This window comes from Lepidochelys kempii, chromosome 24, assembly GCF_965140285.1.
Source record: "Lepidochelys kempii isolate rLepKem1 chromosome 24, rLepKem1.hap1, whole genome shotgun sequence".
Taxonomy (NCBI): domain Eukaryota; kingdom Metazoa; phylum Chordata; order Testudines; family Cheloniidae; genus Lepidochelys; species Lepidochelys kempii.
The window spans coordinates 13,716,387-14,002,223 of record NC_136403.1 but is presented as its reverse complement, the minus strand read 5'-3'; the positions used below and the strand labels follow the sequence as shown (position 1 = coordinate 14,002,223).

Here is a 285,837-nt window from a genome sequence, read left to right as displayed (position 1 = left end):
GAAACTCGTCGGCCAGCTGCCCTGCGTGCTGGGGGTTCTCGAGCTTTTTGTCCACCAACCACAGCCTCAGGTCGGAAGGGCACTGTTCATACAGTTGCTCCAGTACGATTAGGTCAAGCAGGTCCTCTTTAGCTTGGGCCCCAGCTGTCCACTTGCGGGCATATCCCTGCATCCGGTTGACCAGTTGTAGGTAGGTGACCTCAGGCGTTTTACGCTGACTCCGGAACCTTCTCCGGTACATCTCAGCCCAAATTCACGGAGCAGGGCCTGTTTGAACAGTTCATAGTCCCCTCCTCCGCCCCTGTCATTTGGCTGTACACCTCCACGGCTTTGGGGTCCAGTAAAGGGGTGAGGAACTGGAGCCTGTCTGCAGGGTCAACCCTGTGCATCTTGCAGGCATTCTCAAAGGCCGTCAGGAAGCTATCCATGTCCTCCCCCTCCTTCCGCTGGGCCAGGAAGCACTTATCAAAGCTCCTTGCAGTCTTGGGTCCCCCCGCACTCACCGCAGCTGGGGCCCCCCTGCTCCTCAGCCTGGCCAGCTCCAGTTCATGCGGCCTTTGTTTCTCCTTCTCCTGACACTTCCTCTCCTTCTCCTCCTGCTCATGTTGACATTGTTTCTCCTCATGTTGACGCTGTTTTTCATGATCCTCCAGCTCCCTCATTTTCATCTCCCTCTCCCATTTCAGCCGCATCCGCTCCAGCGATGGGGAGCTCCGCCGGGAGGATCCCCTGCTGGGTGCCGGGGTCAGGGTGCCCTCGGTATTCGCTGGGCTTCCCCCAACCCCTCCCCCAGGCCTACGTAGGAAGGGTCTCGGGATGTCCTCGGCAGCAGTCTGACCCCTCCCAGCCCGGTCAGGCCCCAGGGCCCACGCTGCGTCCACCGGGCGGCTTCCCTCCGGGACAGGGATCGGGTCATCCAAGTGATCCCTCTCCTCCAACTGGGCAATCAGCTGTTCCTTGGTGGACCTCCCGATGCGCAACCCCCTCTGCCTGCACAGCTCCACCAGGTCGCTCCTAACGCGTTTAGCGTACATCTCCCTGCTGGCCACTCGCAGGCCGGGCAGCTTTCCACGGTTTCCAGGAAAAGCCCCTAGTGTGCCAGTCCTTCTTGAGGTCACCACCTCTTTGTCAGGGTCAAGCTGCAGACTCCTCCGCCCCTGGGACCGCTCGCTGCAATCCCCCGGGGGACCCTGTTACTGCAAAAGTTCTTCTTTCTGGTCACACACTCCCAGGGGTTAACCGCGCCCTGGAACCATCTCCCTCTGACTCTTCAGCACGCCTGGTCCCCGTCAATCCCCCTTCGTTTTACTGTTCCCCAGTCACTTACTGCAGGAAGCGCCGTTCAGGGGGTGCAGTAGATCCCACCTCTGCCACCAGTTGTCACGAAGTGTGGGGGAGTCCAGGCCCTGCACCCCTCTTCCCGGGATTCACTGAGACTCTCAGCCAGCCAGTAAAACAAAAGGTTTATTAGACAACAGGAACACAGTCCAAAACAGAGCTTGTGGGTACACCCAGGACCCCTCAGTCAAGTCCTTCTGGGGGACCAGGGAGCTTAGACCCCAGCCCTGGGGTTCCCTGTGTTCCTCCACCCAGCCCCAAACTGAAACTAAACCCCCCCAGCAGGTTCCCTGGTGGAGCCTCGGTCCACATTCCTGGCAGAGGTGTCACCTCCCCCTCCCCCTCCCCCTCCCCCTCCTGGCTCAGGTGACAGGCTCTCAGGTCTCCCATCTCCAGGGCACATTCCCAGGTCAACGCTCCCCCCTCCCTACTGCCTCACATCCTCACAGGGGGTAGCTCAGGGTGCAGGGAGAGGGGCACTAGGGGCTGGGTGCAGGCAGGGGGTAGCTCAGGGTGCAGGGAGAGGGGCACTAGGGGCTGGGTGCAGGCAGGGGGTAGCTCAGGGTGCAGGGAGAGGGGCACTAGGGGTTGGGTGCAGGCAGGGGGTAGCTGCGGGTGCAGGGAGAGGGGCACTAGGGGTTGGGTGCAGGCAGGGGGTAGCTGCGGGTGCAGGGAGAGGGGCACTAGGGGTTGGGTGCAGGCAGGGGGTAGCTCAGGGTGCAGGGAGAGGGGCACTAGGGGCTGGGTGCAGGCAGAGGGTAGCTCAGGGTGCAGGGAGAGGGGCGCTAGGGGCTGGGTGCAGGCAGGGGGTAGCTCAGGGTGCAGGGAGAGGGGCACTAGGGGCTGGGTGCAGGCAGGGGGTAGCTCAGGGTGCAGGGAGAGGGGCACTAGGGGCTGGGTGCAGGCAGGGGGTAGCTCATGGTGCAGGGAGAGGGGCATGGGTGGCGGGTCGCATAGACAGGGGGAGGTGTTGCCTCCCCAAACAGCCAGGTGTGACCCCGGCCCCTGCCGTGACGCTCCCTGCTGCGGCTGCAGGTCCAGTAGTGCTCCCAGCTCTGAGTCCAGCCCCCAGTGCTCTTGGGTCGCGCACCGCCTGCCCTCCCAGTGCTCCTTTGGGGCTGGGGAGTAGCTGCGGGACTGGGCCGGTGGCCGCGGTGGCAGGGCTTGGCTCCGGCGGGCCCTCGGGCGGTAGGGGCGGGGCTGGGGGTAGCCTCCCACAGCCGGCGCTTCACCTGCCAGCCATGGAGAGGGGCACTAGGGGCTGTGTGCTGGGAGGGCTCCCCTGTGGTCCCTGTTCCCGGCGGGGTCTGCCAGCCACAGAGCCGGGTCTCCCAAGCTGGGGGGCTCTTAGCAGCTGCCTCTGCGGCAGAAAAGGGGCTGGGAGCTGAGGAGCAGCTTCAACCTGGAGCACCAGCAGGGGAGGAAGGAACGCTGCTGCGGGCTGCTCCATGGCACCAGCCAGAGCAGCAGCTGCCCGGCACTGCCCGGCTCCGGCTTCCCACCTCCAACCTGGCCGGGGGCAGGGAGAGGAGATGAGGCGGGAGGTGTGGAGCTGCCATCGCGACTGCCATGCTCTTGCACTGTGGTTTCTGAGGGGGGCAATGCCCTCCATGTCCCCAGCTCTGCCCACGGGCTCAGGGCTTTTGCCCCCCAGGGAGCACCAGGGCTCGGGGCTTCGAGATTCAGCCCCATGCCTCCCGGGGGACGTCAGGGATTGGGGCTTCAGCCCTGCACCTCCGGGCTTCAGCCCTACTGGGGGCACCGGGAATTAGGGCTTCATCTTGTTTCTCCCCCGAACATCAGAGGCTGCTAAACCTGACCCAGTTACAGTAGACTCAATTATTGCAGCCCTCTGGAGACTAAGCTGCTCTGTGCCACTGGCAGAGAGCCGGGGACACTGGGGTGCAACCACTGGTCGAGGTCCCTGCATTTGCAGGGAATTGATTCAGTGAGACAGACCCAGACGATTGTAGGAAGCAACCTGCACCTGTGGGCTCCTTTCCCAGCTGTGGCCAAGTCTTCACTTAAAACTAACACTGGCATAGCAATATCAGTCAGGGGTTTGGGCTTTTCCCCCTGAGGTACACCCACAAATGTCCAGTGAAGGTGCAGCAAGGCCAGCGTGGTGGCAACACAGCCTGTTTCACCAATCTGTTGTGTGACACTGGGAAAACTGCTTCCCCACTTTGTGCCTCGGTTTCCTCTCCCACTTTCAGATTCTGAGCTCTTCAGGGCACGGACTGTCTCTCACTTTGTGCAGCACCAAGCGTTGTGAGGCCCAGATCTAGGTGGTGGCCTTGGAGGGCACTGAAGTACAAACGCTTGTAACAATAGTGATAGCCGATGGTCAGTTGCTGCCCATCCCGTGGCTGTTCTCATTGTGTTCATGACGTAGTTTGTCTGAGAATTTCCCTTCAGGCTGTGGAGAGCGTTATGTCCAGTGACTGCCCTGAGAAATGCACCTGCTACGTTGCAGGTGGGCTCATCTGAGAGGAACATAACTGCTGTGCCAGATAGGCCTGCATGCTCCAGGACAGGTGCACGGCTGCATGAAGTGGGAAGGTCAGTGCATGCTGGCCCCAGGAGCCTGGCTCACCTCCTTTGATGGCGCCACTGGGGAAGCCCTCTGCAGCAGGGCCTATGAGGTGGCTTTGCTCTGCGACGACAGAGACGCCTATTGGTTCAAGGTGGTGGTGGACATCAGAGAGGGCAGTGGGGATGGTCTGGAGGCTGGGAGCAATGAATCATAGAATCATAGACTTTAAGGTCAGAAGGGACCATTACGATCCTCTAGTCTGACCTCCCACACAACGCAGGCTACAGAATCTCACCCACCCACTCCTGGAACAAACCCCTGACCTGTATCTGAGCTATTGAAGTCCTCAAATTGTGGTTTAAAGACTTCAAGAAGCAGAGAATCCTCCAGCAAGTGACCCCTGACCTCCAGAGGAAGGCGAAAAACCTCCAGGGCCTCTTCCAATCTGCCCTGGAGGAAAATTCCTTCCCGACCCCAAATATGGCGATCAGCTAAATCCTGAGCATGTGGGCAAGACTCACCAGCCAGACACCCAGGAAAGAATTCTTTGTAGTAACTCAGATCCCACCCTATCTAGTGTCCCATCACAGGCCATTGGGCATATTTACCTCTAATAGTCAAAGATCAATTAACTGCCACAATTAGGCTATCCCATCATACCATCCCCTCCATAAACTTATCAAGCTTAGTCTTGAAGCCAGATAGGTCTTTTGCCCCCACTCCTCCCCTTGGAAGGCTGTTCCAGAACTTCACTCCTCTGATCATAGAATCATAGAATCATAGAATATCAGGGTTGGAAGGGACCCCAGAAGGTCATCTAGTCCAACCCCCTGCTCAAAGCGGGACCAACCCCAATTAAATCATCCCAGCCAGGGCTTTGTCAAGCCTGACCTTAAAAACTTCTAAGGAAGGAGATTCCACCACCTCCCTAGGCAACGCATTCCAGTGTTTCACCACCCTCTTAGTGAAAAAATTTTTCCTAATATCCAACCTAAACCTCCCCCACTGCAACTTGAGACCATTACTCCTTGTCCTGTCCTCTTCCACCACTGAGAATAGTCTAGAACCATCCTCTCTGGAACCACCTCTCAGGTAGTTGAAAGCAGCTATCAAATCCCCCCTCATTCTTCTCTTCTGCAGGCTAAAATGGTGAGAAACCTTCATCTAATTTCAAGTCTAAACTTCCTGATGGCCAGTTTATAGCCATTTGTTCTTGTGTCCACATTTTCTGCTATGGGAAGGAACAAGATGACCTGGGTAAGAAGGGGCCACGTTAGAACAGCCTGAGGTACAGGTGCAGGAAGCTCATTCACCCGAGTCTGATCTGGGCAGCTCGAACATAGGGAATCCAGCCTCCTAAATGCCCTGGAGGGGAGTTTTTGGGTCTGAACAGGTGATGTGATTTGTGCACAGATGAATAGCGATGTAGCAGCAAAGTCTGAAATCCAGACCACTCCTCCTCCCAGAGCTGGGGGTAGAACCCAGGAGTCCTGACTCCCAGCCCCCACTGCTCTAACCCACCAGATCTCTTCTCTGGGTGGTGAGTGGCTCCGCAGATGTTGCTTGTTCAAACAGAGCAGAGCAGTGACTCTCCGTGGGTGGGATGCTTCAATGGCTAGTTTTATAAACCCTGGGCAGTACCTACCCTTTCTCTCTCTTTCTCTTGCTCTCACTCCCTCTCATGTTATCATGTCATCGTAACAACCCTCCATGCACATTTTCGGCAGAGAAATGCTGAAAATGTTTTTGCTAAAATCTGCTGAAAAGAAGAAAAATCAATGTGGGGTGGGGTGGGGTGGGGTGGCCTTTAATTTTCTGATGAAAGAAAATCAAAAATTTCCACCAAATATTTGTGTGTGCGTGTGTGCGTGCGGGGCGTGGGGGGGGAATCATCTTTCAACTAACTCCACCAAAAGCCTCTTTAATGCAGCAGAGCAAAATTCAGTGGCTGGAAACTGAAATTAGAAAAATTCTGGTTCTAAATAAGACGCATTTTTCACAGCGTGGGCGATTAGTTTTTGGAACAGCATCCCACAGGGCTGAGTAGACTTGCTGTCACTTGGAAACTGCCAATCAAGACTGAAAGTCTTTATAAAAGATACACTATAATTCAACCATGTCAGGTCAACTTTGTAACAAGAAAGAACAATTCTCTCCGCTGCATGAATTATGAGGCAAAATTCTCTGGCCTGTGTTATCCAGGAGGTCCGACTGGATAGTCTAATGTCCCCTGCTGGCCTTGCAATCTCTAGAAGTGAATTGTAAAGGGTTCATGTTGCACAAAGATGTGGAATTTCCATCCTGAAGCAGGCTGGCTAACTCTTTTCATCCATTTTTCTTTTAGTGATGTCTAGAGACCATCTGGCTGGTCTTCTCTCTCCTGTTCTGGACCCTGCTGCTATTTCCACCAGTGTGTAGACTAGCACAAGAGCACCATAGAGAGTTTTATCTGCTATCACACAAAGAAGTGCAGGAATTGCCAGACAGGAACATAGCAGAGATCTATATAGTCCAGGACCTGTTGTTAACCGCAGAATCTAGAGCACCCGACCTTTACCCTACCTCGGGCTCAAGGCCTAACCCAGTTAATTTAGGCACTCCACCCTCTCCTGTCCTGGGCATGGGGCGAAACCCAGTCAATTTAAGTCCCAAACCTTACCTGTCCTGGGCTCAGTGTGTAACCTTCTCGGGGGTTGAGGGACCTTTTACCAGTGAAAGAGCCTTACACAGTAATACCCTTAACATCTATTTATTAACAGTTACCAAACCAGAATATGCCTGTTAAACATACAATGGTCACCACTCCCAATAAGGCAGACAAACTTTTCTTGAATACCAGTCATGATTAGATCATCTGGGGACTCCAGCTTCTGCATAATATGGTTGGCAGGGTGTTGACATCTGGCAGCTCTGATTGGGTTGTGTCCTGGAGTGAGTTCCCAAAAAACTTCCTTTTGGACCCTTGTTTTTATAATGAAACTTGAGTCCTGCTTAGCTATACCTTAATCACTCATTTTAACAAAATAATATTTTCCACCAATCTTAGCCCATCACCTAAGAGTTGATTTAAATTTTGACAAAAACAAATTAAAGAACAGCAAAAAGAATGAGGAGGACTTGTGGCACCTTACAGACTAAAAAATTTATTTGAGCATAAGCTTTCGTGGGCTAAAACCCACTTCATCGGACGCATGCAGTGGAAAATACAGTCGTGAGATGTGTGTATACACACAGAGAACATGAAACAATGGGTGTTGCCAAACACACTATAACCAGAGTGATCAATTAAGGTGAGCTATTATCAGGGGAGAAAAAAACCTTTTGTAGTGATAATCAACCGTTGGAGATGTGCCATCCTGATTATCACTACAAAAGGTTTTTTTCTCCTGCTGATAATAGCTCACCTTAATTGAAAACCGACTTCTATACATTTGACCTAAGTTCGTAGTGTAGACATACCCTTAGAAGTTTTTAAGGTCAGGCTTGACAAAGCCCTGGCTGGGATGATTTAGTTGGGGATTGGTCCTGCTCTGGGCAGGGGGTTGGACTAGATGACCTCCTGAGGTCCCTTCCAACTCTGATATTCTATGATTCTATGATTCTACTTACTGTCTTACTATTTATCCCTTTCCCAGTGGTTCCTAATGTGCTGTTAGCTTTTTTGGCTGCTGCTGTATGTGAGTAGATGTTTTCAGAGAACTACCCACAATGACTCCAAGATCTCTTTCCTGAGTAGTAACAGCTAATTTAGATCCCATCATTTTGTATAAAAAAAAGGAGTACTTGTGGCACCTTAGAGACTAACCAATTTATTTGAGCATAAGCTTTCGTGAGCTACAGCTCACTTCATCGGATGCATACTGTGGAAAGTGTAGAAGATCTTTTTATATACACACAAAGCATGAAACAATACCTCCTCCCACCCCACTCTCCTGCTGGTAATAGTTTATCTAAAGTGATCACTCTCCTTACAATGTGTATGATAATCAAGTTGGGCCATTTTCAGCACAAATCCAGGTTTTCTCACTCCCCCCCCCCCTCGACAAACCCACTCTCCTGCTGGTAATAGCTTATCTAAAGTGACCACTCTCCTTACAATGTGTATGATAATCAAGGTGGGCCATTTCCAGCACAAACCCAGGGTTTAACAAGAACGTCGGGGGGGGGGGTGGGGTAGGAAAAAACAAGGGGAAATAGGTTACTTTGCATAATGACTTTGCCACTCCCAGTCTCTATTCAAGCCTAAGTTAATCGCGTGACCAGAGAGATTGAAGTGTTCTCCGACTGGTTTATGAATGTTATAATTCTTGACATCTGATTTGTGTCCATTTACTCTTTTATGTCGAGACTGTCCAGTTTGCCCAATGTACATGGCAGAGGGGCATTGCTGGCACATGATGGCATATATCACATTGGTGGATGTGCAGGTGAACGAGCCTCTGATAGTGTGGCTGATGTGATTAGGCCCTGTGATGGTGTCCCCTGAATAGATATGTGGGCACAGTTGGCAACAGGCTTTGTTGCAAGGATAGGTTCCTGGGTTAGTGGTTCTGTTGTATGGTATGTGGTTGCTGGTGAGTATTTGCTTCAGGTTGGGGGGCTGTCTGTAGGCAAGGACTGGCCTGTCTCCCAAGATTTGTGAGAGTGTTGGGTCATCCTTCAGGATAGGTTGTAGATCCTTAATAATGCGTTGGAGGGGTTTTAGTTGGGGGCTGAAGGTGACGGCTAGTGGCGTTCTGTTATTTTCTTTGTTAGGCCTGTCCTGTAGTAGGAGACTTCTGGGAACCCTTCTGGCTCTATCAATCTGTTTCTTCACTTCTGCAGGTGGGTATTGTAGTTGTAAGAATGCTTGATAGAGCTCTTGTAGGTGTTTGTCTCTGTCTGAGGTGTTGAAGCAAATGCGGTTGTATTGCAGAGCTTGGCTGTAGACGATGGATCGTGTGGTGTGGTCAGGGTGAAAGCTGGAGGCATGTAGGTAGGAATAGCGGTCAGTAGGTTTCCGGTATAGGGTGGTGTTTATATGACCATCGTTTATTAGCACTGTAGTGTCCAGGAAGTGGATCTCTTGTGTGGACTGGACCAGGCTGAGGTTGATGGTGGGATGGAAATTGTTGAAATCATGGTGGAATTCCTCAAGGGCTTCTTTTCCATGGGTCCAGATGATGAAGATGTCATCAATATAGCGCAAGTAGAGTAGGGGCGTTAGGGGACGAGAGCTGAGGAAGCATTGTTCTAAGTCAGTCATAAAAATGTTGGCATACTGTGGGGCCATGCGGGTACCCATAGCAGTGCTGCTGATCTGAAGGTATGTGCCAGCAATGCCCCTATGCCATGTACATTGGTCAAACTGGACAGTCTCTACATAAAAGAATAAATGGACACAAATCAGATGTCAAGAATTATAACATTCATAAACCAGTCAGAGAACACTTCAATCTCTCTGGTCACGCAATCACAGACATGAAGGTCGCTATCTTAAAACAAAAAAACTTCAAATCCAGACTCCAGCGAGAAACTGTTGAATTGGAATTCATTTGCAAATTGGATACAATTAACTTAGGCTTGAAAGGAGACTGGGAGTGGCTAAGTCATTATGCAAGGTAACCTATTTCCCCTTGTTTTTTCCTACCCGCCCCCCCCTCGGACGTTCTTGTTAAACCCTGGATTTGTGCTGGAAATGGCCCACTTTGATTATCATACACACTGTAAGGAGAGTGGTCACTTTGGATAAGCTATTACCAGCAGGAGAGTGAGTTTGTGTGTGTGTGTGTGTGTGGGGGGGGGGGATGAGAAAACCTGGGTTTGTGCTGGAAATGGCCCAACTTGATTATCATACACATTGTAAGGAGAGTGATCACTTTAGACAAGCTATTACCAGCAGGAGAGTGGGGTGGGAGGAGGTATTTTTTCATGCTTTGTGTGTCTATAAAAAGATCTTCTACACTTTCCATAGTATGCATCCGATGAAGTGAGCTGTAGCTCACGAAAGCTCATGCTCAAATAAATTGGTTAGTCTCTAAGGTGCCACAAGTCCTCCTTTCCTTTTTGCGAATACAGACTAACACGGCTGCTACTCTGAAACCCATCATTTTGTATGTATAGTTGGGATTACGTTTTCTAAAGTGCATTACTTAGCAGTCATCAACACTGAATTTCATCAGCCATTTTACTGCCCACTCACCCAGTTTTGTGAGATCCCTTTGTAACTCTTTGCAGTCAGCTTTGGACTTAACTGAATGAGGGGAAGGATGGATAAATAGAGACGGTGTATAGGAATAGCTGGCTAGAGGGCTGTGTAAGGATGGATGGGTGTACTGGCCAGACACTAAAAGTCCACTTACCGTGGCTGGGTGGGAGGATGTGGTGCAGAAAGTGCAGCTTGTCACCCAGCCCTGAAGAGGTGGCTCCCGCAGCAGCACACATGCACTGGCTTGGGCGGCCTTTTGAGGAGCACGGTTTGCGGGACTGTGACAGGACAGTGCGGGAGCCCATGCCGAGCAGGGTACGGGATTCCCAGTGGGTATGGCACGTTCCCTGGGAGGGAAGGAACTCGGGCTCGCCCAGGGGTGAAAGTAAGTCTTGGGACTTAATGGTACGTGGCTGGGCTGGGGCCGGTGGGGCCTCGGGCGGAAGGGGTGGGGCTGGGGGAGGTCAGAACCAGCCCCGGCCCACCCTGTGCCGGCAAGTGCCTCCTTCCCCCTCCCCGGGGGATAACAGCAGCAGCCGGGGCCTCTGGCAGTGGTTTAAAGGGCCCTGAGCGGTAGCGGCGGCCGGAGCCCTGGGCCCTTTAAATCATCCCCAGAGCCCCACCGCCGCTTCCCCGGGGCTCCGGCAGCAGGGTTCCGGGGACGGGGCTCCGGTCGCCACTACCGCCCCGGGATCTTTAAATCATCCCCGGAGCCCGCCGGAGCCCTGGGGAAATGGTGGCGGGGCTCCGGGGACGATTTAAAGGGCCCAGGGCTTGGCTGCCCCTACCGCCCCAGGCCCTATAAATCGCCACCCCAGCCCCGCCACCGCTACCCCAGGGCTCCGGCAGGGGGGTTCTGGCAGCAATTTAAAGGGCCGGGGGCTCCAGCCGCTGCTGGGAGCCGCAGGCCCTTTAAATTGCACCTTGGGAAGCCGATTCACCCCGGTACTGTCACCTCTGGGCTCGCCCAGCCAGCCAGTGCTTCTCCCGGCTGTGCTCTCAGGCAGCTCCAGGGCAGGAAGGGCTTGAGCGGGCTGTGAAGGGGGTTGCTGGGAAGGCAGTGCAGAGGGAGCTGGGAGGCTGCCATGCAGGAGGGCCACATCCTAGCTCCATATGCGCCGTGGTGGGGCGAAAGCTCCAGTCAGGCCAATAGGACTGCATATGTGGGGGCTGCCTGGTTGCTCCTGTGCATCCACAGTGCTCTTTTGACCTGCACTATGAGGCAGCCTGCTGGAGCTGAGGCTTGCAAGTCCCTTGGGGCTGCTCATGCTGGAGTTGAGGGGAGAGAGCAGTGAATGATGGGGGGCAAGAGGAGCAAGCAGGGGTGGGGCCCCAACGGAAGAGGTGGAGCAGGGGCAGGGCCTAAGGTAAGAGGCAGAGCATGGGCAGGACCTGGGGAAAAACCTTGGCGAGGAGTGGAGCCTAGGGGGAAGATGTGGGGTGGGAGGGTGGGGGTCCGGTTTTCAGAAATTAGAAAATTGACAACCCTATTACAGGATGACAACACCCAGAACAGCAGCAGCCACCCACCGTTGCTTGTGCAGGGAATGCATTACATAGCACCCCCTACAGAATCACCCACCCCATTGCTGGAGCAGAGATCCCCTGAGCGAGGTGTTGCACCGCCAGGCAACATACCAGTGGAGTAATAAACATGCTTTTTATGGCACAAGTCACCATTTGGCTGGGCAAACATTTCATGAGAGACAGGGAGACACCCTGCTCAAATAGCAGCTGATAAGATAAGCAGGTCCGGGCTGTGTGATGGGCCAACATCCTGGGAGCTGACATGGGAACCTCAGGAGGGAAAAGCATGACCTGCAACAGCTTTAGCTCCAGAGTCAGAGTTCAGTGGTGGGTGGCTATAAGAGACTCATAGCCTGTAGAGCATGGCATAGAGTGAGGTCTGTAGCTCACACTCATCAGTGGGTTACAGATGCACTATAGGGGGTAGGTGGGAGATCCAGTTGGGGTTACCCCTCCCCTTCTCCCTAGAACTGACCAACCACTCTGGACCACCCAGGACCTGTGAGATTCCACAGCGCTCTGTGTTCCTGTTTGCTCTGGGACAGAAGACACTGGGGGACAGCATGGATAGGGGAAGGCTTGTCCAGTGGTTAAGGCAGTGGCTTAGGTTTGTGGAGACCTTGGTACAGTTCCCTGCTTTTTCATAGACTTCCTGCATGATTTAGACAAGTCACTTAGCCGTGTTGCACCTCAGTTTCCCCCTCGTATGAGGGACAGGAACTTTGCTAGGTCATCTAATCCAGTCCCCTGCACTGAGGCAGGATTAAATATTACTTAGACCATCCCTGACAGATGTGTGTCTAATCTGTTCTTATAAACCTCCAATGATGGAGATTCCACAAACTCTAGGTAATTTGTTCTGGTGGGGATAATAGGGCACTGCCCTGTCTCACAGGTTATGAGGATAAACACATCAACGATTGTGAAGCGTTTTGAAAATTACCAACAAGCCACATTATATGAGAAATAGGAGTTACTTATTGGAGAGTCTGTCCAAAAACTCCTCCAACAGCAGCAGAGACCAGCACTCCACAGGGAACTTTGTAATGTTTTCACCCTCTTTATCTCTGGCCATTCCCCTTCCTCATTTACTGACTGCAAGAGAGACAAGGTAGGTGAGGTGATATATATTATTGGACCAACTTCTGTTGGTGGAAGAGACAAGCTTCTGAGCTTCACAGAACTCTTATTCAGTAAGTACATTTATTGACTGTGGCAAGGGCAATTTCCTGCAATATCCTGGGCAAACCTAATTAAATAAGTTTATGTATCATTGTGAACATAAGAACATAAGAGTGGCCATTCTGGGTCAGACCAAAGGTCCATCTAGCTCAGTATCCTGTCTTCCGACAGTGGCCAATGCCAGGTGCCCCAGTGGGAATGAACAGAACAGGTAATCATCAAGTGATCCATCCCCTGTCGCCCATTCCCAGCTTCTGGCAAACAGAGGCTAGGGACACCATCCTTGCCCATCCTGGCTAATAGCCATGGATGGACCTGTCCTCCATTAATGTATCTAGTTCTTTTTTAAACCCTGTTGTAGTCTTGGCCTTTACAAGATCCTCTGGCAAAGAGTTCCACAGACTGACTGTGCGTTGTGTGAAAAAATACTTTCTTTTGTTTGCTTTAAACCTGCTGCCTATTGATTTCATATGGTGACCCCTAATTCTTGTGTTATGAGAAGATGTAAATAACACTTCCTTATTTACTTTCTTCACACCAGTCTTGATTTTATAGACCTCAATCATTTCCTCTCTTAGTCGTCTCTTTTCCAAGTTGAAAAGTCCCAGTCTTATTAATCTCTTCTCATATGGAAGCTGTTCCACACCCCTAATAATTTTTGTTGCCCTTTTCTGAACCGCTTCCAATTCCAATATATCTTTTTTGAGATGGTGAGACTACATCTGCATGCAGTATTCAAGACGTGGGTGTACCATGTATGTATATAGAAGCAATATGATATTTTCTATCTTATTATCTATCCCTTTCTTAATGATTCCCAATGTTCTGTTCTCTTTTTTGACTGCCTCTGCACATTGAGTGGGCATTTTCAGAGAACTGTCCATTATGACTCCAAGATCTCTTTCTTGAGTAGCAGCAGCTAATTTAGACCCCATCATTTTACATGTATAGTTGAAAATATGTTTCCCAATGTGCACTACTTTGCAGGTATCGACAATGAATTTATCTGCCATTTTGTTGCCCAGTCACCCAGTTCTGAGAGATCCTTTTGTAGCTCTTCGCAGTCTGATTTGGACTTAACTATCTTGAGTAGTTTTGTATCATCTGCAAATTTTGGCACCTCACTGTCTACCCTTTTCCCAGATCATTTATGAATATGTTGAATAGGACTGGTCCCAGTACAGATCCTGTGGGACACTACTATTTACCTCTCTCCGTTCTGAAAACTGACCATTTGTTCTTACCATTTGTTTCTGATCTTTTAACCAGTTACAATCCATGAAAGGACCTTCCCTCTTATCCCATGACAGCTTACTTTGCTTAAGAGCCTTTGGTGAGGGACCTTGTCAAAGGCTTTCTGAAAATCTAAGTACACTATATCCACTGGATCCCCATAGTCCACATGCTTGTTGACCCCTCAAAAAATTCTAGAAGATTCATGAGGCATGATTTCCCTTTACAAAAACTATGTTGACTCTTCCCCAACAAATTATGTTCATCCATGTGTCTGACAATTTTGTTCTTTATTATAGTTTCAACCAGTTTTCCTGGTACTGAAGTCAGGCTTACCAGTCTGTAATTACCAGGATCACCTCCGGATCCCTTTTAAAAAATTGGCATCACACTAGCTGTTCTCCAGTCATTGTTGGCCAGGGATTGTACCTAATTCTATGGGGGAGGGTAACCACAGCCCTCCAGGAACTAAGAACAGGGAGAGGTGGTTAGGCAAATTCAGTCAAGTTGTAACACCTCCAGGGAGCTACTACCTGCAGAGATGCTTGCATAGACTGGTTCAAACTGAATTCTCCAGGAACAAACAGACAAAGAAAGGACTTGCGGTTAAATAGCCTGAGTTAAAATTGATGCTTTCTGATCCAGCAAATGGACAGGGCCTCTTCTCCAAGGGAGAGTTATGAGGAGTTATGAGGAGAGGCTGAGGGAGCTGGGATTGTTTAGTCTGCAGAAGAGAAGAATGAGGGGGGATTTGATAGCTGCTTTCAACTACCTGAAAGGGGGTTCCAAAGAGGATGGCTCTAGACTGTTCTCAATGGTAGCAGATGACAGAACGAGGAGTAATGGTCTCAAGTTGCAGTGGGGGAGGTTTAGATTGGATATTAGGAAAAACTTTTTCACTAGGAGGGTGGTGAAACACTGGAATGCGTTACCTAGGGAGGTGGTAGAATCTCCTTCCTTAGAGGTTTTTAAGGTCAGGCTTGACAAAGCCCTGGCTGGGATGATTTAACTGGGAATTGGTCCTGCTTTGAGCAGGGGGTTGGACTAGATGACCTTCTGGGGTCCCTTCCAACCCTGATATTCTATGATTCTATGATTCTATGATTCTATGGAGGCTGAAAGCCTTAGGAAAGGGTGGAAGGACATTGGTCCCTTTAATGCTCAATGTTCTTGTTCTGAGTAAAAGGCGTTACAAACTTGTAACCACCGGAAAACCCCTGGTGGGGTTTGAAGGACTGTTAACCAGCCAGTCCCTGTTGGAGTTGGGGGGAATCTCTGGGAAGCTTATTGGCATGAGTGTGGGTTCTTTTATTGTTTGTAATATGTTCTTTCTGTAAAGCATTTTACCTTAGGAATAAATGTGCTTGCTTGGAAAGAGCTGTGTGGTAATGTTACTGTGGAAATTACACTGTTTACCATCTCTGAGGAGAAAAGCAAAGCAGGCCTGCTTAAGCAATCTGACTTTGTTGGAGAATTCACAGTGTAGGCAGGGAGCTATGCAGCCTGGAAATACCCCAGTCAGGAGGGAGAGAGATGTGCATCTCTGCCCACATGAGCTGATCTCTGGGGAGCTGGAGCCTGAGAGTGGATGGCCTTGTGGGGCCACAGAGGGAGAAATACAGTACAATTGCCCTGACCATCCAACCCTTGGCCACTCAACCTCTAACTAGCCATCCAACCCAGTGGTCTCTCTGCTGGTACAGGCTCAACTTTGACGAACTCTCGTGACACTTGGTGTTTTTTGTCAAGCTCCCGGCTCCTGGATTCACCGGGATGTACAAGAATCTACACTTTCATTTAAAAAAATAAAATAAGTAAGTTTCTAGCCCTCGAGGAAAAAGCTTGAAAAGTTGGGCCCGACTGCCACCTCAAGGCTCAGAAATCAGTAGGTGGAGACAAAGCCCAAAGTGTATTGTAATTATAATTATAACAATGAGCAGCATCAGCATTTAATCTCATAATTGTCAAGCCAATCTCATGATTTTTCAGGCGTGGGTCCATGATTTTTTCACCCACTGGGGTTGGAGACACTGTTTGTCTTGCCTATTCAGCTTTTAAGGGACAGGGACTGTTTCTTAGGACTTGTCTATTCAGCGAATGGATCTGAAATGACTATATCAGTTGTAATCTGCAGTGTTGCCATCTCTCATGATTTTAGTGCAAGACTTGGGATACTGGCTGCTTATCGTAAAGCTCTTGACTCCTGCGTGCTGTGAATATGTGAAAATTCATAGAGTTGAAGACTAGAAGGAACCTTGGTGATCATCTAGCCTAACTTGCCTAACACAGACTATAGAATCATAGAAATGTCGGGCTGGAAGGGACCTCAGAAGGTCATCAAATCCAGCCCCCTGCGCTGAGGCAGGACCAAGTAAACCTAGACCCCCCCATACAGGGGTTTGTGCAACCTGTTCTTAGAAACATCCCAGAATGGGGATTCCACAACCTCCCTTGAAGCCTATTCCTTATCGTGAGAGAGTGTTTCCTAATGTCTAACCTAACGTCTATGGCTGCAGAACTTCGGTGAAGTTCGGTGCTTCAAGACATGATTGAACGGGAGCAGATTTTTTAGAAAAAACATCCAATCTTGACTTCAACATTTCTGGTGATGGAGAATCGATCACAACCCTTGGTAAGTTGTTCCAATGGTTAATTACTCTCACTGTTAAATACTTACACTTTATTTTCTATCTGAATTTGTCTAGCTTCAACTTCCAGCCATTGCTTCAGGTTAGACTTTTCTCTGCTAGACTGAAGAGCCCGTTATTACATTTTTGTTCCCCATGTAGATACTTTTTGATTGTAATCAAGTCATTCCTTAACCTTCTCTTTGTTATGTTAAATAGATTGAGCTCTTTGAATCTACCAGTATAAGGAATATTTTTAATCCTTTAATCATCCTTGTGGCTCTTCTCTGAACCCTCTTCTCCAATTCCATCCTAGACCAGCTCCAATCTGGTATCCATCCTTTCTACTCCACTGAAACCCCTCTTGCCAAAGTCTCTGTCAACTTCCAAAAAAAGAGGAGTTTCTAATCCTCCAGGTTGCAGGAAAGCATGAAAACATGGAGGTGTCAAAACGTGACTCAAGTGTAGCCTAAAAGTTCAAAGAGCAGGAGGTAATTGAAAAGATCCTGAAATGTATTACTATTTAAAAAAAAATCTTGATTGGGAGGACAGGATTAGAATTTAAAATGCTCTTGACAAACTGGAGATATGGTCTGAAATAAATAGGCTGAAATTCAGTGAGGACAAGTACAAAGTACTACATTTGGGAAGAAATAATCAATTGCACAAATACAAAATGGAAAATGACTGCCTAGAAAGAAGTACTAGAGAAAGGGATCTGGGGGTTATAGTGGATCACAAACTAAATATGACTGAATAAAGTGATGCTGTTGCAAATAAAGCGAACATCATTCTGGGATGTTTTAGCAGGAGTGTCAAACTAAATGATCTAAGGGTCCCTTCTAATTTTAGAATCTATGCATACATATTTGTTCCGGTGGGACAGCTGTAGCTTTGCCTGGTCATACTCCTCTTCATCCAGCACAACAAAATTGATCACCTCCTCCATGGACCACACACGAGTGTAACACCACGCCGGAAACCTGCTGTCAGTGCTGGGGAAAAGGTAGCAGTTGACAGGAAGAAATATGGCTGCAAAGACGGTGGTGGGCATTTAAATGGGCCAGAACCCCTCTTTGTGTGAATCAGCAGTCATTCCATCGGAGTCGATAGAGCCAGATTCCCAGGTGGTGTGAGTGGGCCATTGCTCAGGAGGAGTCAATGGGTCCAGACCCCAGATGGTGTCAATCGGCCGCAGCTCCAGTATTATCAATGGGCCCAGATCCCAACTGGCATCAATCAGCTGTAGCTCTCCTGGAGTCCATGGGCCCAGATCCCCAGCAGTTTTCTTTGGGTCAGTGGAACTGTGCTGCTTTACACCATCTAAGGGTCTGGCCTGGGAGAGATACACATTCAGTTATCCAAACACCCCTAGAACCTTCTTGTCAGGAGAAAGTGGCCTGATAGGCATGATATTTATGGGACCCCACCCCATGCCTACCTTTGCCCATGAAGAGCAAATAATGATTTGGGGAGGAGAACCCCAAGATGGGGAGGAGAACCTAGTCAAACAGAAAGCAGATGCTCTTTTGAGTTCACCCGGAGATCAAAACACACCCAACAGAATGTGTGTATGGACTGCTGCCATCTACCAGGGTGGAGCGGAAATACCTATTACTCCTGGCCACGTGCCATCAAACACTATGGACATTGCAGGATATTGAACCTGGGTCTTTAAGTCCTGAAGGCACAGCTAGGGCCAGGAGGAGTCATAGGTTAGCTTGGCTATTCATAGACAGTGGTGGATAAAGCTTTTGTCCCCATGGACAAAGGCTTTATCTGGAAGTGAAGGCAGGCAGATTCTAGCTGTCAAGCTGTCTGCAGTGGCCCAAAAGTGTAGGTCCCAACCTCAGGGCAGACTGTTAGCAAATGGGACACAACCCTCCCCAATTGGCTGTGAGCTTTATACTTAACCAATTATCAAGTGGAAACTCCTCGGGCACTACAGCAGCCTAACCCTGGTGTCACAGGCAGTCCTCTTGGTTATGCTGAATCTATCTTGCCACCCAGGTGAACCTGCCTTTATGATAGGTGGTTCCTTACACCACAAATCAGAGCAATATTCAGGTTACCCCTCATCCCAAAGGACCAGTCACTTGCTCCAGGTCAATTGCACTTTAGATCTCACACCAAAGACAGCGCTTGTAGCCAATCCTATAATAAACTTGTGATAGGTTGGATCACAGAAACCTCCTGGGAGCTGCCACCTGATGTGCCAAGAGTACTTCTGCCCCTGCTTTCCCTGCCAGCTTAGGACTCCAGCAGCCTTTCTTGCTGAGCCAGACACGCCCGTCTGCTCCAACACAGACCCCGGGTTTGAGCCATGTCTCACAAACTGCAAGCTTAACTGAGAGCAGCTTACAGAAGTGTGCCTGTCTTTAACACTCAGATGCCCAACTCCCAATGGGGTCCAAATCCCAAATAAATCCGTTTTACTCAAAAATTGTTCACTCTCTATAACACTAAGAGAGGGGTATGCCAGCTGTTTGCCCCCTGCCCCCCGCCCAGTTATTAATATATACTCTGGATTAATTAATAAGTAAAAAGTGATTTTATTAAATACAGAAAGTAGGATTTAAGTGGTTCCAAGTAGTAACAGACAGAACAAAGTGAATTACCAAGCAAAATAAAATAAAACATGCAAATTTAAGCCTAATACAGTAATAAAACTGAATACAGGTAAAATCTCACCCTGAAAGATGTTTCAATAAGTTTCCTTCACAGACTGGACGCCTTCCTAGTTTGGGCACAATCCTTTCCCCTGGTACAGCCCTTGCTCCAGGTGGTAGCTAGGGGATTTCTCATGAGGGCTGCCTCCTTGTTCTGTTCTACCCACTTATATATCTTTTGCAGAAGGCAGGAATCCTTCATCCCTCTGGGCTCCAACCCCTCCATCTCAGTGGAAAAGCACCAGGTTAAAGATGGATTCCAGTTCAGGTGACATGATCACATGTCACTGTAAGACTTCATTACTCACTTGCCAGCACACAGGTATACAGGAAGACTTACAAGTAAAACAGAGCCATCTACAGTCAATTGTCCTGGTTAATGGGAGCCATGAAGATTCTAAACCACCATTAATGGCCCACACTTTGCATAATTACAATCGACCCTCAGAGTTTTATTTTATATGTCCAGTTTCAGATACAAGAGTGACACATTTATACAACTAGGATGACCACACTCAGTAGATTATAAGCTTTGTAATGATACCTTACAAGAGACCTTTTGCATGAAGCATATTCCAGTTACATTGTATTCACACTCATTATCATATTTTTATAAACTCATATAGAGTGTGTCACAAAACTATCTACAGATATATTACCTAGGAAAACAGAAACAACAGAGCGGCAAAGAGTCCTGTGACACCTTATAGACTAACAGACATATTGGAGCATAAGCTTTCGTGGGTGAATACCTACTTCGTCAGATGCATGTCAAGAGAGTTATTTACAAGGTTAAAGCAGGTGAACAGACATACATGCAAATGAGTTCCAATCTTAAGTTTAACACAGTAATAGAAGCTTCTACAGGTACAGGGAATTTGGCCAAAGCTAATACCACGAAATCTTTCTTCCTCTCTTACCAAAATTTTCCTAAGTAAAGTGACTGATTGCCTTTTATGATGAGAAAACTGGCTCTGTGGATATGGGGAAAGCGGTGGATGTGACTTTAGCAAAGCTTTTGACACGGTCTCCCACAATATTCTTGCCAGCAAGTTAAAGAAGTATGGATTGGATGAATGGACTATAAGGTGGCTAGAAAGCTGGCTAGATTGTCGGGCTCAACGGGTAGTGATCAACGGCTCGATGTCTAGTTGGCAGCCGGTATCAAGTGGAGTGCCCCAGGGGTCAGTCCTGGGGCTGGTTTTGTTCAACATAATGATATGGACGATGGGTTAGATTGTACTCTCTGCAAGTTCGTGGATGACACTAAGCTGTGTGGAGAGATAGATACGCTAGAGGGTCGGGATAGGGTCTAGAGTGACCTAGACAAATTGGAGGATTGGGCCAAAAGAAATCTGATGAGATTCACTAAGGACAAGTGCAGAGTGCAGGAAGGAAGAATCCCATGCACCGCTACAGGCTGGGGACCGACTGGCTAAGCAGCAGTTCTGCAGAAAAGGACCTGGGGATTACAGTGGATGAGAAGCTGGATATGAGTCAGCTGTGTGCCCTTGTTGCCAAGAAGGCCAATGGCATATTGGGGTGTATTAGTAGGGGTATTGCCAGCAGATCAAGAGAAGTGATTATTCCCCTCTATTTGGCACTGGTGAGACCACATCTGGAGTACTGCATCCAGTTTTGGGCCCCCCCACTACAGAAAGGATGTGAACAAATTGGAGAGAGTGCAGCAGAGGGCAATGGAAATAATTAGGGGGCTGGGGCACATGATTTATGAGGAGAGGCTGAGGTAACGGGGCTTGTTTAGTCTGCAGAAGAGAAGAGTGAGGGGGGATTTGAGAGCAGCCTTCAACTACCTGAAGGGGGGTTCCAAAGAGGATGGAGCTCGGCTGTTCTCAGTGGTGGCAAATGACAGAACAAGGAGCAACAGTCTCAAGTTGCAGGGGGGGAGGTCTAGCTTGGATATAAGAAACACTATTTCACTAGGAGGGTGATAAAGCTCTGGAATGGGTTACCTAGGGAGGTGGTGGAATCTCCATCCTTAGAGGTTTTTAAGACCCAGCTTGACAAAGCCCTGGCTGGGATGATTTAGTTGGGATTGGTCCTGCTTTGTGTAGGGGATTGGACTAGATGATCTCCTGAGGTTTCTTCCAACCCTAATCTTCTGTGATCTGGGACGCTTACAATCTATGCCATTTACCTTAGCATTCTTAGTAAATTCTTCTCTCCCCTCCCGTGGCTCAGTTCTAATATAATTCACAATGATTTTCTCCTGTTCTACTGCTGCCTCTGGAATGATGGTAGTGGCATTTGCTCTGGCTGGTGAGGGTGTGGATAGCAAGGTTACCTTAAGTTTGGGACAATTTGGTTTTATAGGGCTGGGAGCCCCCCCGTGATGGCAAACTACCTGCCTTCCCTTTTGGTAGGCGGTTTTAAACCCCGTATTCCCTTGGTATTTTTTTAAATCAAAGTTGGGGTTAGGTTTATTTCTAATCCTCTCTTCCCTCAACCTGGGTGAAATGAGGATTTGTGCCCCCAATTGGGCCCTTGAGTCAACATATTCACCTACAGTTTCTGCAGCTCTCAAACTGTGGATGTGTTTTGTTGCAGATGGCTGCCTTTACCTCATCAGTAATCGCCCATAACGATTTATCCTGGGCCAGCAGATCAAAGAGTTTTTTCCTAAAATTACACATTTTAAGCACAGATTCAACATGAGTGACATTGTCAAATATTCTGAGGTTTCTACGCTTCCATTGATAGGTCTCGGGGTAATCTTAAACCTTTTCAGTACACCTTCTCTAAATTTCGTATACACCTCAGCATCACCCACCTCTATATCATTAAAACCTTGTCTGGCTTTTCCAGTTAATCTGGTTAAGAGGCAAGAGATCAGTTTATCCGCTGGGATAGTGTCCACCTCGCATAGACTCTCAGAGGTAGACAGGAACTCCTCTAATTGGTCAGTCTCTTTATAAATTGGGCAGAGTTTCTCCCACTTTCTTGGCTGGGGAAGCTCCATTTGCTGCTCCAGTATTCTGATCTGCAATGTTTCAGCTTCCATCTGTCTCCGGTGTGCCCTCTGCTCAGCTTTTTTGCTGGTCTTGACTGCAGACTGGGCTGCCTCAGTCTCCCTGATCTACAATTCAGCAATCAGTCTCCAGGGCTGGCGTTCTTCCGGGGCTCTCAGGTGCTGCAATTGGGCCAGTTCCACTCTGGTGTTCTCCTGTGCAGTGGCTAGGGCAACAGGTTCCTTGGGTGCCTGGTCAAAACTGACGAGCTGAGCTCTCAGCTTCTGATCTGGGGTTTCCCTTGTAAAGGATATTCCCCTCTCCAAACATAAATCTTCAAGGTCTTTTCTCCCAAGCTCATCACCTGACTGTGGTTCACTCATTGAGTCTATTCTTTAACCTTTAACCTCAATATCAAGTTTCACTTTTAACAGCCCTGGGGTTATGATCTATAAACTTCATTGAGGTGTGGTATGTGAATCCTATCAGCCGTGTCAGAGTCCAGCTGCCTACAAGTGACTCAAGAGCATGAGTACCAATCTCAAGGCAGACTGCAAACCCCAAATCGGCTATGAGTTCCATTCTTAGATTTCACCAACCAATTATTGAGTGTCAACTCCTCAAGCTTTGTAACAGCCAAACCATGATGTCACAGGGAGTCCCTCTGTTTCGCCACCCTGATGAGCCTACCTTTGTGATAGATGGTCTCTTCCACCAAGAATCACAGCAATATTCAGGTTACTGCCACTCCCAAAGGACCAGTCATAGAATCATAGAATCAGAGAATATCAGGGTTGGAAGGAACCTCAGGAGGTCATCTAGTCCAATCCCCTGTTCAAAGCAGGACCAATCCTCAATTAAATCATCCCAGCCAGGGCTTTGTCAAGCCTGACCTTAAAAACCTCTAAGGAAGGAGATTCTACCACCTCCCTAGGTAACGCATTCCAGTGTTTCACCACCCTCTTAGTGAAAATTTTTTTTCCTAATATCCAACCTAAACCTCCCCCACTGCAATGTGAGACCATTACTCCTTGTCCTGTCCTCTTCTACCACTGAGAATAGTCTAGAACCATCCTCTTTGGAACCCCCTTTCAGGTAGTTGAAAGCAGTTATCAAATCCCCCCTCATTCTTCCCTTCCGCAGACTAAACAATCCCAGTTCCCTCAGCCTCTCCTCATAAGTCATGTGTTCCAGACCCCTAATCATTTTTGTTGCCCTTCACTGGACTCTCTCCAAATTATCCACATCCTTCTTGTAGTGTGGGGCCCAAAACTGGACACAGTACTCCAGATGAGGCTTCACCAATGTCGAATAGAGGGGAACGATCACGTCTCTCGATCTGCTCGCTATGCCCCTACTTATACATCCCAAAATGCCATTGGCCTTCTTGGCAACAAGGGCACACTGCTGACTCATATCCAGCTTCTCGTCCACTGTCACCCCTAGGTCCTTTTCCGCAGAACTGCTGCCTAGCCATTCGGTCCCTAGTCTGTAGCTGTGCATTGGGTTCTTTCGTCCTAAGTGCAGGACCCTGCACTTATCCTTATTGAACCTCATCAGATTTCTTTTCGCCCAATCCTCCAATTTGTCTAGGTCACTCTAGACCCTATCCCTACCCTCCAGCGTATCTATCTCTCCGCACAGCTTAGTGTCATCCACGAACTTGCAGAGAGTACAATCTAACCCATCGTCCAGATCATTTATGAAGATATTGAACAAAACCGGCCCCAGGACCGACCCCTGGGGCACTCCAATTGACACCGGCTGCCAACTAGACATGGAGCCATTGATCACTACCCGTTGAGCCCGACAATCTAGCCAGCTTTCTATCCACCTTATAGTGTATTCATCCAGCCCATACTTCTTTAACTTGCTGACAAGAATACTCTGGGAGACCGTGTCAAAAGCTTTGCTAAAGTCAAGGAATAACACGTCCACTGCTTTCCCTTCATCCACAGAACCAGTAATCTCATCATAGAAGGTGATTAGATTAGTCAGGCATGACCTTTCCTTGGTGAATCCATGCTGACTGTTCCTGATCACTTTCCTCTCATGTAAGTGCTTCAGGATTGATTCTTTGAGGACCTGCTCCATGATTTTTCCAGGGACTGAGGTGAGGTTGACTGGCCTGTATGTAGTTCCCAGGGTTCTCCTTCTTCCCTTTTTTAAAGATTGGCACTACATTAGCCTTTTTCCAGTCATCTGGGACTTCCCCTGTTCGCCACGAGTTTTCAAAGCCAATGGCTTTGAATGGCTCTGCAATCACAGCTGCCAACTCCTTTAGCACTCTCGGATGCAACTCGTCTGGCCCCATGGACTTGTGCACGTCCAGCTTTCCTAAATAGTCCCTAACCACCTCTTTCTCCACAGAGGGCTGGCCATCTACTCCCCATTTTGTGATGCCCAGCGCAGGAGTCTGGGAGCTGTCCTTGTTAGTGAAGACAGAGGCAAAAAAAGCATTGAGTACATTAGCTTTTTCCACATCCTCTGTCACTAGGTTGCCTCCCTCATTCAGTAAGGGGCCCATTTCCTTGGCTTTTTTCTTGTTGCCAACATACCTGAAGAAACCCTTCTTGTTACTCTTGACATCTCTGGCTAGCTGCAGCTCCAGGTGCGATTTGGCCCTCCTGATTTCATTCCTACATACCCGAGCAATATTTTTATACTCTTCCCTGGTCATATGTCCAACCTTCCACTTCTTGTAAGCTTCTTTTTTATGTTTAAGATCCGCTAGGATTTCACCGTTAAGCCAAGCTGGTTGCTTACCTCAGGTCATTTACCCCAGGTCAATCGTACCTCAGATCTCACACCAAAGACAATAGTTGTAGATAATCCTAGGTTAGACTATAGGTTTATTAAACAAGAAAAGGAAAGGAGAGAGTTATTTACAGAATTAAAGCAGGTAAACATACCTATGCAAATGAATGTAACCCTTCTGCCCATTAGAGTTGGCAGCAACAAGGGCTGGGTTCAGTATCTAGGGGTTCCAGTCCAATAACACAGTGCAAAACTGGCTCAAGCCCCCACCCAGTGACTTGGGACAAATATATATATCACATCCCCTGGGTGCCTCTAAGAGGCAATACTTCCCCTCTTGCAAGCCCAGAGTCTGAGTGTAACAAAAGCCTTTTAATAACAGAGAGAAACAATATGGCATTATGTTGGAGAAACACCACCAACAGGGTTCATAACACAACCCATGAGCAAAAACCCACCCCAAGCAAATTGGGCCATGTCCTTTCCCTTTGGTTCTTGAGTCCAGCAACCCAAAAGTCTCAGTCTCTGTCCTTGGTGAGTCCAGAATTCAAAAGTTAATCTGCAGAGTTTAAGCCCCCTAGTTTGTGTGGCAATGGGGCGGGGGCGGGGGGAGAAAGTAAAGGGGCACCTTACATGCTCCGACCACCAACTGCCCCGCCTCTCTATGGGTTTCTGCTGCAGCCTTCACTGCCAGCTGCTTCTCTCCAGTAGCCACCCTGCAAGTTGCTCACCAATATATCTTCAGGCCCCCTACTACTTAACACAGTACTCGCTGATTTTAGCTCATAGTAGGGAAACCCCAGTGCTAGTGTACCATTAACCCAAAGTGAATTCAGCTCCACAATCTGTAACCAGACTACTATTAGAATCAAAACTAGCTCATTCACATCTATATCTATATCTGTCTATCTATTCACTGAGTTTTGGAACCCATGTCCCTTGCATAGCAAGTGCTACTTAGTTGATGGCGAGTCCCTCCATCATAACAAAAAGCCAAGTACAGTTCCACTGTCCTTGATTCACATAATCAGGATAACAATACTTTATTCTTCCTGCCCCAATAACAGAGAAACTGGGGATCTCACAGAAGCCAAATTTCAGAGTAACAGCCGTGTTAGTCTGTATTCGCAAAAAGAAAAGGAGGACTTGTGGCACCTTAGAGACTAACCAATTTATTTGAGCATGAGCTTTCGTGAGCTACAGCTCACTTCATCCGATGAAGTGAGCTGTAGCTCACGAAAGCTCCTGCTCAAATAAATTGGTTAGTCTCTAAGGTGCCACAAGTCCTCCTTTTCTTTTTACAGAAGCCAAAGTGACCATCTAGGCAGGGGTGGGTGTGCCTATGCAAATGAGATCAGCCCCTAAAGTTCTTTTCCACAACCCGCCACAACTCACCACCAGATGTCAGGGTAGAGCTCATCCTGATTCTGCTTACATGAGTTACAATCCTAAATTTTCAAAGGGAATAGAAGCTTCTATAATAAGCATGCTCTATATGTCCTTTAGGGCTATCCCAGGTTAAGCACTGGGGATTGCTTGCTTATGCCTAGGAAACCTTGCTCTCCAGAATACAAGCATGCAGCAATTTACAAGCATTCAATAAAGTCTAAACATTAAGCACATTTTTAGAACTCCAATACCCCTCATAACAATACCCATACACACAGGCGAGCCAGACTGATCCCAGCCATGTATTTGCAGTATTCAAGTGAGGCATGGGGACCTTGGCATGAGTGGGGACCTGGTCTGCCAGAACCACACTGGTTAATGGATGGATCATAAATCTCCAACAGCAATCAGCTGAGGTAAGTCGTTATGGAGTGGACACAAACTGTGATTGTCTTCTATCTGACTGATCACAGCGTGGCTTTAGGGTGCACTGAGCTATAGGGATCATGGGAGGGATGCTCTCCCTACAGAGTAGGTGCTGACCCCAATGCCGTAGCATGGCACCAGGGGTGCTGTGCTGCAGGAATTAGGTTGGTGGCTTAGTAGGGGGCGCAGTCCCCTCATAATCCGTGCAGACTCAATTTCCCCATTTTGGGATTAGGGGAAGCTGTTCTGCGGGGAGTGCAGGGAGGGGCTTAATAGAGGGTATTCCCCCCTTGCAGTCTGTGCTGGCTCCAATACCCCCGAGCGGTACCAAGGATCACAGTGCTGAAGGAAGTGGGTTGGGGGATTAGTAGGGGGCACATTCCTTTCAAAATCGATGCTGACTTTAATGCCCCAGCTTTGGCACGCTGCCTGCCAGGGAAAGCCGCTCGCGGGCCGGGACAGTTCGTTTACCTGCAGCGTCTGCAGGTTCAGCCGATCGCAGCTCCCACTGGCTGCGGTTCGCTGCCCCAGGCCAATGGGGGGCTGCGGGAAGCGGTGCAGGAAGAGAGATGTGCTGGCTGCCCCTTCCCACAGTCCCCATTGGCCTGGGACGGCGAACCGCGAGCTGCTGAACCTGCGGACGCTGCGGGTAAACAAACCATCCTGGCCCACCAGCAGCTCTCCCTGGTGGGCAGCGTGCCAAAGGTTGCGGATCCTTGGGCCAGGGGGTGCTGTGCTGCAGGAAACAAGGTGGGGAGACTCAGCAGGGGGCATGTTCCCCTCATAGCCTGTGCTGACCCTCATGCCCCAGCCCTGTGTGTGAGTCATCACTAGCACAAGCTCTCAGCTGACTCATGATCTCTGAGGAAACCACGCATTCCTGCTATCTAGTAACCACAGCCCAGCTGACTGATTAATATTTCCCTCTTGTTTGCCCAGCTAGAAGGAAGTAAGCTATAGGAAGGACTTTCCAAGTCGGATGCTCCATCCCTCAAACCCTTTGCATATGCCCAATTGGCCCACACCCTAATTAGTTTATGGCCCCAATTCCCCAGCTAACAATTGCTGCAGATTGCTTGGCCTACCTGGGCTTTTACTGCCTCGGGGCTGGGCTGGCTCACAGTCTGTGTAGACACAGCATCAGTACACAGAGATACTTTTGTTCTTATCTGAAGAGAGATGCCATATTACCCTTATAAAAAGCAAAAAAATGGGCCAGGTTCTGATCAGGCCTAGGACTACATCAGGAGTAACTTTGCCAGGGTCACTGGGGCCAATTCCCCCCTTGCTCACAACGGTGTAAATCAGGAGTAACTCCACTGGGGTCAATGGCACCATTCCCCTCTCGTTGACTGTGGTGTAAATCAGGAGTAACTCCATTAATAGGAAAATTGAATAAATTTGCAGAATAAACTCTTTGTCAGATCAGTATAGATATGGGCATGATAGATAGACAGATTGATAGACAGATACATAGACTGATCGATCTAGTTCTCACTCAGTCCGCATTCCCCTTGAGGGAAAGACCATATGGTTTAGGTCACAGGAAATAAGTATTACAAAATAAATCTCATATTGTGATCCTGTGATGCAGAAACAGGGCAATCTCGAATAGGAGAGAGAGGTTATTTCATCTCTGTATTTGGCACTGGTGCAGCTGCTGTTGGGATACTGTGTACAGTTCTGGTGCCCTCAATTCCAGAAGGATGTTGATAAATTGGAGAGAGTTCTGAGAAGAGCCATGAGAATGACTGAAGTATTAGAAAACCTGCTTTCTAGTGATAGATCCAAGGAGCTCAAGGGTATGGGGTGACTTGATTATAGTCTATAAGTACTACAAGGGGAAAAATATTTAATAATGAGCTCTTTCATTCAGCAGAGAAAGGTCTAACATGATCCAATGGCTGGAAGTTGAAGCTCAACATCGCCGCATTCAAATGGGTTGAACAGCACATCCAAGGATACAGGTCTTAGAGGTCTTTGGAAGGCTGCACTGTTTACTTCTTGTCGTCAAGGTCCAGATACCTTAACTCATGCTGGAGGATCACCATTAGCTTTAGCAGGGGAGAGCTTGCGGCACACAGGGGGGCAGCTGTGATTCTTTTCAGTACAGAATGATCGGTGTATATGGGGCTAGACAGGTAAATATAGATCAGCATTATAGACTTGTATAATCATAGAAGTGTGGGACTGGAAGGGGACTCAATAGGTCATCTAGTCCAGTCCTCTGCACTCAAGGCAGGACTACGTAATAACTAGACCATTCCTGACAGATGTTTGTTTAATCTGCTCTTAAAAACCCACAATGATGGAGATTCCACAGCCTCCCTAGGCAATTTGTTCCAGTGCTTAACCCACTCTGACAGTCAGGAAGCTTTTCCTAATGTCCAACCTAAACTACCCTTTCTGCAATTTAAGCCCATTGCTTCTTGTCCTGTCCTCAGTGGTTAAGGAGAACAATTTTCTTCCCTCCTCTTTGTAACAACCTCTTATGTACTACATCATGTCCCCTCTCAGTCTCCTCTTCTCCAGACTAAAGAAACCCAATTTTTTCAATCTTTCCTCATAGGTCAACTTTTCTAGAACTTTAAACATTTTTGTTGCTCTTCTCTGGACTTTCTCCAGTTGGTCCACATCTTTCCTGAAATATGATACCCAGAACTGGGCATAATACTCCAGCTGAGGCCTTATCAGTGCAGAGTAGAGTGCAAGAATTCCCTCTCACGTCTTGCTTACAATACTCCTGCTAATACATCCCCATATGATGTTTGCTTTTTTTTTTTTTTGCAATAGTGTTACACTATTGATTCATATTTAATATATAATTAAATTACATTAAATAAGGACTATATAATCATATATAATGTGTGAATAAGTTTCTTTCATTCAGCAAGCTGTGATCTAATGTGGCACTTACTGCTTGCCCCTCCCCCCCACAGATGGGTGTCACTGTAGAAAACTGGCTGCTTCCCCAAGGTGTTCCCTGCTATATAATGCCTGTGTGTACAGGCAGTAGGCTAGCCAAGTGCATGGGGCAGGTGAGTACAATCTTCTCCTTTCCCTGTTGAGGCAAAGCTGCTTAGATCACAGAGCGATAGGAGCACTACAAATACCATAGCTAGATAGATCCGGTGGGGATGGATAGATAGGTAGGTAGGGGTGTGTGAATGGGGATAGCTAGCTAGAGGGGTGTGAATAGGGATAGATGGATTAGATTAGACAGAGGGGTGTGTACGTGTGTAGATGAATCTCTGCATTAAGCATCTTCACATAACTTTCATATGACTTTGTATTATGCCTCTTCATATAACCTTGTATTAAGCCTATCCATATATAACCACTATTTTCATACAACTTTGTATCAGGTCCTTATATTGAAACTTTGTATTGGGCCTTGGTATAATGTTATACCCCCTAAGAATAGTATAGTTAAGGTAGAAGAAAAATGTCTTTTTGCTAGGAGTAGAATAAGATCTCCCCCCACTTTGTAATCAATTTCCCTGTTGAACGAATGAGGTGGCATGAGTAAGGCGTGGAAGGCAAGCACCTCCAGGCAGCTGCAACAGTTGGAGTGGGGATGGAAGCCAGACCCGAGCACAATAAAACTTGTCAAGTGGGCTCACTAAAGAAGAGCAGACATATTGACGGCCTTGGGGGGGTTAGAAGGGAGCACCTTCTTTTGAAAACACCCTCTTTGAACAGCATTGGGTCAACACCCAGAAGGAAGCAGCACAAAGGACCAATGGGCACAGAGACAGATTTTGAATCTGGGATAGATTTGCATGAGAGGGAAGCTGCTATAAATGTGAGGTGTCTTGCAGGGGACCCCGGGTCTCATCTTGTCAACATCGGAACATCGATCCGGATCCGCAGAAGCCCGGCTCCACCCTTCCCCCATGTAACTCACCTGGCCAGTGACGTTAAGGGGAGCAACTATTTGGCAACAACAACAAGATGGAGTGTGCTTGTGTGTGTGTGTGAGTGCAGGAGTGTAATATAGATCACATGCATATGATACAGTGTTGACTGATACATGCATTGCCAATAAATGTGGGGCTTTGCTGTATTCCCCCTGAAAAGATCCTGTGTAGTACTTTAAGTACAACATGGGGATAGAGAGATGTGTATGGAAATAGATAGATGGAGAGATGTGACTAGGGATAGATAGATAGAGGGGTGTATTTGGGGATATAAAGATACAGATTGTTTACAGTGTTGTTGTAGGCATCTTGGTCCCAGGATATTACAGACAAGGTGGGTGAGGAAATATCTTTTATTGGACCTCTTCTGTTGGTGGAAGGGACAAGGTTTGGAGCTACATGGAGATCTTCTTCAGGTCTGTGTAGCTTGAAAGCTTGACTCACCCACAGACGCTGGTCAAGTAAAGGATATTACCTCACCCAACGTGTTTCTCTCAGACAGACAGATGGACAGATACCTGCCATATGTAGTGTTCTGCTTTGTTTGATTTTGGATGCATCTAATGCTGCTTTGTTTCAAATTCTTCTCTTGTATTTATTCCGGAGGGGTGTGGGGCTTAGAGCAGGAAGGGCTGGGAGTCAGGACTCCGGTTGTGTCCCCAGCTCTGGGAGGGGAATAGGGTCTAGTGGTGAGAGCAGGAGGGGGCAGGGAGTCAGGACTCCCAGGTTTTATCCCCAGCTGTGTCACTGACTCTGCAACTTTGTTCATGTCACTTCAACTCTCTGTGCCACACTTTCCCCATGGAGAGAATCATATTTACCTCCCTCCCAGGTAGACCATTCTGTCCCCATTTCCCAGCTGAGGGAGGGGATAAATTTGGCATCTGATCCCCCTTAGTGTCCTCAGAGGCTGATGGCCCTGCCTTCTTTCCGCATTAATCTGACACATTTCGCTTCCTTGTTTTCCAGCAATGGCAATGAAGGGGACGCTGCTGCTCTGGGCCTGGCTGGTGCTTCTGTGTGGTGAGTAAGGGTCAAAATACCAGGGCAAAGTTTTCAACCCTGTATGTCTGAAGTTAGGCACCTAGGGGTGGGATACTTAAGCTGATTAAGCTGGGGAGACTGGTGCTCCTTAATCACTTAGATGCTGTTGAACATTCTGCCCTAAGTGCCTAAATATGGATCTAAGAATAGCGCTACTCAGTAATTTCCCCACAGAACGTTTTCCGTCAAAAATTGTGTCTTTGTGGAACTTTCTCCGACAATTTCAATGTAATTGTTTCAGAAAAAAAATTTGAAGCAAAGCAGCAAGTTAATTAGTTTTCAGAGAGAGCAGGAGAAATTTATGAGTGGGATTGTATGATGAGTTGTAGGGCTAGCAGCCTGGGGCTAACTTCCGGTTTATGTCTTATGTTCCTAAAGCTCATATTCAGGGTTTCAGCTGGCCGCCATCAGTGGTCAGGAAGGGAATCCCTCCACACCTCCACATCCTGCTCCTATGTATTCCAGGAGGGTTTTTTAATCTTGTTCTTCTGAAGTATCCAGGATGGCCACAACTGGAGATGGGACATTGGCCAGGGTGGGCCAGGGCTCTGAGGTGGCACCGAGCATTCTCTCTCTCAGGTGGTTGCTGGTTGGTTCTTCCTCATATGGCTCAAGGTCTCCCTCTGTGGAGAAAGAGGTGGTTAGGGACTATTTAGAAAAGCTGGAGGTGCACAAGTCCATGGGGCCGGACGAGTTGCATCCGAGAGTGCTGAAGGAATTGGCGGCTGTGATTGCAGAGCCATTGGCCATTATCTTTGAAAACTCGTGGCGAACGGGGGAAGTCCCGGATGACTGGAAAAAGGCTAATGTAGTGCCAGTCTTTAAAAAAGGGAAGAAGGAGGATCCTGGGAACTACAGGCCAGTCAGCCTCATCTCAGTCCCTGGAAAAATCATGGAGCAGGTCCTCAAAGAATCAATCCTGAAGCACTTGCATGAGTGGAAAGTGATCAGGAACAGCCAGCATGGATTCACCAAGGGAAGGTCATGCCTGACTAATCTAATTGCCTTTTATGATGAGATTACTGGTTCTGTGGATGAAGGGAAAGCAGTGGATGTATTGTTTCTTGAGTTTAGCAAAGCTTTTGACACGGTCTCCCACAGTATTCTTGTCAGCAAGTTAAGGAAGTATGGGCTGGATGAATGCACTATAAGGTGGGAAGAAAGCTGGCTAGATTGTCGGGCTCAACGGGTAGTGATCAATGGCTCCATGTCTAGTTGGCAGCCGGTGTCAAGTGGAGTGCCCCAGGGGTCGGTCCTGGGGCGGGTTTTGTTCAATATCTTCATAAATGATCTGGAGGATGGTGTGGATTGCACTCTCAGCAAATTTGCGGATGATACTAAACTGGGAGGAGTGGTAGATACGCTGGAGGGGAGGGATAGGACACAGAAGGACCTAGACAAATTGGAGGATTGGGCCAAAAGAAATCTGATGAGGTTCAATAAGGATAAGTGCAGGGTCCTGCACTTAGGACGGAAGAACCCAATGCACAGCTACAGACTAGGGGCCGAATGGCAAGGCAGCAGTTCTGCGGAAAAGGACCTAGGGGTGACAGTGGATGAGAAGCTGGATATGAGTCAGCAGTGTGCCCTTGTTGCCAAGAACTGGACACAGTACTCCAGATGAGGCCTCACCAATGTCGAATAGAGGGGAACGATCATGTCCCTCGATCTGCTGGCAATACCCCTACTTATACATCCCAAAATGTCATTGGCCTTCTTGGCTACAAGGACACACTGTTGACTCATATGAAGCTTCTCGTCCACTTGCACCCCTCGGTCCTTTTCTGCAGAAGTGCTGCCTAGCCATTCGGTCCCAAGTCTGTAGTGGTGCATGGGATTCTTCTGTCCTAAATGCAGGACTCTGCACTTGTCCTTGTTGAACCTCATCAGATTTCTTTTCGCCCAATCCTCCAATTTGTCTAGGGCCCTCTGTATCCTATCCCTACCCTCCAGCGTCTCTACCTCTCCTCCCAGTTTAGTGTCATCTGCAAACTTGCTGAGGGTGCAATCCACACCATCCTCCAAATCATTTATGAAGATATTGAACAAAACCGGCCCCAGGACCGACCCTTGCGGCACTCCACTTGATACCGGCTGCCAACTAGACATGGAGCCATTGATCGCTACCCGTTAAGCCCGACAATCTAGCCAACTTTCTATCCACCTTATAGTCCATTCATCCAGCCCATACTTCTTTAACTTGCTGGCAAGAATACTGTGGGAAACCATGTCAAAAGCTTTGCTAAAGTCTAGGAATAACACATCCACTGCTTTCCCCTCATCCACAGAGCCAGTTATCTCGTCATAGAAGGCAATTAGATTAGTGAGGCATGACTTGCCCTTGGTGAATCCATGCTGACTGTTCCTGATCACTTTCCTCTCCTCTAAGTGCTTCAGAATTGATTCCTTGAGGACCTGCTCCATGATTTTTCCAGGGACTGAGGTGAGGCTGACTGGCCTGTAGTTCCCAGGATCCTCCTTCTTCCCTTTTTTAAAGATGGGCACTACACTAGTCTTTTTCCAGTCGTCCAGGACTTCCCCCGATCGCCATGTGTTCTTTTGTTCAATATTATTATTCAAGTCTGGATTTCTTCATGCTCATTCTTCTTCTGTCTTTGTGTTCAGTATTCTTCTTCAAATTAAGATTTCTTCATGCTCATTCTTGTTCTGTCTTCATGCTCAGTTTTCTTCACTTTTGGATTTTTTAGCGCTCATGTAATCCACACACTGCCTGGGCATGGTGCTCTGTCCCATCTAGTGGCACCGAGATCACTTAGAGAGAGATATAAAATGGGTGCTCTACAGCCTTAGCTAACAGCCAGTTTGCCTTTTAGCTTATGCTGTAGAGGCTCATGCACTAACCTCCAGAGGTCCCCGGTTCGACCCCGCCTGCCGCTGCTGTCAGCGTTACACTCACTCTTCATCTTGTTCTAGCTTCTTCTTGCTCAATCTTTTCTCTTATTAATGCTCAGTCATTCTTCTCCATCAATTTTGACTTTCTTTATGTTTGGTTCATATTTTCTGTCGTCCTCACATTTGGTCTTCCTTGTCCTTGTGTTTGGTGGTATTAGAAGAAAAAGGAGTAGGTTGACCCAGAGGTGGATTTGCGTACAGACTTCTTTATTGTGATACTTGTTCCCCTCAACCCAATTGTCGAGTGAGCACTCGCTTAGTTACAGCACACTCTTTTTATCTAAGTTAGTATGTAAACGCCTACATTTGCTACAACACCCCCAAAACCCTTATTGAGTCATATGAATTCCCATACTATGATTATACCTGCCCCTATTTACTATTTACAGCATTATGCATATTATACAGACATTTTTACCTTGAAAATACGTTTCTTTGCAGTAATTGTAGCCACAAGTTCCCTTAATCTGCAGTTCACAGGGGAGGGAGGAAGGAGCCATGACCCCGAGCTCATTTATGTAGCTGGGAAAGGAAGGGAGGTGGAGATAACACTGCTCTACACAAAAGGTATCTTTTAGATCCCCACATTCCGTATGCAGCTGCAAGCTTATCTATCCCCAACAAACTGAAAGGCAGGGCGAGGGATGACACTTTTATCTATCAGATGAAGAAATGGTGCCTGCCTGTGACTTCACTCCCTAATACCATACCAGCACACCAGCGGTTTCCCAGGTCTCTACTTAACCCTTACATATCCCAACCCTTGGCACTTCTTTGTAGTCTTCTTCTTTGTGTTCATAGTCAGTGGTTCTTGTTTTTCAAATTCAGGCATCTCTGCAATGGTTGATTTGCTTTCTTCATTTCTGATCTTTTTCACATTTAACCTTCTTCTTCATCTTTTTCTTCTACTTTTATTTGGTCATTGTATTTGGTCTTCTTCATGCTAGGTCTTCTTTTGCATGTTCTCCCTTTTCCAGGAGGAAAGTGATAGTCTGATGGTTAAAGCAGAAGCACCTGGGAATCAGGACTTCTCATTTCTATTTTTAAGTCTGGAAGGAAAGTGGGATTTAGGGTTGAACTAAGAGGGCCTAGGAGTCAGGACTCCAGCATTTTATTCCTACCTCGGGTAGATGACTAGTATCTCTTGCTTAGAGCAGTGAATCTGGAAGTTGGGACACTTGAGTTCCATTCCCAGCTGTGATTTGGTGTGGGGTTTCTGTCTCTCTTTCTTAACCCACAATCTGTTGCTTTTAGGTCTTTGCAGAGCACGTTTCTCTGGGAAAGAATTCATTACGGTCTTCATGCAAAACTATGTCCAAAGTGTCAGAGCAGATTGCAAGCTGTTTATCACTGGTTACCATGCCTCCACTACGGTTATTGTGACGGTGAACAAGGGTACGTTCCGGAAAGTGACACCTGTTGGAGAAGGACAGACGGTGACCGTGCAGATCCCAGCCTCCGTAGAGATGTTTGGGAGCCAAACATTTGATAGCACCATCCTCATTCAGGCTGACAAAACCATCTCTGTCCTGTCTGTTAACTCAAAGCCCTATTCCATCGATACCACTGTAGTGTATCCCATTGAGAAGCTGGGTACTGTATATTACATTGTAACACCATCTGGCAAAAATTCAGGCAAGAAAGAGTTTGCTGTCATAGCAGGGCAGGCTCCCACTACAGTTGATATTCATGTAAAAGTGGCTGTAATGTTCAAAGGCAGGATCTATGCTGCTGGGAGCAAACTCACAGTCGCCCTCGCTCCCTACCAAGCCTTGCAACTGCAAAGCTCTGCTGATTTATCTGGCACCAAAATCGAGTCTTGGGAAGATGTGGCCGTCTTGACTGGGCACAGCTGTGTTGACCAAAACACCAACTGTGATCACGCTGTCGAGCAACTCCTGCCCGTCTCCAGCTGGGGCAGCACATACATCATCCCTCCTCTGTCCCTCCAAACCAAGTTTGACATCGCATACATCGTCGCCTCCCAAAACACTCGCATTGACTATCAGTCAGGGCCCACACGAGCTTCCCGCAACATATTGGCTGGGCAGGTTGTTGAATTTCAAGTCCGAGACTCTCACCCACTTTACATCTCTGCTAGCGCTGGCATCCAGGTTCTTCTCTTCTTCACTGGTGCTAAAAAGGGGAAATCCACATATGACCCATTCCTCATCAACGTCCCACCCATCACGAACTACTGCCAGTCCTACCACATTGATGGGATGAAGGAGTTTGAGAACCATGTGCTGATCATAATCAAGAGCTCAGAGTCCAGCGGGATCACATCTGAAAAGAAAGCCAAAGGAAAAGTCCGATGGAGGCAGATTCCCGGCACGGAGTATTCTTGGGGAGAGTATAACTTCGGCAAAGGGATTAGTGCCCATTCCATACAGCACCCGAGCTCTCCCTTCGGTCTGCTGAGCTTTGGAGGGGACGATCACAGTGGATATGGCTCATCAGGTGTTTGTACATACAGTAAGTCAATTTTGCGTGTAAATAAAATCCCCCATAGAATGGGATATGGAAACAAATATACACAAAGAGAGTGCACACAGCTTGAAATCCAGCTTTGTCTCCTTTGTTTACCCAGTCCCCTCATCCTGCACAGAGACACCTACTGGCTGAAAAATGCAGTGCAAACAAACAGATTGTTTCAATGCCTGCCAGTACACGTCATAAGTGAGTTCTTGTATAACTGGCTGGTTGAATCTTTGTAGGTAACCCAACCCCATCCTGCAGCACTGTCCAATGCAGGAAGAAAGAGAGGTGTCAGATTGTAGATGGCCACCCGGTGTGTGTGGCTGAGTCAGAATCCACCTGCTGGGCTCAGGGAGACCCACATTATCACACTTTCGATGGGCGGAATTTCGACTTCATGGGCACCTGCACCTACACCATCGCCAAGACCTGCGGCTCAGACTCAACTCTCCCGTCATTCAGTGTCAAGGCCAAGAACGACAACAGAGGAAACACGCGTGTTTCCTATGTTGGTTATGTGACGGTTGAAGTCTATAATGTCACCATCTCAGTGGTCAGATATGAGACTGGGTTTGTGAGGGTAAGAGAGCAACGTGAATAAATACTGATACTTTGTTTTCTGCTTATGTTTGAAGGGTACATTTGGTGATGATAACATAAAATCGCATTTGCTAGAGGCAGCTGTTGGAAAGTTTTACTACAGAGATTCACACTTGTACTTCAGATTTGAACAACAACTCACTGCTATTCCAGCCTCCCTTCCCCTTCATCTCCCCTTCCCTTTTCCCCTTCATCTCTGCCAATGCCCCTCAGTCCTGACTCACAGCCCCCTGCTGCTCCAGCCCTGGGCTCCCCTCACACAAAGCTCTGCCAGTGCCTCTCAATCTCAACTCAGTCCCCGAGCGACTCCAGCCCTGGGCTCCCCATATACACACAGATCTGCTGGTGAGCATCAATCCAGACCCACAGTCTCCCCCCGGAGCACTATCCCAGCCCTAGGCTACTCCCACAGTCCCTACATACATACAGCTTTACTATCCCAGCTCTGGGATCCCCTCCCTCTGACAATTCGGCTCATGTAACTCTACCTCTGTCTTCAGCAGAGCATGTCAAGCTACATGGTGGCTTTATATAGAAAAATCTGTGTCTGAGATTTCCAAGGATGACTTGGGTATGTAACTACATTGCTATTAATGGGAGTTGTGTGGCTAAATCCCCTAGCTAACCTTGCAAGTCTCAACCTAGTATTATTTATTATTTGTACTGCAGTGGCACATAGCAGCCTCAGTGCAGGGCCAGTTAGTCCCTCACTGTGACAGATTCCTTTGGGTAAAGCACCCAGAACAATGTCTGTTTCTTGTGGTTCAATTTCCAGGTGAATGACCAGCGCTCCCGCCTCCCCATCTCTGTTCTCGAGGGGCAGCTGAGGGTGTATCAGAGTGGGGGCTCTGTGGTCATCGAGACTGAGTTCTCCCTGAGGGTCTCCTATGACTGGGGCAGCTCCCTGGTGGTGAAGATCTCCAGCAGCTTCTGGGAGAGCATGTGCGGCCTGTGTGGCAACTACAACGGGGACACCAGGGACGACTTTGCCACTCCCATGGGGGTGCTGGCTGCTAGCCCCGTGGAGTTCGGGAAGAGCTGGAAGGTGGAGGATGGGGACAGGTTCTGCTGGGACGACTGCCACGGGGAGTGCAAGAGCTGCTCCCCAAAGCTGGTCAACAGGTACAAAGCTGAGCCCTTCTGCGGCTGGATCACCAAAAAGGCGAGTGGCCCCTTCAGCCGCTGCCACTCCGTGATCAACCCCAAAATCTACCTGGACAACTGCGTCTACGATTTGTGCATGAACAATGGCCTCAAGGAAATGCTGTGCCAGGCACTGACAACCTACGCTGATGCCTGTCGGAGAAAGGAGGTCGCCATCTCTGAGTGGAGGATACCCACAGGGTGCTGTGAGTATACCCAGGGTGACAAAGAGATTCTGGCTCATGACCTAAAGGCAGGAGGTTTTAGTAGCTGAGTTTGAAGTCAATGGCAAAATGGGAACAGGTCCCCAAGAGATCTAAAGAGATTTGTAGAACTGAGTGTAAATATCATAGAGCATCTGAGATATCATGGATGTGGTAGGACTGCACAGATAGACGTTTCAGTGCCTTTGGAACATCACAATGAGAATTGATCTCTCTGTATCTCTCTGTATCTCAGTGGTCCCCAGTTGGCTTCTTTTGAATATCTCTGTCTTCTTTTAATACTTGTGCTGTTTGTTAGGCACCTATAAACTAATGATAATGAGACAGTTCCTTCCCTGGTGGAAATCGGCACGACTTCTTTGACTTTAGCAGAGGTTCTGGCCTCACCCTTGGCTGTTGCGGGAATTTGAAAAATGGCCAATGCAAATAATGTAAAGAAGCAGGGGGGACTGAATGAGAAAGAAACAGTCAAAGGCGTGCCTGTGCATAGATTGGTGAACGGATGACTCAAGCCATGTCTATGCCTGAAAGATTTGCCGGTATAACAACAGCAGTTAGGACTGTGATTCTTTGTGACATTTTTATACTGGCCAAACACCCTAGTGTAGATGCAATTATACTGGCAAACATAGGAACCCAGTCCTGGAAGGGACTTCTTGGATCATCGCGTTCATTCCCTCCTGTTGCAGCCATCTCATCATACAATCCTGTTCATAATTTTATCACACTCCATCTTCAAATTAGGTCAGTCCTTCACCCAACTGCTCCTATTGCAAATCTGTTCCAGAACTTCACTCTGCTCTGATGGTTAGAAACCTTCTAATTTCAAGTGTAAACTGGTTCGTGGCCAGTTTTGCCTCCTTTGTTCTTGTGCCAATGTTGTCCTTTCATTAAAATACCTTTTCTCCCTCCCTGGTGTTCCCCTCCATGTATTTATGGAGAGCAATCACACCACAGGCATCGACTTCCTGAGTTCCCCGGGGGTTCCTGACCCCCACTCCGCCCCAGGTCCTGCCCCCTCCAGGCTTCCCCCAAACCTCCACCCTGCCCTGCCTCTTTCTGCCCCTGTTTCTCCCCCTCCTCCACAGCACTTCCTGCATGCTGCTGAAGAGTTGATCACCGGTGGGCGGGAGGCACTGGGTGGAGAGGGAGGAGCTGATCAATGGGGCTGCTGGTGGGTGCTGAGCACCCGCTACTTTTTTCCCACGGATGCTCCAGCCCCGGAGCACCCATGGAGTCAGCGCCTGATCCTCTCCTTTGCTAGGTTAAATAACCAAAGATCTTTTAGTCTACTCTCTTAAAATAGGCCCTCCATTCCCCATATCATCCTACTAGCTTTTCACTGCACCTACCCTAGTCTGATTTGATCTTTCTTGAACATGGGTGACCACAGCTGGACCCAGGACCCAGCAAAGACCTTTTGCCATCATAGCTTAATTCATCTGGGGAAATGGTATGAGCTATCAGCATAAGGACTCTTTTGCTGGTATAAACAGTGTCCCCACTAAGGAAGTCGGGCTGGTATTGCTATACCAGCATACCCTTTCTCGTGTAGACTAGGGATAAGCGGTGGACGAAATAACCCTCTCAGAAGATCTGAGGTGAGGAAGTGGGTAGGAGAAATGTTCATGGCAGTCCCAGTGGGTATGTCTAACAGTAATGGGACAAGACGGAGCGACGGGAAAATGAAGAAGTCTGTCAGCCTACAGAATTATCTTCTCCAGTGGATGGGTGGGAGCCTCACTACTTCAGTCTTTTAAAGCTAGACTGACAAAGCCATGGACTGAAGGTGATGGGGGCGGTGACATCTCTAGTTCTATGGGTCAGAGCTCACTGTAGGTTCAGGAGTATCATTAGGGGCTGCTATGATGCAGAATTTCCAGCTGGGCCCCCTCAGACCTGTGCCAAACTGTTTAATGCTACAGGGGAGCGATATTCCCAGTGACCTCAGTGTCCTGTCCTTTTGACAGCTCTGCCCTGCCCGGTGAATAGCCAGTATAAGGCTTGCGGCTCTGCATGTCCTGCCACCTGCAATGATCGAGTGACCCCTAACAACTGCTCCTTGCCCTGCGTGGAGACCTGCCAGTGCAATGAGGGCTTCGTGCTGGACGCTGGGAAATGCATCCCCAAGGCTAGCTGCGGATGTGAGTTCCAGGGGCGTCTGTATGATCTCGGAGAGCAATTCTGGGGAGACAGCGCCTGCACCAGACGCTGCCTTTGTGAACCGCAAACCAGGCAAGTGAGCTGTCAGGCCACCGGATGCAGGACTGGGGAGCAGTGCCGGGTGGAGAATGGCATCCAGAACTGCTACCCCGTCAGCTACGGAACCTGCTCAGCTTCGGGGGACCCTCACTACATCAGCTTTGACAGGAAGAAGTTTGACTTCCAGGGCACCTGCCTGTATCAGTTCGCCGGGCTGTGCAACAACAACCAGGACCTGGTGGATTTCCAGGTCCTAGTTCAGAATGACCATCGGGGCAGCCAAGTCGTGTCCTTCACCAAAGTTGTGCAGGTCAAAGTCTATGAGGTCGATATTGTGATCAGCAGGGAAAACCCTGGCAGAGTCATGGTGAGTGTATCGAACCTTTCTACCCTTTCCTGGTCAGTCATCAGACCTGTCTTCCTTTGCCATGTTCAGTCACCGAACCTTCTTTCTTTCCTGTGGTCAGCCATCATTCTTTTCTTCTTTCCTGAGTTCGCTCATTTTACCTTTTCTTTTACCCAGGACACTGTGATTAGATGTTTAATTCAACCACATTTTCAACACACAATGAAACTTCTGATGTATATTTTGGATGTCAGGTTGCTGACGGTTTTCATACCTAACCTTTTTTGGTAAAAAGTGCAGGTTTGGTGACAAGAAAACACTTTGTGAATTTGTGTCAGTTTCACCAAATTGTTTCAATTGGAAAGAACCCTTTAAAAAAATCCAAACCATTCAAATGTTCCGTTTTGGCATTTTAAAACAAAAATTCAGTTCAAAATGACTTTTAATTTCAAATTTTCCATTAATTTTATTTCTAAAACTATCATAAAGACAAGACAAGCTTGAAATTCAACCAAAATATTTTGTTTTGGGTCAAATGGAAAGTTTCATCTCCCCCCATATTTGCTTTTTCATTCATTGAAAATTTTGGAACCTTTCATTTCAGTTCAATGTGATTTTTTTTGGGGGGGGGTGGGAGGGTGGGTTGGAATTGCCAGCAAACTGAAAGCCCGTTTATTCTCCCAGCTATAATTTGGAGCTGTCTGGAGCTGCATCCAGCATTGCTAGGACAATGCCCACATCTGCCTCTCTCTCAGTTCTTGGGTTGCCAACTTTCTTATTTCTGAAAACTGGATCCTCTTCCCCGTCTCTTCCCCCGAGGCCCCATCCCGCATTTACTCCTCTTTCCCCTCTCCCCCCATCACTCATTGCTCTCCTCCCTCAACTCCAGGGTGAGCAGTCCCAAGGGACTTGCAAACCCCATCTCCAGCAGGCTGCCTGGCAGTACAGGTCAGAACGGCGCTGTAGCCACCCAGGGGACTAGGAAGAAGCCCTCCTGCAGAGCAGTGTCCCACCTCCTTCCACGCTGCCTGCCCAGCAACCCCCTTCCTTGTCCGCTCGAGCCCTTCCAATAGAGTTGCCAACTTTCTAATTGCACAAAACTGAACATCCTTGCCCCGCCCCCTGTCCTGCTTGTTCCCGGAGGCCCTGCCCCTGCCCCGCCCCTTCTCTGAGGCTCTGCTCCCACTCACCCCAGTCCCCCTCCCTCTGTCACCTGCTCTCCCCAACCCTCACTCACTTTCTCTAGGCTGAGGCAGGGGGTAGGGGTGTGGGAGGGGGTGAGGGCTCCAGCTGGGGGTGAGGGCTCTGGGGTAAGGTCAGAAATGAGGGGTTCAGGGTACGGCAGGGGCTCTGGGCTGGGGCAGGGGGTTGGGGTACAGGAGGGGCTGAGGGCTCGGGTTGGGGGTGTGGGCTGTGGGGTGGGGCTGGGGATGAAGGGTTTGGAGTGAAGGAGGGGGCTCAAGGCTGGGGTAGGGCATTAGGGTGTGGGAGGGGGCGCAGGCTCTGGGAGGGTGTTTGGGTGCGGGAGGGGGTTCCAACCTGGGGCAGGGGGTTCGGGATGTGCTCTCCGGTCAGGCGGCGCTTATCTCGGGCAGCTCCCGGTTGGTGGCCCAGCAAGGCTAAGGCAGGCTCCCTGCCTGCCCTGGCTCTGCGCTGCTCCCAGAAGTGGCTGGCATGTCCACTTTTCAACTGGACTTTCCCGCTGAAAACGGGACATCTGGCAGTCCTGCTCAGTTTCCCCAGCTCAGATGTAATTTCATGTAGATAATCAGCCGAACCTTACTTTGCACATTGCTACTCTACAAATAAGGCCTTCTCCGTGCACGTCTGCATGGCAAGCGGAGCCGAGTGAAATGTGGACTGCGAACCTCACAGGGAGTTTAGACATTTCCAAATTTTGTTTTCATCCCAAAATGCGGTAAAAAATTGAAATGTGGAAATATTACATTTTAATATGTTCAAGTGAAGAAAACATTTCAAGCTGCGCAAACAGAAATCTTCTGATCCAGTTTGTTGAGCCACATTTCAAGATTAAATCATATTTCCCATTGCCTGATAGGAGCTGCAGTTCCTGACACCATTTTCTCCTGGGGGACTATATCCCGCATAGTACAACCAGAGTCACGTGATACCCATGATGCTCCAAGCAGTGGAAATCTATTACAGGGAGTTGAAGTCCTCCAGGGAGTCCAGCCCATAGGAGAGAATGGGGACTGGAACTACAGCTCCCATAAGGCAATGTGCAATAGGGGAAAAAAAGCTTAATTACGTTTTTTCTGATTCAAAATGAAACGTTGTGGGGCAGTTAAAAAATGAAATATTCCAGTTCAGATCGAATTGACCCAAAATGACTATTTCATTTTGATTCTTCTGTCAGGAAAATAGAAAATTTCTAGCAAAATCAAAATTTTCTGCTAGTAAATTTTAAATTTTCAAAAACTGCATTTTCAGCTGCAAAAATCATTCTGATGGAGAATTCTGAGCAGCTTTTGCAAGTTATTTCTCCTCAGATTCATTAGCTTTATTCCTTTTCTATGTTCATTTGTCAGCCTTTCTGTGTTTCTTCTCTTTTTGTGTTTAGTTGCCATACATTTCTTTCTTTGGCATTTTGTCATTGTACCTCTATCTCTTATTCTTCTATCTCCAGTCATTGGTCATTGTGCATTGCACTTCATTTGGGAAACTTTCCCAAATTGAAAAGTTTTGATTTTGGAATCAATAAAATGTCATTTTAAAAAACTACTTAACCTGCAAATGGGAAACGGAAACGTAGTTTAAAAACATTTTTAAAAAAGGAAAATAAAAAATGAACAGAATGAAAATGAATTCAAAATTCACCATTTGGGTTTTGTTTTCAACCAGCTCTACCTGGAAAGTTCGTTAGAGGGGTGGGGTTCTGCAGGTTCAAAGGTGCTTGCTCAGTGTCAGACCATTCTCACTGATCCCTTGGCATTGATCCTAGGTGAACAGCGTGCTGATCAACCTACCATATAGCACCAACGACAGCAAGATCTCCATATACCGGAGGGGGAAGGAAGCCGCGATCCAGACTGACTTCGGTCTCACCGTCACCTTTGACTGGCAGGGCCGGATCACTGTCACAGCTCCAAGCACCTATGCTGGAGCCGTGTGCGGTCTCTGTGGGAACTTCAACGGGGACAAGGGAGATGAGTTGACCATGAGGGGCGGCACATTGGCCCCAAACCCAACGGCCTTTGGGCAGAGCTGGAAGGTGAAGGATATCCCCGGCTGTGTGGAGGTTGCCAAGGACGAGTGCTCAGATCTTGAAGCTGTTGAGAGACGCCAACGAGGAATGAATGGGGAGTGCGGGATCCTCCTAGACAAGAGTGGCCCCTTCCGAGAGTGTCACAGCAAAGTCGACCCCGAGGACTACTTCCAAGACTGCGTGTACGACTATTGCTTCTTCAAAGGCCAACAAGCTGTGATATGCCAGCTTATCACTAGCTATGCTGCAGCCTGCCAGGCCGCCGGGGTGACTATATATGCCTGGAGGACCAACTCCTTCTGCAGTAAGTGGAAGCAGCTTGGGACTGTCTTCTGTGATGAAAGTTAATGCACGAGGGAAAGAAAACAGGGTCTTTGCTCAAGGGCAAGACAAGTTGGTTGGTGTTCAGGGAAGGGGATATGAGCTGTTTCTGCGCTAGCAGGTGCGGGCTCTGATCTAGCCCCAGGGTGGGGGGACTGGCCAGCTCAGGGTGGACATGGGAGAGGATATGGGGCTTTTCCCCTCTAGGGGACACCAGCTCTGATCTGATCCCAAGACAGGGGAACGGACTGGCTCACGGGCAGGGAAATGGAATCTGGGGCCTGTCCCCTAGAGGGTGCGAATTCCAATCCAGGCCCTGCCTGGGGGCGAGAAGTTGACTCAGTGTGGATTGTCCAGGGAATGGGATATAGGGCCTGTATTTCACGAGCATGTGAATCTTATGCAGGTCCTTATTGTACGAATGAGCCTGTCACAGAGCTCACGGTAATAACTGGAGGTAAATATACCTGAGCTGCCAGTGTTAGAAAAGGTCAAGAGCTGAACGGGCCATGGAGACACTCTTCTCTCTCAAGGGGTCCTGCAACGACATATTGGCAAGGCACAGTATGAAGGAATTTTGCCCGGCAGCTTCCTATACTGCACCCAACAGACTCCATTCTCCAGGGCTGTCATCAGACTCCCTTCTTCAGCCCTTACATTGTTACATAGTTCAGAATCCATTTAGTTTTCTTTTTTGGGATGCTAAAGTCTTGTTGTTTCAATGGCAGGTCTCTCCTGTGCCCAAAACAGCCACTACGAGGTTTGCGCCCAGGGCTGCCAGGCCACCTGCAGCAGCTTCTATGCCCCAGTTCAGTGCTCTACCCAGTGCTGGGAAGGCTGCGTGTGCAATGAGGGCTTTGTGCTCAGCGGTGATGAGTGTGTCCCTATATCCCAGTGTGGCTGTGTCTACCTGGGATTTTATTATAAGGCTGGGGAGACCTTCCACCCAACGTGCCAGGAGCAGTGTGTGTGCCAGGCCAGCGGAGACGTGGTGTGTAAGGGGTTGTCCTGCCGCCCTAATGAGGAGTGCAAGCTGGTGAATGGTATCCGGAAATGCCAGCCAGTCGGATCCGCAACGTGTTCCGCTGCCGGAGACCCCCACTACCTCTCCTTCGATGGGGTCGCCTTTGATTTCCAAGGCACCTGCACCTACATCCTGGCCAAGACCTGCACCAACACTGGGAACCTGACATCCTTTGCTGTGAAGGTGGAAAATGTGCCGTGGGGCAACGGGAAGGTGTCTGTCACCAAGCTGGTGTCCGTGGAGGTCTATGGGCTCACACTCACCTTGCTGCAGAACAAGAAGGGGCTTGTCATGGTAAGTCCTGCTCAAAATGGTCCCATGGGTTTGAAACCAGCCATGGGGTAGCCCCACAGATGTGGCAATGCAAGAGGCACTTGTCTCACAGGTCAGTCATTAGAATTAACTCTCTGCGGAGACCCCAACTGGGGTCAAAGACTGAGTGTGTGATCCTGACTTCATTGACACCACTGTAAATCCAGAGGCTTCCCACTGAAAAAAGTAGACTATGGATTTTCAATGGAACAAGTGACACCAGAATCCAGTCCTCACCTCATTGCAGCGAGTGGATGATTGCAGATTAACCCCAGGGAACTGAGATCAGAATCCAGACCTGTCCCCGTTAGACTGCAAGAAGTGACTCTGGTTTTACCTTGGGATCAGTGAGATGAGAATCTGGTCCTAACTTAATTTAGTTCAGTGGAGTCACTACAGATTTAACCAGGTGTCACTGAGACCCTATCTTGTGCCCACAGCCCACCCCTACAGCATCCCCTCCCCCGGCTCACAGGGAATGCTCTTTCTCTTCCAGGTGGACGGGGTGTCCCACAACCTCCCTGTGGTTGTGGCTGATGGGCAGCTCCAAGCATATCAGCACGGTGGGAACGTGCTGGTGCAAACTGACTTCGGCCTCACCGTGAGCTACGACCTGGTTTACCATGCCAGAGTCACTGTCCCAGGGAACTACCAGGGCCAGACGTGTGGCCTGTGCGGGAACTACAATGGGCGTCGGGACGACGAGTTTCTGCTCCCCGACGGCAGGGCGGCCCCTAACATGGCAGCGTTCGGTTCTGCCTGGAAAGTCCCGATCCCGGGGGTGGCCTGTGAGGACGCATGCACCGAGAACAGCTGCCCGGTCTGTGAGGAGAGGAAGAAGGACGTCTTCAAACAGCGCAACTACTGCGGGCTCCTCACGGCCCCCGACGGCCCCTTTGTCGCCTGCCACGGCACGGTCAGCCCCAGCGTGTATTTCAACAACTGCCTGTATGATGTGTGCTTGGGCAACGGGGACTCCCAGGTCCTGTGCCAGAGCATCCACAGCTACGTGACGGCCTGCCAAGAGGCCGGGGCCCCTATCCAGCCCTGGAGGAGCGCCTCCTTCTGCCGTAAGTGCCGCGATGCTGGTGTAGCAGAAGGGCCTATCCCACTCGCTCCCCTCCTGCTGGGGGGCGGGGAGAGCGATTCTAGGTATCTCATTCCAGGCCTCTGGGCTTCTTGAGAGACTCCTTTGGGTGGGAACCAACAAGGTCATGTTCCCTTATAAAGGTGACCTGGTCCTCTCGTCCCCGTCAGATTCTCCTCTCCTTCATGTCTGTCTCTCTAAGGTGTGGGCTGAGATCTCTCCAGCCATCAATTATTTTTCTCTCTGCCTTAGCTCTGCGCTGCCCGGCCAACAGTCACTACGAGGCGTGCGCCGACCTCTGCACCACCACCTGTGCCAGGATCACCGACGCCAGGAAGTGCCCAGACACCTGCGCCGAAGGCTGCCAGTGCGACGATGGCTTCCTCTTCGATGGCCAGGGCTGCGTGGCTCTGCAGAGCTGTGGGTGCTTCAAGAAGGGGATATATTACAAGGTACCGCCCCCTGCTGGGGTATTAGCTCCTATCCAGTCACGTCCTTCACGCCCTGCTCTCATCAGCCATGTTGGATCAGACCATTGTCAGTTGCCAATGGCCTATACATGAATCTCTATAGAAAAGCAAAAGACACTAAAGGTGCAATACTATTTCCATGAATCCTGGCTCTGAAAGGGGAGTTGTGTCTAGTGGATTAGAGCAGGGTGGCTGGGAATGATAACTAATGGCTTCTATCCCTTGCTCTGGGAGGAGAGAAGGGTCTACTAGTGGTTTAGAAGAAAAGGGGCAATGGGATCCAGGACTCCTGGGTTTTATAGCCAGCTCTCGAGGAGAGTGGGGTCTCTGTCAAATCAAGTCAGGGATTTTATCATTGGCTTTTGGATCAGGGACTTGACAGTCAAGAGGTAAAGAAAAGAGCAAGGGAGGTGGGAGCCAGGACTCCTGGGTTCTGTTCCTGGCTCTAGGAGAAGAGTGAGATCTAGTGACTTAGAACAGGGAGGCTGGGAGACAAGAGATGTGATTTCTATACCCATATATAGGCTACATATAACTGAAAACCTCCTCACTGTAGAACTATATTTGTCTGGGTTACATTGTATTATTTCTCCTTTTTTCAAACAGCCCAACGAAACGGTCCTGAAGAACAAGTGCCAGCAAAGTTGCACCTGCATTCCTTTCCAAGGAGTCACCTGCGAGGCCCATAGCTGTGCCCGTGATGAAACCTGTGAGATCAGAGATGGAGTCATGCAATGTATCAACAAAGGTAAAGGAGCGTGAGTGAAAGAAGAAGAGAGGTGATTGTAGAGCTGGACATTAGAGCAGATTCAGTGGAGTCACAAAAGCTGAGGATCTGGCCCAGAGTAGAGTTTCTGTCCTTAGATCTAGGAGGGGAGTGGGATCAAGTGGTTAGATCCGGGGGGCTAGGAGCCAGTCCACCTGGGTTTTATCCCTATCTCTAGGAGGGGAGTGAGTTCTAATGAATTATATGGGTAGGAGACTGGGGGCTGGGAGGCAGGACATGTTAAATCAAGTAACTGATTTTATCCTTGGCTTTTGGATCAGGGACTTGACAGTCAAGAGGCAAACAAAAGTCTCCTAAGTTCCTGCTTTTAGGTCAAATGTTGAGGTCCTTACACTACCTAATTACTTAATCCCTACTCAGACAGAGCTTCCATCCTGCATCTTAGCAGGAGGTTAGACTACATGACCCTTATGGTCCCTTCTAACCATCTGATTCTATGATTCTACAGAAGCCAAGGGAATTTCTTCCTCATCAATTACTGAACAGGGACATATAGTCTAGGTCTCTCATCTGTAGCAAACTGTCTCTTGTTGACTCCTCTCTGGTTGTCCCCTCTTCCGAATGACTTTGGTGGGCCAGCTGGTTCTGGTTCTGGAGAATTTTGGAGAATAACTGAGCCTGTGCTGAACTGATCTTGCCTGGCATCTAGCTCTCACTCATGGATTGCTGGGATTTCTCCCCTTTCAGATCCCTGCAAAGTCCAGACATGTCGGGCCAAGGAGACGTGCAAGGTCCAGAACGGCCGTGCGATGTGTGTTCCCAACTACACTGGAACCTGCTGGGGCTGGGGGGACCCGCACTATCACACCTTCGACGGGCTGAACTTTGACTTCCAGGGCACCTGCACCTACACCCTGGTCAAGTACTGCGGGAGCGACAACACCCTGGTGCCCTTCACCATCACTGAGAAGAACGACAACAGGGGGGGCAACCAGGCTGTCTCCTACGTGCGCCTGACCAACATCTATGTCTATGGCTACAACATCTCCATCTACAAGAAGGAAGTTGGGAAAATCAGAGTGAGTACAAAATACAAGAATGGTTGAAGAGGTTACATTTGGAATAAAAACATCTCCCCACTCCTCCAAATATATCTATCTTTGAATCCATCCCCACTTTCATCCTTGTACACATCTATTTATCTATTCTAATACCTGTGCATCCATCCTCCCTTCCATCCCCATACAAAGCTCTTTGTCCATCCATCTGTAGGGGGGCAACTCCCCTGCTCCGAGAGAAAAGGCTGGGCTGACTGGGGAAGCAGCCACAGCGGGGGCCACGCTCCAATCAGGCCACAGCTGGCCCTGTTATAAGGGCTCAGGGAGGAGCTGGGTTGGTCTCTCTCTAGCTGTGGAGAGAGAAGGACCTGGCTGCCTGGGAGCTCAGGGTACCAGGAGTAGAGCAAGGCTGGGGAAAGGCAAGGCAAGAGGAGCTGGGGAGCTCCAGCCTGGCAAATCCCCAGGCTGAAGCCTTGCTAAAGCCCAAAGCAGTTACTGGGATTGCAGAGGTGCAGCCCAGAGTTAGGCAGGGGCAGCTGGTCCGACTCCCTTGCCTGTGATGAGTGGCTATTACAGACTGCAGTCTGCCCCAGTGACTGGGGGCTGGATGGAGACTGGCAGTAGCCACTGAGGCAAGATGAGGATAGAGGGTTGGGGGGTTCCCCTGGGAGGGGAGATCCAGACTGTGGGTTACTGCTGGGGAAAGAACCCTGAGGTAAAGGGGCACTGGGGTCCAGCAGGGACACGGGGGCCCAAAGCAAGGTGAGATACCAGCCTGCAGAGGGCAATCCAGGCTGCACAAGAGCTAATTCCCAAGAGGACCAGCAGGAGGTGCCACACCAGTGAGTCATTCCTAGGCTACACCATCCCCATACACATCTATCCATCCCTCTGTCTATCCCCCACACACATCTCTTTCTCTCCATCTATCCCATCCATCCTCATGAGCATCTATCTATCTAACTATCCATCAATCTAGCTATCTATCTACACCCATACACCTCCTCTTTCTCTCTCTCTCCCCCCATACACCTCCACTGTCTCTCTCTCTCTCCCCCCATACACCTCCTCTCTCTCTCTCTCTCTCTCCCCCCATACACCTCCACTGTCTCTCTCTCTCTCTCCCCCCATACACCTCCACTCTCTCTCTCTCTCTCTCTCTATCCCCCATACACCTCCACTCTCTCTCTCTCTCTCTCCCCCCATACACCTCCACTCTCTCTCTCTCTCTCTCCCCCCATACACCTCCACTCTCTCTCTCTCTCTCTCTCTATCCCCCATACACCTCCACTCTCTCTCTCTCTCTCTCCCCCCATACACCTCCACTCTCTCTCTCTCTCTCTCTCTATCCCCCATACACCTCCACTCTCTCTCTCTCTCTCTCTCTATCCCCCATACACCTCCACTCTCTCTCTCTCTCTCTCTCTCTCCCCATACACCTCCTCTCTCTCTCTCTCTCTCTCTCTCCCCCCATACACCTCCACTATCTCTCTCTCTCTCTCTCTCCCCCCATACACCTCCACTCTCTCTCTCTCTCTCCCCCCATACACCTCCACTCTCTCTCTCTCTCTCTCTCTCCCCCCATACACCTCCACTCTCTCTCTCTCTCTCTCTCTCCCCCCATACACCTCCACTCTCTCTCTCTCTCTCCCCCCATACACCTCCACTCTCTCTCTCTCTCTCTCTCTCTCTCCCCATACACCTCCTCTCTCTCTCTCTCTCTCTCTCTCTCTCTCCCCCCATACACCTCCACTGTCTCTCTCTCTCTCTCCCCCCATACACCTCCACTGTCTCTCTCTCTCTCTCCCCCCATACACCTCCACTCTCTCTCTCTCTCTCTCTCTCTATCCCCCATACACCTCCTCTCTCTCTCTCTCTCCCCCCATACACCTCCACTCTCTCTCTCTCTCTCTCCCCATAAACCTCCACTGTCTCTCTCTCTCTCTCCCCCCATACACCTCCACTCTCTCTCTCTCTCTCTCTCTCCCCCCATACACCTCCACTCTCTCTCTCTCTCTCTCTCTCTCTCTCTCTCTCTCTCTCCCCATACACCTCCTCTCTCTCTCTCTCTCCCCCCATACACCTCCTCTCTCTCTCTCTCTCCCCCCATACACCTCCACTCTCTCTCTCTCTCTCTCTCTCCCCATAAACCTCCACTGTCTCTCTCTCTCTCTCCCCCCATACACCTCCACTCTCTCTCTCTCTCTCTCTCTCCCCCCATACACCTCCTCTCTCTCTCTCTCTCTCCCCCCATACACCTCCACTCTCTCTCTCTCTCTCTCTCTCTCTCTCTCTCTCTCTCCCCATACACCTCCACTCTCTCTCTCTCTCTCCCCCCATACACCTCCACTCTCTCTCTCTCTCTCTCTCTCCCCATAAACCTCCACTCTCTCTCTCTCTCTCTCTCTCTCCCCCCATACACCTCCACTGTCTCTCTCTCTCTCTCCCCCATACACCTCCTCTCTCTCTCTCTCTCTCTCCCCCCATACACCTCCTCTCTCTCTCTCTCTCTCTCTCTCTCTCCCCCCATACACCTCCACTGTCTCTCTCTCTCTCTCTCTTTCTCTCCCCATACACCTCCTCTCTCTCTCTCTCTCTCCCCCCATACACCTCCACTCTCTCTCTCTCTCTCTCTCTCTCCCCATAAACCTCCACTGTCTCTCTCTCTCTCTCTCTCTCTCTCCCCCCATACACCTCCACTCTCTCTCTCTCTCTCTCTCTCTCCCCATACACCTCCACTCTCTCTCTCTCTCTCTCCCCATACACCTCCACTCTCTCTCTCTCTCTCTCTCTCTCTCTCTCTCTCTCTGTATCCCCAGACATCTCAACTATCTATCTGCGTATCTGTCCATCTTGCTGAAGACCAAGATTTTTTTGAGAATTGCAAAATCTTTTTTGTTCCAATCATACAAAATAACCAATATTTTTGTTTCCTTTTCAAGAATTTCCACTGAATGCTCTAATTCATTTGAAATGGGTCATTCAAATTATATTTAGAAATTTCAGAATTGAAAATTTTGGATTTTCAATAAAAAGTAATCTGCTTTTTGTGGTCTCAAAGTGTCCATGAAAAGTAAAAAGATCTAAAATGCCAACATTACATAGGAATCTGAACAGCCAAGAAATGAACCGATTTTAAATTATATGCTCCTGGGCCCTACCAAATCATCAGGGCAATCTTGTCTCCATGAACCACGTGGGTCACCCAGTCCCCTTGGGCCTCCCAGTATTTCTGTTCCACCAGTCTCCCTAGGCCACATAGTCCCTCCAAATCACACAGGCTAACTGGTTCCTTGGATTGAGCACATTGAAGGACAGTGATGACCAAATGCAGTACAGGGCCATGGTAGCTGAACACCAAGAAGAACAAAGATGTTGATAGAAAGAAAAGGAGGACTTGTGGCACTTTAGAGACTAACAGATTTATTTGAGCATAAGCTTTCGTGAGCTACAGCTCACTTCATCGGAGGCATTCAGTATTTTCCACTGAATGCATCCGATGAAGTGAGCTGTAGCTCATGAAAGCTCATGCTCAAATAAATTTGTTAGTCTCTAAGGTGCCACAAGTCCTCCTTTTATTTTTGTGGATACAGACTAACATGGCTGCTACTCTGAAAAATGTTGATGACCACGCACAAAGAAGAAGAAGGATGCTGACAGTTTGAGTTCAGAGAAAAGCTATAATGAAGAAGCCAAGTTTTTCATTTTGAAAAAATGTTTTCATTTAAAATATTTTCTCTCTCTCTCTCTCTCTCTCTCTGTCTGGTTTTGTACTGCCAGTGAACACCACAGTATCCAAGCATCCTCTGCATAACATATATTGACAATCGTAAATGCCCTGGTGAAATCTGTGGAGTTTCAGGTTTTTCTCCTCTTTTTGGGCTATACAAAACTCTACTTGCGGTGGGATTTTGTGGTGAGTTGGGTGGGTTTCAAGCTAGGAATGTTATTGTCATTATGGTGGAAAAGCTTTATGATATGGGAGGGTCTTTCAGCATTTCCTAAAGTTGGTCAGACTCTGGATTTATCTGTTCTGCACTGGGAATTCATTCCACAACCAGGTCCCTTGGACAGAGAACATTTTATCCCTGAGCTCTCAAGTGCTTAATTCTGGGCTTTCCAATCTGTATTGTCCCAGAAGAGCAACTTGTAAGAGGTGAGATGAAAAGAGAAATAACCGTTGGTTCTTTCCTCCTATCTCTAGATCAATGACGTGACCACCAGCTTGCCGGTGACTCTGGAAGACGGTAAAATCAAGCTCTACCAGAGCGGTCTCAGTGCTGTCCTGCGGACAGACTTTGGTCTGCAGGTGTCGTATGACTGGAATTGGCACCTGATCATCACCCTCCCCAGCAGCTATTATGGGGCCACGTGTGGCCTTTGTGGGAACTTCAACCAAAACCGTGGAGATGACATGATGTCACCCAATGGCACCCGAGTATCCTCCATCGTGGAGTGGGCCAGGAGCTGGAAAGTCAAAGACCGAGACCCTTTCTGCTGGGATTATTGCCAAGGGAACTGCCCAACATGTGATGAGAGCAGGAAGGAGATCTACGGGGGCGACAAATACTGTGGTTTGATCAGCAAAGCACCGGGAGGGCCCTTCAGAGAGTGTCACGGCAAAGTGAGCCCTGAGGACATTTTTGACAGCTGCATCTACGACGTGTGTCTGAACGGGGGAGCCAAGAACATCCTGTGCCAGGCGCTGGAGGCCTACGCAGTCATCTGCAAGAAACAGGGCATCACCGTCTATGACTGGAGGACACCGTCCGGCTGCGGTGAGCTCAGTGGTTTGTTTTTTTTATTGACAAAAGCAGCAATTAGACTAGAGTTACTGTGCTGCTTGAGGAGATGGCCAGTGGGCGGAGTGTCAGGGCAGACACTAGGCTTAGACACTGCACCTTGGCAACTAGGCGCTATGGGGATGTCGGCTTGAGAAATCCCTATAAGAGACTAGCTAGATTGAGAATCGATGGACACATGGTTTTCATAGATTAGATTAGTGAAAAAGAAAGACTCAATATTGTTATGGGGAATAGATGGATTGCATGGATAGGGAGATTAAATGGATTTAGTGGATGGACAGATGGATTTGATGCACAGGGAGATTAGAGGTAAAGATTGGTAGATTAGACATTAGACGGATGGATGGATACATTAAATGGATTAGGTTACAGATGAGACAGATATAGATACTCTAGGGTATACACATCAGATATATGGTGTGCACACTCATGGGTGTACACATCAGGTGTACACATTAGATGGAGGCATGGGAGACACAGAAAATGACTGATCAGGAAGGAGAATTTCCATCCCATGGGTAATTCTGATGTTTTACAAAAAGAAAAGGAGGACTTGTGTCACCTTAGAGACTAACCAATTTATTTGAGCATAAGCTTTCGTGAGCTACAGCTCACTTCATCGGATACATACTGTGGAAAGTGTAGAAGATCTTTTTATACACACAAAGCATGAAAAAATACCTCCCCCGACCCCACTCTCCTGCTGGTAATAGCTTATCTAAAGCGATCACTCTCCTTACAATGTGTATGATAATCAAGTTGGGCCATTTCCAGCACAAAACCAGGTTTTCTCCCCCCCCACCACAAACCCACTCTCCTGTTGGTAATAGCTTATCTAAAGTGACTCTGATGTTTTAATATTTCCATTTGTCCTCAAATGGGTCCAAAATGTCAAAATATTGATGTTCTGAAAAAATTTAAATTAAAAAATGTCCAAATGAAATATTTAGATAGAAACAAACATTATGATATTCCCAAATCGAACATTTCAGATTGTGGTTCTGAAAGGAAACATTTTATTTCACATGAAGATTAACCTCTGTGCCTACCTGAGCAGTCACATGGGAGCTGTAGTCCGGACCCCTCGTACTCCCATTCTCTCCTATGGGCACTGCTCCCTGACCATCTCCCATGATGCACCATGGTCTCTCCCTGCCCCATGATGGACCACAAGAATTCTGCCATTTCTTTTTAAATTTCCCACAGAAAATTTAAATTTTGACAAAGCCACATTGTCTGATGGAAAACTATTTTTTTCAAGCTTTTTCAGCCAGCACTATTAGGTAATTGCATAGAATCATAGAACTGGAAGGGACCTCGAGAGGTTAGCTAGTCCAGTCCCCAGCACTCAAGGCAGGAATGAGCATGGACAAGCTGGTTGGGGCATGGTTAAGGAATCATCACTGAGCAGCTAAATTCCCTGTAAGGCTAGCACTGGCCACGCAGGCAGGGAGAGGTGCCCCTCCCCTGGCCCAGCCCCGCCCCTCTGGAGCTGCCACAGCTGCGGAGAGGCGCCTCTGACTCGTCCCTGAGCTGCTGCAGCGAGAGAGGCCTGCGAGGAGTCCTCTCTCCCTACCGCAGCCCTGGGGAAGCCTGCACCCCAAACCCCTCATCCCCGCCTCATCCCAGAGCCTGCACCTCCAGCCAGAGCCCTCGTCCCCGCACCCCCCAACCCTCTGCCCCAGCTCTGAGCCCACTCCCGCACCCCAACACCCTCATCCCCGGCCGCACCCCAGAGCCAGCACCCGCAGCCAGAGCCATCACCCCCCGCACCCCAACAGTCTGCCCCAGCTCTGAGCCCCCTCCCACACTCCAAACCCCTCAGGCCCACCCTGCAACATGAATTTTGTTATGTGCACATATGGGTGGGAAAAATTAGAGGGAACACTGCTGAGCAGGTGTGTTTCCACTGGGTCCCAGATGGATTGCTAATTACCATTTTATCAATGACCCAGATGCAGGAGGGTGCAAAAGGGTGGACAACCGGGGGCACAGAGCTCCTTGGATCCCCTGGAACCACAGCAGGAAGAGCACAAGCTCCTCCAGCCCCCAGGGCCCTGGCCGGGTCGGCATGTGAGCTCCTTCAGTCCTCGGGCCCTGGCTGGGGAGCATACTATCCTCCCATGCTGGAGCCCCAACAGGAGCTGACAGTTCGTCTGTACCTAGGACCCCGGCAGGGGCACAGAACTTGCCCCTCCAAAACTGCTGGAATCTAAATTCCTGTGCACACCCCTGCCTAGAAGAAAACATCAGATCATTCCTGATCAAGTTTGCAGATGACACAAAAGTTGAGGGAGTGGTAAATAAAAAAGAGAACAGGTCACTGATTCAGAGCAATCTGAATTGCCTGGTAAACTTGGTGCAAGCAAATAATATGTGTTTTAATACAGCTAAATGTAAATATGTAAAGCTAGGAACAAAAACTGTTGGCCAGACTTACAGGAGGGAGACTTGATCCTGGGAAGCAGTGACTGTCAAAAAGATTTGGGGGTCATAGGGAATAATTAGCTGAACGTGAGCTCCCAGTGTGATGCTGTGGCCAAAAGAGCGAATGCAACCCTGGGGTACATAAAGAAGGGAATCATGAGAAGGAGCAGAGAAGTAATTTTGTGATTGCTGCTGGACTCCTGTGTCCAGTTCTGGTGCCCACAGTTCAAGAAGGATGTTGATAAATTGGAGAGGGTCAGAGAAGAGCCAGGAGAATGATGACATTTTGGATCAGAAAACCTGCTTTCTAGTGATAGACTTAAAGAGCTCCACCGATTAAGCTTAACAGTGGTTAAGGGCTGACTTGATCACAGTCGATGAGTATCTAAATGGGGAACTAATATTTAATAATGGGCACTTCAGTCTAGGAGATGAAGCTGTAACACACCCCGATAGCTGGAAGGTGAAGCCTGACAAATTCAGACTGGAAATAAGGAGTAAACTTTTAACAGTGAGAGTAATTGACCATTGGAATAACCTGATAAGGCTTATGGTGGATTCTCCATCACTGACAATTTTTAAACCGAGACTGGATGTTTTTTAACAGATCTGCTGTAGGGGATGTTCTCTGGCCTGTGGTATACAGGACTAGATGATCACAATGATGCCTTCTGGTATTAGACTCTGTAAATGTAGCCTACACCTAGAAGACCATGGTTCCAATCCCTGCTCTTCCAGCTACTTCCTGTGTGACTTTTGACAGGTCACTTCTTCTGTTTCCATGAGTACAATGGGTATAATAGCACCGCTCTCTCTCACAAGGAGGAGGGAGGATAAATGTATTACATATTGTGAGCTGCTCAGATAGTATAGTAATGTGTCCTATATAATTACCTAAGATAGACAGATAGTCTTTGATGCAGTAAATTTCATGATTTATTGTATTAGATGGATGGGTTAGATAAATGGATTTTTTAATGGATGGATTGAATGCTTTAGAGACGTGTTCCTCAACCAATGAGTCACGACACACCCCGCTCCGCAGCAGAAGTCACGAAAGACAATTAAAAAGAAAAGGAGTACTTGTGGCACCTTAGAGACTAACAAATGTATTTGTCTCTAAGCTGCCACAAATACTCCTTTTCTTTTTGCAGATACAGACTAACACGGCTGCCATTCTGAAAGACAATTAAGGGGTCTTGGGAGGCATTGAACATTTTATTACAAGCTACAGTAAAGACAATCTCACTTTCTCCTCTCCCTGTGCATCCTAATGCTTCAAGGTCAAGTATTCTCGGTCAAACTTTGGAACACATCCACATTCCAATTATGTAGCTGTATCATTGTATTCATCGATATATTTTTTGCTCTTACCAGTAAATGTAAGGAGGTTGTGAAAATGAATGACTTCATATAAGGGGTGGTCAATATTGTGTAAGAGGGATGTAACTGATGAACAGAAGAGAGGGATGGATTTGGTGGGTGGGTTGGATGGAAGAGAGGGATGGATCAGAAAGAGACAGAAAGATGAGACCCATCCAATGGCATTTTGGGCTGTATATGTAGGGGCATTGCCAGCAGATTGAGGGATGTGATCATTCCCCTCTATTCGACATTGGTGAGGCCTCATCTGGAGTACTGTCCAGTTTTGGACCCCACACTACAAGAAGGATGTGAAAAAATTGGAAAGCGTCCAGCGGAGGGCAACAAAAATGATTAGGGGACTGGAACACATGAGTTATGAGGAGAGGCTGAGGGAACTGGGATTGTTTAGTCTGCGGAAGAGAAAAATGAGGGGGGATTTGATAGCTGCTTTCAGCTACCTGAAAGGGGGTTCCAAAGAGGATGGATCTAGACTGTTCTCAGTGGTAGCAGATGACAGAACGAGGAGTAATGGTCTCAAGTTGCAGTGGGGGAGGTTTAGGTTGGATATTAGGAAAAACTTTTTCACTCGGAGGGTGGTGAAGCACTGGAATGCGTTACCTAGGGAGGTGGTGGAATCTCCTTCCTTCGAAGTTTTTAAGGTCAGGCTTGACAAAGCCCTGGCTGGGATGATTTAGTTGGGGATTGGTCCTGCTTTGAGCAGGGGGTTGCACTAGATGAGCTCCTGAGGTTCCTTCCAACCCTGGTATTCTATGATTCTGTGATCCAAAATACTACTTGGAAATACAGGATCTACTTAACTGCTTGACTTCAATGGCACAGTGCTGAGTCCTAGGCCATCTGGCGTCGGTGGGGCTTCCAGAGGAGGCCTTGACAAGTGAGGTCTCATCTGCTCTGGGTGCACTTTGCAGATTTTCTTGGATTTTCTATACAAAGAGAGCATTTCCCTGCTCTCCCAGCTAGCAAACTCCTTTGCCCAACGGGGTTGTTCCCTGTGCTGTACTCCAGGGGTGGCCTTAGTGTGGCTGCTTGTACATCGGGCCTGTGATACAGAGGATGCCAATTGCATATTTGAATTTCTCTCTGGCTCTTGTTGCATGTAAGCAGGTGTTTTTAGTTCATTTCCTGTGATGTTAAATCTCCCCCTTTCTGACCCCCTCCCAGTCCTGCCCTGCCCTGAGAACAGCCACTACGAGGCCTGTGGGAACGCCTGCCCGGCCAGCTGTTCTGACCGAACTGCCCCCTCCTCCTGCCGGGATCCCTGCGTGGAGACCTGCCAGTGTGACAACGGTTACATCCTCAGCGCTGGCCAGTGTGTCCCCGTGGGGAGCTGTGGATGCAACTATAATGGCCGCTACTACAAACCCAACGAGGAGTTCTGGGCTGATGAGAACTGCCGCTCTTTGTGCAGATGTGATCCCAGCTTGGGCATGGTGGTTTGCCAGGAGACCGGCTGCAAGGCCAGCGAGAGATGCGCCGTGATCAACGGGGTCCGTGGCTGCTCCCCAATCAGCTACTCCACCTGCACGGCCTCCGGGGACCCTCACTACACCACCTTCGACGGGAAAAAGTACGATTTCATGGGCACCTGCATCTACCAGCTGGCTGGGGTCTGCTCCGAGGACCCCACGCTCACGCCATTCAACATCAAGGTGGAGAATAACAACCGCGGCAACAAGGCCGTGTCCTACACCAAAGTGGTGACCTTGGAGGTCTACGGCAGAAACATCACTGTCAGCCAGCAATATCCCCGCAAGATCAAGGTAGGGATGCAGAAGCACAGGGTAATTTTGGAAGCTGTGAGCAGGAACTCTTGCTTTTGATAAGTTGCCCCTGATTTCAGTTCCCACTGCAGAACCAAGTCTTGCGTCCATTGTACACTGAGCTGGTGGGTGTATGGGAAGTAACTGACTGCCCCTTTGTGAATATATAATGAATGATTTTCTCCTCCCCATAAGTGCAGTTATGCCATTGTAACTCCTGTGAACTCAAACAACTTACTCATTTAGCTGGGGATCGTGTCCCATTCCCTCCACAGGATCTATGGCCAATTCATGCCACTTTGATATCTGGCCCCATTGACTCCAGGGGAATGAACAGCCCTAACAGCTTCCTCTGCTAAGGTACTTGGCCCTGAATTCTGTTGTGCTAAGACCCTTTACACTGCTCTGACAACCAAAGTTGAAATAAATTGCATTTATACTGCCCCAGAGACGTGAAAAGGATTTAGTGTAACTGGGAATTCAGACTTTGACCATCCCTGACACATTTTTTCTACATGGATAACATCTTTGTGGGCCTGTCCTTCTACGCTGCTTTCAGGACTAGACCCCACTTCCCTCCCAGAACTAGCAATAGAACCCAAGAGTCCTGGCTCCCAGCCCCTCCTGCTCTAACCACTAGCCCCCACTCCCCTTGCAGAGCCACAAAAAGAATATAGGAGTCCTGACTCCCAGGCCACCCTGCTTAAACACGCTAGACACCACTCCTCTCCCACAGCCAGGGATAGAACCCAGGAGTCCTGGATCCCCACTCTCTACTTGCACTGTTCATTCAAAATTAAGCCCCTGTCCTGCCACATCTGTTCCAGGTGGACGGAGTCTTCATGGACCTGCCGTTCTACCATGAGGAGAAGCTACAGGCCTATATCAGTGGATCCCACATCCTCATCAAGACCGCCTTTGACCTGAGAGTGACCTTCGACTGGAGAAGCCTGGTCCGGGTCACCGTGCCCAACACCTACACCAATGCCCTCTGTGGCCTCTGTGGCAACAACAACCAAACTGCCAGTGATGACCTGACCATGAGGGACGGGAGCCAGGCGGCCAATGCCATCCAGTTTGCAGAGAGCTGGAAGGTGGGGGAGGTCCCTGGGTGCTTGCCCAGTTGCACCAGGGACTGCCCAGTCTGCAGTGAGGCTCAGAAACAACCCTACAAGGGAGATCGGTACTGTGGGGTCATCACCAGAGGGGACGGACCGTTCAGAGAGTGCCATGAGGTCATCGACCCAGCCCCCTTCTTTGATGACTGTGTCTTTGATACCTGCCAGTACAAGGGTCACCGTGACGCTCTCTGCAGTGCCATCAGCGCCTACGTGACGGCCTGCCAGGCCAGGGGCATCCAGATAGGGCAGTGGAGATCGGCCTCATTCTGCAGTGAGTGTCGCTAATTGACTTTGCTTTATATGTGCATAGTGTGCATGTGCAGCGCCCTCTACAGGGTTAGCTCAGAATGGCTCAGCCATGTGTCAGTGGCCCTGTAGAGTTATCCTCTTGCAGTAGTTTTCCTCCAGTGTCACTGACAGTAAGGGTCACTTCCTTGGCTCTGCTTTAACTTTATTCTATGGTAACGTAATCCTGTCTGCTTGCCGGCACCTTTCTCCCAGGTGTAGGAAATACTTTACAAACACTAGTCATCCTTCCCATAAGAGTGCAGGAAAACAGAGGCAGAGAGAAATAAAGTGATTTGCTCAAAGTGACACGAGAAGCCAGTGGCAGAACCCAGGAATCCTGACTCCCAGTCCTCCGTCACTAAACAATACACAGCAGCCCACTGCCAGAATTTGAAACACAACTTGGAACAGATCCCCTTGTCTGCAGCTCTTACCACTAGACCAAACACCCCTCCAAGAGTCAGAAAGAAAACCCCAGAGTCCTGACTCCCAGTCCACACTGCTTTAACCCGCTAGACCTGACCGCCCTTCAACATCCAGAATACAACCCAGGAGACCTGACTCCCAGCCTCTAACCACTAGGCCCCACTCCCCTCCCAGAGCTGGGAGTAGAACCCAGGAGTCCTGGCTCCCAACCCCACCAGAACAATCCTACTGTAAGTGATATGAATAGAGAGAGATTTCTGTCCACTTACCTGCACATTTCTTCTTTCTCTCACCCCCATCTGCACGTTCCCTCTGCCCCTCTCCTGCAGGCCCCACCTGCCCCCGTAACTCCCACTACGAGCTCTGTGGGAGCGGCTGCCCTGGCACCTGCCACGGGCTCTCGGCGCCGGACGGCTGCGACGCTCCCTGTGCCGAAGGGTGTTTCTGCGACGCCGGGTTCCTCCTGAGCGGAGACCGGTGCGTCCCCGTCGCGCAGTGCGGCTGTGTGCACCTGGGCACGTACTACAGGAAGGGAGAGGACTTCTACTCCAGCGCCTCCTGCCGGGAGCGGTGCCGGTGCCAAGACAACGGGGTCGTCGAGTGCCAGGAGGCCTCCTGCGGAGCCAGCGAGCAGTGCAGGGTGGAGAACGGAGTCCTGGGCTGCCACGCCACGGGCTGCGGCAAATGTGTAGCATCTGGTGACCCTCACTATCTGACCTTTGATGGACGGGCCTTTGATTTCCAGGGCACTTGCACTTACAGCTTAGCCAGAGTCTGCAGCAGTGACGCTGGGCTGGCAAACTTCTCTGTGGTGGTAGAAAATGAGAGCTACGGTAATGGCCAAGTGTCAGTGACACGGATGGTGGTGGTCTCTGTGCATGGTTACACCATCACCATGGAGAGGGGAAGGAAGTGGAAAGTCACGGTAAGTCCCTGTTTGAGATTATTCTCATTGTAACCTAGAGCAGTGGCTCCCAGCCTTTCCAGACTACCGTACCCCTTTCAGGAGTCTGATTTGTCTTGTGTACCCCTAGGGTGACCAGACAGCAAGTGTGAAAAATTGGGACAGGGGGTGGGGGATAATAGAAGCCTATATAAGAATAAGACCCCAAAATCGGGACTGTCCCTATAAAATCAGGATGTCTCATCACCCTACGTACCCCCAAGTTTCACCTCACTTAAGAACTACTTGCTTACAAAATCAGACATAAAAATACAAAAGTGTCACGGTCACACTGAAAAATCGCTTACTCTCATTTTTACCATAAAATTATAAAATAAATCATTTGGAATATAAATACTGTATTTGCATTTCAGTGTATAGTATATAGAGCAGTATAAACAAGTCATTGTCTGTCTGTAATTTTAGGTTGTACTGACTTCACTAGTGTTTTTTATATAGGCTGTTGTAAAACTAGGCGAATATCTAGATGAGTTAATGTACCTCGTGGAAGACCTCTGTGTACCCCTGGTTGAGAACCACTGGCCTAGAGTGACTAACATTGTTTATTGTAACCAGGACACAGCTGCTGAGTCCCCATTAGTGACGGGTGAATTTCCCTCTCATTGGCACAGGTGGACGGGGAGCTCTACACTCTCCCACTGGCTATGGACGATGGGAAACTTCAAATCAACCAGGAGGGGAACAACCTCATTGTCCGATCTGCCTCTGGCCTCCAAGTCCTTTATGACACCTCCTATTATGTCCTAGTCTTCATCCCCAGCTCCTACAAGGGACACGTGTGCGGCTTGTGCGGCAACTTCAACGGCGACAAGAACGACGACTTCCTGCTGCCCGGTGGGAAGAGTGCCCAGAACGCGGATGAGTTTGGGGCCTCCTGGAAGGTGCCCGTTGATGGTGCCACGTGCGCCGATGGCTGTGGTGAGAGGTGCCCGGTCTGCGATGCAGCCAAGACAGCGCCGTACCAGGTCGAGAGCTCCTGTGGGCTGATCAGAGCCACCTCGGGTCCCTTCAGAGACTGTCACTCGCTGGTCAGCCCCGCCGAGTACTTCAACCATTGTCTCTATGACATGTGTGCTGCCAATGGGGCGGGAGACACCCTCTGCCAGAGCCTCCAGGCCTATGCAGCTGCGTGCCAGGCAGCGGGAGCCAAAATCAGAGCCTGGAGAACGGCCTCCTTCTGCCGTAAGTCTACAGAGCAACCTACAGCCTGCTCTTATCTTCAGCTGTATTTGCAGATAGTGATATGGTATCACAATCTCTCTGCCCTTCAGATACCTTTGCGAGGGGTCAGTAGCTGGTTGGGAGCATGCTGCAGGGGATGGGATGAGTGAGGCAGGCCTGGTCTACACTACACCTAAAAATTAGATTGACCTAGCCACATTGCTCAGGGCTGTGAAAAATTTCACATCCTGTGTGACATAGCTAGGTCGACCTAACCCCACTGTAGGCACAGTTGTGTTGATGGAAGAATCCTTCCATTGACCGAGCCATCGTATCTCAAAGAGGTAGATTAACTCCACAGAGGGGAGAGCCCCTTCTACTGATGTAGGAAGCATCTACACCGGGGTGCTAGAGCAGGATGGCTGCAGTGCGGGAGCTGGGCCGCTGTAGCTGTCGCAGTGCAGACATAGCCTCAGTTTTTCATCCCTCTCTCATTCGCTTCTCTCTCGCTCCAGCTTTCACCTGCCCGGCCAACAGCCACTACGAGCTGTGCACTAGATCCTGCGATTTCACCTGCGCTGGCTTGTTCTCCCCTGCCCAGTGCACTGCAAAATGCTTTGAAGGCTGCCAGTGTGAAGCCGGCTACGCATTCAATGGGGAAACGTGCACGTCCATGGAAGGATGCGGCTGCGTGCACGACGGACGCTACATCAAGGTGGGTGCTGGGATATGAGTCGGCTGTCGTCCTGGATGCTGTCATTTTGCATCGGATGCCCTTGTAGGTGTGGGATTGTCCCAGCTTCCCACTGGGAGTCACAGTGACTGTGTGTCTGTGCTCTTCAGTGCAGTGACACCCAAAACCTACAGCTAGGTCCTGCTTTCAGTCACCCATGTGACTTCTGCTGCAGTCAGCGGCATTTGGTTAGATGAGCATCCAGACACCTGCCCTGTGTGATCCATGTACGTGGAACTGAAACTATGCCACGAACTAGGGATTCATCACAGGAAAACCAAGGGATTGGATGGAAAATGGGATACGGAGCCCTTCCCTACTAGAGGGCGCCGGCTCTGATCCGGCCCAGCGTGGGACACTGGCTGGCTTAAGGGGGGTAGGGAATGGGACATACTGCCTTTCCCCTCTAGGGGGCTGCAGGTCTAATCCTGACCCCAGTTAGGGTAAGTGGCTGGCTTGGAGGATGGGGAATGGGATAGAGGTCCTTTCCTGTCTAGGAAGTTCATGAACTTATCATGCTCCGTCTTCAACTCAGTCAGGAAGCACTTCACACAACACACAGTCAACCTGTGGAAGTCGTTGCCAGGGCATGCTGTGAAGGCCAAAACTATAACTGGGTTCAAAAAAGAATTAGATAAATTCAGGCAGAATAGGGCCATCAGTGGCTTATTAGCCAAGATTTTCAGGGTCCCAACCCCATGCTCTGAGTTGTCCCTAACCCTCTGACTGTCAGAAGCTGGGAGTGGATGACAGGGGACGGATCACACACTAATTGCCCTGTTCTGTTCATTCTTTCGCCAGCATCTGGCACTAGTCACTGCCAGAGACAGAATATTGGACTAGATGGACATTGGTCTGACCCAGTATGGCCATTATGATGTTCTCACTTGAGTTCCATGGTTCTTTCAGCCCAGGTTGGCTGGCCCATCCATGGGGTGGGGTGGGGGTGTGGTTGGACCCCGGGTGCTGTTTACACTCAGGCTGGTAACAGTTACTTTGCCATGAAGACACAGGCTAAATCACAGATAGCCCTCCTGTGCCACAATTCACTGGGGAAGAATTCCCGTGTCATGGATTCACAGGGGCTGGTCCATGCCCCAGGCTGTAACTAGTCCCTTGGAGCAACCCCTTTAGTGTGCTGGGCCCCAAGGACCCACACAGCTCCACAGGGGCAGGCCCGTGGCCCCATGAGTCTGCAGTTGGCCCTTTGGGCACCAGAGATCCCTTGTCTCTCCATGGCTCCCCGCAGCGAGTCCAGCCAAGCCAGACTCTTGTGGGAGTTTCTGTTCCTACCTCTTCAGGGTGCAAAGCCCTCGGTGAGACTTTGCAGTGACACCAGGCCATCTTTTCAAGATAACAGCTTGTTAGTCCCCTGGCTACAGCATCTGAAAGGCCTTGGGTTAGCCCAGAGAAGCAAAGGTCACGGCAGAGTTCAGACTGGCTAATGCCTGGGCTCCCTTGAGCCATGCTGCTGGAGGAACTATGTTGCTTCCTCTCTTTGTCTCTGTCCCTTTGTCTCCATCCCAGGAGAGAGCCCCTGTGAGCTTAGCCACCTGTCACCTTTGCCCTTCATTCTCCTGCTCAGGCATTTGCTCTGCTTTATTGCAGCTAAATTCCTGTCTCTTGGTAGTTGTCAGAGCAGGTGAATGTCCCAGCCTCTGGGGTTTCCATTGTCTCTTCCAGACCCTCTTCCAGTTCACATGCCTAGACTTTATTCCATTTGTTATTGACTCTGGCCTCCAACCAGGTGGCTACATGAGTCCAACACCTCACCCCTTCCCTTTACACTCAGTGCACAGCAGTACAAAGCACCGAGGGAAACTGAGGCGCATGTATATCTGATAAAGTATTACCAAAATTCCCAAATTTGGCACACCTAGAGCACACCGGGTGGAGCTCAGCATCGGGGGGGACACAGCATCGGGGGGACACTGGGGTAGGGTTTTGTAGTGTGGCTGCTCACTCCTAGTCGAGGCTACCCCAGAGGAAGAAAGATTTCCCAAGATAACTCTGCAGTAAAGACATACCTTTTGGGGCAGGGAGTGTGTCTTACTATGTCTATGTACAGCACCCAGCGCAATGGGACCCTGGTCTCGGTTGAAGCCGGGAGAATCGCTCACTATTTATATGGACAGCACCCAGCGCAATGGGACGTCAGCATGCTACTGTAATTTAAATAATGAAAGGGAGCTTTGAGTTGATCCCATCCTGGGAATTTTCTCCTGCTGCTTTCCTGTGACAAAGTTGTTTGGGAATGTCTCTGCAGGCCGGGGAGAGCATCATCTCCGGTGCTTGCTCCGAGAAGTGCACCTGCCAGGCCTCAGGTGGGCTTGTCTGCGAGCCGCACAGCTGCCCCAACAGAGAGATCTGTGCGCTCCAGGACGGGGTGCGCGGCTGCGTGAAGCAGGAAGGCCGGTGCACGCTGCTCCCCGGAGCCCAGCTCACCTCCTTCGACGGTGCCTCTGGAGGAGATCTCCACAGTGGAGCTTACGAGCTGGCCTCTCTCTGCAATGACAGCGCCCCCTCCTGGTTCAGGGTGGTGGTGGATGTCAGGGCATGCAGCGACGGGGCAGTGATGGCTGGGACAACCACTTACATTTTCTTCCGAGATGCTTTCATAGCTGTGAAAAGGAACAAGGAGACCTGGGTAAGAGGGGGCCGCATTAGAACAGCCTGAGGCAAAGGGGCAGGAAGCTCATTCAGCTGCCACCAAAATGATGAAAAGACTAGAAATTACAATTATGTTGATCCTCTTAACTGGGGCTGATCTGGGCAGCTCAAAGATTAATTCACTCAGCCTCATGAGCCCCCTGTGTTGACAGGATGTGATGTACAGGCTGTGGGGGATGACATGAGTTACAGATAAACAATTATTCAGTAGCAAAGACTGAATTAAAACCCAGGAGTCCTGGCTTACCCCTGTTCTAACCCACTAGAGTCCACTCCCCTCCCAGAGCTGGGGAAACAATCCAGGAGTCCTGACTCCCAGCCCTTCCACCCCCCACTGTGTCCCACCTCTAAGGTTGGAGGAGAGGCAGGGAACTGCTCTAGGAAGGGTCTCTGTGACCCAGTAGGTTCCCTGGGAGAGCTTCCTCCTTTTGCTGGGGCACCTGGCCATTGGGGGAAAGACCACCCTTCATGGGAGGACCTGTCCATTGAGGGAGAGATTGCCCCCATGGGAAGGAGGGAGGAATCAGAGGCAGTATCATGGTGTCACAATGAGAACTCGGTAACCTGAACAGCTGTTTGCAGTGTTGTTCTAGGTATGTTGATCCCAGGATATTAGAGGGAGAAGGTGGGTGAGGTGATACCTTGTATTGGACCAACATCTGTTGGTGGAAGGGAGAAGCGTTGCAAGCTGTACAAGCCGGAAGAAGAGCAATGAGTAGCCTGAAAGCGTGTGCTGCCGCCAACAGAAGTTGGTCCCATAAAATATGTCACCTCACCCACCTTGTCTCTCTCTTGATTGGCTGCTGTCATTTATGCAAATAAGTGCAAGTATCATTAATCAAATATGTAAATTAGGGTATTAAAATATTTGCATAAAATCTCTAGAGTTCTTGACTAAGAAACGCAATTGCTCAGAGGTCAGTAACACTGAGGTCACGAGAGATTTCAGCCAATCAAGTTGCCTATGCAAATCAGTGCACCTTCATTGGGTATTGACAGAATTGGAAAAACTTGCTCCCCAGAGCACTGTTTATTGATTGGCTTCTCAGTCAGTCACAGTGTTTTCTGCACCTCTCAGTCTAAGACTATTGCCTTTTATTGTGGACCATAGACTCTAGTCCCCATTGCCTTATAATGAGGCACATAGTCACTAGACCATTTTGCTTTGTAATGTGGCCCATAGACTCTAGACCCCAGGCCCCATTGCCTTCTAATATGGCCCATAGATTCTAGACTCCATTGGTTTTTATTGCGACACATAGACTCTAGATCCTGTTACCTGGTATTGGGGCCCATGGACTCTAGATCCCGTAGCCTTATAATGGGGCCTATAGACTCTAGACCCTGTTGCCATATAAGGTGGCCTATGGACTCTAGCTCAGCTCCTGGCCTTCTATTTCATTCACCTCCAAATTCCCCAGTTCTCCTCTGACCTATGTCTGTGTGCTCCAGGTGAACGGGCGCCTGGTGCAGCTGCCAGCGAACGTCTCCGATGCTGTGTCTATGCACGAGTCTGAGGGCAGCGTGGCCGTGGTCCAGGCCTCAGGGATGACGGTTCTGTTCAGCCCCAGCGGGGAGGTGACGGTGAGAGTCGGTGAGAGCCTGGCTAACAAGCTGTGCGCATCCTGCGGGAACTTCAATGGCGACGTCTCCGACGACCTGCAGTTGCCCAGCGGGAAGGTCGTAGAAAACATTGCTGAGGTCATCGATGCCTGGAAGGCCAGAGACTTCTCTGGGTGGTGAGTGGCTCTGCAGATGCTGCCCTTTCCTCTGATCTTTCTATGACGGTCTATAGGTACCTCCCTGGGGACGAAAGAGTGGTTGAAATTCCCTGGCCTGAGCTGAATAGATGGTCTAATGGTCCCTTCTGGCCTTAAAATCTATGAATCAATTGCAAAGGAATCTTACTGAGACACTGTCCCAGTCCTGAAGGTGGCTGACTAACTCCTTTCCTGTTTTTGTCTTCTAGTGATGTCTAAACAAAATCCTGGCTGCTGAAGCATCTTCCCGCCCTGGAGCGGACCCTGCTGCCATCTTAGCTAGGAATTGCTCATAGTGCCATAACTGTAGCCCTCGTGACTTTCTGTGTCCTCTAGGGTATGAAATGAGAAAACGACTTTGTTCTGATTGTCAGTAAAAACAAATAAACCTGCGGATATGATTGTGAAGCAATAAACTCATTTTTGCAAACTTCATTCGGTGATTTTATTATCACAGCCTGTTTCTTTTTATCTTAAGGTAATTTCCTGACTCAGTGGAAGAGAACAAGACAGACTTTTTGTTCCGTGTACAGGGCCGAGCACAATGGAGTGCAACCGCCATACAAATAGTTAAAATAATGCATCCTGCTACTAAAACTTGTTAGTAAGGATGAAGCTTTATCCCAAGAATTAGAGAAGTCTGTGTTTCTCGAATGGATGGTCCTGAGTTATATTCCCCATGGTAGCTGCTGTGTCTGTGTTTCTGCTACATTGGCCTTGGGGGGTGGGGGGAGATAACAGATGTGCAGGAGTTAACAAGCTGGCTACATCATTGAGGGCAGAGTTAGAGAGGCTTCAGCAAAGAGCTACAAGGATGTCTGAAGAAGAGGGCTAATAGAGCAAGACTTAAGGAGCTCAATCTTCATCAAAGAGAAGGCTAAGAGATTATTTGACCTCTTTATTTGGCACTGATGGAACCACAGATGGAATACTGTCTCCATTTCTGGTGTCTACAGTTCAAGAAGGATGTTGATAAATTGGAGAAGGTTCAGAAGAGAGATACGAGAATGATTAAAGGAATAGAAAACACGCTTTTGTAATGAGAGACTCCAGCAGCTGTCTATTTAGTAGAACAAAAAGAAGATTAAAGGGTGACTTGATCCCAGTCTATAAGTACCTACCTGGGGAACAAATATTAAATTATAGGCTCTTTGATCTAGCAGAGAAAGGTCCAACACAATCCAATACCAGGAAGTTGAAGCTAGACAATTTTGGAAATTACTGGAAATAAGGTGTAAATTTTTAACAGTGAGAGTAATTAGCCATTGGAACAATTTAGCAAGGGTCATGGTGGATTTTCCATCACTGACAATTTTTAAATCAAGATTGGCTGTTTTTCTAACAGATCTGTTCTCGGAATTATTTTGGGGACGATCTTTGGGCTCTTTTACAGAGGAGGTCAGACTACATTGTCACAATGGTCCTTCTGGCCTTGGACTCTATGAATTTAGGAAATGTCTTGACTAGCAGCTGTAAATAGAGCAGTGCAAATAATGATTTTTCATTTTTGCTGGAAATTATGAGAAATTAAAAAAAATATTTTGAGTTGAACATTTTTTATTTTTTTAAAAATAAATCTACATTTTAAGGATATTTTGAAATGAAAAGTCATTTTTAACCCAAAAAATCAAAATGTTTCATTTAGAAATTGTGAACACAAAATGCTGAGACGTTGGGGGTATTTTTTCTTTTTTTCCCAACATGAACAATTCAGCCAAACCACATGAGTTTTCAAAACATTGCAATGTCGCCAAATCTGAATTTTTTACTGAAAAAAGCTTTATCTGAAAAGTTTCACCCAGGTCTATTCTAAGTAGGATGTGGAGAATAGAGGGCTTTTGGATCTAGCAGACAAAGGCAGAATGAGCTCTAATAGCTGGAAGTTAAAAGCCACAATGCTCAAATTGACTCTTAATGGCTGCTTCTTGGAGCAGCTAGGCCTGGAATCCACAAGGGGAAAGGCAATCTTGATTTAGTTTTCAGTGGCACACAGGATCTGGTCCAAGTGGTGAATACAGCTGAACTGCTCAGTAATAGCAACTGTAATATAATTAAATTTAACGTCCTTGTGGGGAGAAAAATACCAACGAAACCCACCACAGTAGCATTTAACTTCAAAAAGAAGAGCTACACAAAAATGAGGAAGCTAGATAAAGGGAAATTAAAATGAACAGTCACAAGAGTGAAATGCCTGCAAGCTGCATGGAAAAATTTTTAAAACCCCATAATGGAGGCGCAAAGTAAATGTATACCTCCAATAAAATCCAGTAAGCGGACCAAAAAATGCCACCATGGATAAATAATAGCGTGTTAAAGGCAAAAAAGGTGTATAAACTCTGGCAAGTTAAGTGTAAAAGTATAATTAGACAGGGCAAAAAAGAATTTGAAGAACAGCTAACAAATGACTCAAAAACTAACAGCAAACAAATGTTAAGTACATCAGAAGCAGGAAGTCTGCCAAACAATCAGTGGATCCATTGGATGACTGAAGTACGAAAGGAGCATTCAAGGCAGAGAAACTATATGAATTCTTTGCATCATTCTCATTGCAGAGGATATGGGGGAGATCCCCACACCTGATCCATTCTTTTTAGGTGAGAAATCTGAGAAAATGTCCCAGACTGAGGTGTCAGTAGAGGAGGTTTTGGAACAAATTGATAAATTAAACAGTAATAAGTTACCAAGACCAGATGTTATCACCCAAGAGTTCTAAGGGAATTCATTTATGAAATTGCAGAACCAGTAACTGTGGTATGTAACCTATTGCTTAAATCAACCTCTGCACCATATGACAGGAGGTTAGCTAATGTAATGCTGATCTTTAACAAAGGCTCAAAGGTGACCCTGGCAATTACAGGCCAGTAAGCCTAAATTCAGTACCAGGCAAATTGGTCAAAACTGTAGCAAAGTGAAGCAAAGGGGGAAAAGTTCCACCAGGTGGAGGGCAGAAGTGGAGTGGCTGTCTGCTGATTTTGAGCATTCAGATACCAGAACAATAAGAAGAGCTCAACACGGAGCGATTTGGCTAACGGAGGCTTTGAAAGACCAGTTCAGTAGTGAGCCACAGTAATGTGTGTTGCTGTAGAGAGTTCTACCTGGCATTGCTCTTTGTCACCCAGGTATGAACCTTGTAATGAGTGCTGTGTTTATAGCAATATAACATTGCAAATGCCCCTATTGTTATTATTTGTGAATGATGTCAACCGAGCCAGCATATGCTGTGAACTAATAAAGTTGAATTAAGTTTCCAAAAATAGACTTTTATTCCATACCCACGCAAACGGACACATTTATAATTGAATAAAATGTAATAAATACAGGGAAAAGAACTTCTGAAGGGGAAAGAGCAGTCATTTCCATGTCTTTCACAAGTTGGTGTATGTGCATCTGTGATTGCCTGTACCCTTCCACAGGGAGAGTGGGAGTGGGAGTGCAGCGGCCCTGGACGCAACATGGAATGTGTGTGTGGGGTACAGCGAGGTCCTGGAATGCAGTTCTCCATGGCTGCAGGGGGAGGTGGGCACAGGGCTGTTGAACCTGAAGCTATGGTGAGTACAGCCCTGTGGGGAGGGGATGAGTTGGGGAAATAAGGCGGGAATAGCTCATGGGCGTGAATATATGAGCAGAGGGTAAATTAACTGAATCTTGGCCCTGTTTTCCACAAGTGGTGGTGACTTTAGCTGATATCTCACTCCTGAGGGTAATGGAGGCTGAAAGGGAACAGCTCCTACAAGCATCCAGCTGCAGACCGTGGCCACATGCTGCTTCCCTGTGTGCTGCAATGGGGCCTGCTGAAATAATTGCTGAGTGGTGTGGCAAAGTGTCCTACTGCAGTGGAAGAAATAAGGCAGCCCTGCCCAGAAATCTTCGGCAGAGGATTACGGACTACCTCCAGGAAAGTTTCCTCAAGTTCTCTATGAAGGATTCACGAGATATCTTGGTGCACATAAACAAACTGTTCCACGAGGCCCCCTCTGCCTAACTCTACAGAGGAAGAAGAAGCAGATAGCAACTCTACCTCCACTGGTTGTTTCACTACATCTCCTAGCACAAGTAAAAAAGAGTAAATCAACAGATGTGTCCTCCTACTTTGGGGTTTCCATCCCTGCATTTTCAAAACAAACTTCATACTTACCAGACGGGCTCCCCCGCCCGCGTCAGGCTTGCCTGTGCAGGACTGTAGGCACTGGCTAGACTGCACAGGAGGCAAAACCAGGTCCTGGCCTTCCAGCAACGCTGGGCACCCCAGTTGCCTGTCCCCCAAACTCTTCCTTCTGTTCCACTTCCTCCTTCTCCTTCCCCTCGCTGTTCACAGCAGGAGCCTGTGACTCATGCTCCCCCGAAGTATCTACAAGGGTGTCATAAATATAAAGGGAAGGCTAACCACCTTTAAATCCCTCCTGGCCAGAGGAAAAAATCCTTTCACCTGTAAAGGGTGAAGAAGCTAGGATAACCTCGCTGGCACCTGACCAAAATGATCAATGAGGAGACAAGATACTTTCAAAGCTGGAGGGGGGAGGAAACAAAGGGTTCTCTCGGTCTGTGTGTTGTTTTTGCCCGGACCAGAGCAGGAATGCACGTTAGAACTCCTGTAAAGGGCAATCTGGTTAGATATCCGTTAGATTCTGTTTTGTTTAAATGTCTGATAAAATAAGCTGTGCTGAATGGAATGTATACTCCTGTTTTTGTGTCTTTTTGTAACTTAAGGTTTTGCCTAGAGGGATTCTCTATGTTCTGAATCTGATTACCCTGTAAGGTATTTACCATCCTGATTTTACAGAGGTGATTCTTTTACTTTTTCTTCAATTAAAATTCTTCTTTTAAGAACCTGATTGCTTTTTCATTGTTCTTAAGATCCAAGGGTTTGGGTCTGTGTTCACCTATGCAAATTGGTGAGGATTTTTATCAAGCCTTCCCCAAGAAAGGGGGTGTAGGGCTTGGGGGGATTTTGGGGGGAAAGACATTTCCAAGTGAGCTCTTTCCCGGTTATATTTATTAGACGCTTGGTGGTGGCAGCAATAAAGTCCAGGGACAAAAGGAAAAATAGTTTGTACCTTGGGGAAGTTTTATCTAAGCTTGTAAAAATAAGCTTAGGAGGTTTTTCATGCAGGTCCCCACATCTGTACCCTAGAGTTCAGAGTGGGGAAGGAACCTTGACAAGGGGTCTTGAGGGTGGTGGTGGGTATCTGCCGACAATGGCATGGAGCTCTTTGTAAAAGTGTCAGGTCTGAGGCTCCACACCAGAGTGTTTGTTAGCCTCCCTTGCCTTCTGGTATGCCTGCCACAGCTCCTTGGCTTTCACATGGCACTGCTGCTGGTCCCTGTCGGAGCCCTTCTCCTCCGTGCCCCGAGTGATCAGCCCATAGATTTCGAGGGTTCTACAGCTGGATCAGAGCTGTGTCTGCACGGCCTCTTCTCCCCACAGACCACGGAGATTCAACCCCTCTGGAGTAGGCACTGGGGGAGGTTTAGATTGGATATTAGGAAAAACTTTTTCACTAAGAGGGTGGTGAAACACTGGAATGCGTTACCTAGGGAGGTGGTAGAATCTCCTTCCTTAGAGGTTTTTAAGGTCAGGCTTGACAAAGCCCTGGCTGGGATGATTTAACTGGGAATTGGTCCTGCTTTGAGCAGGGGGTTGGACTAGATGACCTTCTGGGGTCCCTTCCAACCCTGATATTCTATGATTCTATGATTCTATAGGCCAGGCAGGAGCACGTCTGCAGCATGGAGCTGGCATGGTTAGCTGGGCAGTTACTTGGTCTGCTCAAGAGTTACTATGTGCACTGTCCAAGTTGGGCAGCCAGGAAATGAATCTCAAAAATTCACAGGGCTTTAAAGGGGAGGGGCATGTACCTGTGTACCTGGCCGTTGGGCAGCAAAGTTCAAAACCATGACCAGAGTGGTCAAGGTGGGGCATTGTGGGACATCTCCTGGAGGCCACTAAAGTCAATGTAAGTAACACAGTGTCTACACTGACACTGCATTGACCCAACTATGTCGACCTGAACTCTATGCCTCTCATGGAGGTGGAGTTATTAAGTTGGCATAGTGGGTGAGTTACATTGGTTGGAGCGAAATTTTGGTGTAGACACTTACATGGTTAGGTTGACGTAAGCTGCCGGGCCACAGTTATAGTGACCTAACCCCCTCCCCCTGTGTAGACAGCGCTATGTCAGCGAGAGAGCTTCTCTCGCCAACAGAGCTACCGCCTAACTGCATCTCCGGGAGAGCTCTATGCTTCCGTTTTCATTGAAGTGCTACGGCGGGGCAGCTGCATCAGAGCAGTGTTTTAAGTGTAGACTTGCCCTGGGTGGTCAAGTGAGGCATGGGGTCCTTGGCCTGAGTAAGTACCTGGTCTGCCGGCACCACACTGGTTAGTGGAAGGGATCATAAACCTCCAAGAGCAATCAGCTGGGGTCAGAAGTGGTGAAGTGGACACAAATGTGATTGTCTTCTATCTGACTGATCACAGCGTGGCTTTAGGGTGCATTGAGCTGCAGAGATCACGGGAGGGATGCTCTCCCGACAGAGTAGGTGTTCACCCCAATGCCCCAGAGTGGCACCAAGGGGTGCTGTGCTGTAGGAAGTAAGAGGGTGGCTTAGAAGGGGGTGCATTCCCCTCGTAATCCGTGCTGATTCTAATGCCCCATCTTGGGACTAGGGGACGCTGTGCTGCAGGGAACAAGGCAGGGGGCTCAGTAGGGAGCACGTTCCCCTCATAGCCAGTGCTGACACCTTTGCCCCAGCAGTGTACATGAGTCATCACTAGCAGAAGCTCTCAGCTGACACATTCCCCTGTTAGCTAGTAACCCCAGCCCAGCTGCCTTGTTAACATTCCTTTCTTGTTTGCCCAGTTAGCAGGCAGAAAGCTACTGGAAGGCCTTCCCAGATGAGATGCTCCATCACTTACAGCCTTTGCATGTGAAGAGATGACCACGCCACAATTTGCTTATGGCTCCAATTAGCAATCACTTCAGTTTGCTTGGCAATTGTGGGCTTTTACTGCCTCAGGGGCTGGGTTGGCTCACAGGCTCTGTAGACACAGCATCAGTACACAAATATACTCTTGTTCTGCTTTGAAAAGAAATGCCATATAACCCTTATAAAAAGTCAGAAAATGGGTTTGGTTCTGATCAGGCCTGGGTGCAAATCAGGAGTAACTCCACTGGGGTCCCTGGGGATGAGTCCCCTCTTGCTCACCCCTGTGTAAATCAGGAGCAACTCCATTAACAGGAAAATTGAATAATTATGCAGAATAAACTCTTTGGAAATGGGCACAATAGATAGATAGATAGATAGATAGATAGGCCACATCTGGAGTATTGCGTCCAGTTTTGGGCCCCCCACTACAGAAAGGATGTGGACAAATTGGAGAGAGTCCAGCAGAGGGCAACGAAAATGATCAGGGGGCTGGGGCACATGACTTATGAGGAGAGGCTGACGGAACTGGGCTTGTTTAGTCTGCAGAAGAGAAGAGTGAGGGGGGATTTGATAGCAGCCTTCAACTTCCTGAAGGGGGGTTCCAAAGAGGATTGCGCTTGGCTGTTCTCGGTGGTGGCAGATGACAGAACGAGGAGCAATGGTCTCAAGTTGCAGTGGGGGAGGTCTAGGTTGAATATTAGGAAACACTCTTTCACTAGGAGGGTGGTGAAACACTGGAACGGGTTACCTAGGGAGGTGGTGGAATCTCTGTCCATAGAGGCTTTCAAGGCCCAGCTTGACAAAGCCCTGGCTGGGATGATTTAGTTGGTGTTGGTCCTGTTTTGAGCAGAGGGTTGGACTAGATGACCTCCTGAGGTCCCTTCCAACCCTAATCTTCTATGATTCTATAGCTAGATAGATGGGATATATGGAGATAGAGCGATAGATCTAGTACTCACTCAGCCCACCTTCCCCTTGAGGAAAGGACCACATGGTTTAGGTCACAGGAAATAAGAATTACAAAATAAATCACCTATTGTGATCCTGGGATGCAGAAACAGGGCAATCTCGAGTAGCAGTAGGGAGGTTATTTTACCTCTATATTTGGCACTGCTGTGACTGCTGCTGCATACCTGTGTCCAGTTCTGGGGCCCACAATTCCAGAAGGATGTTGATTGAAGAGAGTTCAGAGAAGAGCCACGAGAACCGTTAAAGGATTAGAAACCTTGCCTTATAGTGACGGACTCAAGGAGATCACTCTATTTAGCCTAACAAAGACAGGGTTAAGGGGTGACTTGATTACAGTCTATGAGTATCTACAAGGGGAGCAAATATTTAGTAATGGCCTCTTCCATCTCGCAGAGAAAGGTCTAACATGATCCAATGGCTGGAATTTGTAGCACAAGATCACATGCATTCAACAGGGTTGAACAACACATCCAAGGATGCAGGTGCCTCCTTGAAGTCTTCGGAAGGCTGCACTATTTACTTCCTTTGGTCACAGTACTAATACCTTAACTCATGTTGGAGAATCACCATTAGATGTAGCAGTGAAGAGCCTATGGCACACAGCGGGGTAGCTGTGATTCTTTCCAGTTTAAAGAGATGGGTGTGTATTGGGGTAGATAAGTAAATATAGATCAGCATTATAGGCGTGTATAATGTGTGAACAAGTTTATCATTCAGGAAGCTGTGATTAAATCTGGCATTTTACTGCTTGCCCCTACCCCACCCATGGGTGTCACTGGAACATTGGCTGCTTCCCCAAGGCGTTCCCTGCTATATAGCATCTGTGCACTCAGGCACTAGGCTAGCCAGGTGCATGGGGCAGGTGAGCACAGTCTTGTCCTTTTCCCATTGAGGCAAAGCTGCTTAGATCACAGAGCAACAGGAAGGTTAAAAATGCCATAGCAAGATAGATGGGCTGGGATAGCTAGTTAGTTAGATAGAGGGGTGCAAACAGGGATGGATAGATAGACAATTGGTATGGGGACAGATAGATAGATGAGAGATGACATTGTTTACAGGGTTGTTGTAAGCATGTTCTCCCAGGATATTAGAGAGAAAAGGTGGGTCTTTTATTGGACCAATGTCCTCTGGTGGAAGGGACAAGCCCTACACAGAGCCTTTCTTCAGGTCTGTGTAGCTGGGAAGCTTGACTCTTTCACCCAGAGAAGTTGGTCTAATAAAAGATATTACCTCACCCAACTTGTTTCTCTCAGGGGGGAGGGATAGCTCAGTGGTTTGAGCATTGACCTGCTAAACCCAGGGCTGTGAGTTCAATCCTTGAGGGGGCCATTTAGGGATCTGGGTCAAAAATTGGGGATTGGTCCTGCTTTGAGCAGGGGGTTGGACTAGATGATCTCCTAAGGTCCCTTCCAACCGTGATATTCTATTCTATGATGCGTGTCGCCAGATAGATAAATGGATAGTGACCTGCCGTATGTGGTCCTCTGCTTTGTGTGAGAGCTGGATTTTGGACACAATACATCTAATGTTTCTTTGTTTCAAATTCTTCACTTGAATTTAATCAGGAGGGGTATGGGGTTTAGAGCAGGAATGGCTAGGAGTGAGGACTCTTAGGTTCTATCCCCAGCTTTGGGAGGGGAGTGGGGTCTGGTAGTGAGAGTAGGCAGGGGGAGGGCGATTGGGAGTGTGGATTTCTGGGGCCTATCCCCAGCTATGAGAGGGGACTGGGGTCTAGTGGTGAGAGCTAGAGGACACAGGGAGTCAGGAGTCCTGGGTTCTATCCCCAGCTGTATCACTAACTCTGCAACTTTGTTCATGTCATTCAACTCTCTGTGCCTCACGTTCCCCGTAGAGAGAATATTTACCTGCCTCCCAGGTAGACCATTCTGTCCCCATTTCTCAGGTGAAGGAGGGGGGTAAATTTGGCACCTTATCCCCCCCTAGTGTCCTCAGAGGCTGATGGCCCTGCCTTCTTCTTTCTGCATTAATCTGACACATTTCCCCTTGTTTTCCAGCAATGGCAATAAAGGGGACGCTGCTGCTCTGGGCCTGGCTGGTGCTTCTGTGCGGTGAGTAAGGATCAAAATACCAGGGCAAAGTTTTCAACCCTGGGTGTCTTAAGTTAGGCACCTAGGGGTGGGATACTTATGCTTGTTACACTGGGGGGACTGGTGCTCCTTAATCACTTAGACACTGTTGAATGTTCCATCCTAGGTGCCTAAATATGGAACTAAGAATAGAGCTACTTGGTAATTTCCCCACTGAACGTTTTCTGTCAGAAAATGGAGCTTTGTGGAATTTTCTGCAGAAATGTGTCAATTTCAATATAATTGTTTCAGAAAAAATTGAAACGAAGCAGCAAGTTAATTAGTTTTCAGAGCAAGCTGGAGAGATTTACGACTGGATTGTACAACAGGGCTGTTTGTGATGCTGGGGGACAGGGGCTCAGCAGCCCGGGAGCTCAGTATTCATTTGTTTTACGTTCCTAAAGCTCATGTTCAGGGTTTCAGCTGGCTGCCATCAGTGGTGGGGAAGGGAATCCCTCCACACCCCCAGCTCCTGCTCCTATGTATTCTGGGAAGGTTTTTTATTTTGTTTCTCTGAAGCATCCGGGATGGCCACAGCTGGAGATGGGACATTGGCCAGGGTGGGCCAGGGCTCTGAGGTGGCACCGAGCATTCTCTCTCTCAGGTGCTTGGCTGGCTGGTTCTTGCTCACATGCTCAAGGTCTAACTGATTGCGATAGGCATGGGTGGCACATATAATAGGCTGGGGAAGGCTGTGCCACCCCAAACAGCCCCGCATGGCTCTGCCCCTGCACCGTCCTGAGGTCCCCTTTCCTGCTTGCCGCTAGTTGGCCCCAGCTCAGGCAGGCTGCTCCTCTTCCGGGAAGCCTGCTGGGCTGGGGCTGGAGCTAAGGCAGCTGGGACTTGGGGTGGCTGGGTCTGGCCAGCGCCAGGGGGGCCCCTCGGGGCTGGGGCTACACCACCCAGCAATCCAGGGCTGGAGGGGTCGAGGGGGGCCGCCCACCTGCCCACCTGGTGCTCCGGGACTGGGGTAGGGGGCCATGCACCACCTGGTGCGCCCAAGCTGGAGGTGCTTGGGCAGCCCGGGGCTGGGGGGCAGGCCTGGCGGCCGCAGGGAAAATCAAGCCTCTGGTCTTTGGCAGGGGCGGGGACTCAGTGGAAGGTGTAGGCTGGGCCAGGGGCTAGCCTCCCCAAGCCCGTGGTTCACCCACCGCCCATGGCCATAGCCCATAGGCACTGTGGGAGGGCATTTTCCCCCACATCAGATTGGCAGGGACATTTGGAGGGGTTTCACCTTCCTCTGCAGCATGGGTGCACAGGTCACTTGCCGTGATTACCTGCGTATATTTAATTTAATCATTTCCCTGCCACTGCAGGGGCCTCGGGCCTGGTGGGCCTCAGTCCCTCCTCTTCTCTGCCTGTGGCAGATAATAGTTTATTCTCCTGTGGGTTGCAATTCTTTAGTCTCATTTTGGTTGTTGGATTCGGTGTGAGGCTTCTTAGTGGTTTTGGTGGCCTGTGATGTTCAGGAGGCCAGCTAGGTAATCTAGTGCTCCCTTCTGGCCTTAAACTCTATGACTCTATGATGTTGATGATGTCAAAATGGAACAGCTGTATATTTTCAGAATGAAATGTTTCTCATTTTTCATTTCAAAACAGCTTTTCACTGCGAAATGTATTTTATTGTCCATTCTACTTTTTCACAAAATAAAAGCATTCAAAATCAAAATGAAACATTTCAGTTTTATCAAAATGTTTCAGTTGGCTCAAGATAAAATTTAATTTTCAGTTAAAAATCAATGTTTCTTTCTGATTTGGGACAAACAGAAATCTTGAAATCTCAGAATTACCCATGGAATGAAATTTCCAAGTTTGGATCAGTTCTATTTAGGGGTCTAACTTTAGGCAGGCAGATTTGAAAACTTTGTCCCAACCCCGGATAAATTATTATTGCTATTTATGAGGTGTTATGGTAGCACCTAGGTGCCCCAGTCATAGTCCACGACTCACCTGCACCAGATGTTGTACAAACAACAGGACAAAGAGATGGTCCCTACCCCAATGAGCTGACAGTCTGAGTATAAGAGAACAGAGGGGAACAGACAGACAGACAGGGGAGGAAAAGGAAAGAGTTGTGGTCAGCATGGTAGGGAGGCCTGGCAGAATTCGTGTTTGCTTTGCTATCATTTTGATGATAATATTAATATTTATTTTTAAGCATGTTTTGTCTTTTATTTTCATAGTTGCGGGAAATCATGGGGGATGTCTAACATTGGGTGGGGGGGCTCAGACACTAATTATTAATGACAGAAGAGGTTCAGATTCAAAGAGTGAAAGCTTTATAATGGTTAAAACTCAAATTGTCTACATCACACGTCAAAAAGTACAAAGTAAATACCCTGCACTCAAACTCTAGTAAAGTTCTCAAGCAGCATTTTAATTAGTCACGCAGGAATGATTGCTTTTGTCCGTGTTACGTGTATGGTGACAAGGACATTTCCAATAAAAGTATAACCCTTCCCAGCCTAACGATAGACTGTGCTTTCAGCAAACCAGTAGCCTAACCATCTCCTGTCTCTTGAACCACTCAAGGGTCTGATTTGGACACATTCCTATTGAACTCAAGGAGCCTCTGGGTTTTGGCTTTGAGCACTCAGCCATTTGGCAGGTTGACATCACTGGGAGATGGGGTTAGCCGATAACTGAATAGATGTAAGGCAGTACTGTTGTAGCCTTGTTGGTCCCAGGACATTAGCAAGATAAGGTGGGGGAGGTAATATCTTTTATTGGACCAACTTCTGCTGGTGGGAGAGACAAGCTTTTGAGCCACACAGAGCTCTTCTTCAGGTCGAGAAAAGGTACTCCCAGCCTCACAGCTAAATGCAAGGTGGAACAGATTGTTTAGCATAAAGAACGAGGAGGACTTGTGGCACCTTAGAGACTTACTAATTTATTTGAGCATGAGCTTTCGTGAGCTAAAGCCCACTTCATCAGATGCATGCCGTGGAAAATACAGTAGGAAGATATGTGTATACAGTGAACGTGAAAAAATGGGGGTTGCCGTACCAGCTCTAACGAGACTAATTGATTAAGGTGGGCAATTATCAGCACGAGTAGTTAGCATGTATTGAAGGGAGCATTCAGGGTAGAGTGGCCCATTAACACCTCTGCAGACATAGGACAAGAAGAGGGGGTTAGTGCAGGGATTCTCAAACTGGGGGTCGGGACCCCTCAGGGGGTCCTGAGGTTATTACTTGAGGGGGTTGCAAGCTGTCAGCCTCCAGCTCAAATCCCGCTTTGCCCCCAGCATTTATAATGGTGTTAAATTTTTTTTAAAAAGTGTTTTTAATTTATAAGGGGGAGGGGTGTCACACTCAGAGGCTTGCTGTGTGAGAGGGGTCACCAGTACAAAAGTTTGAGAACCACTGGGTTACTGGGTTACAGATTGTTGGAATCCAGTGTCTCTGTTCAGGCCATGATTTTTAGTGTCTAGCAGAGTTATGAATTTAAGCTCGCAGGCATGTCTTTTGAATGCATTGTGCAGGTTTCCTTTCAGGATGAGGACAGATGGGTCACATATAGAGTGATTGCTTTGTGAAAAGGGTTCACCCACAGGTAAGGTTGTTTTTGTCTTTTACCATTTTCTTGTGCAAGTTCATTCAAGAGTGTAGTGATTGTCCGGTTTCACCCACCTAGTTGTTACTGGGGCATTTAGTGCACTGGATGGGGTACCCCACATGTTGAGACAGGCGTGTGTAGATCCATGGATCTGGACAGGTGTGTTGTGGGGGGTGTTGATCATTGTGGCAGTGGAGATATGTCTGCGGGTCTTACATCAGTAGCAAAATATTAAATATTGATAATACAAGAGGGGTGGGTAGAGCCCCAGCCATTGTAGGTGTGAAAAGGGGCCAACTGATGAATTCGCCAGGGTGCCAGTTAGATTTGAAAGCTGATACTGAACAAACGAGGGTTGCCAATCTATGACGGACTCCAATAGGACAGACCCTTTGGATTGAGTCTAGGGCCGTGTTTTTCACACTTTTTTTCTGGGGACGCAGTTGAAGAAAATTGTTGATGCCTGCGACCCAACGGAGCTGGGGATGAGGGGTTTGGGGTGTGGGAGGGGCTCTGGGCTGGGGCAGAGGGTTGGGATGAGGGCTGTAGGGTGGGGCTGGGAATGAGGGGTTCAGGGTAGGAGAAGGGGCTCTGGGCTGGGGCAGGGGGTTGCGGTGCGGGAGGGGGTCAGGGCTCTGGACTGTGGATGAGGGGTTTGGGGTACAGGAGGGGCTCCAAATTTTGGGGGGGGCTCAGGGCTGGGGCAGGGGATTGGGGCACGGGGTTGAGGCCTGGACTTACCTCCGGCAGCTCCCGGTGAGCGGCGCAGCCAGGGTGCACCGCGGACCGTGCTGTGCCCTGGAAGCAGCCAACAGCAGGTCTGGCTCCTAGGCAGAGGCATGCAATGGGAGTGTGGAGCTGGTGCTCAAGGCAGGGGCAGCGCATGGAGCCCCATGGGCCCCCTGCCTAGAAGCCGGACCCAATGCTGGCTGCTTCTGGGGTGCAGCGCGGTGTCGGAACAGGTAGGCACTCGCCTGCCTTCACTGGACAGCACCGCCGACGGGACTTTTAACGTCCTGGTTGGAGGTGCTGACCAGAGCAAGGCAACCCAGCGCCTTACATGCCGCGACCCAGCACTGGGTCACGACCCACAGTTTGAAAAACACTGGTTTAGGGAGCATTAGTTTACTAGTTTAATGCTGGGTTCTTTTCGGGTCAACTTTTAACTTGAACAGTGTTCCTCAAATCAGGATTTCTCAAATCCAGGACAGTATTTCCCTGATCGCTTGCTTATTCTTAACCAACCACCGATTTATTAATACACCCAGAGCCACATTAAGATGTAATCATCTGTCCACTGCTCCAACATAGACACAACCAACTGTATGTACTCCACACACGATACCGTCTTGCCAGCAATTATCACAGACTAGAGGTGAGGCTCAGCAGTTATAGGAAAGAACAATGCAAATGACCAAGATTTCTGATTACATTTACTTATGATCAGCAGTTCTCAATTCTTTAGTACATAACACATTTAGCACACTGCCCAGGGCACCCTCGTCTCCAAGGCACTTTGAAGAGTGTGGTCACTTCCCTTTGACTACATTGGTGCAAAAGGGACAAGTTTAGAATATTAAAAGCAATTTCTTAAAGCAATTCTTGTAGGGCAATTTGCTTGGACTTATAAAGAAGTTAATCTAAAATACGGTTACTGAGGTCTCATGAGAGAGTGCAGATGCAGTAAAATAACCTACGGTTATTTATACTAAAGAATAGGAGGGGAAACACAATCTATGAAATGAAATCTCACTGCTACTTGTTATCCTCTTAGACCTGGGATGGGGGAGAGCCCTTTCCACGTGGCTGGTCTGGGCATAGGTCACCCTTAGGATTCTGCAGCTTCTTGTGTTGGGTTCAGTCAACTCACTCTCCTGAGCACCTGGTGACCTCAGTTTATATAACCACGTTTCAGGGCTCACTGGAGAGAGCCACCCTCTAATTCTTATTGAACATGTGCCATGTGGGTGCTCGCATTTCAGCTCTCTTTCTCTCTGGCTTCCATTGATATCCAATTGATGGCAATACTGAACAGCAAATGTCTTCAATCCTTTTCTGACTGGAGGCTTTTAAAGTTTGATTAATTTCAATGATGGTATTTCATAATTGTCCCCTTCGATCAGTTGGGATCCTCTCCTTTCAAGCAATTTCTCTTAATATACCACAGTTATACCCTGGTTTATGTCTTTTAACATTTCTCCTTCCTTGTGCCAGACAATTCCTATTACTTCCAGAGTGCAACAATTATTTGCAATGGAAACCAAGAAAATCCTTATAATCTTCTCAATTTGGAGAGCACACTCCATACAGTCTTTGATTATACTGAGCATTAGGACTTACAACAGAACATGAGACGTGTTCCACATATAGCAGGATGCAGATCTGACTCACAAGGCAAACAAATGTGCAGATTCTAATTTAGGGTGAAAAACAGATTATTCACAATATATTTGGTTTAGAAGGAAACAATGTATAGGTTATAATTTGGGGTGAAAGCACGTGGCTTGGATTTCTTGGGGTAACAGTTCACCCAACTGGACCTTCAGCCTTACAGCCACATTTCTAGTTTGTTTAACTTGCAGCTTCCCCACCCATCTCTTCTTGATCCACTCAATGTGCAATGGGCCACTTTGCACAGGAAAGCAGGGTTTGACTCTTCTTTAGTAACTTGGAGTTTTTTTAGCTAGCTTGGGAGGGAGAAAGAGGTTTATCCTTATGCAAATTATAAGAGATTCTTGCCTAAGTAATTAACAATATTCTAATTCAGCCATTTTAGTTTCTATAGTTGGGTTGGGGAAAACCTGACCTTGGCTGATCTGTGGGTCCTTAGACAAAGTGTCTCACATGATGTGAACCATTTTCTTGCTGTCTTCATAGATGGATCCTATTTTGGGATAACAGAGGTGAGGAGGTTTTCTAATTGTTGAGGGCCAGAAGGAATCATTAGTTATTAATCATTCCAGGCATATCTGGCCTATATATCCCTTATACTGTACACAGAACAAGTCCCTGCGCCAAAGAATTTACAATCTAGTAATTCACCTTTACTGCCACTTAGCGGTCAGACAATATGCCAATAGAACGAAGGCCAGGGGGTGTGGTGTCAGAAGACCATATCGTAGGCAGTCAGGCCTAGTGGTCCGACTCTGAGTGCAAGAACCAACGGTCGAGAGAGTCAGAACCAAGGCTGAAGTTCAAAACCGAGGTCAGAATCCTAAAGCCAGAACCAAGAGTCAAGACATAGAACCAGGAACCAGGACCAAAGGTCAGAACCAGAGACAGAGTCTGCATGCCAGAGCCAAGGGTTGAGACAAAGTCAGACTCAGGAATAAGAACTGAGAATCGGAACCAGATTACCAGGGAAGGCAGGAGCAAGGCTGAGACAGGACTGCATCAAGACTGGGTGCAGAGCAGGATCTGGGCTGGAGTCACGGAGAAGCAAAGCAGGAGCAGGGCTTGGAAAGAGACACGCACAGCGAGGCAGAGTCCATGGGCATGTGCACTGAGCAACTGGGACGCTGCTAGCTTCCTCAGCCAATCAGGCAGGATGGGCCATCTGGCAGCCTTGCTGACTCGTTCGGGAGTCCAGAGTATTGAGCCGGTGTAGCAACTGGGCCTTCCGTATGGTGTGGTCTAGCTGACAGAATGTCATACTAGGCTGCAACAGAACAGGGTGCTGGTCCCAGCAACTCCAGAGTGAAAGCAACTCCAGAGTGATCTGATTCAAGTCTCTTCACTATATCCACATAGTCACATACTTTAAGATAAACAGGAGACTATCCAATAGGAGTAGGGAGGTTATATTACCTCTGCATTTGGCTCTGGTGTGACTGCTGCCAGGTCCAGTTCTAGCATCCAAAATTCAAGAAGGATGTTGATCAACTGGAGAGGGTTCAGAGAAGACCCATGAGAATGATTAAAGGATTGGAAAGCATGTCTTGTAGTGATAGACTCATGGAGCTCAAGTTATTTAGTTTAACAAACAGATGGGTAGAATCATAGAAGATTAGGGTTGGAAGATACCTCAGGAGGTCATCTAGTCCAACCCCCTGCTCAAAGCAGGACCAACCCCTGGTGGCTTAAGCAGTGGCTTGATCACAGTCTATAGGTATGTACATGGGGAAGAAATATTTAATAATCGGTTCTTCAATCTAGCAAAGGTCTAACAATATCTAATGACTGGAAGTTGAAGCTAGACACATTCAGATTGTAAATCAGGAATACATGTTTAACAGGGAATGTAATTAACTGTTGGAACAACTTATGAAGGGCCATGGTGGAGTCTCCATCACTGGCAATTTTTAAACCAAGGACAGATGTTTTTTTAAAAAGTCTGCTCTAGTTCAAAGAGGAATTATTCTGGGGAAGTTCTATGGCCTCTCTTATGCCGGAGGTCAAACTAGGTGATCACAATGGTCCCTTCTGGCCTGAGAAACAATGAATATAATATGAAAGTCAAAACAAAATAAATCAAAAATATAAAGTCAAAATGAAATATTTTTACCTTATTGAAATGACATAGTTCCACATTATCAAATCAAAATGATCCCAAACTGACTTCCTTGAGAATTTCCATTTCACAGGAAATTAATTGGAATTAATTCCCCCCGCTTTCCCAGTCCACTCAAAAGGTCGGAATTTCCTGGGGAACAGAAACCCTGTTTTCTGATCAGCTGTACTAGCTTCAGATAGGAGCACCTGTGACATCTTCAGTAACTCCAATCCCCAAAGTTAAAAAATCATGAAACAAACTCTGCCCCGAAAATGATGTGATTAGCCTCAAAATCTTTAGGTTTTTTTTTTTTAAATTAAGATGATAGTGTGTTTTTGATTTTTTTTTTCATTTTTGACAAAAGGGTGTGTGTGTGTGAGACACTGACAATGCTGCTGGCTCTCACAGGTGTATCATGACTTATGAGGTTTTGGTCCCTCCTGCAGAACTGCTTGCTAAAGAGCCCGACTGAAAGCAAAGTGCTCAGATCTGTATAAAGTACCACCAGACTGTGCCGAGCTCACAGATTCTCCCTGACCCCTCAAAATGCCTATTAACTAATGCTGTACCCCTCCTTTAGCCCCACATCTGCCACCCCCATCCTGTTTCGACAATTTAACAACAACAAAAATCTGTTTCTTTCATTTCAAAATGACTTTTCGTTTTGAAAAGTAAATTAATTTATTCTAAAACTATGTAAAAAAAAAGAGATAAAAATTGGAACAAAATGTTTTGAAATTATCAAATCAAAATATTTCAATTAATCCAAACTGAAATAAAGTCAGAGTTTCAGTTTGCAGAATTTTTCAGTATTTCTACTTTTCATCCCAATTTGGAATGGGAAAATTTTTAGAAATGTTGAAAATTCTCCTGGGTCAGGAATATCATTTCCTACTCAGCCCTTATCATCAGTAGATCTCGAAGTGCTTTACAAAGCAGATCATTATACCCGTTTTACAGTTGGAGAAATTAAGGCACAGAAAGGGGAAGTGTTTTGCCTACAGTCATGCAGCAAACCAGGGTCAGACCTGGGAACAGAACCTACGCCTTATGAAGCCCAGTGACTAGCTTTAGCTACTCTACTACGCTGCCCCTGAGCAGCGGTCAAAGCTGCACAGGTGTCTTCAGAAGGTTTAATAGTCAAGCTGGTTTCAGGTTTTATAAATGGAAAGAATTCTCATTGAAAATGGCCTTTTTAAAATAACTTTTGCAAAACTGATGGATTTTTTTCCCCCTTGAAATTTTCTGGACTTCGAAAAATTTAGAGAATCTCTCTAGGCAAAACCTTAAGTTACAAAAAGACACAAAAAACAGGAATATCCATTCCATTCAGCACAGCTATTTTATCAGCCATTTAAACAAAACAGAATCTAACGCATATCTAGCTAGATTACTTACTAAGTTCTAAGACTCCATTCCTGTTCTGTTCCCAGCAAAAGCAACAGACAGACAGACAGAGCCTTTGTTTCTCCCCCCTCCAGCTTTGAAAGTATCTTGTCTCCTCATTGGTCATTTTGGGTCAGGTGCCAGTGAGGTTATCCTAGCTTCTTAACCCTTTACAGGTGAAAGGGGTTTTCCTCTGGCCAGGAGGGATTTTAAAGGTGATTACTCTTCCCTTTATATTTATGACAGTTCTCATCTCCTTTGTTTTTGTCTTCCTCACATTTGGTCTTCCTTGTCCCTGTGTTTGGTGGCACTTCTTTGTGTGTAGTCTTCTTCTTTGTGTTCATATTCAGTTGTCCTTGTTTTTCATGTTCAGGGTTCTCTGCAATGGTTGATTTCCTTTCTTCATGTCTGGTCTTTTTCACATTTAACCTTCTTCTTCATATTTTTTTCTCTTATTAAGTCATTCTCCTCTTATTTGGTCTTCTTCAAGATAGGTCTTCTTTTGCATGTTCTCCCTTCTCCGGGAGGCGAGTGACAGTCTAATAGTTAGAGCAGCTGGGTCTGCGAGTCAGGACTCCTTGTTTCTATTTTTAAGTCTGGAAGGAAAGTGGGGTTTAGGGCTGAACTAAGAGGGCCTAGAAGTCAGGACTCCAGCATTCTATTCCCACCTTGGGTAGGTGACTAGTAATTCTTGCTTATAGCAGTGAATCTGGCAGTAGAATCATAGAATCATAGAATATCAGGGTTGGAAGGGACCCCAGAAGGTCATCTAGTCCAACCCCCTGCTCGAAGCAGGACCAATTCCCAGTTAAATCATCCCAGCCAGGGCTTTGTCAAGCCTGACCTTAAAAACCTCTAAGGAAGGAGATTCTACCACCTCCCTAGGTAACGCATTCCAGTGTTTCACCACCCTCTTAGTGAAAAAGTTTTTCCTAATATCCAATCTAAACCTCCCCCACTGCAACTTGAGACCATTACTCCTCGTTCTGTCATCTGCTACCATTGAGAACAGTCTAGAGCCATCCTCTTTGGAACCCCCTTTCAGGTAGTTGAAAGCAGCTATCAAATCCCCCCTCATTCTTCTCTTCTGCAGGCTAAACAATCCCAGCTCCCTCAGCCTCTCCTCATAAGTCATGTGTTCCAGTCCCCTAATCATTTTTGTTGCCCTTCGCTGGACTCTCTCCAATTTATCCACATCCTTCTTGTAGTGTGGGGCCCAAAACTGGACACAGTACTCCAGATGAGGCCTCACCAATGTCGAATAGGGACACTTGAGCTCTATTCCCAGCTGTGAATTGGTGTGGGGTTTCTGACTCTCTTTCTTAACCCACAATCTGTTTCTTTCAGGTCTTTGCAGAGCAAATTTCCGTGGGAAAGAATTCATTACGGTCTTTATGCAAAACCATGTCGAAAGTGTCAGAGCAGATTGCAAGCTGTTTATCACTGGTTACTATGCCTCCACTACGGTTACTGTGACGGTGAACAAGAATACGTTCCGGAGAGTGACACCTGTTGGAGAAGGACAGACGGTGACCGTGCAGATCCCAGCCTCTGTAGAGATGTTTGGGAGCCGAACATTTGATAGCACCATCCTCATTCAGGCTGATAAAGACATCTCTATCCTGTCTATTAACTCAAAGCCCAGTTCCATTGCTACCACTGTAGTGTACCCAGTGGTGAAGCTGGGTACCATATATTACATTGTAACTCCACCTGGTACACATTTAGGAAGTTATAAAGAGTTTGCTGTCATAGCAGGGCAGGCTCCCACTACAGTTGATATTCATGTAAAAGTGGCTGTAACGTTCAAAGGCTGGATCTATGCTGCTGGGAGCAAACTCACGGTTGCCCTTGCTCCCTACCAAGCCTTGCAACTGCAAAGCTTTGCTGATTTATCTGGCACCAAAATTGAGTCTCGGGAACATGTGGCCGTCTTGACTGGGCACAGCTGTGTTGTCCAAAACACCTACTGTGATCAAGCTGTCGAGCAACTCCTGCCCGTCTCCAGCTGGGGCAGCACATACATCATCCCTCCTCTGTCCCTCCAAGCCAAGTTTGACATCGCATACATCGTCGCCTCCCAAAACACTCGCATTGACTATCAGTCAGGGCCCACACGAGCTTCCCGCAACATATTGGCTGGGCAGGTTGTTGAATTTCAAGTCCGAGACTCTCACCCACTTTACATCTCTGCTAGCGCCGGCATCCAGGTTCTTCTCTTCTTCACTGGTGCTAAAAAGGGGAAATCCACATATGACCCGTTCCTCATCAACGTCCCACCCATCACGAACTATTGCCAGTCCTACCACATTGATGGGGTGAAGGAGTTTGAGAACCATGTGCTGATCATAGTCAAGAGCTCAGAGTCCAGCGGGATCACGTCTGATCAGAAAGCCAAAGGAAAAATCCGATGGAGGCAGATTCCCGGCACGGAGTATTCTTGGGGAGAGTACAACTTCGGCAGAGGGATTAGTGCCCATTCCATACAGCACCCGAGCTCTCCCTTCGGTCTGCTGAGCTTTGGAGGGGACGATCACAGTGGATATGGCTCATCAGGTGTTTGTACATACAGTAAGTCAATTTTGCGTGTAAATAAAATCCAGCCCCCGCCCCTAAAATCCCCCATAGAATGGGATATGGAAACAAATATACACAAAGAGAGTGCACACAGCTTGAAATCCAGCTTTGTCTCCTTTGTTTACCCAGTCCCCTCATCCTGCACAGAGACACCTACTGGCTGAAAAATGCAGTGCAAACAAACAGATTGTTTCAATGCCTGCCAGTACACGTCATAAGTGAGTTCTTGTATAACTGGCTGGTTGAATCTTTGTAGGTAACCCAACCCCATCCTGCAGCACTGTCCAATGCAGGAAGAAAGAGAGGTGTCAGATTGTAGATGGCCACCCGGTGTGTGTGGCTGAGTCAGAATCCACCTGCTGGGCTCAGGGAGACCCACATTATCACACTTTCGATGGGCGGAATTTCGACTTCATGGGCACCTGCACCTACACCATCGCCAAGACCTGCGGCTCAGACTCAACTCTCCCGTCATTCAGTGTCAAGGCCAAGAACGACAACAGGGGAAACACGCGTGTTTCTTATGTTGGTTATGTGACTGTCGAGGTTTATAATGTCACCATCTCAGTGGTCCGATATGAGACTGGGTTTGTGAGGGTAAGAGAGCAACGTGAATAAATACTGATACTTTGTTTTCTGCTTATGTTTGAAGGGTACATTTGGTGATGCTAACATAAAGTCACATTTGGCAGCTGCTGGAAAGTTTTACTACAGAGTTTTACTTCAGATTTGAACAACAGCTCGCTTGATATTCAAGCCCTGGGTTCCCCCTCTTCCCTCAGCTCTGCCGGTGCCCCTTAATCCTGACCCACAGCCCCCTGCTATTCCAGGCCTGGGCTCCCCCCTTTCCCTTCACCTCTGCCAGTGCCCCTTAATCCTGACCTGGGATCCCCTCACACCCAACTCTGCCATTGCCTCTCAATCTAAACTGACAGTCCCCCTGCAACTCCCGCCCTGGCTCCCCACATACACATAGATGTGCTGGTGACCATCAATCCAGACCCACAGTCTCCCCGCAACTATCCCAGCCCTAAGCTACCCCCTCCAGTCCCCACATACACATAGCACCACTAACCCAGCTCTGGAATCCCTCCCTCCCGCCCCCCAAGTTGCTCATGCAATTCTCTACCTCTGTCTTCAGCAGAGCATGTCAAGCTACATGGTGGCTTTGTATAGAACAATCTGTGGCTGAGATTTCCAAGGATGACTTGGGTATGTAGCTACATTGCAATTAATGGAAGTTGTGTGGCTAAATCCCCTAGCTAGCCTTGCAAATCTCAACATATCATTATTTATTATATGTATGCAGTGGCACATAGTAGCCTCAGTCCCTCACTGTGACAGATTCCTTTGGGTAATGCACCCAAAACAATGACCGTTTCTTGTGGTTCAATTTCCAGGTGAATGACCAGCGCTCCCGCCTCCCCATCTCTGTTCTCGAGGGGCAGCTGAGGGTGTATCAGAGTGGGGGCTCTGTGGTCATCGAGACTGACTTCTCCCTGAGGGTCTCCTACAACTGGGGCAGCTCCCTGGTGGTGAAGATCTCCAGCAGCTTCTGGGAGAGCATGTGCGGCCTGTGTGGCAACTACAACGGGGATGCCAGGGATGACTTTGCCACCCCGGCTGGGGCACTGGCTGCCAACCCCGTGGAGTTCGGGAAAAGCTGGAAGGTGGAGGATGGGGACAGGTTCTGCTGGGACGATTGCCACGGGGAGTGCAAGAGCTGCTCCCCAGAGCTGGTCGGCAGGTACAAAGCTGAGCCCTTCTGCGGCTGGATCACCAAAAAGTCGAGTGGCCCCTTCAGCCGCTGCCACTCCGTGATCGACCCCAAAATCTACCTGGACAACTGTGTCTACGACCTGTGCATGAATGATGGCCTCAAGGAGATGCTGTGCCAGGCACTGACAAGCTATGCCGACACTTGCCGGAGAGAGGGCATGGCCATCTCTGACTGGAGGACACCCACGGGGTGCTGTGAGTATACCCAGGGTGACAAAGAGATCATAGAATCATAGAAGATTAGGGTTGGGAGAGACCTCAAGAGGTCATCTAGTCCAACTCCCTGCTCATGAGCGAAAGGCAGCAGGTTTTAGTATCAGAGTTTGAAGTCAATGGCGAAATGTGAATGGGAACAGGTCCTCAAGAGGCCTAAAGAGATTTGTAGAACTTAGTGTAAATATCATGAAGAAAAGGAGTACTTGTGGCACCTTAGAGACTAACAAATTTATTTCTCTAAGTCTCTAAGGTGCCACAATTACTCCTTTTCTTTTTGCGAATACAGACTAACACAGCTGCTACTCTGAAACCTGTAAATATCATGGAGGCTCTGAGATATCATGGATGTGGTAGGACTGCACAGATAGATGTTTAAGTGCCTTTGGAACATCACAATGAGACCCGATCTCTCTGTATCAAACCTCAGTGGTCCCCAGTTGGCTTCTGTTGAATAGCTCTGTCTTCTTTTAACGCTTGTGCTGTTTGTTAGGCACCTATAAACTAACAATAATGAGACTGTTTCTTCCCTGGTGGAAATTGGCATGACTTCTTTGACTCTAGCAGAGGTTCTGGCCAGAAATTTCTGACTAGAAATATTTGCCAGCATAAGACTGGCAGTTAGGGTTGTGATTCCTTGTGACAGTTTTATACTAGCAAACAACCCTAATGTAGACACAATTATACTGGCAACCATAGGAACACAGTACTGGAAGGGACCTCCTGGGTCATTGCATCCAGTCCCTCCAGTTGCAGCCATCCTATCATACAGTCCCATTCAGAATTTTGTCAGCTCCATCTTCAAATCAGTGAAGTTCTTTACTCAACTGCTCCTATTGCAAATCTGTTTTCGTGACTCGTGGCCAGTTTAGCCTCCCTTGTTCTTGTTCCAATGTTTTCCTTCTTGTTTAAACATCTCCTTTCCTTCCTTGGTGTTCCCCTCGATGTATTTATGGAGAGTAATCACATCCCCTTCTTTGCTAGGTTAAATAAGCAAAGCTCTTTTAGTCTACTCTCTTAAAATAAGCCCTCCATTCCCCATATCATCCTACTTGCCCTTCTCTGCATCCACTCCACTCTGATATGATCTTTCTTCAACATGGGTAACCAGAGCAGGACACACCGAAGTCCTTTTGCCACATTGCTTAATTCATCCGGGGAAATGGTATGAGCTATATCAGCATAAGGACTCTTTTGCTGGTATAAGTTCTATCCTCACTGGGGAAGTTTGCTGGTATTGCTATACCAGCATACCCTTTCTCGTGTAGACTAGGAATAAGTGGACTAGGGATTAGGGACCGAATGGCTAGGCAGCAGTTCTGCAGAAAAGGACCTAGGGGTGACAGTGGACGAGAAGCTGGATATGAGTCAGCAGTGTGCCCTTGTTGCCAAGAAGGCCAATGGCATTTTGGGATGTATAAGTAGGGGCATAGCGAGCAGATCGAGGGACGTGATCGTTCCCCTCTATTCGACATTGGTGAGGCCTCATCTGGAGTACTGTGTCCAGTTTTGGGCCCCACACTTCAAGAAGGATGTGGATAAATTGGAGAGAGTCCAGCGAAGGGCAACAAAAATGATTAGGGGACTGGAACACATGAGTTATGAGGAGAGGCTGAGGGAGCTGGGATTGTTTAGCCTGCAGAAGAGAAGAATGAGGGGGGATTTGATAGCTGCTTTCAACTACCTGAAAGGGGGTTCCAAAGAGGATGGCTCTAGACTGTTCTCAATGGTAGCAGATGACAGAACGAGGAGTAATGGTCTCAAGTTGCAGTGGGGGAGGTTTAGATTGGATATTAGGAAAAACTTTTTCACTAAGAGGGTGGTGAAACACTGGAATGCGTTACCTAGGGAGGTGGTAGAATCTCCTTCCTTAGAGGTTTTTAAGGTCAGGCTTGACAAAGCCCTGGCTGGGATGATTTAACTGGGAATTGGTCCTGCTTTGAGCAGGGGGTTGGACTAGATGACCTTCTGGGGTCCCTTCCAACCCTGATATTCTATGATTCTATGATTCTATGATTCTAAGTGGTGGACGAAATAACCCTCTCAGAAGGTCTGAGGTGAGGAAGTGGGTAGGAGAAATGTTCATGGTAGTCCCAGTGGGTATGTCTAACAGTAATGGGACAAGATGGAGCAAGGAAAAATATATCAGGAAAAAATGTCCTAATGGTGAGGTCTATCAGCCTACTGACGTAGGATGGGTGGGAGCCTCATTGCTTCAGTCATTTAAAGCTAGACTGACAAAGCACTGAAGGTGATGGGGGCGGTGACATCTCTAGTTCTTTGGGTCAGAGCTCACTGTAGGTTCAGGAGTATCATTAGGGGCTGCTATGATGCAGAATTTCCAGCTGGGCCCCCTCAGACCTGTGCCAAACTGTTTAATGCTACAGGGGAGTGATATTCCCAGTGACCTCAGTGTCCTGTCCTTTTGACAGCTCTGCCCTGCCCGGTGAATAGCCAGTATAAGGCTTGCGGCTCTGCATGTCCTGCCACCTGCAATGATCGAGTGACCCCTAACAACTGCTCCTTGCCCTGCGTGGAGACCTGCCAGTGCAATGAGGGCTTCGTGCTGGACGCTGGGAAATGCATCCCCAAGGCTAGCTGCGGATGTGAGTTCCAGGGGCGTCTGTATGATCTCGGAGAGCAATTCTGGGGAGACAGCGCCTGCACCAGACGCTGCCTTTGTGAACCGCAAACCAGGCAAGTGAGCTGTCAGGCCACCGGATGCAGGACTGGGGAGCAGTGCCGGGTGGAGAATGGCATCCAGAACTGCTACCCCGTCAGCTACGGAACCTGCTCAGCTTCGGGGGACCCTCACTACATCAGCTTTGACAGGAAGAAGTTTGACTTCCAGGGCACCTGCCTGTATCAGTTCGCCGGGCTGTGCAACAACAGCCAGGACCTGGTGGATTTCCAGGTCCTAGTTCAGAATGACCATCGGGGCAGCCAAGTCGTGTCCTTCACTAAAGTTGTGCAGGTCAAAGTCTATGAGGTCGATATTGTGATCAGCAGGGAAAACCCTGGCAGAGTCGTGGTGAGTGTATCGAACCTTTCTACCCTTTCCTGGTCAGTCATCAGACCTGTCTTCCTTTGCCATGTTCAGTCACTGAACCTTCTTTCTTTCCTGTGGTCAGCCATCATTCTTTTCTTCTTTCCTGAGTTCGCTCATTTTACCTTTTCTTTTTCTTTTTCTTTTTCTTTTACCTTTTCTTTTATCAATTACTCTGTGATTAGGTGTTTAATTGAACCACATTTCCAGCACACTTAGGCAGTTGTCTTAATACAGTGAAAATTCTGAGGGATAGCTGGACTTTAGCTGGCTGACAGTTTTCATACAAAACCTTTTTTGGTAAAAAAGAAAATGCAGGTTCCACGACACCAAAATATTTGGCAAATTTGTGTTGGTTTCACCACATTGTTTCAATTAGAAAGAAACCCTAAAAAAGCCAAACCCAAATCCAAAACAATCAAACGTTCCATTTTGACATTTAAAAAAAAAATTGGTTTGAAACCACTTTTAATTTCAAAATTTCTTCTAATTTTATTCTCAAAACTATTCAAAACTCAAAAAATGCTCAATATTCAACCACAACATTTTGTTTTAGGTCCAATGAAAAGTTTAGTTTCACCCAATATATATGTACACACACACAATTGCCACACACACACACACAATTGCCAGCAATCTGAAAAACCCATTATTCAGCAACCTTTAATTTGGAGTTGCCTGGAATTGCATCCACATCTGCTTGTGCCTCTCTCTCTGTTTCCCCAGCTCAGATGTAATTTCATGTAGATAATCAGCCGAACCTTATTTTCCGCATTGCTGCTCTACAAATAAGGCCTTCTGCGTGCACGTCTGCATGGCAAGCGGAGCCGAGTGAAATGTGGACTGCGAACCTCACAGGGAGTTTAGACATTTCCAAATTTTGTTTTCATCCCAAAATGCGGCCAAAAATTGAAATGTGGAAATATTACATTTTAATATGTTCAAGTGAAGAAAACATTTCAAGCTGCGCAAACTGAAATCTTCTGATCCAGCTTGTTGAGCCACATTTCAAGATTAAATCATATTTCCCGATTGCCTGATAGGAGCTGCAGTTCCTGACACCATTTTCTCCTGGGGGACTATATCCCCCATAGTACAACCAGAGTCACGTGGTCTCCTCACTGTATTTTCCACTGAATGCATCCGATGAAGTGAGCTGTAGCTCACGAAAGCTTATGCTCAAATAAATTGGTTAGTCTCTAAGGTGCCACCAGTACTCCTTTTCTTTATGTGATACCTATGATGCTCCAAGCAGTAGAAATCTATTATAGGGAGCTGTAGTCCTCCACAGAGTCCAGCCCACAGTGACAAGAGGACTGGAACTACAACTCCCATAAGGCAATGTGCCATAGGAAAAAACGCTTAATTTCTTTTTAACTGATTCAAAATGAAACGTTGTGGGTCAGCTAAGAAAATGAAATATTACAGATCAGGTCAAATTGACCCAAAGTAAATATTTCATTTTGATTTTTCTGTCAGGAAAATAGAAAATTTCCAGCAAAATCAAAATTTTCTGCTAGTAAATTTCAAATTTTCAGAAATTGCATTTTCTGCTGCAAAATTCACTCTGATGGAGAATCCCAACCAGCTCTAAATGCAAGTTATTTCTCCCCAGATTCACTAGTTTGCTTCCGTTTTTGTGTTCATTTGTCACTCTTTGTATGTATTTTCTCTTTTTGCGTTTACTGGCCAGAATTTTCTTTCTTTCTTTGGCATTTTATCATTGTACCCCTATCTCTTATTCTTCTGTCTCCAGTCATCGGTCATTGTGCACTGTGTTTCATTTGGGAGCTTTGTACTGGCAATTTGAATCAGTCACTCTGAAGAAAAAATGGTGCGATTTTTTTATGACTCAAAAACTTTCCCAAATTGAAAAGTTTTGGTTTTCGAATCAATAAAATGTCATTTTCAAAAACTACTTAACCTGCAAATGGGAAACGGAAACGTAGTTTAAAAACATTTTAAAAAAAGGAAAATAAAAAATGAACAGAATGAAAATGAATTCAAAATTCACCATTTGGGTTTTGTTTTCAACCAGCTCTACCTGGAAAGTTCGTTAGAGGGGCGGGGTTCTGCAGGTTCAAAGGTCCTTGCTCAGTGTCAGACCATTCTCACTGATCCCTTGGCATTGATCCTAGGTGAACAGCGTGCTGATCAACCTACCATATAGCACCAATGACAGCAAGATCTCCATATTCCGGAGGGGGAAGGAAGCCGCGATCCAGACTGACTTCGGTCTCACCGTCACCTTTGACTGGCAGGGCCGGATCACTGTCACAGCTCCAAGCACCTATGCTGGAGCCGTGTGCGGTCTCTGTGGGAACTTCAACGGGGACAAGGGAGATGAGTTGACCATGAGGGGCGGCACATTGGCCCCAAACCCAACGGCCTTTGGGCAGAGCTGGAAGGTGAAGGATATCCCCGGCTGTGTGGAGGTTGCCAAGGACGAGTGCTCAGATCTTGAAGCTGTTGAGAGACGCCAACGAGGAATGAATGGGGAGTGCGGGATCCTCCTAGACAAGAGTGGCTCCTTCCGAGAGTGTCACAGCAAAGTCGACCCCGAGGACTACTTCCAAGACTGCGTGTACGACTATTGCTTCTTCAAAGGCCAACAAGCTGTGATATGCCAGCTTATCACTAGCTATGCTGCAGCCTGCCAGGCCGCCGGGGTGACTATATATGCCTGGAGGACCAACTCCTTCTGCAGTAAGTGGAAGCAGCTTGGGACTGTCTTCTGTGATGAAAGTTAATGCACGAGGGAAAGAAAACAGGGTCTTTGCTCAAGGGCAAGACAAGTTGGTTGGTGTTCAGGGAAGGGGATATGAGCTGTTTCTGCCCTAGCAGGTGCGGGCTCTGATCTAGCCCCAGGGTGGGGGGACTGGCCAGCTCAGGGTGGACATGGGAGAGGATATGGGGCTTTTCCCCTCTAGGGGACACCAGCTCTGATCTGATCCCAAGACAGGGGAACGGACTGGCTCACAGGCAGGGAAATGGAATCTGGGGCCTGTCCCCTAGAGGGTGCGAATTCCAATCCAGGCCCTGCCTGGGGGCGAGAAGTTGACTCAGTGTGGGTTGTCCAGGGAATGGGATATAGGGCCTGTATTTCACGAGCATGTGAATCTTATGCAGGTCCTTATTGTACGAATGAGCCTGTCACAGAGCTCACGGTAATAACTGGAGGTAAATACACATGAGCTGCCAGCGTTAGAAAAGGTCAAGAGCTGAACGGGCCATGGAGACTAAACTCTTCTCTCTCAAGGGGTCCTGCAACGACATATTGGCAAGGCACAGTATGAAGGAATTTTGCCCGGCAGCTTCCTATACTGCACCCAACAGACTCCATTCTCCAGGGCTGTCATCAGGCTCCCTTCTTCAGCCCTTACATTGTTACATAGTTCGGAATCCATCTAGTTTTCTTTTTTGGGATGCTAAAGTCTTGTTGTTTCAATGGCAGGTCTCTCCTGTGCCCAAAACAGCCACTACGAGGTCTGCACCCAGGGCTGCCAGTCCACCTGCAGCAGCCTCTATGCCCCAGTTCAGTGCTCTGCCCAGTGCTGGGAAGGCTGCGTGTGCAATGAGGGCTTTGTGCTCAGCGGTGATGAGTGTGTCCCTATATCCCAGTGTGGCTGTGTCTACCTGGGATTTTATTATAAGGCTGGGGAGATCTTCCACCCAACGTGCCAGGAGCAGTGTGTGTGCCAGGCCAGCGGAGACGTGGTGTGTAAGGGGTTGTCCTGCCGCCCTAATGAGGAGTGCAAGCTGGTGAATGGTATCCGGAAATGCCAGCCAGTCGGATCCGCAACGTGTTCTGCTGCCGGAGACCCCCACTACCTCTCCTTCGATGGGGTTGCCTTTGATTTCCAAGGCACCTGCACCTACATCCTGGCCAAGACCTGCACCAACACTGGGAACCTGACATCCTTTTCCGTAAAAGTGGAGAACAAGCCCTGGGGCAATGGCAAGGTGTCTGTCACCAAGCTGGTGTCCGTGGAGGTCTATGGGCTCAAGGTCACCCTGCTGCAGAACAGGAAGGGGCTCGTCATGGTAAGTCCTGCTCAAGATGTTCCTGCAATGGGGCAGCCCCACTGATGTGGCAATGCAAGGGGCACTTGTCTCCTGGGTCACTCATTAGGAGCGCACAGGCAGGAGGGGTCAGACATTCAGGTTCTGATCCTGACCTTACTGGCACCAGTGCCAGTCTAGAGGCATCCAACTGAAGAAAGCAGAATCGCTCTGGATTTTCTCTGGGACAAGTGAGATCATAATCCAGCCCTCAGCATATTACGCTCAGTGGATGATTGCAGAGTAAGCCCAGGGATCTGAGATCAGAATTGGGGCCTGATGCAATTACACTGGAACAGGTGACCCTGGATTTCCCTTGGGGTCAGTGAGATCAGAAATGGCCACAACTTAATTGAGTTCAGTGGAGTCACAACAGATTTGCCCAGGTGTCATTGAGACCCTATCTTGTGCCCATAGCCCACCCCAACAACATCCACTGCCCCGGTTCACAGGGAATACTCTGTGTCTTCCAGGTGGACGGGGTGTCCCACAACCTGCCTGTGGTCGTGGCCGATGGGCAGCTCCGAGCGTATCAGCACGGCAGGAACGTCCTTGTGCAAACTGACTTCGGCCTCACCGTGAGCTACGACCTGGTTTACCACGCCAGAGTCACCGTCCCAGGGAACTACCAGGGCCAGACGTGCGGCCTGTGCGGGAACAACAACGGGCGTCGGGACGACGAGTTCCTGCTCCCCGACGGCAGCGCGGCCCCTAACGTGGCAGCCTTTGGTTCCGCCTGGAAAGTCCTGATCCCGGGGGTGGCCTGTGACGACGGATGCGCCGGGAACAGCTGCCCGGTCTGCAAGGAGAAGAAGAAGGAGTTCTTCAAACAGCGCAACTACTGCGGGCTGCTCACGGCCCCCGACGGCCCCTTCGCCTCCTGCCACAGCATGGTCAGCCCCAGCGTGTATTTCAACAACTGCCTGTATGATGTGTGCTTGGGCAACGGGGACTCCCAGGTCCTGTGCCAGAGCATCCACAGCTACGTGACGGCCTGCCAAGAGGCCGGGGCCCCTATCCAGCCCTGGAGGAGCGCCTCCTTCTGCCGTAAGTGCCGCGATGCTGGTGTAGCAGAAGGGCCTATCCCACTCACTCCCCTCCCGCTGCGGGGCGGGGAGAGCGATTCTAGGTATCTCATTCCAGGCCTCTGGGCTTCTTGAGAGACTCCTTTGGGTGGGAACCAACAAGGTCATATTCCCTTATAAAGGTGACCTGGTCCTCTCGTCCCCATCAGATTCTCCTCTCCTTCATGTCTGTCCCTCTGAGCCTGAGGTGACACCCGGCCCACTGGACCCTCCTGCCCGGCCCCTGAGCTCCTGGCCCGGGAGGCTTGCCCGGCGCCATGCTCTGGGAGGCAGGGCGGTGAGCTCCTGGGGCAGCGTAGCTGCGGAGCCCGGCCTGACCCGGTCTCTGTGCTGCGCTGTGTGTGGCTGGCTCCAGCCGGGCTGCGCTGTGTGCGGCAGTAGCACCGGCAGCCAGGCAGCGTGGTAAGGGGGCAGGGAGCCGGGGGGTTGGATAGTGGGAGGGGAGTTTGAGGTGGTGGTCGGGGGTCGCAGTGTGGATAGGGGTCGGGGCGGTCAGAAGGCGGGGAACAGGGGGGTTGAATGGGTGCAGGGGTCTCTGGGGGAGGAAGTCATGAAGGAGAGGGGGTTGGATGGGGCGGCAGGAGTCAGTCAGGGACGGGGGATCTGGGGACAGGAAGAAGGGGTGGTTGGATGGGGCAGGAGTCCAGGGTGGGAGGGGGCTGTCAGGGGACCAGAAGCAGGGGGGCGTGGAGAGCGGGTGGCGGCCGGGCCACGCCCCCCTTCCCTAACCAGCCCTCCATACAATTTCCAAAACCCGATGCCGCTCTCAGGCCAAAAAGTTTGCCCGCCCCTGCTCTAAGTTGTGGGCTGAGATCTCTCCAGCCATCAGTTGCTTCTTTCTCTGCCTTAGCTCTGCGCTGCCCGGCCAACAGTCACTACGAGGTGTGCGCCGACCTCTGCACCACCACCTGTGCCAGGATCACCGACGCCAGGAAGTGCCCAGACACCTGCGCCGAAGGCTGCCAGTGTGACGATGGCTTCCTCTTTGATGGCCAGGGCTGCGTGGCTCTGCAGAGCTGTGGGTGCTTCAAGAAGGGGATATATTACCAGGTACCGCCCCCTGCTGGGGTGTTAACTCCTATCCAGTCACGTCCTTCACGCCCTGCTCTCATCAGCCATGTTGGATCAGACCATTGTCGCTTGCCAATGGCAATGCATGAATCTCTGTTGAAAGGCACTAATGGCACAATCCTGGTTCCATGAACCGTGTCTCTGGCAGGGCGGTGGAGTCTAGTGGTTAGAGCAGGGAGCTGGAAGTCAGGACTCCTCGGTTCTCTCCCCAGCTCCGGGAAGGCAGTCGTGCCAAGTGGAGTAGAGCGGCTGCGGACTGGGAGATAAGACACTCGGTTCTAGTCCCAGATATGGCCTCCCTGTAAATGAACATCTCCGCGCTGAAAAACTACCTTTCCCCGGGCTACATTGTGTTCTTTTCCCTTTTTTCAAACAGCCTAATGAGACGGTTCTGACCAACAAGTGCCAGCAAAGCTGCACCTGCACTCCTGCCCAAGGGGTGACCTGCGAAGCCCACAGCTGCACCAGGGATGAAACCTGTCAGATCAGAGATGGAGTCATGCAATGCATCAACAGAGGTGAAAGAGAGTGCAAGAGTTAAACAAGAAGAGAGATGAACGTAGAGATAGAGAGTCCTTAGAGCAGACTCAGTGGAGTCAGGACAGCTGAGGAGCTGGCGCAGAGTAGAGTTTCCATCCTTAGATCTAGGAAGCGAGTGGGGACTAGTGGTTAGAGCAGGGGGGGGTTTTGAGCCTGGACTCCTGGGTTCTATTCACAGCTCTGGGAGGGGTGGGGGTAGGTTACATGGTGGGTTCTCTGGGTTGGAGCCGATGGGCTGGGAGGCAGGCTATGTCAAATCAAGTCAGTGATTCTCTCCTGGGCTTTGGACCAGGCACTTGACTGTCAAGAGGTAAAGAAAAGTATCCTCTGGGCCTGCCGCTTTGGTCAAAGGTTGAGGTCCTTACTTGACCTATTTACTTAATCCCTACTCAGGCAGAGCTTTTACAGGAAACCATCTCCCGTTGACTCCTCTCTGGTTGGCCCCTCTTCCGAATGGCTTTGGGTGGGTAACTGGGCCTGTGCTGAACCGAGCTCCCCTGCCCCCCTAGCCCTCACTCTCACGGATTGCTGGGATTTCTCTCCTTTCAGATCCCTGCAAAGTCCTGACATGTCGGGCCAAGGAGACGTGCAAGGTCCAGAACGGCCGTGCGATGTGCGTTCCCAACTTCATTGGAACCTGCTGGGGCTGGGGGGACCCGCACTATCACACCTTCGACGGGCTGAACTTCAACTTCCAGGGCACCTGCACCTACACCCTGGCCAAGTACTGCGGGAGCGACAACACCCTGGTGCCCTTCACCATCGATGAGAAGAACGACAACAGGGGAGGCAACCAGGCTGTCTCCTACGTGCGCCTGACCAACATCTACGTCTATGGCTACAACATCTCCATCTACAAGAAGGAAGTTGGGAAAATCAGAGTGAGTACAAAAGTGCAAAAATGATTGGAGAGCTTGCATTTGGAATAAAAATATCTCCCTATGGGTACATCCATACCCATACACATCTACCTATCCATCCATCCATCCGCATACCCATCTGTCTATATCTCTGTCTATCCTTCCCCATACATATGCATCCATCTTACCATCCAGGCCAAGACAAATCTGTCAATCCATCTGTCAGGATACACATCTATCCGTCCCTCTGTTTGTCCCCATATAGATCTCTCTTTCTCTCCACCCAGCCCATACACATCAATCCGTTTCTCAATCTATCACCATACACATCTGCTTTTTCTCCATCGATCTATCCAACCATCCCCATACACAGCTATCTATCTCTCTGTGCTGGTTGAAGACCAATTTTCTTTCGGAAAATGTCAACATCTCTTTTCTTCCATTCATACAAATGGGCCAGTACTTTTGTTTGTTTCGTTTTCAAGAATTTCTGCTGAATCAGGTCCTTTGTTTTGAAATAGGTATTTTTTTTAAAAAAAGAAATGATATTTAGAAATTTTAAAATAGAAATTTTTCCAGATTATCAGAAAGAAAATCCCCTTTTTGTGATCTCAAAGTGGCCATGAAAAGAAACAAGATCGAAAATGACAACATTCCAGAAGAAGAACAGAATAAGCGAGAAATGAACCGATTTAAAATTATCTGCTCCGGGCCCCTGGGCCCTCCCAATTCACCTGGGCAATCTTGCCTCCATGGACCACATAGGATCCCCCAGTCAGCCTAGGTCCCCCAGAACTCTTGTTCTACCAGTCTCCCCATGTCGCGGGATCCCTCCAGGCCGCACAGGCTAAACAGTTCCTGTCTTCCTTCCACATCTCTCTCGCTCTCTCTCTCTAGCTCTTTGGTTTTGTACTGCCGCCCATCACCATAGGAGCCAACCATCCTCTCCATAACATGTACTGACCAGAGTAAAGTCTCTGCTCCAATCCATGGAGCTTCTGGCTTTTCTCCTCTTTTTGGGGTAGAAAAATCTCCACTTGCAGTAGGATTTTGTGGTGAGTTGGGTGGGTTTCAAGCTGTGAATATCAATGCTTCGTTCTTGTCGGGAAGCTTTATTAAAGGGGAGTCCAGGTCACACTCTGGATTTATCTAATCTGCACTGGGAATTCATTCCACAGCCAGATCCCCTGGACAGAGAACATTTGATCTCTGAGGACTCAAGTGCTTAATTGGGGCTTTCTAATCTTTCTTGTCCCAGAGGAGCAGAACTCTTGGAAGAGGTGAGATGAAAAGAGAAATAACCGTTGGTTCTTTCCTCCTATCTCTAGATCAATGACGTGACCACCAGCTTGCCGGTGACCCTGGAAGACGGTAAAATCAAGCTCTACCAGAGCGGTCTCAGTGCTATCCTGCGGACAGACTTTGGTCTGCAGGTGTCGTATGACTGGAATTGGCACCTGATCATCACCCTCCCCAGCAGCTATTATGGGGCCATGGGCGGCCTTTGTGGGAACTTCAACCAAAAGCGTGGAGATGACATGACGTCACCCAACGGCACCCGAGTCTCTTCCATCGTGGAGTGGGCCAGGAGCTGGAAAGTCAAAGACCGGGACCCCTTCTGCTGGGATGATTGCAAAGGGACATGCCCGACGTGCGATAAGAGCAAGCAGAAGATCTACGGGGGTGACGAATATTGTGGTTTGATCAGCAAAAGACCAGGAGGGCCCTTCAGAGAGTGTCACTCCAAAGTGAGCCCCCAGGACATTTTTGACAGCTGCATCTACGACGTGTGTCTGAACGGGGGAGCCAAGAACATCCTGTGCCAGGCGCTGGAGGCCTATGCAGCCATCTGCAAGAAACAGGGCATCACCGTCTATGACTGGAGGACACCGTCTGGCTGCGGTGAGCTCGGTGGTTTGTTTTTTTTATTGACAAAAGCAGCAATTAGACTAGAGTTACTGTGCTACTTGAGGAGATGGCCAGTGGGCGGAGTGTCAGGGCAGACACCAGGCCTAGATCCTGCACAACTAGACACCATGGGGATGTGGGCTTGAGAAGCCCCTATAAGAGACTAGCTAGATGGAGAATCGATGGACACATGGTTTTCATAGATTGGGTTAGATGAGAGAAAGGAAGAGTCTCCAAATATTGTTAGGAGGATGGATTATTTGAATAGGGAGATTAAACAGGTTTAATAGACAGGTTTCAGAGTAGCAGCCGTGTTAGTCTGTATTCGCAAAAAGAAAAGGAGGACTTGTGGCACCTTAGAGACTAACCAATTTATTAGAGCATAAGCTTTCGTGAGCTACAGCAGCTCACGAAAGCTTATGCTCTAATAAATTGGTTAGTCTCTAAGGTGCCACAAGTCCTCCTTTTCTTTTTAGGTTTAATAGATTGGTAGATGGATTAGATGGATTGGGTGATTAAATAGATTCACTGGAGGATACGTGGATAAAATGGATGGAGAGATTAAATGGGTGTAATAGACGGATAGGTGGGTTCGATGGATAGAGAGATAAAGAGATTTAATGGATGGATAAATGGATTAGGTGCACGGGGAGATAAAGTCAATTAGAGGTAAAGATTGGTCGATTGGATGCTGAGCCAGAGGGACGGCTGGCTAAACCGGGGGGAGGGATAGCTCAGTGGTTTGAGCATTGGCCTGCTAAACCCTGGGCTGTGAGTTCAATCCTTGAGGGGGCCATTTCGGGGGCAAAACTTGGGGGATTGGTCCTGCTTTGAGCAGGGGGTTGGATTAGATGACCTCCTGAGGTTCCTTCCAAGCTTGATATTCTATGATTCCATGATTAGGTTCTAGATTAGACAGATATAGATACTCCTGGATGTACACGTCAATTAGATGGAGGCAACGAGAAAGATTTATTACAATCTAATGTAAAGAAAATCTCACTTCCGCACTTCAAAGAAGGGGTGTTCAGCATTGTGTAAGAGGGATGTAAGTGAAGAATAGAAAAGCGGGATGGATTTGGTGGGTGAAGTGGCTGGAAGAGAGGGATGGATCAGAAAGCGATGGAAAGATGGACCCATCCGAAATACTACCTGAAAATACAGGGTCCCAACCCAGTAGGATCTCCTGAGTCTTTCCACTTCCGTGGGACGTGTGCTGAGTCTGAGGTCATCTGGTGTGGGCGGGGCTCCAGAGGAGGCCTTGACAAGTGAGGTCTCATCTACTCTGGGTGCACTTTGCAGATTTTCTTCGATTTTCTATACAAAGAGAGCATTTCCCTGCTCTCCCAGCTAGCAAACTCCTTTGCCCAACGGGGTTGTTCCCTGTGCTGTACTCCAGAGGTGGCCTTAGTGTGGCTGCTTGTACATCGGGCCTGTGAAATAGAGCATGCCGATTGCACATTAGAATTTCTCTCTAGCTCTTGCTGCATGTAAGCAGGTGTTTTTAGTTCATTTCCTGTGATGTTAAATCTCCCCCTCTCTGACCCCCTCCCAGTCCTGCCCTGCCCTGAGAACAGCCACTACGAGGCCTGCGGGAACGCCTGCCCGGCCAGCTGCTCCGACCAAACCGCCAACTCCTCCTGCCTGGAGCCCTGCGTGGAGACCTGCCAGTGTGACAACGGTTACGTCCTGAGTGCCGGCCACTGTGTCCCCGTGGAGAGCTGTGGCTGTGACTACAATGGCCGCTACTACAAACCCAACGAGGAGTTCTGGGCCGATGAGAACTGCCTCTCTCGGTGCAGATGTGATCCCAGCTTGGGCATGGTGCTTTGCCAGGAGACCGGCTGCAAGGCCAGCGAGAGATGCGCCGTGATCAACGGGGTCCGTGGCTGCTCCCCAATCAGCTACTCCACCTGCACGGCCTCCGGAGACCCTCACTACACCACCTTCGACGGGAAAAAGTATGATTTCATGGGCACCTGCATCTACCTTCTGGCTGGGGTCTGCTCCGAGGACCCCACGCTCACGCCATTCAACATCAAGGTGGAGAATAACAACCGCGGCAGCAAGGCCGTGTCCTACACCAAAGTGGTGACCTTGGAGGTCTACGGTAGAAACATCACTGTCAGCCAGCAATATCCCCGCAAGATCAAGGTAGGGACAGAGAGCCACAGGACTACAGTCAACAGTGTGCCCTTGTTGCCAAGAAGGCCAATGGCATTTTGGGATGTATAAGTAGGGGCATTGCCAGCAGATAGAGGGATGTGATCGTTCCCCTCTATTCGATATTGGTGAGGCCTCATCTGGAGTACTAGTGTCCAGTTTTGGGCCCCACACTAGAAGAAGGATGTGGAAAAATTGGAAAACGTCCAGCGGAGGGCAGGAAAAATGATTAGGGGACTGGAACACATGACTTATGAGGAGAGGCTGAGGGAACTGGGATTGTTTAGTCTGCGGAAGAGAAGAATGAGGGGGGATTTGATAGCTGCTTTCAAGTACCTGAAAGGGGGTTCCAAAGAGGATGGATCTAGACTGTTCTCAGTGGTAGCAGATGACAGAATGAGGAGTAATGGTCTCAAGTTGCAGTGAGGGAGGTTTAGGTTGGCTATTAGGAAAAACTTTTTCACTAGGAGTGTTGTGAAACACTGGAATGCGTTACCTCGGGAGGTGGTGGAATCTCCTTCCTTCGAAGATTTTAAGGTCAGGCTTGACAAAGCCCTGGCTGGGATGATTTAGTTGGGGATTGGTCCTGCTTTGAGCAGGGGCTCGGACTAGATGACCTCCTGAGGTCCCTTCCACCCCTGATATTCTGTGATTCTATGACTTCTCGGGGAGCTGGGAGCAGGAACTCTTGCTGTTGATGATACATTACCCATTATTTCTCTCCCCGTTTCAGAAATGAGACCTGCGTCCGTTGTACACTGAGCTGGTGGTGGGTGTGTGGGAAGGAACTGAGTGCCTCTTTGTGAATATATAGGGCAGGATTTTCTCCTCTGCATCAGGGCCGTTTTGCCACTGTAACTGATGTGCATTCAACTGACTCACTCATTTAGCTGGGGATCGGGTCCCATTCCCTCCACAGGAGCTATGCCCCATTCCCACCAGCTGGGGATCTGGCCCCATTGACTCCAGGGGAGTCAACACCCTAAAAGCTTCCTCCACTAAAGTACTTGATCCTGACTTCTGTTGCGCGAAGGCCCTTTCCAGGTATCTGACAGCAGAAAGTTGGGAGTCAACCGCATTTACACTGCCCAAGGGGTGTGAGAGAGTCTTAGGGCTGTTTCCAAATAAACTGCTAATGTGGCACAATGGACTTGCCGTAGCTGCGGCGCTTCAGTGAAGAGGCTGCCAATGCCAATGGCAGGAGTTCTCCCATTGGTGTAGGTAAGACACCTTCACAAGAGGCACTCGCTAGGTTGACAGGAGAATTCTCCCGTTGACCTGGCAACGTCTACACCAGGGGTCAGGTCAGTTTAACTGCGTGGGTCAGGGGTGTGGAGTTTTCACACCCCGGAGCGATAGTGATACTGCCCTAATTTACTAGTGTAGAGCAGGCCTTCGTGTAACTGGGAATTCAGACCATCCCCAAGACGTGTGTTCCAGATAGACAGGCTCTTTGTGAACCTGTCCTGCAAAGCTGCTCTCATCGCTAGACCCCACTCCCTGACCAGAGCTGGGGTTAGAACCCAAGAGTCCTAGCTCCCAGCCGCCGCGCTCCAACCACTGCCCTCCCAGAGTTGAGGATAGGAGCCAGGAATCCTGATTCCCATCCCCCTCTGCTGTAACCCACCAGATCTCACTCCTTTCCCGGAACGGGGGATAGAACTCAGGAGTCCTGGCTCCCAGCCTCCCCTGCTCAAAGCTACTAGGCCCCACCCCATTTCTTCCCTTCCCTTCGCCCCCCCTCCCTGAGCCAGGAATAAAACCCAGGAGTCCTGGGTCCCCACCTTCTGCCTGCAGTATTCATTCAAAATTAACCCCTGGCCCTGCCGCGTCTGTTCCAGGTGGACGGAGTCTTTGTGGCCCTGCCTTTCTACCATGAGGAGAAGCTACAGGCTTACGTCAGCGGAGCCCAAGTCCTCATCAAGACCGCCTTCGCGCTGAGGGTGACCTTCGACGGGAGCCTGGTCCGGGTCACTGTGCCCAACACCTACGCCAACGCCCTCTGCGGCCTGTGCGGTGACAACAACCAAACTGCCAGTGACGACCTGACCATGAGAGACGGGAGACGGGCAGCCAACGCCGTCCAGTTCGCAGAGAGCTGGAAGGTGGGGGAGGTCCCGGGCTGCTCAGACAGCTGCACCGGGAAGTGCCTGGTCTGCAGTGAGGCTCAGAGACAACCCTACAAGGGAGATCGGTACTGCGGGGTCATCACCAGAGGGGACGGACCGTTCAGAGAGTGCCACGGAGTCATCGACCCAGCCCCTTTCTTCGACGACTGCGTCTTTGACACCTGCCAGTACAAGGGTCTCCGGGATGCTCTCTGCAGTGCCATCAGCGCCTACGTGATGGCCTGCCAGGCCAGGGGCATCCGGATGGGGCAGTGGAGATCAGCCTCATTCTGCAGTGAGTGTCGCCTACTAGAATCTGCTTTAAGGACTGGCTAGTCTCCATGTGCAGCACCCTCTGCAGGGGGCTCAGAAGAGCTCAGCCGTGTGTCTCTGGCCTTACACACCTATCAGCTTGCAGTAGTGTTGCCAACCGTAAAGGTCACCTACTCAGCTTTGCTTTATCTTTGTGCTATAGCAATGTAATCCTGTCTCCTTGCTGGCACCTGTCTCCCAGGGGTTGGAAATACTTTGCCAACACTAGAATCATAGAATCATAGAATATCAGGGTTGGAAGGGACCTCAGGAGGTCATCTAGTCCAACCCACTAGTCGTCCTTCCCGTCAGGGTGCCGGAAAACGGACACCGAAAGAACTAAAGCAAGTAACTCAGAGTCACCCGAGAAGCCAGTGGCAGAAGCCAGTTATCCTGACTCCCAGTCCTCCATCACTAAACATTACACAGCAGCCCACTCCAGAATTTGGGACTCACCTTGCAACACGTCCCCTTGTCTGCAGCTCTTACCACTAGACCAAACGCCCCTCCAAGAGTCAGAAAGAAAACCCCAGAGTCCTGACTCCCAGTCCACACTGCTTTAACCCGCTAGACCTGACCGCCCTTCAACATCCAGAATACAACCCAGGAGACCTGACTCCCAGCCTCTAACCACTAGGCCCCACTCCCCTCCCAGAGCTGGGAGTAGAACCCAGGAGTCCTGGCTCCCAACCCCACCAGAACAATCCTACTGTAAGTGATATGAATAGAGAGAGATTTCTGTCCACTTACCTGCACATTTCTTCTTTCTCTCACCCCCATCTGCACGTTCCCTCTGCCCCTCTCCTACAGGTCCCACCTGCCCCAGTAACTTCCACTACGAGCTCTGTGGGAGCGGCTGCCCTGCCACCTGCCACGGGCTCTCGGCGCCGGACGGCTGCGACGCTCCCTGTGCCGAAGGGTGTTTCTGCGACGCCGGGTTCCTCCTGAGCGGAGACCGGTGCGTCCCCGTCGCGCAGTGCGGCTGTGTGCACCAGGGCAGGTACTACAGGAAGGGAGAGGAGTTCTACTCCAGCGCCTCCTGCCGGGAGCGGTGCCGGTGCCAAGACAACGGGGTCGTCCAGTGTCGGGAGGCCTCCTGTGGAGCCAACGAGCAGTGCAAGGTGGCGGATGGCGTCCGGAAATGCCACCCTGTCGGATCTGCAACGTGTTCTGCTGCCGGAGACCCCCACTACCTCTCCTTCGATGGAGTTGCCTTCGATTTCCAAGGCACCTGCACCTACATCCTGGCCAAGACCTGCGCTGACGCCGGGAACCTGACATCCTTCTCCGTGAAGGTGGAGAACAAGCCCTGGGGCAATGGCAAGGTGTCTGTCACCAAGCTGGTGTCCGTGGAGGTCTACGGGCTCACGCTTACCCTGCTGCAGAACAGGAAGGGGCTCGTCATGGTAAGTCCTGCTCAAGATGTTCCTGCAATGGGGCAGCCCCACTGATGTGGCAATGCAAGGGGCACTTGTCTCCTGGGTCACTCATTAGGAGCGCACAGGCAGGAGGGGTCAGACATTCAGGTTCTGATCCTGACCTTACTGGCACCAGTGCCAGTCTAGAGGCATCCCACTGAAGAAAGCAGAATCGCTCTGGATTTTCTCTGGGACAAGTGAGATCATAATCCAGCCCTCAGCATATTACGCTCAGTGGATGATTGCAGAGTAAGCCCAGGGATCTGAGATCAGAAATGGCCATAATTTCATTGAGTTCAGTGGAGTCACAACAGATTTGCCCAGGTGTCATTGAGACCCTATCTTGTGCCCATAGCCCACCCCAACAACATCCACTGCCCCGGTTCACAGGGAATACTCTGTGTCTTCCAGGTGGACGGGGTGTCCCACAACCTGCCTGTGGTCGTGGCCGATGGGCAGCTCCGAGCGTATCAGCACGGCGGGAACGTCCTTGTGCAAACTGACTTCGGCCTCACCGTGAGCTACGACCTGGTTTACCACGCCAGAGTCACCGTCCCAGGGAACTACCAGGGCCAGACGTGCGGCCTGTGCGGGAACAACAACGGGCGTCGGGACGACGAGTTCCTGCTCCCCGACGGCAGCGCGGCCCCTAACGTGGCAGCCTTTGGTTCCGCCTGGAAAGTCCTGATCCCGGGGGTGGCCTGTGACGACGGATGCGCCGGGAACAGCTGCCCGGTCTGCAAGGAGAAGAAGAAGGAGTTCTTCAAACAGCGCAACTACTGCGGGCTGCTCACGGCCCCCGACGGCCCCTTCGCCTCCTGCCACGGCATGGTCAGCCCCAGCGTGTATTTCAACAACTGCCTGTATGATGTGTGCTTGGGCAACGGGGACTCCCAGGTCCTGTGCCAGAGCATCCACAGCTACGTGACGGCCTGCCAAGAGGCCGGGGCCCCTATCCAGCCCTGGAGGAGCGCCTCCTTCTGCCGTAAGTGCCGCGATGCTGGTGTAGCAGAAGGGCCTATCCCACTCGCTCCCCTCCCGCTGGGGGGCGGGGAGAGCGATTCTAGGTATCTCATTCCAGGCCTCTGGGCTTCTTGAGAGACTCCTTTGGGTGGGAACCAACAAGGTCATATTCCCTTATAAAGGTGATCTGGTCCTCTCGTCCCCGTCAGATTCTCCTCTCCTTCATGTCTGTCCCTCTGAGCCTGAGGTGACACCCGGCCCACTGGACCCTCCTGCCCGGCCCCTGAGCTCCTGGCCCGGGAGGCTTGCCCGGCGCCATGCTCTGGGAGGCAGGGCGGTCAGCTCCTGGGGCAGCGTAGCTGCGGAGCCCGGCCTGACCCGGTCTCTGGGCTGCGCTGTGTGTGGCTGGCTCCAGCCGGGCTGCGCTGTGTGCGGCAGTAGCACCGGCAGCCAGGCAGCGTGGTAAGGGGGCAGGGAGCCGGGGGGTTGGATAGTGGGAGGGGAGTTTGAGGTGGTGGTCGGGGGTCGCAGTGTGGATAGGGGTCGGGGCGGTCAGAAGGCGGGGAACAGGGGGTTTGAATGGGTGCAGGGGTCTCTGGGGGAGGAAGTCATGAAGGAGAGGGGGTTGGATGGGGCGGCAGGAGTCAGTCAGGGACGGGGGATCTGGGGACAGGAAGAAGGGGTGGTTGGATGGGGCAGGAGTCCAGGGTGGGAGGGGGCTGTCAGGGGACCAGAAGCAGGGGGGCGTGGAGAGCGGGTGGCGGCCGGGCCACGCCCCCCTTCCCTAACCAGCCCTCCATACAATTTCCAAAACCCGATGCCGCTCTCAGGCCAAAAAGTTTGCCCGCCCCTGCTCTAAGTTGTGGGCTGAGATCTCTCCAGCCATCAGTTGCTTCTTTCTCTGCCTTAGCTCTGCGCTGCCCGGCCAACAGTCACTACGAGGTGTGCGCCGACCTCTGCACCACCACCTGTGCCAGGATCACCGACGCCAGGAAGTGCCCAGACACCTGCGCCGAAGGCTGCCAGTGTGACGATGGCTTCCTCTTTGATGGCCAGGGCTGCGTGGCTCTGCAGAGCTGTGGGTGCTTCAAGAAGGGGATATATTACCAGGTACCGCCCCCTGCTGGGGTGTTAACTCCTATCCAGTCACGTCCTTCACGCCCTGCTCTCATCAGCCATGTTGGATCAGACCATTGTCGCTTGCCAATGGCAATGCATGAATCTCTGTTGAAAGGCACTAATGGCACAATCCTGGTTCCATGAACCGTGTCTCTGGCAGGGCGGTGGAGTCTAGTGGTTAGAGCAGGGAGCTGGAAGTCAGGACTCCTCGGTTCTCTCCCCAGCTCCGGGAAGGCAGTCGTGCCAAGTGGAGTAGAGCGGCTGCGGACTGGGAGATAAGACACTCGGTTCTAGTCCCAGATATGGCCTCCCTGTAAATGAACATCTCCGCGCTGAAAAACTACCTTTCCCCGGGCTACATTGTGTTCTTTTCCCTTTTTTCAAACAGCCTAATGAGACGGTTCTGACCAACAAGTGCCAGCAAAGCTGCACCTGCACTCCTGCCCAAGGGGTGACCTGCGAAGCCCACAGCTGCACCAGGGATGAAACCTGTCAGATCAGAGATGGAGTCATGCAATGCATCAACAGAGGTGAAAGAGAGTGCAAGAGTTAAACAAGAAGAGAGATGAACGTAGAGATAGAGAGTCCTTAGAGCAGACTCAGTGGAGTCAGGACAGCTGAGGAGCTGGCGCAGAGTAGAGTTTCCATCCTTAGATCTAGGAAGCGAGTGGGGACTAGTGGTTAGAGCAGGGGGGGGGGTTGAGCCTGGACTCCTGGGTTCTATTCACAGCTCTGGGAGGGGTGGGGGTAGGTTACATGGTGGGTTCTCTGGGTTGGAGCCGATGGGCTGGGAGGCAGGCTATGTCAAATCAAGTCAGTGATTCTCTCCTGGGCTTTGGACCAGGCACTTGACTGTCAAGAGGTAAAGAAAAGTATCCTCTGGGCCTGCCGCTTTGGTCAAAGGTTGAGGTCCTTACTTGACCTATTTACTTAATCCCTACTCAGGCAGAGCTTTTACAGGAAACCATCTCCCGTTGACTCCTCTCTGGTTGGCCCCTCTTCCGAATGGCTTTGGGTGGGTAACTGGGCCTGTGCTGAACCGAGCTCCCCTGCCCCCCTAGCCCTCACTCTCACGGATTGCTGGGATTTCTCTCCTTTCAGATCCCTGCAAAGTCCTGACATGTCGGGCCAAGGAGACGTGCAAGGTCCAGAACGGCCGTGCGATGTGCGTTCCCAACTTCATTGGAACCTGCTGGGGCTGGGGGGACCCGCACTATCACACCTTCGACGGGCTGAACTTCAACTTCCAGGGCACCTGCACCTACACCCTGGCCAAGTACTGCGGGAGCGACAACACCCTGGTGCCCTTCACCATCGATGAGAAGAACGACAACAGGGGAGGCAACCAGGCTGTCTCCTACGTGCGCCTGACCAACATCTACGTCTATGGCTACAACATCTCCATCTACAAGAAGGAAGTTGGGAAAATCAGAGTGAGTACAAAAGTGCAAAAATGATTGGAGAGCTTGCATTTGGAATAAAAATATCTCCCTATGGGTACATCCATACCCATACACATCTACCTATCCATCCATCCATCCGCATACCCATCTGTCTATATCTCTGTCTATCCTTCCCCATACATATGCATCCATCTTACCATCCAGGCCAAGACAAATCTGTCAATCCATCTGTCAGGATACACATCTATCCGTCCCTCTGTTTGTCCCCATATAGATCTCTCTTTCTCTCCACCCAGCCCATACACATCAATCCGTTTCTCAATCTATCACCATACACATCTGCTTTTTCTCCATCGATCTATCCAACCATCCCCATACACAGCTATCTATCTCTCTGTGCTGGTTGAAGACCAATTTTCTTTCGGAAAATGTCAACATCTCTTTTCTTCCATTCATACAAATGGGCCAGTACTTTTGTTTGTTTCGTTTTCAAGAATTTCTGCTGAATCAGGTCCTTTGTTTTGAAATAGGTATTTTTTTTAAAAAAAGAAATGATATTTAGAAATTTTAAAATAGAAATTTTTCCAGATTATCAGAAAGAAAATCCCCTTTTTGTGATCTCAAAGTGGCCATGAAAAGAAACAAGATCGAAAATGACAACATTCCAGAAGAAGAACAGAATAAGCGAGAAATGAACCGATTTAAAATTATCTGCTCCGGGCCCCTGGGCCCTCCCAATTCACCTGGGCAATCTTGCCTCCATGGACCACATAGGATCCCCCAGTCAGCCTAGGTCCCCCAGAACTCTTGTTCTACCAGTCTCCCCATGTCGCGGGATCCCTCCAGGCCGCACAGGCTAAACAGTTCCTGTCTTCCTTCCACAACTCTCTCGCTCTCTCTCTCTAGCTCTTTGGTTTTGTACTGCCGCCCATCACCATAGGAGCCAACCATCTTCTCCATAACATGTACTGACCAGAGTAAAGTCTCTGCTCCAATCCATGGAGCTTCTGGCTTTTCTCCTCTTTTTGGGGTAGAAAAATCTCCACTTGCAGTAGGATTTTGTGGTGAGTTGGGTGGGTTTCAAGCTGTGAATATCAATGCTTCGTTCTTGTCGGGAAGCTTTATTAAAGGGGAGTCCAGGTCACACTCTGGATTTATCTAATCTGCACTGGGAATTCATTCCACAGCCAGATCCCCTGGACAGAGAACATTTGATCTCTGAGGACTCAAGTGCTTAATTGGGGCTTTCTAATCTTTCTTGTCCCAGAGGAGCAGAACTCTTGGAAGAGGTGAGATGAAAAGAGAAATAACCGTTGGTTCTTTCCTCCTATCTCTAGATCAATGACGTGACCACCAGCTTGCCGGTGACCCTGGAAGACGGTAAAATCAAGCTCTACCAGAGCGGTCTCAGTGCTATCCTGCGGACAGACTTTGGTCTGCAGGTGTCGTATGACTGGAATTGGCACCTGATCATCACCCTCCCCAGCAGCTATTATGGGGCCATGGGCGGCCTTTGTGGGAACTTCAACCAAAAGCGTGGAGATGACATGACGTCACCCAACGGCACCCGAGTCTCTTCCATCGTGGAGTGGGCCAGGAGCTGGAAAGTCAAAGACCGGGACCCCTTCTGCTGGGATGATTGCAAAGGGACATGCCCGACGTGCGATAAGAGCAAGCAGAAGATCTACGGGGGTGACGAATATTGTGGTTTGATCAGCAAAAGACCAGGAGGGCCCTTCAGAGAGTGTCACTCCAAAGTGAGCCCCCAGGACATTTTTGACAGCTGCATCTACGACGTGTGTCTGAACGGGGGAGCCAAGAACATCCTGTGCCAGGCGCTGGAGGCCTATGCAGCCATCTGCAAGAAACAGGGCATCACCGTCTATGACTGGAGGACACCGTCTGGCTGCGGTGAGCTCGGTGGTTTGTTTTTTTTATTGACAAAAGCAGCAATTAGACTAGAGTTACTGTGCTACTTGAGGAGATGGCCAGTGGGCGGAGTGTCAGGGCAGACACCAGGCCTAGATCCTGCACAACTAGACACCATGGGGATGTGGGCTTGAGAAGCCCCTATAAGAGACTAGCTAGATGGAGAATCGATGGACACATGGTTTTCATAGATTGGGTTAGATGAGAGAAAGGAAGAGTCTCCAAATATTGTTAGGAGGATGGATTAGATGAATAGGGAGATTAAACAGGTTTAATAGATTGGTAGATGGATTAGATGGATTGGGTGATTAAATAGATTCACTGGAGGATACGTGGATAAAATGGATGGAGAGATTAAATGGGTGTAATAGACGGATAGGTGGGTTCGATGGATAGAGAGATAAAGAGATTTAATGGATGGATAAATGGATTAGGTGCACGGGGAGATAAAGTCAATTAGAGGTAAAGATTGGTCGATTGGATGCTGAGCCAGAGGGACGGCTGGCTAAACCGGGGGGAGGGATAGCTCAGTGGTTTGAGCATTGGCCTGCTAAACCCTGGGCTGTGAGTTCAATCCTTGAGGGGGCCATTTCGGGGGCAAAACTTGGGGGATTGGTCCTGCTTTGAGCAGGGGGTTGGATTAGATGACCTCCTGAGGTTCCTTCCAAGCTTGATATTCTATGATTCCATGATTAGGTTCTAGATTAGACAGATATAGATACTCCTGGATGTACACGTCAATTAGATGGAGGCAACGAGAAAGATTTATTACAATCTAATGTAAAGAAAATCTCACTTCCGCACTTCAAAGAAGGGGTGTTCAGCATTGTGTAAGAGGGATGTAAGTGAAGAATAGAAAAGCGGGATGGATTTGGTGGGTGAAGTGGCTGGAAGAGAGGGATGGATCAGAAAGCGATGGAAAGATGGACCCATCCGAAATACTACCTGAAAATACAGGGTCCCAACCCAGTAGGATCTCCTGAGTCTTTCCCCTTCTGCGGGACGTGTGCTGAGTCTGAGGTCATCTGGTGTGGGCGGGGCTCCAGAGGAGGCCTTGACAAGTGAGGTCTCATCTGCTCTGGGTGCACTTTGCAGATTTTCTTGGATTTTCTATACAAAGAGAGCATTTCCCTGCTCTCCCAGCTAGCAAACTCCTTTGCCCAACGGGGTTGTTCCCTGTGCTGTACTCCAGAGGTGGCCTTAGTGTGGCTGCTTGTACATCGGGCCTGTGAAATAGAGCATGCCGATTGCACATTAGAATTTCTCTCTAGCTCTTGCTGCATGTAAGCAGGTGTTTTTAGTTCATTTCCTGTGATGTTAAATCTCCCCCTCTCTGACCCCCTCCCAGTCCTGCCCTGCCCTGAGAACAGCCACTACGAGGCCTGCGGGAACGCCTGCCCGGCCAGCTGCTCCGACCAAACCGCCAACTCCTCCTGCCTGGAGCCCTGTGTGGAGACCTGCCAGTGTGACAACGGTTACGTCCTGAGTGCCGGCCACTGTGTCCCCGTGGAGAGCTGTGGCTGTGACTACAATGGCCGCTACTACAAACCCAACGAGGAGTTCTGGGCCGATGAGAACTGCCTCTCTCGGTGCAGATGTGATCCCAGCTTGGGCATGGTGCTTTGCCAGGAGACCGGCTGCAAGGCCAGCGAGAGATGCGCTGTGATCAACGGGGTCCGTGGCTGCTCCCCAATCAGCTACTCCACCTGCACGGCCTCCGGAGACCCTCACTACACCACCTTCGACGGGAAAAAGTATGATTTCATGGGCACCTGCATCTACCTTCTGGCTGGGGTCTGCTCCGAGGACCCCACGCTCACGCCATTCAACATCAAGGTGGAGAATAACAACCGCGGCAGCAAGGCCGTGTCCTACACCAAAGTGGTGACCTTGGAGGTCTACGGTAGAAACATCACTGTCAGCCAGCAATATCCCCGCAAGATCAAGGTAGGGACGGAGAGCCACAGGACTACAGTCAACAGTGTGCCCTTGTTGCCAAGAAGGCCAATGGCATTTTGGGATGTATAAGTAGGGGCATTGCCAGCAGATCGAGGGATGTGATCGTTCCCCTCTATTCGATATTGGTGAGACCTCATCTGGAGTACTAGTGTCCAGTTTTGGGCCCCACACTAGAAGAAGGATGTGGAAAAATTGGAAAACGTCCAGCGGAGGGCAAGAAAAATGATTAGGGGACTGGAACACATGACTTATGAGGAGAGGCTGAGGGAACTGGGATTGTTTAGTCTGCGGAAGAGAAGAATGAGGGGGGATTTGATAGCTGCTTTCAAGTACCTGAAAGGGGGTTCCAAAGAGGATGGATCTAGACTGTTCTCAGTGGTAGCAGATGACAGAATGAGGAGTAATGGTCTCAAGTTGCAGTGAGGGAGGTTTAGGTTGGCTATTAGGAAAAACTTTTTCACTAGGAGTGTTGTGAAACACTGGAATGCGTTACCTCGGGAGGTGGTGGAATCTCCTTCCTTCGAAGATTTTAAGGTCAGGCTTGACAAAGCCCTGGCTGGGATGATTTAGTTGGGGATTGGTCCTGCTTTGAGCAGGGGCTCGGACTAGATGACCTCCTGAGGTCCCTTCCACCCCTGATATTCTGTGATTCTATGACTTCTCGGGGAGCTGGGAGCAGGAACTCTTGCTGTTGATGATACATTACCCATTATTTCTCTCCCCGTTTCAGAAATGAGACCTGCGTCCGTTGTACACTGAGCTGGTGGTGGGTGTGTGGGAAGGAACTGAGTGCCTCTTTGTGAATATATAGGGCAGGATTTTCTCCTCTGCATCAGGGCCGTTTTGCCACTGTAACTGATGTGCATTCAACTGACTCACTCATTTAGCTGGGGATCGGGTCCCATTCCCTCCACAGGAGCTATGCCCCATTCCCACCAGCTGGGGATCTGGCCCCATTGACTCCAGGGGAGTCAACACCCTAAAAGCTTCCTCCACTAAAGTACTTGATCCTGACTTCTGTTGCGCGAAGGCCCTTTCCAGGTATCTGACAGCAGAAAGTTGGGAGTCAACCGCATTTACACTGCCCAAGGGGTGTGAGAGAGTCTTAGGGCTGTTTCCAAATAAACTGCTAATGTGGCACAATGGACTTGCCGTAGCTGCGGCGCTTCAGTGAAGAGGCTGCCAATGCCAATGGCAGGAGTTCTCCCATTGGTGTAGGTAAGACACCTTCACAAGAGGCACTCGCTAGGTTGACAGGAGAATTCTCCCGTTGACCTGGCAACGTCTACACCAGGGGTCAGGTCAGTTTAACTGCGTGGGTCAGGGGTGTGGAGTTTTCACACCCCGGAGCGATAGTGATACTGCCCTAATTTACTAGTGTAGAGCAGGCCTTCGTGTAACTGGGAATTCAGACCATCCCCAAGACGTGTGTTCCAGATAGACAGGCTCTTTGTGAACCTGTCCTGCAAAGCTGCTCTCATCGCTAGACCCCACTCCCTGACCAGAGCTGGGGTTAGAACCCAAGAGTCCTAGCTCCCAGCCGCCGCGCTCCAACCACTGCCCTCCCAGAGTTGAGGATAGGAGCCAGGAATCCTGATTCCCATCCCCCTCTGCTGTAACCCACCAGATCTCACTCCTTTCCCGGAACGGGGGATAGAACTCAGGAGTCCTGGCTCCCAGCCTCCCCTGCTCAAAGCTACTAGGCCCCACCCCATTTCTTCCCTTCCCTTCGCCCCCCCTCCCTGAGCCAGGAATAAAACCCAGGAGTCCTGGGTCCCCACCTTCTGCCTGCAGTATTCATTCAAAATTAACCCCTGGCCCTGCCGCGTCTGTTCCAGGTGGACGGAGTCTTTGTGGCCCTGCCTTTCTACCATGAGGAGAAGCTACAGGCTTACGTCAGCGGAGCCCAAGTCCTCATCAAGACCGCCTTCGCGCTGAGGGTGACCTTCGACGGGAGCCTGGTCCGGGTCACTGTGCCCAACACCTACGCCAACGCCCTCTGCGGCCTGTGCGGTGACAACAACCAAACTGCCAGTGACGACCTGACCATGAGAGACGGGAGACGGGCAGCCAACGCCGTCCAGTTCGCAGAGAGCTGGAAGGTGGGGGAGGTCCCGGGCTGCTCAGACAGCTGCACCGGGAAGTGCCTGGTCTGCAGTGAGGCTCAGAGACAACCCTACAAGGGAGATCGGTACTGCGGGGTCATCACCAGAGGGGACGGACCGTTCAGAGAGTGCCACGGAGTCATCGACCCAGCCCCTTTCTTCGACGACTGCGTCTTTGACACCTGCCAGTACAAGGGTCTCCGGGATGCTCTCTGCAGTGCCATCAGCGCCTACGTGATGGCCTGCCAGGCCAGGGGCATCCGGATGGGGCAGTGGAGATCAGCCTCATTCTGCAGTGAGTGTCGCCTACTAGAATCTGCTTTAAGGACTGGCTAGTCTCCATGTGCAGCACCCTCTGCAGGGGGCTCAGAAGAGCTCAGCCGTGTGTCTCTGGCCTTACACACCTATCAGCTTGCAGTAGTGTTGCCAACCGTAAAGGTCACCTACTCAGCTTTGCTTTATCTTTGTGCTATAGCAATGTAATCCTGTCTCCTTGCTGGCACCTGTCTCCCAGGGGTTGGAAATACTTTGCCAACACTAGAATCATAGAATCATAGAATATCAGGGTTGGAAGGGACCTCAGGAGGTCATCTAGTCCAACCCACTAGTCGTCCTTCCCGTCAGGGTGCCGGAAAACGGACACCGAAAGAACTAAAGCAAGTAACTCAGAGTCACCCGAGAAGCCAGTGGCAGAAGCCAGTTATCCTGACTCCCAGTCCTCCATCACTAAACATTACACAGCAGCCCACTCCAGAATTTGGGACTCACCTTGCAACACGTCCCCTTGTCTGCAGCTCTTACCACTAGACCAAACGCCCCTCCAAGAGTCAGAAAGAAAACCCCAGAGTCCTGACTCCCAGTCCACACTGCTTTAACCCGCTAGACCTGACCGCCCTTCAACATCCAGAATACAACCCAGGAGACCTGACTCCCAGCCTCTAACCACTAGGCCCCACTCCCCTCCCAGAGCTGGGAGTAGAACCCAGGAGTCCTGGCTCCCAACCCCACCAGAACAATCCTACTGTAAGTGATATGAATAGAGAGAGATTTCTGTCCACTTACCTGCACATTTCTTCTTTCTCTCACCCCCATCTGCACGTTCCCTCTGCCCCTCTCCTACAGGTCCCACCTGCCCCAGTAACTTCCACTACGAGCTCTGTGGGAGCGGCTGCCCTGCCACCTGCCACGGGCTCTCGGCGCCGGACGGCTGCGACGCTCCCTGTGCCGAAGGGTGTTTCTGCGACGCCGGGTTCCTCCTGAGCGGAGACCGGTGCGTCCCCGTCGCGCAGTGCGGCTGTGTGCACCAGGGCAGGTACTACAGGAAGGGAGAGGAGTTCTACTCCAGCGCCTCCTGCCGGGAGCGGTGCCGGTGCCAAGACAACGGGGTCGTCCAGTGTCGGGAGGCCTCCTGTGGAGCCAACGAGCAGTGCAAGGTGGCGGATGGCGTCCGGAAATGCCACCCTGTCGGATCTGCAACGTGTTCTGCTGCCGGAGACCCCCACTACCTCTCCTTCGATGGAGTTGCCTTCGATTTCCAAGGCACCTGCACCTACATCCTGGCCAAGACCTGCGCTGACGCCGGGAACCTGACATCCTTCTCCGTGAAGGTGGAGAACAAGCCCTGGGGCAATGGCAAGGTGTCTGTCACCAAGCTGGTGTCCGTGGAGGTCTACGGGCTCACGCTTACCCTGCTGCAGAACAGGAAGGGGCTCGTCATGGTAAGTCCTGCTCAAGATGTTCCTGCAATGGGGCAGCCCCACTGATGTGGCAATGCAAGGGGCACTTGTCTCCTGGGTCACTCATTAGGAGCGCACAGGCAGGAGGGGTCAGACATTCAGGTTCTGATCCTGACCTTACTGGCACCAGTGCCAGTCTAGAGGCATCCCACTGAAGAAAGCAGAATCGCTCTGGATTTTCTCTGGGACAAGTGAGATCATAATCCAGCCCTCAGCATATTACGCTCAGTGGATGATTGCAGAGTAAGCCCAGGGATCTGAGATCAGAAATGGCCATAATTTCATTGAGTTCAGTGGAGTCACAACAGATTTGCCCAGGTGTCATTGAGACCCTATCTTGTGCCCATAGCCCACCCCAACAACATCCACTGCCCCGGTTCACAGGGAATACTCTGTGTCTTCCAGGTGGACGGGGTGTCCCACAACCTGCCTGTGGTCGTGGCCGATGGGCAGCTCCGAGCGTATCAGCACGGCGGGAACGTCCTTGTGCAAACTGACTTCGGCCTCACCGTGAGCTACGACCTGGTTTACCACGCCAGAGTCACCGTCCCAGGGAACTACCAGGGCCAGACGTGCGGCCTGTGCGGGAACAACAACGGGCGTCGGGACGACGAGTTCCTGCTCCCCGACGGCAGCGCGGCCCCTAACGTGGCAGCCTTTGGTTCCGCCTGGAAAGTCCTGATCCCGGGGGTGGCCTGTGACGACGGATGCGCCGGGAACAGCTGCCCGGTCTGCAAGGAGAAGAAGAAGGAGTTCTTCAAACAGCGCAACTACTGCGGGCTGCTCACGGCCCCCGACGGCCCCTTCGCCTCCTGCCACGGCATGGTCAGCCCCAGCGTGTATTTCAACAACTGCCTGTATGATGTGTGCTTGGGCAACGGGGACTCCCAGGTCCTGTGCCAGAGCATCCACAGCTACGTGACGGCCTGCCAAGAGGCCGGGGCCCCTATCCAGCCCTGGAGGAGCGCCTCCTTCTGCCGTAAGTGCCGCGATGCTGGTGTAGCAGAAGGGCCTATCCCACTCGCTCCCCTCCCGCTGGGGGGCGGGGAGAGCGATTCTAGGTATCTCATTCCAGGCCTCTGGGCTTCTTGAGAGACTCCTTTGGGTGGGAACCAACAAGGTCATATTCCCTTATAAAGGTGACCTGGTCCTCTCGTCCCCGTCAGATTCTCCTCTCCTTCATGTCTGTCCCTCTGAGCCTGAGGTGACACCCGGCCCACTGGACCCTCCTGCCCGGCCCCTGAGCTCCTGGCCCGGGAGGCTTGCCCGGCGCCATGCTCTGGGAGGCAGGGCGGTGAGCTCCTGGGGCAGCGTAGCTGCGGAGCCCGGCCTGACCCGGTCTCTGGGCTGCGCTGTGTGTGGCTGGCTCCAGCCGGGCTGCGCTGTGTGCGGCAGTAGCACCGGCAGCCAGGCAGCGTGGTAAGGGGGCAGGGAGCCGGGGGGTTGGATAGTGGGAGGGGAGTTTGAGGTGGTGGTCGGGGGTCGCAGTGTGGATAGGGGTCGGGGCGGTCAGAAGGCGGGGAACAGGGGGTTTGAATGGGTGCAGGGGTCTCTGGGGGAGGAAGTCATGAAGGAGAGGGGGTTGGATGGGGCGGCAGGAGTCAGTCAGGGACGGGGGATCTGGGGACAGGAAGAAGGGGTGGTTGGATGGGGCAGGAGTCCAGGGTGGGAGGGGGCTGTCAGGGGACCAGAAGCAGGGGGGCGTGGAGAGCGGGTGGCGGCCGGGCCACGCCCCCCTTCCCTAACCAGCCCTCCATACAATTTCCAAAACCCGATGCCGCTCTCAGGCCAAAAAGTTTGCCCGCCCCTGCTCTAAGTTGTGGGCTGAGATCTCTCCAGCCATCAGTTGCTTCTTTCTCTGCCTTAGCTCTGCGCTGCCCGGCCAACAGTCACTACGAGGTGTGCGCCGACCTCTGCACCACCACCTGTGCCAGGATCACCGACGCCAGGAAGTGCCCAGACACCTGCGCCGAAGGCTGCCAGTGTGACGATGGCTTCCTCTTTGATGGCCAGGGCTGCGTGGCTCTGCAGAGCTGTGGGTGCTTCAAGAAGGGGATATATTACCAGGTACCGCCCCCTGCTGGGGTGTTAACTCCTATCCAGTCACGTCCTTCACGCCCTGCTCTCATCAGCCATGTTGGATCAGACCATTGTCGCTTGCCAATGGCAATGCATGAATCTCTGTTGAAAGGCACTAATGGCACAATCCTGGTTCCATGAACCGTGTCTCTGGCAGGGCGGTGGAGTCTAGTGGTTAGAGCAGGGAGCTGGAAGTCAGGACTCCTCGGTTCTCTCCCCAGCTCCGGGAAGGCAGTCGTGCCAAGTGGAGTAGAGCGGCTGCGGACTGGGAGATAAGACACTCGGTTCTAGTCCCAGATATGGCCTCCCTGTAAATGAACATCTCCGCGCTGAAAAACTACCTTTCCCCGGGCTACATTGTGTTCTTTTCCCTTTTTTCAAACAGCCTAATGAGACGGTTCTGACCAACAAGTGCCAGCAAAGCTGCACCTGCACTCCTGCCCAAGGGGTGACCTGCGAAGCCCACAGCTGCACCAGGGATGAAACCTGTCAGATCAGAGATGGAGTCATGCAATGCATCAACAGAGGTGAAAGAGAGTGCAAGAGTTAAACAAGAAGAGAGATGAACGTAGAGATAGAGAGTCCTTAGAGCAGACTCAGTGGAGTCAGGACAGCTGAGGAGCTGGCGCAGAGTAGAGTTTCCATCCTTAGATCTAGGAAGCGAGTGGGGACTAGTGGTTAGAGCAGGGGGGGGGGTTGAGCCTGGACTCCTGGGTTCTATTCACAGCTCTGGGAGGGGTGGGGGTAGGTTACATGGTGGGTTCTCTGGGTTGGAGCCGATGGGCTGGGAGGCAGGCTATGTCAAATCAAGTCAGTGATTCTCTCCTGGGCTTTGGACCAGGCACTTGACTGTCAAGAGGTAAAGAAAAGTATCCTCTGGGCCTGCCGCTTTGGTCAAAGGTTGAGGTCCTTACTTGACCTATTTACTTAATCCCTACTCAGGCAGAGCTTTTACAGGAAACCATCTCCCGTTGACTCCTCTCTGGTTGGCCCCTCTTCCGAATGGCTTTGGGTGGGTAACTGGGCCTGTGCTGAACCGAGCTCCCCTGCCCCCCTAGCCCTCACTCTCACGGATTGCTGGGATTTCTCTCCTTTCAGATCCCTGCAAAGTCCTGACATGTCGGGCCAAGGAGACGTGCAAGGTCCAGAACGGCCGTGCGATGTGCGTTCCCAACTTCATTGGAACCTGCTGGGGCTGGGGGGACCCGCACTATCACACCTTCGACGGGCTGAACTTCAACTTCCAGGGCACCTGCACCTACACCCTGGCCAAGTACTGCGGGAGCGACAACACCCTGGTGCCCTTCACCATCGATGAGAAGAACGACAACAGGGGAGGCAACCAGGCTGTCTCCTACGTGCGCCTGACCAACATCTACGTCTATGGCTACAACATCTCCATCTACAAGAAGGAAGTTGGGAAAATCAGAGTGAGTACAAAAGTGCAAAAATGATTGGAGAGCTTGCATTTGGAATAAAAATATCTCCCTATGGGTACATCCATACCCATACACATCTACCTATCCATCCATCCATCCGCATACCCATCTGTCTATATCTCTGTCTATCCTTCCCCATACATATGCATCCATCTTACCATCCAGGCCAAGACAAATCTGTCAATCCATCTGTCAGGATACACATCTATCCGTCCCTCTGTTTGTCCCCATATAGATCTCTCTTTCTCTCCACCCAGCCCATACACATCAATCCGTTTCTCAATCTATCACCATACACATCTGCTTTTTCTCCATCGATCTATCCAACCATCCCCATACACAGCTATCTATCTCTCTGTGCTGGTTGAAGACCAATTTTCTTTCGGAAAATGTCAACATCTCTTTTCTTCCATTCATACAAATGGGCCAGTACTTTTGTTTGTTTCGTTTTCAAGAATTTCTGCTGAATCAGGTCCTTTGTTTTGAAATAGGTATTTTTTTTAAAAAAAGAAATGATATTTAGAAATTTTAAAATAGAAATTTTTCCAGATTATCAGAAAGAAAATCCCCTTTTTGTGATCTCAAAGTGGCCATGAAAAGAAACAAGATCGAAAATGACAACATTCCAGAAGAAGAACAGAATAAGCGAGAAATGAACCGATTTAAAATTATCTGCTCCGGGCCCCTGGGCCCTCCCAATTCACCTGGGCAATCTTGCCTCCATGGACCACATAGGATCCCCCAGTCAGCCTAGGTCCCCCAGAACTCTTGTTCTACCAGTCTCCCCATGTCGCGGGATCCCTCCAGGCCGCACAGGCTAAACAGTTCCTGTCTTCCTTCCACAACTCTCTCGCTCTCTCTCTCTAGCTCTTTGGTTTTGTACTGCCGCCCATCACCATAGGAGCCAACCATCTTCTCCATAACATGTACTGACCAGAGTAAAGTCTCTGCTCCAATCCATGGAGCTTCTGGCTTTTCTCCTCTTTTTGGGGTAGAAAAATCTCCACTTGCAGTAGGATTTTGTGGTGAGTTGGGTGGGTTTCAAGCTGTGAATATCAATGCTTCGTTCTTGTCGGGAAGCTTTATTAAAGGGGAGTCCAGGTCACACTCTGGATTTATCTAATCTGCACTGGGAATTCATTCCACAGCCAGATCCCCTGGACAGAGAACATTTGATCTCTGAGGACTCAAGTGCTTAATTGGGGCTTTCTAATCTTTCTTGTCCCAGAGGAGCAGAACTCTTGGAAGAGGTGAGATGAAAAGAGAAATAACCGTTGGTTCTTTCCTCCTATCTCTAGATCAATGACGTGACCACCAGCTTGCCGGTGACCCTGGAAGACGGTAAAATCAAGCTCTACCAGAGCGGTCTCAGTGCTATCCTGCGGACAGACTTTGGTCTGCAGGTGTCGTATGACTGGAATTGGCACCTGATCATCACCCTCCCCAGCAGCTATTATGGGGCCATGGGCGGCCTTTGTGGGAACTTCAACCAAAAGCGTGGAGATGACATGACGTCACCCAACGGCACCCGAGTCTCTTCCATCGTGGAGTGGGCCAGGAGCTGGAAAGTCAAAGACCGGGACCCCTTCTGCTGGGATGATTGCAAAGGGACATGCCCGACGTGCGATAAGAGCAAGCAGAAGATCTACGGGGGTGACGAATATTGTGGTTTGATCAGCAAAAGACCAGGAGGGCCCTTCAGAGAGTGTCACTCCAAAGTGAGCCCCCAGGACATTTTTGACAGCTGCATCTACGACGTGTGTCTGAACGGGGGAGCCAAGAACATCCTGTGCCAGGCGCTGGAGGCCTATGCAGCCATCTGCAAGAAACAGGGCATCACCGTCTATGACTGGAGGACACCGTCTGGCTGCGGTGAGCTCGGTGGTTTGTTTTTTTTATTGACAAAAGCAGCAATTAGACTAGAGTTACTGTGCTACTTGAGGAGATGGCCAGTGGGCGGAGTGTCAGGGCAGACACCAGGCCTAGATCCTGCACAACTAGACACCATGGGGATGTGGGCTTGAGAAGCCCCTATAAGAGACTAGCTAGATGGAGAATCGATGGACACATGGTTTTCATAGATTGGGTTAGATGAGAGAAAGGAAGAGTCTCCAAATATTGTTAGGAGGATGGATTATTTGAATAGGGAGATTAAACAGGTTTAATAGACAGGTTTCAGAGTAGCAGCCGTGTTAGTCTGTATTCGCAAAAAGAAAAGGAGGACTTGTGGCACCTTAGAGACTAACCAATTTATTAGAGCATAAGCTTTCGTGAGCTACAGCAGCTCACGAAAGCTTATGCTCTAATAAATTGGTTAGTCTCTAAGGTGCCACAAGTCCTCCTTTTCTTTTTAGGTTTAATAGATTGGTAGATGGATTAGATGGATTGGGTGATTAAATAGATTCACTGGAGGATACGTGGATAAAATGGATGGAGAGATTAAATGGGTGTAATAGACGGATAGGTGGGTTCGATGGATAGAGAGATAAAGAGATTTAATGGATGGATAAATGGATTAGGTGCACGGGGAGATAAAGTCAATTAGAGGTAAAGATTGGTCGATTGGATGCTGAGCCAGAGGGACGGCTGGCTAAACCGGGGGGAGGGATAGCTCAGTGGTTTGAGCATTGGCCTGCTAAACCCTGGGCTGTGAGTTCAATCCTTGAGGGGGCCATTTCGGGGGCAAAACTTGGGGGATTGGTCCTGCTTTGAGCAGGGGGTTGGATTAGATGACCTCCTGAGGTTCCTTCCAAGCTTGATATTCTATGATTCCATGATTAGGTTCTAGATTAGACAGATATAGATACTCCTGGATGTACACGTCAATTAGATGGAGGCAACGAGAAAGATTTATTACAATCTAATGTAAAGAAAATCTCACTTCCGCACTTCAAAGAAGGGGTGTTCAGCATTGTGTAAGAGGGATGTAAGTGAAGAATAGAAAAGCGGGATGGATTTGGTGGGTGAAGTGGCTGGAAGAGAGGGATGGATCAGAAAGCGATGGAAAGATGGACCCATCCGAAATACTACCTGAAAATACAGGGTCCCAACCCAGTAGGATCTCCTGAGTCTTTCCACTTCCGTGGGACGTGTGCTGAGTCTGAGGTCATCTGGTGTGGGCGGGGCTCCAGAGGAGGCCTTGACAAGTGAGGTCTCATCTACTCTGGGTGCACTTTGCAGATTTTCTTCGATTTTCTATACAAAGAGAGCATTTCCCTGCTCTCCCAGCTAGCAAACTCCTTTGCCCAACGGGGTTGTTCCCTGTGCTGTACTCCAGAGGTGGCCTTAGTGTGGCTGCTTGTACATCGGGCCTGTGAAATAGAGCATGCCGATTGCACATTAGAATTTCTCTCTAGCTCTTGCTGCATGTAAGCAGGTGTTTTTAGTTCATTTCCTGTGATGTTAAATCTCCCCCTCTCTGACCCCCTCCCAGTCCTGCCCTGCCCTGAGAACAGCCACTACGAGGCCTGCGGGAACGCCTGCCCGGCCAGCTGCTCCGACCAAACCGCCAACTCCTCCTGCCTGGAGCCCTGCGTGGAGACCTGCCAGTGTGACAACGGTTACGTCCTGAGTGCCGGCCACTGTGTCCCCGTGGAGAGCTGTGGCTGTGACTACAATGGCCGCTACTACAAACCCAACGAGGAGTTCTGGGCCGATGAGAACTGCCTCTCTCGGTGCAGATGTGATCCCAGCTTGGGCATGGTGCTTTGCCAGGAGACCGGCTGCAAGGCCAGCGAGAGATGCGCCGTGATCAACGGGGTCCGTGGCTGCTCCCCAATCAGCTACTCCACCTGCACGGCCTCCGGAGACCCTCACTACACCACCTTCGACGGGAAAAAGTATGATTTCATGGGCACCTGCATCTACCTTCTGGCTGGGGTCTGCTCCGAGGACCCCACGCTCACGCCATTCAACATCAAGGTGGAGAATAACAACCGCGGCAGCAAGGCCGTGTCCTACACCAAAGTGGTGACCTTGGAGGTCTACGGTAGAAACATCACTGTCAGCCAGCAATATCCCCGCAAGATCAAGGTAGGGACAGAGAGCCACAGGACTACAGTCAACAGTGTGCCCTTGTTGCCAAGAAGGCCAATGGCATTTTGGGATGTATAAGTAGGGGCATTGCCAGCAGATAGAGGGATGTGATCGTTCCCCTCTATTCGATATTGGTGAGGCCTCATCTGGAGTACTAGTGTCCAGTTTTGGGCCCCACACTAGAAGAAGGATGTGGAAAAATTGGAAAACGTCCAGCGGAGGGCAGGAAAAATGATTAGGGGACTGGAACACATGACTTATGAGGAGAGGCTGAGGGAACTGGGATTGTTTAGTCTGCGGAAGAGAAGAATGAGGGGGGATTTGATAGCTGCTTTCAAGTACCTGAAAGGGGGTTCCAAAGAGGATGGATCTAGACTGTTCTCAGTGGTAGCAGATGACAGAAGGAGGAGTAATGGTCTCAAGTTGCAGTGAGGGAGGTTTAGGTTGGCTATTAGGAAAAACTTTTTCACTAGGAGTGTTGTGAAACACTGGAATGCGTTACCTCGGGAGGTGGTGGAATCTCCTTCCTTCGAAGATTTTAAGGTCAGGCTTGACAAAGCCCTGGCTGGGATGATTTAGTTGGGGATTGGTCCTGCTTTGAGCAGGGGCTCGGACTAGATGACCTCCTGAGGTCCCTTCCACCCCTGATATTCTGTGATTCTATGACTTCTCGGGGAGCTGGGAGCAGGAACTCTTGCTGTTGATGATACATTACCCATTATTTCTCTCCCCGTTTCAGAAATGAGACCTGCGTCCGTTGTACACTGAGCTGGTGGTGGGTGTGTGGGAAGGAACTGAGTGCCTCTTTGTGAATATATAGGGCAGGATTTTCTCCTCTGCATCAGGGCCGTTTTGCCACTGTAACTGATGTGCATTCAACTGACTCACTCATTTAGCTGGGGATCGGGTCCCATTCCCTCCACAGGAGCTATGCCCCATTCCCACCAGCTGGGGATCTGGCCCCATTGACTCCAGGGGAGTCAACACCCTAAAAGCTTCCTCCACTAAAGTACTTGATCCTGACTTCTGTTGCGCGAAGGCCCTTTCCAGGTATCTGACAGCAGAAAGTTGGGAGTCAACCGCATTTACACTGCCCAAGGGGTGTGAGAGAGTCTTAGGGCTGTTTCCAAATAAACTGCTAATGTGGCACAATGGACTTGCCGTAGCTGCGGCGCTTCAGTGAAGAGGCTGCCAATGCCAATGGCAGGAGTTCTCCCATTGGTGTAGGTAAGACACCTTCACAAGAGGCACTCGCTAGGTTGACAGGAGAATTCTCCCGTTGACCTGGCAACGTCTACACCAGGGGTCAGGTCAGTTTAACTGCGTGGGTCAGGGGTGTGGAGTTTTCACACCCCGGAGCGATAGTGATACTGCCCTAATTTACTAGTGTAGAGCAGGCCTTCGTGTAACTGGGAATTCAGACCATCCCCAAGACGTGTGTTCCAGATAGACAGGCTCTTTGTGAACCTGTCCTGCAAAGCTGCTCTCATCGCTAGACCCCACTCCCTGACCAGAGCTGGGGTTAGAACCCAAGAGTCCTAGCTCCCAGCCGCCGCGCTCCAACCACTGCCCTCCCAGAGTTGAGGATAGGAGCCAGGAATCCTGATTCCCATCCCCCTCTGCTGTAACCCACCAGATCTCACTCCTTTCCCGGAACGGGGGATAGAACTCAGGAGTCCTGGCTCCCAGCCTCCCCTGCTCAAAGCTACTAGGCCCCACCCCATTTCTTCCCTTCCCTTCGCCCCCCCTCCCTGAGCCAGGAATAAAACCCAGGAGTCCTGGGTCCCCACCTTCTGCCTGCAGTATTCATTCAAAATTAACCCCTGGCCCTGCCGCGTCTGTTCCAGGTGGACGGAGTCTTTGTGGCCCTGCCTTTCTACCATGAGGAGAAGCTACAGGCTTACGTCAGCGGAGCCCAAGTCCTCATCAAGACCGCCTTCGCGCTGAGGGTGACCTTCGACGGGAGCCTGGTCCGGGTCACTGTGCCCAACACCTACGCCAACGCCCTCTGCGGCCTGTGCGGTGACAACAACCAAACTGCCAGTGACGACCTGACCATGAGAGACGGGAGACGGGCAGCCAACGCCGTCCAGTTCGCAGAGAGCTGGAAGGTGGGGGAGGTCCCGGGCTGCTCAGACAGCTGCACCGGGAAGTGCCTGGTCTGCAGTGAGGCTCAGAGACAACCCTACAAGGGAGATCGGTACTGCGGGGTCATCACCAGAGGGGACGGACCGTTCAGAGAGTGCCACGGAGTCATCGACCCAGCCCCTTTCTTCGACGACTGCGTCTTTGACACCTGCCAGTACAAGGGTCTCCGGGATGCTCTCTGCAGTGCCATCAGCGCCTACGTGATGGCCTGCCAGGCCAGGGGCATCCGGATGGGGCAGTGGAGATCAGCCTCATTCTGCAGTGAGTGTCGCCTACTAGAATCTGCTTTAAGGACTGGCTAGTCTCCATGTGCAGCACCCTCTGCAGGGGGCTCAGAAGAGCTCAGCCGTGTGTCTCTGGCCTTACACACCTATCAGCTTGCAGTAGTGTTGCCAACCGTAAAGGTCACCTACTCAGCTTTGCTTTATCTTTGTGCTATAGCAATGTAATCCTGTCTCCTTGCTGGCACCTGTCTCCCAGGGGTTGGAAATACTTTGCCAACACTAGAATCATAGAATCATAGAATATCAGGGTTGGAAGGGACCTCAGGAGGTCATCTAGTCCAACCCACTAGTCGTCCTTCCCGTCAGGGTGCCGGAAAACGGACACCGAAAGAACTAAAGCAAGTAACTCAGAGTCACCCGAGAAGCCAGTGGCAGAAGCCAGTTATCCTGACTCCCAGTCCTCCATCACTAAACATTACACAGCAGCCCACTCCAGAATTTGGGACTCACCTTGCAACACGTCCCCTTGTCTGCAGCTCTTACCACTAGACCAAACGCCCCTCCAAGAGTCAGAAAGAAAACCCCAGAGTCCTGACTCCCAGTCCACACTGCTTTAACCCGCTAGACCTGACCGCCCTTCAACATCCAGAATACAACCCAGGAGACCTGACTCCCAGCCTCTAACCACTAGGCCCCACTCCCCTCCCAGAGCTGGGAGTAGAACCCAGGAGTCCTGGCTCCCAACCCCACCAGAACAATCCTACTGTAAGTGATATGAATAGAGAGAGATTTCTGTCCACTTACCTGCACATTTCTTCTTTCTCTCACCCCCATCTGCACGTTCCCTCTGCCCCTCTCCTACAGGTCCCACCTGCCCCAGTAACTTCCACTACGAGCTCTGTGGGAGCGGCTGCCCTGCCACCTGCCACGGGCTCTCGGCGCCGGACGGCTGCGACGCTCCCTGTGCCGAAGGGTGTTTCTGCGACGCCGGGTTCCTCCTGAGCGGAGACCGGTGCGTCCCCGTCGCGCAGTGCGGCTGTGTGCACCAGGGCAGGTACTACAGGAAGGGAGAGGAGTTCTACTCCAGCGCCTCCTGCCGGGAGCGGTGCCGGTGCCAAGACAACGGGGTCGTCCAGTGTCGGGAGGCCTCCTGTGGAGCCAACGAGCAGTGCAAGGTGGCGGATGGCGTCCGGAAATGCCACCCTGTCGGATCTGCAACGTGTTCTGCTGCCGGAGACCCCCACTACCTCTCCTTCGATGGAGTTGCCTTCGATTTCCAAGGCACCTGCACCTACATCCTGGCCAAGACCTGCGCTGACGCCGGGAACCTGACATCCTTCTCCGTGAAGGTGGAGAACAAGCCCTGGGGCAATGGCAAGGTGTCTGTCACCAAGCTGGTGTCCGTGGAGGTCTACGGGCTCACGCTTACCCTGCTGCAGAACAGGAAGGGGCTCGTCATGGTAAGTCCTGCTCAAGATGTTCCTGCAATGGGGCAGCCCCACTGATGTGGCAATGCAAGGGGCACTTGTCTCCTGGGTCACTCATTAGGAGCGCACAGGCAGGAGGGGTCAGACATTCAGGTTCTGATCCTGACCTTACTGGCACCAGTGCCAGTCTAGAGGCATCCCACTGAAGAAAGCAGAATCGCTCTGGATTTTCTCTGGGACAAGTGAGATCATAATCCAGCCCTCAGCATATTACGCTCAGTGGATGATTGCAGAGTAAGCCCAGGGATCTGAGATCAGAAATGGCCATAATTTCATTGAGTTCAGTGGAGTCACAACAGATTTGCCCAGGTGTCATTGAGACCCTATCTTGTGCCCATAGCCCACCCCAACAACATCCACTGCCCCGGTTCACAGGGAATACTCTGTGTCTTCCAGGTGGACGGGGTGTCCCACAACCTGCCTGTGGTCGTGGCCGATGGGCAGCTCCGAGCGTATCAGCACGGCGGGAACGTCCTTGTGCAAACTGACTTCGGCCTCACCGTGAGCTACGACCTGGTTTACCACGCCAGAGTCACCGTCCCAGGGAACTACCAGGGCCAGACGTGCGGCCTGTGCGGGAACAACAACGGGCGTCGGGACGACGAGTTCCTGCTCCCCGACGGCAGCGCGGCCCCTAACGTGGCAGCCTTTGGTTCCGCCTGGAAAGTCCCGATCCCGGGGGTGGCCTGTGACGACGGATGCGCCGGGAACAGCTGCCCGGTCTGCAAGGAGAAGAAGAAGGAGTTCTTCAAACAGCGCAACTACTGCGGGCTGCTCACGGCCCCCGACGGCCCCTTCGCCTCCTGCCACGACTCGGTCAGCCCCAGCGTGTATTTCAACAACTGCCTGTATGATGTGTGCTTGGGCAACGGGGACTCCCAGGTCCTGTGCCAGAGCATCCACAGCTACGTGACGGCCTGCCAAGAGGCCGGGGCCCCTATCCAGCCCTGGAGGAGCGCCTCCTTCTGCCGTAAGTGCCGCGATGCTGGTGTAGCAGAAGGGCCTATCCCACTCGCTCCCCTCCCGCTGGGGGGCGGGGAGAGCGATTCTAGGTATCTCATTCCAGGCCTCTGGGCTTCTTGAGAGACTCCTTTGGGTGGGAACCAACAAGGTCATATTCCCTTATAAAGGTGACCTGGTCCTCTCGTCCCTGTCAGATTCTCCTCTCCTTCATGTCTGTCCCTCTGAGCCTGAGGTGACACCCGGCCCACTGGACCCTCCTGCCCGGCCCCTGAGCTCCTGGCCCGGGAGGCTTGCCCGGCGCCATGCTCTGGGAGGCAGGGCGGTGAGCTCCTGGGGCAGCGTAGCTGCGGAGCCCGGCCTGACCCGGTCTCTGTGCTGCGCTGTGTGTGGCTGGCTCCAGCCGGGCTGCGCTGTGTGCGGCAGTAGCACCGGCAGCCAGGCAGCGTGGTAAGGGGGCAGGGAGCTGGGGGGTTGGATAGTGGGAGGGGAGTTTGAGGTGGTGGTCGGGGGTCGCAGTGTGGATAGGGGTCGGGGCGGTCAGAAGGCGGGGAACAGGGGGGTTGAATGGGTGCAGGGGTCTCTGGGGGAGGAAGTCATGAAGGAGAGGGGGTTGGATGGGGCGGCAGGAGTCAGTCAGGGACGGGGGATCTGGGGACAGTCAGGGGACAGGAAGAAGGGGTGGTTGGATGGGGCAGGAGTCCAGGGTGGGAGGGGGCTGCCAGGGGACCAGAAGCAGGGGGCGTGGAGAGCGGGTGGCGGCCGGGCCACGCCCCCCTCCCCTAACCAGCCCTCCATACAATTTCCAAAACCCGATGCCGCTCTCAGGCCAAAAAGTTTGCCCGCCCCTGCTCTAAGTTGTGGGCTGAGATCTCTCCAGCCATCAGTTGCTTCTTTCTCTGCCTTAGCTCTACGCGCTATCTCAGAGTGTCACTACGAGGTGTGCGCCGACCTCTGCACCACCACCTGTGCCAGGATCACCGACGCCAGGAAGTGCCCAGACACCTGCGCCGAAGGCTGCCAGTGTGACGATGGCTTCCTCTTCGACGGCCTGGGCTGCGTGGCTCTGCAGAGCTGTGGTGCTTCAAGAAGGGGATATATTACCAGGTACCGCCCCCTGCTGGGGTGTTAACTCCTATCCAGTCACGTCCTTCACGCCCTGCTCTCATCAGCCATGTTGGATCAGACCATTGTCGCTTGCCAATGGCAATGCATGAATCTCTGTTGAAAGGCACTAATGGCACAATCCTGGTTCCATGAACCGTGTCTCTGGCAGGGCGGTGGAGTCTAGTGGTTAGAGCAGGGAGCTGGAAGTCAGGACTCCTCGGTTCTCTCCCCAGCTCCGGGAAGGCAGTCGTGCCAAGTGGAGTAGAGCGGCTGCGGACTGGGAGATAAGACACTCGGTTCTAGTCCCAGATATGGCCTCCCTGTAAATGAACATCTCCGCACTGAAAAACTACCTTTCCCCGGGCTACATTGTGTTCTTTTCCCTTTTTTCAAACAGCCTAATGAGACGGTTCTGACTAACAAGTGCCAGCAAAGCTGCACCTGCACTCCTGCCCAAGGGGTGACCTGCGAAGCCCACAGCTGCACCAGGGATGAAACCTGTCAGATCAGAGATGGAGTCATGCAATGCATTAAGAGAGGTGAAAGAGAGTGCAAGAGTTAAACAAGAAGAGAGGTGGACGTAGAGATAGAGAGTCCTTAGAGCAGACTCAGTGGAGTCAGGACAGCTGAGGAGCTGGCGCAGAGTAGAGTTTCCATCCTTAGATCTAGGAAGCGAGTGGGGACTAGTGGTTAGAGCAGGGGGGTTTGTGAGCCTGGACTCCTGGGTTCTATTCACAGCTCTGGGAGGGGTGGGGGTAGGTTACATGGTGGGTTCTCTGAGTTGGAGCCAATGGGCTGGGAGGCAGGCTATGTCAAATCAAGTCATTGATTCTCTCCTGGGCTTTGGACCAGGCACTTGACTGTCAAGAGGTAAAGAAAAGTATCCTCTGGGCCTGCCGCTTTGGTCAAAGGTTGAGGTCCTTACTTGACCTATTTACTTAATCCCTACTCAGGCAGAGCTTTTACAGGAAACCATCTCCCGTTGACTGCTCTCTGGTTGGCCTCTCTTCCGAATGGCTTTGGGTGGGTAACTGGGCCTGTGCTGAACCGAGCTCCCCTGCCCCCCTAGCCCTCACTCTCATGGATTGCTGGGATTTCTCTCCTTTCAGATCCCTGCAAAGTCCTGACATGTCGGGCCAAGGAGACGTGCAAGGTCCAGAACGGCCGTGCGATGTGCGTTCCCAACTTCATTGGAACCTGCTGGGGCTGGGGGGACCCGCACTATCACACCTTCGACGGGCTGAACTTCAACTTCCAGGGCACCTGCACCTACACCCTGGCCAAGTACTGCGGGAGCGACAACACCCTGGTGCCCTTCACCATCGATGAGAAGAACGACAACAGGGGAGGCAACCAGGCTGTCTCCTACGTGCGCCTGACCAACATCTACGTCTATGGCTACAACATCTCCATCTACAAGAAGGAAGTTGGGAAAATCAGAGTGAGTACAAAAGTGCAAAAATGATTGGAGAGCTTACATTTGGAATAAAAATATCTCCCTATGGGTACATCCATACCCATACACATCTACCTATCCATCCATCCATCCATCCATCCGCATACCCATCTGTCTATATCTCTGTCTATCCTTCCCCATACATATGCATCCATCTTACCATCCAGGCCAAGACAAATCTGTCAATCCATCGGTCAGGATACACATCTATCCGTCCCTCTGTTTGTCCCCATATAGATCTCTCTTTCTCTCCACCCAGCCCATACACATCAATCCGTTTCTCAATCTATCACCATACACATCTGCTTTTTCTCCATCGATCTATCCAACCATCCCCATACACATCTATCGATCTCTCTGTGCTGGTTGAAGACCAATTTTCTTTCGGAAAATGTCAACATCTCTTTTCTTCCATTCATACAAATGGGCCAGTACTTTTGTTTGTTTCGTTGTCAAGAATTTCTGCTGAATCAGGTCCTTTGTTTTGAAATAGGTATTTTTTTTAAAAAAAAGAAATGATATTCAGAAATTTTAAAATAGAAATTTTTCCAGATTATCAGAAAGAAAATCCCCTTTTTGTGATCTCAAAGTGGCCATGAAAAGAAACAAGATCGAAAATGACAACATTCCAGAAGAAGAACAGAATAAGCGAGAAATGAACCGATTTAAAATTATCTGCTCCGGGCCCCTGGGCCCTCCCAATTCACCTGGGCAATCTTGCCTCCATGGACCACATAGGATCCCCCAGTCAGCCTAGGTCCCCCAGAACTCTTGTTCTACCAGTCTCCCCATGTCGCGGGATCCCTCCAGGCCGCACAGGCTAAACAGTTCCTGTCTTCCTTCCACAACTCTCTCGCTCTCTCTCTCTAGCTCTTTGGTTTTGTACTGCCGCCCATCACCATAGGAGCCAACCATCCTCTCCATAACATGTACTGACCAGAGTAAAGTCTCTGCTCCAATCCATGGAGCTTCTGGCTTTTCTCCTCTTTTTGGGGTAGAAAAATCTCCACTTGCAGTAGGATTTTGTGGTGAGTTGGGTGGGTTTCAAGCTGTGAATATCAATGCTTCGTTCTTGTCGGGAAGCTTTATTAAAGGGGAGTCCAGGTCACACTCTGGATTTATCTAATCTGCACTGGGAATTCATTCCACAGCCAGATCCCCTGGACAGAGAACATTTGATCTCTGAGGACTCAAGTGCTTAATTGGGGCTTTCTAATCTTTCTTGTCCCAGAGGAGCAGAACTCTTGGAAGAGGTGAGATGAAAAGAGAAATAACCGTTGGTTCTTTCCTCCTATCTCTAGATCAATGACGTGACCACCAGCTTGCCGGTGACCCTGGAAGACGGTAAAATCAAGCTCTACCAGAGCGGTCTCAGTGCTATCCTGCGGACAGACTTTGGTCTGCAGGTGTCGTATGACTGGAATTGGCGCCTGATCATCACCCTCCCCAGCAGCTATTATGGGGCCATGGGCGGCCTTTGTGGGAACTTCAACCAAAAGCGTGGAGATGACATGACGTCACCCAACGGCACCCGAGTCTCTTCCATCGTGGAGTGGGCCAGGAGCTGGAAAGTCAAAGACCGGGACCCCTTCTGCTGGGATGATTGCAAAGGGACATGCCCGACGTGCGATAAGAGCAAGCAGAAGATCTACGGGGGCGACGAATATTGTGGTTTGATCAGCAAAAGACCAGGAGGGCCCTTCAGAGAGTGTCACTCCAAAGTGCGCCCCCAGGACATTTTTGACAGCTGCATCTACGACGTGTGTCTGAACGGGGGAGCCAAGAACATCCTGTGCCAGGCGCTGGAGGCCTATGCCGCCATCTGCAAGAAACAGGGCATCACCGTCTATGACTGGAGGACACCGTCCGGCTGCGGTGAGCTCGGTGGTTTGTTTTTTTTATTGACAAAAGCAGCAATTAGACTAGAGTTACTGTGCTGCTTGAGGAGATGGCCAGTGGGCGGAGTGTCAGGGCAGACACTAGGCCTAGATCCTGCACCTTGGCAACTAGACACCATGGGGATGTGGGCTTGAGAAGCCCCTATAAGAGACTAGCTAGATTGAGAATCGATGGACACATGGTTTTCATAGATTGGGTTAGATGAGAGAAAGGAAGAGTCTCCAAATATTGTTAGGAGGATGGATTAGATGAATAGGGAGATTAAACAGGTTTAATAGATTGGTAGATGGATTAGATGGATTGGGTGATTAAATAGATTCACTGGAGGATACGTGGATAAAATGGATGGAGAGATTAAATGGGTGTAATAGACGGATAGGTGGGTTCGATGGATAGAGAGATAAAGAGATTTAATGGATGGATAAATGGATTAGGTGCACGGGGAGATAAAGTCAATTAGAGGTAAAGATTGGTCGATTGGATGCTGAGCCAGAGGGACGGCTGGCTAAACGGGGGGGGAAGGGATAGCTCAGTGGTTTGAGCATTGGCCTGCTAAACCCTGGGTTGTGAGTTCAATCCTTGAGGGGGCCATTTCGGGGGCAAAACTTGGGGGATTGGTCCTGCTTTGAGCAGGGGGTTGGATTAGATGACCTCCTGAGGTTCCTTCCAAGCTTGATATTCTATGATTCCATGATTAGGTTCTAGATTAGACAGATATAGATACTTCTGGATGTACACGTCAATTAGATGGAGGCAACGAGAAAGATTTATTACAATCTAATGTAAAGAAAATCTCACTTCCGCACTTCAAAGAAGGGGTGTTCAGCATTGTGTAAGAGGGATGTAAGTGAAGAATAGAAAAGCGGGATGGATTTGGTGGGTGAAGTGGTTGGAAGAGAGGGATGGATCAGAAAGCGATGGAAAGATGGACCCATCCGAAATACTACCTGAAAATACAGGGTCCCAACCCAGTAGGATCTCCTGAGTCTTTCCACTTCCGTGGGACGTGTGCTGAGTCTGAGGTCATCTGGTGTGGGCGGGGCTCCAGAGGAGGCCTTGACAAGTGAGGTCTCATCTACTCTGGGTGCACTTTGCAGATTTTCTTCGATTTTCTATACAAAGAGAGCATTTCCCTGCTCTCCCAGCTAGCAAACTCCTTTGCCCAACGGGGTTGTTCCCTGTGCTGTACTCCAGAGGTGGCCTTAGTGTGGCTGCTTGTACATCGGGCCTGTGAAATAGAGCATGCCGATTGCACATTAGAATTTCTCTCTAGCTCTTGCTGCATGTAAGCAGGTGTTTTTAGTTCATTTCCTGTGATGTTAAATCTCCCCCTCTCTGACCCCCTCCCAGTCCTGCCCTGCCCTGAGAACAGCCACTACGAGGCCTGCGGGAACGCCTGCCCGGCCAGCTGCTCCGACCAAACCGCCAACTCCTCCTGCCTGGAGCCCTGCGTGGAGACCTGCCAGTGTGACAACGGTTACGTCCTGAGTGCCGGCCAGTGTGTCCCCGTGGAGAGCTGTGGCTGTGACTACAATGGCCGCTACTACAAACCCAACGAGGAGTTCTGGGCCGATGAGAACTGCCTCTCTCGGTGCAGATGTGATCCCAGCTTGGGCATGGTGCTTTGCCAGGAGACCGGCTGCAAGGCCAGCGAGAGATGCGCCGTGATCAACGGGGTCCGTGGCTGCTCCCCAATCAGCTACTCCACCTGCACGGCCTCCGGAGACCCTCACTACACCACCTTCGACGGGAAAAAGTATGATTTCATGGGCACCTGCATCTACCTTCTGGCTGGGGTCTGCTCCGAGGACCCCACGCTCACGCCATTCAACATCAAGGTGGAGAATAACAACCGCGGCAGCAAGGCCGTGTCCTACACCAAAGTGGTGACCTTGGAGGTCTACGGTAGAAACATCACTGTCAGCCAGCAATATCCCCGCAAGATCAAGGTAGGGACAGAGAGCCACAGGACTACAGTCAACAGTGTGCCCTTGTTGCCAAGAAGGCCAATGGCATTTTGGGATGTATAAGTAGGGGCATTGCCAGCAGATAGAGGGATGTGATCGTTCCCCTCTATTCGATATTGGTGAGGCCTCATCTGGAGTACTAGTGTCCAGTTTTGGGCCCCACACTAGAAGAAGGATGTGGAAAAATTGGAAAACGTCCAGCGGAGGGCAGGAAAAATGATTAGGGGACTGGAACACATGACTTATGAGGAGAGGCTGAGGGAACTGGGATTGTTTAGTCTGCGGAAGAGAAGAATGAGGGGGGATTTGATAGCTGCTTTCAAGTACCTGAAAGGGGGTTCCAAAGAGGATGGATCTAGACTGTTCTCAGTGGTAGCAGATGACAGAACGAGGAGTAATGGTCTCAAGTTGCAGTGAGGGAGGTTTAGGTTGGCTATTAGGAAAAACTTTTTCACTAGGAGTGTTGTGAAACACTGGAATGCGTTACCTCGGGAGGTGGTGGAATCTCCTTCCTTCGAAGATTTTAAGGTCAGGCTTGACAAAGCCCTGGCTGGGATGATTTAGTTGGGGATTGGTCCTGCTTTGAGCAGGGGCTCGGACTAGATGACCTCCTGAGGTCCCTTCCACCCCTGATATTCTGTGATTCTATGACTTCTCGGGGAGCTGGGAGCAGGAACTCTTGCTGTTGATGATACATTACCCATTATTTCTCTCCCCGTTTCAGAAATGAGACCTGCGTCCGTTGCACACTGAGCTGGTGGTGGGTGTGTGGGAAGGAACTGAGTGCCTCTTTGTGAATATATAGGGCAGGATTTTCTCCTCTGCATCAGGGCCGTTTTGCCACTGTAACTGATGTGCATTCAACTGACTCACTCATTTAGCTGGGGATCGGGTCCCATTCCCTCCACAGGAGCTATGCCCCATTCCCACCAGCTGGGGATCTGGCCCCATTGACTCCAGGGGAGTCAACACCCTAAAAGCTTCCTCCACTAAAGTACTTGATCCTGACTTCTGTTGCGCGAAGGCCCTTTCCAGGTATCTGACAGCAGAAAGTTGGGAGTCAACCGCATTTACACTGCCCAAGGGGTGTGAGAGAGTCTTAGGGCTGTTTCCAAATAAACTGCTAATGTGGCACAATGGACTTGCCGTAGCTGCGGCGCTTCAGTGAAGAGGCTGCCAATGCCAATGGCAGGAGTTCTCCCATTGGTGTAGGTAAGACACCTTCACAAGAGGCACTCGCTAGGTTGACAGGAGAATTCTCCCGTTGACCTGGCAACGTCTACACCAGGGGTCAGGTCAGTTTAACTGCGTGGGTCAGGGGTGTGGAGTTTTCACACCCCGGAGCGATAGTGATACTGCCCTAATTTACTAGTGTAGAGCAGGCCTTCGTGTAACTGGGAATTCAGACCATCCCCAAGACGTGTGTTCCAGATAGACAGGCTCTTTGTGAACCTGTCCTGCAAAGCTGCTCTCATCGCTAGACCCCACTCCCTGACCAGAGCTGGGGTTAGAACCCAAGAGTCCTAGCTCCCAGCCGCCGCGCTCCAACCACTGCCCTCCCAGAGTTGAGGATAGGAGCCAGGAATCCTGATTCCCATCCCCCTCTGCTGTAACCCACCAGATCTCACTCCTTTCCCGGAACGGGGGATAGAACTCAGGAGTCCTGGCTCCCAGCCTCCCCTGCTCAAAGCTACTAGGCCCCACCCCATTTCTTCCCTTCCCTTCGCCCCCCCTCCCTGAGCCAGGAATAAAACCCAGGAGTCCTGGGTCCCCACCTTCTGCCTGCAGTATTCATTCAAAATTAACCCCTGGCCCTGCCGCGTCTGTTCCAGGTGGACGGAGTCTTTGTGGCCCTGCCTTTCTACCATGAGGAGAAGCTACAGGCTTACGTCAGCGGAGCCCAAGTCCTCATCAAGACCGCCTTCGCGCTGAGGGTGACCTTCGACGGGAGCCTGGTCCGGGTCACTGTGCCCAACACCTACGCCAACGCCCTCTGCGGCCTGTGCGGTGACAACAACCAAACTGCCAGTGACGACCTGACCATGAGAGACGGGAGACGGGCAGCCAACGCCGTCCAGTTCGCAGAGAGCTGGAAGGTGGGGGAGGTCCCGGGCTGCTCAGACAGCTGCACCGGGAAGTGCCTGGTCTGCAGTGAGGCTCAGAGACAACCCTACAAGGGAGATCGGTACTGCGGGGTCATCACCAGAGGGGACGGACCGTTCAGAGAGTGCCACGGAGTCATCGACCCAGCCCCTTTCTTCGACGACTGCGTCTTTGACACCTGCCAGTACAAGGGTCTCCGGGATGCTCTCTGCAGTGCCATCAGCGCCTACGTGATGGCCTGCCAGGCCAGGGGCATCCGGATGGGGCAGTGGAGATCAGCCTCATTCTGCAGTGAGTGTCGCCTACTAGAATCTGCTTTAAGGACTGGCTAGTCTCCATGTGCAGCACCCTCTGCAGGGGGCTCAGAAGAGCTCAGCCGTGTGTCTCTGGCCTTACACACCTATCAGCTTGCAGTAGTGTTGCCAACCGTAAAGGTCACCTACTCAGCTTTGCTTTATCTTTGTGCTATAGCAATGTAATCCTGTCTCCTTGCTGGCACCTGTCTCCCAGGGGTTGGAAATACTTTGCCAACACTAGAATCATAGAATCATAGAATATCAGGGTTGGAAGGGACCTCAGGAGGTCATCTAGTCCAACCCACTAGTCGTCCTTCCCGTCAGGGTGCAGGAAAACGGACACCGAAAGAACTAAAGCAAGTAACTCAGAGTCACCCGAGAAGCCAGTGGCAGAAGCCAGTTATCCTGACTCCCAGTCCTCCATCACTAAACATTACACAGCAGCCCACTCCAGAATTTGGGACTCACCTTGCAACACGTCCCCTTGTCTGCAGCTCTTACCACTAGACCAAACGCCCCTCCAAGAGTCAGAAAGAAAACCCCAGAGTCCTGACTCCTTCCCAGCCCTTCTGGGACTAAGCTACTAGATCCTCATCCCTTCCCAGAGCTGGCAATAGAACCCTGAAAACCTGATTGCAAGCCCTCCAGCTCTGATTTGCTAGATCCCTTTGACTGCTCACAGCAAGGAATAGAACCCAGGAGCCCTGAGTGCTAATCTCCCCTGCTTTTAACCGCTAGACACCACTGTCCCCCCAGAGCCAATGACAGAGCTTAGCAGTCCTGGCTCCCAGCCCTCCCTGCTCTAAGCCAGGGAACCCCACTTCCCGCCCTGAGCCATGACTAGAACCCAGGAGTTTTGGCTCCCAGTTCCCGCCAACAACACGATTGTAAGTGGTACCTGCACATTTTCTTCTGGTGGTGCATTCATTTAAGAAGCTTTCTCTCACGGCCATCTGCACGTTCCCTCTGCCCCTCTCCTACAGGTCCCACCTGCCCCAGTAACTTCCACTACGAGCTCTGTGGGAGCGGCTGCCCTGCCACCTGCCACGGGCTCTCGGCGCCGGACGGCTGCGATGCCCCCTGTGCCGAAGGGTGTTTCTGCGACGCCGGGTTCCTCCTGAGCGGAGACCGGTGCGTCCCCGTCGCGCAGTGCGGCTGTGTGCACCAGGGCAGGTACTACAGGAAGGGAGAGGTGTTCTACTCCAGCGCCTCCTGCCGGGAGCGGTGCCAGTGCCAAGGCAACGGGGTCGTCCAGTGTCGGGAGGCCTCCTGTGGAGCCAACGAGCAGTGCAAGGTGGCGGATGGCGTCCGGAAATGCCACCCTGTCGGATCTGCAACGTGTTCTGCTGCCGGAGACCCCCACTACCTCTCCTTCGACGGAGTTGCCTTCGATTTCCAAGGCACCTGCACCTACATCCTGGCCAAGACCTGCGCTGACGCCAGGAACCTGACATCCTTCTCCGTGAAGGTGGAGAACAAGCCCTGGGGCAATGGCAAGGTGTCTGTCACCAAGCTGGTGTCCGTGGAGGTCTACGGGCTCACGCTTACCCTGCTGCAGAACAGGAAGGGGCTCGTCATGGTAAGTCCTGCTCAAGATGTTCCTGCAATGGGGCAGCCCCACTGATGTGGCAATGCAAGGGGCACTTGTCTCCTGGGTCACTCATTAGGAGCGCACAGGCAGGAGGGGTCAGACATTCAGGTTCTGATCCTGACCTTACTGGCACCAGTGCCAGTCTAGAGGCATCCCACTGAAGAAAGCAGAATCGCTCTGGATTTTCTCTGGGACAAGTGAGATCATAATCCAGCCCTCAGCATATTACGCTCAGTGGATGATTGCAGAGTAAGCCCAGGGATCTGAGATCAGAAATGGCCATAATTTCATTGAGTTCAGTGGAGTCACAACAGATTTGCCCAGGTGTCATTGAGACCCTATCTTGTGCCCATAGCCCACCCCAACAACATCCACTGCCCCGGTTCACAGGGAATACTCTGTGTCTTCCAGGTGGACGGGGTGTCCCACAACCTGCCTGTGGTCGTGGCCGATGGGCAGCTCCGAGCGTATCAGCACGGCGGGAACGTCCTTGTGCAAACTGACTTCGGCCTCACCGTGAGCTACGACCTGGTTTACCACGCCAGAGTCACCGTCCCAGGGAACTACCAGGGCCAGACGTGCGGCCTGTGCGGGAACAACAACGGGCGTCGGGACGACGAGTTCCTGCTCCCCGACGGCAGCGCGGCCCCTAACGTGGCAGCCTTTGGTTCCGCCTGGAAAGTCCCGATCCCGGGGGTGGCCTGTGACGACGGATGCGCCGGGAACAGCTGCCCGGTCTGCAAGGAGAAGAAGAAGGAGTTCTTCAAACAGCGCAACTACTGCGGGCTGCTCACGGCCCCCGACGGCCCCTTCGCCTCCTGCCACGACTCGGTCAGCCCCAGCGTGTATTTCAACAACTGCCTGTATGATGTGTGCTTGGGCAACGGGGACTCCCAGGTCCTGTGCCAGAGCATCCACAGCTACGTGACGGCCTGCCAAGAGGCCGGGGCCCCTATCCAGCCCTGGAGGAGCGCCTCCTTCTGCCGTAAGTGCCGCGATGCTGGTGTAGCAGAAGGGCCTATCCCACTCGCTCCCCTCCCGCTGGGGGGCGGGGAGAGCGATTCTAGGTATCTCATTCCAGGCCTCTGGGCTTCTTGAGAGACTCCTTTGGGTGGGAACCAACAAGGTCATATTCCCTTATAAAGGTGACCTGGTCCTCTCGTCCCTGTCAGATTCTCCTCTCCTTCATGTCTGTCCCTCTGAGCCTGAGGTGACACCCGGCCCACTGGACCCTCCTGCCCGGCCCCTGAGCTCCTGGCCCGGGAGGCTTGCCCGGCGCCATGCTCTGGGAGGCAGGGCGGTGAGCTCCTGGGGCAGCGTAGCTGCGGAGCCCGGCCTGACCCGGTCTCTGTGCTGCGCTGTGTGTGGCTGGCTCCAGCCGGGCTGCGCTGTGTGCGGCAGTAGCACCGGCAGCCAGGCAGCGTGGTAAGGGGGCAGGGAGCCGGGGGGTTGGATAGTGGGAGGGGAGTTTGAGGTGGTGGTCGGGGGTCGCAGTGTGGATAGGGGTCGGGGCGGTCAGAAGGCGGGGAACAGGGGGGTTGAATGGGTGCAGGGGTCTCTGGGGGAGGAAGTCATGAAGGAGAGGGGGTTGGATGGGGCGGCAGGAGTCAGTCAGGGACGGGGGATCTGGGGACAGTCAGGGGACAGGAAGAAGGGGTGGTTGGATGGGGCAGGAGTCCAGGGTGGGAGGGGGCTGCCAGGGGACCAGAAGCAGGGGGCGTGGAGAGCGGGTGGCGGCCGGGCCACGCCCCCCTCCCCTAACCAGCCCTCCATACAATTTCCAAAACCCGATGCCGCTCTCAGGCCAAAAAGTTTGCCCGCCCCTGCTCTAAGTTGTGGGCTGAGATCTCTCCAGCCATCAGTTGCTTCTTTCTCTGCCTTAGCTCTGCGCTGCCCGGCCAACAGTCACTACGAGGTGTGCGCCGACCTCTGCACCACCACCTGTGCCAGGATCACCGACGCCAGGAAGTGCCCAGACACCTGCGCCGAAGGCTGCCAGTGTGACGATGGCTTCCTCTTCGACGGCCTGGGCTGCGTGGCTCTGCAGAGCTGTGGGTGCTTCAAGAAGGGGATATATTACCAGGTACCGCCCCCTGCTGGGGTGTTAACTCCTATCCAGTCACGTCCTTCACGCCCTGCTCTCATCAGCCATGTTGGATCAGACCATTGTCGCTTGCCAATGGCAATGCATGAATCTCTGTTGAAAGGCACTAATGGCACAATCCTGGTTCCATGAACCGTGTCTCTGGCAGGGCGGTGGAGTCTAGTGGTTAGAGCAGGGAGCTGGAAGTCAGGACTCCTCGGTTCTCTCCCCAGCTCCGGGAAGGCAGTCGTGCCAAGTGGAGTAGAGCGGCTGCGGACTGGGAGATAAGACACTCGGTTCTAGTCCCAGATATGGCCTCCCTGTAAATGAACATCTCCGCACTGAAAAACTACCTTTCCCCGGGCTACATTGTGTTCTTTTCCCTTTTTTCAAACAGCCTAATGAGACGGTTCTGACTAACAAGTGCCAGCAAAGCTGCACCTGCACTCCTGCCCAAGGGGTGACCTGCGAAGCCCACAGCTGCACCAGGGATGAAACCTGTCAGATCAGAGATGGAGTCATGCAATGCATTAAGAGAGGTGAAAGAGAGTGCAAGAGTTAAACAAGAAGAGAGGTGGATGTAGAGATAGAGAGTCCTTAGAGCAGACTCAGTGGAGTCAGGACAGCTGAGGAGCTGGCGCAGAGTAGAGTTTCCATCCTTAGATCTAGGAAGCGAGTGGGGACTAGTGGTTAGAGCAGGGGGGTTTGTGAGCCTGGACTCCTGGGTTCTATTCACAGCTCTGGGAGGGGTGGGGGTAGGTTACATGGTGGGTTCTCTGAGTTGGAGCCAATGGGCTGGGAGGCAGGCTATGTCAAATCAAGTCATTGATTCTCTCCTGGGCTTTGGACCAGGCACTTGACTGTCAAGAGGTAAAGAAAAGTATCCTCTGGGCCTGCCGCTTTGGTCAAAGGTTGAGGTCCTTACTTGACCTATTTACTTAATCCCTACTCAGGCAGAGCTTTTACAGGAAACCATCTCCCGTTGACTGCTCTCTGGTTGGCCTCTCTTCCGAATGGCTTTGGGTGGGTAACTGGGCCTGTGCTGAACCGAGCTCCCCTGCCCCCCTAGCCCTCACTCTCATGGATTGCTGGGATTTCTCTCCTTTCAGATCCCTGCAAAGTCCTGACATGTCGGGCCAAGGAGACGTGCAAGGTCCAGAACGGCCGTGCGATGTGCGTTCCCAACTTCATTGGAACCTGCTGGGGCTGGGGGGACCCGCACTATCACACCTTCGACGGGCTGAACTTCAACTTCCAGGGCACCTGCACCTACACCCTGGCCAAGTACTGCGGGAGCGACAACACCCTGGTGCCCTTCACCATCGATGAGAAGAACGACAACAGGGGAGGCAACCAGGCTGTCTCCTACGTGCGCCTGACCAACATCTACGTCTATGGCTACAACATCTCCATCTACAAGAAGGAAGTTGGGAAAATCAGAGTGAGTACAAAAGTGCAAAAATGATTGGAGAGCTTACATTTGGAATAAAAATATCTCCCTATGGGTACATCCATACCCATACACATCTACCTATCCATCCATCCATCCATCCATCCGCATACCCATCTGTCTATATCTCTGTCTATCCTTCCCCATACATATGCATCCATCTTACCATCCAGGCCAAGACAAATCTGTCAATCCATCGGTCAGGATACACATCTATCCGTCCCTCTGTTTGTCCCCATATAGATCTCTCTTTCTCTCCACCCAGCCCATACACATCAATCCGTTTCTCAATCTATCACCATACACATCTGCTTTTTCTCCATCGATCTATCCAACCATCCCCATACACATCTATCGATCTCTCTGTGCTGGTTGAAGACCAATTTTCTTTCGGAAAATGTCAACATCTCTTTTCTTCCATTCATACAAATGGGCCAGTACTTTTGTTTGTTTCGTTGTCAAGAATTTCTGCTGAATCAGGTCCTTTGTTTTGAAATAGGTATTTTTTTTAAAAAAAAAGAAATGATATTCAGAAATTTTAAAATAGAAATTTTTCCAGATTATCAGAAAGAAAATCCCCTTTTTGTGATCTCAAAGTGGCCATGAAAAGAAACAAGATCGAAAATGACAACATTCCAGAAGAAGAACAGAATAAGCGAGAAATGAACCGATTTAAAATTATCTGCTCCGGGCCCCTGGGCCCTCCCAATTCACCTGGGCAATCTTGCCTCCATGGACCACATAGGATCCCCCAGTCAGCCTAGGTCCCCCAGAACTCTTGTTCTACCAGTCTCCCCATGTCGCGGGATCCCTCCAGGCCGCACAGGCTAAACAGTTCCTGTCTTCCTTCCACAACTCTCTCGCTCTCTCTCTCTAGCTCTTTGGTTTTGTACTGCCGCCCATCACCATAGGAGCCAACCATCCTCTCCATAACATGTACTGACCAGAGTAAAGTCTCTGCTCCAATCCATGGAGCTTCTGGCTTTTCTCCTCTTTTTGGGGTAGAAAAATCTCCACTTGCAGTAGGATTTTGTGGTGAGTTGGGTGGGTTTCAAGCTGTGAATATCAATGCTTCGTTCTTGTCGGGAAGCTTTATTAAAGGGGAGTCCAGGTCACACTCTGGATTTATCTAATCTGCACTGGGAATTCATTCCACAGCCAGATCCCCTGGACAGAGAACATTTGATCTCTGAGGACTCAAGTGCTTAATTGGGGCTTTCTAATCTTTCTTGTCCCAGAGGAGCAGAACTCTTGGAAGAGGTGAGATGAAAAGAGAAATAACCGTTGGTTCTTTCCTCCTATCTCTAGATCAATGACGTGACCACCAGCTTGCCGGTGACCCTGGAAGACGGTAAAATCAAGCTCTACCAGAGCGGTCTCAGTGCTATCCTGCGGACAGACTTTGGTCTGCAGGTGTCGTATGACTGGAATTGGCGCCTGATCATCACCCTCCCCAGCAGCTATTATGGGGCCATGGGCGGCCTTTGTGGGAACTTCAACCAAAAGCGTGGAGATGACATGACGTCACCCAACGGCACCCGAGTCTCTTCCATCGTGGAGTGGGCCAGGAGCTGGAAAGTCAAAGACCGGGACCCCTTCTGCTGGGATGATTGCAAAGGGACATGCCCGACGTGCGATAAGAGCAAGCAGAAGATCTACGGGGGCGACGAATATTGTGGTTTGATCAGCAAAAGACCAGGAGGGCCCTTCAGAGAGTGTCACTCCAAAGTGCGCCCCCAGGACATTTTTGACAGCTGCATCTACGACGTGTGTCTGAACGGGGGAGCCAAGAACATCCTGTGCCAGGCGCTGGAGGCCTATGCCGCCATCTGCAAGAAACAGGGCATCACCGTCTATGACTGGAGGACACCGTCCGGCTGCGGTGAGCTCGGTGGTTTGTTTTTTTTATTGACAAAAGCAGCAATTAGACTAGAGTTACTGTGCTGCTTGAGGAGATGGCCAGTGGGCGGAGTGTCAGGGCAGACACTAGGCCTAGATCCTGCACCTTGGCAACTAGACACCATGGGGATGTGGGCTTGAGAAGCCCCTATAAGAGACTAGCTAGATTGAGAATCGATGGACACATGGTTTTCATAGATTGGGTTAGATGAGAGAAAGGAAGAGTCTCCAAATATTGTTAGGAGGATGGATTAGATGAATAGGGAGATTAAACAGGTTTAATAGATTGGTAGATGGATTAGATGGATTGGGTGATTAAATAGATTCACTGGAGGATACGTGGATAAAATGGATGGAGAGATTAAATGGGTGTAATAGACGGATAGGTGGGTTCGATGGATAGAGAGATAAAGAGATTTAATGGATGGATAAATGGATTAGGTGCACGGGGAGATAAAGTCAATTAGAGGTAAAGATTGGTCGATTGGATGCTGAGCCAGAGGGACGGCTGGCTAAACGGGGGGGGAAGGGATAGCTCAGTGGTTTGAGCATTGGCCTGCTAAACCCTGGGTTGTGAGTTCAATCCTTGAGGGGGCCATTTCGGGGGCAAAACTTGGGGGATTGGTCCTGCTTTGAGCAGGGGGTTGGATTAGATGACCTCCTGAGGTTCCTTCCAAGCTTGATATTCTATGATTCCATGATTAGGTTCTAGATTAGACAGATATAGATACTCCTGGATGTACACGTCAATTAGATGGAGGCAACGAGAAAGATTTATTACAATCTAATGTAAAGAAAATCTCACTTCCGCACTTCAAAGAAGGGGTGTTCAGCATTGTGTAAGAGGGATGTAAGTGAAGAATAGAAAAGCGGGATGGATTTGGTGGGTGAAGTGGTTGGAAGAGAGGGATGGATCAGAAAGCGATGGAAAGATGGACCCATCCGAAATACTACCTGAAAATACAGGGTCCCAACCCAGTAGGATCTCCTGAGTCTTTCCACTTCCGTGGGACGTGTGCTGAGTCTGAGGTCATCTGGTGTGGGCGGGGCTCCAGAGGAGGCCTTGACAAGTGAGGTCTCATCTACTCTGGGTGCACTTTGCAGATTTTCTTCGATTTTCTATACAAAGAGAGCATTTCCCTGCTCTCCCAGCTAGCAAACTCCTTTGCCCAACGGGGTTGTTCCCTGTGCTGTACTCCAGAGGTGGCCTTAGTGTGGCTGCTTGTACATCGGGCCTGTGAAATAGAGCATGCCGATTGCACATTAGAATTTCTCTCTAGCTCTTGCTGCATGTAAGCAGGTGTTTTTAGTTCATTTCCTGTGATGTTAAATCTCCCCCTCTCTGACCCCCTCCCAGTCCTGCCCTGCCCTGAGAACAGCCACTACGAGGCCTGCGGGAACGCCTGCCCGGCCAGCTGCTCCGACCAAACCGCCAACTCCTCCTGCCTGGAGCCCTGCGTGGAGACCTGCCAGTGTGACAACGGTTACGTCCTGAGTGCCGGCCAGTGTGTCCCCGTGGAGAGCTGTGGCTGTGACTACAATGGCCGCTACTACAAACCCAACGAGGAGTTCTGGGCCGATGAGAACTGCCTCTCTCGGTGCAGATGTGATCCCAGCTTGGGCATGGTGCTTTGCCAGGAGACCGGCTGCAAGGCCAGCGAGAGATGCGCCGTGATCAACGGGGTCCGTGGCTGCTCCCCAATCAGCTACTCCACCTGCACGGCCTCCGGAGACCCTCACTACACCACCTTCGACGGGAAAAAGTATGATTTCATGGGCACCTGCATCTACCTTCTGGCTGGGGTCTGCTCCGAGGACCCCACGCTCACGCCATTCAACATCAAGGTGGAGAATAACAACCGCGGCAGCAAGGCCGTGTCCTACACCAAAGTGGTGACCTTGGAGGTCTACGGTAGAAACATCACTGTCAGCCAGCAATATCCCCGCAAGATCAAGGTAGGGACAGAGAGCCACAGGACTACAGTCAACAGTGTGCCCTTGTTGCCAAGAAGGCCAATGGCATTTTGGGATGTATAAGTAGGGGCATTGCCAGCAGATAGAGGGATGTGATCGTTCCCCTCTATTCGATATTGGTGAGGCCTCATCTGGAGTACTAGTGTCCAGTTTTGGGCCCCACACTAGAAGAAGGATGTGGAAAAATTGGAAAACGTCCAGCGGAGGGCAGGAAAAATGATTAGGGGACTGGAACACATGACTTATGAGGAGAGGCTGAGGGAACTGGGATTGTTTAGTCTGCAGAAGAGAAGAATGAGGGGGGATTTGATAGCTGCTTTCAAGTACCTGAAAGGGGGTTCCAAAGAGGATGGATCTAGACTGTTCTCAGTGGTAGCAGATGACAGAACGAGGAGTAATGGTCTCAAGTTGCAGTGAGGGAGGTTTAGGTTGGCTATTAGGAAAAACTTTTTCACTAGGAGTGTTGTGAAACACTGGAATGCGTTACCTCGGGAGGTGGTGGAATCTCCTTCCTTCGAAGATTTTAAGGTCAGGCTTGACAAAGCCCTGGCTGGGATGATTTAGTTGGGGATTGGTCCTGCTTTGAGCAGGGGCTCGGACTAGATGACCTCCTGAGGTCCCTTCCACCCCTGATATTCTGTGATTCTATGACTTCTCGGGGAGCTGGGAGCAGGAACTCTTGCTGTTGATGATACATTACCCATTATTTCTCTCCCCGTTTCAGAAATGAGACCTGCGTCCGTTGCACACTGAGCTGGTGGTGGGTGTGTGGGAAGGAACTGAGTGCCTCTTTGTGAATATATAGGGCAGGATTTTCTCCTCTGCATCAGGGCCGTTTTGCCACTGTAACTGATGTGCATTCAACTGACTCACTCATTTAGCTGGGGATCGGGTCCCATTCCCTCCACAGGAGCTATGCCCCATTCCCACCAGCTGGGGATCTGGCCCCATTGACTCCAGGGGAGTCAACACCCTAAAAGCTTCCTCCACTAAAGTACTTGATCCTGACTTCTGTTGCGCGAAGGCCCTTTCCAGGTATCTGACAGCAGAAAGTTGGGAGTCAACCGCATTTACACTGCCCAAGGGGTGTGAGAGAGTCTTAGGGCTGTTTCCAAATAAACTGCTAATGTGGCACAATGGACTTGCCGTAGCTGCGGCGCTTCAGTGAAGAGGCTGCCAATGCCAATGGCAGGAGTTCTCCCATTGGTGTAGGTAAGACACCTTCACAAGAGGCACTCGCTAGGTTGACAGGAGAATTCTCCCGTTGACCTGGCAACGTCTACACCAGGGGTCAGGTCAGTTTAACTGCGTGGGTCAGGGGTGTGGAGTTTTCACACCCCGGAGCGATAGTGATACTGCCCTAATTTACTAGTGTAGAGCAGGCCTTCGTGTAACTGGGAATTCAGACCATCCCCAAGACGTGTGTTCCAGATAGACAGGCTCTTTGTGAACCTGTCCTGCAAAGCTGCTCTCATCGCTAGACCCCACTCCCTGACCAGAGCTGGGGTTAGAACCCAAGAGTCCTAGCTCCCAGCCGCCGCGCTCCAACCACTGCCCTCCCAGAGTTGAGGATAGGAGCCAGGAATCCTGATTCCCATCCCCCTCTGCTGTAACCCACCAGATCTCACTCCTTTCCCGGAACGGGGGATAGAACTCAGGAGTCCTGGCTCCCAGCCTCCCCTGCTCAAAGCTACTAGGCCCCACCCCATTTCTTCCCTTCCCTTCGCCCCCCCTCCCTGAGCCAGGAATAAAACCCAGGAGTCCTGGGTCCCCACCTTCTGCCTGCAGTATTCATTCAAAATTAACCCCTGGCCCTGCCGCGTCTGTTCCAGGTGGACGGAGTCTTTGTGGCCCTGCCTTTCTACCATGAGGAGAAGCTACAGGCTTACGTCAGCGGAGCCCAAGTCCTCATCAAGACCGCCTTCGCGCTGAGGGTGACCTTCGACGGGAGCCTGGTCCGGGTCACTGTGCCCAACACCTACGCCAACGCCCTCTGCGGCCTGTGCGGTGACAACAACCAAACTGCCAGTGACGACCTGACCATGAGAGACGGGAGACGGGCAGCCAACGCCGTCCAGTTCGCAGAGAGCTGGAAGGTGGGGGAGGTCCCGGGCTGCTCAGACAGCTGCACCGGGAAGTGCCTGGTCTGCAGTGAGGCTCAGAGACAACCCTACAAGGGAGATCGGTACTGCGGGGTCATCACCAGAGGGGACGGACCGTTCAGAGAGTGCCACGGAGTCATCGACCCAGCCCCTTTCTTCGACGACTGCGTCTTTGACACCTGCCAGTACAAGGGTCTCCGGGATGCTCTCTGCAGTGCCATCAGCGCCTACGTGATGGCCTGCCAGGCCAGGGGCATCCGGATGGGGCAGTGGAGATCAGCCTCATTCTGCAGTGAGTGTCGCCTACTAGAATCTGCTTTAAGGACTGGCTAGTCTCCATGTGCAGCACCCTCTGCAGGGGGCTCAGAAGAGCTCAGCCGTGTGTCTCTGGCCTTACACACCTATCAGCTTGCAGTAGTGTTGCCAACCGTAAAGGTCACCTACTCAGCTTTGCTTTATCTTTGTGCTATAGCAATGTAATCCTGTCTCCTTGCTGGCACCTGTCTCCCAGGGGTTGGAAATACTTTGCCAACACTAGAATCATAGAATCATAGAATATCAGGGTTGGAAGGGACCTCAGGAGGTCATCTAGTCCAACCCACTAGTCGTCCTTCCCGTCAGGGTGCAGGAAAACGGACACCGAAAGAACTAAAGCAAGTAACTCAGAGTCACCCGAGAAGCCAGTGGCAGAAGCCAGTTATCCTGACTCCCAGTCCTCCATCACTAAACATTACACAGCAGCCCACTCCAGAATTTGGGACTCACCTTGCAACACGTCCCCTTGTCTGCAGCTCTTACCACTAGACCAAACGCCCCTCCAAGAGTCAGAAAGAAAACCCCAGAGTCCTGACTCCTTCCCAGCCCTTCTGGGACTAAGCTACTAGATCCTCATCCCTTCCCAGAGCTGGCAATAGAACCCAGAAAACCTGATTGCAAGCCCTCCAGCTCTGATTTGCTAGATCCCTTTGACTGCTCACAGCAAGGAATAGAACCCAGGAGCCCTGAGTGCTAATCTCCCCTGCTTTTAACCGCTAGACACCACTGTCCCCCCAGAGCCAATGACAGAGCTTAGCAGTCCTGGCTCCCAGCCCTCCCTGCTCTAAGCCAGGGAACCCCACTTCCCGCCCTGAGCCATGACTAGAACCCAGGAGTTTTGGCTCCCAGTTCCCGCCAACAACACGATTGTAAGTGGTACCTGCACATTTTCTTCTGGTGGTGCATTCATTTAAGAAGCTTTCTCTCACGGCCATCTGCACGTTCCCTCTGCCCCTCTCCTACAGGTCCCACCTGCCCCAGTAACTTCCACTACGAGCTCTGTGGGAGCGGCTGCCCTGCCACCTGCCACGGGCTCTCGGCGCCGGACGGCTGCGATGCCCCCTGTGCCGAAGGGTGTTTCTGCGACGCCGGGTTCCTCCTGAGCGGAGACCGGTGCGTCCCCGTCGCGCAGTGCGGCTGTGTGCACCAGGGCAGGTACTACAGGAAGGGAGAGGTGTTCTACTCCAGCGCCTCCTGCCGGGAGCGGTGCCAGTGCCAAGGCAACGGGGTCGTCCAGTGTCGGGAGGCCTCCTGTGGAGCCAACGAGCAGTGCAAGGTGGCGGATGGCGTCCGGAAATGCCACCCTGTCGGATCTGCAACGTGTTCTGCTGCCGGAGACCCCCACTACCTCTCCTTCGACGGAGTTGCCTTCGATTTCCAAGGCACCTGCACCTACATCCTGGCCAAGACCTGCGCTGACGCCAGGAACCTGACATCCTTCTCCGTGAAGGTGGAGAACAAGCCCTGGGGCAATGGCAAGGTGTCTGTCACCAAGCTGGTGTCCGTGGAGGTCTACGGGCTCACGCTTACCCTGCTGCAGAACAGGAAGGGGCTCGTCATGGTAAGTCCTGCTCAAGATGTTCCTGCAATGGGGCAGCCCCACTGATGTGGCAATGCAAGGGGCACTTGTCTCCTGGGTCACTCATTAGGAGCGCACAGGCAGGAGGGGTCAGACATTCAGGTTCTGATCCTGACCTTACTGGCACCAGTGCCAGTCTAGAGGCATCCCACTGAAGAAAGCAGAATCGCTCTGGATTTTCTCTGGGACAAGTGAGATCATAATCCAGCCCTCAGCATATTACGCTCAGTGGATGATTGCAGAGTAAGCCCAGGGATCTGAGATCAGAAATGGCCATAATTTCATTGAGTTCAGTGGAGTCACAACAGATTTGCCCAGGTGTCATTGAGACCCTATCTTGTGCCCATAGCCCACCCCAACAACATCCACTGCCCCGGTTCACAGGGAATACTCTGTGTCTTCCAGGTGGACGGGGTGTCCCACAACCTGCCTGTGGTCGTGGCCGATGGGCAGCTCCGAGCGTATCAGCACGGCGGGAACGTCCTTGTGCAAACTGACTTCGGCCTCACCGTGAGCTACGACCTGGTTTACCACGCCAGAGTCACCGTCCCAGGGAACTACCAGGGCCAGACGTGCGGCCTGTGCGGGAACAACAACGGGCGTCGGGACGACGAGTTCCTGCTCCCCGACGGCAGCGCGGCCCCTAACGTGGCAGCCTTTGGTTCCGCCTGGAAAGTCCCGATCCCGGGGGTGGCCTGTGACGACGGATGCGCCGGGAACAGCTGCCCGGTCTGCAAGGAGAAGAAGAAGGAGTTCTTCAAACAGCGCAACTACTGCGGGCTGCTCACGGCCCCCGACGGCCCCTTCGCCTCCTGCCACGACTCGGTCAGCCCCAGCGTGTATTTCAACAACTGCCTGTATGATGTGTGCTTGGGCAACGGGGACTCCCAGGTCCTGTGCCAGAGCATCCACAGCTACGTGACGGCCTGCCAAGAGGCCGGGGCCCCTATCCAGCCCTGGAGGAGCGCCTCCTTCTGCCGTAAGTGCCGCGATGCTGGTGTAGCAGAAGGGCCTATCCCACTCGCTCCCCTCCCGCTGGGGGGCGGGGAGAGCGATTCTAGGTATCTCATTCCAGGCCTCTGGGCTTCTTGAGAGACTCCTTTGGGTGGGAACCAACAAGGTCATATTCCCTTATAAAGGTGACCTGGTCCTCTCGTCCCTGTCAGATTCTCCTCTCCTTCATGTCTGTCCCTCTGAGCCTGAGGTGACACCCGGCCCACTGGACCCTCCTGCCCGGCCCCTGAGCTCCTGGCCCGGGAGGCTTGCCCGGCGCCATGCTCTGGGAGGCAGGGCGGTGAGCTCCTGGGGCAGCGTAGCTGCGGAGCCCGGCCTGACCCGGTCTCTGTGCTGCGCTGTGTGTGGCTGGCTCCAGCCGGGCTGCGCTGTGTGCGGCAGTAGCACCGGCAGCCAGGCAGCGTGGTAAGGGGGCAGGGAGCCGGGGGGTTGGATAGTGGGAGGGGAGTTTGAGGTGGTGGTCGGGGGTCGCAGTGTGGATAGGGGTCGGGGCGGTCAGAAGGCGGGGAACAGGGGGGTTGAATGGGTGCAGGGGTCTCTGGGGGAGGAAGTCATGAAGGAGAGGGGGTTGGATGGGGCGGCAGGAGTCAGTCAGGGACGGGGGATCTGGGGACAGTCAGGGGACAGGAAGAAGGGGTGGTTGGATGGGGCAGGAGTCCAGGGTGGGAGGGGGCTGCCAGGGGACCAGAAGCAGGGGGCGTGGAGAGCGGGTGGCGGCCGGGCCACGCCCCCCTCCCCTAACCAGCCCTCCATACAATTTCCAAAACCCGATGCCGCTCTCAGGCCAAAAAGTTTGCCCGCCCCTGCTCTAAGTTGTGGGCTGAGATCTCTCCAGCCATCAGTTGCTTCTTTCTCTGCCTTAGCTCTGCGCTGCCCGGCCAACAGTCACTACGAGGTGTGCGCCGACCTCTGCACCACCACCTGTGCCAGGATCACCGACGCCAGGAAGTGCCCAGACACCTGCGCCGAAGGCTGCCAGTGTGACGATGGCTTCCTCTTCGACGGCCTGGGCTGCGTGGCTCTGCAGAGCTGTGGGTGCTTCAAGAAGGGGATATATTACCAGGTACCGCCCCCTGCTGGGGTGTTAACTCCTATCCAGTCACGTCCTTCACGCCCTGCTCTCATCAGCCATGTTGGATCAGACCATTGTCGCTTGCCAATGGCAATGCATGAATCTCTGTTGAAAGGCACTAATGGCACAATCCTGGTTCCATGAACCGTGTCTCTGGCAGGGCGGTGGAGTCTAGTGGTTAGAGCAGGGAGCTGGAAGTCAGGACTCCTCGGTTCTCTCCCCAGCTCCGGGAAGGCAGTCGTGCCAAGTGGAGTAGAGCGGCTGCGGACTGGGAGATAAGACACTCGGTTCTAGTCCCAGATATGGCCTCCCTGTAAATGAACATCTCCGCACTGAAAAACTACCTTTCCCCGGGCTACATTGTGTTCTTTTCCCTTTTTTCAAACAGCCTAATGAGACGGTTCTGACTAACAAGTGCCAGCAAAGCTGCACCTGCACTCCTGCCCAAGGGGTGACCTGCGAAGCCCACAGCTGCACCAGGGATGAAACCTGTCAGATCAGAGATGGAGTCATGCAATGCATTAAGAGAGGTGAAAGAGAGTGCAAGAGTTAAACAAGAAGAGAGGTGGATGTAGAGATAGAGAGTCCTTAGAGCAGACTCAGTGGAGTCAGGACAGCTGAGGAGCTGGCGCAGAGTAGAGTTTCCATCCTTAGATCTAGGAAGCGAGTGGGGACTAGTGGTTAGAGCAGGGGGGTTTGTGAGCCTGGACTCCTGGGTTCTATTCACAGCTCTGGGAGGGGTGGGGGTAGGTTACATGGTGGGTTCTCTGAGTTGGAGCCAATGGGCTGGGAGGCAGGCTATGTCAAATCAAGTCATTGATTCTCTCCTGGGCTTTGGACCAGGCACTTGACTGTCAAGAGGTAAAGAAAAGTATCCTCTGGGCCTGCCGCTTTGGTCAAAGGTTGAGGTCCTTACTTGACCTATTTACTTAATCCCTACTCAGGCAGAGCTTTTACAGGAAACCATCTCCCGTTGACTGCTCTCTGGTTGGCCTCTCTTCCGAATGGCTTTGGGTGGGTAACTGGGCCTGTGCTGAACCGAGCTCCCCTGCCCCCCTAGCCCTCACTCTCATGGATTGCTGGGATTTCTCTCCTTTCAGATCCCTGCAAAGTCCTGACATGTCGGGCCAAGGAGACGTGCAAGGTCCAGAACGGCCGTGCGATGTGCGTTCCCAACTTCATTGGAACCTGCTGGGGCTGGGGGGACCCGCACTATCACACCTTCGACGGGCTGAACTTCAACTTCCAGGGCACCTGCACCTACACCCTGGCCAAGTACTGCGGGAGCGACAACACCCTGGTGCCCTTCACCATCGATGAGAAGAACGACAACAGGGGAGGCAACCAGGCTGTCTCCTACGTGCGCCTGACCAACATCTACGTCTATGGCTACAACATCTCCATCTACAAGAAGGAAGTTGGGAAAATCAGAGTGAGTACAAAAGTGCAAAAATGATTGGAGAGCTTACATTTGGAATAAAAATATCTCCCTATGGGTACATCCATACCCATACACATCTACCTATCCATCCATCCATCCATCCATCCGCATACCCATCTGTCTATATCTCTGTCTATCCTTCCCCATACATATGCATCCATCTTACCATCCAGGCCAAGACAAATCTGTCAATCCATCGGTCAGGATACACATCTATCCGTCCCTCTGTTTGTCCCCATATAGATCTCTCTTTCTCTCCACCCAGCCCATACACATCAATCCGTTTCTCAATCTATCACCATACACATCTGCTTTTTCTCCATCGATCTATCCAACCATCCCCATACACATCTATCGATCTCTCTGTGCTGGTTGAAGACCAATTTTCTTTCGGAAAATGTCAACATCTCTTTTCTTCCATTCATACAAATGGGCCAGTACTTTTGTTTGTTTCGTTGTCAAGAATTTCTGCTGAATCAGGTCCTTTGTTTTGAAATAGGTATTTTTTTTAAAAAAAAGAAATGATATTCAGAAATTTTAAAATAGAAATTTTTCCAGATTATCAGAAAGAAAATCCCCTTTTTGTGATCTCAAAGTGGCCATGAAAAGAAACAAGATCGAAAATGACAACATTCCAGAAGAAGAACAGAATAAGCGAGAAATGAACCGATTTAAAATTATCTGCTCCGGGCCCCTGGGCCCTCCCAATTCACCTGGGCAATCTTGCCTCCATGGACCACATAGGATCCCCCAGTCAGCCTAGGTCCCCCAGAACTCTTGTTCTACCAGTCTCCCCATGTCGCGGGATCCCTCCAGGCCGCACAGGCTAAACAGTTCCTGTCTTCCTTCCACAACTCTCTCGCTCTCTCTCTCTAGCTCTTTGGTTTTGTACTGCCGCCCATCACCATAGGAGCCAACCATCCTCTCCATAACATGTACTGACCAGAGTAAAGTCTCTGCTCCAATCCATGGAGCTTCTGGCTTTTCTCCTCTTTTTGGGGTAGAAAAATCTCCACTTGCAGTAGGATTTTGTGGTGAGTTGGGTGGGTTTCAAGCTGTGAATATCAATGCTTCGTTCTTGTCGGGAAGCTTTATTAAAGGGGAGTCCAGGTCACACTCTGGATTTATCTAATCTGCACTGGGAATTCATTCCACAGCCAGATCCCCTGGACAGAGAACATTTGATCTCTGAGGACTCAAGTGCTTAATTGGGGCTTTCTAATCTTTCTTGTCCCAGAGGAGCAGAACTCTTGGAAGAGGTGAGATGAAAAGAGAAATAACCGTTGGTTCTTTCCTCCTATCTCTAGATCAATGACGTGACCACCAGCTTGCCGGTGACCCTGGAAGACGGTAAAATCAAGCTCTACCAGAGCGGTCTCAGTGCTATCCTGCGGACAGACTTTGGTCTGCAGGTGTCGTATGACTGGAATTGGCGCCTGATCATCACCCTCCCCAGCAGCTATTATGGGGCCATGGGCGGCCTTTGTGGGAACTTCAACCAAAAGCGTGGAGATGACATGACGTCACCCAACGGCACCCGAGTCTCTTCCATCGTGGAGTGGGCCAGGAGCTGGAAAGTCAAAGACCGGGACCCCTTCTGCTGGGATGATTGCAAAGGGACATGCCCGACGTGCGATAAGAGCAAGCAGAAGATCTACGGGGGCGACGAATATTGTGGTTTGATCAGCAAAAGACCAGGAGGGCCCTTCAGAGAGTGTCACTCCAAAGTGCGCCCCCAGGACATTTTTGACAGCTGCATCTACGACGTGTGTCTGAACGGGGGAGCCAAGAACATCCTGTGCCAGGCGCTGGAGGCCTATGCCGCCATCTGCAAGAAACAGGGCATCACCGTCTATGACTGGAGGACACCGTCCGGCTGCGGTGAGCTCGGTGGTTTGTTTTTTTTATTGACAAAAGCAGCAATTAGACTAGAGTTACTGTGCTGCTTGAGGAGATGGCCAGTGGGCGGAGTGTCAGGGCAGACACTAGGCCTAGATCCTGCACCTTGGCAACTAGACACCATGGGGATGTGGGCTTGAGAAGCCCCTATAAGAGACTAGCTAGATTGAGAATCGATGGACACATGGTTTTCATAGATTGGGTTAGATGAGAGAAAGGAAGAGTCTCCAAATATTGTTAGGAGGATGGATTAGATGAATAGGGAGATTAAACAGGTTTAATAGATTGGTAGATGGATTAGATGGATTGGGTGATTAAATAGATTCACTGGAGGATACGTGGATAAAATGGATGGAGAGATTAAATGGGTGTAATAGACGGATAGGTGGGTTCGATGGATAGAGAGATAAAGAGATTTAATGGATGGATAAATGGATTAGGTGCACGGGGAGATAAAGTCAATTAGAGGTAAAGATTGGTCGATTGGATGCTGAGCCAGAGGGACGGCTGGCTAAACGGGGGGGGAGGGATAGCTCAGTGGTTTGAGCATTGGCCTGCTAAACCCTGGGTTGTGAGTTCAATCCTTGAGGGGGCCATTTCGGGGGCAAAACTTGGGGGATTGGTCCTGCTTTGAGCAGGGGGTTGGATTAGATGACCTCCTGAGGTTCCTTCCAAGCTTGATATTCTATGATTCCATGATTAGGTTCTAGATTAGACAGATATAGATACTCCTGGATGTACACGTCAATTAGATGGAGGCAACGAGAAAGATTTATTACAATCTAATGTAAAGAAAATCTCACTTCCGCACTTCAAAGAAGGGGTGTTCAGCATTGTGTAAGAGGGATGTAAGTGAAGAATAGAAAAGCGGGATGGATTTGGTGGGTGAAGTGGTTGGAAGAGAGGGATGGATCAGAAAGCGATGGAAAGATGGACCCATCCGAAATACTACCTGAAAATACAGGGTCCCAACCCAGTAGGATCTCCTGAGTCTTTCCACTTCCGTGGGACGTGTGCTGAGTCTGAGGTCATCTGGTGTGGGCGGGGCTCCAGAGGAGGCCTTGACAAGTGAGGTCTCATCTACTCTGGGTGCACTTTGCAGATTTTCTTCGATTTTCTATACAAAGAGAGCATTTCCCTGCTCTCCCAGCTAGCAAACTCCTTTGCCCAACGGGGTTGTTCCCTGTGCTGTACTCCAGAGGTGGCCTTAGTGTGGCTGCTTGTACATCGGGCCTGTGAAATAGAGCATGCCGATTGCACATTAGAATTTCTCTCTAGCTCTTGCTGCATGTAAGCAGGTGTTTTTAGTTCATTTCCTGTGATGTTAAATCTCCCCCTCTCTGACCCCCTCCCAGTCCTGCCCTGCCCTGAGAACAGCCACTACGAGGCCTGCGGGAACGCCTGCCCGGCCAGCTGCTCCGACCAAACCGCCAACTCCTCCTGCCTGGAGCCCTGCGTGGAGACCTGCCAGTGTGACAACGGTTACGTCCTGAGTGCCGGCCACTGTGTCCCCGTGGAGAGCTGTGGCTGTGACTACAATGGCCGCTACTACAAACCCAACGAGGAGTTCTGGGCCGATGAGAACTGCCTCTCTCGGTGCAGATGTGATCCCAGCTTGGGCATGGTGCTTTGCCAGGAGACCGGCTGCAAGGCCAGCGAGAGATGCGCTGTGATCAACGGGGTCCGTGGCTGCTCCCCAATCAGCTACTCCACCTGCACGGCCTCCGGAGACCCTCACTACACCACCTTCGACGGGAAAAAGTATGATTTCATGGGCACCTGCATCTACCTTCTGGCTGGGGTCTGCTCCGAGGACCCCACGCTCACGCCATTCAACATCAAGGTGGAGAATAACAACCGCGGCAGCAAGGCCGTGTCCTACACCAAAGTGGTGACCTTGGAGGTCTACGGTAGAAACATCACTGTCAGCCAGCAATATCCCCGCAAGATCAAGGTAGGGACGGAGAGCCACAGGACTACAGTCAACAGTGTGCCCTTGTTGCCAAGAAGGCCAATGGCATTTTGGGATGTATAAGTAGGGGCATTGCCAGCAGATAGAGGGATGTGATCGTTCCCCTCTATTCGATATTGGTGAGGCCTCATCTGGAGTACTAGTGTCCAGTTTTGGGCCCCACACTAGAAGAAGGATGTGGAAAAATTGGAAAACGTCCAGCGGAGGGCAGGAAAAATGATTAGGGGACTGGAACACATGACTTATGAGGAGAGGCTGAGGGAACTGGGATTGTTTAGTCTGCGGAAGAGAAGAATGAGGGGGGATTTGATAGCTGCTTTCAAGTACCTGAAAGGGGGTTCCAAAGAGGATGGATCTAGACTGTTCTCAGTGGTAGCAGATGACAGAACGAGGAGTAATGGTCTCAAGTTGCAGTGAGGGAGGTTTAGGTTGGCTATTAGGAAAAACTTTTTCACTAGGAGTGTTGTGAAACACTGGAATGCGTTACCTCGGGAGGTGGTGGAATCTCCTTCCTTCGAAGATTTTAAGGTCAGGCTTGACAAAGCCCTGGCTGGGATGATTTAGTTGGGGATTGGTCCTGCTTTGAGCAGGGGCTCGGACTAGATGACCTCCTGAGGTCCCTTCCACCCCTGATATTCTGTGATTCTATGACTTCTCGGGGAGCTGGGAGCAGGAACTCTTGCTGTTGATGATACATTACCCATTATTTCTCTCCCCGTTTCAGAAATGAGACCTGCGTCCGTTGCACACTGAGCTGGTGGTGGGTGTGTGGGAAGGAACTGAGTGCCTCTTTGTGAATATATAGGGCAGGATTTTCTCCTCTGCATCAGGGCCGTTTTGCCACTGTAACTGATGTGCATTCAACTGACTCACTCATTTAGCTGGGGATCGGGTCCCATTCCCTCCACAGGAGCTATGCCCCATTCCCACCAGCTGGGGATCTGGCCCCATTGACTCCAGGGGAGTCAACACCCTAAAAGCTTCCTCCACTAAAGTACTTGATCCTGACTTCTGTTGCGCGAAGGCCCTTTCCAGGTATCTGACAGCAGAAAGTTGGGAGTCAACCGCATTTACACTGCCCAAGGGGTGTGAGAGAGTCTTAGGGCTGTTTCCAAATAAACTGCTAATGTGGCACAATGGACTTGCCGTAGCTGCGGCGCTTCAGTGAAGAGGCTGCCAATGCCAATGGCAGGAGTTCTCCCATTGGTGTAGGTAAGACACCTTCACAAGAGGCACTCGCTAGGTTGACAGGAGAATTCTCCCGTTGACCTGGCAACGTCTACACCAGGGGTCAGGTCAGTTTAACTGCGTGGGTCAGGGGTGTGGAGTTTTCACACCCCGGAGCGATAGTGATACTGCCCTAATTTACTAGTGTAGAGCAGGCCTTCGTGTAACTGGGAATTCAGACCATCCCCAAGACGTGTGTTCCAGATAGACAGGCTCTTTGTGAACCTGTCCTGCAAAGCTGCTCTCATCGCTAGACCCCACTCCCTGACCAGAGCTGGGGTTAGAACCCAAGAGTCCTAGCTCCCAGCCGCCGCGCTCCAACCACTGCCCTCCCAGAGTTGAGGATAGGAGCCAGGAATCCTGATTCCCATCCCCCTCTGCTGTAACCCACCAGATCTCACTCCTTTCCCGGAACGGGGGATAGAACTCAGGAGTCCTGGCTCCCAGCCTCCCCTGCTCAAAGCTACTAGGCCCCACCCCATTTCTTCCCTTCCCTTCGCCCCCCCTCCCTGAGCCAGGAATAAAACCCAGGAGTCCTGGGTCCCCACCTTCTGCCTGCAGTATTCATTCAAAATTAACCCCTGGCCCTGCCGCGTCTGTTCCAGGTGGACGGAGTCTTTGTGGCCCTGCCTTTCTACCATGAGGAGAAGCTACAGGCTTACGTCAGCGGAGCCCAAGTCCTCATCAAGACCGCCTTCGCGCTGAGGGTGACCTTCGACGGGAGCCTGGTCCGGGTCACTGTGCCCAACACCTACGCCAACGCCCTCTGCGGCCTGTGCGGTGACAACAACCAAACTGCCAGTGACGACCTGACCATGAGAGACGGGAGACGGGCAGCCAACGCCGTCCAGTTCGCAGAGAGCTGGAAGGTGGGGGAGGTCCCGGGCTGCTCAGACAGCTGCACTGGGAAGTGCCTGGTCTGCAGTGAGGCTCAGAGACAACCCTACAAGGGAGATCGGTACTGCGGGGTCATCACCAGAGGGGACGGACCGTTCAGAGAGTGCCACGGAGTCATCGACCCAGCCCCTTTCTTCGACGACTGCGTCTTTGACACCTGCCAGTACAAGGGTCTCCGGGATGCTCTCTGCAGTGCCATCAGCGCCTACGTGATGGCCTGCCAGGCCAGGGGCATCCGGATGGGGCAGTGGAGATCAGCCTCATTCTGCAGTGAGTGTCGCCTACTAGAATCTGCTTTAAGGACTGGCTAGTCTCCATGTGCAGCACCCTCTGCAGGGGGCTCAGAAGAGCTCAGCTGTGTGTCTCTGGCCTTACACACCTATCAGCTTGCAGTAGTGTTGCCAACCGTAAAGGTCACCTACTCAGCTTTGCTTTATCTTTGTGCTATAGCAATGTAATCCTGTCTCCTTGCTGGCACCTGTCTCCCAGGGGTTGGAAATACTTTGCCAACACTAGAATCATAGAATCATAGAATATCAGGGTTGGAAGGGACCTCAGGAGGTCATCTAGTCCAACCCACTAGTCGTCCTTCCCGTCAGGGTGCCGGAAAACGGACACCGAAAGAACTAAAGCAAGTAACTCAGAGTCACCCGAGAAGCCAGTGGCAGAAGCCAGTTATCCTGACTCCCAGTCCTCCATCACTAAACATTACACAGCAGCCCACTCCAGAATTTGGGACTCACCTTGCAACACGTCCCCTTGTCTGCAGCTCTTACCACTAGACCAAACGCCCCTCCAAGAGTCAGAAAGAAAACCCCAGAGTCCTGACTCCCAGTCCACACTGCTTTAACCCGCTAGACCTGACCGCCCTTCAACATCCAGAATACAACCCAGGAGACCTGACTCCCAGCCTCTAACCACTAGGCCCCACTCCCCTCCCAGAGCTGGGAGTAGAACCCAGGAGTCCTGGCTCCCAACCCCACCAGAACAATCCTACTGTAAGTGATATGAATAGAGAGAGATTTCTGTCCACTTACCTGCACATTTCTTCTTTCTCTCACCCCCATCTGCACGTTCCCTCTGCCCCTCTCCTACAGGTCCCACCTGCCCCAGTAACTTCCACTACGAGCTCTGTGGGAGCGGCTGCCCTGCCACCTGCCACGGGCTCTCGGCGCCGGACGGCTGCGACGCTCCCTGTGCCGAAGGGTGTTTCTGCGACGCCGGGTTCCTCCTGAGCGGAGACCGGTGCGTCCCCGTCGCGCAGTGCGGCTGTGTGCACCAGGGCAGGTACTACAGGAAGGGAGAGGAGTTCTACTCCAGCGCCTCCTGCCGGGAGCGGTGCCGGTGCCAAGACAACGGGGTCGTCCAGTGTCGGGAGGCCTCCTGTGGAGCCAACGAGCAGTGCAAGGTGGCGGATGGCGTCCGGAAATGCCACCCTGTCGGATCTGCAACGTGTTCTGCTGCCGGAGACCCCCACTACCTCTCCTTCGATGGAGTTGCCTTCGATTTCCAAGGCACCTGCACCTACATCCTGGCCAAGACCTGCGCTGACGCCGGGAACCTGACATCCTTCTCCGTGAAGGTGGAGAACAAGCCCTGGGGCAATGGCAAGGTGTCTGTCACCAAGCTGGTGTCCGTGGAGGTCTACGGGCTCACGCTTACCCTGCTGCAGAACAGGAAGGGGCTCGTCATGGTAAGTCCTGCTCAAGATGTTCCTGCAATGGGGCAGCCCCACTGATGTGGCAATGCAAGGGGCACTTGTCTCCTGGGTCACTCATTAGGAGCGCACAGGCAGGAGGGGTCAGACATTCAGGTTCTGATCCTGACCTTACTGGCACCAGTGCCAGTCTAGAGGCATCCCACTGAAGAAAGCAGAATCGCTCTGGATTTTCTCTGGGACAAGTGAGATCATAATCCAGCCCTCAGCATATTACGCTCAGTGGATGATTGCAGAGTAAGCCCAGGGATCTGAGATCAGAAATGGCCATAATTTCATTGAGTTCAGTGGAGTCACAACAGATTTGCCCAGGTGTCATTGAGACCCTATCTTGTGCCCATAGCCCACCCCAACAACATCCACTGCCCCGGTTCACAGGGAATACTCTGTGTCTTCCAGGTGGACGGGGTGTCCCACAACCTGCCTGTGGTCGTGGCCGATGGGCAGCTCCGAGCGTATCAGCACGGCGGGAACGTCCTTGTGCAAACTGACTTCGGCCTCACCGTGAGCTACGACCTGGTTTACCACGCCAGAGTCACCGTCCCAGGGAACTACCAGGGCCAGACGTGCGGCCTGTGCGGGAACAACAACGGGCGTCGGGACGACGAGTTCCTGCTCCCCGACGGCAGCGCGGCCCCTAACGTGGCAGCCTTTGGTTCCGCCTGGAAAGTCCCGATCCCGGGGGTGGCCTGTGACGACGGATGCGCCGGGAACAGCTGCCCGGTCTGCAAGGAGAAGAAGAAGGAGTTCTTCAAACAGCGCAACTACTGCGGGCTGCTCACGGCCCCCGACGGCCCCTTCGCCTCCTGCCACGGCATGGTCAGCCCCAGCGTGTATTTCAACAACTGCCTGTATGATGTGTGCTTGGGCAACGGGGACTCCCAGGTCCTGTGCCAGAGCATCCACAGCTACGTGACGGCCTGCCAAGAGGCCGGGGCCCCTATCCAGCCCTGGAGGAGCGCCTCCTTCTGCCGTAAGTGCCGCGATGCTGGTGTAGCAGAAGGGCCTATCCCACTCGCTCCCCTCCCGCTGGGGGGCGGGGAGAGCGATTCTAGGTATCTCATTCCAGGCCTCTGGGCTTCTTGAGAGACTCCTTTGGGTGGGAACCAACAAGGTCATATTCCCTTATAAAGGTGACCTGGTCCTCTCGTCCCCGTCAGATTCTCCTCTCCTTCATGTCTGTCCCTCTGAGCCTGAGGTGACACCCGGCCCACTGGACCCTCCTGCCCGGCCCCTGAGCTCCTGGCCCGGGAGGCTTGCCCGGCGCCATGCTCTGGGAGGCAGGGCGGTGAGCTCCTGGGGCAGCGTAGCTGCGGAGCCCGGCCTGACCCGGTCTCTGGGCTGCGCTGTGTGTGGCTGGCTCCAGCCGGGCTGCGCTGTGTGCGGCAGTAGCACCGGCAGCCAGGCAGCGTGGTAAGGGGGCAGGGAGCCGGGGGGTTGGATAGTGGGAGGGGAGTTTGAGGTGGTGGTCGGGGGTCGCAGTGTGGATAGGGGTCGGGGCGGTCAGAAGGCGGGGAACAGGGGGGTTGAATGGGTGCAGGGGTCTCTGGGGGAGGAAGTCATGAAGGAGAGGGGGTTGGATGGGGCGGCAGGAGTCAGTCAGGGACGGGGGATCTGGGGACAGGAAGAAGGGGTGGTTGGATGGGGCAGGAGTCCAGGGTGGGAGGGGGCTGTCAGGGGACCAGAAGCAGGGGGCGTGGAGAGCGGGTGGCGGCCGGGCCACGCCCCCCTCCCCTAACCAGCCCTCCATACAATTTCCAAAACCCGATGCCGCTCTCAGGCCAAAAAGTTTGCCCGCCCCTGCTCTAAGTTGTGGGCTGAGATCTCTCCAGCCATCAGTTGCTTCTTTCTCTGCCTTAGCTCTGCGCTGCCCGGCCAACAGTCACTACGAGGTGTGCGCCGACCTCTGCACCACCACCTGTGCCAGGATCACCGACGCCAGGAAGTGCCCAGACACCTGCGCCGAAGGCTGCCAGTGTGACGATGGCTTCCTCTTCGACGGCCTGGGCTGCGTGGCTCTGCAGAGCTGTGGGTGCTTCAAGAAGGGGATATATTACCAGGTACCGCCCCCTGCTGGGGTGTTAACTCCTATCCAGTCACGTCCTTCACGCCCTGCTCTCATCAGCCATGTTGGATCAGACCATTGTCGGTTGCCAATGGCAATGCATGAATCTCTGTTGAAAGGCACTAATGGCACAATCCTGGTTCCATGAACCGTGTCTCTGGCAGGGCGGTGGAGTCTAGTGGTTAGAGCAGGGAGCTGGAAGTCAGGACTCCTCGGTTCTCTCCCCAGCTCCGGGAAGGCAGTCGTGCCAAGTGGAGTAGAGCGGCTGCGGACTGGGAGATAAGACACTCGGTTCTAGTCCCAGATATGGCCTCCCTGTAAATGAACATCTCCGCACTGAAAAACTACCTTTCCCCGGGCTACATTGTGTTCTTTTCCCTTTTTTCAAACAGCCTAATGAGACGGTTCTGACTAACAAGTGCCAGCAAAGCTGCACCTGCACTCCTGCCCAAGGGGTGACCTGCGAAGCCCACAGCTGCACCAGGGATGAAACCTGTCAGATCAGAGATGGAGTCATGCAATGCATTAAGAGAGGTGAAAGAGAGTGCAAGAGTTAAACAAGAAGAGAGGTGGACGTAGAGATAGAGAGTCCTTAGAGCAGACTCAGTGGAGTCAGGACAGCTGAGGAGCTGGCGCAGAGTAGAGTTTCCATCCTTAGATCTAGGAAGCGAGTGGGGACTAGTGGTTAGAGCAGGGGGGTTTGTGAGCCTGGACTCCTGGGTTCTATTCACAGCTCTGGGAGGGGTGGGGGTAGGTTACATGGTGGGTTCTCTGAGTTGGAGCCAATGGGCTGGGAGGCAGGCTATGTCAAATCAAGTCATTGATTCTCTCCTGGGCTTTGGACCAGGCACTTGACTGTCAAGAGGTAAAGAAAAGTATCCTCTGGGCCTGCCGCTTTGGTCAAAGGTTGAGGTCCTTACTTGACCTATTTACTTAATCCCTACTCAGGCAGAGCTTTTACAGGAAACCATCTCCCGTTGACTGCTCTCTGGTTGGCCTCTCTTCCGAATGGCTTTGGGTGGGTAACTGGGCCTGTGCTGAACCGAGCTCCCCTGCCCCCCTAGCCCTCACTCTCATGGATTGCTGGGATTTCTCTCCTTTCAGATCCCTGCAAAGTCCTGACATGTCGGGCCAAGGAGACGTGCAAGGTCCAGAACGGCCGTGCGATGTGCATTCCCAACTTCATTGGAACCTGCTGGGGCTGGGGGGACCCGCACTATCACACCTTCGACGGGCTGAACTTCAACTTCCAGGGCACCTGCACCTACACCCTGGCCAAGTACTGCGGGAGCGACAACACCCTGGTGCCCTTCACCATCGATGAGAAGAACGACAACAGGGGAGGCAACCAGGCTGTCTCCTACGTGCGCCTGACCAACATCTACGTCTATGGCTACAACATCTCCATCTACAAGAAGGAAGTTGGGAAAATCAGAGTGAGTACAAAAGTGCAAAAATGATTGGAGAGCTTACATTTGGAATAAAAATATCTCCCTATGGGTACATCCATACCCATACACATCTACCTATCCATCCATCCATCCATCCATCCGCATACCCATCTGTCTATATCTCTGTCTATCCTTCCCCATACATATGCATCCATCTTACCATCCAGGCCAAGACAAATCTGTCAATCCATCGGTCAGGATACACATCTATCCGTCCCTCTGTTTGTCCCCATATAGATCTCTCTTTCTCTCCACCCAGCCCATACACATCAATCCGTTTCTCAATCTATCACCATACACATCTGCTTTTTCTCCATCGATCTATCCAACCATCCCCATACACATCTATCGATCTCTCTGTGCTGGTTGAAGACCAATTTTCTTTCGGAAAATGTCAACATCTCTTTTCTTCCATTCATACAAATGGGCCAGTACTTTTGTTTGTTTCGTTGTCAAGAATTTCTGCTGAATCAGGTCCTTTGTTTTGAAATAGGTATTTTTTTTAAAAAAAAAGAAATGATATTCAGAAATTTTAAAATAGAAATTTTTCCAGATTATCAGAAAGAAAATCCCCTTTTTGTGATCTCAAAGTGGCCATGAAAAGAAACAAGATCGAAAATGACAACATTCCAGAAGAAGAACAGAATAAGCGAGAAATGAACCGATTTAAAATTATCTGCTCCGGGCCCCTGGGCCCTCCCAATTCACCTGGGCAATCTTGCCTCCATGGACCACATAGGATCCCCCAGTCAGCCTAGGTCCCCCAGAACTCTTGTTCTACCAGTCTCCCCATGTCGCGGGATCCCTCCAGGCCGCACAGGCTAAACAGTTCCTGTCTTCCTTCCACAACTCTCTCGCTCTCTCTCTCTAGCTCTTTGGTTTTGTACTGCCGCCCATCACCATAGGAGCCAACCATCCTCTCCATAACATGTACTGACCAGAGTAAAGTCTCTGCTCCAATCCATGGAGCTTCTGGCTTTTCTCCTCTTTTTGGGGTAGAAAAATCTCCACTTGCAGTAGGATTTTGTGGTGAGTTGGGTGGGTTTCAAGCTGTGAATATCAATGCTTCGTTCTTGTCGGGAAGCTTTATTAAAGGGGAGTCCAGGTCACACTCTGGATTTATCTAATCTGCACTGGGAATTCATTCCACAGCCAGATCCCCTGGACAGAGAACATTTGATCTCTGAGGACTCAAGTGCTTAATTGGGGCTTTCTAATCTTTCTTGTCCCAGAGGAGCAGAACTCTTGGAAGAGGTGAGATGAAAAGAGAAATAACCGTTGGTTCTTTCCTCCTATCTCTAGATCAATGACGTGACCACCAGCTTGCCGGTGACCCTGGAAGACGGTAAAATCAAGCTCTACCAGAGCGGTCTCAGTGCTATCCTGCGGACAGACTTTGGTCTGCAGGTGTCGTATGACTGGAATTGGCGCCTGATCATCACCCTCCCCAGCAGCTATTATGGGGCCATGGGCGGCCTTTGTGGGAACTTCAACCAAAAGCGTGGAGATGACATGACGTCACCCAACGGCACCCGAGTCTCTTCCATCGTGGAGTGGGCCAGGAGCTGGAAAGTCAAAGACCGGGACCCCTTCTGCTGGGATGATTGCAAAGGGACATGCCCGACGTGCGATAAGAGCAAGCAGAAGATCTACGGGGGCGACGAATATTGTGGTTTGATCAGCAAAAGACCAGGAGGGCCCTTCAGAGAGTGTCACTCCAAAGTGCGCCCCCAGGACATTTTTGACAGCTGCATCTACGACGTGTGTCTGAACGGGGGAGCCAAGAACATCCTGTGCCAGGCGCTGGAGGCCTATGCCGCCATCTGCAAGAAACAGGGCATCACCGTCTATGACTGGAGGACACCGTCCGGCTGCGGTGAGCTCGGTGGTTTGTTTTTTTTATTGACAAAAGCAGCAATTAGACTAGAGTTACTGTGCTGCTTGAGGAGATGGCCAGTGGGCGGAGTGTCAGGGCAGACACTAGGCCTAGATCCTGCACCTTGGCAACTAGACACCATGGGGATGTGGGCTTGAGAAGCCCCTATAAGAGACTAGCTAGATTGAGAATCGATGGACACATGGTTTTCATAGATTGGGTTAGATGAGAGAAAGGAAGAGTCTCCAAATATTGTTAGGAGGATGGATTAGATGAATAGGGAGATTAAACAGGTTTAATAGATTGGTAGATGGATTAGATGGATTGGGTGATTAAATAGATTCACTGGAGGATACGTGGATAAAATGGATGGAGAGATTAAATGGGTGTAATAGACGGATAGGTGGGTTCGATGGATAGAGAGATAAAGAGATTTAATGGATGGATAAATGGATTAGGTGCACGGGGAGATAAAGTCAATTAGAGGTAAAGATTGGTCGATTGGATGCTGAGCCAGAGGGACGGCTGGCTAAACGGGGGGGGAAGGGATAGCTCAGTGGTTTGAGCATTGGCCTGCTAAACCCTGGGTTGTGAGTTCAATCCTTGAGGGGGCCATTTCGGGGGCAAAACTTGGGGGATTGGTCCTGCTTTGAGCAGGGGGTTGGATTAGATGACCTCCTGAGGTTCCTTCCAAGCTTGATATTCTATGATTCCATGATTAGGTTCTAGATTAGACAGATATAGATACTCCTGGATGTACACGTCAATTAGATGGAGGCAACGAGAAAGATTTATTACAATCTAATGTAAAGAAAATCTCACTTCCGCACTTCAAAGAAGGGGTGTTCAGCATTGTGTAAGAGGGATGTAAGTGAAGAATAGAAAAGCGGGATGGATTTGGTGGGTGAAGTGGTTGGAAGAGAGGGATGGATCAGAAAGCGATGGAAAGATGGACCCATCCGAAATACTACCTGAAAATACAGGGTCCCAACCCAGTAGGATCTCCTGAGTCTTTCCACTTCCGTGGGACGTGTGCTGAGTCTGAGGTCATCTGGTGTGGGCGGGGCTCCAGAGGAGGCCTTGACAAGTGAGGTCTCATCTACTCTGGGTGCACTTTGCAGATTTTCTTCGATTTTCTATACAAAGAGAGCATTTCCCTGCTCTCCCAGCTAGCAAACTCCTTTGCCCAACGGGGTTGTTCCCTGTGCTGTACTCCAGAGGTGGCCTTAGTGTGGCTGCTTGTACATCGGGCCTGTGAAATAGAGCATGCCGATTGCACATTAGAATTTCTCTCTAGCTCTTGCTGCATGTAAGCAGGTGTTTTTAGTTCATTTCCTGTGATGTTAAATCTCCCCCTCTCTGACCCCCTCCCAGTCCTGCCCTGCCCTGAGAACAGCCACTACGAGGCCTGCGGGAACGCCTGCCCGGCCAGCTGCTCCGACCAAACCGCCAACTCCTCCTGCCTGGAGCCCTGCGTGGAGACCTGCCAGTGTGACAACGGTTACGTCCTGAGTGCCGGCCAGTGTGTCCCCGTGGAGAGCTGTGGCTGTGACTACAATGGCCGCTACTACAAACCCAACGAGGAGTTCTGGGCCGATGAGAACTGCCTCTCTCGGTGCAGATGTGATCCCAGCTTGGGCATGGTGCTTTGCCAGGAGACCGGCTGCAAGGCCAGCGAGAGATGCGCCGTGATCAACGGGGTCCGTGGCTGCTCCCCAATCAGCTACTCCACCTGCACGGCCTCCGGAGACCCTCACTACACCACCTTCGACGGGAAAAAGTATGATTTCATGGGCACCTGCATCTACCTTCTGGCTGGGGTCTGCTCCGAGGACCCCACGCTCACGCCATTCAACATCAAGGTGGAGAATAACAACCGCGGCAGCAAGGCCGTGTCCTACACCAAAGTGGTGACCTTGGAGGTCTACGGTAGAAACATCACTGTCAGCCAGCAATATCCCCGCAAGATCAAGGTAGGGACAGAGAGCCACAGGACTACAGTCAACAGTGTGCCCTTGTTGCCAAGAAGGCCAATGGCATTTTGGGATGTATAAGTAGGGGCATTGCCAGCAGATAGAGGGATGTGATCGTTCCCCTCTATTCGATATTGGTGAGGCCTCATCTGGAGTACTAGTGTCCAGTTTTGGGCCCCACACTAGAAGAAGGATGTGGAAAAATTGGAAAACGTCCAGCGGAGGGCAGGAAAAATGATTAGGGGACTGGAACACATGACTTATGAGGAGAGGCTGAGGGAACTGGGATTGTTTAGTCTGCGGAAGAGAAGAATGAGGGGGGATTTGATAGCTGCTTTCAAGTACCTGAAAGGGGGTTCCAAAGAGGATGGATCTAGACTGTTCTCAGTGGTAGCAGATGACAGAACGAGGAGTAATGGTCTCAAGTTGCAGTGAGGGAGGTTTAGGTTGGCTATTAGGAAAAACTTTTTCACTAGGAGTGTTGTGAAACACTGGAATGCGTTACCTCGGGAGGTGGTGGAATCTCCTTCCTTCGAAGATTTTAAGGTCAGGCTTGACAAAGCCCTGGCTGGGATGATTTAGTTGGGGATTGGTCCTGCTTTGAGCAGGGGCTCGGACTAGATGACCTCCTGAGGTCCCTTCCACCCCTGATATTCTGTGATTCTATGACTTCTCGGGGAGCTGGGAGCAGGAACTCTTGCTGTTGATGATACATTACCCATTATTTCTCTCCCCGTTTCAGAAATGAGACCTGCGTCCGTTGCACACTGAGCTGGTGGTGGGTGTGTGGGAAGGAACTGAGTGCCTCTTTGTGAATATATAGGGCAGGATTTTCTCCTCTGCATCAGGGCCGTTTTGCCACTGTAACTGATGTGCATTCAACTGACTCACTCATTTAGCTGGGGATCGGGTCCCATTCCCTCCACAGGAGCTATGCCCCATTCCCACCAGCTGGGGATCTGGCCCCATTGACTCCAGGGGAGTCAACACCCTAAAAGCTTCCTCCACTAAAGTACTTGATCCTGACTTCTGTTGCGCGAAGGCCCTTTCCAGGTATCTGACAGCAGAAAGTTGGGAGTCAACCGCATTTACACTGCCCAAGGGGTGTGAGAGAGTCTTAGGGCTGTTTCCAAATAAACTGCTAATGTGGCACAATGGACTTGCCGTAGCTGCGGCGCTTCAGTGAAGAGGCTGCCAATGCCAATGGCAGGAGTTCTCCCATTGGTGTAGGTAAGACACCTTCACAAGAGGCACTCGCTAGGTTGACAGGAGAATTCTCCCGTTGACCTGGCAACGTCTACACCAGGGGTCAGGTCAGTTTAACTGCGTGGGTCAGGGGTGTGGAGTTTTCACACCCCGGAGCGATAGTGATACTGCCCTAATTTACTAGTGTAGAGCAGGCCTTCGTGTAACTGGGAATTCAGACCATCCCCAAGACGTGTGTTCCAGATAGACAGGCTCTTTGTGAACCTGTCCTGCAAAGCTGCTCTCATCGCTAGACCCCACTCCCTGACCAGAGCTGGGGTTAGAACCCAAGAGTCCTAGCTCCCAGCCGCCGCGCTCCAACCACTGCCCTCCCAGAGTTGAGGATAGGAGCCAGGAATCCTGATTCCCATCCCCCTCTGCTGTAACCCACCAGATCTCACTCCTTTCCCGGAACGGGGGATAGAACTCAGGAGTCCTGGCTCCCAGCCTCCCCTGCTCAAAGCTACTAGGCCCCACCCCATTTCTTCCCTTCCCTTCGCCCCCCCTCCCTGAGCCAGGAATAAAACCCAGGAGTCCTGGGTCCCCACCTTCTGCCTGCAGTATTCATTCAAAATTAACCCCTGGCCCTGCCGCGTCTGTTCCAGGTGGACGGAGTCTTTGTGGCCCTGCCTTTCTACCATGAGGAGAAGCTACAGGCTTACGTCAGCGGAGCCCAAGTCCTCATCAAGACCGCCTTCGCGCTGAGGGTGACCTTCGACGGGAGCCTGGTCCGGGTCACTGTGCCCAACACCTACGCCAACGCCCTCTGCGGCCTGTGCGGTGACAACAACCAAACTGCCAATGACGACCTGACCATGAGAGACGGGAGACGGGCAGCCAACGCCGTCCAGTTCGCAGAGAGCTGGAAGGTGGGGGAGGTCCCGGGCTGCTCAGACAGCTGCACCGGGAAGTGCCTGGTCTGCAGTGAGGCTCAGAGACAACCCTACAAGGGAGATCGGTACTGCGGGGTCATCACCAGAGGGGACGGACCGTTCAGAGAGTGCCACGGAGTCATCGACCCAGCCCCTTTCTTCGACGACTGCGTCTTTGACACCTGCCAGTACAAGGGTCTCCGGGATGCTCTCTGCAGTGCCATCAGCGCCTACGTGATGGCCTGCCAGGCCAGGGGCATCCGGATGGGGCAGTGGAGATCAGCCTCATTCTGCAGTGAGTGTCGCCTACTAGAATCTGCTTTAAGGACTGGCTAGTCTCCATGTGCAGCACCCTCTGCAGGGGGCTCAGAAGAGCTCAGCCGTGTGTCTCTGGCCTTACACACCTATCAGCTTGCAGTAGTGTTGCCAACCGTAAAGGTCACCTACTCAGCTTTGCTTTATCTTTGTGCTATAGCAATGTAATCCTGTCTCCTTGCTGGCACCTGTCTCCCAGGGGTTGGAAATACTTTGCCAACACTAGAATCATAGAATCATAGAATATCAGGGTTGGAAGGGACCTCAGGAGGTCATCTAGTCCAACCCACTAGTCGTCCTTCCCGTCAGGGTGCAGGAAAACGGACACCGAAAGAACTAAAGCAAGTAACTCAGAGTCACCCGAGAAGCCAGTGGCAGAAGCCAGTTATCCTGACTCCCAGTCCTCCATCACTAAACATTACACAGCAGCCCACTCCAGAATTTGGGACTCACCTTGCAACACGTCCCCTTGTCTGCAGCTCTTACCACTAGACCAAACGCCCCTCCAAGAGTCAGAAAGAAAACCCCAGAGTCCTGACTCCCAGTCCACACTGCTTTAACCCGCTAGACCTGACCGCCCTTCAACATCCAGAATACAACCCAGGAGACCTGACTCCCAGCCTCTAACCACTAGGCCCCACTCCCCTCCCAGAGCTGGGAGTAGAACCCAGGAGTCCTGGCTCCCAACCCCACCAGAACAATCCTACTGTAAGTGATATGAATAGAGAGAGATTTCTGTCCACTTACCTGCACATTTCTTCTTTCTCTCACCCCCATCTGCACGTTCCCTCTGCCCCTCTCCTACAGGTCCCACCTGCCCCAGTAACTTCCACTACGAGCTCTGTGGGAGCGGCTGCCCTGCCACCTGCCACGGGCTCTCGGCGCCGGACGGCTGCGACGCTCCCTGTGCCGAAGGGTGTTTCTGCGACGCCGGGTTCCTCCTGAGCGGAGACCGGTGCGTCCCCGTCGCGCAGTGCGGCTGTGTGCACCAGGGCAGGTACTACAGGAAGGGAGAGGAGTTCTACTCCAGCGCCTCCTGCCGGGAGCGGTGCCGGTGCCAAGACAACGGGGTCGTCCAGTGTCGGGAGGCCTCCTGTGGAGCCAACGAGCAGTGCAAGGTGGCGGATGGCGTCCGGAAATGCCACCCTGTCGGATCTGCAACGTGTTCTGCTGCCGGAGACCCCCACTACCTCTCCTTCGATGGAGTTGCCTTCGATTTCCAAGGCACCTGCACCTACATCCTGGCCAAGACCTGCGCTGACGCCGGGAACCTGACATCCTTCTCCGTGAAGGTGGAGAACAAGCCCTGGGGCAATGGCAAGGTGTCTGTCACCAAGCTGGTGTCCGTGGAGGTCTACGGGCTCACGCTTACCCTGCTGCAGAACAGGAAGGGGCTCGTCATGGTAAGTCCTGCTCAAGATGTTCCTGCAATGGGGCAGCCCCACTGATGTGGCAATGCAAGGGGCACTTGTCTCCTGGGTCACTCATTAGGAGCGCACAGGCAGGAGGGGTCAGACATTCAGGTTCTGATCCTGACCTTACTGGCACCAGTGCCAGTCTAGAGGCATCCCACTGAAGAAAGCAGAATCGCTCTGGATTTTCTCTGGGACAAGTGAGATCATAATCCAGCCCTCAGCATATTACGCTCAGTGGATGATTGCAGAGTAAGCCCAGGGATCTGAGATCAGAAATGGCCATAATTTCATTGAGTTCAGTGGAGTCACAACAGATTTGCCCAGGTGTCATTGAGACCCTATCTTGTGCCCATAGCCCACCCCAACAACATCCACTGCCCCGGTTCACAGGGAATACTCTGTGTCTTCCAGGTGGACGGGGTGTCCCACAACCTGCCTGTGGTCGTGGCCGATGGGCAGCTCCGAGCGTATCAGCACGGCGGGAACGTCCTTGTGCAAACTGACTTCGGCCTCACCGTGAGCTACGACCTGGTTTACCACGCCAGAGTCACCGTCCCAGGGAACTACCAGGGCCAGACGTGCGGCCTGTGCGGGAACAACAACGGGCGTCGGGACGACGAGTTCCTGCTCCCCGACGGCAGCGCGGCCCCTAACGTGGCAGCCTTTGGTTCCGCCTGGAAAGTCCTGATCCCGGGGGTGGCCTGTGACGACGGATGCGCCGGGAACAGCTGCCCGGTCTGCAAGGAGAAGAAGAAGGAGTTCTTCAAACAGCGCAACTACTGCGGGCTGCTCACGGCCCCCGACGGCCCCTTCGCCTCCTGCCACGGCATGGTCAGCCCCAGCGTGTATTTCAACAACTGCCTGTATGATGTGTGCTTGGGCAACGGGGACTCCCAGGTCCTGTGCCAGAGCATCCACAGCTACGTGACGGCCTGCCAAGAGGCCGGGGCCCCTATCCAGCCCTGGAGGAGCGCCTCCTTCTGCCGTAAGTGCCGCGATGCTGGTGTAGCAGAAGGGCCTATCCCACTCGCTCCCCTCCCGCTGGGGGGCGGGGAGAGCGATTCTAGGTATCTCATTCCAGGCCTCTGGGCTTCTTGAGAGACTCCTTTGGGTGGGAACCAACAAGGTCATATTCCCTTATAAAGGTGACCTGGTCCTCTCGTCCCCGTCAGATTCTCCTCTCCTTCATGTCTGTCCCTCTGAGCCTGAGGTGACACCCGGCCCACTGGACCCTCCTGCCCGGCCCCTGAGCTCCTGGCCCGGGAGGCTTGCCCGGCGCCATGCTCTGGGAGGCAGGGCGGTGAGCTCCTGGGGCAGCGTAGCTGCGGAGCCCGGCCTGACCCGGTCTCTGGGCTGCGCTGTGTGTGGCTGGCTCCAGCCGGGCTGCGCTGTGTGCGGCAGTAGCACCGGCAGCCAGGCAGCGTGGTAAGGGGGCAGGGAGCCGGGGGGTTGGATAGTGGGAGGGGAGTTTGAGGTGGTGGTCGGGGGTCGCAGTGTGGATAGGGGTCGGGGCGGTCAGAAGGCGGGGAACAGGGGGGTTGAATGGGTGCAGGGGTCTCTGGGGGAGGAAGTCATGAAGGAGAGGGGGTTGGATGGGGCGGCAGGAGTCAGTCAGAGACGGGGGATCTGGGGACAGGAAGAAGGGGTGGTTGGATGGGGCAGGAGTCCAGGGTGGGAGGGGGCTGTCAGGGGACCAGAAGCAGGGGGGCGTGGAGAGCGGGTGGCGGCCGGGCCACGCCCCCCTTCCCTAACCAGCCCTCCATACAATTTCCAAAATCCGATGCCGCTCTCAGGCCAAAAAGTTTGCCCGCCCCTGCTCTAAGTTGTGGGCTGAGATCTCTCCAGCCATCAGTTGCTTCTTTCTCTGCCTTAGCTCTGCGCTGCCCGGCCAACAGTCACTACGAGGTGTGCGCCGACCTCTGCACCACCACCTGTGCCAGGATCACCGACGCCAGGAAGTGCCCAGACACCTGCGCCGAAGGCTGCCAGTGTGACGATGGCTTCCTCTTTGATGGCCAGGGCTGCGTGGCTCTGCAGAGCTGTGGGTGCTTCAAGAAGGGGATATATTACCAGGTACCGCCCCCTGCTGGGGTGTTAACTCCTATCCAGTCACGTCCTTCACGCCCTGCTCTCATCAGCCATGTTGGATCAGACCATTGTCGCTTGCCAATGGCAATGCATGAATCTCTGTTGAAAGGCACTAATGGCACAATCCTGGTTCCATGAACCGTGTCTCTGGCAGGGCGGTGGAGTCTAGTGGTTAGAGCAGGGAGCTGGAAGTCAGGACTCCTCGGTTCTCTCCCCAGCTCCGGGAAGGCAGTCGTGCCAAGTGGAGTAGAGCGGCTGCGGACTGGGAGATAAGACACTCGGTTCTAGTCCCAGATATGGCCTCCCTGTAAATGAACATCTCCGCGCTGAAAAACTACCTTTCCCCGGGCTACATTGTGTTCTTTTCCCTTTTTTCAAACAGCCTAATGAGACGGTTCTGACCAACAAGTGCCAGCAAAGCTGCACCTGCACTCCTGCCCAAGGGGTGACCTGCGAAGCCCACAGCTGCACCAGGGATGAAACCTGTCAGATCAGAGATGGAGTCATGCAATGCATCAACAGAGGTGAAAGAGAGTGCAAGAGTTAAACAAGAAGAGAGATGAACGTAGAGATAGAGAGTCCTTAGAGCAGACTCAGTGGAGTCAGGACAGCTGAGGAGCTGGCGCAGAGTAGAGTTTCCATCCTTAGATCTAGGAAGCGAGTGGGGACTAGTGGTTAGAGCAGGGGGGGGTTTTGAGCCTGGACTCCTGGGTTCTATTCACAGCTCTGGGAGGGGTGGGGGTAGGTTACATGGTGGGTTCTCTGGGTTGGAGCCGATGGGCTGGGAGGCAGGCTATGTCAAATCAAGTCAGTGATTCTCTCCTGGGCTTTGGACCAGGCACTTGACTGTCAAGAGGTAAAGAAAAGTATCCTCTGGGCCTGCCGCTTTGGTCAAAGGTTGAGGTCCTTACTTGACCTATTTACTTAATCCCTACTCAGGCAGAGCTTTTACAGGAAACCATCTCCCGTTGACTCCTCTCTGGTTGGCCCCTCTTCCGAATGGCTTTGGGTGGGTAACTGGGCCTGTGCTGAACCGAGCTCCCCTGCCCCCCTAGCCCTCACTCTCATGGATTGCTGGGATTTCTCTCCTTTCAGATCCCTGCAAAGTCCTGACATGTCGGGCCAAGGAGACGTGCAAGGTCCAGAACGGCCGTGCGATGTGCGTTCCCAACTTCATTGGAACCTGCTGGGGCTGGGGGGACCCGCACTATCACACCTTCGACGGGCTGAACTTCAACTTCCAGGGCACCTGCACCTACACCCTGGCCAAGTACTGCGGGAGCGACAACACCCTGGTGCCCTTCATCATCGATGAGAAGAACGACAACAGGGGAGGCAACCAGGCTGTCTCCTACGTGCGCCTGACCAACATCTACGTCTATGGCTACAACATCTCCATCTACAAGAAGGAAGTTGGGAAAATCAGAGTGAGTACAAAAGTGCAAAAATGATTGGAGAGCTTGCATTTGGAATAAAAATATCTCCCTATGGGTACATCCATACCCATACACATCTACCTATCCATCCATCCATCCGCATACCCATCTGTCTATATCTCTGTCTATCCTTCCCCATACATATGCATCCATCTTACCATCCAGGCCAAGACAAATCTGTCAATCCATCTGTCAGGATACACATCTATCCGTCCCTCTGTTTGTCCCCATATAGATCTCTCTTTCTCTCCACCCAGCCCATACACATCAATCCGTTTCTCAATCTATCACCATACACATCTGCTTTTTCTCCATCGATCTATCCAACCATCCCCATACACAGCTATCTATCTCTCTGTGCTGGTTGAAGACCAATTTTCTTTCGGAAAATGTCAACATCTCTTTTCTTCCATTCATACAAATGGGCCAGTACTTTTGTTTGTTTCGTTTTCAAGAATTTCTGCTGAATCAGGTCCTTTGTTTTGAAATAGGTATTTTTTTTAAAAAAAGAAATGATATTTAGAAATTTTAAAATAGAAATTTTTCCAGATTATCAGAAAGAAAATCCCCTTTTTGTGATCTCAAAGTGGCCATGAAAAGAAACAAGATCGAAAATGACAACATTCCAGAAGAAGAACAGAATAAGCGAGAAATGAACCGATTTAAAATTATCTGCTCCGGGCCCCTGGGCCCTCCCAATTCACCTGGGCAATCTTGCCTCCATGGACCACATAGGATCCCCCAGTCAGCCTAGGTCCCCCAGAACTCTTGTTCTACCAGTCTCCCCATGTCGCGGGATCCCTCCAGGCCGCACAGGCTAAACAGTTCCTGTCTTCCTTCCACAACTCTCTCGCTCTCTCTCTCTAGCTCTTTGGTTTTGTACTGCCGCCCATCACCATAGGAGCCAACCATCTTCTCCATAACATGTACTGACCAGAGTAAAGTCTCTGCTCCAATCCATGGAGCTTCTGGCTTTTCTCCTCTTTTTGGGGTAGAAAAATCTCCACTTGCAGTAGGATTTTGTGGTGAGTTGGGTGGGTTTCAAGCTGTGAATATCAATGCTTCGTTCTTGTCGGGAAGCTTTATTAAAGGGGAGTCCAGGTCACACTCTGGATTTATCTAATCTGCACTGGGAATTCATTCCACAGCCAGATCCCCTGGACAGAGAACATTTGATCTCTGAGGACTCAAGTGCTTAATTGGGGCTTTCTAATCTTTCTTGTCCCAGAGGAGCAGAACTCTTGGAAGAGGTGAGATGAAAAGAGAAATAACCGTTGGTTCTTTCTTCCTATCTCTAGATCAATGACGTGACCACCAGCTTGCCGGTGACCCTGGAAGACGGTAAAATCAAGCTCTACCAGAGCGGTCTCAGTGCTATCCTGCGGACAGACTTTGGTCTGCAGGTGTCGTATGACTGGAATTGGCACCTGATCATCACCCTCCCCAGCAGCTATTATGGGGCCATGGGCGGCCTTTGTGGGAACTTCAACCAAAAGCGTGGAGATGACATGACGTCACCCAACGGCACCCGAGTCTCTTCCATCGTGGAGTGGGCCAGGAGCTGGAAAGTCAAAGACCGGGACCCCTTCTGCTGGGATGATTGCAAAGGGACATGCCCGACGTGCGATAAGAGCAAGCAGAAGATCTACGGGGGTGACGAATATTGTGGTTTGATCAGCAAAAGACCAGGAGGGCCCTTCAGAGAGTGTCACTCCAAAGTGAGCCCCCAGGACATTTTTGACAGCTGCATCTACGACGTGTGTCTGAACGGGGGAGCCAAGAACATCCTGTGCCAGGCGCTGGAGGCCTATGCAGCCATCTGCAAGAAACAGGGCATCACCGTCTATGACTGGAGGACACCGTCTGGCTGCGGTGAGCTCGGTGGTTTGTTTTTTTTATTGACAAAAGCAGCAATTAGACTAGAGTTACTGTGCTACTTGAGGAGATGGCCAGTGGGCGGAGTGTCAGGGCAGACACCAGGCCTAGATCCTGCACAACTAGACACCATGGGGATGTGGGCTTGAGAAGCCCCTATAAGAGACTAGCTAGATGGAGAATCGATGGACACATGGTTTTCATAGATTGGGTTAGATGAGAGAAAGGAAGAGTCTCCAAATATTGTTAGGAGGATGGATTAGATGAATAGGGAGATTAAACAGGTTTAATAGATTGGTAGATGGATTAGATGGATTGGGTGATTAAATAGATTCACTGGAGGATACGTGGATAAAATGGATGGAGAGATTAAATGGGTGTAATAGACGGATAGGTGGGTTCGATGGATAGAGAGATAAAGAGATTTAATGGATGGATAAATGGATTAGGTGCACGGGGAGATAAAGTCAATTAGAGGTAAAGATTGGTCGATTGGATGCTGAGCCAGAGGGACGGCTGGCTAAACCGGGGGGAGGGATAGCTCAGTGGTTTGAGCATTGGCCTGCTAAACCCTGGGCTGTGAGTTCAATCCTTGAGGGGGCCATTTCGGGGGCAAAACTTGGGGGATTGGTCCTGCTTTGAGCAGGGGGTTGGATTAGATGACCTCCTGAGGTTCCTTCCAAGCTTGATATTCTATGATTCCATGATTAGGTTCTAGATTAGACAGATATAGATACTCCTGGATGTACACGTCAATTAGATGGAGGCAACGAGAAAGATTTATTACAATCTAATGTAAAGAAAATCTCACTTCCGCACTTCAAAGAAGGGGTGTTCAGCATTGTGTAAGAGGGATGTAAGTGAAGAATAGAAAAGCGGGATGGATTTGGTGGGTGAAGTGGCTGGAAGAGAGGGATGGATCAGAAAGCGATGGAAAGATGGACCCATCCGAAATACTACCTGAAAATACAGGGTCCCAACCCAGTAGGATCTCCTGAGTCTTTCCACTTCTGCGGGACGTGTGCTGAGTCTGAGGTCATCTGGTGTGGGCAGGGCTCCAGAGGAGGCCTTGACAAGTGAGGTCTCATCTGCTCTGGGTGCACTTTGCAGATTTTCTTGGATTTTCTATACAAAGAGAGCATTTCCCTGCTCTCCCAGCTAGCAAACTCCTTTGCCCAACGGGGTTGTTCCCTGTGCTGTACTCCAGAGGTGGCCTTAGTGTGGCTGCTTGTACATCGGGCCTGTGAAATAGAGCATGCCGATTGCACATTAGAATTTCTCTCTAGCTCTTGCTGCATGTAAGCAGGTGTTTTTAGTTCATTTCCTGTGATGTTAAATCTCCCCCTCTCTGACCCCCTCCCAGTCCTGCCCTGCCCTGAGAACAGCCACTACGAGGCCTGCGGGAACGCCTGCCCGGCCAGCTGCTCCGACCAAACCGCCAACTCCTCCTGCCTGGAGCCCTGCGTGGAGACCTGCCAGTGTGACAACGGTTACGTCCTGAGTGCCGGCCACTGTGTCCCCGTGGAGAGCTGTGGCTGTGACTACAATGGCCGCTACTACAAACCCAACGAGGAGTTCTGGGCCGATGAGAACTGCCTCTCTCGGTGCAGATGTGATCCCAGCTTGGGCATGGTGCTTTGCCAGGAGACCGGCTGCAAGGCCAGCGAGAGATGCGCCGTGATCAACGGGGTCCGTGGCTGCTCCCCAATCAGCTACTCCACCTGCACGGCCTCCGGAGACCCTCACTACACCACCTTCGACGGGAAAAAGTATGATTTCATGGGCACCTGCATCTACCTTCTGGCTGGGGTCTGCTCCGAGGACCCCACGCTCACGCCATTCAACATCAAGGTGGAGAATAACAACCGCGGCAGCAAGGCCGTGTCCTACACCAAAGTGGTGACCTTGGAGGTCTACGGTAGAAACATCACTGTCAGCCAGCAATATCCCCGCAAGATCAAGGTAGGGACGGAGAGCCACAGGACTACAGTCAACAGTGTGCCCTTGTTGCCAAGAAGGCCAATGGCATTTTGGGATGTATAAGTAGGGGCATTGCCAGCAGATAGAGGGATGTGATCGTTCCCCTCTATTCGATATTGGTGAGGCCTCATCTGGAGTACTAGTGTCCAGTTTTGGGCCCCACACTAGAAGAAGGATGTGGAAAAATTGGAAAACGTCCAGCGGAGGGCAGGAAAAATGATTAGGGGACTGGAACACATGACTTATGAGGAGAGGCTGAGGGAACTGGGATTGTTTAGTCTGCGGAAGAGAAGAATGAGGGGGGATTTGATAGCTGCTTTCAAGTACCTGAAAGGGGGTTCCAAAGAGGATGGATCTAGACTGTTCTCAGTGGTAGCAGATGACAGAACGAGGAGTAATGGTCTCAAGTTGCAGTGAGGGAGGTTTAGGTTGGCTATTAGGAAAAACTTTTTCACTAGGAGTGTTGTGAAACACTGGAATGCGTTACCTCGGGAGGTGGTGGAATCTCCTTCCTTCGAAGATTTTAAGGTCAGGCTTGACAAAGCCCTGGCTGGGATGATTTAGTTGGGGATTGGTCCTGCTTTGAGCAGGGGCTCGGACTAGATGACCTCCTGAGGTCCCTTCCACCCCTGATATTCTGTGATTCTATGACTTCTCGGGGAGCTGGGAGCAGGAACTCTTGCTGTTGATGATACATTACCCATTATTTCTCTCCCCGTTTCAGAAATGAGACCTGCGTCCGTTGCACACTGAGCTGGTGGTGGGTGTGTGGGAAGGAACTGAGTGCCTCTTTGTGAATATATAGGGCAGGATTTTCTCCTCTGCATCAGGGCCGTTTTGCCACTGTAACTGATGTGCATTCAACTGACTCACTCATTTAGCTGGGGATCGGGTCCCATTCCCTCCACAGGAGCTATGCCCCATTCCCACCAGCTGGGGATCTGGCCCCATTGACTCCAGGGGAGTCAACACCCTAAAAGCTTCCTCCACTAAAGTACTTGATCCTGACTTCTGTTGCGCGAAGGCCCTTTCCAGGTATCTGACAGCAGAAAGTTGGGAGTCAACCGCATTTACACTGCCCAAGGGGTGTGAGAGAGTCTTAGGGCTGTTTCCAAATAAACTGCTAATGTGGCACAATGGACTTGCCGTAGCTGCGGCGCTTCAGTGAAGAGGCTGCCAATGCCAATGGCAGGAGTTCTCCCATTGGTGTAGGTAAGACACCTTCACAAGAGGCACTCGCTAGGTTGACAGGAGAATTCTCCCGTTGACCTGGCAACGTCTACACCAGGGGTCAGGTCAGTTTAACTGCGTGGGTCAGGGGTGTGGAGTTTTCACACCCCGGAGCGATAGTGATACTGCCCTAATTTACTAGTGTAGAGCAGGCCTTCGTGTAACTGGGAATTCAGACCATCCCCAAGACGTGTGTTCCAGATAGACAGGCTCTTTGTGAACCTGTCCTGCAAAGCTGCTCTCATCGCTAGACCCCACTCCCTGACCAGAGCTGGGGTTAGAACCCAAGAGTCCTAGCTCCCAGCCGCCGCGCTCCAACCACTGCCCTCCCAGAGTTGAGGATAGGAGCCAGGAATCCTGATTCCCATCCCCCTCTGCTGTAACCCACCAGATCTCACTCCTTTCCCGGAACGGGGGATAGAACTCAGGAGTCCTGGCTCCCAGCCTCCCCTGCTCAAAGCTACTAGGCCCCACCCCATTTCTTCCCTTCCCTTCGCCCCCCCTCCCTGAGCCAGGAATAAAACCCAGGAGTCCTGGGTCCCCACCTTCTGCCTGCAGTATTCATTCAAAATTAACCCCTGGCCCTGCCGCGTCTGTTCCAGGTGGACGGAGTCTTTGTGGCCCTGCCTTTCTACCATGAGGAGAAGCTACAGGCTTACGTCAGCGGAGCCCAAGTCCTCATCAAGACCGCCTTCGCGCTGAGGGTGACCTTCGACGGGAGCCTGGTCCGGGTCACTGTGCCCAACACCTACGCCAACGCCCTCTGCGGCCTGTGCGGTGACAACAACCAAACTGCCAGTGACGACCTGACCATGAGAGACGGGAGACGGGCAGCCAACGCCGTCCAGTTCGCAGAGAGCTGGAAGGTGGGGGAGGTCCCGGGCTGCTCAGACAGCTGCACCGGGAAGTGCCTGGTCTGCAGTGAGGCTCAGAGACAACCCTACAAGGGAGATCGGTACTGCGGGGTCATCACCAGAGGGGACGGACCGTTCAGAGAGTGCCACGGAGTCATCGACCCAGCCCCTTTCTTCGACGACTGCGTCTTTGACACCTGCCAGTACAAGGGTCTCCGGGATGCTCTCTGCAGTGCCATCAGCGCCTACGTGATGGCCTGCCAGGCCAGGGGCATCCGGATGGGGCAGTGGAGATCAGCCTCATTCTGCAGTGAGTGTCGCCTACTAGAATCTGCTTTAAGGACTGGCTAGTCTCCATGTGCAGCACCCTCTGCAGGGGGCTCAGAAGAGCTCAGCCGTGTGTCTCTGGCCTTACACACCTATCAGCTTGCAGTAGTGTTGCCAACCGTAAAGGTCACCTACTCAGCTTTGCTTTATCTTTGTGCTATAGCAATGTAATCCTGTCTCCTTGCTGGCACCTGTCTCCCAGGGGTTGGAAATACTTTGCCAACACTAGAATCATAGAATCATAGAATATCAGGGTTGGAAGGGACCTCAGGAGGTCATCTAGTCCAACCCACTAGTCGTCCTTCCCGTCAGGGTGCCGGAAAACGGACACCGAAAGAACTAAAGCAAGTAACTCAGAGTCACCCGAGAAGCCAGTGGCAGAAGCCAGTTATCCTGACTCCCAGTCCTCCATCACTAAACATTACACAGCAGCCCACTCCAGAATTTGGGACTCACCTTGCAACACGTCCCCTTGTCTGCAGCTCTTACCACTAGACCAAACGCCCCTCCAAGAGTCAGAAAGAAAACCCCAGAGTCCTGACTCCCAGTCCACACTGCTTTAACCCGCTAGACCTGACCGCCCTTCAACATCCAGAATACAACCCAGGAGACCTGACTCCCAGCCTCTAACCACTAGGCCCCACTCCCCTCCCAGAGCTGGGAGTAGAACCCAGGAGTCCTGGCTCCCAACCCCACCAGAACAATCCTACTGTAAGTGATATGAATAGAGAGAGATTTCTGTCCACTTACCTGCACATTTCTTCTTTCTCTCACCCCCATCTGCACGTTCCCTCTGCCCCTCTCCTACAGGTCCCACCTGCCCCAGTAACTTCCACTACGAGCTCTGTGGGAGCGGCTGCCCTGCCACCTGCCACGGGCTCTCGGCGCCGGACGGCTGCGACGCTCCCTGTGCCGAAGGGTGTTTCTGCGACGCCGGGTTCCTCCTGAGCGGAGACCGGTGCGTCCCCGTCGCGCAGTGCGGCTGTGTGCACCAGGGCAGGTACTACAGGAAGGGAGAGGAGTTCTACTCCAGCGCCTCCTGCCGGGAGCGGTGCCGGTGCCAAGACAACGGGGTCGTCCAGTGTCGGGAGGCCTCCTGTGGAGCCAACGAGCAGTGCAAGGTGGCGGATGGCGTCCGGAAATGCCACCCTGTCGGATCTGCAACGTGTTCTGCTGCCGGAGACCCCCACTACCTCTCCTTCGATGGAGTTGCCTTCGATTTCCAAGGCACCTGCACCTACATCCTGGCCAAGACCTGCGCTGACGCCGGGAACCTGACATCCTTCTCCGTGAAGGTGGAGAACAAGCCCTGGGGCAATGGCAAGGTGTCTGTCACCAAGCTGGTGTCCGTGGAGGTCTACGGGCTCACGCTTACCCTGCTGCAGAACAGGAAGGGGCTCGTCATGGTAAGTCCTGCTCAAGATGTTCCTGCAATGGGGCAGCCCCACTGATGTGGCAATGCAAGGGGCACTTGTCTCCTGGGTCACTCATTAGGAGCGCACAGGCAGGAGGGGTCAGACATTCAGGTTCTGATCCTGACCTTACTGGCACCAGTGCCAGTCTAGAGGCATCCCACTGAAGAAAGCAGAATCGCTCTGGATTTTCTCTGGGACAAGTGAGATCATAATCCAGCCCTCAGCATATTACGCTCAGTGGATGATTGCAGAGTAAGCCCAGGGATCTGAGATCAGAAATGGCCATAATTTCATTGAGTTCAGTGGAGTCACAACAGATTTGCCCAGGTGTCATTGAGACCCTATCTTGTGCCCATAGCCCACCCCAACAACATCCACTGCCCCGGTTCACAGGGAATACTCTGTGTCTTCCAGGTGGACGGGGTGTCCCACAACCTGCCTGTGGTCGTGGCCGATGGGCAGCTCCGAGCGTATCAGCACGGCGGGAACGTCCTTGTGCAAACTGACTTCGGCCTCACCGTGAGCTACGACCTGGTTTACCACGCCAGAGTCACCGTCCCAGGGAACTACCAGGGCCAGACGTGCGGCCTGTGCGGGAACAACAACGGGCGTCGGGACGACGAGTTCCTGCTCCCCGACGGCAGCGCGGCCCCTAACGTGGCAGCCTTTGGTTCCGCCTGGAAAGTCCTGATCCCGGGGGTGGCCTGTGACGACGGATGCGCCGGGAACAGCTGCCCGGTCTGCAAGGAGAAGAAGAAGGAGTTCTTCAAACAGCGCAACTACTGCGGGCTGCTCACGGCCCCCGACGGCCCCTTCGCCTCCTGCCACGGCATGGTCAGCCCCAGCGTGTATTTCAACAACTGCCTGTATGATGTGTGCTTGGGCAACGGGGACTCCCAGGTCCTGTGCCAGAGCATCCACAGCTACGTGACGGCCTGCCAAGAGGCCGGGGCCCCTATCCAGCCCTGGAGGAGCGCCTCCTTCTGCCGTAAGTGCCGCGATGCTGGTGTAGCAGAAGGGCCTATCCCACTCGCTCCCCTCCCGCTGGGGGGCGGGGAGAGCGATTCTAGGTATCTCATTCCAGGCCTCTGGGCTTCTTGAGAGACTCCTTTGGGTGGGAACCAACAAGGTCATATTCCCTTATAAAGGTGACCTGGTCCTCTCGTCCCCGTCAGATTCTCCTCTCCTTCATGTCTGTCCCTCTGAGCCTGAGGTGACACCCGGCCCACTGGACCCTCCTGCCCGGCCCCTGAGCTCCTGGCCCGGGAGGCTTGCCCGGCGCCATGCTCTGGGAGGCAGGGCGGTGAGCTCCTGGGGCAGCGTAGCTGCGGAGCCCGGCCTGACCCGGTCTCTGGGCTGCGCTGTGTGTGGCTGGCTCCAGCCGGGCTGCGCTGTGTGCGGCAGTAGCACCGGCAGCCAGGCAGCGTGGTAAGGGGGCAGGGAGCCGGGGGGTTGGATAGTGGGAGGGGAGTTTGAGGTGGTGGTCGGGGGTCGCAGTGTGGATAGGGGTCGGGGCGGTCAGAAGGCGGGGAACAGGGGGGTTGAATGGGTGCAGGGGTCTCTGGGGGAGGAAGTCATGAAGGAGAGGGGGTTGGATGGGGCGGCAGGAGTCAGTCAGGGACGGGGGATCTGGGGACAGGAAGAAGGGGTGGTTGGATGGGGCAGGAGTCCAGGGTGGGAGGGGGCTGTCAGGGGACCAGAAGCAGGGGGGCGTGGAGAGCGGGTGGCGGCCGGGCCACGCCCCCCTTCCCTAACCAGCCCTCCATACAATTTCCAAAACCCGATGCCGCTCTCAGGCCAAAAAGTTTGCCCGCCCCTGCTCTAAGTTGTGGGCTGAGATCTCTCCAGCCATCAGTTGCTTCTTTCTCTGCCTTAGCTCTGCGCTGCCCGGCCAACAGTCACTACGAGGTGTGCGCCGACCTCTGCACCACCACCTGTGCCAGGATCACCGACGCCAGGAAGTGCCCAGACACCTGCGCCGAAGGCTGCCAGTGTGACGATGGCTTCCTCTTTGATGGCCAGGGCTGCGTGGCTCTGCAGAGCTGTGGGTGCTTCAAGAAGGGGATATATTACCAGGTACCGCCCCCTGCTGGGGTGTTAACTCCTATCCAGTCACGTCCTTCACGCCCTGCTCTCATCAGCCATGTTGGATCAGACCATTGTCGCTTGCCAATGGCAATGCATGAATCTCTGTTGAAAGGCACTAATGGCACAATCCTGGTTCCATGAACCGTGTCTCTGGCAGGGCGGTGGAGTCTAGTGGTTAGAGCAGGGAGCTGGAAGTCAGGACTCCTCGGTTCTCTCCCCAGCTCCGGGAAGGCAGTCGTGCCAAGTGGAGTAGAGCGGCTGCGGACTGGGAGATAAGACACTCGGTTCTAGTCCCAGATATGGCCTCCCTGTAAATGAACATCTCCGCGCTGAAAAACTACCTTTCCCCGGGCTACATTGTGTTCTTTTCCCTTTTTTCAAACAGCCTAATGAGACGGTTCTGACCAACAAGTGCCAGCAAAGCTGCACCTGCACTCCTGCCCAAGGGGTGACCTGCGAAGCCCACAGCTGCACCAGGGATGAAACCTGTCAGATCAGAGATGGAGTCATGCAATGCATCAACAGAGGTGAAAGAGAGTGCAAGAGTTAAACAAGAAGAGAGATGAACGTAGAGATAGAGAGTCCTTAGAGCAGACTCAGTGGAGTCAGGACAGCTGAGGAGCTGGCGCAGAGTAGAGTTTCCATCCTTAGATCTAGGAAGCGAGTGGGGACTAGTGGTTAGAGCAGGGGGGGGTTTTGAGCCTGGACTCCTGGGTTCTATTCACAGCTCTGGGAGGGGTGGGGGTAGGTTACATGGTGGGTTCTCTGGGTTGGAGCCGATGGGCTGGGAGGCAGGCTATGTCAAATCAAGTCAGTGATTCTCTCCTGGGCTTTGGACCAGGCACTTGACTGTCAAGAGGTAAAGAAAAGTATCCTCTGGGCCTGCCGCTTTGGTCAAAGGTTGAGGTCCTTACTTGACCTATTTACTTAATCCCTACTCAGGCAGAGCTTTTACAGGAAACCATCTCCCGTTGACTCCTCTCTGGTTGGCCCCTCTTCCGAATGGCTTTGGGTGGGTAACTGGGCCTGTGCTGAACCGAGCTCCCCTGCCCCCCTAGCCCTCACTCTCACGGATTGCTGGGATTTCTCTCCTTTCAGATCCCTGCAAAGTCCTGACATGTCGGGCCAAGGAGACGTGCAAGGTCCAGAACGGCCGTGCGATGTGCGTTCCCAACTTCATTGGAACCTGCTGGGGCTGGGGGGACCCGCACTATCACACCTTCGACGGGCTGAACTTCAACTTCCAGGGCACCTGCACCTACACCCTGGCCAAGTACTGCGGGAGCGACAACACCCTGGTGCCCTTCATCATCGATGAGAAGAACGACAACAGGGGAGGCAACCAGGCTGTCTCCTACGTGCGCCTGACCAACATCTACGTCTATGGCTACAACATCTCCATCTACAAGAAGGAAGTTGGGAAAATCAGAGTGAGTACAAAAGTGCAAAAATGATTGGAGAGCTTGCATTTGGAATAAAAATATCTCCCTATGGGTACATCCATACCCATACACATCTACCTATCCATCCATCCATCCGCATACCCATCTGTCTATATCTCTGTCTATCCTTCCCCATACATATGCATCCATCTTACCATCCAGGCCAAGACAAATCTGTCAATCCATCTGTCAGGATACACATCTATCCGTCCCTCTGTTTGTCCCCATATAGATCTCTCTTTCTCTCCACCCAGCCCATACACATCAATCCGTTTCTCAATCTATCACCATACACATCTGCTTTTTCTCCATCGATCTATCCAACCATCCCCATACACAGCTATCTATCTCTCTGTGCTGGTTGAAGACCAATTTTCTTTCGGAAAATGTCAACATCTCTTTTCTTCCATTCATACAAATGGGCCAGTACTTTTGTTTGTTTCGTTTTCAAGAATTTCTGCTGAATCAGGTCCTTTGTTTTGAAATAGGTATTTTTTTTAAAAAAAGAAATGATATTTAGAAATTTTAAAATAGAAATTTTTCCAGATTATCAGAAAGAAAATCCCCTTTTTGTGATCTCAAAGTGGCCATGAAAAGAAACAAGATCGAAAATGACAACATTCCAGAAGAAGAACAGAATAAGCGAGAAATGAACCGATTTAAAATTATCTGCTCCGGGCCCCTGGGCCCTCCCAATTCACCTGGGCAATCTTGCCTCCATGGACCACATAGGATCCCCCAGTCAGCCTAGGTCCCCCAGAACTCTTGTTCTACCAGTCTCCCCATGTCGCGGGATCCCTCCTGGCCGCACAGGCTAAACAGTTCCTGTCTTCCTTCCACAACTCTCTCGCTCTCTCTCTCTAGCTCTTTGGTTTTGTACTGCCGCCCATCACCATAGGAGCCAACCATCTTCTCCATAACATGTACTGACCAGAGTAAAGTCTCTGCTCCAATCCATGGAGCTTCTGGCTTTTCTCCTCTTTTTGGGGTAGAAAAATCTCCACTTGCAGTAGGATTTTGTGGTGAGTTGGGTGGGTTTCAAGCTGTGAATATCAATGCTTCGTTCTTGTCGGGAAGCTTTATTAAAGGGGAGTCCAGGTCACACTCTGGATTTATCTAATCTGCACTGGGAATTCATTCCACAGCCAGATCCCCTGGACAGAGAACATTTGATCTCTGAGGACTCAAGTGCTTAATTGGGGCTTTCTAATCTTTCTTGTCCCAGAGGAGCAGAACTCTTGGAAGAGGTGAGATGAAAAGAGAAATAACCGTTGGTTCTTTCTTCCTATCTCTAGATCAATGACGTGACCACCAGCTTGCCGGTGACCCTGGAAGACGGTAAAATCAAGCTCTACCAGAGCGGTCTCAGTGCTATCCTGCGGACAGACTTTGGTCTGCAGGTGTCGTATGACTGGAATTGGCACCTGATCATCACCCTCCCCAGCAGCTATTATGGGGCCATGGGCGGCCTTTGTGGGAACTTCAACCAAAAGCGTGGAGATGACATGACGTCACCCAACGGCACCCGAGTCTCTTCCATCGTGGAGTGGGCCAGGAGCTGGAAAGTCAAAGACCGGGACCCCTTCTGCTGGGATGATTGCAAAGGGACATGCCCGACGTGCGATAAGAGCAAGCAGAAGATCTACGGGGGTGACGAATATTGTGGTTTGATCAGCAAAAGACCAGGAGGGCCCTTCAGAGAGTGTCACTCCAAAGTGAGCCCCCAGGACATTTTTGACAGCTGCATCTACGACGTGTGTCTGAACGGGGGAGCCAAGAACATCCTGTGCCAGGCGCTGGAGGCCTATGCAGCCATCTGCAAGAAACAGGGCATCACCGTCTATGACTGGAGGACACCGTCTGGCTGCGGTGAGCTCGGTGGTTTGTTTTTTTTATTGACAAAAGCAGCAATTAGACTAGAGTTACTGTGCTACTTGAGGAGATGGCCAGTGGGCGGAGTGTCAGGGCAGACACCAGGCCTAGATCCTGCACAACTAGACACCATGGGGATGTGGGCTTGAGAAGCCCCTATAAGAGACTAGCTAGATGGAGAATCGATGGACACATGGTTTTCATAGATTGGGTTAGATGAGAGAAAGGAAGAGTCTCCAAATATTGTTAGGAGGATGGATTAGATGAATAGGGAGATTAAACAGGTTTAATAGATTGGTAGATGGATTAGATGGATTGGGTGATTAAATAGATTCACTGGAGGATACGTGGATAAAATGGATGGAGAGATTAAATGGGTGTAATAGACGGATAGGTGGGTTCGATGGATAGAGAGATAAAGAGATTTAATGGATGGATAAATGGATTAGGTGCACGGGGAGATAAAGTCAATTAGAGGTAAAGATTGGTCGATTGGATGCTGAGCCAGAGGGACGGCTGGCTAAACCGGGGGGAGGGATAGCTCAGTGGTTTGAGCATTGGCCTGCTAAACCCTGGGCTGTGAGTTCAATCCTTGAGGGGGCCATTTCGGGGGCAAAACTTGGGGGATTGGTCCTGCTTTGAGCAGGGGGTTGGATTAGATGACCTCCTGAGGTTCCTTCCAAGCTTGATATTCTATGATTCCATGATTAGGTTCTAGATTAGACAGATATAGATACTCCTGGATGTACACGTCAATTAGATGGAGGCAACGAGAAAGATTTATTACAATCTAATGTAAAGAAAATCTCACTTCCGCACTTCAAAGAAGGGGTGTTCAGCATTGTGTAAGAGGGATGTAAGTGAAGAATAGAAAAGCGGGATGGATTTGGTGGGTGAAGTGGCTGGAAGAGAGGGATGGATCAGAAAGCGATGGAAAGATGGACCCATCCGAAATACTACCTGAAAATACAGGGTCCCAACCCAGTAGGATCTCCTGAGTCTTTCCACTTCTGCGGGACGTGTGCTGAGTCTGAGGTCATCTGGTGTGGGCAGGGCTCCAGAGGAGGCCTTGACAAGTGAGGTCTCATCTGCTCTGGGTGCACTTTGCAGATTTTCTTGGATTTTCTATACAAAGAGAGCATTTCCCTGCTCTCCCAGCTAGCAAACTCCTTTGCCCAACGGGGTTGTTCCCTGTGCTGTACTCCAGAGGTGGCCTTAGTGTGGCTGCTTGTACATCGGGCCTGTGAAATAGAGCATGCCGATTGCACATTAGAATTTCTCTCTAGCTCTTGCTGCATGTAAGCAGGTGTTTTTAGTTCATTTCCTGTGATGTTAAATCTCCCCCTCTCTGACCCCCTCCCAGTCCTGCCCTGCCCTGAGAACAGCCACTACGAGGCCTGCGGGAACGCCTGCCCGGCCAGCTGCTCCGACCAAACCGCCAACTCCTCCTGCCTGGAGCCCTGCGTGGAGACCTGCCAGTGTGACAACGGTTACGTCCTGAGTGCCGGCCACTGTGTCCCCGTGGAGAGCTGTGGCTGTGACTACAATGGCCGCTACTACAAACCCAACGAGGAGTTCTGGGCCGATGAGAACTGCCTCTCTCGGTGCAGATGTGATCCCAGCTTGGGCATGGTGCTTTGCCAGGAGACCGGCTGCAAGGCCAGCGAGAGATGCGCCGTGATCAACGGGGTCCGTGGCTGCTCCCCAATCAGCTACTCCACCTGCACGGCCTCCGGAGACCCTCACTACACCACCTTCGACGGGAAAAAGTATGATTTCATGGGCACCTGCATCTACCTTCTGGCTGGGGTCTGCTCCGAGGACCCCACGCTCACGCCATTCAACATCAAGGTGGAGAATAACAACCGCGGCAGCAAGGCCGTGTCCTACACCAAAGTGGTGACCTTGGAGGTCTACGGTAGAAACATCACTGTCAGCCAGCAATATCCCCGCAAGATCAAGGTAGGGACGGAGAGCCACAGGACTACAGTCAACAGTGTGCCCTTGTTGCCAAGAAGGCCAATGGCATTTTGGGATGTATAAGTAGGGGCATTGCCAGCAGATAGAGGGATGTGATCGTTCCCCTCTATTCGATATTGGTGAGGCCTCATCTGGAGTACTAGTGTCCAGTTTTGGGCCCCACACTAGAAGAAGGATGTGGAAAAATTGGAAAACGTCCAGCGGAGGGCAGGAAAAATGATTAGGGGACTGGAACACATGACTTATGAGGAGAGGCTGAGGGAACTGGGATTGTTTAGTCTGCGGAAGAGAAGAATGAGGGGGGATTTGATAGCTGCTTTCAAGTACCTGAAAGGGGGTTCCAAAGAGGATGGATCTAGACTGTTCTCAGTGGTAGCAGATGACAGAACGAGGAGTAATGGTCTCAAGTTGCAGTGAGGGAGGTTTAGGTTGGCTATTAGGAAAAACTTTTTCACTAGGAGTGTTGTGAAACACTGGAATGCGTTACCTCGGGAGGTGGTGGAATCTCCTTCCTTCGAAGATTTTAAGGTCAGGCTTGACAAAGCCCTGGCTGGGATGATTTAGTTGGGGATTGGTCCTGCTTTGAGCAGGGGCTCGGACTAGATGACCTCCTGAGGTCCCTTCCACCCCTGATATTCTGTGATTCTATGACTTCTCGGGGAGCTGGGAGCAGGAACTCTTGCTGTTGATGATACATTACCCATTATTTCTCTCCCCGTTTCAGAAATGAGACCTGCGTCCGTTGCACACTGAGCTGGTGGTGGGTGTGTGGGAAGGAACTGAGTGCCTCTTTGTGAATATATAGGGCAGGATTTTCTCCTCTGCATCAGGGCCGTTTTGCCACTGTAACTGATGTGCATTCAACTGACTCACTCATTTAGCTGGGGATCGGGTCCCATTCCCTCCACAGGAGCTATGCCCCATTCCCACCAGCTGGGGATCTGGCCCCATTGACTCCAGGGGAGTCAACACCCTAAAAGCTTCCTCCACTAAAGTACTTGATCCTGACTTCTGTTGCGCGAAGGCCCTTTCCAGGTATCTGACAGCAGAAAGTTGGGAGTCAACCGCATTTACACTGCCCAAGGGGTATGAGAGAGTCTTAGGGCTGTTTCCAAATAAACTGCTAATGTGGCACAATGGACTTGCCGTAGCTGCGGCGCTTCAGTGAAGAGGCTGCCAATGCCAATGGCAGGAGTTCTCCCATTGGTGTAGGTAAGACACCTTCACAAGAGGCACTCGCTAGGTTGACAGGAGAATTCTCCCGTTGACCTGGCAACGTCTACACCAGGGGTCAGGTCAGTTTAACTGCGTGGGTCAGGGGTGTGGAGTTTTCACACCCCGGAGCGATAGTGATACTGCCCTAATTTACTAGTGTAGAGCAGGCCTTCGTGTAACTGGGAATTCAGACCATCCCCAAGACGTGTGTTCCAGATAGACAGGCTCTTTGTGAACCTGTCCTGCAAAGCTGCTCTCATCGCTAGACCCCACTCCCTGACCAGAGCTGGGGTTAGAACCCAAGAGTCCTAGCTCCCAGCCGCCGCGCTCCAACCACTGCCCTCCCAGAGTTGAGGATAGGAGCCAGGAATCCTGATTCCCATCCCCCTCTGCTGTAACCCACCAGATCTCACTCCTTTCCCGGAACGGGGGATAGAACTCAGGAGTCCTGGCTCCCAGCCTCCCCTGCTCAAAGCTACTAGGCCCCACCCCATTTCTTCCCTTCCCTTCGCCCCCCCTCCCTGAGCCAGGAATAAAACCCAGGAGTCCTGGGTCCCCACCTTCTGCCTGCAGTATTCATTCAAAATTAACCCCTGGCCCTGCCGCGTCTGTTCCAGGTGGACGGAGTCTTTGTGGCCCTGCCTTTCTACCATGAGGAGAAGCTACAGGCTTACGTCAGCGGAGCCCAAGTCCTCATCAAGACCGCCTTCGCGCTGAGGGTGACCTTCGACGGGAGCCTGGTCCGGGTCACTGTGCCCAACACCTACGCCAACGCCCTCTGCGGCCTGTGCGGTGACAACAACCAAACTGCCAGTGACGACCTGACCATGAGAGACGGGAGACGGGCAGCCAACGCCGTCCAGTTCGCAGAGAGCTGGAAGGTGGGGGAGGTCCCGGGCTGCTCAGACAGCTGCACCGGGAAGTGCCTGGTCTGCAGTGAGGCTCAGAGACAACCCTACAAGGGAGATCGGTACTGCGGGGTCATCACCAGAGGGGACGGACCGTTCAGAGAGTGCCACGGAGTCATCGACCCAGCCCCTTTCTTCGACGACTGCGTCTTTGACACCTGCCAGTACAAGGGTCTCCGGGATGCTCTCTGCAGTGCCATCAGCGCCTACGTGATGGCCTGCCAGGCCAGGGGCATCCGGATGGGGCAGTGGAGATCAGCCTCATTCTGCAGTGAGTGTCGCCTACTAGAATCTGCTTTAAGGACTGGCTAGTCTCCATGTGCAGCACCCTCTGCAGGGGGCTCAGAAGGGCTCAGCCGTGTGTCTCTGGCCTTACACACCTATCAGCTTGCAGTAGTGTTGCCAACTGTAAAGGTCACCTACTCAGCTTTGCTTTATCTTTGTGCTATAGCAATGTAATCCTGTCTCCTTGCTGGCACCTGTCTCCCAGGGGTTGGAAATACTTTGCCAACACTAGAATCATAGAATCATAGAATCCCGTCAGGGTGCAGGAAAACGGACACCGAAAAAACTAAAGCAAGTAACTCAGAGTCACCCGAGAAGCCAGTGGCAGAAGCCAGTTATCCTGACTCCCAGTCCTCCATCACTAAACATTACACAGCAGCCCACTCCAGAATTTGGGACTCACCTTGCAACACGTCCCCTTGTCTGCAGCTCTTACCACTAGACCAAACGCCCCTCCAAGAGTCAGAAAGAAAACCCCAGAGTCCTGACTCCTTCCCAGCCCTTCTGGGACTAAGCTACTAGATCCTCATCCCTTCCCAGAGCTGGCAATAGAACCCTGAAAACCTGATTGCAAGCCCTCCAGCTCTGATTTGCTAGATCCCTTTGACTGCTCACAGCAAGGAATAGAACCCAGGAGCCCTGAGTGCTAATCTCCCCTGCTTTTAACCGCTAGACGCCACTGTCCCCCCAGAGCCAATGACAGAGCTTAGCAGTCCTGGCTCCCAGCCCTCCCTGCTCTAAGCCAGGGAACCCCACTTCCCGCCCTGAACCATGACTAGAACCCAGGAGTTTTGGCTCCCAGTTCCCGCCAACAACACGATTGTAAGTGATACCTGCACATTTTCTTCTGGTGGTGCATTCATTTAAGAAGCTTTCTCTCACGGCCATCTGCACGTTCCCTCTGCCCCTCTCCTACAGGTCCCACCTGCCCCAGTAACTTCCACTACGAGCTCTGTGGGAGCGGCTGCCCTGCCACCTGCCACGGGCTCTCGGCGCCGGACGGCTGCGACGCTCCCTGTGCCGAAGGGTGTTTCTGCGACGCCGGGTTCCTCCTGAGCGGAGACCGGTGCGTCCCCGTCGCGCAGTGCGGCTGTGTGCACCAGGGCAGGTACTACAGGAAGGGAGAGGAGTTCTACTCCAGCGCCTCCTGCCGGGAGCGGTGCCGGTGCCAAGACAACGGGGTCGTCCAGTGTCGGGAGGCCTCCTGTGGAGCCAACGAGCAGTGCAAGGTGGCGGATGGCGTCCGGAAATGCCACCCTGTCGGATCTGCAACGTGTTCTGCTGCCGGAGACCCCCACTACCTCTCCTTCGATGGAGTTGCCTTCGATTTCCAAGGCACCTGCACCTACATCCTGGCCAAGACCTGCGCTGACGCCGGGAACCTGACATCCTTCTCCGTGAAGGTGGAGAACAAGCCCTGGGGCAATGGCAAGGTGTCTGTCACCAAGCTGGTGTCCGTGGAGGTCTACGGGCTCACGCTTACCCTGCTGCAGAACAGGAAGGGGCTCGTCATGGTAAGTCCTGCTCAAGATGTTCCTGCAATGGGGCAGCCCCACTGATGTGGCAATGCAAGGGGCACTTGTCTCCTGGGTCACTCATTAGGAGCGCACAGGCAGGAGGGGTCAGACATTCAGGTTCTGATCCTGACCTTACTGGCACCAGTGCCAGTCTAGAGGCATCCCACTGAAGAAAGCAGAATCGCTCTGGATTTTCTCTGGGACAAGTGAGATCATAATCCAGCCCTCAGCATATTACGCTCAGTGGATGATTGCAGAGTAAGCCCAGGGATCTGAGATCAGAAATGGCCATAATTTCATTGAGTTCAGTGGAGTCACAACAGATTTGCCCAGGTGTCATTGAGACCCTATCTTGTGCCCATAGCCCACCCCAACAACATCCACTGCCCCGGTTCACAGGGAATACTCTGTGTCTTCCAGGTGGACGGGGTGTCCCACAACCTGCCTGTGGTCGTGGCCGATGGGCAGCTCCGAGCGTATCAGCACGGCGGGAACGTCCTTGTGCAAACTGACTTCGGCCTCACCGTGAGCTACGACCTGGTTTACCACGCCAGAGTCACCGTCCCAGGGAACTACCAGGGCCAGACGTGCGGCCTGTGCGGGAACAACAACGGGCGTCGGGACGACGAGTTCCTGCTCCCCGACGGCAGCGCGGCCCCTAACGTGGCAGCCTTTGGTTCCGCCTGGAAAGTCCTGATCCCGGGGGTGGCCTGTGACGACGGATGCGCCGGGAACAGCTGCCCGGTCTGCAAGGAGAAGAAGAAGGAGTTCTTCAAACAGCGCAACTACTGCGGGCTGCTCACGGCCCCCGACGGCCCCTTCGCCTCCTGCCACGGCATGGTCAGCCCCAGCGTGTATTTCAACAACTGCCTGTATGATGTGTGCTTGGGCAACGGGGACTCCCAGGTCCTGTGCCAGAGCATCCACAGCTACGTGACGGCCTGCCAAGAGGCCGGGGCCCCTATCCAGCCCTGGAGGAGCGCCTCCTTCTGCCGTAAGTGCCGCGATGCTGGTGTAGCAGAAGGGCCTATCCCACTCGCTCCCCTCCCGCTGGGGGGCGGGGAGAGCGATTCTAGGTATCTCATTCCAGGCCTCTGGGCTTCTTGAGAGACTCCTTTGGGTGGGAACCAACAAGGTCATATTCCCTTATAAAGGTGACCTGGTCCTCTCGTCCCCGTCAGATTCTCCTCTCCTTCATGTCTGTCCCTCTGAGCCTGAGGTGACACCCGGCCCACTGGACCCTCCTGCCCGGCCCCTGAGCTCCTGGCCCGGGAGGCTTGCCCGGCGCCATGCTCTGGGAGGCAGGGCGGTGAGCTCCTGGGGCAGCGTAGCTGCGGAGCCCGGCCTGACCCGGTCTCTGTGCTGCGCTGTGTGTGGCTGGCTCCAGCCGGGCTGCGCTGTGTGCGGCAGTAGCACCGGCAGCCAGGCAGCGTGGTAAGGGGGCAGGGAGCCGGGGGGTTGGATAGTGGGAGGGGAGTTTGAGGTGGTGGTCGGGGGTCGCAGTGTGGATAGGGGTCGGGGCGGTCAGAAGGCGGGGAACAGGGGGTTTGAATGGGTGCAGGGGTCTCTGGGGGAGGAAGTCATGAAGGAGAGGGGGTTGGATGGGGCGGCAGGAGTCAGTCAGGGACGGGGGATCTGGGGACAGGAAGAAGGGGTGGTTGGATGGGGCAGGAGTCCAGGGTGGGAGGGGGCTGTCAGGGGACCAGAAGCAGGGGGGCGTGGAGAGCGGGTGGCGGCCGGGCCACGCCCCCCTCCCCTAACCAGCCCTCCATACAATTTCCAAAACCCGATGCCGCTCTCAGGCCAAAAAGTTTGCCCGCCCCTGCTCTAAGTTGTGGGCTGAGATCTCTCCAGCCATCAGTTGCTTCTTTCTCTGCCTTAGCTCTGCGCTGCCCGGCCAACAGTCACTACGAGGTGTGCGCCGACCTCTGCACCACCACCTGTGCCAGGATCACCGACGCCAGGAAGTGCCCAGACACCTGCGCCGAAGGCTGCCAGTGTGACGATGGCTTCCTCTTTGATGGCCAGGGCTGCGTGGCTCTGCAGAGCTGTGGGTGCTTCAAGAAGGGGATATATTACCAGGTACCGCCCCCTGCTGGGGTGTTAACTCCTATCCAGTCACGTCCTTCACGCCCTGCTCTCATCAGCCATGTTGGATCAGACCATTGTCGCTTGCCAATGGCAATGCATGAATCTCTGTTGAAAGGCACTAATGGCACAATCCTGGTTCCATGAACCGTGTCTCTGGCAGGGCGGTGGAGTCTAGTGGTTAGAGCAGGGAGCTGGAAGTCAGGACTCCTCGGTTCTCTCCCCAGCTCCGGGAAGGCAGTCGTGCCAAGTGGAGTAGAGCGGCTGCGGACTGGGAGATAAGACACTCGGTTCTAGTCCCAGATATGGCCTCCCTGTAAATGAACATCTCCGCGCTGAAAAACTACCTTTCCCCGGGCTACATTGTGTTCTTTTCCCTTTTTTCAAACAGCCTAATGAGACGGTTCTGACCAACAAGTGCCAGCAAAGCTGCACCTGCACTCCTGCCCAAGGGGTGACCTGCGAAGCCCACAGCTGCACCAGGGATGAAACCTGTCAGATCAGAGATGGAGTCATGCAATGCATCAACAGAGGTGAAAGAGAGTGCAAGAGTTAAACAAGAAGAGAGATGAACGTAGAGATAGAGAGTCCTTAGAGCAGACTCAGTGGAGTCAGGACAGCTGAGGAGCTGGCGCAGAGTAGAGTTTCCATCCTTAGATCTAGGAAGCGAGTGGGGACTAGTGGTTAGAGCAGGGGGGGGTTTGAGCCTGGACTCCTGGGTTCTATTCACAGCTCTGGGAGGGGTGGGGGTAGGTTACATGGTGGGTTCTCTGGGTTGGAGCCGATGGGCTGGGAGGCAGGCTATGTCAAATCAAGTCAGTGATTCTCTCCTGGGCTTTGGACCAGGCACTTGACTGTCAAGAGGTAAAGAAAAGTATCCTCTGGGCCTGCCGCTTTGGTCAAAGGTTGAGGTCCTTACTTGACCTATTTACTTAATCCCTACTCAGGCAGAGCTTTTACAGGAAACCATCTCCCGTTGACTGCTCTCTGGTTGGCCTCTCTTCCGAATGGCTTTGGGTGGGTAACTGGGCCTGTGCTGAACCGAGCTCCCCTGCCCCCCTAGCCCTCACTCTCATGGATTGCTGGGATTTCTCTCCTTTCAGATCCCTGCAAAGTCCTGACATGTCGGGCCAAGGAGACGTGCAAGGTCCAGAACGGCCGTGCGATGTGCGTTCCCAACTTCATTGGAACCTGCTGGGGCTGGGGGGACCCGCACTATCACACCTTCGACGGGCTGAACTTCAACTTCCAGGGCACCTGCACCTACACCCTGGCCAAGTACTGCGGGAGCGACAACACCCTGGTGCCCTTCACCATCGATGAGAAGAGCGACAACAGGGGAGGCAACCAGGCTGTCTCCTACGTGCGCCTGACCAACATCTACGTCTATGGCTACAACATCTCCATCTACAAGAAGGAAGTTGGGAAAATCAGAGTGAGTACAAAAGTGCAAAAATGATTGGAGAGCTTACATTTGGAATAAAAATATCTCCCTATGGGTACATCCATACCCATACACATCTACCTATCCATCCATCCATCCATCCATCCGCATACCCATCTGTCTATATCTCTGTCTCTCCTTCCCCATACATATGCATCCATCTTACCATCCAGGCCAAGACAAATCTGTCAATCCATCGGTCAGGATACACATCTATCCGTCCCTCTGTTTGTCCCCATATAGATCTCTCTTTCTCTCCACCCAGCCCATACACATCAATCCGTTTCTCAATCTATCACCATACACATCTGCTTTTTCTCCATCGATCTATCCAACCATCCCCATACACATCTATCGATCTCTCTGTGCTGGTTGAAGACCAATTTTCTTTCGGAAAATGTCAACATCTCTTTTCTTCCATTCATACAAATGGGCCAGTACTTTTGTTTGTTTCTTTTTCAAGAATTTCTGCTGAATCAGGTCCTTTGTTTTGAAATAGGTATTTTTTTTAAAAAAAAGAAATGATATTTAAAAATTTTAAAATAGAAATTTTTCCAGATTATCAGAAAGAAAATCCCCTTTTTGTGATCTCAAAGTGGCCATGAAAAGAAACAAGATCGAAAATTACAACATTCCAGAAGAGGAACAGAATAAGCGAGAAATGAACCGATTTAAAATTATATGCTCCGGGCCCCTGGGCCCTCCCAATTCACCTGGGCAATCTTGCCTCCATGGACCACATAGGATCCCCCAGTCAGCCTAGGTCCCCCAGAACTCTTGTTCAACCAGTCTCCCCATGTCGCAGGATCCCTCCAGGCCGCACAGGCTAAACAGTTCCTGTCTTCCTTCCACAACTCTCTCGCTCTCTCTTTCTAGCTCTTTGGTTTTGTACTGCCGCCCATCACCATAGGAGCCAACCATCCTCTCCATAACATGTACTGACCAGAGTAAAGTCTCTGCTCCAATCCATGGAGCTTCTGGCTTTTCTCCTCTTTTTGGGGTAGAAAAATCTCCACTTGCAGTAAGATTTTGTGGTGAGTTGGGTGGGTTTCAAGCTGTGAATATCAATGCTTCGTTCTTGTTGGGAAGCTTTATTAAAGGGGAGTCCAGGTCACACTCTGGATTTATCTAATCTGCACTGGGAATTCATTCCACAGCCAGATCCCCTGGACAGAGAACATTTGATCTCTGAGGACTCAAGTGCTTAATTGGGGCTTTCTAATCTTTCTTGTCCCAGAGGAGCAGAACTCTTGGAAGAGGTGAGATGAAAAGAGAAATAACCGTTGGTTCTTTCCTCCTATCTCTAGATCAATGACGTGACCACCAGCTTGCCGGTGACCCTGGAAGACGGTAAAATCAAGCTCTACCAGAGCGGTCTCAGTGCTATCCTGCAGACAGACTTTGGTCTGCAGGTGTCGTATGACTGGAATTGGCACCTGATCATCACCCTCCCCAGCAGCTATTATGGGGCCATGGGCGGCCTTTGTGGGAACTTCAACCAAAAGCGTGGAGATGACATGACGTCACCCAACGGCACCCGAGTCTCTTCCATCGTGGAGTGGGCCAGGAGCTGGAAAGTCAAAGACCGGGACCCCTTCTGCTGGGATGATTGCAAAGGGACATGCCTGACGTGCGATAAGAGCAAGCAGAAGATCTACGGGGGCGATGAATATTGTGGTTTGATCAGCAAAAGACCAGGAGGGCCCTTCAGAGAGTGTCACTCCAAAGTGCGCCCCCAGGACATTTTTGACAGCTGCATCTACGACGTGTGTCTGAACGGGGGAGCCAAGAACATCCTGTGCCAGGCGCTGGAGGCCTATGCCGCCATCTGCAAGAAACAGGGCATCACCGTCTATGACTGGAGGACACCGTCCGGCTGCGGTGAGCTCGGTGGTTTGTTTTTTTTATTGACAAAAGCAGCAATTAGACTAGAGTTACTGTGCTGCTTGAGGAGATGGCCAGTGGGCGGAGTGTCAGGGCAGACACCAGGCCTAGATCCTGCACCTTGGCAACTAGACACCATGGGGATGTGGGCTTGAGAAGCCCCTATAAGAGACTAGCTCGATTGAAATCGATGGACACATGGTTTTCATAGATTGGATTAGATGAGAGAAAGGAAGAGTCTCCAAATATTGTTAGGAGGATGGATTAGATGAATAGGGAGATTAAACAGGTTTAATAGATTGGTAGATGGATTAGATGGATTGGGTGATTAAATAGATTCACTGGAGGATACGTGGATAAAATGGATGGAGAGATTAAATGGGTGTAATAGACGGATAGGTGGGTTCGATGGATAGAGAGATAAAGAGATTTAATGGATGGATAAATGGATTAGGTGCATGGGGAGATAAAGTCAATTAGAGGTAAAGATTGGTCGATTGGATGCTGAGCCAGAGGGATGGCTGGCTAAACTGGGGGGAGGGATAGCTCAGTGGTTTGAGCATTGGCCTACTAAACCCTGGGTTGTGAGTTCAATCCTTGAGGGGGCCATTTCGGGGGCAAAACTTGGGGGATTGGTCCTGCTTTGAGCAGGGGGTTGGATTAGATGACCTCCTGAGGTTCCTTCCAAGCTTGATATTCTATGATTCCATGATTAGGTTCTAGATTAGACAGATATAGATACTCCTGGATGTACACGTCAATTAGACGGAGGCAACGAGAAAGATTTATTACAATCTAATGTAAAGAAAATCTCACTTCCGCACTTCAAAGAAGGGGTGTTCAGCATTGTGTAAGAGGAATGTAAGTGAAGAATAGAAAAGCGGGATGGATTTGGTGGGTGAAGTGGTTGGAAGAGAGGGATGGATCAGAAAGCGATGGAAAGATGGACCCATCCGAAATAGAATCATAGAATCATAGAATATCAGGGTTGGAAGGGACCCCAGAAGGTCATCTAGTCCAACCCCCTGCTCAAAGCAGGACCAATTCCCAGTTAAATCATCCCAGCCAGGGCTTTGTCAAGCCTGACCTTAAAAACCTCTAAGGAAGGAGATTCTACCACCTCCCTAGGTAACGCATTCCAGTGTTTCACCACCCTCTTAGTGAAAAAGTTTTTCCTAATATCCAATCTAAACCTCCCCCACTGCAACTTGAGACCATTACTCCTCGTTCTGTCATCTGCTACCATTGAGAACAGTCTAGAGCCATCCTCTTTGGAACCCCCTTTCAGGTAGTTGAAAGCAGCTATCAAATCCCCCCTCATTCTTCTCTTCTGCAGGCTAAACAATCCCAGCTCCCTCAGCCTCTCCTCATAACTCATGTGTTCCAGTCCCCTAATCATTTTTGTTGCCCTTCGCTGGACTCTCTCCAATTTATCCACATCCTTCTTGAAGTGTGGGGCCCAAAACTGGACACAGTACTCCAGATGAGGCCTCACCAATGTCGAATAGAGGGGAAAGATCACGTCCCTCGATCTGCTCGCTATGCCCCTACTTATACATCCCAAAATGCCATTGGCCTTCTTGGCAACAAGGGCACACTGCTGACTCATATCCAGCTTCTCGTCCACTGTCACCCCTAGGTCCTTTTCTGCAGAACTGCTGCCTAGCCATTCGGTCCCTAGTCTGTAGCTGTGCATTGGGTTCTTCCGTCCTAAGTGCAGGACCCTGCACTTATCCTTATTGAACCTCATCAGATTCCTTTTGGCCCAATCTTCCAATTGGTCTAGGTCCTTCTGTATCCTATCCCTCCCCTCCAGCGTATCTACCACTCCTCCCAGTTTAGTATCATCCGCAAATTTGCTGAGAGTGCAATCCACACCATCCTCCAGATCATTTATGAAGATATTGAATAAAACCGGCCCCAGGACCGACCCTTGGGGCACTCCACTTGATACCGGCTGCCAACTAGACATGGAGCCATTGATCACTACCCGTTGAGCCCGACAATTTAGCCAGCTTTCTACCCACCTTATAGTGCATTCATCCAGCCCATACTTCCTTAACTTGCTGACAAGAATACTGTGGGAGACCGTGTCAAAAGCTTTGCTAAAGTCAAGAAACAATACATCCACTGCTTTCCCTTCATCCACAGAACCAGTAATCTCATCATAAAAGGCGATTAGATTAGTCAGGCATGACCTTCCCTTGGTGAATCCATGCTGGCTGTTCCTGATCACTTTCCTCTCATGCAAGTGCTTCAGGATTGATTCTTTGAGGACCTGCTCCATGATTTTTCCAGGGACTGAGGTGAGGCTGACTGGCCTGTAGTTCCCAGGATCTTCCTTCTTCCCTTTTTTAAAGATTGGCACTACATTAGCCTTTTTCCAGTCATCCGGGACTTCCCCGGTTCGCCACGAGTTTTCAAAGATAATGGCCAGTGGCTCTGCAATCACAGCCGCCAATTCCTTCAGCACTCTCGGATGCAACTCGTCCGGCCCCATGGACTTGTGCACGTCCAGCTTTTCTAAATAGTCCCTAACCGCCTCTATCTCCACAGAGGGCTGGCCATCTCTTCCGCATTTTGTGATGCCCAGCGCAGCAGTCTGGGAGCTGACCTTGTTAGTGAAAATACTAGCTGAATATACGGGGTCCCAACCCAGCAGGATCTCCTGAGTCTTTCCACTTCCGTGGGACGTGTGCTGAGTCTGAGGTCATCTGGTGTGGGCGGGGCTCCAGAGGAGGCCTTGACAAGTGAGGTCTCATCTGCTCTGGGTGCACTTTGCAGATTTTCTTGGATTTTCTATACAAAGAGAGCATTTCCCTGCTCTCCCAGCTAGCAAACTCCTTTGCCCAACGGGGTTGTTCCCTGTGCTGTACTCCAGAGGTGGCCTTAGTGTGGCTGCTTGTACATCGGGCCTGTGATATAGAGCATGCCGATTGCACATTAGAATTTCTCTCTAGCTCTTGCTGCATGTAAGCAGGTGTTTTTAGTTCATTTCCTGTGATGTTAAATCTCCCCCTCTCTGACCCCCTCCCAGTCCTGCCCTGCCCTGAGAACAGCCACTACGAGGCCTGCGGGAACGCCTGCCCGGCCAGCTGCTCCGACCAAACCGCCAACTCCTCCTGCCTGGAGCCCTGCGTGGAGACCTGCCAGTGTGACAACGGTTACGTCCTGAGTGCCGGCCACTGTGTCCCCGTGGAGAGCTGTGGCTGTGACTACAATGGCCGCTACTACAAACCCAACGAGGAGTTCTGGGCCGATGAGAACTGCCTCTCTCGGTGCAGATGTGATCCCAGCTTGGGCATGGTGCTTTGCCAGGAGACCGGCTGCAAGGCCAGCGAGAGATGCGCCGTGATCAACGGGGTCCGTGGCTGCTCCCCAATCAGCTACTCCACCTGCACGGCCTCCGGAGACCCTCACTACACCACCTTCGACGGGAAAAAGTATGATTTCATGGGCACCTGCATCTACCTTCTGGCTGGGGTCTGCTCCGAGGACCCCACGCTCACGCCATTCAACATCAAGGTGGAGAATAACAACCGCGGCAGCAAGGCCGTGTCCTACACCAAAGTGGTGACCTTGGAGGTCTACGGTAGAAACATCACTGTCAGCCAGCAATATCCCCGCAAGATCAAGGTAGGGACGGAGAGCCACAGGACTACAGTCAACAGTGTGCCCTTGTTGCCAAGAAGGCCAATGGCATTTTGGGATGTATAAGTAGGGGCATTGCCAGCAGATAGAGGGATGTGTTCGTTCCCCTCTATTCGATATTGGTGAGGCCTCATCTGGAGTACTAGTGTCCAGTTTTGGGCCCCACACTAGAAGAAGGATGTGGAAAAATTGGAAAACGTCCAGCGGAGGGCAAGAAAAATGATTAGGGGACTGGAACACATGACTTATGAGGAGAGGCTGAGGGAACTGGGATTGTTTAGTCTGCGGAAGAGAAGAATGAGGGGGGATTTGATAGCTGCTTTCAAGTACCTGAAAGGGGGTTCCAAAGAGGATGGATCTAGACTGTTCTCAGTGGTAGCAGATGACAGAATGAGGAGTAATGGTCTCAAGTTGCAGTGAGGGAGGTTTAGGTTGGCTATTAGGAAAAACTTTTTCACTAGGAGTGTTGTGAAACACTGGAATGCGTTACCTCGGGAGGTGGTAGAATCTCCTTCCTTCGAAGATTTTAAGGTCAGGCTTGACAAAGCCCTGGCTGGGATGATTTAGTTGGGGATTGGTCCTGCTTTGAGCAGGGGCTCGGACTAGATGACCTCCTGAGGTCCCTTCCACCCCTGATATTCTGTGATTCTATGACTTCTCGGGGAGCTGGGAGCAGGAACTCTTGCTGTTGATGATACATTACCCATTATTTCTCTCCCCGTTTCAGAAATGAGACCTGCGTCCGTTGCACACTGAGCTGGTGGTGGGTGTGTGGGAAGGAACTGAGTGCCTCTTTGTGAATATATAGGGCAGGATTTTCTCCTCTGCATCAGGGCCGTTTTGCCACTGTAACTGATGTGCATTCAACTGACTCACTCATTTAGCTGGGGATCGGGTCCCATTCCCTCCACAGGAGCTATGCCCCATTCCCACCAGCTGGGGATCTGGCCCCATTGACTCCAGGGGAGTCAACACCCTAAAAGCTTCCTCCACTAAAGTACTTGATCCTGACTTCTGTTGCGCGAAGGCCCTTTCCAGGTATCTGACAGCAGAAAGTTGGGAGTCAACCGCATTTACACTGCCCAAGGGGTATGAGAGAGTCTTAGGGCTGTTTCCAAATAAACTGCTAATGTGGCACAATGGACTTGCCGTAGCTGCGGCGCTTCAGTGAAGAGGCTGCCAATGCCAATGGCAGGAGTTCTCCCATTGGTGTAGGTAAGACACCTTCACAAGAGGCACTCGCTAGGTTGACAGGAGAATTCTCCCGTTGACCTGGCAACGTCTACACCAGGGGTCAGGTCAGTTTAACTGCGTGGGTCAGGGGTGTGGAGTTTTCACACCCCGGAGCGATAGTGATACTGCCCTAATTTACTAGTGTAGAGCAGGCCTTCGTGTAACTGGGAATTCAGACCATCCCCAAGACGTGTGTTCCAGATAGACAGGCTCTTTGTGAACCTGTCCTGCAAAGCTGCTCTCATCGCTAGACCCCACTCCCTGACCAGAGCTGGGGTTAGAACCCAAGAGTCCTAGCTCCCAGCTGCCGCGCTCCAACCACTGCCCTCCCAGAGTTGAGGATAGGAGCCAGGAATCCTGATTCCCATCCCCCTCTGCTGTAACCCACCAGATCTCACTCCTCTCCCGGAACGGGGGATAGAACTCAGGAGTCCTGGCTCCCAGCCTCCCCTGCTCAAAGCTACTAGGCCCCACCCCATTTCTTCCCTTCCCTTCGCCCCCCCTCCCTGAGCCAGGAATAAAACCCAGGAGTCCTGGGTCCCCACCTTCTGCCTGCAGTATTCATTCAAAATTAACCCCTGGCCCTGCCGCGTCTGTTCCAGGTGGACGGAGTCTTTGTGGCCCTGCCTTTCTACCATGAGGAGAAGCTACAGGCTTACGTCAGCGGAGCCCAAGTCCTCATCAAGACCGCCTTCGCGCTGAGGGTGACCTTCGACGGGAGCCTGGTCCGGGTCACTGTGCCCAACACCTACGCCAACGCCCTCTGCGGCCTGTGCGGTGACAACAACCAAACTGCCAGTGACGACCTGACCATGAGAGACGGGAGACGGGCAGCCAACGCCGTCCAGTTCGCAGAGAGCTGGAAGGTGGGGGAGGTCCCGGGCTGCTCAGACAGCTGCACCGGGAAGTGTCTGGTCTGCAGTGAGGCTCAGAGACAACCCTACAAGGGAGATCGGTACTGCGGGGTCATCACCAGAGGGGACGGACCGTTCAGAGAGTGCCACGGAGTCATCGACCCAGCCCCTTTCTTCGACGACTGCGTCTTTGACACCTGCCAGTACAAGGGTCTCCGGGATGCTCTCTGCAGTGCCATCAGCGCCTACGTGACGGCCTGCCAGGCCAGGGGCATCCGGATATGGCAGTGGAGATCAGCCTCATTCTGCAGTGAGTGTCGCCTACTAGAATCTGCTTTAAGGACTGGCTAGTCTCCATGTGCAGCACCCTCTGCAGGGGGCTCAGAAGGGCTCAGCCGTGTGTCTCTGGCCTTACACACCTATCAGCTTGCAGTAGTGTTGCCAACCGTAAAGGTCACCTACTCAGCTTTGCTTTATCTTTGTGCTATAGCAATGTAATCCTGTCTCCTTGCTGGCACCTGTCTCCCAGGGGTTGGAAATACTTTGCCAACACTAGAATCATAGAATCATAGAATCCCGTCAGGGTGCAGGAAAACGGACACCGAAAGAACTAAAGCAAGTAACTCAGAGTCACCCGAGAAGCCAGTGGCAGAAGCCAGTTATCCTGACTCCCAGTCCTCCATCACTAAACATTACACAGCAGCCCACTCCAGAATTTGGGACTCACCTTGCAACACGTCCCCTTGTCTGCAGCTCTTACCACTAGACCAAACGCCCCTCCAAGAGTCAGAAAGAAAACCCCAGAGTCCTGACTCCTTCCCAGCCCTTCTGGGACTAAGCTACTAGATCCTCATCCCTTCCCAGAGCTGGCAATAGAACCCCGAAAACTTGATTACAAGCCCTCCAGCTCTGATTTGCTAGATCCCTTTGACTGCTCACAGCAAGGAATAGAACCCAGGAGCCCTGAGTGCTAATCTCCCCTGCTTTTAACCGCTAGACGCCACTGTCCCCCCAGAGCCAATGACAGAGCTTAGCAGTCCTGGCTCCCAGCCCTCCCTGCTCTAAGCCAGGGAACCCCACTTCCCGCCCTGAACCATGACTAGAACCCAGGAGTTTTGGCTCCCAGTTCCCGCCAACCACACGATTGTAAGTGATACCTGCACATTTTCTTCTGGTGGTGCATTCATTTAAGAAGCTTTCTCTCACGGCCATCTGCACGTTCCCTCTGATCTTCTCCTGCAGGCCCCACCTGCGCCCGTAACTTCCACTACGAGCTCTGTGGGAGCGGCTGCCCTGGCACCTGCCACGGGCTCTCGGCGCCGGACGGCTGTGACGCTCCCTGTGCCGAAGGGTGTTTCTGCGACGCCGGGTTCCTCCTGAGCGGAGACCGGTGTGTCCCCGTCGCGCAGTGCGGCTGTGTGCACCAGGGCAGGTACTACAGGAAGGGAGAGGAGTTCCACGCCAGCGCCTCCTGCCGGGAGCGGTGCCGGTGCCAAGACAATGGGATCGTCCAGTGTCGGGAGGCCTCCTGCGGAGCCAGCGAGCAGTGCAGGGTGGAGAACGGAGTCCTGGGCTGCCACGCCACGGGCTGCGGCAAATGTGTAGCATCTGGTGACCCTCACTATCTGACCTTTGATGGACGGGCCTTTGATTTCCAGGGCACTTGCACTTACAGCTTAGCCAGAGTCTGCAGCAGTGACGCTGGGCTGGCAAACTTTTCTGTGGTGGTAGAAAATGAGAGCTACGGTAATGGCCAAGTGTCAGTGGCACGGATGGTGGTGGTCTCTGTGCATGGTTACACCATCACCATGGAGAGGGGAAGGAAGTGGAAAGTCACGGTAAGTCCCTGTTTGAGATTACTCTCATTGTAGCCTAGAGTGATGTGTGTGTGTATGTGCGTGTGTAACCAGGACACAGCTGCTGAGTCCCCATTAGTGACGGGTGAATTTCCCTCTCATTGGCACAGGTGGACGGGGAGCTCTACACTCTCCCACTGGCTATGGACGATGGGAAACTTCAGATCAACCAGGAGGGGAACAACCTCATTGTCCGATCTGCCTCTGGCCTCCAAGTCCTTTATGACACCTCCTATTATGTCCTAGTCTTCATCCCCAGCTCCTACAAGGGACACGTGTGCGGCTTGTGCGGCAACTTCAACGGCGACAAGAACGACGACTTCCTGCTGCCCGGTGGGAAGAGCGCCCAGAACGCGGATGAGTTTGGGGCCTCCTGGAAGGTGCCCGTTGATGGTGCCACGTGCGCCGATGGCTGTGGTGAGAGGTGCCCGGTCTGCGATGCAGCCAAGACAGCGCCGTACCAGGTCGAGAGCTCCTGTGGGCTGATCAGAGCCACCTCGGGTCCCTTCAGAGACTGTCACTCGCTGGTCAGCCCCGCCGAGTACTTCAACCATTGTCTCTATGACATGTGTGCTGCCAATGGCGTGGGAGACACCCTCTGCCAGAGCCTCCAGGCCTACGTGGCCGCGTGCCAGGCAGCGGGAGGCACAGTCAGAGCCTGGAGAACGGCCTCCTTCTGCCGTAAGTCAACAGAACAATCTACAGCCTGCTCTTATCTTCAGCTGTATTTGCAGTTAGTGATCTGGTGTCACAATCTCTCTGCCCGTCAGATACCTCTGCGAGGGGTCAGTAGCTGGTGGGTTGCATGCTGCAGGGGACAGGGTGGAGCATAGCTGCAGTGCGGTAGCTATGTAGCAGTGGCTACTGTCGTGCAGATATAGGCTCAGTACTCGACAGTCTCCCCTCGAATCAGTGCTGACCCCGGTGCCGCAGAGCAGTGCTAGGAAGGGCTGCCGTGTGAACGATTTAGCAGAAGGCACTCTTCCACGGGAGTCAATGTTTGCCCCCATACTCCATCGCTGGGCGAGAGGGGCCGTGACGTTGGGGGCGGGGGGTACAGCATACCAGTCAGTCTCCAGCGTGCAGTCAGAAAAATGATTCTCCTAGTGGTCAGATGAGCTTTAGACCAGAAAATGGCCCCGGGATGAGATGTTTCACATAAATCTTTTTTTCACCAAAAATGTGTCTTTAGATTGACTGACTGAAACGTTTGGAGAATTTCTGTCAAATTTGCTGAATTCTTATGGTTAAAAAAAGTTCTGGAAAAACTGAAATGATCTGATTTTTTTTTTTTGAAATGACTTTTTAAATTTTACTCTGATTGTTAAAGGTTAAAAGAACCCTGAAAAAGAAAAAGAAATAAAAATCCTTATGTTTCGATTTCAACACAGCCAGAGAACAAACAATGACTATAGGGGAGCGACTCACAGATTGTTTTGTTCAGAGGCTGAGCTGGACAATCCCTCCCAAAAACCTGTGTTGGCAAAAAACACAGTTCTTACTCTCTGGTTGGGTGCAGCAAATCAGATCCACTTTATTATCTCAAGCAATTGCACAGAGGGAGAGAGTGCCCTAGGACACAGGGTTTCCCCCACCTAGGCAGGTCTCTCCCAGATAAACAATTAGAGTAAGTATTTATACCTTTATTACAGACAATAATAAGTAACAACTGCATATTGTTTAGACATATTCCTTCATGATATCTTATTTTTCTTACCATTTCTCTTATAGTCAGCATTCAATTCTTATCTAATACAAGGTCACGACAGCCTCTTTCACAGTTCTTTTCCACTCACTTCGCACTATCCCCGCTTCTACAAATCTCGCGTTATTAAAGCTAAAGATAGCCTGACTCCTGCTCATTTCAGAGGCCTGCATCCAAATTCCCTTTATCTACTTCCACACCTGGGTTGACTGGAACTGAAGCCATTTTTTTTTCTAATGTTTTCTTTTCACTGGAAAACTTGACGAAAAAGAATAATTTTGAATTGACCAAAATATTTTGGGTTGACTTGAAACAATTTTTTGGCCAAGTTTTTCGTTTCAGCTCCACCATTTTGGTATGGCTTTCACGTGAGTGTGTGTGTGTGTGTGTGATTTTGTTTTTAATTGGCCAAATTTGGAGACAAAATTCTGTTTTGAAATGAAAAGTTGGAAAAAAAATCCCATCTTAACTATGAAAAAAACCAACATGCTTTTTCCATCTGAAAATATTCATTGAATTTGACCCAAATGAAAAATGCATTTTTCTGCAGAAATTCTGCCTCACCCAAACATTTTGCCTAGCTCTGTTATTCGCACAGGTCTAATAACTATGCCCATGGTGGAATCAGTTTTTCATCCCTCATTATCCTTTACTTCTCTCTCTCCAGCTTTCACCTGCCCGGCCAACAGCCACTACGAGCTGTGCACTAGATCTTGTGATTTCACCTGCGCTGGCTTGTTCTCCCCTGCCCAGTGCACTGCAAAATGCTTTGAAGGCTGCCAGTGTGAAGCCGGCTACGCATTCAATGGGGAAACGTGCACGTCCATGGAAGGATGCGGCTGCGTGCACGACGGACGCTACATCAAGGTGGGTGCTGGGATATGAGTCGGCTGTCGTCCTGGATGCTGTCATTTTGCATCGGATGCCCTTGTAGGTGTGGGATTGTCCCAGCTTCCCACTGGGAGTCACAGTGACTGTGTGTCTGTGCTCTTCAGTGCAGTGACACCCAAAACCTACAGCTAGGTCCTGCCTTCAGTCACCCATGTGACTTCTGCTGCAGTCAGCGGCATTTGGTTAGATGAGCATCCAGACACCTGCCCTGTGTGATCCATGTACGTGGAAATGAAACTATGCCATGAACTAGGGATTCATCACAGGAAAACCAAGGGATTGGATGGAAAATGGGATACGGAGCCCTTCCCTACTAGAGGGCGCCGGCTCTGATCCGGCCCAGCGTGGGACACTGGCTGGCTTAAAGGGGGTAGGGAATGGGACATACTGCCTTTCCCCTCTAGGGGGCTGCAGGTCTAATCCTGACCCCAGTTAGGGTAAGTGGCTGGCTTGGAGAATGGGGAATGGGATAGAGGTCCTTTCCTGTCTAGAAAGTTCATGAACTTCCATCTTCATCATCATGTTCCATCTTCAGCCCAGTCAGGTTCCTTGCTCCCATTCCTCCTGGTGGGTGGCCATTCCAGAACCTCCGTCCTCCTATGGTTGGCAACTTTTGTCTGATTTCCAGCCTTAATTGAGTCATGTCCCTTTGTCTCTGTTGAAATCACAGGTAAAGAAAGAGTGTTAGCCTGCTGAGTGAACTTGGGCAAGACACTACCCCTCTTTGTGCCTCAGTTTCCCCATCTTAGAACGATACTGATCTCCTTTGTAAAGCACTTTGAGGTGCACTGATGCAAAGAGCTATAGAAGAGCTGGGTGGTATTGTTATTATTACTGCCCATTTCTTATCAAAGGCAACAGTTGCAGGGTAATTGGAGCACTGGGCTAGGAATTAAACTTGGGTTCAGTTCCTGGCTCTGCAATGATCTTGGAGAAATCATGTCACCTCTTTGGCCACAGTTTCCCCTCTCCCCCTTGTAAACTCTTTGGGGTTCTCTGCTCTCCAGTTGAGGTTTGGTCCCCTGGGGGATGTCTTCACTGCAGAGTAAACTCAGGCGCTTCCCTGAATGTTGTCCCTTCCCCTCACCCCTATCCACCCAAACTTCTCAGAAAAGCGAACAGAATGTTAGAAGCCATTAGGAAAGGGATAGATGGTAAGACAGAAAATATAATTATGCCACTATATCAAGTCCTGGTATGCCCACAACTGGAATACTGAGGGCAGTTCTGGTTGCCCCATCTCAAAAAAGATATTAGAATTGAAAAAGGTGCAGTGAAGGGCAACAAAAATGGTTAGTGGGATGGAACAGCTTCTACACAAAGATGAAAAAGACTGAAGCTGTTCGTTTTAGAAAAGAGACGGCTATGGGGGGATGTGATCGAGAGCTATACAAGCCGGAGTGGAGTGGAGAAAGTGACTAGGGAAGTGTTATTTACTCCTTCACGTAACACAAGGACCAGGGTCACCTGATGAAATTACTAGGCAGCAGGTTTAAAACTAACAAAAGGAAGCACTTCACACAACACACAGTCAACCTGTGGAAGTCGTTGCCAGTGGATGCTGTGAAGGCCAAAACTATAACTGGATTCAAAAAAGAGTTAGATAAATTCATGAAGGATAGGGCCATCTGTGGCTATTAGCCAAGATTGTCAGGGTCCCAACCCCATGCTCCGGGTGTCCCTAAACCTCCAACTGCCAGAAGCTGGGAGTGGATGACAGGGGATGGATCACACACTAATTGCCCTGTTCTGTTCATTCTCTCTCAAGCATCTGGCACTGGTCACTGCCAGAGACAGGATATTGGGCTAGGCGGACATTGGTCTGACCCACTATGGCCATTCTGATTTTCTCACCTGGAGTTCAGTGGTTCTTTCAGCCTAGGCTGACTGGCCTAACCGGTGGGTGGGAGCGAGGATGGGGTTGGACCCCCAGTGCTGTTTACACTCAGACTGGTAACAGCCACTTTGCCATGAGGACATAGGCTAAATCACTGATAGCCCTCCTGTGCCCAGAAGGACAGACACCTTCTCCCACAATTCACTGGGGAAGAATTCCTGTGTCATGGATTCACAGGGGCTGGTCTATGCTCCAGCCTGTAACTAGTCCCTTTAGTGTGCTGGGCCCCAAGGACCCACACAGCTCCACAGGGACAGGCTCATGGCCCCATGAGTCCTCAACTGGCGTTCTGGGTACCAGTGATCCCTTGTCTCTCCATGGCTCCCTGCAGCGAGTCCAGCCAAGCTGTATTCCTGTGGGAGTTTTTGTTCCTACCTCTTCAGGGTGCAAAGCCCTCAGTGAGATTTTGCAGTGATACCAGGCCATCTTTTCAAGGTAACAGCTTGTTAGTCCCCTGGCTACAGCATCTGAAAGGCCTTGGGTTAGCCCAGAGAAGCAAAGGTCACGGCAGAGTTCAGACTGGCTAATGCCTGGGCTCCCTTGAGCCATGCTGCTGGAGGAACCATGTTGCTTCCTCTCTTTGTCTCTCTCCCTTTGTCTCCATCTCAGGAGAGAGCCCCTGTGAGCTAAGCTCTGCACCCAGCCACCTGTCACCTTTCCCCTTCATTCTCCTGCTCAGACATTTGCTCTGCTTCATTGCAGCTAAATTCCTGTCTCTTGGTAGTTGGTAAGAGCAGGTGAATGTCCCAGCCTTTGGGGTTTCCATTGTCTCTTCCAGACCCTCTGTTCACATGCCTAGACTTTATTCTATTTGTTATTGACTCTGGCCTCCAACCAGGTGGCTACATGAGTCCAACACCTCACCCCTTCCCTTTACACTCAGTGCACAGCAGTACAAAGCACCGAGGGAAACTGAGACGCATGTAGATCTGATAAAGTATTACCAAAATTCCCAAATTTGGCACACCTAGAGCACACAGGGTGGAGCTCAGCATCGGGGGGACACAGGATCGGGGGGACACTGGGGTAGGGTTTTGTAGTGTGGCTGCTCACTCCTGGTCGAGGTTACCCCAGAGGAAGAAAGATCTCCCAAGATAACTCTGCAGTAAAGACATACCTTTTGGGGCAGGGACTGTGTCTTACTATGTCTATATACAGCACCCAGCACAACTGGACCCTGGTCTCGGTTGGAGCAGGGAGAATCGCTCACTATTTATTTGTACAGCACCTAGCGCAATGGGACGTCAGCATGCTACTGTAATTTAAATAATGAAAGGGAGCTTTGAGTTGATCCCATCCTGGGAATTTTCTCTTGATGCTTTCCTGTGACAAAGTTGTTTGGGAATTTCTCTGCAGGCCGGGGAGAGCATCATCTCCGGTGCTTGTTCCGAGAAGTGCACCTGCCAGGCCTCAGGCGGGCTTGTCTGCGAGCCACACAGCTGCCCCGAAAAGGAGATCTGTGCGCTCCAGGACTGGGTGCGCGGCTGCATAAAGCAGGAAGGCCGGTGCACGCTGCTCCCTGGAGCCCGGCTCACCTCCTTCGACGGCGCTTCTGGAGGAGATCTCCACAGTGGAGCTTACGAGCTGGCCTCTCTCTGCAATGACAGCGCCCCCTCCTGGTTCAGGGTGGTGGTGGATGTCAGGGCATGCAGCGATGGGGCAGTGATGGCTGGGACGACCGCCTACATTTTCTTCCAAGATGCTTTCATAGCTGTGAAAAGGAACAAGGAGACCTGGGTAAGAGGGGGCCGCGTTAGAACAGCCTGAGGCAAAGGGGCAGGAGGCTCATTCAGCTGCCACCAAAATGATGAAAAGTCTAAAAATTACAGTGATGTTGATCCGTAACTGAGGCCGATCTGGGCATCTCAAAGATCAAGTCACTCAGCCTCATGAGCCCCCTGTTGACAGGACATGGTGTACAGGCTGTTGGGGATGACATGAGTTACGGATAAACAATTATTCAGCAGCAAAGACTGAATTAGAATCCAGGAGTCCGGACTTCCCCCTGTTCTAACCCACTAGAGTCCACTCCCCTTCCAGAGCTGGGGAAGCAATCCAGGAATCCTGACTCCCAGCCACCCCTTCACCCCTGTTGTGTCCCACCTCCGATGTTGGAGGAGAGGCAGGGAACTATTTTAGGAAGGGTCTTTGTGACCCAGTAGGGTCCCTGGGAGAGATCCCTCCTTTCACTGGGGCACCTGGCCATTGAGGGAAAGACCACCCCATCCCGGGGAGCCCTGTCCACTGTGGGGAGCGAGATTGCCCCCATGGGAAAGAGGGAGGAATCCGAGGCAGTATCATGATGTCACATTCGGAACTCAGTAACCTGAAGAAGATGTTTGCAGTGTTGCTGTAGGCATGTTGGTCCCAGGATATTAGAGAGACAAGGTGGATGAGGTCATAGAATCATAGAATATCAGGGTTGGAAGGGACCCCAGAAGGTCATCTAGTCCAACCCCCTGCTCGAAGCAGGACCAATTCCCAGTTAAATCATCCCAGCCAGGGCTTTGTCAAGCCTGACCTTAAAAAACTCTAAGGAAGGAGATTCTACCACCTCCCTAGGTAACGCATTCCAGTGTTTCACCACCCTCTTAGTGAAAAAGTTTTTCCTAATATCCAATCTAAACCTCCCCCACTGCAACTTGAGACCATTACTCCTCGTTCTGTCATCTGCTACCATTGAGAACAGTCTAGAGCCATCCTCTTTGGAACCCCCTTTCAGGTAGTTGAAAGCAGCTATCAAATCCCCCCTCATTCTTCTCTTCTGCAGGCTAAACAATCCCAGCTCCCTCAGCCTCTCCTCATAACTCATGTGTTCCAGACCCCTAATCATTTTTGTTGCCCTTCGCTGGACTCTCTCCAATTTATCCACATCCTTCTTGTAGTGTGGGGCCCAAAACTGGACACAGTACTCAAGATGAGGCCTCACCAATGTCGAATAGAGGGGAACGATCACGTCCCTCGATCTGCTCGCTATGCCCCTACTTATACATCCCAAAATGCCATTGGCCTTCTTGGCAACAAGGGCACACTGCTGACTCATATCCAGCTTCTCGTCCACTGTCACCCCTAGGTCCTTTTCCGCAGAACTGCTGCCTAGCCATTCGGTCCCTAGTCTGTAGCTGTGCATTGGGTTCTTCCGTCCTAAGTGCAGGACCCTGCACTTATCCTTATTGAACCTCATCAGATTTCTTTTGGCCCAATCCTCCAATTTGTCTAGGTCCTTCTGTATCCTATCCCTCCCCTCCAGCGTATCTACCACTCCTCCCAGTTTAGTATCATCTGCAAATTTGCTGAGAGTGCAATCTACACCATCCTCCAGATCATTTATGAAGATATTGAACAAAACCGGCCCCAGGACCGACCCCTGGGGCACTCCACTTGACACCGGCTGCCAACTAGACATGGAGCCATTGATCACTACCCGTTGAGCCCGACAATCTAGCCAGCTTTCTACCCACCTTATAGTGCATTCATCCAGCCCATACTTCCTTAACTTGCTGACAGGAATACTGTGGGAGACCGTGTCAAAAGCTTTGCTAAAGTCAAGAAACAATACATCCACTGCTTTCCCTTCATCCACAGAACCAGTAATCTCATCATAAAAGGCGATTAGATTAGGTGATCATTTGTATTGGACCAACATCTGTTGGTGGAAGGAACAAGCTTGCAAGCTACACCATCGTGAAGAAGAACTCTGTGTAGTTTGAAAACTTGTCCCTTCCACCAAGAGTAGTTGGTGCAATAAAAGATATCACCTCACCCACCTTGTGTCTCTCTTAGAATCATAGAATATCAGGGTTGGAAAGGACCTCAGGAGATCATCTAGTCCAATCCCCTGCTCAAAGCAGGACCAATCCCCAATTATTTTTGCTCCAGATCCCTAAATGGCCCCATCAAGGATTGAACTCACAACCCTTGGTTTAGCAGGCCAATGCGCAAACCTCTGAACTATCCCTCCCCCTAGGGTTGTGGTCATTTATTCAAATAAGCGAATTCACCAAATATTCAAATGAGGGAATTAAATCATTTCCATAAAGTCTCTAGAGTTCTTGACTTTTCCCACTAAGAGACACAATTGCTCACAGGTCAATAACACTGAAGGCAGGAGGGACGTTTGCCAATCAAGTTGCCTATGCAAATCAGAGCACCTTCATTGGGTGTTGAGAGAATCGGAACAATTTGCTCTCCAGGGCACTGTTTATTGATTGGCTCCTCCTTCCGTCTTAGTGTTTTCTGCACCTCTCAGTCTAAGTCTATTGCCTTATAATGCAGCCCGAAGACTCTAGTCCCCATTGCCAGTTACTGTGGCCCCTAGACTCTAGATCTTGTTGCCATGTTATGGGGCCGATGGACTGTAGCTCAGTCCCTGCCATTCACCCCCACGTTTCCCAGTTCTCCTCTGGTCTAAGTCTGTGTGTTCCAGGTGAATGGGCGCCCAGTGCCTCTCCCGGCAAAGATCTCCGATGCTGTGTCTGTGCACAAGTCTCAGGGCGGCGTGGCCGTGGTCCAGGCCTCGGGACTGCAGGTTCTGTTCAGTCCCAGTGGAGAGGTGTTGCTGAGAGTCGGCGAGAGCCTGGCTAACAAGCTGTGTGCACCCTGCGGGAACTTCAATGGCAACGTCTCTGATGACCTGCGGCTGCCCAGCGGGGGAGTCGCGGGGAACATCACTGAGGTCATCAATGCCTGGAAGGCCAGAGACTTCTCAGGGTGGTGAGTGGCTCTGCAGATGCCGCCCTTTCCTCTGATCTTTCTTTGATGGACTATAGGTACCTCCCTGGGGAGGAGATTTCTGATAGCAGAGGGCTTCTTAATCTCGCAGACAAAGGCAGAGCAGGTCCCAGGGTCCGAAAGACGATGTTAGAAAGGTTCAGATCAGAAATAAGATGCAACTGTTTCCACAGAGAGAATAATTAACCATTGGAGCACCTCACCCAGGGGTGAGGTAGATTCTCCATCGCTTGCTAGTCTTTATAGCTCAACAGACCAGCCGTCTAAAAGACACACTGCAGTCCAGCCACAAGCTACTGATCATGAAAGCATCCCCTTATACGGCAGCCTAGTGTAGTTCTTTCCACACTGCAGGAAATTCCCTGGCCTGTGTTGACTACATAACCTAATGGTCCCTTCTGGCCTTAAAATCTATGAATTCATTGCAAAGGAATCTTACTGATACCTCTTCCCAGTCCTGAAGGAGGCTGACTCACTCCTCTCCTGTTTTTCTCTTCTAGTGATGTCTAAACAAAATCCTGGCTGCTGAAGCATCTTCCCTCCCTGGAGTGGACCCTGCTGCCATCTTAGCTAGGAATTGCTCATAGTGCCATAACTATAGCCCTCGTGACTTTCTGTGTCCTCTAGGGTATGAAATGAGAAAACGACTTTGTTCTGATTGTCAGTAAAAACAAATAAACCTGCAGATACGATTGTGAAGCAATAAACTGATTTTTGCAAACTTCATCCAGTGATTTTATTATCACAGCCTGTTTCTTTCTATCTTAACGTAATTTTCTGACACAGTGGAAGAGAACAAGACAGTCTTTTTGTTCCATGTCTGTACAGAGCCGAGCACAATGGAGTGATGGTCCATGACAAGGACACCCAGATGCAACCACAGTACAAAGAGGTAATAATAATAATAATGCATTCTGCTAATAAAACTCATGAGTACGGATGAAGTTCAGCCCAAGAGGTAGAAAAATCTGTTTCTCAAATGGAATGTCTTCACTTGTATTCCCCATGGTAGCTGATACGTCTGTGTAAATCAATAAACTTGGGTGCTACATTGGCCTTGGGGAGAAGAAAGACAACAGATGTGCAGGAGTTAACAAGCTGGCTACATCATTGAGGGCAGAGTTAGAGAGGCTTCAGCAAAGAGCTACAAGGATGTCTGAAGAAGAGGGCCAATAGAGCAAGACTTAAAGAGCTCAATCTTCATCAAAGAGAAGGTAAAGAGATTATTTTACCTCTTTATTTGGCACTGATGGAACCACAGATGGAATACTGTCTCCAGTTCTGGTGTCTACAGTTCAGGAAAGATGTTGATAAATTGGAGAGGGTTCAGAAGCGAGATACGAGAATGATTACAGGAATGGAAAACACGCTTTTATAATGAGAGACTCCAGCAGCTGTCTATTTAGTAGAACAAAGAGAAGATTAAAGGGTGACTTGATCCCAGTCCATAAGTACCTACATGGGGAACAAATATTTAATAATGGACTCTTCAATCTGGCAGAGAAAGGTCCAACACAATCCAGTACCACGAAGTTGAAGCTAGACAATTTTATACTGGAAATAGAATCATAGAATATCAGGGTTGGAAGGGACCTCAGGAGGTCACCTAGTCCAACCCCCTGCTCAAAGCAGGACCAATCCCCAACTAAATCATCCCAGCCAGGGCTCTAACAAGCCTGACCTTAAAAACCTCAAAGGAAGGAGATTGCACCACCTCCCTAGGTAACGCATTCCAGTGCTTCACCACCCTCCCAGTGAAAAAGTTTTTCCTAATATCCAACCTAAACCTCCAGCTTAAGGTGTAAATTTTTAACAGTGAGAGTAATTAGCCATTGGAACAATTTATCAAGAGTTACGGTGAATTTTCCATCACTGGTAATTTTTAAATCAAGATTGGATGTTTTTCTAACAGATCTGCTCCAGGAATTATTTTGGGGAAGATCTCTGGGCTGTGTTATAGAGGAGGTCAGACAATATGATCACAATGATGTCTTCTATCCTTGAAAGCTATGAAACTAAAAGATGTCTGGACTAGTGCTTGTAAACTAGAGCAGTGTAAATAATGAATGTTTCAGTTTGCTGGCACTTCAGAGAAATAAAAAAAAATAATTTTGAGTGTTTCTTTCCATTTCTGGTATTTTTAAATATCTGTGTTTGAAGCATGTTTTGAAACAAAAAGTCATTTTAACCCCCAAAATCAAAAATGTTTCATTTAGAAATTGTCAGGGACTCCCAGGTTGTGCCCACTCTTGGCCCCGTGTGGTCCCTGGGGGGAACCCCCTTCAGTGAGACAGCCCATGTCATAAACATACAGATAAGGGTAGCATAAAATTCCTCCTGGGCAGCTGTACTGTATCTTTACCTGTAAGGGTTAAGAAGCCCAAATAACCTGGTTGGCACCTGACCAAAAGGACCAATAAGGAAAGAAAATACTTTCAAATCTTTCAAACCCTTCTCAGGGGTCCACTCTCTCTCAGGGGTTAAGCCTCTCCACCTCCGGGAACCGCACTTCTCTGAGCCTTAGCATGCCTGTTTCGCACCATGGACCCCCTCAGGGAGTCCACTCGCTCTGGACCCCTGGGGCCTCCATTCCCAGAGGGAATGATGCCACCCTGATCTCTAGACCGGAGCGACTCTCAGCCAGTGTAACACAGGAGGGTCTGAACCCAGCACAGGAAACTCTCAGGGCCCTCAGGTCTGGCTTCCCTCAGCACAGCACATCCAAGACTCCCCTGCATCCAGGTGGGCTCTGCCTGCTCTATCTTTCTAGTCCCGAACCCCTCTGCATGCAAACCATTGGAAAAAACAAGGAAAAAAGAAGAAACCCCCCCACTTCGTCACATCTCTCCCCCTTTCAAGTCTGAACTGAGCGGGGTCACTTAGCCTCAAGCTAAAACTGCTATAGAACGGGAGATCCAGGATATGCTAAAGATGGGTGTAATCCGCCCCTCTGGCAAGGCATGGGCATCGCCAGTGGTTCTAGTTCCCAAACCAGATGGGGAGATACGTTTTTGCGTGGACTACCGTAAGCTAAATCCTGTAACTCGCCCAGACAACTATCCAGTGCCACGCACAGATGAACTATTGGAGGAACTCTGATGGGCCCAGTTCATCTCTACCTTGGACTTAACCAAGGGGTACTGGCAGGTACCGCTAGATGAATCCTCCAAGGAAAGGTCAGCCTTCCCCACACATGTCGGGCTGTATGAATTTAATGTACTCCTTTTCGGGCTGCGGAATGCACCTGCCACCTTCCAAAAACATATAGATGGTCTCCTAGTGGGATTGGGAGAATGTGCAGTCGCCTACCTTGATGATGTGGCCATATTTTTGGATTCCTGGGCAGAACACTTGGAACATCTACAAAAAGTCTTCAAGTGCATAAGGAGGGCAGGACAAACTGTTAGGGCTAAGAAGTGTCAAATAGGCCTAAACAGAGTGACTTGGACACCAGGTGGGTCAAGGAACTATAAACCCCCTGGAAGCCAAAGTGGATGCTATCCAAAAGTGGCCTGTCCCAAAGTCAAAGAAACAGATCCAATCCTTCTTCGGGAAGTGAGCTGTAGCTCACGAAAGCTTATGCTCAAATAAATTGGTTAGTCTCTAAGGTGCCACAAGTACTCCTTTTCTTTTTTCCAGATATTACAGGCGATTTGTACCGTAATACAGCCAAATCGCCGCCCCACTGACAGACCTAACCAAAAAGAAACAGCCAAATGCAGTTAACTGGACTGAAGAGTGTCAGAAGGCCTTTAACCAGCTTAAAGCGACACTCATGACTGACCCTGTGCTAAGTGCCCCAGACTTCGACAAACCGTTCCTAGTAACCACAGATGTGTCCGAGCGTGGTGCAGGAGCAGTCTTAATGCAGGAAGGACCGAATCAAGAGTTCCATCCTGTCATGTTTCTCAGCAAGAAGCTATCTGAGATGGAAAGCCACTGGTCAATCAGTGAAAAGGAATGTTACGTCATTGTCTAAGCTCTGGAAAAGCTACGCCCATACGTTTGGGGATGGCATTTCCACCTGCAAACCGACCATGCTGCGCTACAGTGGCTTCATACCACAAAGGGAAAGAACAAAAAGCTTATTCGGTGGAGTTTAGTTCTCCAAGATTTTCATTTCAACATACAACACATTTCAGGAGCTTCTAACAAAGTGGCTGATGCACTCTCCCGTGAAAGTTTCCCAGAATCAACTGGTTAAAATCATCCTTGAGATGTGGAAAATATTGTTAGTCTTTATACAGTTAGTAGTATATTTAGAGGTGCGTGTGTCTTATTAATTCTCTTTTCTCCAAGAGCTCTAGGAAGAAATCACAGCCAGTGTTTTCACCCTTTCTGTGATTTGGGGGGCATGTCATAAAAATAAAGGGAAGGATAATCACCTTTCTGTATACAGTGCTATAAAATCCCTCCTGGCCAGAGGCGAAATCCTTTCACCTGTAAAGGGTTAAGAAGCTACAGTAACCTAGCTGGCACGTGACCCAAAATGGCCAATGAGGGGACAAGATTCTTTCAAATCTGGAGGGGGGGACAAAGGGTTTTGTCTGTCTGTGTGATACCTGTGCTGGGAACAGATCAAGGATGCAAGCTCTCCAACTCCTGTAAAGTTAGTAAGTAATCTAGCTAGAGAATGCATTAGATTTTCTTTGGTTTTTTTGGCTTGTGAAATTTGCTGTGCTGGAGGGAATGTGTATTCCTGTTTTTGTGTCTTTTCGTAACTTAAGGTTTTGCCTAAAGGGATTCTCTATGATTTAAATCTGATTACCCTGTAAAGTATTTACCATCCTGATTTTACAGAGGTGATTCTTTTACCTTTTCTTTAAATAAAATTCTTTTAAGAACCTGATTGATTTTTCATTGTTCTTAAGATCCAAGAGTTTGGGTCTGTGTTCACCTGTACCAATTGGTGAGGATATCATTATCAAGCCTTCCCCAGGAAAGGGGGGTGTAGGGTTTGGCAGGATATTTTGGGGGAAGACGTCTCCAAGGGGTCTCTTTCCCTGTTCTTTGTTTAAATCGCTTGGTGGTGGCAGTGTATCAGGTTTTTAACCTAAGCTGGTTCCCAAGGCAAGAAAGAAATCTGTGCCTTGGGGAAGTTTTAACCTAAGCTGGTAAGAATAAGCTTAGGGGGTCTTTCATGCAGTTCCCCACATCTGTACCCTAGAGTTCAGAGTAGGGAAGGAACCTTGACAACAGTGGTGAATATGAAGTTTCCAGAGTGTCAAAGTGAGGTAATATCTTTTATTGGACCAGCTTCTGTAGGAGAGAGAGACAAGCTTTCCCACTAACACAGAGCTCTTCCTCAGGATCCTCCCACTTCACAGAGGCTTTGACTGATGCATGTTTGGCCATCAGGAGGCCAGCTGTAATTAACCAAGGGGAGAGAAAGGAGTTTCTTGACTTTCTTCTGAAATTCCAAAGAACCGGCCACTCCCACCACACAACCCATGCAAGTGATTTGATCATTAATAGGCCTCTTGCAGCTGATGACGAGTTATTTATTGGGTTTCCAGTGTTCTTGTTGCCATGTTGGTCCCAGGATATCACAGAGACAAGGTGGGTGAGAGAATATCTATTATTGCACCAACGTCCGTTGGTGAAAGAGACACACTTTTGAGCTTACACAGAGCTTTTCTTCAGGTCTGAGACGGCTTATCTCTTTCACTAGCAGATGTTGGTCCAGTAAAAGAGATCACCTCACTGTAGCGAGGTGAAGACTCACTGGCGCAGCACCTCCTGCTGGTTGTCAAAGAATTAACTCTTTCCAGCCTTCAGAGCCCCCTCTGCCACCGGGTGTCTCGCCTGCCTCAGGCCCCGTGTCCCTCCTGGACCCTGGTGCCTCTTTACCTTGGGGTTCTGCCCCCAGCAGTACCCCCTTACTCTGGGTTTCCCCTCCCAGGGGAACCCTCAACTCTCTAAACCCTCCTTGCCTCAGTGGCTACTGTCAGTCATCATCTAGCCCCGCTCACTGGGGCAGACTTCAGTCTGCAATAGCCACTCATCATTGGCAAGAGGTTAGGACCTGCTGCCTTTGCCTATCCCTGGGCTGCACCTCTGCAACCCAAGTACCTGCTTTGGCCTTTAATGAGGACTGCAGCCTGGGGGTTTACCAGGCTGGAGCTCCCCAGCTCCCTTTGCCTTTCTCTGCTCTGCTTCAGGAACCTTGCTTTCAGACAGACAGCCCTTCCCACTCCAGAGCTAGAGTAAGACTCTTCAGCTCCTGGCCCCCAGCCCTCTTATAAGGGCCAGCTGGGCCCTAATTAAGCTGGTCACACCTGGTCAGCTACTCCCTCAGCTGCTTTCACTCCTTTTCCCAGCCACATCCCTCTCCAGGGCTGCTTTAACCCCTGTTCTGCAGGAGTGGGGCAGCTGCCCCACCACACTCACCCACCTCTCCTCTCTCATTTATTGGGTGCCAGTAAAGGCTAGACATTCAGGAATCTGCGCAGGAGGAAGAGCTCTGAGTAAGCTCCAAAGCTTGTCTCTCTCTCATCAACAGAAGTTGCTCCAATAAAAGATATGATGTGATTGGAATAACAGAGACTTGGTGGGATAACTCACATGACTGGAGTACTGTCATGGATGGATATAAGCTGTTCAGGAAGGACAGGCAGGGCAGAAAAGGTGGGGGAGTTGCACTGTATGTAAGAGAGCAGTATGACTGCTCAGAGCTCAAGAATGAAACTGCAGAAAAACCTGAGAGTCTCTGGATTAAGTTTAGAAGTGTGAGCAACAAGGGTGATGTCGTGGTGGGAGTCTACTATAGACCACTGGACCGGGGGGATGAGGTGGACGAAGCTTTCTTCCGGCAACTCGCAGACGTTACTAGATTGCACGCCCTGGTTCTCATGGGAGATTTCAATCACCCTGATATCTGCTGGGAGAGCAATACAGCGGTGCACAGACAATTCAGGAAGTTTTTGGAAAATGTAGGGGACAATTTCCTGGTGCAAGTGCTGGAGGAACCAACTAGGGGCAGAGCTCTTCTTGACCTGCTGCTCACAAACCGGGAAGAATTAGTAGGGGAAGCAAAAGTGGATGGGAACCTGGGAGGCAGTGACCATGAGATAGTCGAGTTCAGGATCCTGATACAAGGAAGAAAGGAAAGCAGTAGAATACGGACCCTGGACTTCAGAAAAGCAGACTTTGACTCCCTCAGGGAACTGATGGGCAAGATCCCCTGGGAGAATAACATGAGGGGAAAAGGAGTCCAGGAGAGCTGGCTGTATTTTAAAGAATCCTGATTGAGGTTACAGGGATAAACCATCCCGATGTGTAGAAAGAATAGTAAATATGGCAGGCGACCAGCTTGGCTTAACAATGAAATCCTTGCTGCTCTTAAATACAAAAAAGAAGCTTACAAGAAGTGGAAGATTGGACAAATGACCAGGGATGAGTATAAAAATATTGCTCGGGCTTGCAGGAGTGAAATCAGGAAGGCCAAATCACACCTGGAGTTGCAGCTAGCAAGAGATGTTAAGAGTAACAAGAAGGGTTTCTTCAGGTATGTTAGCAACAAGAAGAAAGTCAAGGAAAGTGTGGGCCCCTTAATGAATGAGGGAGGCAACCTAGTGACAGAGGATGTGGAAAAAGCTAATGTACTCAATGCTTTTTTTACCTCTGTCTTCACGAACAAGGTCAACTCCCAGACTACTGCACTGGGCAGCACAGCATGGGGAGGAGGTGACCAGCCCTCTGTGGAGAAAGAAGTGGTTCGGGACTATTTAGAAAAGCTGGACATGCACAAGTCCATGGGGCCGGATGCGTTGCATCCGAGAGTGCTAAAGCAGTTTGTGGATGTGATTGCAGAGCCATTAGCCATTATCTTTGAAAACTCATGGCGATCAGGGGAGGTCCCAGATGACTGAAAAAAGGCTAATGTAGTGCCCATCTTTAAAAAAGGGAAGAAGGAGGATCCTGGGAACTACAGGCCAGTCAGCCTCACCTCAGTCCCTGGAAAAATCATGGAGCAGGTCCTCAAGGAATCAATTCTGAAGCACTTAGCGGAGAGGAAAGTGATCAGGAACAGTCAGCATGGATTCACCAAGGGCAAGTCCTGCGTGACTAATCTAATTGCCTTCTATGACGAGATAACTGACTCTGTGGATGAAGGGAAAGCAGTGGACGTGTTGTTCCTTGACTTTAGCAAAGCTTTTGACACTGTCTCCCACAGTATTCTTGCCAGCAAGTTAAAGAAGTATGGGCTGGATGAATGGTCTATAAGGTGGATAGAAAGTTGGCTAGATTGTCGGACTCAACGGGTAGTGATCAATGGCTCCATTTCTAGTTGGCAGCCAGTGTCAAGCGGAGTGCCCCAAGGGTCGGTCCTGGGGCCGGTTTTGTTCAATATCTTCATAAATGATCTGGAGCATGGTGTGGATTGCACCCTCAGCAAGTTTGCAGATGACACTAAACTGGGAGGAGAGGTAGATACGCTGGAGAGTAGGGATAGGATACAGAGGGACCTAGACAAATTGGAGGATTGGGCCAAAAGAAATCTGATGAGGTTCAACAAGGACAAGTGCAGAGTCCTGCACTTAGGACGGAAGAATCTCATGCACCGCTACAGACTAGGGACCGAATGGCTCGGCAGCAGTTCTGCAGAAAAGGACCTAGGGGTTACAGTGGATGAGAAGTTGGATATGACTCAACAGTGTGCCCTTGTTGCCAAGAAGGCCAATGGCATTTTGGGATGTATAAGTAGGGGCATTGCCAGCAGATGGAGCGACGTGATCGTTCCCCTCTATTTGACATTGGTGAGGCCTCATCTGGAGTACTGTGTCCAGTTTTGGGCCCCACACTACAAGAAGGATGTGGATAAATTGGAAAGCATCCAGCGGAGGGCAACAAAAATGATTTGGGGACTGGAACACATGAGTTATGAGGAGAGGCTGAGGGAACTGGGGATGTTTAGTCTACGGAAGAGAAGACTGAGGGGGGATTTGATAGCTGCTTTCAACTACCTGAAAGGGGGTTCTAAAGAGGATGGCTCTGGACTGTTCTCAGTGGAAGCTGATGGCAGAACGAGGAGTAATGGTCTCAAGTTGCAGTGGGGGAGGTTTAGGTTGGATATTAGGAAAAACTTTTTCACTAGGAGGATGGTGAAACACTGGAATGCGTTTCCTAGAGAGGTGGTGGAATCTCCTTTCTTCGAAGTTTTTAAGGTCAGGATTGACAAGGCCTGGCTGGGATGATTTAGTTGGGGATTGGTCCTGCTTTGAGCAGGGGGTTGGACTAGATGACCTCCTGAGGTCCCTTCCAACCCTGATATTCTATAATTCTATGATTCTATATATTAGCTCACCCACTTTGTCTCTTTTCATATCCTGGGACCAGCATGGCTACCACACCACTGCCTACAAAAGTGCAGGATTCACACTTACAGCCCAGAGTTACCATCACACCAGGGCACTATTTTCAGGAGTCAGGTTCCGAGCAGAACGTCTTCATCACACCAGGGCACTGACACTGTCAGTGATCTGAGATACACCTAGCAGGGTCTGAGTGCCAGGAATGCACGGTCCACGCACCCTGGGACGCACGCAGCCGGGTCAGACTGCATGCTCACAATACAGCTTGTACTCAGGGATTGGGTGCAAGGGTTCAGCTGAACACACGGGCACCTGCAAACAGCTGTACTAACAGCAGGATCTACACTACTGGCCCAGGAGGAGTTACACGTCAGGGCACTAAATCATAATCCCAGTGCAGGATCGGCCCTCGGGGAGCACCCTGCCTCAGTCTATCTCCCTGCCAGTGCGCAGGGCTGCTCCTTAGAGCACGTTTGGCCCAGTCTCCTTTTAAAAGTTCCAAGCATTGGGGTTTCCAGCCCTTTCCTTGGGAGACTGTCCCACATGTAAGCGGGGGATGGTCCCACTATTATGGGGAACTTTCCTGGCTTATACACGACCCCAGTGAAATGGGCTAACGAAAGGATCTGAGTCCTCACTCCCACTCCCTTTACCCACAGGCCTGTCTGACCTCGAGGGCTCCCCTTCCATCTCCTGTGTGGCAGAGTCCTCATAACCCCAACAGGGCTGGGCCCAGGATTCCTGGGGGGCTCCACCCCCAACCTTGTCGTGGTCACTCAGGGCAGGGGCTAGGGTGTCCCCACTCCGGGTGCTCTCTCTGCACTGGATGCTTCCCTGACCCACTGATCATTATAAATAGTTCAAAGCAAATACAATTTATTAAATAGCAACCAATTAAAAAAATAAGGAAAAAAATGGAAACATGAAAGGAAAACCCGTCGCCCCGCTCTGTGGCACGGGGACGTCACAGCCAGCGTCTCGGGGATGTCAGGGCAGTTCAGTCTGTTCCTCACATGTCCCAGGCCCCTTCCCAGGTCCTGGCTGGGCTGTAGGGATGCTGCGGGTCGGACACTTGCTCTGGCGGTGGCCACATGCCCCCAGGCTTTAGGTGGCAGGACCCTTCTTCTCAGCGTCGCCCCCGCCCCGTCGGGGTTACGATCCCCGCCCCCCCCCCAAGTCTGGCCTGCCAGGCGTCTTGGCTGGGGGTGTCTCCCTGCACTGGGCCCACTGCCCAGAGTCCCCCTCACTCTCCCCAGCTGCTCACCGCACCTGGCTCCGGACAGCCCCAGCCCCAGCTCCAGCCCCAGCCCCAGCTCCACCACTCTGCCTCACCACTGAGGCTTCTGCTGCTGCTCTGCCTCCAACCCCCTGGGCTGCTTCTCTGGCCCCTCTGGCTCCAGTTGCTGCAGCTCTCCCCATCCCAGCACAGGTCTGCTCTGTGGGCTGCTTCTGTGGCTCTGCTCCCAGCACTGACCTGCTCCCTGGGCTGCTTCTCTGGCCCCTCTGGCCGGCACGGCCCTCCTCCCCGTCTCCACTCTGGCCCCTGCTCTCTCCTGAGCTCGGCCCCACTCTGTCTGACCCAGGCAATTCCAGCTCACTAGGCGGACGGGACCCCCCTGGCCTCCTGACTCCCTCATTAGCCTGCCTGCCCTGTCAATCAGGCTGACCTGGAGCATTGGCCTCTCCCCATTGCCCCTGGGGACTGTCAGTCTCAGGGTCCTGATTTCCCATCGACCCTTCTCCTTTCTTTTGGTCCTGGGAGCTAGCCAACCAAACCACCCCCACTGAGTTTTAGTAAGGGGACCCCTTACACAGAGCCTAAGACATAGATTGTACTGCCAGAAAGGTCCCCCGATAGCTTTGAGTTTCCCCCTCTTAATTTCATAGAATCATAGCAGATTAGGGTTGGAAGAGACCTCAGAAGGTCATCTAGTCCAACCCCCTGCTCAAAGCAGGACCAATCTCCAACTAAATCATCCCAGCCAGGGCGTTGTCAAGCTGGGCCTTAAAAACCAATGAAGATGGAGATTCCATCACCTCCCTAGGTAACCCATTCCAACCCCGCCCGGTCAAAAAGGGACCCTGGTGGCTCTGATCAGCACCACTGACTGGGCCATTAAAAGTCCGGTCAGTGGTGCAGCGGGGCTAAGGCAGGCTAGTCCATACCTGTCCTGGCTCCACGCTGCACCCCGGAAGCGGCCAGCAGGTCTGTCTCCTAGGCGGGTCTCTGCATGCTGCTCCATCCCCAAGCACCGGCTCTGCACTACCATTGGCTGGGAGCTGTGGCCAATGGGAGCTGCGGGGGGGCCAGTGCCTGCGGGCAAGAGCAGCTCGCGGAGCCTCCTGGCCCCCAGCCTAGCAGTCAGACCTGCTGGCTGCTTCTGGGACGCAGCATGGAGCCAGGACGGGCTGGGAGCCTGCCTTAGCCCTGCTGCACCACTCACTGGGAGCTGTTCGAGGTAAGCCCATGCCCCAACTCTCTACCCCAGCCCTGAAACCCCCCAAACCTGGAGCCCCCTCCTGCACCTCAAAACCCTCCTCCCCAGCCCCACCCCGGAGCCCGCACCCACAGCCCAGAACCTGTACCCCCTTCTGCACCCCAACCCCCTGCCTCAACTCACAGCCCCCTCCCACATTCCCACTCCTTTGGCCCCATCCCCCAGCCTAGAGCCCCATCCTGCACCCCAAACCCCTCATTGCCAGCCCCACCCCAGAGCCTGCACCCCCAGCCAGAGCCCTCACCCCCCTCCTGCACCCCAACTCCTTGGCCCAGCCCAGAGCTCCCTCCGACACTCTGAACCCCACATTTCTAGCCCCACCCCAGAGCCCTCACCCCTACCCCCTGCCCCAGCCCAGTGAAAGTGAGGGAGGGTGGGGGACAGTGAGGCACGGAGGGAGGGGGAATGTAGTGAGTGGGGGTGGGGCCTTGGGAAAGGGGCGGGGCTAGGGCGTTCAGTTTAGTGCAATTAGAAAGTTGGCAACGCTCTGGCCGGCGCGGCTTCACTCCCCAGCTCAGCTCCGGCTCCGGCTCTGGCCCCTGGCAGCTCTAGCTCACAGGGAGGACAGGACCTTGCACTCCTGACTCCCTCATTGGCCTGCCTGTCCTGTCAATCAGGCTGACATGGAGCATTGGCCTCTCCCCCCTTGCCCCTGGAGACCGTCAGTCTCAGGGTCCTGATTTCCCATCTACCCTTCCCCTTTCTTTTGGTCCTGGGTGAGGGCCAACCACAGACCCCCCTAAGGGTCAGTGAGGGGCCAGCAGCCCCTGACACGAGCAACCAAGGCCCCACCAGGAGGTGGATTTCCCCACCTCTCAGCAGGGAAGCTGAGTGCTGACCCCAGCAGAAGACCAAGGGATTGGGAGGTGTGGGGAGAGAGGGCTGGGGAAGCAGCTGGGGGACACGTGGGGGCTGACCCAGGAGGTCAGCCGGAGACAGAACCAGAATGGTCCGTGCTTTAACCTTTATTTCCCTGTGCTGACCTAAGGCCGTTCAGCTTCTGTAACCAGGCGGTAATCAAGGCTGAGCTTGTTTTGCAAAGGCTGCTGGTGCCACTATAAATGCTCCCTGAGAGCCTTGCTCCATGAAGGGCCCATACAAGGTTGCCGCAGGCATCTGGCGTGGCTGGGTTCGCTACAGGGGCCATGGAGAGACACAGGGGTCGCTGGTGCCAAAAGTCCAGACCCGGAGCCAGGGAGGCCATGGGCCTGTCCCTATGGAGCTGTTAGAAAGGTGATCCAATCTATCACCTCCAGAGAAAGGGAAGCGCCTAGAAGATGTAAAAGGAAATTTAGTTTGATAGTTTTCTGTTTGGTAAGAAGTCACTTATCAATAGACACAGCTGGGAAACTTTTATGTCTTTATAGATGTAGTTGTAAAATCCTTACTTCTGTATTGTTTTGTTATTATAATTCCCACTTTGCTATTGTTTATTTGCATGGTCTCTGTCTGGTTCTGTGATTGTTTCTGTCTGCTGGGTAATTAATTTTGCTGGGTGTAAACTAATTAAGGTGGTGGGATATAATTGGTTAGCTAATCATGTTACAATATGTTAGGATTGGTTAGGTAAATTTCAGTAGAATGATTGGTTAAGGTATAGCTAAGAATATTACTATATACATTAGGGGCAAACAGAAAGTTAGTTGGGATTTGAAAATAAGGAAAAAGGAACTTGGACTTAAGCTTGCTGGAAGTTCAACCCAATAAACATTGAATTGTTTTCACCTTTGGACTTCGGGTATTGTTGCTCTCTGTTCATGCAAGAAGGACCAGGGAAGTGAGAGGGTAAAGAAATAAGCCCCCTAACACCAGTGGTAATTTACCAGGAAAGCGGAAATAAGTTATTTCCTTCTCCGGGGATCCAAAGAACTGAGTATCTCTGGGATTCAACTGGCTAAATGTCTTTTGTAGTTGTTTGGCAAGGGGGGGTTCAAGCAGGGGCGTGTTGACTAATCAGGACTTGGCAGCCTGTGGGATAGTTACAGAATTTACCAGAAATTAGTCAATATCTGAGAAGTCATTGACCTCAATTCAAACAGCAATTTAGCTGGGTTTGCTAATGCTTCAGATTAGAGTTCAAACATTAAAATATCTGCAAAGAGGAAGATCTGGGATCACCTTTTTTGTCTCTTTGGGTATGTCTACACTGTAACAGAACACCTGTGGCTGGCCCATCTCAGCTGACGCGAGTTCGTGAGGCTACCAAATTGCAGTGTAGATATTTGGGGTCTCGGTCCCCACGAGGGGGGAGGGTCCCAGAAGCCAGGCTCTAGCCCATGCGGGAATGTCTACACTGCAGTTGTACAGCCCTGCAATCCAAACCCAAGTCAGCTGACCCGAGCCAGCCGCAGGTCTTTTATTGCCACATAGACATGCCCTTTGAGAAAACCAAGGCCTGGCTCTGTCATTAATTAACCAGAGAGCCAAGTACACTCATAGTTTGGCAGGATGGCATGGGGTCTGAATGGAAACATGCTTCCTGAAAACTCAGTGAGAAAAGCAATCACCAGCATCTACGGCCTTGCAGTTGCTCTTGATATAAAGGAAAGAAGCAGAAACAGAGAGAGGGAGATTGGAAAAATCTCTCTCTCGCTGCTTCTCAGAGGGTAATTGGGAAGCGCTGAGGGGCGGAAGATAAGAGATTTTGGGTTGTTCTCTGGCATTTCAGTACCTGCTGTTGTTTAATAGCTGGAGGAATGTAATTGTTTCACTGGATCAGAAACATGGTCCATAGAATATAGTGGTGCCACCAAGGTTCAGTCACCAGCGCTAATTCTTTCCGAGCCCCATCTGAGGACTCGCTCTGGCTAATCTAGTTTCGGGGCAGAGAGGAGACATTTACAGTTGTCTGTGCAGAGTACAGGAAGGAGGGTAGTGGGCCTTTAAATGGCTGGCTAGCCCCACAACAGTGCTCACCGTGTTGTATGATTTGGAAGCTAGCAAAAACCCTATGGAGAAGCCACATAGGCACGGCCAGAGCTCAGATATTGACGTTTGCTAAATGCACAGTCGAGCTAGAGGCACATTGCCGCTCTGGCTGGTTTCTGGTTGCTTCAAAACCCTAGAACGTGGTGAGCGCTGCTGGAACTATTTCAAGGGCTGCCACCCTATTCCAATACACTGCAGGAGGTAAGGATTTGTTTGTTGTTTTCTTGTTTGTTGTTCTCTTTGGATTTGTTTGGATTTGTTTGTTGTTCTCTTTGTTTGTTCCCTCTCCCAATGGAGAGAGAAGCCAAACAGGTACAACATCTCCTGAAAATATGCCTGGAATATACCATCTAAAATCACAGAAATTGTAAGCAAGGCAAGAAAATGTGTTAGGTTATCTTTTGTTTTAGCTTGTGAATTTTCCTATGCTATAAAGGTAGTTTTATTCCTGTTTTTGTAACTGTGAAGCTGAGCCAGAGAAGAATCCTCTGAGTTTAAAATCTTTTTATTTACCCTGTAAAGTTACCTTCCATCCTGATTTTGCAGGTGTGATTCTTTAACTATTTCTTTATAAATAAAATTCTTCTTTTAAGAACCTGATTGATTTTCAGTGTCCTGAAGACAAAGAGTCTGGTCTGTGCTCACATTGCTAACCAATTGGTTGGTATATTATTCTCAAGCATCCCCAAGAAAGGGGTGTATGGGCCTGGGGGGATATTTTGTGGGGATAGGGATTCCAAGTGACTCTTCCCTGAAATTTTGTGTAAATCATTTGGGTGGTGGCAGCAATACCTTCCAAGGATAAGGAAAGGAATTTGTGCCTTGGGGAACTTTTGAAACCTAAGGTGATAGAATATAAACTTAGGTGGTCTTTCTTTCATAGAATCATAGAATATCAGGGTTGGAAGGGACCTCAGGAGGTCATCTAGTCCAACCTCCTGCTCAAAGCAGGACCAATCCCCAATTAAATCATCCCAGCCAGGGCTTTGTCAAGCCTGACTTTAAAAACTTCTAAGGAAGGAGATTCTACCACCTCCCTAGGTAACGCCATCCTCCTAGTGAAAAAGTTTTTCCTAATGTCCAACCTAAACCTCCCCCACTGCAACTTGAGACCATTACTCCTTGTCCTGTCCTCTTCTACCACTGAGAACCATCCTAGATCTACCATCTAGAACCATCCTCTCTGGAACCACCTCTCAGGTAGTTGAAAGCAGCTATCAAATCCCCCCTCATTCTTCTCTTCTGCAGACTAAACAATCCCAGTTCCCTCAGCCTCTCCTCATAAGTCATGTGTTCCAGACCCCTAATCATTTTTGTTGCCCTTCGCTGGACTCTTTCCAATGTATCCACATCCTTCTTGTAGTGTGGGGCCCAAAACTGGACACAGTACTCCAGATGAGGCCTCACCAATGTCGAATAGAGGGGGATGATCACGTCCCTCGATCTGCTCGCTATGCCCCTACTTATACATCCCAAAATGCCATTGGCCTTCTTGGCAACAAGGGCACACTGCTGACTCATATCCAGCTTCTCGTCCACTGTCACCCCTAGGTCCTTTTCCGCAGAACTGCTGCCTAGCCATTCGGTCCCTAGTCTGTAGCTGTGCACTGGGTTCTTCCGTCCTAAGTGCAGGACCCTGCACTTATCCTTATTGAACCTCATCAGATTTCTTTTGGCCCAATCCTCCAATTTGTCTAGGTCCCTCTGTATCCTATCCCTGCCCTCCAGCGTATCTACTACTCCTCCCAATTTAGTATCATCCGCAAATTTGCTGAGAGTGCAATCCACACCATCCTCCAGATCATTTATGAAGATATTGAACAAAACCGGTCCCAGGACCAACCCCTGGGGCACTCCACTTGACACTGGCTGCTAACTAGACATGGAGCCATTGATCACTACCCGTTCAGCGCGACAGTCTAGCCAACTTTCTACCCACATTATAGTGCATTCATCCAGCCCATACTTCTTTAACCTGATCACAAGAATACTGTGGGAGACCGTGTCAAAAGCTTTGCTAAAGTCAAGAAACAATACATCCACTGCTTTCCCTTCATCCACAGAACCAGTAATCTCATCATAGAAGGTGATTAGATTAGTCAGGCATGACCTTCCCTTGGTGAATCCATGCTGACTGTTCCTGATCACTTTCCTCTCATGTAAGTGCTTCAGGATTGATTCTTTGAGGACCTGCTCCATGATTTTTCCGGGGACTGAGGTGAGGCTGACTGGTCTGTAGTTCCCAGGATCCTCCTTCTTCCCTTTTTTAAAGATTGGCACTACATTAGCCTTTTTCCAGTCATCCGGGACTTCCCCGGTTCGCCACGAGTTTTCAAATATAATGGCCAATGGCTCTGCAATCACAGCCGCCAATTCCTTTAGCACTCTCGGATGCAACTCGTCCGGCCCCATGGACTTGTGCACGTCCAGCTTTTCTAAATAGTCCCTAACCACCTCTTTCTCCACAGAGGGCTGGCCATCTATTCCCCATGTTGTGATGCCCAGCGCAGCAGTCTGGGAGCTGACCTTGTTCGTGAAGACAGAGGCAAAAAAAGCATTGAATACATTAGCTTTTTCCACATCCTCTGTCACTAGGTTGCCTCCTTCATTCATTAAGGGGCCCACACTTTCCTTGGCTTTCTTCTTGTTGCCAACATACCTGAAGAAACCCTTCTTGTTACTCTTGACATCTCTCGCTAGCTGCAGCTCCAGGTGCGATTTGGCCCTCCTGATTTCATTCCTACATGCCCGAGCAATATTTTTATACTCTTCCCTGGTCATATGTCCAACCTTCCACTTCTTGTAAGCTTCTTTTTTATGTTTAAGATCCGCTAGGATTTCACCGTTAAGCCAAGCTGGTCGCCTGTCATATTTACTATTCTTTCGACACATCGGGATGGTTTGTCCCTGTAACCTCAACAGGGATTCCTTGAAATACAGCCAGCTCTCCTGGACTCCTTTCCCCTTCATGTTAGTCCCCCAGGGGATCCTACCCATCCATTCCCTGAGGGAGTCGAAGTCTGCTTTTCTGAAGTCCAGGGTCCGTATCCTGCTGCTTACCTTTCTTCCCTGTGTCAGGATCCTGAACTCAACCAACTCATGGTCACTGCCTCCCAGATTCCCATCCACTTTTGCTTCCCCTACTAATTCTTCCCGGTTTGTGAGCAGCAGGTCAAGAAAAGCTCCCCTCCTAGTTGGTTCCTCCAGCACTTGCACCAGGAAATTGTCCCCTACACTTTCCAAAAACTTCCTGGATTGTTTATGCACCGCTGTATTGCTCTCCCAGCAGATATCAGGAAAATTAAAGTCACCCATGAGAACCAGGGAGTGCGATCTAGTAGCTTCTGCGAACTGCCGGAAGAAAGCCTCATCCACCTCATCCCCCTGGTCCGGTGGTCTATAGCAGACTCCCACCACTACATCACTCTTGGTGCTCACACTTCTAAACTTAATCCAGAGACACTCAGGTTTTACTGCAGTTTCGTACCGGAGCTCTGAGCAGTCATACTGCTCCCTTACATACAGTGCTACTCCCCCACCTTGTCTGCCCTGCCTGTCCTTCCTGAACAGTTTATAACCATCTATGACAGTACTCCAGTCATGTGAGTTATCCCACCAAGTCTCTGTTATTCCAATTACGTCATAATTCCTTGATATCACCAGGACCTCCAGTTCTCCCTGCTTGTTTCCAAGGCTTTGTGCATTCGTATATAAGCACTTGAGATAACCTGCTGATCGCCCCTCATTCTCAGTATGAGGCAGGAGCCCTCCCCTCACAGACGTTCCTGCCTGTGCTTCCACCCGGTATCCCGCTTTCCCACTTACCTCAGGGCTTTGGTCTCCTTCCCCCGGTGAACCTAGTTTAAAGCCCTCCTCACTAGGTTAGCCAGCCTGCTCGCAAAGATGCTCTTCCCTCTCTTCATAAGGTGAGCCCGTCTCTGCCCAGCACTCCTCCTTCATGGAACACCATGTGGGTCCCCACATCTGTACCCCAGAGTTCAGAGTTGGGGCAGGGGGGGACCCTGACAGGGCACATGACTTACAAGGAGAGGCTGAGGGAACTGGTCTTGTTTAGTCTGCAGAAGAGAAGGGTGAGGGGGGATTTGATAGCAGCCTTCAACTACCCGAACCGGGGGGGGGGGGATGTCAAAAGAGGATAGAGCTCAACTGTTCTCAGGGGTGGCAGATGACAGAATGAGGAGCAATGGTCTCAAGTTGCATTGCGGGAGGTCTAGGTTGGATATTAGGAAAAACTATTTTACTAGGAGGGTGGTGAAACACTGGAATGGGTTACCTAGGGTGGTGGTGGAATCTCCATCCTTAGAGGTTTTTAAGGCCTGGCTTGACAAAGCCCTGACTGGGATGATTTAGTTGGTGTTGGTCCTGCTTTGAGCAAGGGATTGGACGGGGATTGGACTAGATGACCGCCTGAGGTCTCTTCCAACCCTAATCTTCTATGGTTCTATGATTCTATGATATCTAATGGAGGATCTTGAGAGGTCATCTAGTTCATCCCGCTGTGCTGAGGCAGGACCAGCAGTCAAATCAATGTTCAAAATATGTGACAGAACAGTTTAAAAACCCATCAGCTGAACCTTTCCCTCTGGAGCATACTGTGGCTACGTCTACACTACATGCCACTTTCGGCAGCATGTTGCACACGTGTAGCTAAACACCAGAGTGAAAAGCAGGCTGCATGTGTCACTACATGTGTCAGGGAAAGACTCTGGCAGAGGGGAGGCAGCAGGGAAAGGTCGAGCCGCTTTCCCTCTGCCTGCCAGCGCCGCTGGGCTCTTCCCCTGCAGTGGGGAACGGCAGCAGAATGCCACACTGCCAAAAATAGCAGTGCAGACGGGATGGCACGGCCCGGGCCAGTAGCGAACATGTAGGGTCTGTACTCTGGGGGTGCACACCCACACCCTTCAGGTGTGTCTTTCCTTCACAGGCTTACTCCTTGCCTCACTGCCTATGCTGCGATTTATACCCATGGTGGGGTGGGGAAGAGCTGTATGTAAACTACACGCCACCGAAAGAACCATGCAGTGTAGACGCACCCTATCAGGGCACACATGGGGAGTTTTTCGTGTGCCTCTGCCCCCCTGGTCACCCCCAAATCTTTGGGTTTAACCTTGTTATATCATTTCCCAATAATCGATCAAAACGAATACCCTCCAATACTCCCGTGATCAGCACCCCCGAGCCTTCTGTGGTGTCCCTAATGACAATGGGGCTCACCATAGGCAGACTTCTCCCATGTGTGTTTCCTGCCAGCCCCTGATGTGGACTCATGGCTTGGTCAAGGTCGTGCAGTTCGGCGTCCTGTCGCGCCACAGATTTGCACCTCCCGCTCCTGTTGGGCGTCTGGCTGTTTACTACTGTCAGCTACAGCAAGGCATATGCACAGAGGGGTGGGTCTGCACCCAAAGGGATAGCTTGCTGCCCCTATGAAGCAGTGTTTCAGCCCTCTCTGGCCAGGCTAACACAAAGATAACCTGCGACAGTGCATAGTCAGCTCCCTGGTGTATGGCCACAGAGCACTTTGCATATTGATTCACGCTCCCCTGGCAGGGGTAACGCTGCAGATCCTGTAATCTTTGCTCAGGAGTTGGCATGGGACTGCCACAACCCCTGGTTTAGTTGGTTACCACCAGCCTCCTGATTGCTGTGCTCATGGCCCACACACACAGACATTAGAGAACAGCACAAATGCTCTTGGTGGAAGGTTGCAATGTAACACAACTTTCTCTCTTAGAATTCAGAATGATAGCAGACAAGAAATCAACATCAGAGAGAGAAAAAGCAGGCTGCCCCCTAAAGCAGAGAGGCCCTGCTCCCCACACCTTCCTATAAGCTATCTGTCTGGAGACTGATTACTGCTCCCAGGCACTTCAGAGCCCCATACCCTGCAAGTAGTATCAGGAAAGTGAGAATTTGCAGTTCCAGCATTGTCCTCCACCCCCACACTGACAAATGGATGTTGCCCAATAGGACCTTCCCCACAACCTTTGAGATAAGAGTTGATACCAGTGATGACAGTGCAGAGTTTTGAGATATTGATTCCACCTGTCATATTGTTTGGATCTTGGATGTTAGGAGCTCAAACTTTGGTCAGTGGGAGTTTTGCCGGTGAGTTCTGTGGAACTGGGGCTTGCCAATTGCTCTCTGTATAAAGAGGAGAGGCAGAGACAGTGAAAGACAGAGAGAGGGAGATGCAATGGACAAATCTCTCTCTTGCTGCTTCTCAGAGATAAATCAGCAGCACTGAGAGGGGCTGAAGGTAAGAGATTTTGGGCTGTTCTCCAGTGTTTCAATAGCTGCTGCTTATTTAAAGGCCAGAGGAATGTAGGAATTGCTGCACTGAATCAGAATCGTAGTCCATTTTCTGCCCCATGATGGACAAATATGCCATAACTGGCATGTGGGGGAAATTTCATACTAGCCCCAGTTAGAGAGTAGCTCCCCAATGCTCTGACCAATTAGGTGCCTGTATCCTTTATATAATTTTGATCCCAACTAGTTTGACTGTGGAAGGTCTTATTGATATCCAGTACTACTCAATACTTCCCCTTACTGATCTATCTGTCTTAGGCACATATGTGGCCCCCATTACTACAGTATTAGAGCACCTCATAATGTATTTATCCTCACAACACACCTGGGACTTGGGAAACTGGTATTAGCCCCATTTTACAGATGCCAAACTGCAATCCAGAGAGATTAAGCAGCTGGGTGGTGTGATTCCCAGCTTGGGTTGATACACCCGCCCTCACTCTGCTTGACCCATGTCATAAAAATAAAGGGAAGGGTAACCACCTTTCTGTATACAGTGCTATAAAATCCCTCCTGGCCAGAGGCAAAACCCTTTCACTTCTAATGGGTTAAGAAGCTAAGATAACCTCACTGGCACCTGACCAAAATGACCAATGAGGAGACAAGATACTTTCAAATCTGGAGGGGGGGGGAACAAAGGGTTTGTCTGTCTGTGTGATGCTTTTGCCGGGAACAGATCAGGAATGCAGACTCAGAACTTCTGTTAAATTAGTAAGTAATCTAGCTAGAAATGTGTTATATTTTGTTTTGTATAATGGCTGGTAAAATAAGCTGTGCTGGATGGAATGTATATTCCTGTTTTTGTGTCTTTTTGTAACGTAAGGTTTTGCCTTGAGAGATTCTCTATGTTTTGAATCTGATTACCCTGTAAGGTATTTACCATCCTGATTTTACAGAGGTGATTCTTTTACCTTTTCTTTAATTAAAATTCTTCTTCTAAGAACCTGATTGATTTTTCATTGTTCTTAAGATCCAAGGATTTGGGTCTGTGTTCACCTGTACAAACTGATGAGGATTTTTATCAAGCCTTCCCCAGGAAAGGGGGTGTAGGGCTTGGGGGGATATTTTGGGGGAAGACTTCTCCAAGGGGTCTCTTTCCCTGTTCTTTGTTTAACACGCTTGGTGGTGGCAGCATATGGTTCAAGGACAAGGCAAAATTTGTACCTTGGGGAAGTTTTTAACCTAAGCTGGTAAGAATAAGCTTAGGGGGTCTTTCATGCATGTCTCCACATCTGTACCCTAGAGTTCAGAGTGAGGAAGGAACCTTGACATGGTGGCAGAGTGGTGGGATCATTATGGGATCATTTTGAACCAGAAGTACAGCAGGATCTTAAAAGGTTGTGTAAAAGAGAATTGCAGTTGTCTCTCTGCCTGGGGGACAGAGCAGCAGGCATAAGAAAAGGATTTTTTTGTAGGCTGAGAAGAGCTATCAGAAAATAAAACAAAACATAGATATCAGGTTACAGCACAGCGAAATTTTACAAGCCAGTTTTTTTTTTCTTTTGTTGTTTTCTTTCTAACTCTCGGGTGTAAAGTTAGTTAAAAACAGAGAGGCTAGGATGACAGAAAGCAAGGCACAACAAAACTGGAATTGACAAGACTGGAAGCAAAAGAGAAAGAAAAGGAACACCAGAGACCTATGGAGGCAGTGAAAGAAGCAGAAAAAGCCCAGGAGGCTGCCCACAGGAGAGCTATGGAGGCAAGGGAAAAAGAAATGGAGGAGAGGGGAAAAGAGAGGAAGCATGCACTGGAGATAGGGAAGGCAAAGGCTCAGAAGAATATACCAGATAACCTGAACAATCCCTACCCAACAATCCACAAATGGGAGCGACTATGTCCACAGTATGATGAATCCAGTGATATTGCTGAATATTTTCTCACCTTTGAGAGACTGTGCACACTTCATAAAATTCCTGAAGCTCATAAGATGACCTCATTGGTCGCAAAATTGACTGAAAGAGCTCTGGACATATTCAATAAGATGCCTACTGATGAGGCTTCTGACTATAATAAATTAAAGGATTTGGTTTTAAAGCAATTTCAAGTTACACCTGAAACTTACAGAGTAAAATTTAGAGCCCTTAAGAGAGAACCTGGACTAAGTAATGTGGCTTATGTAAACCAGATGACAGATCTGTTTGATAAATGGCTCAACGGATGGGATGTAACTAGCTTTGGAGGAATGCAGGATTTGATGATATGGGAGTAATTCCTAAATATGTCCAAGGATGATATAAAACAGTGTTTATGGGATAAGAAAATGGACTCATCAGGAAGTCTTGTTTCTTATGCTGATCAATACAAGCAGTCCCAGACCGCCAGAGAGGTGGGGCAAACCGGAACAAAACGGGTGGAGGGAGGAGAAAGGAACAACCCTGGTCGCAGTTTGAGCGGATACCAGAAGGGACAACCCCAGACCACACCCTACTACCAGGGGCAGCCCAAGGCCCCAATTACACCCCAACGTACACTCCAGACACCTTATCATCCCGCCACACTGTTCTCCAGCAACCCACCTGGCCCCAGTGACCCGTCAGCTGGATGATGTTTTAAATGTAACGAGCCGGGGCATGTAAAGCCCAACTGCTCCAAGAACCCCAACCGATTACAGTTCATTGCACCGGAATCACACCAGAGGTCCTCAGGCCCAGATACCTCCCAGATACCCTCAGAGCGGAGGGAAACTGTGAGTGTGGGCGGGAAGAAGGTCACCGCATGGAGGGACACCGGAGCACAAGTGTCGGCTATCCATGCTTCCTTAGTAGACTCCAATTTAATCAACCCAGAGCTCCAAGTGACGATTCAACCCTTCAAGTCAAACTCTTTTGACTTGCCTACAGCCAAGTTGCCGGTCCAGTACAAGGGCTGGTCAGGAACATGGACTTTTGCAGTCAATGATGATTATCCCATCCCCATGCTGTTGGGGGAAGACTTGGCCAATCATGTGAAGCTAGCCAAGAGGGTGAGAATGGTCACCTGCAGCCAGGCTAAGCAAGCTGTCACGCCTAGCTCTGTTCCGGAAACTTCTACCAAGACCCGGTCAGAGGTGATGGAACTGGATCCCATGCCAACGTTTGCAACAGCAGTAGTGGATACAGTCCCAGAGACCCAGACAGAGCCAGTGCCAGAACCAGTGCCAGCACTGAATCCAGTGCTTGCAACACCAACACCAGAGGGCCCCACCGAACCTGCACTGACAGCAGCAGATAACCCTACACAAGAGCCTCAGCCGGAGCCTGAACCCCAACATAGTGCACCAGTGGAGGGCGGTTCACAGTCAACGGAAACAGCCCCATCACCTGCATCGCTTCCAGAGGGACCAAGCCTAGGTCCACAATCCAATGAGGAACTGATGTCTCCAGCATCAAGGGAACAGTTCCAGACTGAACAGGAAGCAGATGAAAGCCTCCAGAGAGCTTGGACGGTGGCACGGAGCAACCCACTGCCTCTCAGCTCTTCTAATCAATCCAGGTTTGTTGTAGAAAGAGGACTTTTATACAAGAAAACTCTTTCTGGTGGACACCAGGAAGACTGGCATCCTCGGAGACAGTTGGTAGTTCCAACTAAGTACCGGGTAAAGCTATTAAGCTTAGCCCACGATCATCCCAGTGGCCATGCTGGGTGAACAGGACCAAAGACCATTTGGTAAAGTTGTTCCACTGGGAGGGAATGGGCAAGGATGTTTCTACCTATGTCTGGTCTTGTGAGGTGTGAGGCCAAAGAGAGGGAAAACACAAAGATCAGGTCAAAGCCCCTCTCCAGCCACTCCCCATCATTGAGGTTCCATTTCAGCGAGTAGCTGTGGATATTCTGGGTCCTTTTCTGAAAAAGACACCCAGAGGAAAGCAGTACATACTGACTTTCATGGATTTTGCCACCCGATGGCTGGAAGCAGTAGCCCGAAGCAACACTAGGGCTAAAAGTGTGTGTCAGGCACTAACAGACAATTTTGCCAGGGTAGGTTGGCCCTCCGACATCCTCAGAGATGCAGGGACTAATTTCCTGGCAGGAACTATGGAAAGCCTTTGGGAAGCTCATGGGGTGAATCGCTTGGTTGCCACCCCTTACCATCATCAAACAAATGGGCTGGTGGAGAAGTTTAATGGAACTTTGGGGGCCATGATACGTAAATTCGTAAATGAGCACTCCAATGATTGGGACCTAGTGTTGCAGCAGTTGCTCTTTGCCTACAGAGCTGTACCCCATCCCAGTTTAGGGTTTTCACCATTTGAACTTGTATATGGCCGCGAGCTTAAGGGGCCATTAGAGTTGGGGAAGCAGCAATGGGAGGGGTTTACACCTTCTCCAGGAACTAACATTCTGGACTTTGTAACCAACCTACAGAACACCCTCTGAACCTCTTTAGCCCTTGCTAAAGAAAACCTACAGGATGCTCAAAAAGAGCAAAAAGCCTGGTATGATAAACATGCCAAAGAGCGTTCCTTCAAAGTAGGAGACCAAGTCATGGTCCTAAAGGCACTCCAGGCCCATAAAATGGAAGCGTCGTGGGAAGGGCCATTCACGGTCCAAGAGCGCCTGGGAGCTGTTAATTATCTCATAGCATTCCCCACCTCCAACCAAAAGCCTAAGGTGTACCATATTAATTCTCTAAAGCCCTTTTATTCCAGAGAATTAAAAGTGTGTCAGTTTACAGCCCAAGGTGGAGATGATGCTGAGTGGCCTGAAGGTGTCCTCTCCATGACCAATGAGGAGACAAGATACTTTCAAATCTGGAGGGGGGGGGGAACAAAGGGTTTGTCTGTCTGTGTGATGCTTTTGCCGGGAACAGATCAGGAATGCAGACTCAGAACTTCTGTTAAATTAGTAAGTAATCTAGCTAGAAATGTGTTATATTTTGTTTTGTATAATGGCTGGTAAAATAAGCTGTGCTGGATGGAATGTATATTCCTGTTTTTGTGTCTTTTTGTAACGTAAGGTTTTGCCTTGAGAGATTCTCTATGTTTTGAATCTGATTACCCTGTAAGGTATTTACCATCCTGATTTTACAGAGGTGATTCTTTTACCTTTTATTTAATTAAAATTCTTCTTCTAAGAACCTGATTGATTTTTCATTGTTCTTAAGATCCAAGGATTTGGGTCTGTGTTCACCTGTACAAATTGGTGAGGATTTTTATCAAGCCTTCCCCAGGAAAGGGGGTGTAGGGCTTGGGGGGATATTTTGGGGGAAGACTTCTCCAAGGGGTCTCTTTCCCTGTTCTTTGTTTAACATGCTTGGTGGTGGCAGCATACGGTTCAAGGACAAGACAAAGTTTGTACCTTGGGGAAGTTTTTAACCTAAGCTGGTAAGAATAAGTTTAGGGGGTCTTTCATGCAGGTCTCCACATCTGTACCCTAGAGTTCAGAGTGGGGAAGGAACCTTGACAACCCAGTATGCCAAAAATAGCGGTGCGGTCATGGTCTAGCTGCCCACGTCCGATCCTGCCCAACCCCCCCCAGGTCAGTACTCTGGCAGCTAGCCCATTCCAGCACCCACCGTGGCCATGCTGCTATTTTAGCAGAGCTAGTGTGTGCACGTCTATCAGTTCCGGGAGTTACATCTCTCAGTTGCTGTGTGGACATATCCTAAGTGACTTGCCTAAGGTCACAGAGGAAGTCTGTGGCAGGGCTAGTACATGAGTCTACTAAGACCCAGGCTAATACCCTAAGCACTGGAGCATCCTTCCTCTCAATAACCATGAAAAAAATGTCTTTCCTTTTATCACGCATCAGTCTGTTGCTATTTGATTTCAAGGGTGTCCCCTTGTTACATTGGAAGGGGGAATAAATGGGAGCTACCAACAGACCCAGGCATTATTTTATAGTTTTTCTGAAAGCTAAGGGTCTCCCAGTGATTAATATAACTCTCATACCCGCTGTGTAACAAGAGCAGCTGCCTGAAAGCATCCCACAACCAGCATTCCCAAAGTTTTCCTAGATGCATTGGCTGTCACTCAGCTAGACAGAGGCATGGTAGGTGAGGTGATATTTTTTACGGGACCAGCTTCTGTTGCTGGAAAGGACAAGCCTCACAGGAAAGATAATCAGGGTATCCAAGCTAAATACAAAGAGGGAGAGATGGATAAGTGTAAGGAGTTAACACGTGTTGCAAGAAACCACTTGAAATCAAGTAGACAATTACCACCTGGCAGGCATGGGACAAAGGAGGATTAGTAAGTTACAAATTGTTGTAATGAGCCATAAAACCAGTGTCTCTGCTGAGTGTCAAGCACAGTTATGGATTTAAACCCCCAGGCTCACTTTTTGAAGACGTTGTGCGGGTTTGCTTTGAGGACAAGGCCTGAGAGCTCAGTTGGGAAAAATCTTTCGTGAATGGCCGCTTCTGGCCTTCAACCAACTCCCCAGCCTTGTCCAGCTCATCATCAGAAGCAAACTCCTTATGGAGCTGGATACTCCAACTCAACGTGGAACCAGCCCCTGCCAGAATAACAAGTGCCAAAACTGCAGACATATCTCCACTACTATAATGATCAATAGAGCCCTGAAAATCCGTGGATATCATAGAATCATAGAATATTAGGGTTGGAAGGGACCTCAGGAGGTCATCTAGTCCAATCCCCTGCTCAAAGCAGGACCAACACCAGTTAAATCATCCCAGTCAGGGCTTTGTCAAGCTGGGCCCTAAAAACCTCTAAGGATGGAGATTCCACTACCTCCCCAGGTAACCCATTCCAGTGCTTCACCACCCTCCTAATGAAATAGTGTTTCCTAATATCTAACCTAGACCTCCCCCAATGCAACTTGAGACCATTACTCCTCATTATGTCATCTGTTACCACTGAGAACAGTCTAGCTCTATCCTCTTTGGACCCCTGCTTCAGGTAGTTGAAGGCTGCTATCAAATTCCCCCTCATTCTTCTCTTTTGCACACTTAATAACCCCAGTTCCCTCAGCCTCTCCTCGTAAATCATGTGTCCCAGCCCCCTAATCATTTTCATTGCCCTCCACTGGACTCTCTCCAATTTGTCCACATCGCTTCTGTAGTGGGGGGATGAAAACTGGACACAATACTCCAGGTGAGGCCTCACCAGTGCCGAATAGAGGAGAATAATCACTTCCCTCGATCTGCTGGCATTGCTCCTACTAATAAAGCCCAAAATGCCGTTGGCCTTCTTGGTAAGAAGGGCACACTGCTGACTCATATCCAGCTTCTCGTCCACTGTAATCCCCAGTCCTTTTCTGCAGAACTGCTGCTTAACCAGTTGGTCCCCAACCTGTAGCGGTGCATGGGAGTCTTCCTTCCTAAGTACAGGACTCTGCACTTGTCCTTGTTGAACCTCATCAGTTTTCTTTTGGCCCAATCCTCCAATTTGTCTAGGTCAGTCTGGACCCTATCCCAACCTTCCAGCATATCTACCTCTCCCCGCAGCTTAGTGTCATCTGCGAACTTGCTCAGGGTACAATCTATCCCATCATCCGGATCATTGATAAAGATGTTGAACAAAACCGGCCCCAGGACCAACCCCTGGGGCACTTCACTTGATATGGCTACCAACTAGACATCGAGCAGTTGTTCACTACCCATTGATTCCAACAAGCTAGACAGCTTTCAATCCACCTTGTAGTCCATTCATCAAATGCATACTTTTTTAACTTCCTGGCAAGAATACTGTGGTAGACCGTATCAAAAGTTTTGCTAAAGTCAAGATATATCACAATCACTGTTTTCCCCATATCCACAGAGCCAGTTATCTCATCACAGAAGGCAGTCAAGTTGGTCAGGCATGTCTTGCCCTTGGTGAATCCATGTTGACTGTTCCTGATCACCTTCTTCTCCTCCAAGTGCTTCAAAATGGATTCCTTGAGGACTGCTCCATGATTTTGCCAGGGACTGAAGTGAGGCTGACCCATCTGTAGTTCTCCAGGTTCTTTTTCTTCCCTTTTTAAAATATGGGCACTATATTTGCCTTTTCCCAATCATCCGGGATCTCCCCCAATCGCCACAAATTTTCAAAGATAATGGCCAATGGTTCTGCAATCACATCGACCAACTCCCTCAGCACCCTTGGATGCGTTAGATCTGGACCCATGGACTTGTGCACGTCCAGCTTTTCTAAATAGTTCTTAATAGTAGTTAATATTAATAGTTTATTAACTATTAATACTTAATAGTTCTGTAGTTCTTAATAGTTCTTAACCACACTCTTTCACTACTGAGGGCTGCTCACCTCCTCCCCATACTGTGTTGCCCAGTGCAGCAGTCTGGGAGCTGACCTTATCTGTACTTCAGCTTTTTCCACAGCTTCTGTCACTATGTTGCCTCCCCCATTCAGTAAGGGTGACGGTTAGGGTTAGGGTTCAGTAAGGGCCCCACACTTTCCCTGACCTTCTTCTTGTTGCTAACATACCTGTAGAAACCCTTTGTGTTACCCATCACATCCTTTGCTAGCTGCAACTCCAATTTTGCCTTGGCTGTCCTGATTACACTCCTGCATGCTCGAGCAATATTTTTATACTCCTCCCTAGTCATCTGTCCAAATGTCCACTTCTTGTAAGCTTCCTTTTTGAGTTTAAGCTTACTGAAGATTTCACTGTTAACCCAAGCTGGTCGCCTGCCTTATTTGCTATTCTTTCTGTTTGTTCCCGCACCCTCAATAAGGCTTCTTTAAAATACAGCCAGCTCTCCTGGACTCCTTGCCCCCTCATATTAGCTTCCCAGGGGATCCTGCCCATCAGTTCCCTAAGGGAGTCTAAGTCTCCTTTTCTGAAGTCCAGGGACTGTATTTTGCTACTCTCCTTTCTTTCTTTTGTGAGGATCCTGAACTCATGGTCACTGCTGCCTAGGTTGCCACTCACTTCTACTTCCCCTACCATTTCTTCCCTGTTTGTAAGCAGCAGGTCAAGAGGAGCATGGCCCCTAGTCGGTTGCTCCAGCACTTGTACCAGGAAGTTAATCCAGGATGTTTTCGGAGAGTGTTGGGACGTCTGTGCATTGCTGTATTGCTCTCCCAGCAGATGTCATGGTGATTGAAGTCCCCCATTAATACTAGGGCCTGTGATCTGGAAACTTCAGTTAGTTGTCCGAAGAAAGCCTCGTCTACCTCATCCTTCTGATCCCGTGGTCTATAGCACATGCCCACCACAACATCACCCTTGTTGTTCTCGCCTCTAAACTTAACCCAAAGATTGTCAACAGGCTTTTCTCCAGTTTCAAACTGGAGCTCTGAGCAATCATGCTGTTCTCTTACATACAGTGCAACTCCTCCACCTTTCTTCCTGTACCTGTCCTTCCTGAACAGTTTATACCCATCCATGACAGTGCTCCAGTCATGTGAACTGCCCCACCAAGTTTCTGTTAATCTAATTATGTCATAGTTCCTTGATTGTGCCAGGACTTCCAATTCTTCCTGCTTGTTTCCCAGGCTTCTTGCCTTTGTGTACATCCACCTAAGATAACTCACCTATTGCCCTTCTCTCTCAGTATGAATCAGGAGGCTTTCCATCTTGTACCCTCCTCCTTGTGTTTCCTCCTGGTATCCCACTCCCCCACTTACCTCTGGGTTTAGGTCACCATTCTCCGGTGAACCTAGTTTAAAGCCCTGCTCACAAGGTTAGCCAGCCTGCCTGCGAAGATGCTCTTCCCTTTCTTCGTTAAGTGGATCCCATCTCTGCCTAGCAATCCTTCTTCCCTGAACAACATCCATGGTCGAAGAATCCAAAGCCCTCTCTCTGACATCACCTCCGTAGCCATGCGTTCACTTCCACAATTTGACGGTCCCTACCTGGGCCTTTTCCTTTAACAGGGAGGATGGACGAGAACACGACTTGTGCCTCAAAGATCTTTATCCTTCTCCCCAGAGCCACATAGTCTGCAGTGGGTGTGGATAGCCACGGACCATTTTTGTGGATAGTGGATGATAGAATCATAGAATCTCAGGGCTGGAAGGGACCTCAGGAGGTCATCTAGTCCCACCCACTGCTCAAAGCAGGACCAACCCCAACTAAATCCTGACCTTAAAAATCTCTAAGGAAGGAGATTCCACCACCGCCCTAGGTAATGCATTCCAGTGCTTCACCACCCTCCTAGTGAAATTTTTTTCCCTAATATCCAACCTAAACTTCCCCTACTGCAACTTGAGACCATTACTCCTTGTTCTGTCATCTGCTACCACTGAGAACAGTCTAGAGCCATCCTCTTTGGAACCCCCCTTTCAGGTAGTTGAAAGCAGCTATCAAATCCCCCCTCATTCTTCTCTTCTGCAGATTAAACAATCCTCAGCCTCTCCTCATAAGTCATGTGCTCCAGCCCCCTAATCATTTTTGTTGCCCATCGCTGGACTCTTTCCAGTTTTTCCACATCCTTCTTGTAGTGTGGGGCCCAAAACTGGACACAGTACTCCAGATGTGGCCTCACCAGTGCCGAATAAAGGGGAATAATCACATCCCTTGATCTGTTGACAATACTCCTACTTATACAGCCCCAAATGCCGTTAGCCTTCTTGGCAACAAGGGCACACTGTTGACTCATATCCAGCTTCTCGTCCACTGTAACCCCTAGGTCCTTTTCTGCAGAGCTGCTGCCTAGCCGCTCAATCCCTATTCTGTAGTAGTGCATGGGATTCTTCCGTCCTAAGTGCAGGACTCTACTCACCAGCAATATATATTGGATGCATATAGCACTGTGCAGGGCTCTACTGACGAGCAGTGCCTGGCTTGCAGCGTCCAGCTTGGGCAGCCTGGTGGGGGTGCAGTATGCTCAGGGCCAGCAGCAGCAGCCAGTGACTGGGGCTGGGCGGCAGGTCAGAGTTGGGGCTGTCCGGCATCCGTTTGCCGCACTACTTCCTGTCCAGCAGCTCAGGCCCTCGGGCAGCACCAGCATCCCCACCATGGCCCGGCTGGCAGCACTGGCCGCACTCCCAGTCCCGGGTCTGGCCCACCAGCTCCTGGGCAGTAGGGCCTGCCCCCGGACATGGGGATTGGAGTGGGCAGGGCCCTGGCATCCCACCCCTCTGCCCCACTGTGATGCAACATGCACTGCTGCTGCCATGTGCCTTTGCTTGCAAGCCCGCGGGAGCAGCACATGATGTAACACCCCTTCCCCCCAATTCCCCCTCCACGCTGCCCCTTCTCCTCAAGACCTTGACCCTGCACTGCCCCTTACCCCCAATCCTCATGCTGCCTCTGCCCTGCAAGACTCCACCCCCCACTCGCTCCCTTCCCTCCTCTCCCCACTCTCCTCCCATCACTTGCCCTTGTGAGATGGCTTGCTGCTGCAGGTGTGGATGCGCATACAGGTAAAAGACGGCTAGCAGATAGCAGGTCAGATTGTGGGCTGATCCTGGTGGATGCAATCCACATTTTTGTATCTGTGCAGGGCTCAAATGATCAAGACCCCGCACAACACACCTTTCAATTTTCATGGATCCTACACATGCCTATCACAACCGGTGGTGTACCCAGAGGTGGACTAACATTTATTGGGGCCCTGGGTGCAAAAAACATTTGGGCCCCCCACTCCACCCCCACACCAGGAGGCCCTTGTCCATCCCTTACCCCCCAAAGCCCCGCCCCCTGGCCTGGCTGGAAGCCAGGCCACTCTGGAGAGTCTGGGACCCTCCACTTGCCCTGGGTGGCACACTCTGGAGGGCAGGGACATGGGCCGAGGGCTGCTCTTGGACACCCCCCCACAGGGCAGATGGTGGGTCCGGGGCTCCCCAAAGCTGCGGGCTCCCAGGGTGGCTCTTACGACAGCCTAGAGTGACTATGCATCTGGTTTTGGCCGGAACAGTCCCCTTTTTAAGTCCTTCCCCAGATATCCTGAACTTTTTTGGGCAAACTGGGCATTTGTCCCATTTGCTCTTGCCAATTGATCATCAGTTGGCAAGAGCAAATGGGACAAATGCCCAGTTTTGCCAAAGGGGGCTGGTGGGGTGAGCAGGGGATGGGCCTGGGGCTTGGGCAAGCAGCTGGGCCTTGGTCAGTCCCATGCGGGGGCAGAGGGGGGCTTGGGGTAGCTCTGCATGGGCAAGGGAAGAGGCGCTCAGGCCAGCTCTGTGTGGTGGGGGAGAGGGACTTGGGCCAGCTCCATGGAGGGGAAGAAGGGATCGGGTCAGCTCTGTGTGTGTGTGTGGGGAAAGGAGCTCGGGCCAGCTCCATGGGGGCAAGAGGTGCTCGGGCTAGCTCCAAGGTGAGGAGAGGGGCTTGGGCCAGTGGCTTGGCCAGCTCCATACAGGGGGACAGTGGGGGAATATAGTCACTGGGCTCCAGCTTTCAAACTGGCCAACAGGTGGGGCCTCATGGGGAAGAGGAGGATCAGGGCGGCAGGGCCCCGGGGTGAAAGGAGGAGCAGGGGGTGGAGTCCTGGGGGAAGAGGAGGAGCAGGGGGTGGAGCCCCGGGGGAAGAGGAGGAGCAGGGCGGTGAGGCCCCGGGAGGGAAGGAAGAGCATGGGGTTGAGCCCCAGGAGAAGAGGTGGAGCAGGGAGGTGGGGTCCTGGGGGGAAAGGAGGAGCAGGGAGGTGGGACCCCAGGGGAATGGAGGAGCAGGGCGGCAGGGCCCCGGGGGAAAGGAGGAGTAGGTGGTGGATCCCCGGGGGAAGAGGTGGATCAGGGCAGCGGGGCCCCAGGGGAAAGGAGGAGCAGGGGGTTGAGCCCCCTAAATATAGTATGGTATTGTTATAAGTGCCTTGACTATAAAGTACTTGTAGATGTAACTTAATATTCGGTAAAGGTGCAAACAACCTAAGAAAACAGTTATAAGAATTTTATGAATATCTGTTTGTACCTCAGTGTTGAGGTCTCTCCCCTACACCACTAACCTACACTATTGCTGTGTGATATACTTGTCAGAACACTTCTGTCAACATTTCACAAATGTGACACAAAATGTGTTTGTGTTCTAAATTAATTGCTTTTAAAAAAACCTAAGGTAATTCCCACCAAAATCTTTCTTAAGTTACTTCAGTGGTTACAGATAGGTAACAAATACATTTAACTAACATTATTGGTGGAGCTGGTTAAAATTATTTTTAAATTCCAAATGTTTATGTATTTGATGATTTTTTCCAACCAACTTCTGTGATTAGAATGTTATAGTTATGAACGAGCCGGTGAAAGATTTACTCACTCAGAGAGTCACAAGGCTGCACTCTTTGTATATAATGCACAGGCCTGGAAGCGTCTGTTCACATTTCACAACGGTACACAAAACGTAGCTGTGTTCTTAATTAATTTCTGATGTATTTTCATTCTGTTTTTAGCCATGGGGTTCGCAAATATCATCCTGCACCTCTGGGCCTGGATATTCATGCTATGGAGTGAGTATTCAACAATATCACAGATATTTGTACATCTTTCCACGTAAATTATCTCTGCATGAAGCTCAGCCTTTTCATGTCATTTATCCCTCCTGAGTTTTGTGATGAAGCAACTGGAACTAGCAATGAACCCAAATCTTAAAGCAAAGCTCACCCAGAGCCATAAATTTTGCCTTGCCACTTTCCACGTGATATCACAAATTGGCTAAAACTCATAGAAATTCATCAGATAGGACTAGACATAAGAACAGCCATACTGGGTTAGATCAGTGGTCCCTCTAGCCCAGTATCCTCTCTTCTGACTAGCTGGTGCCAGATGCTTCAGAGAGAGTAAACAGAACAGGGCAATTTACTGAGTGATCCAACCCCTGTCATTCAATCCCAGCTTCTGGCAGTCAGAGGTTTAGGGACACCCAGAGGACAGGGTTGAGTCCCTGACTATCTTGGCCAGTAGGCACTGAGGGACCTGTGACATTGCACCCCATAATGCTTTATGGAAATATGCTTATAAGTGTAAATATGACATAACTGGAATGTTTTATGCTAGATATGCCATGTAACATATCTTTCCAAAAGTTATGTTCTACTGCATGTATTCATCCTATTTGTATGCATGTTTCTTTTTTATATCTGAAGTTATGAGCATTGGCTCTATGCTTGTATTTAAAGCGTTTCCTGTAGAAAGTACCTAAGGCAGATTTGGTCAACATAGTGTGAAGGGGTTATTCAAATAAATGGAAGTACTTGGCTAGCAATGGACCTTAATAGATGCTAGTCCACATTTGAGTTTTCCTGGGAACGTTCCTGTAGAGAATTGAGTCATGCATGGACATGTGACTTGCCCATGTAACTCCAAATCTCCATCTTGTAGCTGTGATTCTACACAGGGGGAGACAGGGGTTTCCACCCACAAGAAAGAGACTATATAAGCCCTTGGGAAACCCCTCCATTTTGTCTTCAGCTGGCACAAAAGATAGCCTCTCCACCCCAAAGAGATGCCTGAAAGAACTGGAACAAAGGACAGTAACTACAGGGGTGTGAGTGATTGCTGGACCCAGAGTAGGAGGAAGTCTAGTCTGTAAAAGAGGCTTGGAACATCTCTGAGGGTGAGATTTTATCTGTATTCAGTTTTCTTACTGTATTATCCTTAAGCTTGTGTGCTTTATTTTATTTTGCTTGGTAATTCACTTTGTTCTGTCTGTCATTACTTGGAGCCTCTTAAATCCTACTTTTTATATGTAATAAAATCACTTTTTACGTATTGATTTACCCAGAGCAAGTATTAATACCTGGGGGAGCAAACGGCTGTGCATATCTCTCTATCAGTGTTATAGAGGGTGAACAATTTATGAGTTTACCCTGTATAAGATTTATACAGAGTAAAAAGCATTTATTTGGGGTTTGCATCCCATTGGGAACTGGATATCTAAGCTGTTTTCAGTTAAACCTGCAGCTTTTGAGGGACGTGGTAGAAGTAGACATAAGAGTCATCAACACAGCAGGGACAGGAAAGACCATGGGAGCAGAGGATATCACCCAAGGGTGTGCCTATTTTCTCAGACACCATGGCAGTGCTCTGAGGCCTTGGTGACAGGCATTCGTATAGTCATCTTGACCCATATTTGCAATACCTAACTTTTTTGGGAGCCTAAATCTCATTTTCCAAACCAATTTAGGCACAGAGCGGGCTGAAATCCCATTGACAGTTGATCACAGAATAATAGAATCATAGAATATCAGGGTTGGAAGGGACCTCAGGAAGTCATCTAGTCCAACCCCCTGCTCAAAGCAGGATCAATCCCCAACTAAATCATCCCAGCCAGGGCTTTGTCAAGCCTGACCTTAAAAATATCTAAGGAAGGAGATTCCACCACCTCCCTAGGTAATGCATTCCAGTGTTTCACCACCCTCCTAGTGAAAAAGTTTTTCCTAATAGCCAATCTAAACCTCCCCCACTGCAACTTGAGACCATTACTCCTCGTTCTGTCATCTGCTACCACTGAGAACAGTCTAGTTCCATCCTCTTTGGAACCCCCTTTCAGGTAGTTGAAAGCAGCTATCAAATCCCCCCTCATTCTTCTCTTCCGCAGACTAAACAATCCCAGTTCCCTCAGCCTCTCCTCATAAGTCATGTGTTCCAATCCCCTAATCTTTTTTGTTGCCCTCCGCCGGACTCTTTCCAATTTTTCCACATCCTTCTTGTAGTGTGGGGCCCAAAACTAGACACAGTACTCCAGATGAGGCCTCACCAATGTCGAATAGAGGGGAATGATCACGTCCCTCGATCTACTGGCAATGCCCCTACATATACATCCCAAAATGCCATTGGCCTTCTTGGTAAGAAGGGCACACTGTTGACTCATATCCAGCTTCTCGTCCACTGTAACCCCTAGGTCCTTTTCTGCAGAACTGCTTCCAAGCCATTCGGTCCCTAGTCTGTAGCGGTGCACGGGATTCTTCCATCCTAAGTGCAGGACTCTGCACTTGTCCTTGTTGAACCTCATCAGATTTCTTTTGGCCCAATCCTCTAATTTGTCTAGGGCCCTCTGTATCCTATCCCTACCCTCCAGCGTATCTACCTCTCCTCCCAGTTTTGTGTTATCTGCAAACTTGATGAAGGTGCAGTCTACACCACCCTCCAGATCATTTATGAAGATATTGAACAAAACTGGCCCCAGGACCGACCCTTGGGGCACTCCACTTGATACCGGCTGCCAGCTAGACATGGAGCCATTGATCACTACCCGTTGAGCCCGACAGTCTAGCCAACTTTCTATCCACCTTATAGTGCATTCAACCAGCCCATACTTTAACTTGCTGGCAAGAATACTGTGGGAGACCATGTCAAAAGCTTTGCTAAAGTCAAGGAACAACATGTCCGCCACTTTCCCCTCATCCACAGAGCCAGTTATCTCGTCATAGAAGGCAATTAGATTAGTCAGGCATGACTTGCCCTTGGTGAATCCATGCTAACTGTTCCTGATCACTTTCCTCTCCTCTAAGTGCTTCAGAATTGATTCCTTGAGGATCTGATCCATGATTTTTCCAGGGACTGAGGTGAGGCTGACTGGCCTGTAGTTCCCAGGATCCTCCTTCTTCCCTTTTTTAAAGATGGGCACTACATTAACCTTTTTCCAGTTGTCCGGCACTTCCCCGGATCGCCATGAGTTTTCAAAGATAATGGCCAATGGCTCTGCAATCACATCCACCAACTCCTTTACCACTCTCGGATGCAACGCATCCAGCCCCATGGATGGGTTCCTAAGTCCTTAGATCTCTAGGGAATGCTTAAATTTCACATGTAAAAACCGGAGCCCTAGAGAGCAGAGGGGGAAAATGAAGGTGACCAAAGACACACCTCTGTGGAGCAACAACAGAGAAGTGGAGGGAAGTGGTAAATAATCTATTGAAGATAATGCCTGATGGAGTGGCTCACAAGGGAGGAAACAAAGAAAGGGCAAAATCATGAATAAGAAGGTCTCAGGAAGAAGTATGTGGGGGAACCTGTCCCTTGGGTCCTGGTTTCTTTCCAAGGTGGCACTCCTCTCATTGGAGATGTTGTCAGCTGCTGATTAAAGAACTGCTGTGTACATTTCCTTTTGTTCCATGTAGAGGGGATTTGACCTAATCCTTAGACTAGCCTTGCTGCCGAGAGAAGGAAGAGTGATTGTAGATGATTTGATGTAGGATGCTTGTGAAAGAGGCAAAATTGAGAAAACAGGGACAGTGACTCTGATGGGGGTGGGGAAAAAATGGGACCCAGTTGGGGCCACCACTCCACACAGCACCCCATGGGTCCAGAAGTGTGCAGAAGAAAAACCCCTCCCATTCTGGGGGCAACAGATGGTGCCTCCTTTCCCTCCTTGCCCCAATTGCCAGAGACTCCAGCTGGTAGGAGCAGCTGCAGAAGTAGACAAAGGAACCTTGGGCAAGTAGCTTTGTGGGTAATCTGGTCTCTGTTCCCAGAGTTGTCATTGACTGTCTGAGTGATCATAGATAAGATACTGAGGTCAACATTTCAGGGGCTAAGGGAATGGGATACTGGGCCTCTCGCTTCTAGGGTGCTGGTTCCAACCTCGCCCCAGACTGGTGGGTGGGATTGGCTGGTTCAGGGAATGGAATATGGGGACTTTCCCCTTGAGGGCAACATTTTCAGTCTGGCCCCAGGTTCAGGGGACTGGCTGGATCAGAGACAGGATAAAGGGCCTTTCACCTTTCTTGGGCATGATTTCAAATCTAGCCTTGTGTGTGTGTAGGGGGCTGACTGGCTCAGAGGGGTAGGGGAATGGGACTTGGACAAATAACAGCAGCCATATATGCAGGTAGTTGATGGAGGAGGGGGGGTCAAACCTTAGACCTTCAGCTAGGGTAGCCACTGAGCATCCCCAGGAATGACATGGGCTGCCCCTGCTGCCATGACCTGTCATGCATGGTGCATGCGAGTTCACGCTGGCAGGGATGGACTGGTGTGCTCTTCAAAATGGCATCTCCAGTCCATGATACTGGAGAAAACCAGACCCGGTTTTGCCTCAGTATTGGACAGAGGACAAGCCCCAGAGAAACAGAACTGTCTGGCTTAAAACCAGACAAATGGCCTGCTTACCTTCCGTACCAAGATCACAGGCCTGTACCACTTGAACTCCTTTAGTTGTGAGATAGTAACAGGTCCTGTAGCCTCTGTGACACAAGACAGACACTAGACAGAGTAATGAGCACGCATGTTAGGCCAGTCTTATTCTACTCAACTTTGTGAGACACTGGAAATTTGTGAACATTCTCATGAATGCGAGGCAGTCATCTGAATACTCAGGAAAAAGAACAATGTTAATGGACTGAGTAGGGCAGAGAGAATGTGATACTTTTAGTCATGGAAATATCCAAGAGTCAAATGGTTTCATTTTCAACCTGCTTGAGCCTCTATTGACACACCCATGCAGAAGAGTATTTGACAGTTTCTTTAGACCCAGCTACTGAAATCAATGAATTATAGGAGAATCTCAGCTTCTGTCAAGGTTCCTTCCCCATGCTGAACTCTAGGGTACAGATGTGGGGACCTGCATGAAAACCTCCTAAGCTTACTTTTACCAGCTTAGGTTAAAACTTCCCCAAGGTACAAACTATTTTATCCTTGGACTTCCACTGCCACCACCAAACTTTATCTGGGTTCCCCTTGCACCCCACTTCCTGGGGAAGGTTTGGTAAAAATCCTCACCAATTTGCATAGGTGACCAGAGACCCAAACGCTTGGATCTTAGAACAACGAAAAAGCATTCAGTTTCCTTACAAGAAGACTTTTAATAGAAGTAAAAAAGAATCATCTCTGTAAAATCAGGATGGTAAATACCTTACAGGGTAATTAGATTCAAAACATAGAGAATCCCTCTAGGCAAAACCTTAAGTTACAAAAAAGACACATAGACAGGAATATTCATTCTATTCAGCACAGCTATTTTCTCAGCCATTTAAAGAAATCATAATCTAACACATACCTAGGTATATTACTTACTAAATTCTAAGACTCCATTCCTGTTCTGTCCCCGGCAAAAGCATCATACAGACAGACACAGACCCTTTGTTTTTTTCCCTCCTCCCAGCTTTTGAAAGTATCTTGTCTCCACATTGGTCATTTTGGTCAGGTGCCAGTGAGGTTACCTTTAGCTTCTTAACCCTTTACAGGTGAGAGCATTTTTCCTCTGGCCAGGAGAGATTTTAAAGGGGTTTACCCTTCCCTTTATTTTTATGACAGCTTCCATTTTAAAAAAGTGGTTGTGAATAAAACAGTGGAAAAAGTGTGACCTCAGGTTCAGAAAACAGGAGGCAGAGAAACAGAGCACTAAAATTATTTAAAAACAAACCAACTAAGGATCTGAAGCCAAATCTCATGATTTTTTGGCAGCTGTCTCAGGATTTTTGCATGTTTAGGGTTGGAATACTGCCGTAATAAAGTCTCCATCATAAAATTGATACTGAATAAAAACAGGGTGTCTCATAAGCTGGGAGTGGACAGAATTGGGACAGAGTTTTATGCCTATCTCCTCCGTCTTTCTGTCTCTACAGGTGTTGCTAATATCTCCATCACAGTATCATCTGTAGAAATTCCAGATCCCTCTTGCTCAGGCCCCCAAGGGACAGAATTTATCACAGTCTTCATGCAGAACCACTTACCAAGTTATGGCGGTAAAGACTTCCGGTTGTTCATCACTGGCTACACCCCTGGGACGTTCGTCAACATTTCTGTGAACAAAGCAGGTGTTAGGTTCAATGTCAGGGCAAATCTCGGAGAGACAACATGGATACAAATCCCAGAATTTGTGGAGCTGGCAGGAAGCAACATATTTGACCACACAGTCATCGTCCGGGCTGACCATGAGATCGCCATCCTCTCTCTGAACTATAAGACCTATACGGCCGATACCACTGTAGTGTACCCTGTGGAGAAGCTCGGGACAGAGTACTATGTGGTGACTCCAATGGGGAACAGAGATGGTCTCAATAAGCAATTTGCTGTAGTAGCCTGGAAGGATCCCACCATTGTTGAAGTTTACCTCAAAGGGGCTGTCACTTTCCAAGGAGAAACCTACAGAGCAGGGACAAAACTGGTCATCCCACTTGGAGCTTACCAGGCTGTCCAGCTGCAAAGCCGTGATGACTTATCCGGCACCAGGATCATGTCCCAGAATCCTGTTGCCGTCTATAGCGGACACGTATGTGTTGCAAAGCACACCAAATGTGACCACGTGAGTGAGCAGCTCCTGCCAGTGTCTGTCTGGGGCACCTCGTTCATTGTACCGCCCTTATCCTTCCAGCCCAAATTTGACCTGGTGTATGTGGCTGCTTCCCAACATACTCGCATTGATTATCAGTCTGGGAGGGAGAAATCCAGAAGGAACCTGGTTGCTGGGCAAGTGGTAACATTTGAAATCAAATTCTCTAGTCCCTTGTACATCTCTGCTAGTGCTGGGATCCAAGTCGCCTTCTTCTGCACTGGTGGGAGCAAAGGGAAAATCGTGTACGATCCCTTCTTCCTGATGATCCCAGATGTCTCTGGCTATTGCCAGACCTATAACATCCATGGACAGGACCGGTTTGAGAACTATGCCGTGATTGTAGCCAAGACGGCCGAGACTGCTGCTGTTACTATTGATGCGGAACCACTACGTGTTACTCTGTGGAGGCCTATTCCAGGCACAGCATATTCTTGGACTACATACAACTTGCGAAGTGGGTTTAGCAACCACACCATAGACAACCCCAGCTCCCCATTTGGTGTCCTGAGTGTTGGGATTACAGACAAGGCTGGATATGGCTCAGCAGCTATTGGTAGTAAGTACAATATATTTGATAGTCTTTCTCACCCTCCCAGCCTCCCTTCCACCATCTTTCCTTGTTCCCTTCCTTCCCAACCACTCCATTGGACAACACTCCCACTCAGAGTCAAAGGACAGAACCCAGGAGACCTGCCTCTCAGTCCTCATGCTCTGAGCACTAGATCGCTAAAAAATAGATACCAAATGTATATTTTGATACATAACTGAAATATGATTTCTCTGTCCTCTGCTCCAAGTGTATTTTGAACCTGCAGGGGGTGTCCGGTAAACAAATTCCCTGTGAAGCAGGAGGGAACTGGTCCCTCTTCTCTGCCATGGAGATACATCAATAAGGATCACAAATAAGAATCATTAAAAGGATATGGACCAAACCACCCAGACAGTAGCCCCAACCATTCACCTAGATTGCCCAAACTGGTTATACCACTTTATACTGGTATAGCTAAAGAAACACAACCTCCCTAGTGCAGATACAGTATCATAGAATATCAGGGTTGGAAGGGACCTCAGGAGGTCATCTAGTCCAACCCCCTACTCAAAGCAGGACCAATCCCCAATTTTTGCCCCAGATCCCTAAATGGCCTCCTCAAGGATTGAACTCACAACCCTGGGTTTAGCAGAACAAATGCTCAAACCACTGAGCTATCCCTCCCTGCGTAAAGGTGCTTACCCTAGTGTCTTGTCAGGGACAGGGAATAAGTGCATAAACTTGTCTACATTACAGCGCCTTGACGAGTATAGCTGTGTTGGAAGAGTCCCCTAGTGGTAACGCAGCAGAAAGAGATCTGCTTTATCACTTTTCTGAATAACATTAGCTATGCAAACAGAAGCACCACTCTATTGGCATAGTTGTAAATCTACACCAGGCGTTTTGTTAGCATAGGTCGGCTAAGTGGTATGATTTTTTTTTTCACACTTCTAACTGACACCTATGCTGGCAAAACTTTGTAGTGTAGACGAGGAGTAAGACACCTTCACGCTGAAAGAACTGTGTCCACGTTCGGGGTTGGTATGACAAATTGGCATAACAGCCCTAACCAACATTGTTATATCAGTACAAAATCCGTGTGTAGACCAGGGCTTGGATGAAAAGTGGTATTCTGGAGTGTACATTCATCATCAAAACATTCAATGACCAATCTATGAAGGGGCAGAGTTAAGGGTGTCCACATGATGCCACATGATGCAGGAATTATTGGGTGGATATTTCTGGCCTGTGGTATTCTGCTATTTCTATACAGGAAAGGGAATATGCTATACGGGTCTGAAGCAATTTTTTACAGCTATAACAGGGACGCACACAAAGGGCTGTACTAGTGTAAGTATCTGGGCAAAAAATAAGCTTTACTAGCATCAGGATTTGTCTACACAGGATTTTTTGGTATAACCTGAGGTTTGAATATAAACTAATAAAGTTATACCAATATAATCCCCTAAATGGACACTCTTAGGCAAGGTCTACACTAGGGGCACTTTGCTGGTATAGCTGTACCAATAGGCTATACTAGCGAAGAACTCCGAGGGTGGACCCGGATTATACCAACAAAACAGTGCTTTTGCCAGCATAGCTTGTTGCAAACTAGCCTGCGGGCTACTAGGCAACAAAAGCTTTTCCGGTGCAGTTTTGCCAGTACAGCCAGACTGGCAAACCCCCTAGTGGTGATGCCGCTCATATTGGCAAAAGGAGTTCTTTTGTTGGTTTAGTTAAACCACCTTCCTGAGCAACATAAGCTATTCAGGCAAAAGGAGTCTTGCCAGTACAAGGTGTGTCTACATCGGGGTTTTTGCTGGCATTGCTAGATCAATTAGGGGTGTGATTTTTGTACACTTCAAGCTGATACACTTATGCCAGCAAACCTCTACACTTTAAACTCTGATCTCCACACTACACTCAGCTATGTCTACACTTGAAACACAACAGTGGCACAGTGTAGATCAACAGCAATGGGAGGGGTTCTCCCACTGTTATCAACCTAGCGCTGCCTACACAGGGACTTAGGTTGGCTTAAGTATGTTGCTCAGGGGTGTGGATTTTTCATACCCCTGAGAGACATAGCTGGGTCAATCTAATTTTCTAGTGTAGACCAACCATGGTAGTGTAAATCTGGCCCAAGTGAAATAGCCTGCACCAGCAAAAGTGCAGTTTTGTTGGCATAAACTGTATTTACACGAGAGGCTTTTTCTGGCATAGCTATATTCGTCAAGTATGACACCTCTTCCTACTCCTGACTAACACAGCTATGCAGGCTGAAATCTGTAGTGTAGACATGGCCTTATAGAGTGTCCTTTTTTGGATTATCTAATGTTGCTTGGGAAGGGGTGTAAATGAAACTGAAAGAAGACACTTATTTTGGAATACAGGTGTCCACACTGGCGGGTTACACCAGTAAAATAATACTTGTACAATTGGTAAAACTTTCTCATGTAGACAGGACCTCAGGCATCTTTCTATAAGTATAACTGGCTCCAAACAGGGATTATATGCATATGACTCTATTTGTATAAAGTCACCCCCGTAACCAAAATAATTATACTGGGACAACCACTGTGTGTAGACTCGTCTGAAGTTTGGCTGCCCTGGAAAATCAGTTGAGGTTGGGGGAAATGCACTTCTCAGGAGAAATGTGGATGGACCCTGAGACAAAAGGTAAGACACTCCCAGGCCTGGTCTATGCTAGAGAGTCAGGCCAGTTTAACTACGTGAGTCAGGGATGTGAAAAATCCTCACTCCTGAGACTCATAGGTAAGCTGACCTAAGTCCCCGTGTAGACAGCACTAGGTCTCATATTCATCTGGGGGGTGAATATGAGAGACAAGAGGAAGAGATGGAGGTATAGTTGGCCTTGTAAAATGTACCAATGATATTCACTCCCAGAGCCAGGGTTAGAAGCCAGGAGCCCCGACTCCCATTCCTGTGTCTGTGCTCTTTGTTATCAGCCCTAGGAAGGCTGGCACCAAATGACAAGAGCAGGTCTCATAAAATGTTGCTGTCCTGGTTTGTGATGCTCTTTTGTATTTGTCTCCTCTACGTAGGCATTTCTAGTGCTGCCCCTACTATTCAACCTCCAGATCTTCCCCCTACCTCTTGCTCAGGCCCCCAAGGGACAGAATTTATCACAGTCTTCATGCAGAATCACTTACCAAGTTATGGCAGTAAAGATTTCAAGTTATTCATCACTGGCTACATCCCTGGGACGTTTGTCACCATCTCAGTAAATAAAGCAGAGTTTTTGGTCACTATCACTGCAAATCCCGAACAGACAGTATCTGTGATGATCCCAGTGTTTGTGGAGCTGGCTGGAAGCAACAAATTTGACCACACGGTCATCATCCGGGCTGATCACGAGATCTCCATCCTCGCTCTGAACTATAAGACCTATACGGCTGATACCACTGTAGTGTACCCTGTGCAGAGGCTCGGGACAGAGTACTATGTGGTGACTCCACTGGGGAAGCCAGATGGTCTCAATAAGCAATTTGCTGTAGTAGCCTGGAAGGATCCCACCATTGTTGAAGTTTACCTCAAAGGGGCTGTCACTTTCCAAGGAGAAACCTACAGAGCAGGGACAAAACTGGTCATCCCACTTGGAGCTTACCAGGCCGTCCAGCTGCAAAGCCGTGATGACTTGTCCGGCACCAGGATCGTGTCCCAGAATCCCGTGGCCGTCTATAGCGGACATGTATGTGTTGCAAAGCACACCAAATGTGACTATGTGAGTGAGCAGCTCCTGCCAGTGTCTGGCTGGGGCACCACATTCATTGTAGCGCCCTTATCCTTCCAGCCAAAATTTGACCTGGTGTATGTGGCTGCTTCCCAATATACTCACATTGATTATCAGTCTGGGAGGGCGAGAGCCTCTAAGGACCTGGTTGCTGGGCAGGTTGTGACATTTGAAATCAAATTCCCTAGTCCCTTGTACATCTCTGCTAGTGCTGGGATCCAGGTCGTCTTCTTCTGTGCTGGTGGAAGCAAAGGGAAAATCGTGTACGATCCCTTCTTCCTGATGATCCCAGATGTCTCTGGCTATTGCCAGACCTATAACATCCATGGACAGGACCGGTTTGAGAACTACGCAATGATAACAGCCAAAACATCAGAATCTGGTGGCATCACCATTGATAAGGAACCCTTGGAAAACATTGCATGGAGGCCAATTCCAGGCACAGGGTTCTCTTGGGCTGAATACAACCTTGGCAAAGAGTTTAAGAGAGAAACCATGGAGCACTCCAGATCTCCTTTTGGGCTTCTGAGCATTGGGATTGCATCCAAATCTGGGTATGGCTCACCAGCTATTGGTGCAAGCAGTAAGTAAAGTAGTTTTTGTTATGTCTTTTCCCACTTCTCACTCTCTTGCCACCTTTATTTAGCCTTGAACCCCAACCCATAATATTACAGAATCTCAGCTTGAAAGATGGAAAGACTTGTTGGGTCAGAGTCTCGGCGCTGTTGAGCTTCAGGTGTGCACAGCTGAATAAGGTGGGCAGCTTTCAGGGAGCTGATCACACTCTGAGATCTTCTCCCTGGGTGTAGCTTGGGGCTGCTCTAAATTGAGTCCACTGACTGTGGTCCCCTCTGGGTCATTAGTCTGCTGAGTACTGTCAGAGCCCATCACATCCCAGCCACTCTCCTTGCCTGCTCTGTGCTGCCCATGACATGCCCCTCTCTGCTCCACCATCTGCATTGGGTGTTGCGGGGACAGAGATGTAGGAACTTGTTCTGCTGGCTGTAAGCCTGCTATTGTCCCACCCATGCTAGTGATTTCCTAGCAGGGGACTAGTCAGAGGTTTCTGTTTCCTTTGTGCCACCCATGAGGGATGGTCTAGATAATACGTAGTCCTGTCTTGAGTGCAGGGGGCTGGACTAGAAGACCTCTCGAGGTCCTTTCCAGTCCTATAATTCTATGATTCTATGAATGGTGCAAAGGGCATATGTATGGGACTAGATAGATGTTTGTGTGTTGATAGATCAATATAGAGGGTGTGGTAGGTGATAGGTGGATAGACAGATATAAAAGCAGTTGGCAGATAGATATAGATGGACAGATACAGAGAGGGTGACAGAAAGATATAGTAAGTGATGTGGGGGGACAGATGGACAGATAGCTATAGAGGGGACACTAGATATTTAGATAGATAGGTGTGGGGGATAGATAGATGTGTGGTGGGGAATAGATAAATAGATTTAGAGGGAGGATGTGGGGATAGATAGGCAGTATAGAGGGGATTATGAGGGACAGATAGATTGCATCTTCACTCCACAACTACCCCTCTTACCCTCTTCATCCCAGCCCTGTCCCCCCATCGCTTTCTCTTCACTTTTCATACAGCTGATCCCTCCTATGTAAACCCACTCAAATAAAATAATAATAATATCAATAATAAAAATCATGGCACTGACATGCTCTTATTCACTCTGCTTGTACATTATCCCTCGTTCCCCACCCAGTGTCTGTCTTGTCTATTTCAATTGTAAGTCCTTTGGGGCAGGGACTGTGTGCTGCTCTGGGTTTGCGCAGCACCTAGCACAGTGGGGTCCCATTCTCAATTGGGCCTTAGGCACTACCCTAATAACCATGACTAATTTAAAAAAAGGAAAGGAAAGAATGATCGATCATCTCGTCCGTTTCACAGACAGGCTGTGGGATTCTGTTGAGACTTAATTTCATTCCAATTTTTTCCACTGTCACTCAGCCCTTCTCTGCTTTTCAATATAACTGATTAGTCTGGTGTTTCTTGTCTTTCAATTGTCTTTCCGGCTAGATATTCCGACGCCATCCTGCAGTGTGGGCCTCTGCGAGCAAGGAACAGTTTGTAAGATGACAGATGGGCAGCCAGAGTGTTTACCAGTTTCTGCAGCCACGTGCTGGGCTGGGGGTTACTTGCATTACCACACCTTCGACGGCCGGCCGTATGACATCCATGGCACCTGCACCTACACCGTGGCCAAGACCTGTGGGTGTGACTGCGGCCCGCACTCCTTTGACATCACGGCTGAGAGTGGGAACAGGGGGTTCGTGCAGGTCTCATACATTGGGTTGGTGACCATCCAGGTGGATGGAATTACCATCACAGTGGCCAGGGCAGAGGTCGGCTTTGTGAGGGTGAGTGCTGGGCGCACATCTCCACCCCGCTGCTACTCACAATTGCCCAGTGTGGCGCTAGCAGGTGCTGTGTGGCAGGGAGTGGCGTGTGGCGGGGGGTCAGTTGGGGGCGCTGTCCCCTCAGAGTTGCACTGAGCCCAATTCCTCAGTATGGCGCCTCAAGGTGCTGCACTGAGGGGAGAGGAGTGGGTGACTCGGTGTGGGGAGCTGTCTGCTCTGTCAGAAGCACACGGGATCTGCTGTACTACTCCAGATAAATTGTAGACCTGAGGACTTTGGGCATTATGTCTCCCTTGGCGCATCATGCAGGAGCAGGGCCAGTACCCCAGCTACTGTGGGCAAATCCCAGCTCCGCTGAGTCCATCCTTCTGGTAATTTCTAATGTAACAGGGATCCCTCTGAGACCCCACCTGAGGAGAATCCCCACTCCTGGATCCAGGAGGATGTTGACTCAGCTGTAAGATATGGGAAAACTGAGGCACATCTAGGCAGGTCAGGGACTCTGCTTTACAGAGACTGCTCTAACTGAGGTGCCTCAGGGGCCCCAGAACATTCTAGACATCTCCTTGAGACCTCTTGCCCCACAGGAGCCACTCCCCAAAGGCTCTAACTGACGCAGCCCCCGACCCCACAGGAGTCGCTCCCTAACGGCTCTAACTGACGCGACCCCCTCCCCCACAGGAGCTGCTCCCTAGCAGCTCTGTCCAACACAGCCCCCTCCCCAACAGGGGCCGTTCCTCAACGGCTCTAACCGATGGAAAAAGGCTAATGTAGTGCCCATCTTTAAAAAAGGGAAGAAGGAGGATCCTGGGAACTACAGGCCAGTCAGCCTCACCTCAGTCCCTGGAAAAATCATGGAGCAGGTCCTCAAGGAATCAATTCTGAAGCACTTAGAGGAGAGGAAAGTGATCAGGAACAGTCAGCATGGATTCACCAAGGGCAAGTCATGCCTGACTAATCTAATTGCCTTCTATGACGAGATAACTGGCTCTGTGGATAAGGGGAAAGCTGCGGACGTGTTGTTCCTTGACTTTAGCAAAGCTTTTGACATGGTCTCCCACAGTATTCTTGCCAGCAAGTTCAAGAAGTATGGGCTGGATGAATGCACTATAAGGTGGATAGAAAGCTGGCTAGATTGTCGGGCTCAACGGGTAGTGATCAATGGCTCCATGTCTAGTTGGCAGCCGGTATCAAGTGGAGTGCCCCAGGGGTCGGTCCTGGGGCCGGTTTTGTTCAATATCTTCATAAATGATCTGGAGGGTCGTGTGGACTGCACCCTCAGCAAGTTTGCAGATGACACTAAACTAGGAGGAGTGGTAGATACGCTGGAGGGTAGGGATAGGATACAGAGGGACCTAGACAAATTGGAGGATTGGGTGAAAAGAAATCTGATGAGGTTCAACAAGGACAAGTGCAGAGTCCTGCACTTAGGACGGAAGAATCCCATGCACTGCTACAGACTAGGGACCGAATGGCTCGGCAGCAGTTCTGCAGAAAAGGACCTAGGGGTTACAGTGGACGAGAAGTTGGATATGACTCAACAGTGTGCCCTTCTTGTCAAGAAGGCCAATGGCATTTTGGGATGTATAAGTAGGGGCGTTGCCAGCAGATCGAGGGATGTGATCATTCCCCTCTATTCGACATTGGTGAGGCCTCATCTGGAGTACTGTGTCCAGTTTTGGGCCCCACACTACAAGAAGGATGTGGAAAAATTGGAAAGAGTCCAGTGGAGGGCAACAAAAATGATTAGGGGACTGGAACACATGACTTATGAGGAGAGGCTGAGGGAACTGGGGATGTTTAGTCTATGGAAGAGAAGAATGAAGGGGGATTTGATAGCTGCTTTCAGCTACCTGAAAGGGGGTTCCAAAGAGGATGGCTCTAGACTGTTCTCAGTGGTAGCAGATGACAGAACAAGGAGTAATGGTCTCAAGTTGCAGTGGGGGAGATTTAGGTTGGATATTAGGAAACAGTTTTTCACTAGGAGGGTGGTGAAGCACTGGAATGTGTTACCTAGGGAGGTGGTGGAATCTCCTTCCTTAGATATTTTTAAGGTCAGGCTTGACAAAGCCCTGGCTGGGATGATTTAGTTGGGGATTGGTCCTGCTTTGAGCAGGGGCTAGGACTAGATGACCTCCTGAGGTCCCTTCCAACCCTGATATTCTATGATTCTATAATGTGGCCCCCTCCCCCACAGGAGCTGGTCCCTAATGGCTCTAGCTGACACAGGCCCAGCATTGCCAGTCTTGTGGCTTTTTCACAAGTGCCAGGGTTTTGCTGGGGGCTGGGGTTCATCTGGTGATGGTGCGAGAAGCTCCAATCCCATGGTGAAGTCCAGCCCCACTGGTAGCCAGCAAAGTCGCTCCTCTCCACCCACCACTATGATTCGGGGGGGACGGGGAGCAAAGATCCCAGCTGTCCAGGGTGGCTCTGCTCCTTCCCTTCTCCTGTCCCATGAGCAACGGGATGGGACAGCTCCTATGCCCTTCAGCCCTGCAGCACCCACCCTGGGAAGGGGCAAATGGGGGTGAAGAGCCCCAGGAGCTGCCCCCATCCCATTGCAGGCCTCTCTGGGACTTGGGGTGTGTGTGTGAAGAATCCCAGGAGGAGCAGAGGAGAGGCTGTGGGGGGCTGAATTGAGCAGGTGGGAGTCTGGAACTGATGAGGTGGGGGCAGGGGCTGAGACTGAATTCAGGGGGGATTGATTGATGGAGGTGGGGCTGGGGTGCTGAACTGAGGGAAGCTGTACTGATGGGGTGGAGAACGGGAAGCTGAACTGGGGGAGTGGGCTGGGGGCTGGACCAATGGAGGGTGGGCAATGCGAGGGTTACTGAGGTGGCTGAACTGATGGGGTGGGTGGGGAATGGGTGCAGAGAGAACAGAAGGGGGGACTGGGGGACAGGATTAATTATTGCACAGGGGACAGGAAAATGTGGGGGTGACAGCTCCTGTCACAGGGACCAAAATCCCCTTCCCCTATAAATTTAGGAGAGTGGGCAACACGAATTGTCACAGACACTCACTGAAATGGGCAGGGAGAGTTCTAACATCAAAAGACAGTCTGAAAATCACAGTGTAGTCCTTTTTCGAAAAGCTCTTTATGTCTTCGGACCGATCTCATGAGTTTTAGGGTCTGACGCATGATTTTGATCTCTTGAGACTGGCAATATGGTAGACCCCTCCCCGACAGGGGCGGCTCCCTAACAGCTCTAACCCGCGCCATCCCCCTCCCCCATGGTTGGCCTCACCAATTCCTAGGCTTAGCCCTTTCGAAATCCCAGTGAAATTGTTTTTATTCAGTAGTTGCCAATTTGTCACAATCAACAGTCTTTGAAGAGATGGTCCAATTTCAATGATCTTCTGATGGAAACCATGCAAATTCCAAAACCCACCTGGTCTTCTCCCAGATTGCTGACCTGGCTCTTTGGCATCTTGCCAGGAGGACTGCCTCAGAGCTGGGTCTCCATTTCCCTTCAGAGAAAATTTTGCAATTAATTAGATTTATTCTAAATTGGGATGGAACCAATTTTCGAAATATTGAAATCCTGCACCATAAAGAATTACTTTTCTCCAGCCAGTTCTATCCAACATGATGCTATAAACTATTTCTGGCTCTAATCTGGGACCAATTTCCCTGAAAATTTTGGATGGGGCTCATTGCTAATCTGAGCAGAGGTCAGAATGAAATGTAAATGACAGACTAGTGCCATCGATTGTGACCTTTGCCCTTTCTTTCTTACCATGAAGGTGAATAACACCAGGGCCCACTTACCCATCTCCCTGAACAATGGGGCCCTTCGGCTCTATCAGAGTGGCACCTCCCTCGTCCTCCGCACCGACTTCAACCTCAGGGTGTCCTATGACTGGAACAACCACCTGAGGGTCACTGTCCCTAATGACTTCTCCAACAGCCTGTGCGGCCTGTGTGGCAACTATAATGGGGACCCCTCCGATGACTTCTGGACCCCAGCCGAGGATCCGGATCCCAGTGACATTCTCCAAGAGCAAAGCTGGGCAGTGGAAGATGAGGATCAGTTTTGCTGGCACGATTGCATTGGAGGTTGCAGGCCCTGTGCCGCCAGCATAGCCAGAAAGTACAAGGAGGAGGCCTCATGTGGCCTGATAACCAAGGTCTCAGATGGGCCCTTCAGCCAGTGCCACTCCAAGGTGGATCCTACAGTCTACTTGGACAACTGCGTGTATGATCTGTGCCACAACGACGGCTACAGGAAGGCCCTGTGTGAGGCCCTGAAGGCCTATGCGGACGCCTGCCAGCTGGAAGGGGTCAGGATTGGGGAATGGAGGCAGCTGGCCAGATGCCGTGAGTACAGATTTGAACACCAACATTATATAAATGGGTCTGGGGGTCGGCACTCCTACATTCTATTCTTCTCCTTAGGCGGGAGTGTGGCCTAGTGCTTTGAGCAGTGGTTGGGATATGAGGACTCTTGGTTGTACTGTACCTACAGTATCTCTGTCTATCTGTCTATGGTATTTCTACGGAGGCTCTCACTGTGAATATATAACATCTGCTGATGATGCCAAATGTTAAGTTAATGATCCCTTTATGGGCCTGAGCCTTTAAGGTGCCAGGCACCTCCTGCAATGTGATGATCATCATTGACTCTTCTTGAGGTGAGTTGTCGGGGTTCCCTCTCCACTCTGAACTCTGGAGTACAGATGTGGGGACCCACATGAAAGACCCCCTAAGCTTATATTCCACCAGCTTAGGTTAAAAACTTCCCCAAGGCACAAATTCCTTTCCTTGTCCTTGGATGGTATTGCTGCCACCACCAAGTGATTTAAACAAACATTCAGGGAGGGGCCACTTGGAGCTCTGTCCCCCCCCCAAATATCCCCTCAAGCCCCTTCACCCCCTTTCCTGGGGAGGCTTGAGAATAATATACCAACCAAATAGGTAAACAAGGTGAGCACAAACCAGACCCTTGGGTTTTTAGGACACTAAAAACCAATCAGGTTTTTAAAAGCAGAACTTTATTATAAAGAAAAAAAGTAAAAGAAGCACCTCTGTAAATTCAGGATTGAAGGTAATTTTAGAGGATAATAAAAAGATTTAAAACAAGAGAACTCCCCTCTGGACTTAACTTAACAGTTACAAAAAACAGGAATAAAACTCCCTCTTAGCACAGGGAAAATTCACAAGCTAAAATAAAAGATAATCTAACGCATTTCCTTGCTATTACTTACAATTTTTGTAATTTTAGATGTATCATTTCAGTAGGAGCTGGTTTCTTACTTGCTTGGTCTCTCTCTTTGTCTCAAGAGGAAACACACAAAGAGCACAAACAAAACCTCCCCCCCACGCAGATTCAAAAGTATCTTCTTTCCCCCTTGGTCCTTCTGGTCAGTTGTCAACTAGGTTAATTGAACTGATTAACCCCTTACAGGTAAGTGATTCTGTACCTCTGGCCAGGAAGGATTTGATGTTACTGCATACATAAAGGTTGTTACCCTTCCCTTTATATTTATGACATGAGTGGGATTGGATATATTTTAAATACTGCTTTTTCATGGAGAGGGTTTGCTACTAAATCTGTGGGTCCTTCACTCCCCAGCCATGGAGTGCCCCCTGGAGAACAGCCAATACCAGCTCTGTGGAACAGCCTGCCCAGCCACATGTGTGGACCAGTCAGCCCCCAGCAGCTGCCAAGACCCCTGCGTGGAAAGCTGCCAATGCAAGGATGGTTTTGTGCTGAGCCAGGGCAAATGCATCCCCAAGGGCGGCTGTGGGTGTTTATTCGAGGGCCGCCCCTTTGCCCCCAATGAGAGCTTCTGGGTTGACGAGGCATGTGGGACACGGTGCATGTGCGATGCAGCCACTAGTCAAGTTGAATGCGTGGCTGCTACGTGCAAACATTCAGAGAGGTGTCGGATAGTGAATGACGTACAGGGTTGTTACCCCTCCAGCTATGCCACCTGCTCTGTGGCACAAAATCTTCACTATGCCACCTTTGATGGACAGAGATACGACTTCAAAGGCACCTGCCGCTACCAGCTCACAGCCCTGTGCAAGAAGGCAGAGGGACTGGTGGACTTTGAAGTCTATTTCCAGGAGAACAGTACTACTCCTGTACAGATCAAGGTTTATGAGACCGACATCAGGGTCAGCAATCAACTCCCTGGCAAAGTCATGGTGAGTTTCAGAAATCACATCTAGTTTCTAAAACATTTCTGGAAAGTCGCCGTTGTGATCAGAACTTGGTTGCAGAAAGAGCATAGAAGGATTTTGAAAAACAAGTGAAATATTAACTGGATTCTGATGTGAATGGACAGCGAATGGAGAAGCTAGAGGGCTGCAGTGATGTGGTTACACTTCATCTGTGTGAGAAAGTGTCAATAGTATCCAGTATGTCTGGGAACCTCGGGAGCTGGGGCTCACGTAGCACAGAGAGAAGGGAACTGCAATAGCCAAAGCCAGAGGAAGTGAAAGTCTGGTTGGAGGATCCTTCCTAGTCTGGAAAGCAGGGATTCAGGCAGGCCGTAGAGGAGTGAGCAGGCCAGATGGGACGAAGATTTCAAGAGGTAGATTATTATTATAGCCATGGGCCGGAGCTCTGTGCTGGGGCGAGAGGTTCCACCACAGGCGAGCGATTTTTCATATCCCATGTGTCTTGTTTTTACAGGTGAATGGTTTCCTGATTAATCTTCCCTTCAACCTTGATAAGAAAATCACTATGTATAGAAAGGGCTGGGCCACAGTGATCCAGACAGACTTTGGCCTCAGCATTACCTATGCTGGGTGGTCAGGACGCACCACGGTGACTCTGCCAGTTACCTATGCGGGAGCCGTGTGTGGTCTGTGTGGCAATTTTAACATGGACAAGAAGGACGACATGCTTATGAGGGATGGCACGCTGGCACCAAACCCCATCAGCTTTGGCCAGAGCTGGAAGGTGGGCGACCTCCCAGGATGCTCTGCAGTAACGATACCTCCATGCGCAAGTGTAGAGGCTATTGAAAAACAACAACGAGGTAGCAGAGGACAGTGTGGGCTCATCCTCCACAAGAGTGGCCCTTTCAGAGGATGTCACAGCAAAGTGGAGCCCCAAGGATACTTCATAGACTGTGTGTACGGCTATTGCGTCCTCAGTGGGCGGGAGAGTAACGTTTGCCATGCTGTTGCTGAGTATGCTGAGGCATGTCAGGAAGCTGGAGCTATAGTGCATCCATGGAGGACTACGAAATTCTGCTGTGAGTCCTCTGTGTTCACTACTGATTGCCCCATGGGGATTCTTAATTCTTGTTGGCTGGTAAATGTTGATTTAAACACTTGCTTATCCTGATCTGCAGAACATTTTTTAAAGTTGTCCTCTCTGCAAAGGACGGGTACAACACAGGTAGTGGCCATTGGCGCTGTCCCTACTCCAGGCGCCATCATTGTGGTGTACCTTGGGCCAGGGAAATACTGTCTAGCGATGTAGTGTACTTCATGGCCCGTCTAGTCCTGGGCTTCCCTGCTGAGACTGGGACAGCATAAGAGCCTGGACTGGGTGGCTTGGAATTGTGACGTTTGTCCATTAGGAACTGGGCTGGGAACCCACCAACTCATCCCACACAAGCCGTCAGCTGGGGATGAATTTTAACCGCTACTGACCCGGATTCAAAACAAAAAGCTAGCAGTGAAACCATGAACCCAAGACCCAAACTGGAACCTTAGGCCTTGGAGAGAGATTGTCTGTGTCCCATCATCTGATCTCTTGGAGGCAGCCAGTCCTTCAGACCTGGGGCTGGACTGCAGTTGGTGCCTTCAATTATTTAACTAAACCAAGGAAATAGAATATTAGGAGCTGGAATGAAGTTGCATCTTCTCGTGATGGTTCGTTGTGCACATTGCCAATGCGCGATGTGAGCTAACTCTTTGTTCTAATTACAGCTCTGTCCTGTCCCCCGAACAGTCACTACGAATTCTGCAGCAGCAGCTGCGATCTGACATGCAGCAACCTCTATGCCCTGGTGCAATGCACGACCCAGTGTAAGGAAGGCTGCGTGTGTGACGAGAGCTTCGTTCTCAGTGGCGACAGCTGCGTCCCCATTTCCCAGTGCGGATGCCTCCACAGAGGACTTTATTACCAGGCCGGGGAGACCTTCCACCCGAGCGGTTCATGCGAGGAGCAGTGCGTGTGTCAGGCTGGTGGGGAGGTCGTGTGTAAGGCTTTCTCCTGTGGCGCTGGTGAGCAATGCAGGGTGGTGGACGGTGTCCAGAAATGCCACCCACTTGGATTTGCGACCTGTTCTGCCTCTGGCCATCCCCACTACCTCTCTTTCGACGGGGTCTCCTTTGACTTCCAAGGCACCTGCACCTACATCCTGGCCAAGACCTGCACAGATGCCAGCCACTTGACACCATTCACTATCAGCGTAGAGAAAGAAGACTGGGGCAGTGGGAATGTCTCCATGGCCAAGTTGGTGTCCATTCAGGTGTATGGGATCACACTCACCCTGCTGCAGAACAAACAGGGACTCATCATGGTAAGGCCTTCTCCAGATCCTGCCTTCTACCTCATGGGGGTAAGGCCAAATGGCTAGTGTCGACATAATTGTCTTTGCCTCTGGGACAGTGTGGCCTAGTGGTCAGAGTGAATTTGGCGGCCCTTGTCTTCAGGGCTAGAAGACCTGATGGTAAGGGTTGATATGGATGCCCTCTCTCTCAATGGCCGGAGTCAATAGGACTGCCATGCCTCTCAGGGCTGTGCCACCCAATGGCCAGAGTCAGAGAGGTGCCCTCATTTGCGGGGCAATAAGGCCTTGTGGCCAGAGTCGGTAGGGTTGTTCTTACCCATAGGATGGTAAGGCCTTGTGGCCAGAGCCAATGGGGTTGTCCTTATCCACAGGGCAGTGAGGACTAGCAGCCAGAGCCAATGGGCAACCATCTGGGGGGTGGAGTACCAGGGTAGGAGGACCCAGACCCACGCTGCTCCACCGGGTCCCGGCCCAGGGCCCTAACAGGGCCACTGAGTCAGTGGGGCTCCAACTGAAACATGCCGATTTCCCACAAGACTACAGTTAGTCCCCCCTGGGGCACTTCCTTCAGTGTCTCTTGGAGCAGTAGTCAGGGTGTCATCCGGGTTTCTGGGCTTCTCGGCACATGCAGTTCCCAGTGACTCCGATCCCTCTTGGGCGTTGGTAGGTATCCAGGCATCTGTCTGGGTCTTGGCGCCTCTGGCTTCCACGGTCAGGGGCTCCAGCTGCTCCCAGACTGGAACCTGAGAGGTGTGTCCTTCCCCGTCAGCGATCAGCCCCGACTGAGCTGCTCCCTTTTATACTAGTGCTGCACTTGGAGCACGCCCAGTAGGGATGTGGGATCCTGGTTTCTTTAGCCCACAATGAGGAGTTAACCCTTCCCCGTCCAGTGCGGGGTGAGTGCACCCCATCACACAAGGTCATAGAAATGCACTTTGTGCTCTGCACTTTGAGCAGAAGGTTGTGGTGTCTGTGATGGTCCTTAATTCCTGTGGATGTTCATTCTCCAGGCTTGGGCTGGCCTCCAAGAGAGCTCTGTTTCCTGCACAGATAAGCCTTACCCTTAATCATAGAATCATAGAAGTGTGGGACTGGAAGAGACTTCAACAGGTCATCTGGTCCAGTCCCCTGCACTCAGGCCAGACTATGTAATAACTAGACCATTCCTGACAAGTGTATGTCTAACCTGTTCTTAAAAACCTCCAGTGTTGGAGATTTCATTCCCTCCCTAAGCAATTTATTCTAGTGCTTAACCACCCTGAGAGTTAGGAAGTTTTTCTTAATGTCCAACCTAAACCTCCCTTACTGCAATTTAAGCCCATTGCATCTTGTCCTATCCTCAGAGATTAAAGAGAACAATTTTCACCCTCCTCCTTGTAACAACCTTTTATGTACTTGAAAACTGTTATCATGTCCCCTCTCAGTCTTCTCTTCTCCAGACTAAACAAACCCAGTTTTTTCAATCTTTCCTCATAGGTCATGTTTTCTAGACCTTTATTCATTGCTGTTGCTCTCCTCTGGGCTTTTTCCAGTTATTCACATTTTTCTCAAAATGTGGCCCCCCAGAACTGGACACAATATGCCACTTGAGGCCTTATCAGCATGGAATAGAGCGTAAGAATGACTTCTTATGTCTTGCTTACAACACTCCTGCTAATACATCCCAGAATGATGTTCGCGTTTTTTGCAACAGTGTTACACTGTTGACCCATATTTGGCCGCTGAGAGTTTCTATTGATGGCATTAACCTTGTCACGGATGTCATGATCGCTGGAGAAGTGGGCATTGTGGCAGTGTCACGGGGTGCTCTACTCACTGCAGGTGGCGCCTCCTTCTGACTGTTCTGGGAATTAGCTCTCTTTCATGTCTAATGTCTCCCCTTGCGGTCTCTCCCTCTCTCTCACTCTGGGGCCCCTCTCTTGCTCCAGGAGCTGCAGCTTCCTCTTTGTGACTCATCCTCTGGCCAGGTCACTATGTGGTTTCTCCTTCCAGGGTATAGGGTCTCCCTGGACCCGCTGTCCAGGCAATGCCACTCTGTCAGTGGCTGGTAGGAGAACCTGGGCCTTCCCACTACTCTGGGTTCTGGCTCAGGGACTCTACAACATGCAGCCATAGTCTAATCAGTCCCCAGCCTTGCTGCTGTCTCCCTGGGCTGCTTCCTCCTCTGCCTCCCACAATCTTTCTTCTCCATCCTTCTCTCTTCTGGGTATGCACTTCCCTCAGGGCCAGGCTCCCAGGGTCCAACTCCTTCCCTGGGTTCCCTCCTTCCCTCTCTAATACACAAACTTTCTCACTGCCACCCTTTCTGTTGCCAGCTTCCTGGCTTTATGCTAGCCCAGGTCACACCCACTCAGCTGAATTTCATCCTCCACTCAGAGGTTGCTCCTCCAGCTTAATCCTCTCACATGTGGTTTATCACACTAATTGGTTCCTTACTCAGCTTCCTTCGCCCTTTTGGGGCTGGTGTGGTGAGAGCACCCCATCACAGGCAGGCTATTGGTGATGGTGGCAAAGGTTATGCTCAAGCCTTGAGGAGCTTTGGAACAAGGATCTTCATCATGGAAATTGATCCAATTAATTATGTAGTATCTCCCCTTGTTGGAAGGCAGTTGAAGATAAGGACTGAGACCTTGAATGGGATTTGATGTTCTGTGGGGGGCCAATGTAGGGAATGGAGGAGACATGTGATGTGTTCACAGTGGACAGTGCTTCTGAGGAGATAAACTCCAGCATTCTTCACGAGCTGGAGTAAGAGCTGAAGGCTCTTTCCACAGCTATATCACTTGTTGCAGTCCAGCCAAGAGGTGACAAAGGCATAAATAACTGAAGCCAGGTCATCCTCTGCCAGGATGGGATGGAATCTCACAGCCAACTGGTACTGCAGGTGAATTCTGCAGTGTAGTGGCTCTCTGCGGGGGGTCCTCCCACTCTGGGTCCTCGGGTGGCCACCCCGCCTCACTACTTTACTGATATGTTGGCCACTGTGGGGAATGAAGCGGTCTCCGCTTGCAGCTGGGGCCCAGGCCTGTGGTCAGGCTGGGCAAGAAACAAACAGTCAGGTAGCCCAGGCCCTGGATCAAGGCAGGGCAGCAAAAAGTCTGAAGCTCAGACTTTTGTTCTGAGGAAGGGGAGACTGCCACCCCCCAGGTTGAGGTGGCAGGGGGGACACAGGCCCACCCACTCCACTGCATCCCGGTCCAGGGCCCTGACAATGACAAAGCGCCTTGTCACTGGGTCAGCAAGGATCCACGCCGCAACATGCTGGCTCACCCTCTGTCAGCATTGCGGCCAGACAGGGGTCTACTACTGCTGGGCCACTTCCACACTCCCCTTCTTGGTGTACCTGTTGCTGTGAGGAGGGGTTGAGGTCGACGGCGGCTTCCGGGACCGTGAGCAAGTCCTCGGGGATCTGGTCCATCGGTGGTCTGGGCCAGTCGTCCTCTCCTTCCGGGGTCAGGGCTGACAGTGGTCTGGGGGGTCGGGGCAGTTGTCTGCTTCCTCCAAGTCTGAATCAGCTAGCGGCCCCGGTGGCCCAGGCCAGTCCTCTGCTCCTTCGGCACCCTCTGCTGCTTCCCAGCTCAGGAGGCCACAGGAAGCATCTGGTCTCTCCGGTGGTTGCCTCCCCACTGAGCTTTCTGGGCCACCTTTTATGCTTCCTGCTCCTTGCATACACTTCCTGGAGGAGGGGCAACTAGGCCCTGGTTCCCCCCACCAGGGCTCAGTGCGGGGGTCCTCCCACACTGGGTCCTCGGGAGGCCATCCCACCTCGCTACATGTGCCAAAAACCTAAAAATTCTGAACACAGTATTTTATAATCCTGCAAAATTCTGCGTATTTTATTTGTCAAAATAACATTATATACTCATGCCAGTTTCTATTATTTTGGGAATTTATTTCAAAATACCTGTCAGCAAGTATGTCTGTAACAATACACACACACACAAATTCCACCAGGCGTAGAGAGTTAAAGAAACCCCTACGACAATCCAGTATCCTGTTTTCCTGCCCCCTCCCTTCCCCCAGAACCCAGCCACAGGCCCCCCCCAGCCCAGACACCCACACCCCTCCCCCCAGAGCCCCACTGCGGGGCTCCCCCAACCCAGACACCCGCTCCTCCTACCCCTCAGAGCCCAGGGATCCAGAGGGAGAACCAGCCTGATGCTGGTTTCCGGACTTGTATGGTGTTTCCTGCACACCTCCTTCCTTCAGGGCCTGCTGAGAACGGGGAAGCCTGCAGCGCCCCCCCCCCCTCCTGGTCTTCTATTTGTGAGCTGGGCTCTGCTGCGTCCAGTGGCCCCTAGTGGCGGCCAGCAGCTCTGCAGCCCATTTCGGGGGGAGGAAGGAAATTCTGTGTGCACAACATTAATTTCTGCACAAATTCTGCCTTGCGAGTGGCACAAAATTCCCCCAGAAGTAAACTGGAGATGGTAGAAAGCATTACTCATGGATGTTGCTATATGAGAGCTTTTGTTGGGCAAGCTGAGTGTCCTGCAGCTCAGATGTATCTTCTCTGCCTCTCTTCTTGATTCATACCGCATATTTATTAATATTAATTATTTGGGAACCCCCTCTACATACCTTATATTTTGCAAACATGGGATGAAATTCCTCCCTATGGGAACTCCATTGGCCTCTCTGTTGAAGAATCTGTCTCAAGATCAATTCCCCTGAGAGGCCTGTGGTTTACCTTGGAACAAATAGAATTTGACATATAGGAAATTGGTTCAGACAGGAGAGGGAGGGAAATGGTGAATGGAGAAGGATTCATGAGAAAAGTGGCGTTTAGGAGAGAGGGGGAGATGGAAAAGAAGCGAGAAACTATTTTGAGTGCAGGAGTTGTCATGATAAGGAGGTGTGGACCAAACACGGGTGGAGGAGATAGGGATGGAAAAGAGAGAGGATCAGGAGGGAGGCAGGTGGGTGGATAGGGAGGTGAGAGAAGAGATGTAGGCCAGGGTAATGTCAAGAGCTTGGAAGATAAGGATAAG

The 285,837-nt window shown here is 50.7% G+C and overlaps 4 protein-coding genes across 4 annotated transcripts; all 4 read left to right on the top strand.

The window, feature by feature from the left end:
• Nucleotides 1–3,887: 3,887 nt before the first annotated feature.
• LOC140902934 (IgGFc-binding protein) lies at nucleotides 3,888–69,655 on the top strand. Its single transcript, XM_078850400.1, has 21 exons — nucleotides 3,888–4,059; nucleotides 31,730–31,783; nucleotides 35,972–37,192; nucleotides 37,435–37,775; nucleotides 38,571–39,144; nucleotides 41,133–41,731; nucleotides 44,673–45,240; nucleotides 45,986–46,575; nucleotides 47,090–47,663; nucleotides 47,933–48,132; nucleotides 48,757–48,898; nucleotides 49,625–49,956; nucleotides 54,140–54,713; nucleotides 59,715–60,313; nucleotides 61,141–61,705; nucleotides 62,478–63,073; nucleotides 63,724–64,294; nucleotides 64,789–64,988; nucleotides 67,273–67,653; nucleotides 69,129–69,415; nucleotides 69,646–69,655. The coding sequence occupies exons 1-21, from the start codon at nucleotides 3,888–3,890 to the stop codon at nucleotides 69,653–69,655; spliced, it is 9,150 nt and encodes a 3,049-aa protein (XP_078706526.1).
• Nucleotides 69,656–71,663: 2,008 nt separating this feature from the next.
• On the top strand, nucleotides 71,664–93,444 carry LOC144929825 (IgGFc-binding protein-like). Its single transcript, XM_078850399.1, has 5 exons — nucleotides 71,664–71,676; nucleotides 79,345–79,398; nucleotides 90,200–91,423; nucleotides 91,686–92,026; nucleotides 92,830–93,444. Exons 1-5 carry the CDS (start codon nucleotides 71,664–71,666, stop codon nucleotides 93,442–93,444), a joined length of 2,247 nt encoding a protein of 748 aa, XP_078706525.1.
• Nucleotides 93,445–94,520: 1,076 nt separating this feature from the next.
• On the top strand, nucleotides 94,521–99,217 carry LOC144929824 (IgGFc-binding protein-like). Its single transcript, XM_078850398.1, has 3 exons — nucleotides 94,521–94,524; nucleotides 95,854–96,452; nucleotides 98,606–99,217. Exons 1-3 carry the CDS (start codon nucleotides 94,521–94,523, stop codon nucleotides 99,215–99,217), a joined length of 1,215 nt encoding a protein of 404 aa, XP_078706524.1.
• Nucleotides 99,218–99,914: 697 nt separating this feature from the next.
• Nucleotides 99,915–225,108, top strand: LOC140902933 (uncharacterized). Its single transcript, XM_078850397.1, has 85 exons — nucleotides 99,915–100,511; nucleotides 101,003–101,576; nucleotides 102,465–102,664; nucleotides 103,062–103,203; nucleotides 103,775–104,106; nucleotides 105,414–105,996; nucleotides 107,549–108,147; nucleotides 109,998–110,559; nucleotides 111,387–111,982; nucleotides 112,406–112,979; nucleotides 113,868–114,067; nucleotides 114,465–114,606; nucleotides 115,178–115,509; nucleotides 116,817–117,390; nucleotides 118,757–119,355; nucleotides 121,206–121,767; nucleotides 122,595–123,190; nucleotides 123,614–124,187; nucleotides 125,076–125,275; nucleotides 125,673–125,814; nucleotides 126,386–126,717; nucleotides 128,025–128,598; nucleotides 130,160–130,758; nucleotides 132,609–133,170; nucleotides 133,998–134,593; nucleotides 135,017–135,590; nucleotides 136,489–136,659; nucleotides 137,797–138,128; nucleotides 139,445–140,027; nucleotides 141,393–141,991; nucleotides 143,842–144,403; nucleotides 145,392–145,987; nucleotides 146,411–146,984; nucleotides 147,883–148,082; nucleotides 148,480–148,621; nucleotides 149,192–149,523; nucleotides 150,841–151,414; nucleotides 152,789–153,387; nucleotides 155,238–155,799; nucleotides 156,788–157,383; nucleotides 157,807–158,380; nucleotides 159,279–159,478; nucleotides 159,876–160,017; nucleotides 160,588–160,919; nucleotides 162,236–162,809; nucleotides 164,183–164,781; nucleotides 166,632–167,193; nucleotides 168,021–168,616; nucleotides 169,040–169,613; nucleotides 170,501–170,700; nucleotides 171,098–171,239; nucleotides 171,810–172,141; nucleotides 173,459–174,032; nucleotides 175,407–176,005; nucleotides 177,856–178,417; nucleotides 179,245–179,840; nucleotides 180,264–180,837; nucleotides 181,726–181,925; nucleotides 182,323–182,464; nucleotides 183,036–183,367; nucleotides 184,675–185,248; nucleotides 186,615–187,213; nucleotides 189,064–189,625; nucleotides 190,453–191,048; nucleotides 191,472–192,045; nucleotides 192,934–193,133; nucleotides 193,531–193,672; nucleotides 194,244–194,575; nucleotides 195,883–196,456; nucleotides 197,823–198,421; nucleotides 200,272–200,833; nucleotides 201,766–202,361; nucleotides 202,785–203,358; nucleotides 204,247–204,446; nucleotides 204,844–204,985; nucleotides 205,556–205,887; nucleotides 207,204–207,777; nucleotides 210,818–211,416; nucleotides 213,267–213,828; nucleotides 214,761–215,356; nucleotides 215,485–216,055; nucleotides 217,747–217,946; nucleotides 221,224–221,604; nucleotides 224,294–224,580; nucleotides 225,099–225,108. Exons 1-85 carry the CDS (start codon nucleotides 99,915–99,917, stop codon nucleotides 225,106–225,108), a joined length of 37,683 nt encoding a protein of 12,560 aa, XP_078706523.1.
• The last annotated feature ends 60,729 nt before the right edge of the window (nucleotides 225,109–285,837 follow it).

Bases quoted from the DNA above. Each gene is read 5' to 3' on its own strand.
- LOC140902934 (XM_078850400.1), top strand. From the start codon at position 3,888: ATGAAGTGGGAAGGTCAGTGCATGCTGGCCCCAGGAGCCTGGCTCACC. The intron at 41,732-44,672 runs GTGAGTGTATCG...CATTGATCCTAG, and splicing joins AAAACCCTGGCAGAGTCATG to GTGAACAGCGTGCTGATCAA. The intron at 60,314-61,140 runs GTAGGGATGCAG...CATCTGTTCCAG, and splicing joins AATATCCCCGCAAGATCAAG to GTGGACGGAGTCTTCATGGA.
- LOC140902933 (XM_078850397.1), top strand. From the start codon at position 99,915: ATGGCAGGTCTCTCCTGTGCCCAAAACAGCCACTACGAGGTCTGCACC. The intron at 115,510-116,816 runs GTGAGTACAAAA...TCCTATCTCTAG, and splicing joins AGGAAGTTGGGAAAATCAGA to ATCAATGACGTGACCACCAG. The intron at 151,415-152,788 runs GTGAGCTCGGTG...ACCCCCTCCCAG, and splicing joins GAGGACACCGTCCGGCTGCG to TCCTGCCCTGCCCTGAGAAC.
- LOC144929824 (XM_078850398.1), top strand. The intron at 96,453-98,605 runs GTGAGTGTATCG...CATTGATCCTAG, and splicing joins AAAACCCTGGCAGAGTCGTG to GTGAACAGCGTGCTGATCAA.
- LOC144929825 (XM_078850399.1), top strand. The intron at 79,399-90,199 runs GTGAGTAAGGAT...TGTTTCTTTCAG, and splicing joins CTGGCTGGTGCTTCTGTGCG to GTCTTTGCAGAGCAAATTTC. The intron at 91,424-91,685 runs GTAAGTCAATTT...GAATCTTTGTAG, and splicing joins ATCAGGTGTTTGTACATACA to GTAACCCAACCCCATCCTGC.